At 40.4% G+C, this 258,642-nt stretch overlaps 22 protein-coding genes across 30 annotated transcripts; 11 read left to right on the top strand and 11 right to left on the bottom strand.

Moving 5' to 3' along the window:
• Nucleotides 1–13,820: 13,820 nt before the first annotated feature.
• Nucleotides 13,821–18,328, top strand: LOC135946068 (uncharacterized). The gene is made up of 5 exons (XM_065494109.1): nt 13,821–13,986; nt 14,715–14,807; nt 15,100–15,337; nt 15,840–16,195; nt 17,310–18,328. The coding sequence occupies exons 3-5, from the start codon at nt 15,184–15,186 to the stop codon at nt 17,853–17,855; spliced, it is 1,056 nt and encodes a 351-aa protein (XP_065350181.1). The 5' UTR covers nt 13,821–13,986; nt 14,715–14,807; nt 15,100–15,183; the 3' UTR covers nt 17,856–18,328.
• Nucleotides 18,329–19,016: 688 nt separating this feature from the next.
• On the bottom strand, nt 19,017–24,727 carry LOC135945406 (transient receptor potential channel pyrexia-like). Of its 2 annotated transcripts, XM_065493083.1 has the most exons (11): nt 24,476–24,727; nt 24,202–24,400; nt 23,692–23,783; nt 23,337–23,531; nt 23,110–23,294; nt 22,843–23,053; nt 22,086–22,367; nt 21,170–21,591; nt 20,785–21,112; nt 19,735–20,069; nt 19,017–19,526 (listed from the first exon to the last, which is right to left on the bottom strand). In XM_065493083.1, exons 1-11 carry the CDS (start codon nt 24,725–24,727, stop codon nt 19,097–19,099), a joined length of 2,931 nt encoding a protein of 976 aa, XP_065349155.1. In that variant the 3' UTR covers nt 19,017–19,096. The 2 variants fall into 2 exon arrangements, with proteins under 2 accessions (XP_065349155.1, XP_065349154.1); XM_065493082.1 differs by having other exon boundaries at nt 24,202–24,727.
• Nucleotides 24,728–24,744: 17 nt separating this feature from the next.
• On the bottom strand, nt 24,745–35,928 carry LOC135945407 (transient receptor potential channel pyrexia-like). The gene is made up of 11 exons (XM_065493084.1): nt 35,752–35,928; nt 35,485–35,683; nt 34,987–35,078; nt 33,969–34,160; nt 33,740–33,924; nt 33,473–33,683; nt 32,843–33,124; nt 31,839–32,260; nt 31,108–31,414; nt 25,823–26,157; nt 24,745–25,671 (listed from the first exon to the last, which is right to left on the bottom strand). Exons 1-11 carry the CDS (start codon nt 35,896–35,898, stop codon nt 25,242–25,244), a joined length of 2,802 nt encoding a protein of 933 aa, XP_065349156.1. The 5' UTR covers nt 35,899–35,928; the 3' UTR covers nt 24,745–25,241.
• A 92-nt stretch (nt 35,929–36,020) lies between these two features.
• Sep1 (Septin 1) lies at nt 36,021–39,325 on the bottom strand. Of its 2 annotated transcripts, none has more exons than XM_065493085.1 (9): nt 39,151–39,325; nt 38,908–39,013; nt 38,755–38,841; nt 38,445–38,703; nt 38,271–38,388; nt 38,124–38,210; nt 37,174–37,334; nt 37,023–37,115; nt 36,021–36,809 (listed from the first exon to the last, which is right to left on the bottom strand). In XM_065493085.1, the coding sequence occupies exons 1-9, from the start codon at nt 39,205–39,207 to the stop codon at nt 36,653–36,655; spliced, it is 1,125 nt and encodes a 374-aa protein (XP_065349157.1). In that variant the 5' UTR covers nt 39,208–39,325; the 3' UTR covers nt 36,021–36,652. The 2 variants fall into 2 exon arrangements, with proteins under 2 accessions (XP_065349157.1, XP_065349159.1); XM_065493087.1 differs by having other exon boundaries at nt 36,021–36,791; nt 39,151–39,324.
• A 369-nt stretch (nt 39,326–39,694) lies between these two features.
• On the top strand, nt 39,695–41,107 carry LOC135946530 (uncharacterized). Its single transcript, XM_065494782.1, has 6 exons — nt 39,695–39,906; nt 39,960–40,176; nt 40,231–40,398; nt 40,450–40,566; nt 40,613–40,754; nt 40,802–41,107. Exons 1-6 carry the CDS (start codon nt 39,794–39,796, stop codon nt 41,080–41,082), a joined length of 1,038 nt encoding a protein of 345 aa, XP_065350854.1. The 5' UTR covers nt 39,695–39,793; the 3' UTR covers nt 41,083–41,107.
• Nucleotides 41,090–43,856, bottom strand: Yod1 (Yod1 deubiquitinase). Of its 2 annotated transcripts, none has more exons than XM_065494784.1 (4): nt 43,586–43,856; nt 42,516–42,836; nt 42,149–42,456; nt 41,090–41,704 (listed from the first exon to the last, which is right to left on the bottom strand). In XM_065494784.1, the coding sequence occupies exons 1-4, from the start codon at nt 43,698–43,700 to the stop codon at nt 41,492–41,494; spliced, it is 957 nt and encodes a 318-aa protein (XP_065350856.1). In that variant the 5' UTR covers nt 43,701–43,856; the 3' UTR covers nt 41,090–41,491. The 2 variants fall into 2 exon arrangements, with proteins under 2 accessions (XP_065350856.1, XP_065350855.1); XM_065494783.1 differs by having other exon boundaries at nt 42,149–42,465; nt 43,586–43,855.
• A 736-nt stretch (nt 43,857–44,592) lies between these two features.
• On the bottom strand, nt 44,593–49,735 carry rt (Protein O-mannosyltransferase rt). 3 transcript variants are annotated; one of them, XM_065493196.1, is made up of 14 exons: nt 49,586–49,735; nt 49,187–49,313; nt 48,928–49,130; nt 48,753–48,877; nt 48,519–48,695; nt 48,293–48,467; nt 47,987–48,236; nt 47,762–47,923; nt 46,147–46,449; nt 45,939–46,092; nt 45,671–45,888; nt 45,494–45,620; nt 44,978–45,152; nt 44,593–44,921 (listed from the first exon to the last, which is right to left on the bottom strand). In XM_065493196.1, the coding sequence occupies exons 2-14, from the start codon at nt 49,280–49,282 to the stop codon at nt 44,711–44,713; spliced, it is 2,376 nt and encodes a 791-aa protein (XP_065349268.1). In that variant the 5' UTR covers nt 49,283–49,313; nt 49,586–49,735; the 3' UTR covers nt 44,593–44,710. The 3 variants fall into 3 exon arrangements, with proteins under 3 accessions (XP_065349268.1, XP_065349267.1, XP_065349269.1); XM_065493195.1 differs by lacking the exon at nt 49,586–49,735 and adding an exon at nt 49,386–49,502; XM_065493197.1 differs by lacking the exon at nt 49,586–49,735 and adding an exon at nt 49,438–49,457.
• A 302-nt stretch (nt 49,736–50,037) lies between these two features.
• Nucleotides 50,038–64,138, top strand: LOC135945476 (endoribonuclease Dicer-like). The gene is made up of 31 exons (XM_065493194.1): nt 50,038–50,198; nt 53,159–53,224; nt 53,281–53,319; nt 53,373–53,488; nt 53,537–53,714; nt 53,768–53,893; nt 53,958–54,136; nt 54,194–54,334; nt 54,385–54,500; nt 54,555–54,678; nt 54,953–55,151; nt 55,526–55,888; nt 55,944–56,053; nt 56,106–56,238; nt 56,804–57,028; nt 57,080–57,259; nt 57,319–57,541; nt 57,608–57,774; nt 58,511–58,689; nt 58,746–58,963; nt 59,442–59,554; nt 59,607–59,752; nt 59,807–60,026; nt 60,317–60,424; nt 60,478–60,645; nt 61,897–62,101; nt 62,160–62,303; nt 62,794–63,014; nt 63,074–63,245; nt 63,531–63,609; nt 63,665–64,138. Exons 2-31 carry the CDS (start codon nt 53,186–53,188, stop codon nt 63,840–63,842), a joined length of 4,809 nt encoding a protein of 1,602 aa, XP_065349266.1. The 5' UTR covers nt 50,038–50,198; nt 53,159–53,185; the 3' UTR covers nt 63,843–64,138.
• Nucleotides 64,139–64,662: 524 nt separating this feature from the next.
• LOC135945243 (uncharacterized) lies at nt 64,663–66,934 on the bottom strand. Its single transcript, XM_065492803.1, has 10 exons — nt 66,892–66,934; nt 66,566–66,615; nt 66,472–66,507; nt 66,294–66,417; nt 66,120–66,235; nt 66,001–66,063; nt 65,899–65,935; nt 65,198–65,271; nt 65,043–65,142; nt 64,663–64,981 (listed from the first exon to the last, which is right to left on the bottom strand). Exons 1-10 carry the CDS (start codon nt 66,932–66,934, stop codon nt 64,725–64,727), a joined length of 900 nt encoding a protein of 299 aa, XP_065348875.1. The 3' UTR covers nt 64,663–64,724.
• Nucleotides 66,935–70,435: 3,501 nt separating this feature from the next.
• LOC135945429 (aminopeptidase Ey-like) lies at nt 70,436–78,308 on the bottom strand. Its single transcript, XM_065493116.1, has 15 exons — nt 78,210–78,308; nt 75,084–75,660; nt 74,277–74,432; nt 73,563–73,862; nt 73,326–73,509; nt 73,114–73,270; nt 72,755–72,910; nt 72,312–72,445; nt 71,997–72,192; nt 71,610–71,946; nt 71,398–71,553; nt 71,176–71,343; nt 70,979–71,122; nt 70,846–70,927; nt 70,436–70,789 (listed from the first exon to the last, which is right to left on the bottom strand). Exons 2-15 carry the CDS (start codon nt 75,653–75,655, stop codon nt 70,625–70,627), a joined length of 2,907 nt encoding a protein of 968 aa, XP_065349188.1. The 5' UTR covers nt 75,656–75,660; nt 78,210–78,308; the 3' UTR covers nt 70,436–70,624.
• A 607-nt stretch (nt 78,309–78,915) lies between these two features.
• On the bottom strand, nt 78,916–87,292 carry LOC135945431 (aminopeptidase Ey-like). Its single transcript, XM_065493118.1, has 15 exons — nt 87,211–87,292; nt 84,799–85,339; nt 84,596–84,751; nt 84,241–84,540; nt 81,622–81,805; nt 81,408–81,564; nt 81,195–81,350; nt 80,970–81,100; nt 80,650–80,851; nt 80,266–80,602; nt 80,036–80,194; nt 79,814–79,981; nt 79,615–79,758; nt 79,480–79,561; nt 78,916–79,422 (listed from the first exon to the last, which is right to left on the bottom strand). The coding sequence occupies exons 2-15, from the start codon at nt 85,332–85,334 to the stop codon at nt 79,258–79,260; spliced, it is 2,877 nt and encodes a 958-aa protein (XP_065349190.1). The 5' UTR covers nt 85,335–85,339; nt 87,211–87,292; the 3' UTR covers nt 78,916–79,257.
• Nucleotides 87,293–87,875: 583 nt separating this feature from the next.
• Nucleotides 87,876–93,106, bottom strand: LOC135945430 (aminopeptidase Ey-like). Its single transcript, XM_065493117.1, has 15 exons — nt 92,970–93,106; nt 91,568–92,108; nt 91,359–91,514; nt 91,004–91,303; nt 90,432–90,615; nt 90,219–90,375; nt 90,003–90,158; nt 89,766–89,899; nt 89,446–89,647; nt 89,061–89,397; nt 88,849–89,004; nt 88,626–88,793; nt 88,423–88,566; nt 88,288–88,369; nt 87,876–88,228 (listed from the first exon to the last, which is right to left on the bottom strand). The coding sequence occupies exons 2-15, from the start codon at nt 92,101–92,103 to the stop codon at nt 88,064–88,066; spliced, it is 2,877 nt and encodes a 958-aa protein (XP_065349189.1). The 5' UTR covers nt 92,104–92,108; nt 92,970–93,106; the 3' UTR covers nt 87,876–88,063.
• A 1,516-nt stretch (nt 93,107–94,622) lies between these two features.
• Nucleotides 94,623–100,807, bottom strand: LOC135945432 (aminopeptidase Ey-like). The gene is made up of 15 exons (XM_065493120.1): nt 100,761–100,807; nt 98,354–98,894; nt 98,139–98,294; nt 97,784–98,083; nt 97,150–97,333; nt 96,925–97,081; nt 96,713–96,868; nt 96,489–96,619; nt 96,169–96,370; nt 95,776–96,112; nt 95,568–95,723; nt 95,345–95,512; nt 95,143–95,286; nt 95,010–95,091; nt 94,623–94,953 (listed from the first exon to the last, which is right to left on the bottom strand). The coding sequence occupies exons 2-15, from the start codon at nt 98,887–98,889 to the stop codon at nt 94,789–94,791; spliced, it is 2,874 nt and encodes a 957-aa protein (XP_065349192.1). The 5' UTR covers nt 98,890–98,894; nt 100,761–100,807; the 3' UTR covers nt 94,623–94,788.
• A 1,844-nt stretch (nt 100,808–102,651) lies between these two features.
• Nucleotides 102,652–108,409, top strand: LOC135947247 (aminopeptidase Ey-like). Its single transcript, XM_065495957.1, has 15 exons — nt 102,652–102,736; nt 103,971–104,511; nt 104,566–104,721; nt 104,778–105,077; nt 105,541–105,724; nt 105,779–105,935; nt 105,995–106,150; nt 106,242–106,375; nt 106,491–106,692; nt 106,740–107,076; nt 107,126–107,284; nt 107,333–107,500; nt 107,558–107,701; nt 107,753–107,834; nt 107,892–108,409. The coding sequence occupies exons 2-15, from the start codon at nt 103,976–103,978 to the stop codon at nt 108,054–108,056; spliced, it is 2,880 nt and encodes a 959-aa protein (XP_065352029.1). The 5' UTR covers nt 102,652–102,736; nt 103,971–103,975; the 3' UTR covers nt 108,057–108,409.
• A 492-nt stretch (nt 108,410–108,901) lies between these two features.
• Nucleotides 108,902–114,453, top strand: LOC135947249 (aminopeptidase Ey-like). The gene is made up of 15 exons (XM_065495958.1): nt 108,902–108,992; nt 110,135–110,675; nt 110,735–110,890; nt 110,946–111,245; nt 111,713–111,896; nt 111,951–112,107; nt 112,172–112,327; nt 112,423–112,556; nt 112,674–112,875; nt 112,927–113,263; nt 113,323–113,478; nt 113,534–113,701; nt 113,760–113,903; nt 113,955–114,036; nt 114,094–114,453. Exons 2-15 carry the CDS (start codon nt 110,140–110,142, stop codon nt 114,256–114,258), a joined length of 2,877 nt encoding a protein of 958 aa, XP_065352030.1. The 5' UTR covers nt 108,902–108,992; nt 110,135–110,139; the 3' UTR covers nt 114,259–114,453.
• A 613-nt stretch (nt 114,454–115,066) lies between these two features.
• On the top strand, nt 115,067–120,889 carry LOC135947250 (aminopeptidase Ey-like). The gene is made up of 15 exons (XM_065495959.1): nt 115,067–115,133; nt 116,056–116,596; nt 116,652–116,807; nt 116,863–117,162; nt 118,079–118,262; nt 118,320–118,476; nt 118,533–118,688; nt 118,782–118,912; nt 119,027–119,228; nt 119,285–119,621; nt 119,671–119,826; nt 119,882–120,049; nt 120,112–120,255; nt 120,309–120,390; nt 120,447–120,889. Exons 2-15 carry the CDS (start codon nt 116,061–116,063, stop codon nt 120,609–120,611), a joined length of 2,874 nt encoding a protein of 957 aa, XP_065352031.1. The 5' UTR covers nt 115,067–115,133; nt 116,056–116,060; the 3' UTR covers nt 120,612–120,889.
• A 4,815-nt stretch (nt 120,890–125,704) lies between these two features.
• LOC135947245 (aminopeptidase Ey-like) lies at nt 125,705–130,386 on the top strand. Its single transcript, XM_065495954.1, has 15 exons — nt 125,705–125,822; nt 126,033–126,564; nt 126,620–126,775; nt 126,833–127,132; nt 127,587–127,770; nt 127,826–127,982; nt 128,035–128,190; nt 128,284–128,414; nt 128,531–128,732; nt 128,789–129,125; nt 129,176–129,331; nt 129,387–129,554; nt 129,620–129,763; nt 129,817–129,898; nt 129,949–130,386. Exons 1-15 carry the CDS (start codon nt 125,720–125,722, stop codon nt 130,111–130,113), a joined length of 2,973 nt encoding a protein of 990 aa, XP_065352026.1. The 5' UTR covers nt 125,705–125,719; the 3' UTR covers nt 130,114–130,386.
• A 4,361-nt stretch (nt 130,387–134,747) lies between these two features.
• On the top strand, nt 134,748–139,577 carry LOC135947252 (aminopeptidase N-like). Its single transcript, XM_065495962.1, has 15 exons — nt 134,748–134,987; nt 135,199–135,730; nt 135,785–135,940; nt 135,996–136,295; nt 136,750–136,933; nt 136,991–137,147; nt 137,200–137,355; nt 137,450–137,580; nt 137,732–137,933; nt 137,985–138,321; nt 138,372–138,527; nt 138,583–138,750; nt 138,808–138,951; nt 139,005–139,086; nt 139,143–139,577. Exons 1-15 carry the CDS (start codon nt 134,885–134,887, stop codon nt 139,305–139,307), a joined length of 2,973 nt encoding a protein of 990 aa, XP_065352034.1. The 5' UTR covers nt 134,748–134,884; the 3' UTR covers nt 139,308–139,577.
• Nucleotides 139,578–141,444: 1,867 nt separating this feature from the next.
• Nucleotides 141,445–146,898, top strand: LOC135947246 (aminopeptidase Ey-like). 2 transcript variants are annotated; one of them, XM_065495956.1, is made up of 16 exons: nt 141,500–141,513; nt 141,772–141,836; nt 142,702–143,242; nt 143,290–143,445; nt 143,503–143,802; nt 144,126–144,309; nt 144,369–144,525; nt 144,582–144,737; nt 144,815–144,948; nt 145,055–145,256; nt 145,317–145,653; nt 145,701–145,856; nt 145,912–146,079; nt 146,141–146,284; nt 146,338–146,419; nt 146,476–146,898. In XM_065495956.1, the coding sequence occupies exons 3-16, from the start codon at nt 142,707–142,709 to the stop codon at nt 146,653–146,655; spliced, it is 2,892 nt and encodes a 963-aa protein (XP_065352028.1). In that variant the 5' UTR covers nt 141,500–141,513; nt 141,772–141,836; nt 142,702–142,706; the 3' UTR covers nt 146,656–146,898. The 2 variants fall into 2 exon arrangements, with proteins under 2 accessions (XP_065352027.1, XP_065352028.1); XM_065495955.1 differs by lacking the exon at nt 141,772–141,836 and having other exon boundaries at nt 141,445–141,513.
• A 748-nt stretch (nt 146,899–147,646) lies between these two features.
• Nucleotides 147,647–150,671, bottom strand: LOC135947251 (uncharacterized). The gene is made up of 3 exons (XM_065495960.1): nt 150,412–150,671; nt 149,761–150,090; nt 147,647–148,837 (listed from the first exon to the last, which is right to left on the bottom strand). Exons 1-3 carry the CDS (start codon nt 150,596–150,598, stop codon nt 147,720–147,722), a joined length of 1,635 nt encoding a protein of 544 aa, XP_065352032.1. The 5' UTR covers nt 150,599–150,671; the 3' UTR covers nt 147,647–147,719.
• Nucleotides 150,672–150,804: 133 nt separating this feature from the next.
• Upf1 (Upf1 RNA helicase) lies at nt 150,805–159,803 on the top strand. The gene is made up of 15 exons (XM_065495953.1): nt 150,805–151,155; nt 151,315–151,425; nt 151,489–151,811; nt 151,869–152,081; nt 152,140–152,312; nt 153,293–153,500; nt 153,558–153,717; nt 153,779–154,062; nt 154,380–154,852; nt 155,745–155,971; nt 156,085–156,318; nt 156,373–156,637; nt 157,256–157,432; nt 157,488–157,648; nt 158,819–159,803. The coding sequence occupies exons 1-15, from the start codon at nt 150,967–150,969 to the stop codon at nt 159,017–159,019; spliced, it is 3,399 nt and encodes a 1,132-aa protein (XP_065352025.1). The 5' UTR covers nt 150,805–150,966; the 3' UTR covers nt 159,020–159,803.
• Nucleotides 159,804–161,001: 1,198 nt separating this feature from the next.
• Nucleotides 161,002–207,267, top strand: LOC135946274 (protein unc-13 homolog A-like). 3 transcript variants are annotated; one of them, XM_065494424.1, is made up of 8 exons: nt 161,002–161,417; nt 194,882–194,911; nt 197,821–197,923; nt 199,392–199,509; nt 205,428–205,554; nt 206,141–206,217; nt 206,521–206,590; nt 206,652–207,267. In XM_065494424.1, exons 1-6 carry the CDS (start codon nt 161,396–161,398, stop codon nt 206,152–206,154), a joined length of 414 nt encoding a protein of 137 aa, XP_065350496.1. In that variant the 5' UTR covers nt 161,002–161,395; the 3' UTR covers nt 206,155–206,217; nt 206,521–206,590; nt 206,652–207,267. The 3 variants fall into 3 exon arrangements, with proteins under 3 accessions (XP_065350496.1, XP_065350498.1, XP_065350497.1); XM_065494426.1 differs by lacking the exons at nt 206,521–206,590; nt 206,652–207,267 and adding an exon at nt 206,271–206,444; XM_065494425.1 differs by lacking the exons at nt 206,521–206,590; nt 206,652–207,267 and adding an exon at nt 206,268–206,292.
• Nucleotides 207,268–258,642: the final 51,375 nt, after the last annotated feature.

Consider the following 258,642-nt stretch of genomic DNA (forward strand, 5'->3'; position numbering starts at 1 on the left):
TGAGTCACCCCTTCCTACTCCTCTGCCTGCCGCGTGTGAGTCATCACCACGTGGTTCACTTGCTCGTCTGATAAAATATAATCGGTGGACGCCAGGTAGAAGGTCTGGTACTAACACTTTTACTGCTTGATGACCCGACACCGTCAATTCAGGAGTTTTAGGGAGATTACAAAAGCCTGACAATTAAAACCATACTTGCTCCTGTCCGAAAGGGCAGATAAACATTTTTATTTTTTACCTTTTAAAATTGGGAAAAGGCTATACAAGAAAAAGAACATTGGCTCGACCCTTAGCCCCAGCGGGAAGAAAAAGGTCGGTGACAGGCACGGATAAAAAATCAGTACCGAATGCCTATTATTGTCCTTGAAAGTAGTAATTAGAAAGCATGATAAACCAGCCTTGGGAACGGATCCCATTGTCAGGTACCCTGAAAAAGGTCGGTCCCAAGTAAAATGCCAAACAAAGACCTGTCCGATAAGGGGTCGAGGTCAACTATCCGACAAACGGCCGATTTTTAATAAAAAATTAAACAATTTTTTTGCCAAATTTTGGCTTTTATAAAAAATTGGCCGAAATAAATTCGAAAAATGGTCCGATTTTGGAAAACCGCATTCCCCACCGAGAGGAATCGATTGGTGGGGAATATTTGGACTTTAAAAATGAATAACTCAGCTGCTATGTGTTGCACAGTAAAAAAAGTTTATTGGACTCGCTGTAAAATCCTACGTCTAATAGGCCCCTTTGTTTCCTCCGCCGACGACCCAAAATCTACACTATTTTTTAATTCACCTCTATGTGGTTGGATTCAGTTTTTGACTTTAAAATACGCCTCCCCGCGACTAAACGCTTCGATTTCTCGGGTTTTGCGTTGAAATTCGCAACCTTTACATGGAAAGATACGGGACGGGTTAGGTTAGGCCGGATTTTTAAAATTTTTGGCTCATAGGATAACTTGGTACCCGTCCCCTGCCCTGTAAAGGGCGTCCCGAAACTCATACAAAATTTTCAGCTTTTCCTTTTTTGTGTGTAGAGAAATATCTGTAAAATATTTTCAGTTCAAATCTCAAATTTAGGAAACTTAACGGACGAAAGAGCCGTTAGGTTTGGTGGAAAATATTGAAAATATATTAGGGCTACCAGTTTAGCTTTATAATTCAGCTGCTATGTTGACTATAGACCAAAAACATTTTCAAATTAATGTTTAATGAATATTTTCTTCTACCCAATATCCCGGAAAAGCCGATTCGATCTTAATACCAGTATAAAAAAATCAAAATCAACTTTAATTTTTCGACAAAAAACCAATTCACGGAAATAAAAATTCTATTAGCTTCGGAGACAGTTGTGCAGCGGGTGAGTGTTGCCTTCCTATTTTTATTATTGCCCGAGGCTCATTAACGATTTTGCCTGTGGCGCGCACGCTTTTTACATTTTCCCTGATCGCACTTTTTATCTGTTTACATTCTGCTAAGCGCTAATTGCCAGCCGGAAAGCGAAATAATGGACTCCGACTTTCGGTCCGTCCAAGGGGAAAATTAATTAGTGCAGATTAGATGACCGATAAAAAGTAAACAGAGCGTAATGGCTCGCACAATTGTTATACATATATTATTCTTGTGTGAAATTATTTGACATTTTGAACGACGTCACATGCCGCGCGGTCAAACCCCTAAAATAGACTTGCCGCATTTTAACAACAGTGCTGATATCCGAGAAAACTGGTCGAGTGACGTAAAATGTGGCTATTTTTAGAACGATTTATTCCTGTTTTGGATATTTTAAAGCTTATTATAATCACGCTATAATGAAACAGTGCTGCATACAGAACTAGATAAAAAATTATATACAAAAACAGCCATTCGTCGCAGTTTTTGTTTCTTTTTACATATTAAAAATTACAAATTGGAAGGTGAAACAACGACACTCTGTTAAGAACCCCCCGGGGAGTTTCCCAAAACTTGCAGTGCACTGGTTCTTTGCGGTTTTTACCAGTTTCGTGCGGTTTATTGCACTTAACTCAATTCAATTCGTTTTTACTTCTCCAAGTAAGTCAAAAAATATTTTACTAACACTTAAATATCACATTGGGAGATAAAATGCATTTGTATAGTGTTAGCGAACAACCCGCTGAATAAAATAGTATCAAAATTTACCTCTATTAATATAAAGAAATCTGTAGAGCAGTTTTTTAACATTGAAACTTAATGTTAAACGGTATCTGAAAATCTGGGGTTCACTGCGTTTAGTATTTTCAAATTGTTTTTCGTAAATAGTTATTACAATTTATTAAAAGGTAGAGTAGAAAAGGCACCATTCAATAGCCACAATTTTTTTTGCAAAAAACCGGGAGGTGGTTAAATAACCACACAAAACCGGATCTGCAAGAAAAACGAATTATTCTCAAGCGCAACCCTGCGAATGGTAGTAACCCCTGCGATTCGAGATTATAAAACATAAATCCTCTTTGGGTGCCTAAAATCTTTACATCTTTTCAATTGGTTTGTTTTTCTCTTTTGATCCCTGTCCGGGCGCGCACTGCACTGCGTCTCGTGTTGCCAAATAAATGACGCATGCAGGTAGCGAGTTGGCAGCTAGGCAGTCTATCCGCAGCTAAATTATTGTTAACTTCGGTGATCTAACGAGATCGTAACATACATTTATTTCACTGATATCACATACACAAAAGAAGTGAAAAAAGCACATGTACAAAGCGAGCATGTCGCTGAAACGTCGGCAAATCAAAAGATAGTCGCGCTGGACAGACAATTTTGTTGAAAGAATTTCGTCATGCGAAACCCTGAAGGCAGCCGCGTGTTCTGAGAAAAATTGTCAATTTTGCATTGAGGTATCTTGCGTCATATACATTTTTTTGGTCATCTTCTTTACGCTATTGAATTCTGTGCAGAAGGGAGAAAATTAAACGTGCCTCAAGAATTTCAAGTCATTTAACGACCTTTTGAAATATTTTAATCTTAAGAATTCCCACCGATTTAAACGGTGACAGAACCTTTGGGATGAAGGTGGAGATGCCAGGGAATGGTGCATTTGGTTGTTTGGGTAACTCCTGCAGCTTGTAAAACTGCTCTTTTATTCTTAAATCGGCCTTTTTCTAAAGAAAAAAAGTCTTACTGGACGCTATTATCGAGAGAGGGGACCCTTAAAGTTTCTACCACTTTTTAAACTGTGATAACAACCTGACTAGCTTGACTCAAGCATAAGTCTGCAAGTTCTATTTATTAAAAAAACGATATATTGCATTGATAACGTTTTAGTTGTACACGATTTGTGTTGATTGAATTGGCGCCAAACAAGTAACTAATTTTTCAAAAACAAAAATCTAAGTGTAGACACCCTTAAACTACTTTGGCTATCTAGGGAAAGTTAAAAAGAGTCTATAGCGGTGTATACGGTTTTTGAAAATCTGTGCATTAGAATCTGAGATTTTGGAGCACAACATTTCTTGAAACTCTGAAAAAGCAAACCAATTTTAGTAGTTTTTTATTTACAATAAAATTTAGAGCAAATTATTCTACAGATTTGACTCTTCCTACCTAATTGTGTGTGCTCTACAAGAGAAATGTGTATAAATTAAAAATTCCAATTCTTTCCTTTTCAGTCATAAAATGGTTTCCCTAATATAATGGACGCCGAATTTTACCGTTGCCTTCCAACCTTCCAGGGCTCCTTTGTAACACCTTTTGTAATCTTTCTGAATGCCGTATCGTCTCAACTGATCAAATATGGTGGATAGAAGCGTAATAAAGCACTCTTATTGGCCTAGCTCTTGTTAAACCCCTGTTCCAAGTTTCCCTGCTGCAATAAACGAATGGACGAATAATCCCGCGTGAAACTAACAATAAACACGGCTTATTATCTTTTCAAAGAAACCAAAGGCGCCATTTTCCTACGACACTGGCAGATTCTTTAATTTTTCGAATCGCTTACTGCCAATATAGTTTATAGTAGATTAATTCACATTTTTCTTTCTGGATGTATAGATGAAAACCTGTGCGCATCTAATTTTCTTTTTATTTGTATTTAAATTGGTCAAACAAAATTACTAAAAGTAGTTTAGTTGAAAATATTTCTATCAATTCGCTTAATTAATCAAAACATAAAATATTCATTTCTCGTTTAAATCGGGAAATACATAGTAAAAATTAAGTATCAATCGATTGTCCAACTAAGGTGCGCTGAGCTGAGGTAAAAATTCTGTGGATTTTCAGCATGGCAAAAATTGCCAACCAACCGATTTGTCTCGTCGAGAAGAATCTATTTTAATACAAAAAATCATCATGATTGATCAAAATTTGGAATTTTAATTCGATTTTTTCACAAAAGTTCACAAAGGCTCATGCAAAAAACCGCGGGTTAACCTTGTACGAAAATTTGGAGCTTCACCCAAAAAAGGCGCATTAATTTTTAACCAGTTATCATAACGATTTTCACAGCAATAAGTCTTAGAAAATGATATAGCGACACTGTCCTAAAGAGACACAATCAGCATTTGAAAAAAATGTTCTGTGATTTGTCGCTTGATTTCGATCCCTCTCGTCGGTGTGCGAATTTTGAGGGGAAATCCCCTTAATTGAGAAATAAATCGTGATCAGCAATTTCGGGAAATTTCCAATTTGCAAAGAGTAAAAACTATTTTTTACAATTTATCAGTGCAGATTTCGACTTGAAATTAATTCACCACTATATAAATAAAAGTTTCCTCTTATGCCTAACGAATATAGTTTAAAAATATCCGCCGTGTGCATATATAATGTGACGTCACAAAATTTTCAGTTTTAAACACACCACTAAAGAAAGTCTAACTTTTATTTTTAAGATAAGACCGCACATGTGTAGTCACGTGTAAGCGCGGACGAGAGGCGAAATGAAACAACAATTGCTATAATGTCATCATCATTGACCGTGGTGCTACATCGAGAAGGTTCCGTTCCTTCCTTGCCGGCGAACGAGCCTCCTGACGAAAGAAAGCACGTGATTTCGCAGCCGCTGCCTACTCTCTGCTTCAACTTTTGAAAACTGTGCAAAGCGCCAATTCCATATCTCGGTGTACCATGCAGGCCCTCGTCGCGCGCGGAGATAATCGAGACAAACAAATAATAATAAGTATGAGGCATCATGCTCGCGGCTCGCGGGTTATCGCTTCCTGTCATTAAAAATTATCAAACCTCCGTCTCGAGACTTTGTTTTCGCGAAAGCAGGTCACCCTCAAACTCGTGAACTCCAATATTATGCATATTTCAATGCTGGTCAGTTGTTATAGCAAACACGGTGTCAACACAAAAGATTCGATCACTTTCCCAAAATAGGATATATATGTAAGCGGAATAAGAATGGAAAACTAAGCTGCCTGTTTGAAATGAATTAATTTAATAACACTGAGAAAACATTCGATCCAAAATGCGGCACTTTATTCTATGGGACAGTCCCTATTATTTTTCTAGAATTTTAGCTGGGAAAATTTTCTCGGTTTAATTACAGCTCTCGATAGTTGCTGCAAATTTCTTCAAAGGAAACCAAGTCCTTCAACGGTCCCTTTCCGGTTTTTCACTCGGAAATGGAAATATTTTAACCGCGGAACAGGATTTTCAATATATACCAAAAGATTTTTCCGGGGTTTTCTTTATTTCTCAAATAATAATAACTATATTCCCCGCAGAAAAAGCTGGCTATAAATTTCAGAGTATATAATTTTATTTTTAATTTTCGAGAAATTCAACCAACCTTTTTGATTTTTTGGGTTTTTTTTGCACCTCCAAATCTCGGGTTCTAAGCATCAGAATCGCAAAAACTACCCACTGTTAGACTCGTCTAGACCGCCCCTAACCAGCTGAAGTATTTACAGGTGCTTACCCCCATCCCCTTTTAATTATATTGCAACAATTTTTGTATTAAAAATTTTATCGTGCTTCCTCTGATTAAAATTATTCCAAAATCTTTAAAAATTACGACCCCTTCCCTTCTTTCAAACTAAAACAGATAACTATTTTTAAATTAAATGAAAATTAGTACCAAATTCCAGGGCTATAAAATGATTATTTTTTGAGGGGGTTGATTAAGTATATGTATATCAACTTAGGGGTGGAGGGTACGCACCCCTAAACCCTTTAGCTGGTCAGAGGAGGTCGACGCGAGTCCAACAATGGGTGTTTTTTTGCAATTCTGATTGTTACAACCCGAGATTTGGAGTTGCAAAAATAACAAAATTTGAAGAAATCCTTTTTTTAATTTGCTATTTAATTTTTAATTTCTTTCAGATAGTGAAATATAGTATTTATTTATTAGCAAAACTAATTAATAATTTCTTACTAAAAATATTTCAATCCTTTGGCAAATATCCAGCTTTTTACTGATCTAATTTAAAAAAAATCGTGAGAAATCGAAAACAGTTAAAATAAAATACCCATCGATTTTCTGTACCTGTTTGGAAATTGCAATTTTTTGTCATGTTCTATATCAGTAACTGGATTTTTTGGTTTATCCTGATTTTAGATTTTTCCCAGCTTCAATGAATGAAATTTTGTAAATAACAGTATATGGTCACATGGTTATTTTGTTTCCTATTTTTCCTTTCAGTCGCTAAACCAGGGCTTATAATCTTATATAATATTTTTCAAAAATTCTATTAGCATCCACCTTTTAACTTTTCCTTCACTCCTGACAATAATACCTGTATCCTGGAAGCGCGCGCGATCTGTTTTTCTATAGGTTCTATTTTGGCGTTCACAAAAGGCATCAAAATGCCATAGCAAAAGCGAATTGTGACAAAGCAGGCTTTACAAAAGGCCTACTGCATCTTTATCAGACAGAGATTTTAGAAATTCGGCTGCAATTTGTATTTGTCAGTAGAAATAATGCACCCCCTCAGGGGACAACGGTCTGCTTTTTTTCTATATAAAATCCTACATAATATATGTAGAAATTTCCTGCTTTTAGGAGCTAAAATCCAACAGAACTGTGGCGGTGTACAGCAACTAATTAATCACGTGTTTTTAATCAAAGAAAAAAAACTTATGCCTCTCTGTATTAAACAATTGTAAAATCACGATGTATTTCGAAATTTAGGAGTTCGTATATACAAAGGTGAAGGTGAAATAAACATATTAGAAACATCGATTAAAATAAAATTCCTAGAACCTCATCACCGCCTTCCCAAAAAAATATGTTTTCCCACAAATTTTGACTCTTTGGGTTCCAGTTTAGGGGCGAACAGAGCCATCCTTTTCTTATTTTATTTTTTAAAAAATATAAAAGCACATTGTGTTCGAATTTTGTAACAGTGAGAAGAAAAATTAGTGAGAAATATATATCCTGTTTTAAAAAATATTAATGATAGGATTTTGCCCCGACTTGAGCAGCTATATAAATATTAGTTTAAACAGAGGAACGTTCCAATTGTCGGTTTTAACCTCTTGCGTGGCGAAAAAAGGATCACTTGTTAGAGGGTTTTGACATTTTGTTTCCCGTTCATCCCTTTGTTATGATATACCAAAGGGCAATAATTTTTCACTGACTTTTAGTGCTGAGAATTAATATAATATAAATATTATATGTTGTCCTCTTCAACTGCTGGATAAATGAATGTTTTGAAACAGTGGGGTGCTATTATTTCTGACGCTGGGCAGTAGGCCAATTTCTTGCTACCCCCGAGAGAGGGAGAGAATAAAGGAGCCCACGGCAAATCTCCACGTGTTTTTAAGACTCGCTCATCGCTCGCACAAACCAAAACAAGGTCGGTCTGAACATGCCCAGACTTGCGCTTCTCTGCTCCGCTCTCTCCCTCATCCTGCTCTCCCTATAAAATCGAGGCAAATAATATAAATCTCAAGTAACAGAACTTTTGCCGTCTATGGAAATTCTGCAAGTTGGTTGCGTCATGCTGAATTTCTTATTATTTACACTGGAAATTGGGCCTGAATATTAATAAATAATTAAAGCTGTTTGTTTTTTTTAGATTTGGTTTATTTAAAATTTGTTTATTGCTGTGATTTTTTAATTATAATTTTGAGAAAATAAAATCCCAGTCCGCGCCCTTCCCGGTCCTTGGACAGCGATAAAAAGTGCAAAATAAAATAATCATTTTGTTGCCTAATATTTAATCTAAGCCAAAATTAACCTATTTTTTAGAGAATTGGGTGCAGATATTAAAAAAATAATTTTAATTTCACTAATTTACCAAAAAAAATCGAATAAATATTAATTGTTTACCTTTATACGAATTCACTTTTAAGAGCTAGTCAAAATAAAATATGAAACGATTTTAAACTTCAACCAATCAACACTAAACTTGTTATCAGCAGAGATTCAAGGGCGTTTCCCTGTTTAGAGCAAAATCGCAAGTACTCAATGCATTGTCTAATTTATCACAACACTGATAACATTTGGCACAATATGAGATCATTGAATTTCAGCCAGGACAGCAGATGACATCATAATTAAATGGACTCTGATTTTAGGTTACTTTCTTCTATGGCGAATAAAATTAGAAAAATTAATATCGAGAATGTTTTTTGTGCAATTTGCTCATCACTTGATGCCCAGCATCTACTCGGACTGGCCCTCCAAAAGTGCAGCGATGAGCAAGAGATGAGGATAAAAAGAGGAGAACGAGCACGATAATATATATAGACCAAAAACGCCAAAAACTAATCGGCTGCAAACAATCAAGCCACTTTGAGCGAGCATTTTGAGTAAAAAAGCGTGACAACAATCAAGTACATATGAAGTAATAGACAGAAAATGTCTTTTTTGCCTTTTGTTCTTTTGTCCTTGTCGAGGGTTGACCTGTCAAGAGTTTTACCTGACTATATTGTTAGCAATAACATATTGTTAACCTCAGGTATGAAAAATGCAGAGGCACCTCTCTCGATGCGCCCCTTATTCAGCGGGGAGCTATACAGAGTTCTCAAACTCAATAGCCGTGCGCTGTTAATCCGCTCTCTCCTGCTTAATCCTTCTGGGAAGCCTATAGCAATGGATGTACAGTTCTCGATGAAAACCATCAATAATATATTATGGTCCAGGTATGCTCCGCTGATGGTCATCGAGAGTCAGTGATAAAAGATTCTGTGTAGAGAGCAATTTTTAGAGGAAACGTTATTCAACATTCAACTCTTGAATTTTGCACGCATTTTAGTGTACCGTACAATAAAAACAGGTACACAGTGTACCTGTTTATTGTTGCATAGTTTATAGATTAAAAAAGATGAATAATAAAGCAAAAGGAAAACAATTGAAAATCAATTAATTACGATGGTATATATCTTTCATCGAATTGCCACAAAAGTTACAAACAATAATTTACCGCTGAAACTCGTTTAGTTTTTCGAGAAATGACGTTATGACAATTGTTTTTCAATAATAAAAAAAATACAAGAAAAAACATACACACGATGATTTAAAATCGTATGTTTTTAAATCGACTACTTGTTGCTTGTGGGTATATTATTAATAATTCCTTGAAAGCAATTGTTATTGTATTTTAGTCAGTCAAATTGTTATTTTTAATTGCACCAAAAAGGCAGAGTTGAAATTAAAAATTGCCAAATTTCTCAAAAAATATCATTTGTTCGCTTGATTTCGATCCCCTTTTATCGAGATTTTTCCAACAGTGTGTGAATTTTGAGGAAAAATTCCCTAAAAAGTGAATTTTAACAGCGAGGAGCTTGATTAGCATGAAAAAACTTTATAAATTATCCAAGGTAAAAGCAGACAATTATTTTTGAAAATAGTCAGTGTGTCATCCTTGTTTTTAGTAAAAAGTAACAAAGTTTTTAATTTGTGTTTGTTAAGGCCATTTTCACTTTCAAATAATTTTATCAAGTTTAGGAATTTCATTATCTCACATTTATCTAGCTGTTTTTATTTTTTGATGAGTCATAAATATGCAGTTAACAGCTATGCACATTCCACCAAAATGTTTTCATTCAATTTTATTTAGTCCCTATATCCGGTGTAGTAAATAGTAAAACTGGAAAAAAATCTGCCTTTTCAACGCGATTTAAAAATGAGAATATCCAAACAATAAGATCGTCTCATTCTCTCAGTTTATCTAATTGTAAGGTCGCAGCGCTCTCGCGTTAGGGAAAGCTCCGTTTCAACTTGCGCGTGGAGCTACTGATACTGAGTGAGACAGGTCCCAACATGTTCAGACTTGTGCGAAAGATTCCCCTCTCCACTGGCGAGCTGCTTTGAATGAAGGAAGGAGCAAGCCGCGCGAGCAGGGAGCACAAGAGCGAGAAGCCACTACTGAAGCAAGGCTGATATTATAGCCGTTGCCGCCACTGTTCTTTTTCTTGCCAGCTGCGAGGGGCTTTAGGACTAGATGCGTTTCCCTTGAAACACAAAAGGCAAAAGGTGTGCGGGAAGAACCCTCAAGGACGAATTTTGTTAGGGTGGCATCAATTTAAAATTAAGTTCGGGAAATTTATTTTCTATTTAGGCTGGGTACTCGATGGCTTTTTGAGTAAAATCAAATTAAATAATAGGTATTATTAAAACAGATCAACAAACCAGTAGTATTGCTATTTGATTTTAATTTTTTTATCAATCCAATAAATTAATTTCCTCGCACACTCCGTGACAATTTTTTGCTCCTATCCTAATATGGTCTGAAAAAAACGCATTTCTAATTTTTAAGCAGAGTTTTTGGGTTAAACTACACCAAAATAATTCTAATAATAATTCGAAATAATCTAAGCCGTAATGCAATAATTCCATAATTTTTGGTTTCCCGTGTAAAAACAATAACCAAAAATATTCCTTACCAGAATAATATGTGATTATTTTTTTACATTACTTCTGCCATCGTCTTAAAATATAATTCGTACTGCAGAAAATGATATTTTTCTTATAGGAATTCCACAAAAAGGGCCGGCATTTGTTATTTTGAAGCCGATTATAGTTAAGTCGAACGTTGTAAGTCTTATGTGTAGGATCATCCCCTGATCGATCTCTCTAAACAAGTAAACAACCAATAATTTGAATTTGAATATCAAAGAAATGTGGGCAGAAAGCAATTTAATTTGTCATTTTAGGCTGACTTTAGCAAAGTCTAACGTAAAGTCTAACTTCAGCCACTCTGATCGAGCGGTCTCTCACAATCTCTCCCTATCCAGGTTCATATCGGTCCATGTGGACACAAAACTTCCCTGAGTTTATATTTGTTTACCTAGCGCATACATACTGCCACGTTGCCACTTTCATTGCAGTTTGTTTAGGTAGGTCTCAGCGTTCAACGTTGACACATAGTGTTAGAGGTCATGATCAAGGGCGTTGCTCGAATGAGCCCTTGCCGACTGTTGTAGCAGTTCAATATATTTATGGCTAACAAATTGTACAAAAATATAGGCAATAAAGTTTTTAACCATTGACCATGTTTTCTTGAACAATTTTCACTAGAAAATAAATTTGAACAGCAATTATTGCGTAGTCCGAGGCATTGAAAACGAATGCCTTCGGAAAGGTGCGAATCACACCAGAAGCTGATACCAATGTAGTTCAATTTAGGTTCACCAGGGGCCAGGGTTGAAAGGAGATTAGGGTTATAAACAGCTGTGTTCATGCCTGGTTCATGCTACAATAATAATAACATGGTTTTCGGCTTCGGAGTGAAAAATCGATTTGATATGATTTTTAAACCGATCAAAACTGCTTTTCAGCAAAAATAATAAAAATTATTCAACTATCCAACCTGCAAGAACGCTTGTTGGACATGCCTGAAGGTCAATTTACTCTACTAACGCGCAAGTACAATGTTGGACGGTTTGGGGGCTAGAAAGGGCAAATTTTGCTCAAAATCAAGGGGTGCGGGGCCCAATTTCTGGCCAAGAACTCGAGAAAGCTGGGAAAATTCATATTGTTTTGCTAAGTTTGGTGATTTCCTTTGATGCTTAATGAATTTCTAAATTATTTTAAATAAAAGCAGAACGTTTTTTGAATGCACCATCCCTGCACCCCCCGCGACTGTTAAAATAGGCTGAACCAAAAACAATATTATATCGTGAGGCCATTACACAGTCTCCGACAAGCAATTTTAATTCCAGATCGATCAATTTTTTATTTCATCTTCTGCGCTGCATTTTCAATCACTACGAACCTAATTCCAATTAAATATACCCTCTAATATAATTTTCCAGCCATAGAAGAGAGAAAATTGGAACAAATAATGCATTTGAGAAAGTCTTAGACCGAGCAAAACCAGAGGAAATCACGTCATTTTGATTATTTTATCATTTGTATGCCATACATAAATACGCACATACACACATTCCGATCACATTGTTTGATAATTTGAGGCGGCATGCAGAGGGTACACAAATGACCTCCAAGGGGTAGGCGGGAGAACGAGGAAAAGATGTGGTAAATATCAGAGCTGGGCGCCGCTTGTGCATGGGCCTATAGGGGTAGTTGGAGCCAGCCTAACTTGCATTTGCGTGCTGAGCTGCCCAGCTCGTTCGTACTGCTACATACTGCTGTTAGAGTGAACAAAGAGACACAGACCAGCGCGGCACGCGCTCCACAGTCCACTCACTCGTCTCTCAACTCTCGCAGCGAGCAGACGTGATTTCAAAAGCTCTCTTCGCTCCGACTTTAGAGCCGCTGTTTGATAGACTCGTTCTTTTCCGTAACTCTCCGTCCGATCCGCTTTTCTGCGCCCACGAAGACATCATGCCTTATTTTGCCGAAAACAACAACCCGAAGGTATTGTAATATGTACATTTTAAATAATTTTAAGTATAATAGAGATGCTTTGGTTCGGCATGCAGTTAATTAACACGTGGACGCGTGGGTATTTCATGTTTATTTCTATCTAGTTTTTTTAAATCTTCGTGAATTTACTCAAACCTTTTTTCAACCTTCTTATTGAGTTTATGGTTAGTGGAAAATCGAATTTTATGGCACAGGAGAGACCTGTCACCCTGTGAATATTCGATCATAAATCATAATCTGTGGCCCACGTGTTGGCTTTGCCCTTCACAAAGTCTAACAATAAGTACGGTTGATGCCCAGATGTGGCGACGTTTCTCTCGTTTTTAATCCCTAGAGGTAAATTTGTAAAAGTCGATAAATATAATTTTTTTAAGTGAGAATAATGATAATTTTTAGATGAAAATTATCGGTCATTTCGAGGGATGATTATATAATTTCACTGACTATCTAGTAATTAATACTCAAATTTTAATATAATTTCCGATCCGAATTTAATTTCTGATCAAAAGAACAATTTAGAATTTATCGAATTTATTGAACTTATAAACCAATAATTTTGAATCTCAGCCAGACAACCAATCTTTAACTATGTTATCACGTGCATAATATCTCAAAACTGCATTATCATCGTGTAACACACCCGGATTTTTTTATCACTGGCGAAAACCGGAATTCCCTTTCTTTATTTCTGCCAAGGTGCTCGCGTGAGTAATTGTTTTGATCTTCATGAGAATATTTTGCATGATTCCCTGAAATGCCGCGTCTGAATTCGATCGAAAAATTCCTCAGCACCCTTCAAGCCCAACGTGTTCCGAGGGGTGTCCGGGGCGGGCAGGTTAGGGGTGACGTGCCGCCGTGCACCCCTAGCAACACTTGACGAGGCTAGAGGGACCGAGTGACGTAATCCTGCTCTCATTGGTGGCTGATCACGTCATTTGTTGCTAGGGCGCAGGCGTCAAGAGATAAAGCGAAAAGGATGCGTCGGGCAAATGGCGCGGTATGACTTTGCTTTACAATTGTACACCAGCGCCATCTGCCCGGCGCATCCTCTCTCGAACGGTCACAGACAAGTGAAAGCCAGACGGTGAAAAGAATTTCCAGTCTTCACCTGCGTTAGCGAGTGTAAGGATCTATTCAGCTACGTTTCCGTGTGTCCGCGAGGCCCCGCCAGTGCTAAATCGCGCCCAGTTTGCTTTAAAACTGTCGTCGTCACTCACCGCAACCATTATCGACTCGCAGGAAAAGTCTTTCACTGCCAAGGTTCGTGTCTGTTCGATTTTGTTGATTGCTAGGGTGGCCCGCGTGTGCGATGTCAGCGAACGAGCTCACGTGCGATCGTGGGTGCCGTTAATCGCGTTGGCTGTCGCCACGCAGGGGTTGATTGACCCCGCCAAGGTCGAACACCCACCATCCACTTAATTTGCATTCCATCTGGCTGTTTCTGAATAATTCGTTTTCGATTTGTAATCTCGTTAACTGTGTGCACGAAAGAACCGTAATTATTGCATAATGAATTATATAATTACAAATTTAAGTCGTGATTTTGAGTTTTTTTTCTATTAGAGGAAATTTGAAAAGATTTTGATCAATTTCCTCAAGGTCAAAGTTAGAAAAGAGAAAAGGCGGGTTTGCGAATATCCTTTATTGCGCAATTTGCGTCAATTTCTGCTTAACCTCGATTCACCTGTTAGAAAGGGGAGGGGCGAGGGTCCCTGCTGCTTACCGGTTGAAAACTCGAATTTTCCACAGTTCTTATCAATTTGGTTTGTAAATTTGTAAGCACTCGCCCAGCTCTGTTCAAATATTTGAAATTTTTGTTTTCATGAATAAACAGACAGATTTATTGTTTTTTGTTTTTAAATAAAACCAAAGAAACAGAAAGCAAATGTTGGAACACAGCTGAGTGAGTCATGAATCTGGTGAGATATGTGACGTGTCTTTAATTTAGTACATTTGAGTGAATGGCGATCGGACCGTGTGTGTTTCAGGTTGGTTACAAGCCGAAAAACGGGAGCTCATTTGGCGCTCAAGCTCAGCTCTTGCCCATCACCCCAGCAGTTAACAAGCACGGCGTAAACCTTGTAGGTATATCTAGGAGAAGAGTGATCTCTCTTAGGCCGCCTTTTATGATCAGATATATCCTACTTGCGAGGGCCTGGCTGTTGAAATCGCACGGGAAAGCTAAAACATACGGGCAAAGGAGTAAATTTCAGCCTGTCCGTGCCAAGAGTCTAGAAAAGTTAGACTTTTCGACTCGGATGGGTTCTGATTTAATCTGAAATTATTTTTCTCTCTTTCTGTGTGATTGCAGTACTCCTTTAGTCTCAAGTCTGATTTAATTCTGGTTTTAACCCGCACGGCTGACTTTTGCAGGCCAGTGAAAGATGCCCAGTGCCTTCCCAGGACGTCCGAACGACTTTAGGAGAGCGCCCAATTTTTACGAACACAACCCCCTACATGGCCGTCATGCCGCAGCAGTCAGAGGTGCCGACCTACGGTCCCCACCACGGCTACGCCGCCCCCCAGGGGCAGGCCAGGGGCCTGCCAAGACTCAACGTGACTTTGCCCCCTCAGCAGGCTAACCGTGATGAACTCAACACCCCCGTAATTGGTAAGTGAAATCTAGTTTCTCATTGAAGGAAGTGAAGCTGTTCAGAAAATTTAAGAAAAATCCCAGGTAATTTGGACAAATGACGAATTTTTTAAAATTTCATGACCAGGGGAATTGAAATCAAGCGAGATGACCGAATAACACAACAATGTCCGCAAATCTCCACCTTAAATTGGTATTTCCCCTCAAATCACGTGATCTTGGGAGGGGATCTCCATTTTAATCGCTCCCGATACTCTTAAAAATCCGTAATTCTATCTCACGAGATGAGTTTGCAAAATATCGATAAAGATACAAAGGTAACTCCTCCCCCTCTTGTCTTGGAGGGGGAAGAGAAAAGTCTTACCCCTCGATTCTATTAAACAACTGCTTTTTCCTCAATCGCGCTCATTATTCTCGCAGCCTCTGTTGAGTCGACATCGCATCCTCCGTTGGTCAGCCTCTTCTAATTTTTCAAAAGGTGGACTTTTTTTCTAATGAGTTGGTATTTTTTGTGTTGCAGAAAGCGAAAACATTTTCAACCAAGAAGACATGGTGGCCACCCCTTTTGACGAATACAGCGCGGGCCTGTGCTTTAACACCTCAGAAGGCATCAACAGCCAGGATTTGATCGATAGTTTGAGCAGGTTTCAGCCTGTGTCTTTGCCACGTCAGGATCCGCTGTTGTCCTCTTCCGTGACCAGCAGCCAGAACTCGCAGCCGGACCAGATGTCCCTTAACCTTCGTCTGACAATCACTAACAACTCTCAGGTGGACACCACTACGCCGCTGGACTGCGTGCAGACTCCCGAAATTTTTGATTCGTTGGACAACAAGTCCATGGAGGGTTTCAATTTGTTGGACTACGTCATGGCTGATGTAAGTGTTGCCCTGCCATTTACATATTTTTCGAGGTTTTTGTGGTTGAAAATCAGGACAGGTACTTCTTTATGTCTTATTGAATCTGGACGATTATTAAGTCACCCACCGTTATATCAACGGGGCTCCTTCGCGTAATGTTAGAGGTGGTGGCCGATTCCAAATTTGTTGCCTGGTGCGGCTAAGAATTTTTTTAAACGGCGCACTTATCAAATTCTTAGACTTTTATACGCCTATCCACCTGATCCTAAATGAGCTGGCTAATTTAGACCTATAATATTAGTTTAATTATTCGCATACTTACGATTTATAATATTTATTATCTGGGCGTGAAGTTCTTGTAATTCGCAAATAAAGTTCGTCAGCCATTGGCGCGATACGTCAGTTGAATCTCAAGCCCCTCTCCTATAATTGGCAGAGTCGCCGTCTGGCGGCGCATCCGCAAAGACCGACTGTGCATAGCGCACAGCGTCGCTGCGGGCGAGGGACGAACCTCGTACACCAATGCAAGGTGCCGCTCAAAAATGGTGGATGCGATTGCGAGATAATGCCAAACATCGTGGCTTTTTTAATTTTTCGCTTTATCCTAAGTTAGTTCCTGTTAGTTTGTAAGCACAATGCCGCGGGTAAAAACCACGAAGCGCAGAATCCAAGTAAGACGTGAAGTGCACGATGCTCACGATAGTGGAGAGGTTAGTAAACGTTTTCAATTAATAGCAAGAATTCGGAATGGCTGGCTTCTCAGCACCGCCGGCCGAAGCTACGTTTGCGCACCGAGCGAATCGCGCCGGAATAATGCAATGTTGTGTAATAACTCGCAGAAACTGTTTTTTCTTCTTGTTCGGTACAAATCAATCACTTGTTGATTTTGAGCGTCTTTAGAGTCGCTGTTTGTTTGTTTTCAGTGCATAATAGAGCTCGGAGGGGTGGAATTCCGATTGATTTGAAACATATGTATGCTATTGCGTAATTGTGGTTAATTTTTCGGAAAATTCCGAAAATTCGGATAATTCTCATCTCTTAATTTAATCACGAAATGACGCATTATTTTTATCTCAAGGTCGTGCATTAACCATCTTGATTGATTATTTATTTTTTGGATTTTTTGTTTCAGGAGCCGGAACCGATGGAAGAAGACCCGCTGGCGGTGAGACTGCCGGATCCGAGAGTTGCTCGGCACGCGCAGTCCTTCCAAGCCCCCAAGCCGGAGCATCGTCCTTCCCCGCAAAGCTCTCCAGGGATGTTGGTGATAAACGCTCCCAGCCCGGATTCGACCTCTCCTGCCTCGGTGCAGTGTCTGGACAGCTCCCCCGGTTCCAACCTGAATGGCTCCTCCGATTACGGGTCCGACCTGAGCTACAAGCATTCCGGCAACCGTGGTCGTGCTCGAGCAGGTCCGAGCAAGAGGACCTTGATGGAGGACGAAGGCTCGTCCATTCCGTCCTCGGCCAACGAGCTCAAGGTGCTGGAGAACAGGAGTCGCAACAACGCTGCCTCTCGCAAGTCTAGGATGAACAAGCGGTCCAAGGACGACGAGAACGCTCATCTTCTCGCCCTGTTGGAGGCAAAGCACCGAGACCTGACGGCCAAAGCCACCAGCCTCGAGAACATTCGCAACGGACTGCGCGCGCGCGCCCTTGCTAAGTTTAAGGGAAAATGAAATGTAAAAAGCTAGGTGACAAATGGTATTTGCAACATACTCAAATGAAAAATCTTACTGTTCAATGATGGTAACATAAAAATGAAAGTCATAATGAAGCCGCCGTGCAAGCATTATGACAGGCCCGAGCATCAAAGAGCAATCATGCCTAACGAAAGGTGCCGTATCATTTAAATCTACAGAATGGTTATCGTGTAAGAGTTGTCGAGGCATGGTCTTTTCTTTATCTGTAACTTTGCCAATTTTGTGACGTCCTGTAACGGATCGCAGTTGTCTTGGTCGTTGGCATTGAGAAGGAGCCTTTTCTAAACCCTAGGTTTAATTATTTTGTAAAATTTTGGACTTGGAATATTGTGAACTTAATTTGTACCCAAAGTTGTCAGCCACGTTTGTGAAACTGGCTAAATTGTACCTTTGCAACTTAAAAAGAATTTGTATCAAATTTGTATTAATAAATTTGCCTTCAATTAAAACAGCCAATTTTTATTGCTCAAAAATACCATTTTCATTAAACTGATAAAAATTTTAAATATCTAAAAAATGAGAGGAAATAGCCATAATTCAAATTTTAAATTTCTGGCGAGTAATAATATTGTTTTTCCTATTATTTATTTATTATTGCTTGTTTATTCTCACCAAAAAATATGTGCATGCATGCTAAAAAACAATTTGTCTAAAACTGAAATAATTATTTGCATTGAAAGTAAAAAAATCAACCCGCAGGTTTATATTCATCAAGGGTTATAATTCTGGCCATAATTATTGCACCTCCCATTGCAACCGTCCAACAAACCAGGTAGAAAATTCAACTTGCTCACGTCGATTTTGTATAGGCTGGGTTGTAAACACAAAACAAAAAAGTCCTCTCAACCCCTCAGAGACCGATTATGTTGGAAAAATTATTTCTTTCCCAGAAAAGCAGTTTTAAAAATTGGCTCAAATTTGCGAGCAAAAACAATTGATAAGAATAAATAGTTCATTAATAAAGAAATTAAACTATTTCAAGCCCGAAAATTTCTGCGCAATCTTCCCAAAATAGTTTTTCAGTTGGAAAATTTTGGTAAAATAAAAAACTTCCTTAAATATTAAAGAGGCACATTATTTGATTCGAAATCCAAAAATGTTAATTGAAATTACGGAGGCATAGGAAAACCAGGAAAATGGTCATCTTACATCAAAATTTTATTTACTGCATTTAAAAATCCATTTATTACCATTTTTTTTATCCAATTTGCATGGATTCAATCCTCTTTCAAGCGTTGCAACACGCAATGGGCGCCTTGAACCTCGCAAACAACGTCTTCCAATTTCGAGGTGCGCTCATTTCCATTGACATTGAGGTGCTGGTTTAGCCTGCGAGACTCTTTGATCGACAGCGTTCTGCCTCTTGCTGACCAGGACAGAGGCTTGGAAGAGGACACTTGGATCATGTTCTTGACATCCTGCAGCTCCTCAAACAGTCTGAGCATCATGTCCTCCATCGCCGCTTGCTGCTGCACGCCGAAGAGGTCGGTTTGTGAGCCGCCTGGCCGACTGTCCAGCCACGAGTATCTGCTCGTCCTGTCCCCAGACATCATTTCCTCGTCCGTTTTTAATTGGGAAATCGCTCTCTGGCGCACAGCTAGCTCGACGCAAGCCTCAATCAGTCTTCGAGGAAGATTTTTTGGATATCTGGAAAATTTAACTATAATAAGTTTTTTCGAAACGTCTCATTCTATTTTTACTAGTTTAATTTTAAAACAGGCCAATATTTCTACAAACAGAAAATTCATGCACTTATCTACAGATTTTGAGTCAATTTAGACGGTTTGAGATCTCTTAATCAATTTTGTCCTTTGACCCATGACACCAAAAAACTATTCTCTTAATTATTTCAAACCTGGTCTTTCTATCTACGGCGCTGGGTTGGAGGGTGAGCTCAGTGACGACGCGTCTTCGCTGCGTCAAAAACGACATGATGCATTTGGGCAGGCCTTTTTTGAAAATCGAATGCGAAATGATCGTTTCCAGATGGTCGACGAATTGGGCCTGCTTCAAAAGCCGCCTGAAGTGGCCTTCCGCCTGCACTGCCTGGATGTCGCTGACGGCCAGACCGACCATCAGGTTCATCATGACAATTGTCGTCAGCAGGACGAATAGAAGAAAAATTATTCTTCCTGACAGATTTGGCGCGTGCTTCCTCCCATCAGTTGGTTCCTTTTCTTCAAACAATTCCTATGAAAACAATTTTTTATTTTAAGGATAAATTTTTAATTAATTCATAAATAGAAGGATCTAAACTAAACTAGGCTATTGAAAAAAGGTTAACCCTTAAATTTTAGGTCTAAATTCCAAAAAAGGGTCATTGTTTTCCATGGAATTTTAGAATAAGATAAATCGATAAATAAAAGGTGTCGAAAATTATCTACATTAAACGCCCAACAACTTCACCTCAATGAAAAACTTCCTGGGTCAAAGGCCAAGGTCACTAAAATTCGACCGAAGATTTCAATAAATTCCTGCATATCGAAGGAATAAAAAATTATGATTTTTAAAATGGCCAAAATGCGTCGTATTTAAGAAAAAATATTTTTAAAAAAATATGTAGCGTGTTTTTCGTATTTTTGAGTTATACGAATTTCAAAAATCGTTTTATTTTGCCCCAAAAATCTGGCTTTAATTGCAATTTTTACTAATGTCACGCATTTGTCGTTCAGATTTGGCAACTTCAAGTGATCCCTCTTGAAAAGTGTAATGAGTTTTTAAAGAGGAATCAACCAGGGGGTATTTCCTATAATTAATTACTAAATTTCGCTGAATTTGGCCGTCATTGGTGTCCTTTCCTACGTTTTCCACCCCCCAAAAATCAAATCTGAAGAGAATTTCACGTTAAAATTGCTTCCTCAAACTCGTGGAGACAAAAACCAAAACCGCCAGCCGAATAAATTACCTTGTACTCGAATTCTCCAGCCATCATGACGATCGTCTTGACGAAAGCTTTGGCAGGGTCGCTGAAAATCTCCTCGTCGTGAAACTGGACGTAGAAACTGAGCGTGAAGCCGATCACGATGAACACAAATGTCAGCATCACTTTCAGCACATTTCTCAGCACCGTGTAGAACATGAGAGCGTAGTTGCCCCACGTTGGAAATCGGCCGATCATCAGCAGAAGCTCCGTCCACGCGAGCAGCACGATAATTGATATCAACTGCACTTGGAAGTAGTCAGACACAGGTTTATCAATACAAGTATCAGGGTCACGATGAAGAACATACACCCTAAATGAGAGGCAAGGATATAAAATGTGTCTTTTTTAAATGAAATTAATCACTTACACAACTAAAGATGAAGTGCCCAAGAAGGCAAAATTCCAGGTTTCTATATCTTTTATGTAGAATATCGGCCTCAAAGTGAATTGTAAGACCACGTGGATCAACAACATGATGGAGGTTACGGCCAGAAAGTGTTTGGCCACATTACTCGTGTTTATTGAGACATCCGTTGCATTGGCCTCGTGCGACTCGCTTTCTGCAACTATGTATGCGCTGAGGGAAGCGACGAAACTCCCGTAAATGAAGAGCAGGAAAAAAAAGAAGATACGTAGCTTTTGCCACTTGAGCCAGAGAAACGTCTCCAGCAACGGATGTCGAAGCAGAACCGATTGTCCCGGCCCATTTGGTGAGGTAAATATCTCCCTCAATATCGACGTTTGCCTGTCGCAGCCACGTGGAGAAAGGATACTGAAGTCCAGATGAACCTGGAATGAATGGTTAAAAATGCATTAGCACCCTAATTATTTACCCTTAATTATGTTATAATAGGGTGGGGTACCTGTGGACCCCAAGGAATTTTGCGAAATATCTAAAAAAATCTTTTTATTTCAAGGTGAAATTCACTCCCTGAAATTTCCACCCCCTTTGCCACCACGACTTTAGTTGTTATACAAACATATGGTACAGTAAAGCAGCGGCCGAAAGTCAGGACCAAAAATGCTTTAAGGATTGAATTAGAGGGTTGTCAAGGGGCCATGATCAGAGTAAACAAAACCGAGGGGGATGATTTAAGGGGGTAAAAATTGAAATTTTAGGTCGATATTTACTCAAGACAATTATAAAATATTGTTTTTGTCTATTAAAAAGGGGGTTTGAAATTTCAAAAGGGATTTACGCCCCCATAAGCATCGAGAATCAATTATAAACAGTAAAAAACCACAGGCACCTAAGGAATTCATTTAGATTAAAATTGCTTTACTTTGAACGCCGTATCAAGGACGGAAATGCTGTTGGTTTCGACGCATCTGTCGAAAATCGAGGCGAGGAAGTGGTAGGGCCGCGCGACGTGCATGAAAACAGCGTCCAGCACAGAGGTGCCGCTGTGGGTCTGGACGCCGAGGTGGCCGCCTTTCTTCAGAAGCAGCTCCAAGCAGCCTCTGCTCCCGCTGAATGCCGCCTTGTGCAACGGGGTCAGGCCGACATGGTCGCTCTTGTTCACCAAATTCAGTCCCTCCGTGGTGTCGAGAATGTACTCAAGCACCTTTAAACAGAAAAAAACATTCTTAGAATTTGATTAAAGCAATTAATGTCCTACTTAAGCAGCCTGAAAACTTTAAAATTACAAAATTATCAAAAAAAAAAAAAAAACGCGAAGAAATCGGAAACTGATTTTTGTTTTGATTTTGCAAAGAAATTGTTTTGATATTTCGTTTTTCAGAGTACTTCGCGTTTTCAGTTATTTTTAAAATTTAGGGCTGAAGTAATTTATTTTCTAGAGATTAATATTGTGCTAAATTTGCCAAGATTTCAACTCTTCCGAGCCTTTGTCCTGCACTTTTCAGTAATTTTAGTAAAAATAGAAAGAACACCCGGGTTTCAGCATTTGTGCTAGTGCAGTGCGCGCCCTTCTCGGTCCGAGGACAGGGATAAAAAGAGCAAAAAAAACAAGGCTCTTAATCCCATAGTTATCCTTATTTTTTAGCATCCATAGACCAAATAATTTATTTTCATCTCACTTGTAAGGCTCCAGAATGTGCAGCCTCGTGCAGGGCAGTGGCTCCCGAGGCGCTGAGTTTTTCGACTACGGCGCCATGCTCCATGAGCAGGCGAGTGGCGCTCAGGGAACACCTTGCAGCAGCGTGGTGCAAGGCTGACGTGCCTGTGTACGGGTTCAGGATGTTCACGTCGGCGCCAGCAGCAACCAGCATTTTCACCACTTGCTCGTATCTGGTATTTAATTATTAATTTAAGTAATTTAATTAAAAAATTGCATTTAATCAAACTTGATGAGTCTCTCGGCGTCATCTGGAGTCACGCCAGCTCCAGCGAGCAGAAGAGGAGTGAGACCCTTTTGGTCTTTGGCGTCGACGAGGGCTCCTGCTTTAAGGAGGACCTCGACGCAGTCAGGACTGTTCGCTTTCACCGTCTGGTGCAGGCCTGTTCGTCCGAGACTCTCAGGAATGGGCAACTTTTTTAAAATGTAAGTACTATATTAATTTAAAAAACATACATGACTTCCAACTCCGATATTTGGTAACTTGAAAATCTCTTGAGATATGGTGGGTTTCTTCTGGAACAATAATTTCTTTTCGAAACCTAATCCATTATTACTGCCCATCTTCTTTTTCATTTCTACAACAGGACTGGCTTTCCGAGAAGACGAGGAGGATGGCGAAGGAGACCACATTTGAAAAGGCAGCAGAATCTACAAGGAAAAAAATTAATATTTTAATTGTAAATTAGTCATATAGTTTTAGAAGGTGCCTGAGACATTTTCAGGATTTGAAACAATTTCACTCTTTTTGCATATGTAAAATGACATTGGTAGAGGAATAAACGATTATTAATGATTACTAATTCTATACCTTTTGATTGACATCAGCTCCAGCAATGATGAGAGCCTTGATGCAACCAGGGTTACTCGCAGCAGTGCAGGCCAAATGAAATGATGATCTACCTGAATATTTAACACGGTATTTCAACTCAAAAATGGCTCTACAGTAGGCACTGATTTATGAAGTACAGATCTGAAAGGGTAACTTTTAATTTAAATTTATGAACTCAAAGTGTAAAAATTAAAATCCTGGGAAATGACTCGAGGTCAATCATCAAGATTACATCACAAGACGAATTGATCGTGGGAATATTTTAAAAAATTGTCAAATTTTTCGATTTCAAACTCTCTGGGCTGACTACCAGGTCATGTAGCTCCAATGATGTCATAAAAATGAATATATGTATATTTTAATATAAAATGATGCACAACCGATCGATTTATCCTTTTGAACGATATGCTTTCAGCCGAATTGAGCAGAACACGTATATATTTTAACCAATTTCGAAACATTTAAAAATCGATTAAAAATATTTCTCACCGACAACGTCCAATATCGTGACATTTGCCCCATTTGAAATCAGCGTTGGAACGAGATGTGGCTGGTCGTAAGCAGCCAAGTGCAGAAGCGTTACTCGCAACGATCCAAATGTTTCATTAATTTGATCTTTGTGCGTTGAAAGCTCTTTCTTGAGCCTCTCCAAATCCCCGGATTGCACAGCATCAAGCAAGGGCGCGGGCTGAAAGCAATGAAACGCAAAGCCAAGGAAATAAATTATAAAAGGAATTACAGGAATTGGAAATGTGAAATTTACCTTTTGATGTTGTTCATCTCTTTCCGGATCAACTAAATTAACAATCACGTTTGGATTTACAATCTCCGCGGTCAAATTGCCAAGCTCGATAATCGTTCCAACAGGTCGATTTTGAAAATCAGACCGGTCATTTTTCTTTCCACTCATTTTTCTGACTGTCGTCTTGATTTGAACTACATACAGACAGGAAACCTGCTTCCCGTCAGATAGACAAAAACCGCAGAGTTTGTCAAACGGCAAAGAGAAGCTCATTTAAACGCAACAAAATTTTTGGAGTACAAATTTTATTAACTATTGGCATCAGGACAGCTATTCTTGCTTACTTTAGGTGAAAGAATTTGTACAATGAGAGCAATAAGATAGGACTCAACTAATGATTTTACAAGCGAATACTATGGTGTGGGGAGTTTTAACTCTTAATAAATTGAAAGCAACAGTTAAAGCACAAAATAAAAAATAAAAAAGCGTTTCAAGGCAATAATTGATGTTTATACTCTTACACATATAAGTACTTTTTAAAAATAAATGAATGAATTTATTCCAAAACTAAAAGGCACGTTATCTTTTTGAGGTGTGTTTCAAACTGATGTAGAGAGCCGTTTGAGCTGAAAAGCACCTGTTGAGCTGAACACTGCAATAGGTGAAATGGGGCAAAGATTGAAATTGTTGTTTCGTAACGCTCTAGAGACTGAGATTGGCACTCAAATGCACTTGGTAGGACACATCCCAAAAGGAAATTAGTATTATTTAAACAATTTTGATGGATTCAATCCTCTTTCAAGCGCTGTAACACGCAATAGGCCCCTTGAACCTCGCAAACAACATCTTCCAAATTCGAGGTGCGCTCATTTCCATTGACATTGAGGTGCTGGTTTAGCCTGCGAGACTCTTTGATCGACAGCGTTCTGCCTCTTGCTGACCAGGACAGAGGCTTGGAAGAGGACACTTGGATCATGTTCTTGACATCCTGCAGCTCCTCAAACAGTCTGAGCATCATATCCTCGACCGCCGCTTGCTGCTGCACGCCGAAGAGGACGGTTTGAGATCCGCCAGACCGACTGTCCAGCCACGAGTATCTGCTTGTCCTGTCCCCAGGAATCATTTCCTCATCCGTTTTTAATTGGGAAATCGCTCTCTGGCGCACAGCTAGCTCGACGCAAGCCTCAATCAGTTTTGGAGGAAGATTTTTTGGATATCTGGAAAATTAAACTATAAAAGGTTTTTTCGAAACGACTTTTTCGATTTTTATTAGTTTATTTTTAAAAATGTTGCCAATATTTCTACTACTAGCAAAGCAAAATCATGCACTTATCTACAGATTTTGAGTCAATTCTCTTAATTTCAAACCTGGTCTTTCTTTCTACGGCGCTGGGTTGGAGGGTGAGCTCAGTGACGACGCGTCTTCGCTGCGTCAAAAACGACAGAATGCATTTGGGCAGGCCTTTTTTGAAAATTGGACGCGAAATGATCGTTTCCAGATGGTCGACGAATTGGGCCTGCTTCAAGAGCCGCCTGAAGTGGCCTTCCGCCTGCACTGCCTGGATGTCGCTGACGGCCAGACCGACCATCAGGTTCATCATGACAATTGTCGTCAGCAGGACGAATAGAAGAAAAATTATTCTCCCTGTCAGATTTGGCGCGTGCTTCCTTCCGCCAGTTAGCGTCTTTTCTTCAAACAAGTCCTTTTAAAACAAGTTTTATTATAGAAGGATTATTTTTAATTAACTCTTAAATTTTAGGTCAGAATTCCAAATATTGCCTTCTTTACAGTGGTTTATAAAGTTTGCCAATTTAAAAAAATATTTGATTTTTTGGTAATTATAAGAAGTCTAAAATGGTCTACATTAAACGCCTAACAACTTTGCCACGTTGACAAACTTCCTAAGTCAAAGGTCACCAAAATGCGACCTAAGATTTCATAAAAATTTCTGCATATCAAAAGGAACAAAAAAATTATTTTGAAGATTGCCAAAATGCGCCTCATTAATATAAAAATATTTTTTTTAAAGTGGCGTTTTTTCCGTATTTTTGAAAAATGCGAATTTTTTAAAAGTGTAGACTCACTTCATGAGCTACATTTTATGGTTCAATTTAAGCTCTTAGAGGCACCAGCCCCCCTTTTGCTCAGACCCCTGTTTGCGTGCATTCTCGGAACAGTGTAAGGGAAGGTTCATTTTAGTAGAGCAGTCAAATCATGCTCATGGCGTGTCGTCACTTTTGCCAGCCATACAACTTGCGAATTACTGAATCAGTCTTGTGATCCCTTACTCACGGAGCCGAGACAATTGAGTGGATACAAGGGCGATTGCAACCCAAGCCTATGGCCAAGTGGGAGACACGGCTAAAAATAGACCAGACAGAGGTGCATCGGTGCACGTGCAGTAGAGCACGGGCAACGGCCTCTCTCGACGCCAAAGCAACAGTAAGACAAGACGACGGGCGGCTCATTTCAAAGCTGATTCCCCATTAATCATGTCTGTCATCTCCCCGCTCCACAGAAGAAACACAGGGCCCTACAAAGAGTGAGGGTGTCGCAATGTCGCAATCATAGACGAAAACAAGCGGCAAATGGACCAAAAACGTCAGAACGCGCGGCGGTTATAGATTTATGGGGCGCCGAGACCAGACATGCACGCACACGGGCGGGACTTGGGTATAAAGAGGGGGGATCGCGGCGCCTCGGGACTCTTGTTCAACACCCGCTATACGAGGCAGCAGGTGGTTTTCTCTCCATCCCCCCGTGATTGTACATTGGCCGGAACATCATCCTGTCACCGCGAGAAACCGAACACCAGTCACCTTTGGCACTGAGCATCCCTCAGTGTTGCATTCCACCCCAATTTGCTGAACACTGGGACACACATGCAGCCCACTATCCTTTTTGTTCTCTCATAAGTTCACTTATACCTCGATTAGTTCCTCACATCAAGACATTCGCGTCACACTACCCACGCTTACCGCAAATCGTTTCCGTCCTAACAAAACAGGCGACAGGCCGATTCACGAACCTTAGATACTCATCGTTTTCTGAGTAATTAGTCGGTTTCCGTTGATTTCCGATAAGTTCTGTTTGATCCGAGAGTTAATATCACACTAGAACACATTAATACTCCAAAGTGCCTATTTCATATTTCAATTTTATATCAATTAATGTTTGCAACCTTTCCATAATTGTAATTTGTCTCGTTTTACATATTCTTAAAACATTGCTGTATCGCTTGAATAATTTGTGTGAAAAAAACCACTTTTCCAAACTTTAAAATTCGTTCGTTTCTGTCCCTATATGTCGCTATATCTCCTTTCTGCTCAACTGAAGAATTGAAAGAAATTGCTAAGTTTAACGTAAGTGTTTTCCCATTTAATGCGTGGAAAACTAGTTTTGAAGTCTCACAGAACTGCCAATTAACGTAAAAGTGCTCTCCCACTCAGGCGAGGAAAGTTAGCTGGCAAAGAGACTTATCAGAATCAGAAAGAAATATTACGTCTTGGTGCCGTAAAAATCGCGCATGTGTTCTTGGTGTACCCGTAAAAAGCGCGTATGTGTTTTTGGTGTACCCGTAAAAAGCGCGCATGTGTAAAGTTGCGCATCTGAAAAAGTGCGTAAGTAACAGTGGGTTACCAAACACATTTTTTTTTAAATTTTAAATTTTTGGCGCCTATTACATGCCCCATCCAAATATTATGCTCCTCTGACAGCAGGAACATCATCTAGTGACAACGCCAATAAGTAAGGATAGTAGCCGGCAGCCGCGTAAACATGCATACCTCTCATGCACCTCTCATAAGATTCATTTTGTTTATAATTTCGTTGGTAATGTGAATGAAGTATGTTAAAGGTATAATACATGAAAACTAGTAAAATAAAATGCAATACCAATACTTCTGTTAGAGCAGCTTGTAAGGATGATGAGAAACAAAGAAAGGAAAACTACTTCTTGCAGAATGCCCACATACACGCGCATGATGACAAAACTGAGATAGTTTTGCAACTCCAAATCTCGGGTTTTAACCATTAGAATTGAAAAAACTAACCACTGTTGGAATTTAGCGGTGGTTATTTTTTAATTCTGTTGGTTCGAACCTGAGATTTGGGGGTATAATCAATCCAAAAACTCAACGCGGATGTTCAAAGGTCACAATCTTGGGAATTATTTGAGCATACTTCAAAGCTTTTTGCTCAGGGGTGTACTATAACAAAAATTTAATAAACGTTTAACTCGTTTCAACATGGCTAACAGCTTTTATGTTTACCTCAAAGTGGTAGGTCAAAGATCAGGTCATAAAAATTAACTTTTGGATTTTAAACTCAAATTTGAAAATGAATATATTGAAATTTTTTATTTTTTTCATAGCCATTTTGTAGAGCACAAAAAATTAAGCTGCAAACGACAAAATTTGGAATGGCGTTTTTCCTCATTTTTTTAATAAAAAATGAAAATTTCGAAAAATCTTGTTTTCTGAGGTTGCTAAAAATCGATGATCGATGAAATCTCGACTTGCAATCATCCGATTTTGAAAAAAACCGAATACCGTTAGACTTGTTTTAACGTCCCCAAGTGCACTAAAGGGGTATAGTACCCACCAACCCCCAACCCCCTTTTAACCCCTTAATTACCTGAAATTTAGCATTATTCGTCCGTTTCAACACCTTAGCACGACGTTGACTTGTAATTGTCTTCTTCAAATCAATTTAGTTACTTAGTTCACTTCAATACGAGTCAAACGGTACTTAATTTTTGTAAATAGGACCACCTTTTTGTGTTTAGTTCGAGATTTGGTGCTCATCGAGCATTTTAATGCATCCGCGTCTTAATAAAAAACTTTGTGCCACCCAAATATCAGGTTGTAGTGGTCCTATTTTCAAAAATTAAGTATCGTTTGACTCGTATTGAAGTGAACTAAGTAACTAAATTGGTTTGAAGAAGACAATTACTCGTCAACGTTGTGCTAAGGTGTTGAAAAGGCCGAAAAAATGCTAAATTTCACGTTATTAAGGGGGTTAAATGGGGGTTGGGGGTTGGTAGGAATCATACCACTTTATTGCACTTAGGGATGTCAAGACGAGTCTAACGGTATGTGGTTTTTGAAATTCGGATGATTAGAAGTCGAGATTTGGTCGATCATCGTTTTTTACTAACCTCGAAAAACAAGTTTTTTCGAAGTTCTCATTTTTTAATAAAAAAAAATGATACAAAATGCCATTCTAAATTTTTACGTTTTTAACTTAAATTTTTGTGCTCTACAAAATGGATATGAAAAAAATTAAAAATGTCGACATATTCATTCTCAAATTTGAGTTCAGATTAAAAAATCTATTTTAATGACAACGACATTTGACCTAAAAAATGTCATGTTTTTTTGAAATGCAAAATCTCCGAAAACTAAAAATTAATCGCTCATGATTAAAGTACAAGCTAATGTTGGAAAGTATATAATTAGGCACTAGGTTTGAAGAAAAATCATGAAATTTCTTATTAAAACATGCAGGTCTCGGAAGAAAGCCTATTTGAAAAGTGGGAACTTGGGCTTTGCTTCGTGAATTTTTGATAAAAATTGTAAGCCACCATTTTTGCATCTAATAACAGCATTCAAATACAGCAACAGCTTCGATGTGCTCCATGCATTGTAGTGGGGAAACAGTTTTTTCTCTCTCCTGTAAAATTGAGATTTGGAGCTATGCGCAAATTTTACGGGTACACCAAGAATACATGCGCGCTTTTTACGGTTACACCAAGAACACGTGCGCGCTTTTTACGGGTACACCAAGAACACATGCGCGATTTTTACGCCACCAGGACGATTACAAAGAAATACGCTGAGAGAGTAGCGAGAGTTCATCTCTCCGCACCGAGAAAGGAAGAGAGAGCCGTGCCGTTTAGCACCCCCAGAGTCGTGCCCGCAAAGCTGACGCGGTGGGCGACCTATCTACCGCCGAACCGAGCCGGACTTCTTCACACACACGGTGAGTTGCTTTCTTCTCTCCCTTGTTCGCCAGTCCTTCCAGTAAACCCCGAACTCAACTCAAATTTGCTGTGTAATTTCTCCGCTCTCCAACACTTTGAGCAAGGCTACAAAAAGCGTGTTTTTAACCAAAAATTGACTTTAATTGCAATTTACACTACTTTCACACATTTTTCAGTCAGATTTGCCAACTTAAAAGTTTTGAAAATTAATGAGTTTTTAAAGGGAGTTGAAATAAACCACGCACGGGGGAAATTCTTAATTAATTATTAATTAGGCCGTCATTGATGTCGTTCCCATTGTGCGCTTCCCGCCCAAGTGAATTTCACGTTAAATTTGCTTCCTCCAAATCGTGGAGACAAGAATCAAAACAACCACCAACAGACGCACCTACTAGTCTAGATCAGCGGGGACCAGATTCGTGCGACGCGCAGATAAGGCGTCCGGTGGAGTATGGCGCGAAAAAAACGGTGACGTGAAAATACGCGAATAGAACCAAATTTTCGTCAATATTGTGACGTATAATTTGCATTACTTGTACTTATTGTGTCTTTTAAATCGTAAAAACAAACTCTTGACACTCGTACGGCAATCCAAAGAGATCTGCGCAGTAGGAACCAATTTATCGCACCTCTGGCCCCCGCTGGTCTAGACCCTGCCGAATAAATTACCTTGTACTCGAACTCTCCAGCCATCATGACGATCGTCTTGACGAAAGTTTTGGAAGGGTCGCTGAAAATATCCCCGTCGTGAAACTGGACGTAGAAACTGAACGTGAAGCCGATCACGATGAACACAAAAGTCAGCATCACTTTCAGCACATTTCTCAGCACCGTGTAGAACATGAGAGCGTAGTTGCCCCACGTTGGAAATCGGCCGATCATCAGTAGAAGCTCCGTCCACGCGAGCAGCACGATAATTGATATCAACTGCACTTGGAAATTTTCATATCCAAGATCATGAATATGAATATAAACCCTAAGAGATTAATTTAACAAGGTTGTAAAAAGTTTTATTCCATTTTAAAGACCGTCTTTGACGAAGTTTCTGAGCACACCAATCGATTCTTGAGGGTCGAATCAGGTAAAGTGGATATTTTTCCGAACAAAAAGTGCAACACAACTTGCAAACTTTTTTCCCGCCAAAACAATATGAATGCGAGAAGTGCGCATGCGTGAGAGCTGGTTTGAGCACTTGCAGAGAGACGAATGACTTCTTTGTCAGATCCAGTCTGCTTTGACGCATAAGCACATCTCGCATTCATATTATTTTGGCGGGGAAAAAGGTCGAACGTCGCGCTGGAAGTCTTGGAAGGAAAAAATATCTACTTCGAACCCTCAAGAAATCGATTAGTGTGCTCAAAAGCTTCGTCAAAGACAGTCTTTAAAAGATATTAACTTACACAACTAAAGATGAAGTGCCCAAGAAGGCAAAATTCCAGGTTTCTATATCTTTTAAGTAGAATATCGGCCTCAAAGAGATTTGTAAGACCACGTGAGTCAACAACATGATGGAGGTCACGGTCAGCGAATATTTGGCCACATTTCTGGTGTATAATGAGACATCCGTTGCATTGGCCTCGTGCGACTCGTTTTCGTCCACTACGAACACGCTGAGGGAAATGATGAAATTCCCGTAAATGAAGAGCAGGAAGAAAAAGAAGATGCGCAGCTTTTGCCATTTGAGCCAGAGAAACGTCTCCAGCAACGGATGTCGCAGCAGATCTGACTGTCCCGACCCCTTTGGTGAGTTAAAAATCTCCCTCAATATCGACGTTTGCCTGTCGCAGCCACGTGGAGCAATGACACTGAAGTCCAGATGAACCTGGAATGAATGGTTAAAAATGCATTAGCCCCCCAATTAATCACCATTAATTTGATTATAATAGTGTGGGGGTACCTGCGGACCCCAAGAGATTTATAACGAAAATTTGTGCAAAAATCTGAAAAATTGTAATGGATTTTTTTTACATAAGGGTGAAATTCACTCCTTGCATGCAATTTCCACCTCCTTTTGTCACCACTTTAGTTGTTTTGCACATGACATAATACAGTAAGATTTTATTTGAGAGTTAAGAGACGCTCTTTTCAGGGCGGGGTCCGCTCTACCAAACCCAATCCCTATCTTCCCGTGTAAAAAATCGGCAAAGTTGCGAATTTTGGCGCAAAACTCCAGCAATTGACGTGAAGGCGTATTTTCAAGTTAGGAACCGAATTTGGCCTGTAAATGAATTAAAAAATAACACCAAACACTTTAAAATAGCAGATATTGGGGGCGTCGGCGGCGGTGGAGGCGGGCAAAACACGTATTAGAGTTTTATGGCGAACTTGAACAATTTCGTTTTTTGCTGTACAGTTAAAAAACCACAGGTACCTAAGGGATTAATTTAGATTAAAATTGCTTTACTTTGAACGCTGTATCAAGGACGGAAATGCTGTTGGTTTCGACGCATCTGTCGAAAATCGAGGCGAGGAAGTGGTAGGGCCGCGCGACGTGCATGAAAACAGCGTCCAGCACAGAGGTGCCGCTGTGGGTCTGGACGCCGAGGTGGCCGCCTTTCTTCAGAAGCAGCTCCAAGCAGCCTCTGCTCCCGCTGAATGCCGCCTTGTGCAACGGGGTCAGGCCGACATGGTCGCTCTTGTTCACCAAATTCATTCCCGCCGTGGTGTCGAGAATGTATTCAAGCACCTTAAAACAGAAATAAAAAAACATTCTTAGAATTTAATTAAAGCACTTAATGATCTACTTAAGCAGCCTGAAAACTTTAAAATTACAAAATTATCAAAAGAACGCGAAGAAATCGGAAAATGATTTTTGTTTTGATTTTGCAAAGAAATTGTTTTGATATTTCGTTTTTAAGGTAATTCGCGTTTTTAAGTTTTTTTTTAAATTTAGGGCAGGAGGGAATAATTTATTTTCTAGAGATTAATATTGTGCCAAATTTGCCAAAATTTCAACCCTTCCAAACCTTTGTCCTGCACTTTTCAGTACTTTGTCAATGATTTTCCACATCACTAGAAAAAATTTTTAACTCACTTCTAAGGCTCCAGAATGTGCAGCCTCGTGCAGCGCAGTGGCTCCCGAGGCGCTGAGTTTTTCGACTACGGCGCCATGCTCCATGAGCAGGCGAGTGGCGCTCAGGGAACACCTTGCAGCAGCGTGGTGCAAGGCTGACGAGCCTGTGTACGTGTTCAGAATGTTCACGTCGGCGCCTGCAGCAACCAGCATTTTCACCACTTGCTCGTATCTGGTATTTAATTATTAATTTAAGTAATTTAATTAAAAAATTGCATTTAATCAAACTTGACGAGTCTCTCGGCGTCATCTGGAGAAACGCCTGCTCCAGCGAGCAGAAGAGGAGTGAGACCCTTTTGGTCTTTGGCGTCGACGAGGGCTCCTGCTTTAAGGAGGACCTCGACGCAGTCAGGACTGTTCGCTTTCACAGTCTGGTGCAGGCCTGTTCGTCCGAGACTCTCAGGAATGGGCAACTTATTTTAAATTGAAGTATTGCATCAAATTAAACAATACACACATGACTTCCAACTCCGGTGTTTGGTAACTTGGAAATCTCTTGAGATAGAGTCAGTTTCTTTTGGGAAAATTTCTTTTCTGAACCGAATCTATTATTGCTGCCCATCGTCTTTTTGATTTCTCCAATAGGACTGACTTTCCTTGGAGACGAGGTGGATGGCGAAGTAGACCACATTTGCAAAGGCAGCAGAATCTTTAAGAGGAAAATTAATTTTTAAAACACAATAAGTTTTTGAATTGACTGTTTTTAATTGTAAATTAATCAGTTTTAGAACGTGTCTGAGACAATTTCAGGACGTTTCTGTCCAAAAATATCAAGATAAATGTAATTTTTAAAGAAAAATCTACCAAATGTGAGAATTTAATAAAGTCCAAAAATATATTTGAAACAAAATTGACGCTATTTATGTTTTAATTAAAAAAACCAAAATGCGTTTTTATTTTTTTAGCATGGATATTTAACTTTTCGATGTTTAAAAATACTCAGGCTTTTTTAATTAATGCTGCTTGCATTATCACCAAATAACAACACGGGATTTTTTTTTACCACAATTCAAATACAACATCAGGATTTCCTTTGCTGGAAATTCAATCAAATCGAGGACATTTCTATCTGTTGTCAACAAGTCTAAATATCGCAACCAAACCCAATTTAATTTGGCAATGTTTTTTTCTAAAAAATCAAAAAATTACCGATTAACTGAAACCGTGAGAAATATTTATTAATTTTTGAGAATTTGAGGCAGAAATTGGCAATTTAAAAGAAAAGATCTACACAGTAGAGGAAATATTGGCCACTCCGACCACAAATTTCAGATTTTCCCAGAGTAAAAATGGGGGTTCATTTCTTGCTCAAGAAATTGTTAAAAATCGAGTGGTAATAAGCAAATGCAACCCTGTTCAAATTGCATGATTCTCAAACTCTCATTTGATAGTTCCGCAACGATCGGAAGCTCAGAAAGAAAGAAAAACAGTCGACATCGTCTTAATTTCAATATTAATGGTTAGTAATTTTATACCTTTTGATTGACATCAGCTCCAGCAATGATGAGAGCCTTGATGCAACCAGGGTCACTCGCAGCAGTGCAGGCCAAATGAAATGATGATCTACCTGAATATTTAACACGAAATTTCAACTGTCAAAAATGGCTCTAGGCACTGATTTACGAGATACATATCTGAAAGGGTAACTTTTAATAAGTAATAATAAAGTATAAAAATTAAAATCCTGGGAAATGACTCGAAATTTTCATCAAGATTACATAACAAGACGAATTGATCGTGGGAATATTTTAAAAAATACTCTAATTTTTCGATTTCAAACTCTCTGGGCTGACTACCAGGTCATGTAGCTCTAGTTATGTCATAAAAATGAATATAGGTATATTTTAATATAAAATTATGCACAACCGATCGATTTATCCTTTTGAACGATGCTTTCAGCCGAATTGAGCAGAACACGTATATATTTTAACCAATTTCGAAACATTTAAAAATCGATTTAAAATATTTCTCACCGACAACGTCCAATGTCGTGACATTTGCCCCATTTGAAATCAGCGTTGGAACGAGATGTGGCTGGTCGTAAGCAGCCAAGTGCAGAAGCGTTACTCGCAACGATCCAAATGTTTCATTAATTTGATCTTTGTGCAAGTCAAGCTCTTTCTTGAGCCTCTCCAAATCCCCGGATTGCACAGCATCGAGCAAGGGCGCGGGCTGAAAGCAATGAAACGCAAAGCCAAGGAAATAAATTATAAAAAGAATTTCAGAAATGTGAAATTTACCTTTTGATGTTGTTCATCTCTTTCTGGATCAACTAAATTAACAATTGCGTTTGGATTGATAATCTCCGTGGTCAAATGGCCTAGTTCGATAATCGTTCCAACAGGCCGAGTTCGAACATCAAAGCGGTCATATTTCTTTCGGCTCATCTTTCTGACTGTTGTGTCGATCCGAACAAAATACAGACAGGAAACCTGCTTCCATCAGATAGACAATCAAACCGCAGAGTTTGTCAAACGGCAAGGAGAAGTTCTTTTTAAACGCAACAATATTTGGAGTACAAAATTTATTATTTATTGGCATCAGGACAACTATTCTTGCTTACTTTAGGTGAAAGAATTTGTACAATGAGAGCAATAAGATAGGACTCAACTAATGATTTTACAAGCGAATGCTGGTGTGGGGAATTTTAACTCGTAATAAATTGAAAGCAACAGTTAAAGCACAAAATTAAAAATAAAAAAGCGTTTCAAAGGCAATAATTGATGTTTATCATATAATATAAAACTATATCAAGAATACTCTTATACACATAAGTACTTTTTAAAAATAAATGAATTTATTCCAAAACTAAAAGGCACGTTATCTTTTTGAGGTGTGTTTCAAACTTATGTAGAGAGCCGTTTGAGCTGAAAAGCACCTGTTGAGCTGAACACTGCAATAGGTGAAATGGGGCAAAGATTGAAATTGTTGTTTCGTAACGCTCTAGAGACTGAGATTGGCACTCAAATGCACTTGGTAGGACACATCCCAAAAGGAAATTAGTATTATTGCAATGATTAATCTCTCGAGATCTCAATAAGAGGAAATTCATTCAAACTCGAGACTATAGAAATGCGCGTCCTCTAGTTTTGCCGCTGGAGAAATGAGAAATGAGGAGCCTGCTTTCATAGGAGACTGAGTTCACTGATTCTGAGTTTGCTGCATCTGCGCCTGCATTTTGGCAAGCATTTCCTGCATGCGACGCAGCTCAGCTTCCTTCTCTAGCAGAATACGATCCTTTTCGTTTGAAGAAGCAGACGGCGCTGCACCACCCTCAACTCTGAAAAGACAATACAATCTATTCTTACCCTCACATGTGAGCCAGTATAAACCCCCAAAAAATCAATTCAATTGAAGTAACTGAGCATTTTGAACAGAGGTCTCAACTACGAGATTCGAGGCGGCGGCTGGCAATATTCACTCTCGGCTACCACGGCTTTTTAAATTTTTGACCCTTTTTCACCAGCAGCTGGCTGAGACCTCTAATTTTAAGAAAAATAATTTAACTAACGGTTTTTTGGGAGCTCCCTTGGCGAGTCTCTCAGATCTGTAGTTTTCATAGTGCACCTCCTGCGTCACTTCTTGCAGGTCCTGCATGTGCGTGCTGTGAAGCAAATCAGGCCGATTAATCGACGACGGCTTCATTAAATTAACGCGATTACATCAGCATGGTGCGTAGCTTGATGAAGTCACAGTGTTCTGGATTTTCCACTTCGATCACGCCCCAAGGATACTGTCGGCCTCGAACCTTCCGTCCCTTCACCTCCAGCAGGGTGTTGGCACCACACACTGCAAACGGCACAGCTTCTTTTAACTGACGAACCTGGAATATTTATTTTATGATAAAATTAAAAGATCTCTTTATCGAGGCAAGCATTTCTAGAGAATTGTCTGTGAATGGTGACCACTGGTAGAGTGGGAATTTTGGAATGGGAGCGTTGTTCTCTGGAAAATTTAAAAAGGAGAAGGAAAATCGTTTAACTTGCGTGTTTTTAATGAGGCATAATGGGAATTTTAAAATAAGGGCGTGGTTATCCGGAATTTAAAAATGAGGAGTGGCTCGACATGTCGGTAGGAAAGTCGGAAAAATTGATATTTATAAAAGAGAATTTACGAAACTTTAAAAATTGGGACATGGCTACCTAGTACAATTTAAATAAGGGGCGTTGGACGTGTGGCAGTGAGGAAAAATTGTTAAAATAAAAGCTTTAACTGATAATTAATTTTAAAATCGTGGCAGAGTTCCCTGGATATTAAAAAATAGGCGTGGCAAATGTAAAAAAGAACAGGAAAACCATACACTTTAAATTTAACATTTTGTTAATAAGATTTTCTGCTAAAATCCTGTATGAATTAAGAATTTCCTGATTTTCCAGAAAATAAATCAATTTTGAAAATACAGAAATTGTTGATTTGTGCTCACTTGACGGCTTAAATTAAAGTGTGACTACAGGGATAAATCCCCACAGTAGTTGCTTTAGCAGCAGTTATTTCTTTTTAAGTACTTGTTGGATACCACAAAAATTCACTAAAATTACCAAAAACTAAATCAAAGAATCCTTTGAGCTTCCTTGTCAGTGAGAATTGCCCAAGATATGAAAAAAATACTAACTTGTTCCTTGTAGTCATCATCCTCGTCACTGTCACAATCAGGCAGTGGATAAATTTTGATTCCATTGGCTTCGATTTCTTCCATGATCTGGAAAAAAGGCCAGAAATTGACTACACTGCACTAAAACTAAATAAATATATTTCCAACCTTTTTCTTCAGGCGCAGAACTTCTTTCTTGGTCAAACAGTCGGCTTTCGCGATCACAGGCACAATATTAACCTTGTTATGGAGCTGCTTCATGAACTCGATGTCAAGCGGCTTCAAGCTGCCAAGCAAAAGCAACAAAATAAGCATAACAAACAAATAATTTAAAAGGCAAACCTGTGTCCAAACGGCGAGATAAAGTAGAAGCAGCAATGGATTCTGTTGTCTACTATGTTTCGGCGGTTGAGCCCACTTTCGTCTCTCAAGTACCGCTCGAACTGATCATCAATGTACTGGATGATGGCCCTAAAGCTGTCGTGGTTATCAATCGCGTCGCCATATCCAGGAGTGTCAACAACAGTGAGGCGCAATTTGACGCCTCGCTCCTCAATTTCAACGGTCGAGGCATCCAATTTGACCGTCTGCTTGGCTTTTTCTACAATAAAATTACTAAAATATCGTGATTAAATATATTTTAATAAATTACCAACTGCATCTGGGATAACTCTCTCAGAATACAAATCAGTCAGGAACAAACTGTCGACCAAAGTTGATTTTCCCAAGCCAGATTCACCTGTACATTTAAGGAAAATTCAAAGTTTGAGCATTTTGAAACTTTACAAAGCAATCTTGTACGTACCTACAACCATGAGAGTGAACTCAAAACCTTTCTTAACCGACTTCCTATGAACCTGGTTCGGAAGGTTTGCGAAACCCACATAACCTGGCGTCTCCAAACTCGAAAACTGCAATGAATTACGTAAATACGTCATTCTTATTCTAAGATTTTGTCTCCTTTAATAAGAAAACAGAAAAAACAGGAATTTATTACGGTTAATATGATATTACACCAGTATTTCGAAAAAATTACAAAATAACTCACCGTTTTAACTGATTCGCTTGACATCTCTGATCTTCTCGTTTGGCAGCAGCCGAGCATGCAGCAAATACGTGGCTTCTCGCCGAAATACCTTTAAAATCGAGGATGCAAGCAAATTACTTAGACACCGGTGAGCAGCCAAACACAGATGTTTGTTATTGTTGAAACTGCCGGAAGTGCAACAACTTTGGAGACGGAGCTGATGCTACCTCCCCGTTCATTGGTCCAAATATGGGGTGCGGCATTCTTACAACCAATGAGAGCTGGTTTTTCTCTTCGAGCCGCTAAGTCTATTTTGGCGCGTTGAAGTGACAGATTTTCAAAACTTCTGAGATCGAATTTTGCATCACGCATAGGCATAGATTGAAAATTCGAACACTTCCCAACAACCATTTTATGAAAAATGGGAAAAATCATTGATGAGTTTATGTAATTGTTCTCAAAAGGAGATCATCAAATCATCGCCCCTCTCTGTTCCCTTTTAAATGCACAGGAAACGGCTTTAATTAATTTATAACGTTATGTCTGATTCCAATTATAGACCTAACATCGCTCTTGTAGCCATAGTTACAACAACAAATGACTGTCCTTTTAAAGCCCAGGGAAAACTCCGTTATTAATTAATTTGTTTTTCGGTCTTAAAAATATGGAGTTTCCCGCGGATAATGCGCTCAGCACAACGAGAGCCAAATTGGAGGACTCTCCAATTAAATCAATGAGTGAATATTACAACTCCATCTCGAGAGGAATTTTTCAGAAGTATGTACAAGAATTAATTTGAGCTATGAGATTTTTTAAAAAAATTTCTTTAGCTCTGCTCCTTTGCCCGCATGGGATCAAGTGCCCCGCTCATCAGCTCAAAATTTAATAGAATCTTTGATATCACGCGACCAGCAGAGAGCCAAGAACCAGGCTGAAGAGGAAGTTTATCAAAATAAAAAGATTACACTTGATAAACAGTGGGAAGAGATTAAAACTTTGGAGGAAACTCTGAAGAATGCCTTTTTCGAGACGGAGGAAAAAATCAATGTACACGTTTTTTTAAAAATAAAAATTTGAAAAATTAATCCGTAATTATTTCAGGAGCTCAAAAACTGTGGTACAGGGTCAGCAAGTGAGAAAAATGAAGATCTCATAAGAGAAACAGAGCAATTGGACTCGCAAGCCACTTTTTTCATCGAGGAAACGCAGAAAATCTATGAGGCGATTAATAACATGCAAGCCGATATCCTTGCTAACTCAACTTATGTGGTACCAAATCTTAATTGCCACGATTTTCTTAATAAATATCGATAAATACAGGAATTCGCTAAGAAAGTTGCTCACGAGCATCCAGGTTTGTACGACGACGGAGCAAAATCGGTATTGCAGCATTTCGAACGGCTTAAAAATGCGCACAAAGAAATTACCAAGAATCAAGTATGAATATTGTTTTAATGTAACATAATTAAAACTTTAACTACAGGAAAGTCTACTATTTAAAATGAAGCGACTGCGCAAAGATACCCTACAGTTGGCCTCTAAATCTCTAGCGGAATTAGACCAATTAGAGGCACAAATCCACGAACTAAATTCGCAACTCTCAGCTCATGAAGCGGAAAATGAAGGTTTAAATTTGATAGTAAAATATTTTAATTTAACCTGCTAATTTCAGGACAAGCCAAAATTGCGTTGGAGCAAAAAGAGTTGGAAAGAGCACTTACAGGCGAAGCAAAGCGAATGAGGGAATCACTCAAATGCATGTACGAACAAATGTGGAAAAGGTACAACGGAATTGCAAGCATGCCGCTGGCCAAAAAATGTCAAGAGCAAGCGGAGTACATCCAGTTAGCCATGACAGCCCTGGAAAATTTGATTCAACACCTCAAGGTAGCGGATCCTAAACCAAATGAGTCTGTCAACCCTGAGGCGTCAATTCGGAGTAAACGAAATTAAATATCGGTTTAATCATTAGCAACAATCTTTTCGTATTTTATTATTAAGCCCTGGAATTTGAACAAAACAAAAACTTAACAACTATCAGTTGGAGCCAAAATTAAAAAGAAATCCTTAGATTCAGTTTAAATAGAAATTAATACCGAGTGACTCGTCATAACACATGAAAAATTAACTGGGTTTCACACAAACAAAAAGGGAAAGAATAGAATCTCGATATCGCACGAATTTCAAATAACACCAAATTATTAATAAGTCAGTTTAGAACTGAAACGAGTTTTGTGATCACGAAAAATATCAAGTTTTGGTGATTAGTTTAAGATCACGGTCATTACAAAATCATGTGTGACAAAATATCAAGATGCAAAAGCTATTCACGTCAGTCAATGGAGAAGCTCACGAGTTGATGTTACACCTCGCCAAATCTCACATGGTCAGTCTCCTTGGCGTGCGCCCGGGCTGCAATTTCTCCTTTCAACAAAATTTGGCACTCCAAGCACTTCACAGTAAACTCGTGCACGTTTGTAAATTGTCGACTTGATTTGCTCTCTTGAGCCAATACACGGGCTTGATCCAGCACTTCTTCGTCAGTCGTGGGAAAGATCATCTTGATTGCACCACCCTGCAAAATCATTCAACCCTTAAATCAGATCAGCGATTAATAACTGTCGAATTTGACCGTTGTTTTGACATGTTTAAGTCTCAAATAGAGATCTTAAATAAAGATGAGCGTCCTCATCTGTTACCGATGAACGGATTGTTGTCTACTTGCAGCTAAAGAGTTTGTCTATCGATTAAATATCGAAGAAACACAATTAAAGTCTATTAAAATCGATTTAACTGCAAAATTCTTCGCTTGCTAGAAGGCTCAGAAAAAATCGCCTAAGCAACCGCTTTGATCTCTAATACCGATTTTCGGTACGACGAACCGAATTTTCCACCGGTGATTCTGATTTGTCCATCGGGAATCGATTCGGTAGCCCGTAAAAGATCCCCAAAATCACCATGACGCTTCTAGCAATGTTCAATTGCGTTTAAAATGCAATAAATAACAACAGCATCTTACATCATAAGGCTCCAAGTAAAGAGGATCGTAGTGAATGCCATCGTAAATGAGGAACGCTCTTGTGGCATACTTTTGATCTTCACCAAATCTGTTGACGATTCCATGAAGGGAATTGACGACTACGATTTCAAATCCATAGAAGCTGGAGAGGATGGAGACCTCGATCGCTCCGCCCCAGGCCTCTGGTTTCTGGATCCACGAGCAGTAGTCGCTGGCAGGCTTTTCCAAAAAGGCCTCGTTGTAAATCTCCGGGTCACTGCGAACTTTCTCGACAATGATTTGCCTCATAAATTGCGCCTTGTCAGGGTCTATTTCACCTAAATGATCAAATTGTAAATTCCCGTTTAATTTTTACTGATCTCAATACCATTTAGCACGTATCCAATGCTGGTAAACAAACAGGAGTTGTCAGAGGGCACTACCTTCCTCAGGAGGAAACCCCCTCCGTTCGCTTGAGCAGCACTGTAGGCAGAGATTATTTCCGACTGATCGATCGCTCGGACGGTCTGATCAATGGTCGCGGTGGACGCCGACTCATTTTTCGTATGGGTTGTTTCTTGGGTTTCTTGAGCCAAGATCACGTCGCCTGACTTAATTCCTGAATCGTGGAGGGACTTGGTTTTAACCTCCATTTCCAAAGCCTTTGGTGGAAAGCCGGAACACAACTTGAGGCGGGACTCAGGAATGCCTGAAAATTGGTGCATTACATATTATTACAAAACTATGTATATAAATATGTAGTCAGATATGTTTCAGGGGTTTACCTGACGAGAATACGATCAATATTATTGTTACCGATATGAACGGGCGCCCAAAAGGGAGAGCGAAGGGAGGAGCCTGAGATTATAAAACTACCCCGCACTACACTACCTGACTCTCCCTCCGACCGCAGACCGCGCTGGACGCTGGCTCTCGCTCTCTCCCCCTCGCTCAACCTTTGAGGCAGCCGCTCTGTAGAACTTACGTCAACAAAAAATAACCAAAGGTATGGACTTCAAAGATACAACCCTGCTTTACTTTAAGGACGCGCTGACTAAGCCGTCAGCCCCTCTAGTAGCTTGGCTAAAAGAATAGGCTCACGACTCGTAAGAAACTAACCGCTTACAATAGTTTGTTTATAACATTATTATCAATCAGCTCAAATATTATTTCAAGATTGTGTTATGAATTATGTATGAAGTAAAAACTGTTGGAGCTGATTCAACTGAAATAACTACATAAACCTAGTGATTTTGGGCGCATTTTGTTAGATATCCTAATCAAAAATTAGCATCTGTATGTAGATATGACAGAATTTTATACATACATAAATATTATGTAGATAAAAATGTACATATCTATGTAATATTATGATTTTGTTGCCAACAAAATTAGGTTTCCAGATCAGAATGAGATGTTTATGCATAGAATCTAGAGAATGCGTAATATTATTCATACCAGAGAATGACGAAACTTTTTGTGCAAGATCGCTAAGACTGCTGTTTGATGTCAAGTCTTTGATCACGCTGTGCTGGTTTCCTGCCTTAATTTTTAGAGTCAACGGGGCAGCCATCGCGCTCCAATAGAGTGTAACGTGTTTGAATTCCGAAAAATAACTACTTCTTCAATTTGATCGACAATGAGAAGTAAAGAGAGTTACGCGCTAGTTACGATGACTTGAATTTCAAATTTGTAAACAACTATCCTGCAGCCAGCATGCAATTCATCACAGACAGACACACCCATTTATTCATCAAGCGTGTGGCCGTGCTGGCCAATGAGATTTCGACCTGCCCTTCCCCTTTTCTCGTGGCGCGCTGGCCGCGCGGTTTAGAGCGCTTTTCACAACTATTGCAGTCTAAGCCGCAATAATTCTTAAATATCCGCTAAATTTACTAAAAATCCTAAAAGTGGTAAAAATCAAATCAACGAATTACGCGAATTACTCCAGGGGTACATGTTTGGCTTTATAATTCAGAGCAAATATGGAATACTGATCAAATTCGATTATTTTCGTGGGAACGTTTATTCCTCTCACCTATCTCGTTAAAGCTGTTGTTATATTTTTTACCTTTGTTTACCCGCAAAGCTAGACTGAATTAAAATTATATACTGTAAAAAAACTAAAACTGCTACTCGTGATTTGCCCAAAATACGTTTCTGTTGGAAAATGTAAAAAAAAATATTTTTTCCCAAAGCATGAAAATCGCATATTATTTGATTTGTCTCGCTGAGTAGATTCCAAAAATTCAAATATTATTAAAAGCTGGCAACTTTTTAAGATATTACCTAAACCTTTTGTAATTTAATAAAAATCAACAGGAATTATTTGTGTGAGCAGAATTGTTCCATTTCCACGATCTTCATGATTGGATGCAAAAATTCATACATTTACGATATTTACATAACCTCATTTACGGATAGGGTGAGGGTAGGAATAAAAAGACTTCAATGAATTGTAAATAAAATAAAAGCGACTTCTATATTTAATAAAATTCGGCACATAACCATATTTTATATAGCTGCAAATTATAAAAGAGAAATATAATTGTCATTTCTGAGATTACTGATCCCCAACCAAGTTCATAATAACATATCGACATCAAGGGCACTACGCTGCATGATAAAATCCCAAGAGTCTCTCCACCTCAAACTAAGAAGTTGCTGAACAGTAAAAGAACTGCAGCCGTACGAAAGAGGTGCAAATTGAACAAATACGTAGAGAATCATCAACAGCCAACTAGCAAACAGAATTTGAAGCGGCCAATAAATTAAGTTACTCCATCGGCAGGATCTGAAACAAAATTTATACAGAACTATGCTCCAGATATGGATCTGTGGGGGAGTTACCTTGCCACGGTCAAAGCATGCTCGGTAAACGCAGCCAGCAAGACGATTTTAAAAACCAAGGCTGGCAGGTAGTGATGAAGAAAGAGGGTTCTTTCCACACAAAAGTATGGAAGCATGTTGATTCCGTATCCAAATAGCGCTATTTCCAGCACAAGATCAAATCTAGCCCACTCGTCTAGAAAGAAAAATAAACAATTCAGTTATAGTTGATTTATAAAGGGCTGAGATCAATACCAATTTTAATTTTTAATTGAGATAAGCAGTGGAACAAATTGTGCAATAGTGAAATTTGAGATATCCTTTTTTTGTCAAAATTATCGATCATGGTCCCTCTTGTCGCGAATTACGAGGAAAATTCTCTAAATTGAGAAATCTCGCGGCTGAGGCCTCTAAAAATAAATCTTGATTTTACAAGGAGGCGGTTGATGCTCAACGCTTGATTAAAATACAAAATTTGCAGTCATTTCTCAAGAAAATTCCAACTCTTTCCCAATTGAAGGAATTTTTTATACTCACCAGCGCTGATATCATAAATTTTCCTTCTCATTCGGCACAAATACCAGACCAAAAGTACGCAGTAAGAAAAGATAGCAATCGTCCCCGAGTACCAAATGGCAACGTTTCCTATGAGGTGGACTTGCGCCTGAATTTGAATTGAATTTAGACAGGGAAAATATAGAGTTATTTGCCTACATTTGTTGTGGTGTTGACCCAGTAAGCAATACCTCTGCTCAGCAGCGGCCAATCCAGGGGCTGGCTGGAATACATGTGATCTTGCAGAGTGTCACTTGAAGAAAACAGCATTTTCATGTGCAGCTCGACGATTTTGTCCCAGAACGACAGTGTCGTCGGTCGAGTGGGTATCATTTCAGCATGAACCATATCTCGCTCTCTTTCTTTCTGATCGTCACCTGCACAGAAAGCATGAATAACTATGCCCTAATGTAGTAGATTTTATTACTCTTTGTGTATCGATGCTCCTCGACATTCCAAACTGTATCGTCTTGGATCACAACTCGGTCCGTGACAATTTCGTGCTGATTGAAGCCCCAATCAGGCAGCTGCTTCCCGCTGAACTTGAGCGCTTGTGAGGTATTGACGTGGACCAAACGAACCTATGCATCCCATCAGATTAAATACGGTCAAAATTTTATAAAATTCAAACTTACCATGCTCTCGATTGTGTGCCAGACATCGCCAACCTGATCTTTATTAATAATATCCACCCTCCACAAGTTCTGAGCAGGCATGGAAATGTTGTAATCAATGTAGCAGGACACCTCCTGATTTTGAGGAGATACTGGGGCCGCAACGTCATGGGAATTCAACGCTCGACTCGTCATTCCGTGCACCAGTTGAATGATATCTCCGTCTTTTATAGCGTCAATTGGCCGGCTGACAGCCAGGTCAGATCTGCTTGGTCTTTTCACAATCCACCAGTTGTTCACGTCCTTGAAACTGTAGCACGTGACCTGAAATTGGATTATATCGTGAGTAAAGAACGTGTTTGAGGGAAAATATCTCTGACTGAGAATTCCATGAAACAAAAATCAATCGATTTGTCTCATCAAGGGCAGTGTTTATACCAATTATTGGGGCATAAAATTCAAAACTGATAGTTGACTAAAAAAAATTGACTCGTGCGTGGTCTGTGAGGATATTATGTTAATATTTTTCCTGCGCGTTTTAAGTGCAAAGAAAGAGCTGATCGTTAAGACGCAATATTGCAAGGCGAGCGGATGCAAGGCGAAAAACACCCGGCGCCGTGGGATCAGCTGACTCAGCGTTGGAGTCAAGAGACAAAATAAAAAATGAGCAGTAAATAGCTGACTGAGAAGTATAACGTTTAAGGCTGTGAAAATAAGACGAGGTTTTTCGGGAAATATTCAACTATTTTTAGACTGTTATTCAGGGGTCCGAATTTCCCCAACTGGGTTTTTTCGGTTTTTCCCATGCAAAAAAAAGCTATTTTACCCAAGGCTCCGATATTTTCAGTACAAAAATTGAAAAAATAAGGAAAACCCCAAAAATGGTGATTTCTGGCTGATTTATGACGCAAAAAAATATTGCTGTATTTTTGCGCATTGCAAAATTGGCGAGCCCTGGGAAATGGGGGATGAGTTTCTAGGTTTCTTAGAAAAATGCAGTGACTTGCTAATCTGATAAACCTCTTAAAACCTAAATTACCCCCAATAACACCCAAGTGAGTTGTGCAAAATGTAAAAAATACGGTTTTTCTGATGCTCTTGCATAAACGATTTTTTAAATATCAAATTCTTAGCGAGCAGGGATGCTCAAAAAGCACGGAAATATAAAAAACTCCCTATTTAAATTAGACATTGTTGAGCAAAATTATAGAGTGGATCATTTATCCTTTACTGGGAGGGACTAAAGCCAAAATTTATTCCAATTAACCCCATAATCAACCCTTCAACCATTCAAACCAATATAAAAATTAAAAAATCAAATTCGCGAATATTTTTAAAAAAAATATTTAATTTTTTACAGTTCAAGTTAGGAAGGAGACAAAGAAAGCATAATATCATTTTTATTCTTTGCGTGAATTTCCTTAAAAATCAAATTTCTGGTCAAAATTTCTACTATCAAAGCAAAATCATGCACTTAACTTCTGATTTAAGTCAATTTAGATGGTTTTAGACGATTTGGTTTCGCTCATTGGCTCAGAAAAAATATTCGATTCTCAAAATCACAGCCATACACATAAATAATCCCGTTTGAGACAAAAAATATGCTCTTTAGTAAGAAAGAAACCCATTTCCAAACCTGTTGCTGATGGCTGGAACCTCTCTTGTCCGGATATCGAACTGGATAAACCGCCGCATGCGAGTGCATCCAGCATGTCCGTCCATGCGAGTGGCGCAGCGTGATTTGCGAGCCGTGGGCGATTTGCAGTGGCTGGCCTTTGGTGATTGACGCAAGACCTCCCTGTTAAATTAAAAAGAAAACACTTTAATAAACTCAACTCCCAGTGGTTTGCGTCTAATCTACCTCTAGACTTGCTTGGAATGCCGAAGTCATCACGCTGTCGTGAGGGCCGGCCTTGTTGAGGATCGAAAGGTGGACGTGGAACAGACTCAGGTAGAGCGCAACCGGAACAGCGAAAAGAACGACCGCTCTGACAAGGGCTTGGCTCACGAGCGACCAAATACTGAGATTCTTGTTGGCAACCAGACTCCACATGTCTCTCCACACGACATAGAATCCCAACAGCAACGAGCACAGTCCAACGAATTTAATACTATATTTTAAAATGATTTGAGTCTCGCTTAAATAAAATGGTTCATTCAAACATACCAGACAGCAGCAGTGAGGGAAAATAGGCCGACAATCAGCCAAGCGAACCAGGCGAACGTATAAGGAGATTCACGGCAGCGAATGAACTTTAGTAAACAGTAAAGTCCAAACACGCTGAACAGCAGCAGCATGGGCTCCATTAAAATGAACCTCGATTGGGTCAATAGCGCATTGTCTATAATTAAAATTATTAAGAGGAGTTTTATTTTAACTAAAATTAGAGTACCGAAAAGAATGAGGAATGCTGCTGTGGCTGCTGTGAGTTGCTTCAGTCCAAGCTGGAGGAGCAGGTAGTAGACGGACACTGGTAGCAAGGCGCCGCACAGTGCGGGAATGAACCTCACGGCAAAGAGAGGGAAGTTTTCTGGATAAGCAGCTCCGATGGCGACGAATTTGAAATCGCCTGAAAGAATAGATCTATAATTCATGTCTCACAGTAAAATGTAGAGTCTATGATTACCAGTGTATCCACCAATGTAAGCGGCCAGGGCAATCAGCTGTTTGCCGAGCGGCGGTTGCGAGTCAAAGAAAAACGTCCTTTTCATGTATAAACTGACATATTTCCCGTAGTGTAGCTCGTCAAACCTAGCAAATATGATAACAAAATTCTGCAAAGAGTAAAATTTACAGCTTACACAATACTGTGAGGCTGAGTGAGGTTGTAGAACCTTGTAGCAATTCCAACGACGAGGCAAATAAGAGATGCCAAATCGAATTGGAAGCTTATTTGGCACTGAAATTTAACAGGCTGAAGGTTTAATTCAGTCGGATTTTGAGTTGGGCGCTTGCTGTCAGTCTCCATTTCTCTCTTTTCAGTATCTGGTTCAGATTCAGTGATCTGTAAGGAACACATTTTGAGCGTATATATTTGAAATTTATAAGATTTAGACTTACCTTATTGCGTTTCAGCAAATCTTTATCAGTTTTCCCCTTTTTGGATGCTTTCCTGTTAATAAGTTCTGCATCTTGTGTTGGCTGCAGCACTCCCATGATTTTAAGAAGAGACTTTCATACTATTGATCTGAAAAATTGTATCTATGAAAAATCGCAAGCTTTTAATCTCAACATTAACGCAAGTAGCTTAGATGCTTACTGTAATAAATAATTTATAGAAATTAAAGATTAGGGTGTAGAAATTAAGTTACAAAGTCTCCAAAACTGGTTTCCCAGTAAGAATGTGTACGCGTTGCAAAAAGGTGGGAGTTGTCTTCTATAACGGGATCATGAACAACAACAAACATGAGGCTGTGAGATTGGTGGTCGTGATTATATCGATAATTATGAATAATATACCTTTATTCTGGCAAGTAATCTTGCTGATTAATTATTGTTGGTCGTCATGGTCATTAAACCTGAACTTCGTTTGCCTCTGAATCCTCCTTAATTTTCGGAAAACATAAACATCAAATTACAAACATCTGAGACTGCGCATCTTGGCTGGATACAGCCACACAGCTGCGCAAGGCGTGATTGGTCGGACAAACAGGTCCGTCATTGGATTGGCCAATAGAAACCAACCTTATCATTGCTGCTTATCAGAATGAGGAAAAGAGTCGAATAAAATACTTTTCAAGTTTTCAGTCGCTCGGTTTGCCACTTCCTGAAACATCTTAAAACATTATTTCTTTATAGAAAAGATCTACCTTGCCTCATAGGTGCTATCACAAGTCAGCTTTGCTAGAGTACTTTGTCAAAATTACAATTTACATCTACTCCCTAACATAATCCATTATCCATTCACGTTTCACGTGGATGCCGCACAAAGCCGCGGTAGCAGCGCAAGTGTCAGTCAAGACAAGTCGCTGCCTGTGGCTCGCCTCATCGCATGCTCTTCACTACCTGTGTGAATACTGAACAGTGTTCTGTGTGTGTATAGATGGTGGTTCCTGCCTTTGTGAATTAACAGGTATACACAATACGATTTTATAACGGATGTCATCACATTTAACCTGAGGAAATTCATGTCATAAATATACTGGGTGAGTGTGTACTTAGAGACACCGCGATAGTCTTGCGTCATGTTTAGAATAATGTGGTTTTTCCCCAACTATCAACAAGCCGCATTGATTCGCTCCTATACATAATAATGAAAGGAACAATCATTATTTATTAATTTCATCACTTTAAATTAGACCTTAAATATAATTTTAATTTTATGGTTTTTATTCATGTTCGTGCATAATTTAAATTTTGTATGATATGGATAGAATGCAGATAAAAATTTCTAGAATGGATATATATTATTATGATTATTATGTTGAATAGTATAAAACCTAAGCACTAAATTATCGTTCGTTTTTGTTTAAAAATATATATATATCTAGAAGAGCGGAAGTACTTAGTACATACATATTGGGTTTCTTCTGTTTTTATTGTGTAATTATTTAACTTAAAAAAAAACACCAAGCATTTTACATAAAAATTAACATCCATTTTTTGTTGTTACACACTCAGTAAATTATTTTACTATGAAATAGTTTAAATAATGTAAACACATTTCGTAAATTTCCTATTCTATTTATCTCGGGAACTGATAACTTTTGCGCCGCCCCGCGCGATAGGGGCCTAATTTTTCTAGCCAAACAAAGCCACGTTGTCTTCTGGCTTCGGCCGAAACGATGATGAAAATGACACAAAATTAATTAATTTCACAGTATAGCATCATTAAATTCATTAGAAAAGTTTGCTCCTCATCAATTAGAAATTTTATATCTACCAAATTGACCTCCTCAAACGCCATTTTTTAGAATTTGGATTTTTTAAAAAAAAAATTGAGCCCTTATTTATTGAGTCAAACGTCTTCCCATTTAAAATTTCGTGTTGGATATTTATATTTTCTATCAGAAGAAATGTTGATTAAAACACGACAAGCGAGGCGTAAGAATTAAAATTGTTCAGAAAGAATTTTGCTATCCTCAGAAATATCAGTCAGAGTTGCAAGTCAGTTCACAGCATACATTTTTGCTGTTATCAGCGATTCAAACTTAAATTATTATTGTTAGCACCTGATAACTAAGTGAAAAATAATGTCAATTCAGGGCACTGTCATTTTTATTTTTTAAACATTGCCTCGGAATTTTACGTCAAAACATGAGCCTACTGGCAAAGTCTCTTGCTTACTGCAGTTCTGCATCCTAAAATTTGTAAGGGAGTTAATCCATTTGCTCTCGCATGAATTTTTCGAGCGTTTATGCCCGAGCCGCACAGTTTCTTGAGTAATTCAAGATGCAAGGCGAGTGTAGGATGTGGTTAAGCAGAAAATTAATGTATCTTGAGCGTGGCAGGGCAAACAGACTCTGTCTTTGTCTCTTTTGCTGCAGATGTTTGAAACGCATGCAACTTGCTGTCGAAAAGAGAAATTTATTAACTAAAATCCTGCGGACAAAGGCAGAGTCAATAGGTTTGGGGGGTGTGAATGACGCTCAAGGACAGCCTGAGTGCACATGTGCCCGGCGACCTCTGGGTGGTATAATTCAATAACGAGAGGGACGAGGCTCAGGATTAGCCTAAAGTGCTCAAAATTGATCTCATAACACAATTTTAAAATTTTTTGTCTGGACCGTACAAGCAAATGGGAGATTTCCACTTCCATCTTGGGATTTTTTACTACTATAAAATATTTTTCATCATTAACCGGTTGAACTTGGAATATTAGCATTAAAATTAACCATTATTTGCGGAATCCCTTAGGGTTCGGATCCACGAACAGTTTACTTCTGATTTCAGTTGAACTTTCGTTGCGATTTGAGACTCAATCTAGCTGCTGTGCATTCAGCCGGCCTTACAGTGAATTTATATCAATCAAATAATTTGATTGGGACTTCCTAAATGATAATTTCGTTGTTGATATATATGGTCTTTGGATCCCTAAAATTTCTTTTGATGTGCTGGAAACCAAAATCGGTGCAGGCAATAGCTGTATTTTTTTTTAAAAAATTCAAAACCAAATCCCAGATGTTTCTTCAGCGATTTGCTAGACTGATTTTTGTCTCCCGACACCTCAGTATATAAATCATTTAATGAGGATTGATACTGCAAAATGTTGGAAAATGCTTTTCGCCAATGCATGATTTTGGATTCAGTTGAAGCCGAAATTGACCCAAGTAACACTGTAAATTTTAGGGAAGTGGCTTTTCAAATGGTGGGACCTGTCTCCTTACTTGAAATTCTATTTTGTTTCACGACAAAGAGTTTTCCTAAAAGGTTTCATCCGCTGTTGGACGAGACGAATTGAAATCTGCCAAGAAAATGTTGTCAAGAGCTGTAAATTTTGGAGAAAATTGGAAAAATTTGAGATTTTAACTATCCTAAGGTCATTTTTGATTATTGCAAATTGTAGAACAAATTTGTTTATCGATTCACTTTATATAACAAATTGCGCAGTCTCAGGATTGATTCTTAAATCACAGTATAGTAGGAGTGCCTTATTAAAATCTAAAGTAACCGCTTCATTGGCAGTTACTTCAATTGGCAGTTACAAACATTAAAAGGGCATAATGGGAATAAAGCAAACCAGGCTTCATCCTCGTTGCAAAAATCGTCGTTTTAATTTCTCGGCTAGCCTCAACTGCCTCATGAATAGGTGGGTGATATTTGTTAAGAATCGTATGGAATTTTTTATGTTGGATTTTTTTTGTAATTTAAGATGTGACATTGTATATTGTATTGATTTTAATTGTTTACTCATGATTAGGACGTACCAGATGACGTCGGAACTATAGTCGAGAAATTAAAACTACAATTTTTGCAACGAGGATGATTTATTCCCATTATGAACACAACCTTGAGTGGTCGCCTATTTCAAAAATTAAAAGGGCAATTAATTAGCAACTTAAGGAATTCAACGTATTTATTTATTTGTTTTAGTGCTGCTCTGCTTCTAACTGAATCACGATGGACCCACCAGACGAAGACCCGAGCGACAATGATCAGGCAGATATATATTTCCATTTTTCTCTTAAATTTTATTAACCGTTTGTGAATTACAGAGGCCGGCATTAGATGATTTGGTTCCTAGGAATTACCAAGTATATAATTATTTTTAAGTCCAATATTGGTAATAATTATTTTCCTAAATTAGCTTGAGATGCTTGAAGCGGTGCTCAGGGAGAATTCGATTGTTTACTTGCCAACTGGGGCAGGAAAAACATTCATCGCGTACCTGGCCATGAAGCACTTCTCGGATAAACTAGACATGTAAGACTGATTTCACACGTAAATAATAATTTTTAAATGTATGTGCAGGCCTATTTCTGCTGGTGGTAAGCGAATTTTCTTCGTTGCTTCAATGGTTGCTCTGGTAATTCAGCAGTACAACGTGATTCAACGACAGTCACCGTTCACCGTTGGCATGTTCAATGGCGCCATGAATGTGGACAGTTGGACAAAGGAGCATTGGCTCGAACAACTTGAATCAAACGAGGTAGAATTTAATTCAACCGAATGAAAATAAAGTTCATCTTATCGTTATTTCAGATTTTAGTGATGAGCACTCAAATCCTCTTGAATATTATGGACAAGGGCTACATGAAAATGAGTAACATTAGTCTCTTGGTCATCGATGAGTGCCACCATGCAACCAAAGGCCACCCAATGAGCCAGGTAATATCATTTATGGAAATTAATATGCATATATTTATGACCTCGCATTTTCTTATGTTTACAGCTCATGAAATACCACTACAACGAAAATGATGCAGATATGCCGCGAATAATGGGACTTACTGCCACTTTGACTAAAACTTGCGTGAGTGACGAGAGCGCTCTGAACATGCGCTTGCAAGAATTGGAATTAAATCTTCATTCGAAGATCGTGAAACACGACAACGATGATGACTTGAAAGGGTACGTTTGATTTGAACCAACTCTGAGAGGTGTCGTCAATTAAATTCGCTCTTGCAGCCTCTATGCAAACCCTGATATTCGTGTGTACCAATCTCCTGCCTCTGATGCGGCAGCTGAAGAAAGGGCTAAAAAGATAGAGAAGATCTTGACAAATGTGCCTTTCTTACTTCAGAACAAAGAAGGATTAGACTTGTTTAGGTATTTGCTATTTTTTGTCCAATAATTATTATTAATTAATAAGTCTTCAGCTTGGAAATTCAAAAAGAATACAAGGAACTGGGATATTTGCTCACAAAAAAAGGCGGTATCAACCATGACCTGCAACTAGTAATTTTGGACATTTTGCACCATTTGAATAATTTGGGTAGCTTTTTCTTTTATGAGTTATTGCATTTATTTTCTCACACTTTTGCTGCAGATGTTTTTCCAGCAAAGCTTGCACTGAAATACCACCTGGCCAGATTGAAAGTTTTGAGGAAGACAGTGGACGGTAAAAAATTCGAGTTATTGAACAAAATGCTGGAACATCTTGCACTTGTGCAGTAAGTACTTACATATTTTGGTCTCTCCTCGTATTAACAAAAATTTTCAGATTGATCAGATAATTTTTTCCACAATTTACACTATTTTGTAAATGATGCCCAAACAGCCAGCAATGTAAATTTTAACCTCAAAAAGATAAAATAACTTTTTCAAAGAGCTGAAAAATATTATAAACAGCAGTTTTTATCTGATAATTCAGATTTGGACATTTCAAGAAAAAATCACTGAATTAAACTTGTGTAAATAAAGAGACCTATTTAATTTGTTCCACAGGGAGGAAATGGAAGAGGCCATGTCACCATACAAGGATAACATGTTACAGATGTTCCATTACTCGTGTCCAAAAGTCCACTTCCTCTTTACTGTCTTGGCAGAGGAGACTTTCAAGTACAAAGAAGATGATTTCCGCCTGTGTGGTATTGTGTTCACGCAGAGGAGAGTGACAGCTATAATTCTCTATCATTTAATGAAGGTATGACATGATAAAATTGGCATTGGATTAACCAACGAAATTTTGTTGCACTAGAAATTCTGTTTAATTAAGCCCATATTCGAAAAGTTGTATTTTGATATGGAAATTCTCAAAACAATGAGGATCAAAATTAACTTGGGACATAAATTTTTTTTTTATTTTGACTGGGCTTGTGTTTTTGGTCAATTTCACCTCAACAGACAGTTGCTCGAAGAGGCGCACTTGTTGACCTTGTCCTGGAAAAAATAAATAATCTTAAGTCGAAAACCATTTATGACGCAATCTGCTAGTGAATAATGATTTTCTGGTGCAAATTTCGTTGAGTGCGTCCAATTTTGCTCTCAATTTTTAATGCTGAACGCCTTGCCTTTCAGATCGCAATGGAGCACGACCAGAGGTTCGCCCAAGTGAAACCAGACGTAATTCTCGGCTGCAACAAGAGCGTTTTTGGAACCATGGAGTACGCGTGGGACTCGTCAAAGTTGAGAAAGAGCGTTGCCAGATTCAACAAGGGCATCACCAACCTGTGCTTTGCAACCAACGTGCTGGAGGAGGGGATCGACATCCCTCGCTGCAATATTGTTGTCCGATTTGACAGGATCACGACAATGACTTCGTTCATCCAGTCCAAAGGTCGCGCCCGAGACCAGAAAGCCACTTTCATTGTGTTGGACGATAACTGTGAATTTGACCAAAAATTGCCCCACTACATGGAAATTGAGAAAGTACTGAAAACGGTTTGATATATAATTTCGTATTAAAATGCTTTTAATATACAGAATTTAACTCTAGATTCAAACAGAATCCGATGGAGCTGAATCTCTGGATTCAGAAAAACCTCTTTACAGGACAGTAAATGGCGCTATTGTTACCTTGCAAAATTCGACCCGATTGCTTTTAAGGTGTGAAAATGGATAAAGTTTTATTTTTATTAATTAATATTTTATTTACAAGGTACTGCGCCTCGTTGACCAGAAGGAGGCTTGCCGGTTGCGAACCGCACTGGTTTTTCAAATCCGGACCGGATAAAACTGTCCAGGTCTCTCTTGTTTTACCTGCAGGATCACCACACAGAAATCCTATCAAAGTAAGACATTTAAGTTTGCTGAAGGGTTGCTCCAGTATCAGGGTTGCAGAAAATGCAGTGCAGTGATAAAAACTTTTTTTTCAACTTCAACCAGTCAATGTTTGTACCTCAGTGTTAAATATTTTTTTAATTATTTGCTCGTGACTTAGGCTTGAAAAATTGTCAGAGATAAATTTTTGGAATAATTTGGGCAGCAAAAAATGGCAATTTTAAGGAAAAAACCCAGGGATGGAGTTTTTGAGTTAAATTAACTTTTGGTCAGAAATGAGCGTCTTGGAGTAACAGGTTTTTTCGAGAAACACAATTTTTTACCCGAATTCGTCGTATCTCTATGCCGTGGGTCGTAAATCAAATGGTAACGCTGTCTTCGTGCACCGGAGGATTAAGTTTATTGAAATCTCACCACTTCCCTAGATTATTATTGCAGTTTGTTACAATTTCGACTTTGAAATTGATAAATTTTTGGCAAATTGTCCTTTTTTACCAAACACTATCAAGTGGGAAGCGATAGCACTCTATTAAATATATTTAGAAAAGAATAATTAATTTTTTTGTCTTATTGCAGGGCGCCTGGCTTAAAACCCTGAAACAAGCCAAGTCTTCGTGCTGTGTGGAGGTCTTAAAGTTGCTTCACTCCAGTGACGAACTCGACGATTGGCTTTTGCCAAAACGAAGAACCATAGAGATTGCCGAGTTAAACAGCAAGGAGGTGTTCAAGCATTACAAAGGCAATGACGAAGGTGGTCAAGCGTCTGATGGAGCTGGAAACTTGCGCATCCACCCGATTCTGGTAGGACACTTGTAATTAAAATAGATATATGCTATCATGACGAAACATCAGTTTCCAGAAACGCTTCGAGACATCGCCCCAGTTGCCGGGAAAGAGGTGTATTTACATTTGCTCAACTTTGAGCCAGGCTTTGGCTGTCCAGTTAGCAACGAGCAAAGAGGCTATCTTTTCGATGTGACGAAAAGCAAGACGCATGGGCTGGCGTTTTTGACTTCAAAGCCTTGGCCACGGGTTAGGAAATTTTATTGAATTAAAAAATCCCTTATTATTAGTTTATCGCTCTTGTATAGTTGTGCAAATTTCCGGTCTACCCCAACTATGGAGAGATCACAGTGGAGGTCGTGACAAATGCGGACACCATCAAGCTGAGCCAAGAAGAGTTGGAGAAAGTACGACAGTTCAACCAGATGCTTTTTGAGCAAATCCTGGAGCTCAAGCACAACTTCCTGTATTTAAACTACGAAAGTGGCAATTGCAACATGCTTGTGGCGCCTACTCATCAGAAGGTTCAAGGTATTAGTTGATCAATAATATATTCTGTGTTACTCACCTTTTCAATTAAATTTGATTCTCTAACAGGGGGAATCGCGAAGACAGTGATCGACTGGTCAGTGTTGCGATCTGAAATAGGAGTTGACTTGAATTGCTTAGAAGTGTGTCGTAAAGACGGCAGCCAAAGTTTGCTGGGAAGAGTCATAGTGGCTACGCACAAAGAAGACAAAAAGGACAAGCCAGCAAACTCATGGGTAATTATATTAGCGTGGTGTTAAATAAATCCTTCCAGTTTCAACCCCGTTTTCAAGAATAAAAAAGGCTTTTTCAAAAAAATAATATTCTAATCTAAATCTTGCTAAGAGATGAGTTTTGACCAAATGACAACCCAAATTTCACCCCTAAAATCATCCCTCTTGGTTTTGTTTACTGTGATCGTGGCTTAAAATAGGGAATCGGTCGATCCATTCGTTCCTTCAACCCTTTTAACATTTTTTGTTTATTAGCACTAAATTAGAGCCCCTAAATAAATGTAAAAATTATCAATCAAACATAACTTAAATCCCTTCAAACCACCCCTATGACAGAATTTCTTGATTGTTTATGTACAAATTTTACCCGATAAATTGCAGTGAATGCTTCATAAACAGTCCTTAAGGTCAAAAAATGCATTGAGGTTGATTTAATGGGTAATTTTTGGGATTGAAGTACAAATTAGTCCAGACTTTCTCGATAAGATTTTGAAGAAAAGCGACAAAATCATGATTTAGTGTGGTGAAATAAGTTTGAGGCGAAGCGAAGGACCAAATTAATCAAAATTTTATTCAATTTTAATTCAATGAGAATCAGTTTTTATCGTCAGTTGGAGCAAAGGAGGTTATTTTCCCCTTTTAAATCCTAACACAAATTTACAGCAGAAAAACATGCCTACACCTCTCACTATTAAGAAGAAAATTTTATATTTTTATCTCATCTTGACTTATTTATTAGAAATACATTGTGACCAAAGTGAGGGATGACATGAGTCCTCTGTCAGCATTTGAGGACAATGGAGCATACAAAGACTATGCTCAATACTTCAAGGACAAGTATGAGAAAATAGTGACTGACAAGCAGCCTTTGTTGGCAGTTCGGCCCATTTCTTTGAAACTGAATATGCTGACGCAGGGGTAAGCGCGCTTTCACTTTTATCCCATCTAAATACATAGTTGCTTTGCTTTTCTAGGAGGGACAATGCTACGCCAAGAAAGTGCTCCCGCACGTTTTTGATCCCTGAGTTATGTTCAATTGTTGCCATCAACCAAATTTTCAGCTCCAAGTTGTGGCTGAAAGCATGCATGATGCCCGCAGTGATTAACAGGATTTGCTGGCTGCTCACAGCGGACGAGTTTCGCCGAACCATCAATAAAGAGACTAAGATCGGTGTTGAAGAACTGCCAGAAGGTGAACAAACATTTGCAAACAATTTTCTTCTACATTTTTAAACGGAATTTGGAGCGGGCGGCGGTGGCATTCCCATTTCACGTGAAAATTTATTGCGAGTCTATCCAACCCATAGCAGTAGATTTATTATTTTTAAACGTGATTATTAATAATGTGATTCTCGAGGCCCTATGGGCTGGACGGCGCCGATTCTAGCACCAATCGATGCTCCTTGGTGAGGTGCGTCTGCCCATGTGCAGTTTTCCAAAATCGTACTATTTTTCGAAAAATAACTTCTGAATTTTCGGAAAAGTCGAAATTTAAAAATAAAATCTCCGTAAAACGATTTTCCTCAGATATGCCGCCTAGCCATTTGAGCTACGCATTAGATTGAGCTAGTTTTGTGAAAGTTTTTATCAAAATCTTTGAATTAGTTGATTTTATACAGTCAAATTTTCGATTCTAACGACAATTTCCGGTTTACGGTAATAATTATTAGGAATGTCTTGGGAGCCTATGGATGTGAAAACATTTGATATCAAGTATGTCACACTTCCAAAAGCGAACAAGTTTCGAAAAAGCCAGTGGAAGCCCCACTTCAACAAGAACAAGGTATTTCATTTAATAATTCATTAGAGCGGGGTTTTTAATTTAAAATATTCAGATCAAAGAAGAGGATGGAAGCCATCTGATAGATTTTCATTACAACCTGCTCACAGTCACTGACAATCAAATCGAAGCTTACGCAGAGCTTGCAAGCAAAACTCTTGAAACATCGCTGGTCAATTCTCAGGGTGCTTTCATGGAAAGGTTTGTCCCAAAACATACAGCGACCAATGATTAGTTTTTATATTTTACTCTCAGGGACAACCAAATAGAAGTGAAGCCACTGAGTTTCCTTACGGTGAGAAGCGACATTGGGCCTCAGCTTCACTGCATCTACAAGGCATTAGCAACCACCTCTGCCAACGACGCCGTGGACATGGAAAGGTTGGAGATTCTTGGCGACTCCTATCTCAAATACGCAAGCGCTGTGTATTTGTATGAAACGCACGACAACTTCTCCGAGGGAGCCATGACCGAGGTAAGCTAATATTTAGGGCTGTGGAACTAAGACAGATTTTTTCGGAAATAGTCGACTATTAGACGGTTTTTGAGGCGTAATATTAGTTTTCCAGCTACAGTTTTGCATGTATCCGATGTTCTTGCCTAACTGTTATTAAAACTGGCGAAATTTTCTACTAGAGAAGCAATATTAAATGATTTGTGCTCTTTTGGATGATCCCGGACCAATTGGAAGCTCCGAAAAAAAATTGTCTCAATTTCACAGCCCTATACTAACGTTGAATGAAATTTCACCCTCAAACTTTGCAGATCAAATCGAAGATTGTTGGCAACAGGAATCTCTATTACTGTGCCTTGAAGAAAGACATCCAGCGATTTGTCCACACGCACAGATTCAGTCCGAGAACTGAATGGAAGGTGCTAAGTTTTCTTCCATCTATATAACTCTGAATTAAAATCGTTCATTTCAGCCGCCCAATTATGAAGTGTCCGCTCAAGTGAAAGAAGCGGCTAAAAAGCAGAATTTCAAGCAAAGTGCTTTGATGGAGCAACTAGGCGTTGAAATCCATGAACCGACGCATACCAAACACATGCGTAGTTATTATTTGTTTGTTGATATGCACGAGTGCTCTGACAAGGTATCATTTATATTTTTCCCTACAATTTTATCTAAAAATTTCGGCTCTTAAGTTTGCACCCTAATCAAGCCCCACGATTTTTCCTCAAAATTCGCCCAACATTGGAGAGAAAGCGACAAGATTAATTTAAAGCAAGCCAAAAAGCTTATTGAAACCGACCTTTTAAGATTAAAGTGGAATGATTGGGATTTTTTATTTAATCTCTAGAACTCCAGTTTTTGCACGGAAGTGTATCTTCAATTTTTTCTTCTATTGGAGAGGAACAAGACGGCGCGCTCAAAAAGCAGCGCTATTTAGTCACGTAGCAAACACAACTGTGCTGCGGAATCTGTCGGGGGTTTGTCTGCTGTTCACAAAAATGATATTACATGAACAGATAACCCTAACCGACCAATTCTTTTCATACTTGTGACCAAAAGCGCCTTAAAATCGTGTTCCGAATTTAACCATTTTCTTCCTTCTTTTAGCAGAGAAAATCATTTGAGCACTTCCGAGGTGAAAAAATCATTAAAATTTAATTGCGAGAAGAGAAAAAATAGTACTTTTGAGTTTTGAAACATATTTTGTATTTTTTCCAAAATTGCAGATTTTCGAAAGGGCCTCGTTCAAATTTGCCAGTTGATAGTAATGTCTAAACTTGCCTATATTCAGAAAGCTGATTAAATTTCCATTTCTACTGAGCAAATTTTTAATGTTTTAGCACAGAATTTGCCTGAATTTTCAACTGGCCTTTAGAGATCCTTGAATAATTTTTTGGGAAGATAAAAATACCCAAGATTCAGCTCAGAAAAAATTTTTTTTCATTTTAATAATTTATTTATGATTTTCAGAGGTAAATTCGGTTAACTCAGACCATTGTGGTTCTTAGAGTTCCCGCATAACACAAATAATTTTTTTACAAAAACAGATTTTTGCTCATCACGTGCGAAAATTTCAAAATTTTCTGTTAATGGAAACGTTATTAAAATGATAATTAAATGAAATTAACTAGCGTTGACCAATCAGGAATTTACAGCGCTAGACCTTGTTTTCTCACTTGATTTGGAATCCTCTGATCGAAATCTAACTGACAGTGTGAGTCTTTCTTTGGACAAATGCGGAAATTCAGCGAAAATTGCGATTGCACAATTCCTTTGAGCATTTCCATTTAAATTCTAAATTTAAAAAATGCTTTGAGGAAATTCACTATCATTCCTCTTTAATTTAATAATTTGCCACTGAAAATGTAATGAAATAAACCCAAATTCTCAGGCGTTGTCGGACACGGTTGAAGCCCTGATTGGCGCCTATGTGGAAAGCTGTGGCTATGTCGCCGCTGCTGATTTGTTGGCTTGGTTCGGCATTGTGCCCGCTTCTCTCAAGTCCTTGTTGACCAAGCCACCTGTGTTCACTTTTTATCAAGATTGCTTGGACCCTGGAGTGGAACTGTCATCAGAAATTAATCGTTTCGTACCAAGTAACAAGATGAGCAGAACGGTCTGAATGACTTTATTCAATAACCGTAATTTCCACAGATATGAAAAGGCTGGAAGAAGTGCTCGGATACAAATTCCAGAATGCAGGCTATTTGTTGGAAGCGCTCACCCACGCTTCTTGCATGTCTAATCAAATTACGGCCAGCAACGAACGGATGGAATTCCTCGGAGACGCAGTGCTTGGTAAGCGATAATCATGGTTTTGGTGGTGTTAAGATAATCTCTGATGAAATTGACACCATAACTCTAAGAGTAACCTAATAATTTTGACTATACGGGACATTTTTTGGGAAGTTTAGGTGAACGTTGAAGTCTTTTTCGAAAATTTCCAGCAGTGTTATGTGATTTTAAACATTTTAAAAATCCGAAACGCCCCTACAAAGTGGTATCAGGGCAAGTGTGAACTTTTGTGAAAAATATATAGTTATCAAATAATTTTTAAAACAGTACCACGGAGGTCTCAAAATTGTAAAATTTGTCCCCAAACCCTTTAAAATATGTATGTATTTTGTCTTTTTTCTGCTTGTAAAGCCTGTTTTTTGGTCCAAATTTCGATTATTTAGCTTAGCTTTATTTAATTTTTGTCATAGGATTAATAGAACCAGAGTTATAAATTTTTACTCGTCTAAAAGCCAAAATTTTGTCGTAATAATGAAATTTCCAACCTCGCCAGACTTCCTCACCACGTGCCACATTTACGAACATTGCGGCAACCTCTCTCCTGGGGTCGTGACTGACGTGCGCTCGTCCATCGTGAACAACAACGTGTTCGGCTCGTTCGTGGTGCGCTACGGACTGCACACCTTCCTCTTGCACAATTCGTCGCTTCTCTTTGGGTTCATTGACAACTTTGTCGAGCATCAGCAAATGAACAACCATGTCATTGATGACGAGGTAATTTTTTGCGCCCCATGATATTTATCACGGTGTTTGCTAAATTTCAAATTATGCAGTCCCTCTTTGCCATCTCCGAAGACAACCACGTGAAAGTGGCCAAATGCGTCGAGATTCCCAAGGTGCTCGGCGACTTGTGGGAAAGCGTGGCATGCGCGGTTTACTTGGACTCTGGAAAGGATTTGGTTACGACCTGGAATGTCTTCTATCCCCTGATGAAAAACGAAATTGGTAATAACATAAAGAACACCGTTAGTGTTCGAAGCCGCCGACAGTTGGCGCCATCGTATACTTTCGTTATAAATTTAATTTTAAGGCATTTCCGATGCGACTTCAGACTCAGTCCTGTAACTGTGTATTCTTCATTTTCTTTTGGTTTTCGGCACGTCAATAGAAAGTGTAGTGCCTTAACATTAAACTTATTACTAAAAAGTATACCGTGGCGCCATCTGTTAGCGACTTCAAACACTAACTGGTATATTTTATGTGTGATTTTACAAAATTACTTGATTCTAGATCGTTTTGTTGCCAAACCTCCCATTCAGCCTTTCCGCTTGCTTCTGGAAACTTACGGAAACAAGAATTGTACATTCGAGTGAGTTTCATTCATGAATCAATTGAAATTTTGATAACTACTCTTGTATTCTTAGGGTTGTTGATGCAACAGTAGAAAAGCACATGGTGCGCTTGACTGTGAAGTATGGCCCAAACATCTACACCTGTCACGGAATGGGTGGAAGCCTCAGATACGCCAGAAACGCCGCCTCTAAGTATATGCTGAAAATTATCGAGGCGGACACTTCAAATGAGACCAACCAGAAAGCATAAAATTTTGATTCAAGACTGGTTAAGCAACGAAATTGCAATAAGCATTCTCCTGCAGAAGCAGTATATTACCTGTTGAATGTTTTATATCTTTGCGACAGCAGTTATATTTTATGAACTCTGACCACAAATGATTTTATGCTTTAGCTGAATATTTTTAAAGGTTTCGACATTTTTCTGTGTTTATATTTTTGTAAGAGACTGAAACACTCAAATAATGATAACTGTCGCACATCTCATTACGTGCTATGAAATTTTAAACGAAAGACAATAAATAAGGGTGATAATTCAGAAGAAGTCTCAACGTTTTAGTTTTTTATATACAGTGTATATATTCCTATAGAAAAGGGTTCGAAATCGAAATTTCCTTCAATATATACTCCACTTGACAAGAAAAATCGATAATATGGGTAATTTTTTTCTGAAAACGTTCAATTTCTAGATGTCTACCAGGGAAATGGCCCATGACTCATTCTAATAATTTGATGAGTAATTTCTAAGCTGATTTTTGTCACTACGAAAATTATATTAAATCTTTTAATGATTTTGTTACATTTTCAATAATATTTTCGCAAGTAAAAAATATGATTCATGAATTTTTTTTTGTCAAAATATAAAAATGGGAAAAATCCATCAGCCATTAAAGACTTACAAAGCTTGTATTTAATCAAAAAGGGAAATTTCAAATTTTTCTGGAACGTCTAATATGACCCACTGACTTATTTGTCTCAGCGAAATTGAGCAGAAACTGCTTAAATCCAATGGCTCAAATTGGTGCTCTATCAATCGACAAATAATGCTGCATGGAATGAGAAACTTTTATTTTATCTGCAAAATTACATAAATAAACCTATATCAAAAATCATTATTTAAAAAACCACAAAATTAAATTGGTTTTTCGCATATGGCCGGATACGTATCAAAAGTAGCAACAGTCGCTATCCTGGCTGACGAACTCGAAGGGTCACTAAGTCGAACCGCAACCACCCTGTTTGCATTGCTGACAAGCTGCCCACCGAGATAGACGAACGAGTTGTCCAACGGCACCGCACTGGGACACCACGAAAAGAAATCTGAACTCTGAAAGTTGAACGCACTGACGAGGAGCGTTGCGTCTTGCTTAAAAGTTGAAATTATTTGGCCTGTTGGAAATAAAGAAAAGGGTTATATTCATTAATTCCTATTAATGAGGCCGGAGGATACCATTATTCGCGCTGTTAAAACACTGCAATTCTTCATTGGTTTCAAATTGGGCCAATCGCCATCCGTACTTGCAACAATTTTCGTGCGCTTGTTCGAAAGTCTAATTTGAAAAATAATAATTTATAATTGTTCCATCTATTGGAAGGTTTTCATACCATGAGAGTGGTTAAGACCAAGTAAAAGTTGCCGCAGGCGGAGACAAAATAATAGCCATTCGAGTTGGAGATGTCTTTTTACAGAAATAAATTATGTGAGGCATTTTTAAATGGTATTTTATGCTGCAATTGGAAAAATTGCCAAAAGAAATAGATCCCCGTTATTTATGGTTCGTTAGATATTTTAGAAGACGAAATTTTAAATCTATTTTCTACTCCGGATTAAAATATGACCAATAGAGGTGAGCACCCCGAAACACATTCAGCTCGCTAGGGGAAGTCAAGCCAGGTCAAACGGTGTGTAGTTTTTGCATTTCTAACATTTAGAACTCGAGATTTGGCGCTTACAAAATTTGTGTTTTTCGAAATTCAAAATTGAATTTCTCAAAAACAAAGCCGAGTACCACCTTGAAATGTTCCCAAATGTTGACACGTGCCTTGAGACCTATTTCGGAAGGGCGTTTCGGATTTTTCAAATCCAAAAAAAATAAAAACACCCAGAAATGAGCCTTGGTGACCTTACACCTTGACCGATGACCTAAAATTTGGTGTTCATTCGATCGGGATTGGCGAGAGGAGTTCGGCGCATACTTTAACCAACTCAAAATAACGTAAATTTTTCTTTTAACAAATTTTCATCTTAAAACTCCGTAGAAAAAAATTGGATTAATAGAGCAGGGCTCTCTCCTCAACTAACTTACCTGTCAAATAATTTGTCGCAACTCCAGACTCGACTAGCTAATTAAGAATCAAAAATAATTTTTTTGTTTATTCGGTTGTCGAATTTATACGAAATTGATTACCTGCGTGTTACAAGTGAGATTTTCCGGACACGCTGGCTGCATGCTGGGCCAGCCTCTTCCTTCCTGCACACGCAAAAATGAATATTCATTCTTATATATCAATCATTTTTCTGCCTTGCCATGTTCGTGTCCAAATCTGCGCTGCCAACAGCGATCATTTCCGCCACTGTGTCAGGCGCATTATCTGTGCCGCATTTAAAAAGCCTTGCTGCCGTTTCGCACGCGTCGTCGCTCACTGTCAGTTTTAATTAATTCTCAACAACTACTCTTCGATAATGAATGTTACAATTTACCAGGCTTTTTGTTGCACAAATCGTAAATGTGCAAGTCCTTTTGCAATGTTTCATCGTCGCCAACCTTCAACTGAGCTTCAACGAATTTGATTATTTGCCAGTCGACTGGAACCCCATTGACAATCTGTGAAACATAACGCTTTTTATTTGTTTTTTTTTTAAACACGCGGTTTGTTACCAGTCCTGCGTTTTCACCAATACACCGCAAAAAGCACTGAACGTTGAGAATTTAGAAATTAATCATGGTGAAATTAATTCTGATTTTAATATACCTTAAAATTGTGTGTGTATGATGGTGCTGTTAGCAAGGAGTCAATTTCAGCTGAAACCAAAAGTCATTTTAGACCAAATATTGAGACTTTGTTGGCTAGGCACCAAAACATAATATTAACGTGATTTATTAAATCAAGCAAGCGCTTAGCTCGGCTGCGAAAGCCGTTTCTTGCACATTAAATAGGCATTCTTGCACTTTTGCAAGGCGTTCTTGCACGTTAAATTGAACTTCTTGTGAAAGTCCACCAAATTACATCGACAACAAAGACCCGAGACCCTTGCCAAAACATAATCTGGATCCTCTCTGCGTCTTTTATAAATTTACCTTGGGAAATATTGAAAATATTCATGCATTCCTTTTCCAACATTTTTGTCGTATTTTTGCCTGCAGGTGACTATAAATGCGTATTGATGACAATAATTAGCAGTTTTAACGTCTAATGTAACACCAACTTCACAAAGGTGAGCAGCTGCATTCGAACATTCACGGCTTTCCAAAATTCCCTCTTTAAGATTGAGTGAAACGCACGTATCGCTTGAACTAGGTTGGTTGCGTCCCCACAGTTCGGAATTTTCGTCGAAAAATTGCTTCCGTCCACACCACGAAAATGTACCCGGCAATCTTCTGTCAGTTGCACTTGTCCAAAAACTCCCGTTGAAAAAAGGGTCAGCTTAAAAAATGAAAAATGTAAATTTGAATTGAAAATTAAAAAATGCTTACTGCCTGCCAAATCCTTCAAACATTCCATTTTCTTGACACTTTCAATGCTGACCGACCTCATACCGATTCGCTCGCAGAAGCACTTTGCTTCGAACCAGCTTGACTAAATTGTAAATTTGATTGTTTATTGTATTTTTTAAAATTAATAGCTTTACGTTTGTCGATGGTGCGCCAAACACGAACATGTTTCCACAGCTTTTATTCCAACGACCATATATCGATGCCCCTAAATTAAGAATAATTATTTATTTGGCTAAATAAATCAACTTGTTTGGGGAAGCACTAAAACTTGATTCGAGCAAAATAAATAAATTCAGCCCAAAGAGCACCACCCAAATAGGCAGGGGGTGAGTTCTATCCTCTCTAAAGTCTTAATAATTAATCATGATGACGTCAAGTCTGTTCGAAATCTGGGCAAAATTTGGCTAATTTCAAAATGCAAAAAAATAAAAAAGCATACGTTTTTTTAATTCACAAGTCAGAATATTTTGAAAGAGATAAAAATACTGCGTCGCCAGTCACCATGATACTCTCCATTAAATGGGGCACTTTTTAGCAATTTTTAAACTTGAAATTTTTTTTATTTCAATGATCCCAAAAAAATCTTGAGCATGTCATAAACTAAATTTTCCTTACCAGCCAAGTTATTGCCGTCAGAGGTGAAGAGAGATTCCTGTTTTGAGCGTATTGTTAATTTAATTAGGAGAACCTATAGTTTTATTTCAAATTACGTTTTTCTTGCAAGCGACTCCACATTCCGGGACTGTACGCTTTGGTTTGAGAGCTCCCTGCAAAATTATTTTAGTTTAAGAAGTGACTCATTTCAATTATTTCTGTTGAATAAAACCTTGCACGCTGGCATGTAGCGCCACGAGCAGTTTCTGTATGTCCAAGAAATGGCAGGAGCCTCGCTAGAAACGTTCCTCGCCACTTGCATCCGTAGACAGTCGAGCCCATTGGGTACACTTTTCACCCCGACACGCTTGTTACTTGGACACCAAACGCCCCGACTCGTTCCTCCGCTCCAATAGTTGTAATTCAAATTCCAGAATGCTAAATATGACATTTTTGGTTATTATTTGGTTCAAATAAATTATTAATTATTACACTTGGCAAAATTTTGCAGACAATTATGTTCGATTTCATCAGCGATGCTCAAAGGTTCCAGTCCTAAACTGCAGCAAAAATTGTAGTTCTCTTCCCAAGTTAACTAAATATGAAAATGGTTCAAATTTATGATTTGAATTAACATTTTTATTTACAGGCCGATTTCCAAATAAGAAATTCGTGTTACAAACAGATATGAATGATCCGTATTTTGTTAAATCTGTCAGGCAGGAGAAAAGTATTTTTATTTAAAGATTTAAGTAAATTTTTTGGCTGATTTTACCATCCTGATTTAAAAGTGAGTTCTGAAATTAAATAAAATGTATCAACAACTTCAGTTATTTAAACGGAATTACATTTCTAAAGCACTCTTTTTCACAATTTTCCTGTTAAAAATTATTTTAATAGTTCGTAAAATCAAGCAAAATCATTGAAATTTCTCATTACAGGTCTTTCAGTACTGGTCGTTTCTAATGCATTAGGTGTAACATCCGTCTCTGCTTTTCCGTCACACAAATTTCGATATGAATTAATGGTTAGCCTTAACAAAAAATAAAAATCAGACAAACCTGCCAACGTCCGGTCGTCATTAAATTTGGAGGTTGTGCCAGAAACCTCATTTTCAGCTGTCACTTATCAAAATTAATGCAATTTTCTGATTAACAAGAACATGGTTTAAATCTACCTTCTTGCTCAGTTGGTCTCAGAAGATCAGCGTCAACCTGCTGGACCTTCTTTTTTTTATTTAATTTTCTGTTCTGAGTAATTTATTTTACTGTGGACTCTGTTGTAATTTCTGTTGATATTGTTTTTTCTGGGGCTTCTGTCTCATTGCGTCTTTTCTTATTCGAGGAGCCGGAACATAAACTAGGTTTGGCGCCGCAGCATCGTATTATATACGCTCGTCTAGTGCTGGTTACTTTATTAGCTTTACTCAGCACGTGCGTCACTTTCCCTACAGGATACAGATTTATGTATGGACTACTTAATTTTTGAATTTTGTGTCATGGTCCTGCAACCTTGGCCGAGTTCTTTTGAGGTGTTTTAAATTGGCACACGTTTAACTATTTTTTTTTTAAAATACCTCTCTGGTCTATCACGGCTATCTTGATTACTTTTTGATTCTTTCCTCCTCGTTGAACCTTCCTCAGCGGGCTTGCACTCTGAAGAGTTTGTACAAAACTTTAAGAAATTTCTTGAAATTTGCCATTTTTAGGATTTTTCCAATATTTTCAAACAGAAAACCGCGTTGGAGAAATAATATTGAAAAATAAATAATATAAAATATTATTTTATTTTTACGGCTTGTCGTACATTTTGAAATTCTGTATTGTGGCTTTCTTAAAATCAAGCTTTATTTTTACTTTTTACGAATCAATTTTTAAAATGGCTTATTTTATATAATAAATTGAGAAGAATAAATTTTCATGTGCTCTTCCGTATTTTCCAAGATTGTTGCTGAATTATTAAGATTAAATCCGTAGTTCTATTTATAAATCTAACATTTTTAGAAATTAAAATAAATTGTCAATCTAGAATCTAGATGACAATTTCCGAGAGATTTCTATCTAATCTATTAGCTTTTATAGCCGTATGTAAAAATTATCAAAAATTCAATTTGAACTCGAAATCCGCGAGTAGAGCAAATATTTTCATATAAATTGTGTTGTTTAGGATAGAAGTGAGAAAAAGGCATTTTTTCTGATTAATAGATGCATTCCCCTTTTTAAATAATAAGTTAATAAGATATCATTTCCCCGCAATATACAGTACTTACAATGGCAAGTAGACAACCAAGAACGATGCAAATAACAAGGCTGTTGTAGGGAACGAATTTCATTGTTTTTTGAAATACGCTGTTACGTTGAATGTGAGTGTTGTTTCGTTCCTCTCGTGGATGGACTACTCGAATTAATTTGATCTATACCTGAGTAGCAAAATCAGGTGGAGTGGGAAATGCTGCGCAGTGCTCAATGCTCCGTTGAGAGCCTGAATTATGAATTTGTTAAGTTTCATTTCCAATTTAATAAAACACAATGAGTCTCAGTTCAACAATTAGTTACATATTCCGTTTTTATTTAATTTATGGTGTGACATTCGATGATAATTCTTTGTGTGCGAATGATCCGATTTGAAACAATTTTTATGCTTTTTGCTATACAGAACATCAATAACAAGAATACCCATTTTTACGATTTTCTGTTTGCTAAGCAACACATCTATATCTAAATTACGCGAAGTATTGTTCATTGGCGTGCGAGGAGAGCCACTCGGTGACAGTTTTGTGGTGCTGGGAATGCCACTGCACATTCAACTGGACATTTTCCAGCGCCTGCTTCACTTGCAATTTCGAGTCTTTGAGGTACTCGGCGTTCAAATCAATGAACGATTTAATCTGTCATCATACAGGGATTTAAATTAAAGAAAAATTTATTAATTATCAATAATTACCTGGTTCAGGTCGTATTCTGTGTTCATCGACTCGCAAATAGCTCCAACGAAGCGTCCAATGCGATTGAATTTTGGCTTAAAGCTGAAATTTGAGTTGATTTAGGTGCATTGAAGAGTATGTATCAGTACTTACAAGGCGTGAATATCCTTGATTCGAGTGAAAAGAAATTCTCTGGCCACGTAAAAGCCGCTCGAGCTGCGAGCCACGGAATAAAACACGCTAAGAGCATCTTGCTTGCGGATTCCTGTAGTTTCATTCAACGACATGTCCAAATATCTGCGATAAATTTTTGTTATGAAATTAAGTTTAACCTATTTCAATGCGTTTACCTGTGCAGCAGCCACATTTCCTTCGCACATCCTAAAGCAGAGAGCAGTTTGCCTTTTTCTGCGCCGACGTTCGAGCCCAAAAATCTTTTCCACACAAAGTCCCAGGTTGGCTGCCCTCCGGATTTCACAGCAGCGCAATAGACCACGCCTCTCAGGTCAACAGGAATGCTTCAGAAATTTAAAATAAATTAAAATTACGAGAAAAGCAATAATTCAGCCTACGGATTAACGACGTCAGGGTCCTCGCTTTGTTCCTGCCAGGTTTTGAAAAGGGCAGTGGCCCTGGCTTCGCAGTCAGACACTCCCATGGTGCATGACCAGCTTAGAACCTGAGAGCGGTGTTTGGTTTGCGGCAGAGTGTCATCAGCCTTTCTCGCCCTATTAATTATATAATCAATACTTGGATTTTTTAAAAATTTAAAATAAAATTTCACCTCAAGGGCTCGTCAAGTTCCTCGTAAATGGGTGTGAGGAGGGTTCTCATAAAGTTTCTGAAAGGTCCAAAGCCGGCGCCCCGTCTCGTCATCCTGGTGAAGTAGGCAAGGTTCGAGAAAGCGGCTCGCCAGGGCAAGTACTCTCGCTCTTGACGCAGGTAGCGGAGAAGGTTCAAGGCCGAGTTGTACTCGAGCAAGCCTGCCCTGGCCAGGTCAAGAGCGTCGTCGATCAATTGTGCTCTGTTCAAGCCAGGAATTCCTCCGTGGTTTTTCTCGGTCCTCAGCGCAGTCGAGAGCAATTCCCAATTTTTCAGGTCATAATTTATCCGGTACAAAGCTGGAAAATTATTGGTTCAATCTAAAAAATTTGAGGGATTATTAATTTACCAGTGGCATTGACGTTGAGCAGGAGCCATTGGTCCTCTTTAGGCAGATCAGTCAGAGTTGCGTTTGATGTGTTCATCCAGAAGCGAGGTTTGGTGCTGATGTCGAGAAGCGCATTCGACGGATCCGTGTAGCTGATGGGCACCCACCACAAGCTCTCGTCGCTCGACCGACCGAGCCAATCAGTCACAAAACGATTCTGGGGGAAGATATAGGCAACTGGTGAAGCAAAAGTGTGTTGCAAGTTGCTGTCTACGGCCAATGCAGGCGTTACAATTTACAATATTAGAAACCCTGGCTTTCGGTTATTGGTATTACCTGCGTAAGCTCAGCAGTTCCTGCCTCGTAATTGCGCATGACGTGAATGACAGGATATCCAGTTTGGAGGGTCCAGCTGTCCATGATTTCTTTTACTGTCGCTCTGCCCGGTGCAGCTGACTTATTCTCAGGATCTGTCAAACAGTTGAGGTTTATCAACAGCCAAATTTTACCCCTCTAAACAAATCATGGCTCGTGGCTTCTGAAAATCTCTACGGGTTCTTTCACCTGGGTGGCATCCGAATAATTCTGAAAAGCGTTGCTGGCGGTGCGGGTGCAAGTGCAGTGCGCGGTTCTTTTTTCTGCGGCGCAGCATTCTGCTACGATATCGCCAGCCACCTTTCCAGCATTATCAACCTCAGTTCAAAACCGTTCGACATTAAAATCCCCCCGCACCCCATTGCTGAAAGAAATATGCCAACGCACTCTTTTCTGCCTCTTACCTTTTGCGGAATCGAGTTGCGCTTGCTCCTCTAAACAAGCCCACAAAGCGTCTTGGGCCGCGTTGTTGAACTGGTGGGCCTTCAGGTATCTGTTCACGCCGCGTCTAAAAGTGCCCTCGCCCAAAAAGTGGTTCATCATCCTCAGAATAATGGCACCTGAGCAGAAATTAATTTATCTTTCAGTTTCTCTTGCGAACTCAGAGGCAAAATTCGTACAGTGAGAAGCAAAATGCAGCTTTTCAAATTGAGAACGCAATTTAGAGTCTCACCGTGAGATCTAAAAACATCCAGCCGTACTCACGGTGTGACACAAAGTTGCGTTCTTAATTTGAGTGCTACATTTTTCTCAGAATGCGTACCTTTGGAGTATGAGATCGCATCAAACAGTTGCCAGATTTCATTCGCATTCTTGATGTTATTCGAGACTGAATGCGAAGATTGCAAAGAGTCCACGGAGAAGACGGTAAGAAGAGACTCCGTCATTTGGTCTTCCAGCGAGTTCCATGTTGGCTGGGCCTAATACATTTAATTTATTTAAAAAATAATACTACTTAAAAATGAATCAATTTACATGAGAAGTTCCCAGCGCTGCGACGTAAGTAGCAAATCCTTCATTAAGCCAAATATCATCCCACCACTTCATGGTGACCAAATTTCCAAACCACTGGTGTGCTAATTCGTGAGCAACCACGCGCGTAACGGACTCTTTGGAGCTGGCGGGCGAAACTCCTTCCTCGTGCAGCATAGCCGTTTCTCTATGTACTTCAAATTAGGGTTTTTTCGTTAATGCTATCGTTTCTCGTTTTACCTGTAAGTGACCAATCCCCAGTTTTCCATTGCACCTGACGAGAAATCCGGCACAGCAATCATATCCATTTTAGGAAGGGGATACGGCACGTTGAAATAATCTTCAAAGAAATCAAGCACCTTCGGAGCGATATCGAGGGAATAGCTGGCCTGGGCGATAGCGTCAGGTCGGGCCCACACCCTGAAGGTGGTGTTGGCAGGGGTGGATTCCAAGTAAGCAAAGTCGGAAACGACAAACGCCACCAAGTACGTCGACATTCGCACACTCTCAACGTATTCGTCGCGGAACCAATCGTCCTCACTATTTGAAAATGGTTTAATTTTTTAATTACCGTCTTTGACGAAGTTTCTGATCACACCAATCGATTCTTGAGGGTCGAATTAAGTAAATTGAATATTTTTTCCGACCAAAAAGTGCAGTGCGACGTCGTGCGAACTTCTTTCCCGCCAAAAAATATTAATCTATATCTGAGATCTGCGCATGCTGCAGGATCTGACAAAGAAGTCATTTGTACAGGCGGTCTCTCTGCTCAAACCAGCTCTGACGCATGCGCACTTCTCGCATTCATACTGTTTTGGCGGGAAGAAAAAGTTCGCACGTCGCGCTGGACTATTAGGTTGGAAAAAATATCCACTTTACCTAATTTGACCCTCAAGAATCGATTGGTGTACTCAGAATTTTCGTCAAAGACGGTCTTTAAAATAAAAGTCATACAGTTGGACTGATTTGGCCAGCGGCATGTTGCTGATGGAGGTGAAACCCTTGCGGCGAATCATGTTCACTTGGAAAACAGCCTTCATAGCGGGCTCATCAAAACAAGGAAAGGCTCTGCGGGCGTCCACCGGCTCGAATTGTGTCACTCCCATCCATCTAAAAATTGCTATTATTATTTGAGAGTTTTACAACAACAAACTACTGTCTTCGTGTGCGTGCAACGTGATGAAGGCAGGCGCGCGCGTGTCAAAACCACAATAATTAGCATTCACGCGGGGCAACTGTGTCATTGCCGTTGACAGGTGCTGGGTGGATTATGTACATTTGATTCGATTATTATACACGTTAGTGCTTCTGCGGTTTCCATCTGGCCGGCCGCCAAGAAAACAAACCCATTTAGCGAATGTGAGTGAGAATGGAGCAAGTTTTCAGAGTCACTTTTACTCGCGCACCGTGGGTTATACCAGAGCTAGTTGTTTATTGAGAGAACGACTTCTCTGGGAAATTTCCACGATGAGGAAACTAATAAATATTCAAGATACTGCTTGAAAAAATTCATTTAAAGGTTCAAGATGCCAGCTTGATTCTAAATTGTTTTAATGTAATAAAAAAATTTCAAATTAAATTATTTTTTGCTTGATCCCCCCCTCTCTCTCTCTCTCTCTCTTCGCGATCTGTCCAATAATGTGCGAATTTAGAGGAAATTTCCCTAAATCATGATTTTACAATACAAACTTTATCAAAAATGAAATTTGTAGCTCCATATCCAATTTTCAGTTATTTTTGTAATTAAAAATTGTCGCTTACTTTGTGGTTCCAGTGGCTTTGTCTTTATAGCTGCTTCTGTAGTAGCCTGCCAAGTTAGTGGTGAGGGCTCCCGTGTACGGAATGTCAATGATGTATTTGTGCCCTGATTTCAGCTCTTCGTTCAGATGAATAATGTAAAAGCTGTTTTCAGCGTCAATCTCGTGTCCAGCGATTTGCAAATTGTGGCCAGTCGCGTTGTCGGTCACGTTGACGTCGTCAGTGGTCAAATTGAGTCCTCTCGAGTGCAGCACCACTTTGGACGTGTCCTCCGCGCAAATGACCCTGATCACCGTGCGTCCCTCGAATCTGAAGTTGTCTTCCTCGAGGAAGGTTTTTATTTCCAAAGTGTAATGTTCCGGGCGCAGGTTTTCGGGCAGCCGGTACGAAGTCGCATTCGAGGCGGCAGCGGGTGACGCGGTGGTCGAGGCCGCCAGCGAATTGGCCGTCGACAGGTCGCTCTCAACGCTGGCAGCGGTCGAGGTGGATAAATCTTCGCTCGCAGTAGAGATGCTCTCTTGTCCGCATGCGAAACTGGCCGTGAACAGCACTAGGACCAGCGCTATTGAACCCATCGCGCCTGCGAATCAACATTTTGAGAAATTCAAAAAGGGAACAAGCAGGGTTCAGCAATGTTGCAATGCGCAAAAATAAACCACTGGTTTTTAGTGATAAAAAACCATTAGTTTGGGGTTTTCCTCATTTTTTCGAATTCACGCCTGAAAATTTCACTTCAAAAATTTCAGAACTTTTGGAAAATTACGATGATAGTGTTTGAATTGTCGGTCTTTTAGTGAAACAAGAAACAAGTGGCTTTTATAGTGATTTTGTAAAAATCCCTATTTTTTGTCATTCATCATGAGGATTTTTTATCTTAAAATATTCCGGTGTTTCGGGAAAATGCGCGAAATTGCAGAAAAACAATTTTTTAGCAATGCAGTGTTTTCCGAGCTTGCCAATTTATTTCCGTAATTTAAATGCCTGGAATTGCTTGAAATTTGATTAGATTTACAATTTTTGGCACAGTCTAAGCTAGGAAAGGTCCACCTCCCACCTTTTGGCCAAAAATCAAATGCTTTGCTCAACTTTGCATACGCGTGGAAAAATATTTTAGGATGTTGATGATTATTTAAATTATATTTAAGATTAATGAGTGCGCAGAAATGATGATTATTATTAATACTGTGCTATTTTTCATATTTCCTTGTGTGCATTGTAGTGATGCATTCCACCTGCTCTATTTTGTAGTGACATGCCAAAAGTTAAATAAAAATTAATGAAGTTTTAGGTCATAATTCCAAAAATTGCCTAGTTTTCAGGGGGGCTCAAAGTTGGATAATTTAAAATAAAATATTTTCACGGACTTTTTGCTGCAGTGAGAGCAAAGATAAATTAATAAAGAAGTGACCAATACATTAAACGCCCAACAAAAAACTTCGTAGGTCAAAGGTCAAGGTCACTAAAATTCAACCTAAGATTTCAAGAAATCTTTGCATATCGAAGGGCACAAAAAATTTGAATTCTAAGATAGCCGAAATTCGCCTTTTTTTGCTCTTTTTATCCCTGTCCGAGGAGGACCGGGAAGGGCGCGCACTGCACTAGCACGAATGCTGAAACCCGGGTCCCAATAACACCGCGAACGGATAACATGGGCGCACCGGGCCGCACAGGGACCCAGCCCACTCAAGGGCCACTTGCCTCCGCACCGAGGACTGCATTGAAACGCTAGACATTCGTCCCGTGAAGCCAAATCACGCATGCTGGAAAGGTGCAAACCAGCAAGTAGCGAGTCGGCGCCGGTGCGCCTCCCAGCCCGTCGAGCAATTTGAGCAATTCGAGTTACTAAACTAACCACTCTTTGCCATCTCTGACATTAGGTAGCCAGTATTAGAACTCCGAATTGCTCAAATACCTCCCATTGCTTTGACACTCCTGAGAGTGCCTTAACAATGCGAGCCAACGGGCTGGTTAGATAAAACGGGCTTATTTGATAAAAAAAGCATATAAAAGTTTTGTGCATCGGGTGTTCCGCATTTTTGAGAAATTTGAATTTGAATTTTGAAAATCGTGTTTCTTGCCCCAAAATAATAATTCTAAATTCAATTTACGCTAGCTTCCCGATTTTTCAGCCAGATTTGGCAATTTAGGTGATCCTTTTTGAAAAGTTATTAGTTTCTATAAGGAGTGTAAATCATCCCTTATCCCCTGGAGGTGATTTATTTTGGTTAATTGTTCAATTTCGCCGATTTTGACCGTCCATGGTGTCGATCTATATGTTTTCCGCCCCCCAAAAATCAAATCTAATCAATTTCACTTGCATCCTTCTGCTCTACTTCGGTCTGTATTCGAGATGATTTTTTTTTAAATGCACACAGAGTGTGAAAATAACGTTCCTCTATATGATTAAATTGTACTATTCTCGCCATAAAAGAAGGAGAGCTTCGTTTACGATGCAAATTGCTCAAAGAGTTGATTACCTCAACTGAAATAGGTGCTATAAGGTCCTGATTGCCATGCTAATTCCTACACTTCCCTCATCTTATCGCGTTATGTACAAATTATACATGCAGCAAAGAAAATTACAAGTGTACGGTACGCTTGCCAGCCTGAAGCTCTATATTATTATTAGACAGAGAGAAAAAATATTCAAAGACAGGTGAAGTAAAAGTATTGAGAAAAACATCGTTTTGGTAGCCGCACCAAAAGACTATCACTAAAGAGGTCAATAACTCGGATCGGTTTCGCGTTCAAGATAATTTTCGGCCTTCAAAAACCTGTTTCTCGGTATCGTGTGACAGCAACTAGTTCATCCTTTACTCAGTATTCAATCAGAACCAGATGATGCTGCGCGTAAAAAGCGCGGAAATAAGGTCAGCTCGAGAATCGAGAAGTGAAACCGATTGAATAAATTTCAAGCGTAGCACCAGGAAATAAATAATTGTTTGTATGAAATTAAGTATCGATAACATTTTTCAAGTTAAAATAACTCTTATCAGAGAAATTATTAAAAAAAAATAAGCAAGGAGTTAACTACGATGTAATATTTTGCTAGTATTATATTTTCTTTTAATTTTTTTTTTTAATTTTGTGTATTGACATGCAAGAATAACCAAGAGTGAATAGTCTTACCGTGTGGCCGTCCGTCAGGAGAGCTGCTGGGTCAATGGCTGGGTCCGCGGTGGCGCGCGGTGCCTGTCTCGAACCTGCACCTCCCGCAGCGCAGCGCCGGTCCCCTCTTTTAGCACGGCTATGCGCGTGTGATGGAACCTTAACGTCCTTTCCAGCGCAATCGCTCTTTTCTTTGCAAACAAAAATCGATGCAAATACAAAGGGCGCCAGTTCTAATAATGCTAATGCTGCAGCTGTCCAGAAGTACGCGTATAATTTTAACGGCTAAAGTTTGTGGTTTGTGTTCCAGCAGACAAAGGGTCACGGGTTGAAAGACAAAATTTACACCAGAAATCAAACAAAACTCTCAATAATATAGAATTAAATATTTTTCATTATATCTAGGTTTTAAAATAAGAAAATAATATTTATAAATGAAACGAGAATTTATTTCTAGAATTATAATTGAAACTTAAAAGAAAATCAAGCGCTTTTTTGTTGACATTGGCAGCATACTTTCATTTTCTGTTGTGCAATTTCTGTGCTATAATAGGCATTCATTATTACACACGCGTCTCTTTTGTTCGACTTTACGAAACCGGTTAAATGCGTGCAAAAAGCGTGCAAATGACGCAACACTATTACAAAGTAAGTATAAGCCTCTGATCCTACGAAATTAATCACGTACTCTGCTGCTGACGAGATAGATTTGATGCTTGAGTGAAACTTGTTATTAAAGAGTGCAACAAAAGCGGGTTGCCCCATATTTGTTTTATTCGTATTTAACAGAATCCTTTTTAATGGTGGATAGTCAAATCAAATTCAATTTCACAGGTAAAAAATTATTAATTAACAAAGAAAGAAATACAAACACAGCCATTCAAATTTTCTTAAATTTATTTTGTTTCCAAATTAAACAAAATCGGGGTTTCCGTGTATAATCTGCAAAAGGAAACCAAAAATTTGGAATAAAAACATATGAATAAATTTTCTGCTTTCATTTTAAATGGGAAATAAATAAAAAAATTTAAATACATTTAGAATTGAGATAGATAGTGGTACTTTCGGATCACGCGGATAGTTCTTTATTAGCGAAAGAGGAGAACCACTCAATAACTGTTGAATAGTATCTCGAGTGCCACTGCACGTTCAACTCGACATTCTCCAGTGCCTGCTTCACTGCAAATTTCGCCCCTTTGAGATATTCGGAGTTCAGTTCCACAAATTGCTTGATCTGTAATTGTAATAGAGGAATAGAGCGATAGTAAATTTATTTTGAGTTTTATTTTACCTGCTCCAAATCATTTTTCGTGCTCATCAAACGAGAAACACCTTCAACGTATTTTCCAACTCGAGAGAATTCCGGACTAACACTAAAATTCAATTAATAAATATTTGAATCTAATTATTTCCATGAAAAACCTACTAAGAGTGAATATCTTTGATGCGGGAGAAAAGAAATTCTCTCGCAATGTAGAAGCCGCTCGAGCTAGTGGCCACCGAATTAAACACGCTGGTTACATCTTGCTTGCGAATGCCTGAAGTTTCGTTCATTGACATGTCCAAAAATCTGAAATTTCCCATGAACCTTTACAAACATTAAGTCTTTTATGCTTCGTGTTCACCTGTGCAAAAGCCACATTTCTCGTGCGCATCCTAAAGCAGACAAAAGTTTATTTTTTTCTGCGGCGACGTTCGAGCCCAAAAATCTCTTCCACACAAAGTCCCAGGCTGGTTCGCCTCCTGATTTTACAGCGTGGCAGTAGACCACGCCTCTCAGTTCAACAGGGATGCTTTAAAAAATATTAAATTAATTTTACGTGGGAACGCATTTGTTTCAATCGTACGGATTAACAACGTCTGGATCCTCGGCGGTTTGCTGCTGCCAGGTTTTGAAAAGAGCCACGGCTTGCTCCTCGCAGTCGGACACCCCCAAGGAGCATGACCAGCTTAGAACCTGAGCGCGGTGTTTCATCTGCGGGATAGTGTCTACGGCCACACTTGGCCTGAAAAAATGGATTATTTTTATTTTAAAAATAAATATTTATTTAAAAAAATAAATCATTAAATTGCTTACGTGAAAGGTTCGTCAAGTGCGTTGTAAACGGGAGTTAGAAGAGCGCGGACGAATTTTCTAAATGGACCATATCCTCCTCCTCGTTTTGTCATCCTGGACAAGTATTCCAGGTTCGAGAAGGCGGCGCGCCACGGAAAGTATTCTCTTTCATGGGGAAGATAGCGAAGAAGGTTCAGGGCCAAATTGTACTCGAGTAAACCAGCCTTGGCCAGACTGAACGCGTCGTCGATGATCTGCACTCTGTTCAAAGTGGGAATCCCTCCGTGGTTTTTCTCGGTTCTCAGCACAGTGGACAAAAGATCCCAATTTTCAGAATCATAATTTATCCGGTACAAAGCTGGAAAATTATAGGTTAAATTAAATATTTCATTGATAATGTATTACCAGTGGCATTAACGTTGAGCAGGAGCCATTGGTCCTTTTTGGGCAGATCTGTCAGAGTTGCATTAGACGTGTTCATCCAGAAGCGAGGCTTGGTGCTCATGTCAAGGAGCGCATTCGACGGGTCCGTGTAGCTGATGGGAACCCACCACAAGCTCTCGCGATCCTCACTCGAACGGCCAAGCGAATCAGTCACAAAACGATTCTGGGGGAAAAAATAGGCAACTGGTAAATGATAGAAGTGTTGCGAGTTGCTGTCTACGGCCAATGCAGGCGTTTCAATATAAAATAAACCTTGCAGCTTTCGGATAATGATATATTACCTGCCACAGTTCTGCGCTTCCTTTCTCGTAATTACGCTTGACGTGAATCACCGGATATCCAGTTTGAAGCGTCCAGCTGTCCATGATTTCTTTCACTGTCGCTTCTCTTGGCGCTTCTTTTCGACTAGAATCTGCTCAACACAATTTGAATTAAATTATATCGGTAAGAAATTTATTAATTCAGGTTCGTATTAATTAAGCTATTTAAATAATCTGAATAAATACCTCGAGCAGAGTCGTCTCGTGACTGTTCCTCAAAACTGGCCCACAAATCATTTTGGACCGCGTTGCTATACTGGTGAGTCTTTAAATATCTGCCGACGCCTCGCCTGAAGGTTTCCTCGCCCAAAACGTAGTTTAACATTCTCAAAACTAGATAGCCTGTAATAAAAAAAATCAGGTGGAATTTCACAATCAATAATAGAAACTCAAACAAACCTTTGGAGTATGATATGTCATCAAATAATTGCCAGATTTCACTGGGATGCTGAATATTATTTGAAACGGGATGTGACGATTTTAAAGAATCTTTAGAAAAGATTTTCTGGAGAGCTTTAACTGCCAAATAGTCAGGATAATTCCACGATGGTTGAACCTAACACCACATCGAATTATATAGTATAAATATAATCAAAATACCAGAAAACGTTACATGATTAGTTCCGAGCCCTTGAACGTAAGAAGCAAATCCTTCGTTGAGCCAAATGTCATCCCACCACTTCATGGTGACCAAATTTCCAAACCACTGGTGAGCTAATTCGTGGGCCACAACGCTTGTCACCCGTTCTTTAGCGTTCAGATCAGAAACACCTTCCTCATACAACATAGCCGTCTCTCTAAAAATTATATGTTTAACTTTAAAAATTAAATGAACTGATTTTTTGTAAATGACCTGAAGTCCAAATATAATCACTCTCCCTTCTACATATCCTTACGAATTTATTTTAAATAAGATCGATGACTCTAGGAGCAGTTATTTGCGAGATTGGAGGTCGATTGGACGCGATTTTTCAGCGTTGAAATTTTTAGGTGGCAGTCATATTTGCTTAAAGTACTTGTTAATAGATGGTGAAATTCCAAATTTGAAGCTCGGGAATGGGGGCGTTCCCTATTTTTTCGGTATCTCAAAAATACCCGAAAAACGAATTGTGTTAATGAATTGTAAACTGCAACTCTTGACTGCATTGAGGTATCACCTTGAAATTTTCACTGCCCAACCTAGTTTTTGATCCTGAACAACTTTTACATTTACAAAAAATTCGCAGGTCGAAGGTCAAGGTCACCTTTTGCGACCTTTTTTTGAAAATTCAAAATTAAGGGATGATAGCCCCCTACGATTTTTTTGGGGTTCAGGGCTGAAATGTAGCCCGTGAAATTCTGCAAAAGCACACCAAGTTTCATAGGTGCAATCGCGATACTTTTGCTGCAATTCGAATTTGAAGTTTGAAAACCTGCTCGAAGCCGCTTTACCGCGCATGCACTTTGAGCGGCGAGTTCGCCTCTCGTTTTTCAAGTTGATTTTTTTCGCATTTCACTTGCTTAGAAACACCAATGGGGCCTAGGGTAGACCAAGGAAGGTCAAAATCGACCTTCAGGGTCTGTCCCTGACGTGACCCTGAGATCCGAAATATCGAAAATTTCCAATTTCATCGAACTTGGTGTCCTTTAATAGGTTTTCACCACCGTAGAGCTCAAATATACAGCCAAAACTGCCGAATGACAATCCTGAAACCAGTTCTTGAAATATTTGTGGTATTTGCCATAATTCCATGTGTTAAAATTGTCAAATTTTGAAATCTAAAATTTATGAAAAGATTCTTCTGTTTTGTACTTACGAAATTTATATTGAGTTTTAAAAAAACCGATCGTTTTTTTTACAAAGTTAACAAATATATTTAGAGCAATAACAAATAAATTACACGTTTAAAATTTTTTCTTAAAAAAGTATGGAAATAAATTTTTTTTAGTTTTTTAAAGTAGATTAATTTTTGTTATTGCATTTAATAACATTTTTTATAGCATTAAGCATAAGATCCTTTATTATCAGCACATATTATACTTTATATGTGCAAATAAGAAGTATCTTTTCATAAATTAAAAATTTCAAAATTTTGACCATTTCACACATCACGTCTGGATGAATGGCTACCACAATTATTTCAAGAACCGGTTTCGGGATTGTCATTTGGTGGTTTTGGCTATATATTTGAGCTCTACGATGGTGAAAACCTATTAAAGGACACCAAGTTCGATGAAATTGGAAATTTTCGATATTTCGGATCTCAGGGTCACGTCAGGGACAGACCCTGAAGGTCGATTTTGACCTTCCTTGGTCTACCCTAGGCCCCATTGGTGTTTCTAAGCAAGTGAAATGCGAAAAAAATCAACTTGAAGAACGAGAGGTGAACTCGCTGCTCAAAGTCCACGCGCGGTAAAGCGGCCTCGAGCAGGTTTTCAAACTTCAAATTCAAATTGCAGCAAAAGTTTCGCGATTGCACCTATGAAACTTGGTGTGCTTTTGCAGAATTTCACGGGCTACATTTCAGCCCTGAATCCCAAAAAAATCGTAGGGGGCTATCATCCCTTAATTTTGAATTTTCAAAAAAAGGTCGCAAAAGGTGACCTTGACCTTCGACCTGCGAATTTTTTGTAAATGCAAAAGTTGTTCAGGATCAAAAACTAGGTTGGGCAGTGAAAATTTCAAGGTGATACCTCAATGCAGTCAAGAGTTGCAGTTTACAATTCATTAACACAATTCGTTTTTCGGGTATTTTTGAGATACCGAAAAAATAGGGAACGCCCCCATTCCCGGGCTTCAAATTTGGAATTTCACCATCTATTAACAAGTACTTTAAGCAAATATGACTGCCACCTAAAAATTTCAACGCTGAAAAATCGCGTCCAATCGACCTCCAATCTCGCAAATAACTGCTCCTATATAAAATTGCAATCAAATTTTAGTCTAATTTTGCATGAACTGAAAGAAATTGCAAGGATTTTGGACTACGTTATCAAGATGTTCCTTTCCTGGCTACAATATAATTTCCTCAAATGTGATCTGTCCTCATAGACGTTTTCATCTTGGCTTTTATTAAAAATTGTAAATCTATTAATTGCGATGGTATCATTTACTCTAGTGTATCAAAAAGCCTGTAACATTATCACAAAGCTGCCTGTTATAACACAAAAAGTTTAATTAAGTCGTACGCCGTCGGTGTCCAATAAATAATTATTAATTTAAAAAAATTGCTAGAATTTGAAGTTTATTTACCTGTAAGTAACCAATCCCCAATTTTCCATTGCACCCGCCGAGAAATCGGGCAGCGCGATCATATCCATTTTAGGAAGGGGATAAGGCACGTTGAAATACTCCTCGAAAAATTCCAGTACTTTTGGGCCGATTTCCAGCGAGTATCGGGCCTGTTCTATGGCATCATGTCGAGCCCACACCCTGAAGGTGGTGTTGTCAGGGCTGGATTGGAGGTGTGCAAAGTCGGAAACGACAAACGCCACCAAGTACGTCGACATTCGCACACTCTCAACGTATTCGTCGCGGAACCAATCATCCTCACTATATTGGCAAATGGATTAATTTTTTAAATAAATATTTTAATTAAAAATCGTACAGTTGGACTGATTTGGCCAGTGGCATGTTGCTTATGGAGGTGAAACCCTTGCGACGAATCATGTTCACTTGGAAAACAGCTTTCATCGCGGGCTCATCAAAACAAGGAAACGCTCTGCGGGCGTCAATTGCTTCGAATTGCGTTGTTGCAATCCACCTGTCAAGCATTTACTACATATTTAGCCAAAAATAAACAATATTTACTTTTTGTCTCCAGTCGCTTTATCTTGATAGCTGCTTCGATAGTAACCTTTCAAGTTGGTGGTCAAATATCCCTTAAAGGGAATTTCAATCAAATATTTGCTCCCTGATTTCAGCTCCTCTTTCAGGTTGATTATGTAGAATTCGTTTCGAGTGTCAAACTCGTGACCGATGATTTCTTTGTCTCCGACTCGCACTTGGTCAGTTTTTAAGATGAGGTCTGTAGAATGCAGCACCACTCGAGACGTGTCCTTCTCACATTTAACCCTAATCAGGACGCGTCCTTCGAATCGCGAATTTTCTTCGTCCAGGAAAGTTTTAAGTTCCAAAGTGTAATGTTCTGGACGCAGATCTCCCGGTAGGCGATATGAAGGTGTTGGAAGCGCGGTAGTCGAGGCCGATAAAGAATTAGCTGTTGTCAGTTCCGGCTCGGCGACGCTTGTTGTCGAGAACAACGGTGCTCTTGGAGACACGCTTTCAATCCCTATTGCTAAACTCGCCATCAAGAGCAGAACTATTTGAAAATTTGTTGGCTCCATGGTACCTGGAAATGGAGGAGTAAAAATTAAATAATGCGGTCATTCAATTAAGCTCATATTTTTCCAACATTTTCTAAAGCCAAAATTTTCTGGATTAGTCGCGTCAAGACGAGTCGAATGATACGTAATTTTTCATTTTTTTTATTTTTTTCTAGGCATGAGACTTTTAGGAAATCGCTTGCAGCACAATTTTAGCTTGAAGGAAAGTTTTGATTTGTTTAGGAGATATTACAACAAAGACTCAAGCTAAAATTTGGCTGTACTGATTTTTTTCCAAGCTCTAAATTTTGTTGGTAACTTTGTACAAGAATTTTCGGTCAGATTTGCAGCACAATTTTTTACTATCTGAAAAAGACAGGAAATTGCATCAGCTCTCACAATCAGCAGCAGAGGGATTCATTTTGATGATTTGTAACGATAAACATGGACCCCTTCCTAAATGGACAATTTTAGTCCAAAATACTTTAAAACTAAAATGTTTCCTGCTCAGCTAGTACACGTTTGTTTTTACTCGCATTCCAAATTTCACACTCTCCTGTTGGTATTTTCACTCTAACCCAACCACCACCTTCAGGATACTCAGTTTGTTTCAAATTTTCCATCCTGTACAAATAAACAGGTGTCAAAACATAAATTTAATTTCTGCTTTGATGAAAAGATTAAAATAAATAAATCGATTTTCTGACATCATTAAATAAAATATTTAAGTGAAAAGTGTGCTTGTCTGTATGATTGAAAGGTAAAAAATTCATACACGAGAGCTGTTTCTATGTGAAAATCAGATTATTTGGGGGTCGACAGAGGACAATGACTGTTTTCGTGTTTGCTCCGCTGGCCAAGCCAATTTTAGCAAGCGCAAAAACCGGTTTCTATTTTTTTGCTGTTGTTTCGATGTGGCGATTCAATGAAAAATCTGATTGGCACTTTTTCAACCGACGAGCAGGATTGTGACGAATGACAATGTTAATTTTAATTACCTAGAACCTAGAATTGCTTTCAATTTTTGAAAGCCTATATCATTCTAGTTTTCAATAAATCTGAATGCATGAATTTTGTGATCAGCTCGAGAAAGATAACTGATTGCTGGGGATACTATTAAATGCGGGTAATCCAGCCATAAGTTTAGAGCTTTTATTTTGAAGAACAACGAAATATTTTTAATTTTGCCTGTGCCTTTCAAGGAAAGCACTTTTTAATTTAAAAATGAATCTGTTTAAACATCTGAATTTAAGTGAGTTGATTATAAAGACAATGTTAAGAGAAAAAGTGACAAAAAGTTTACTTCGCGTACGCCCATCTTGTATACTCGATCATTATTTGGGACGGTTCACCATCTCTCAAAAATGTTTTTGTGGCGCAAAAAAGGGTTGTGAGAGCCATGGCCGGCGTGAGATACTCGCGGAATAACACCGCGCTGGACTCGTGCCGTCCACTTTTTACGGAATTTTTACCCTGTATTCTTCGTATATCCTGGAGTGCATGAAACATTTTTTGGTCAAATATATAGGAGTAAATTCCTCCTGATACGAGACCAACCTCTTGTTGGCTTATGCACCAGACGTACAGCTACAAATCTCTCCAAATAACCAGAGACTTTGTGTGTTCCTAAATATTTCGGCCCAGAGCCCATTAATAATTTACCGGTATAGAGATAAAATTGATTGAGGAAGACCAGATATTTCTAAAAGCTATAAAAAATATTGCATGGAAATCAGTTTTACGACATAATATCTGCATTTGTTGCCTGTGATTTTGTAATATAGATAATATTAGTATGTAAAAGAGGATAGGATAACACTTGACGTGTATTTAAAAAGGCGCCCGTGTAAATATTGACTGAATCAAAACAAAAGCTCTAAATGAAATCAAATCTTACCGTGTGACCGTCGAACGAGCCGGCAGGTCAATGGCAGGGTCCAGGGATGGGAGCGTCTTAAATCTACTTTCCCGTAATAGCGGCCCCCTCTTCATATCTCAACGAGTGAGAGACACGTGTGGGATGCGCGGCACAGGGTTAAATTTACGCAGAGACGCAAACTTGACGGGGATTTCATTTTACGATAGAATAAAATCTTGTATTCGCTTGTAAAGTTAATATTAATTTAACCAGATTAAAATTATGCTTCTGAAATATTATTGTTAACTTTGAGAATGACTATTCTAAAGCATAATATATATGCATGCTGGATCTACCCTGACGCCAGGGTTAGAAATTAAATCTGTTTAAATGTTCTTGTCTGACCTCAGGATTGCTCCTAGCAGGTTCCCGATCGCGCGAATTTTATTTTCTGGCTATTCGCACCGGAAACAGAAAATTCCGATTTTTCAAACTTTAAACCTTATTGTATCTGGAAATCTGGTGGCTTCTCCATCGTAAAGATTTCTAGGCATGCAAGAGACATTTGGGCAACATTTTCCCCTCTAACTATGGGGAGCCGAGCTCATCCTAATCCGTTTTCATGTTTGGTTGTTAGTGCATTTATTGATTCCATAGATTAATATTGTTAGGTGCTGCTTGTTAGAAATTAGAAATGTCATTAATAGATTTTCAATTCAATTTTTATTGTTTTTAAATTAAAACAAAATTTTGTATTTCCCCTATATTCTCTGCAAACTAACACCAAAATTTAAAAAAATGATTGAAAGTGCTGCTCTCTTTTTAAACAGGAAATAAAATAGATTAAATACGGATTTGAGACAAAAAGTGCTGCTTACGCACTTTTACCGGATCACGCGAATAATTCTTCATTTGCGTTAGAAGAGAGCCACTCAATAACAGTTGAATAGTATCTAGAGTGCCACTGGACGTTCGACTCGACATTCTCTAGAGCTTCTTTCACTGCATATTTCGCATCTTTCAGGTATTCGGAGTTTAGTTCCACAAATTGCTTGATCTGTAATTGTAATAGAGGAATAGAGAGAGAGGATAAATTTATTTTGAGTTTGGTTTTACTTGCTCCAAATCATTTTTCTTGCTCATCAAATGAGAAACACTGTCGACGTATTTTCCAACTCGAGAGAAATCTGGACTGACACTAAAGTTCAATTGATAAATATATGAATCTAAATATTTTCAAGAAAAACTTACTAAGAGTGAATATCTTTGATTCGTGAGAAAAGAAATTCTCTCGCAATGTAGAAGCCTTTCGAGCTTGTAGCCACCGAATTAAACACGTGGGTTACTTCGTGATTGCGAATGCCTGAAGTTTCGTTCAAGGACAAATCCAAAAATCTGAAAATTTCCAATTATTGCCTTTACCAACATATATTACACTCCGGCTATGTGTTCACCTGTGCAAAAGCCACATTTCTCGAGCGCATCCTAAGGCAGACAAAAGTTTACTCTTTTCTGCAGCGACGTTCGAGCCCAAAAATCTCTTCCACACAAAGTCCCAGGCCGGTTCGCCTCCTGATTCTACTGCGTTGCAATAGACCACACTTCTCAGTTCAACAGGAATGCTTCAAGAAAATTAAAAATCAGTAATAAGTAGACGAATTTTTGTTTCAATCGTACGGATTAACAATGTCTGGATCCTCGGTTTGTTTTTGCCACGTTTTGAAAAGAGCTGCGGTTTTCTCCTTGCAGTCGGATACCCCCAAGGAGCATGACCAGTCCAGCACCTGAGCGCGATGTTTCATCTGCGGGGGAGTGTTTCTGGCCAAAGTTGGCCTGAACTCATTATAAATTTCATTAGAGAAATAGGAAATAAAAATTTAATTGCCTACTTGAACGGCTCATCAAGTGCGTTGTAAACGGGAGTTAGAAGAGCGCGAATGAATTTTCTAAATGGACCGTATCCTCCTCCTCGTTTTGTCATCCTGGACAAGTATTCCAGGTTCGAGAAGGCGGCTTTCCACGGAAAGTATTCCGTTTCATGGCGAAGATAGCGAAGAAGGTTCAGAGCCAAGTTGTACTCGAGCAAACCAGCCCTGGCCAGGTTAAACGCGTCGTCGATGATCTGCACTCTGTTCAAAGTGGGAATTCCTCCGTGGTTTTTCTCGGTTCTCAGCGCAGTTGACAAAAGGTCCCAATTTTCAGAATCATAGTTTATCCGGTACAAAGCTGGAAAATTATGGGTTAAATTAAATATTTCATTCATGATTAATTTACCAGTGGCATTAACGTTGAGCAGGAGCCATTGGGCCTTTTTGGGCAATCCTTTGAGAGTTGCGTTTGACGTGTTCATCCAGAAGCGAGGTTTGGTGCTCATGTCGAGGAGCGCATTCGACGGGTCCGTGTAGCTGATGGGAACCCACCACAAGCTCTCGCGATCCTCACTCGAACGGCCGAGCCAATCAGTCACAAAACGATTCTGGGGAAAGATATAGGCAACTGGTAAAAGATAGAAGTGTTGCGGGTTGCTGTCTACGGCCGATGCAGGCATTACAATATAAAATACACCTTGCAGCTCTTGGTTAATGATATATTACCTGCCAAAGTTCAGCGCTTCCTTCCTCGTAATTTCGCATGACGTGAATCACCGGATATCCAGTTTGAAGTGTCCAGCTATCCATAATTTCTTTTACGGTTGCGTCTCTTGGCACTTCATCCGTTCTGCTAGAATCTAAACAATTTGTTTTAAATTGTAAATAATATCACTAAATGCAGGTTGGTATCAATTGAGTTATTTAAAATAATGACTATATATACAGTATATGTATGCATACCATTAGCAGAGTCATCCCGCAACTGTTCCTCAAAAGTGGCCCACAAATCATCTTGGACTGCGCTGCCATACTGGTGAGTCTTTAAATATCTGCTGACGCCTTGTCTGAAATTTTCCTCGCCCAAAATGTAGTTTAACATTCTCAAAACTAGATAGCCTGTAAAAAGAAATTCAGATGGAATTTCACATAATTAATAGTTAAAACGCATATAAAAACCTTTAGAGTATGATATGTCATCAAATAATTGCCGGATTTCACTTGGGTGTTGAATATCATTTGAAACCGGATGGGATGATTTTAAGGAATCTTTAGAAAATATGCCCAGGAGACATCTAACCGCCATATTGTCAAGATAATTCCACGATGGTTGAACCTTACACAGAATTGAAATATAGAAAAGAATATAAGAAAAATCCCTGACAACGTTACGTGATCAGTTCCGAGCCCTTCAAGGTAAGTAGCAAATCCTTCATTGAGCCAAAGATCATCCCACCACTTCATGGTGACCAAATTTCCAAACCACTGGTGTGATAATTCGTGGGCCACAACAACAGTCACCAATTCTTTAGATATTATTTCAGAATTACTTTCCTCGTACAACATACACGTCTCTCTAAAAATGAATTATTATTAATTAAACAAAACTATACTAACGTTTTTTTTTGTAAATGCTAGGTTCAAATTTACTCACTCTCCCTCCTAATACACTGCATATGACAATTTTTTAAATAAGATGAATATCATACGTAAAATGACGAGATTCATTTTTTTTTTTAATTTTAACTTGACTGAAACAAACTGTACAGATTACTATTTTAACAAGGATATTCCTTTCCAAATATCATTTCCTCGTCGGTGATCATTTACTGGACCCTATCAAAAAACATTTAACATTTTATCCCAAAATCCACCCGTATAATAAATAAATATTTGTAACTAATTCGTGCGCCATTATTGTCCCTCAAAGATATATGTCTAAACATATTAATAATATTACTTACTCGTAAGTAACCATTCCCCAGTTTTCCATTGAGTTCATCGTCAAATCGGGCAGCGCGATCATGTCCATTTTAGGAAGGGGATAGGGAACGTTGAAATACTCCTCAAAGAAATCTAGCATTTTTGGGCCAATTTCCAGCGAGTACCGGGCCTGTTCTATGGCATCTTGGCGAGCCCACACCCTGAAGGTGGTGTTGCCAGGGTTTGATTGGAGGTGAGCAAAGTCGGAAACGACAAACGCCACCAAGTACGTCGACATCCGCACACTCTCAACGTATTCGTCGCGGAACCAATCAGCCTCACTATATTAGCCAATGGATTAATTTCTTAAATAAATATTTTTATTAAAAATCATACAGTTGGACTGATTTGGCCAGCGGCATGTTGCTGATGGAGGTGAAACCCTTGCGGCGAATCATGTTCACTTGGAAAACAGCTTTCATCGCGGGCTCGTCAAAGCAAGGAAATGCTCTGCGGGCGTCAACTGATACGAATTGTGTTGTTGCAACCCACCTGTCGAACATTTATTAATCATTTACCAAGAAATAAAAATAAACAATATATACTTTTTGTCTCCAGTCGCTTTATCTTGATAGCTGGTTCGATAATATCCCGCTAAGCTGGTGGTCAAATTTCCCTTAAAGGGAATTTCAATCAAGTACTTGCTCCCTGATTTCAGCTCCTCTTTCAGTTTGATTATGTAGAATTCGTTTTGAGTGTCAAACTCGTGACCGACGATTTCTCTGTCTCCGACTCTCACTTGGTCGGTATTTAAGATGAGGTCTGTAGAATGCAGAACCACTCGAGACGTGTCCTTCTCACATTTAACCCTAATTAGGACGCGTCCCTCGAATCGCGAATTTTCTCCGTCAAGGAAAGTTTTAATTTCCAAAGTGTAATGTTCTGGACGCAGATCTCCCGGTAGGCGATATGAAGGTGTTGGAAGCGCGGTAGTAGAGGCCGATAAAGAATTAGCTGTTGTCAGTTCAGGCTCAGAGGCGCTTGTTGTCGTGAACGACGGCGATCTTGGAGACACGCTTTCAATCCCGAATGCAAAACTCGCCATCAAGAGCAGAACTATGAGCAAATTTGCTGACCCCATTGTGCCTGTAAATGGAAGAATAATAATTAAATTAGGCGGGCATTCAATAAAGATAATATTTTTTCCGAAATATTCGAAAACCAAATTTTACTAGAATTATGTTACAAAATTGGTCTAAAAATTAAACATGTAATTAATTTTTCTATTTTTTTTTATTTGCAAATTCGTGAAATGTCCCTATATAGAAGCTACACTCCAGCGAAAATAGAAGATTCACCTGTATTAATAAAAACAGGTGTAATTAAATCATCAATTATATTTTTGCTATGATAAAACGAGTAAAATAAATAATGCAATTTTCCGTCAGCATTAAACAAATTTTTCAGTTAAAAGTGTGCGTGTCTGTATGAATTAATTGTAAAATTATTAGTACACGAGCTCTGTTTCTAAGTGGAAATCAAATTATTCGGGGGTCAACAGAGGACAATGACTGTATTCGCGTATGCTCCATTGGCACACCCAATTTTAGGCACCTGCAAAAACCAGTTTCTTCTTAACGAGGCGAATAAATAAAAATATGATTGGCATTAAGATATTCCCTTCTTTTTCAACAGACAGGCAGCAGGATTGTTAAGGATGACTTAGCTAATTTCAATTGCCTAGAATTGCTATGAAAATCTATCAATATAGTTTTTAATTTATCTGAATGCATGAGTTTTGAGATTAGCTCAAGAAAGTTCATGAGCGCGTGCTGGGAACACAAATAAATGCGGCTACTCCAACCATACATTTTTATCTTTTATTTTGAAGAACAATTATTAAATTGTTTAATTTTGCCTGTGCTATGATAATCACGGCAATCGATATTTAATTTAAAAATAAATCTGTTAAAATATCTGAAGATGCGTGATTGATTAAGGTCTTACCGTGTGGCCGCCGAGCGAGCTGGAAGGTCAATGTCAGGGTCGAGGGAACGTGGTGTCTTACATCAACGTTCCCTGTAGCAGGGATCCCCACTTTTTATCTCAGAGAGTGAGAGACGCGCGTGTGAGAGGTGCGGGCTAAATTATCGCAGAGAAGCAGATTTATCGGGGTTCTCTATTCACGTCAGAAAAATCATGTATTCGCATTAATAATCAATACTAAGTTAAACTGATTAAACTTTAAAAAAGCCTTTTTAATTATTATTTTTATGCTTGAAATACCTGACGCCAGGGTTAGAATTTTAATCTGTTTTATAATGCTTTTGTTTACCTCAGGAATCACTCCTAGCGATTTCTAATTTCTCACAATTCACCAGACACAGAAAATGCTAATTTTTTAAATTTTGACCTTCTATAAATCTCGAAAACTATTGTTTTCCCCATCCTTAAAATTTATAAGCATGCAAAAATATTCTCTATACCTATAGACGCAAATTTCAGATGACAAATTCTTAATATTTTCAAAATATCAACATTTTAAAACAATTCAAATGTATACGTGAATGTAACAGTTGTTGGCCGTATCTTTTAAGGTTCTAGCTTCATTAGAAATCGAGATAATCATGATTTGTCAATTCTCACGGGCCCGTGTCTATAAACTTCAATCTAATATTTCGGGAAAGCTACATGGATTTTTCCCACATATCTTGGTATTATAATTACACCCTTAGATAACACACCAAAAATCAAATCTCTTGGAAACACCGATAGCACCGTTAGTTTTGCACCCACAATGAAAGAGCCGTTACTAACTGATTTTGCAAATCGAATACTTTTTAGATTTAACTAATGCCTACATGGTCCAATTAGGAATGACAGTGAAGGATAAGAGATGCCAATCTATCATTGAGAGAGAAATGGTTCATACGCGAAGGACCGCAGTAAAACAAACAAAGAATATCGTAAGATATATAATTTAAAATTTCCTTCAAAACTAAAAAGACAAAACAAAAACTATTAAAATTTGATTAATTTAACTGTGCTAACAATTATTGAGAAATATTACAATACGCGCACATCAATTTTCCTCGCTCCATGAATGACGATTATCGATGTGTAACCAAGCGTTAAAAATATTTTACAGCTTCACCAATTCATATATTGAAGGTTTTTACCGGTAATTTGGTTCTACTTTAAAACTTTTTGATTCAGATTTTAATCTTCTGAACGGATATTTCAATTAAATATATTATTTTCTTGAAAAGTGTTTGCACCAAGGCCCAAAAACTTATAAAGCATGAAGCGGAAAATTGATAAATGAAACTGTTTTTTTCTTTTTTAATGAATTGAATTCCATTTTAGTTGTATATTGTGTAAAATCATAACATCGCTTTTTCTAATAAAATCCAAAAGAAAGCATATGCTTAATTAATGTTAGAATAACCTGGTTAAAATATTGACGTTTAAGATATGTGAATTACTTTAAATATTTTCGCAGGCAGCAATAAATTTTTGCTGGATTTTCCCCTTAAGAAATAAAATCTTATTATTGAAGTGGAGCTCCTACTCCTTTTTCATTTTTGGTAATTAGAGTTTTTTATTTGATGAAATATTACTTTTAAGCGCTGTTTGTTAAGAATTCGAAATGCCATTCAGTTGTTCTTCAACTTGATTTTTTATTGTTTTAAACTATAACAAAATTTCGGTTTTTCCTTTAAGCTCTGCATTAGAAGAACAAAATACTATTATGAAATTTGCTGCTCCTATATTAAATAGCTGAAATATTAAATAAAAATTTTAGGTAGAAACTTTCGCATGCAGATCACGCGGATAATTCTTCATTTGCGTAAGAAGAGAACCACTCTATAACAGTTGGATAGTATCTGGAGTGCCACTGCACGTTCAACTCGACATTCTCTACTGCCTCCTTCACTGCATATTTCGAATCTTTGAGGTATTCCGAGTTCAGTTCCACAAATTGCTTGATCTGTAATTGCAAAACAGGAGAGTAGAGGGATATAAATAAATTGCATTTGATTTTACCTGTTCCAAATCATTTTTCGTGCTCATCAAATAAGAAACACCTTCGATGTAGTCTCCAACTTGAGAGAAATCTGGCCTGACACTAAAATTCAATTAATTAATATGAATCTAAATAATTTCACCAAAAACTTACAAAGAGTGAATATCTTTGATGCGTGAGAAAAGAAATTCTTTCGCAATGTAGAAGCCGCTCGAGCTAGTGGCCACCGAATTAAACACGTGGGTTACATCTTGCTTGCGAATGCCTGAAGTTTCGTTCAAGGACAAATCCAAAAATCTGAAAATTTCAAAATTAATGCCTTTACCAACACATTAACCTCTAACCAAGTGTTCACCTGTGTAAAAGCCACATTTCTCGCGCGCATCCTAAGGCAGACAAAAGTTTACTCTTTTCTGCGGCGACGTTCGAGCCCAAAAATCTCTTCCATACAAAGTCCCAGGCCGGTTCGCCTCCTGATTCTACAGCGCTGCAGTAGACCACGCTTCTAAGTTCAACAGGAATACTGCGAGAAAATTAAAAATCAGTAATAAGTAGACGAAATTTTGTTTCAATCGTACGGATTAACAACATCTGGATCCTCGGTTTGCTGCTGCCAGGTTTTGAAAAAAGCTACGGCTTTCTCCTCGCAGTCGGACACCCCATAGGAGCATGACCAATCCAGCACCTGAGCGCGGTGATTGATCTGCGGGAGATTGTCTCCGGCCACACTTGGTCTTAACACAAAGTTAATTTAATTGGAGAAATAAAAACCATTAAATTGCTAACTTAAAAGGATCATCAAGTGCGTTGTAAACGGGAGTTAGAAGAGCGTAGATGAATTTTCTAAACGGACTGAATCCTCCTCCTCGATTTGTCATCCTGTACAAGTATTCCAGGTTTGTGAAGGCGGCTTTCCATGGCAAGTACTCTCTTTCGTGGTGGAGATAGCGCAAAAGGTTCAGGGCCAAGCTGTAGTCAAGCAAGCCGGCCCTGGCAAGGTTAAACGCGTCATCAATGATCTGCACTCTGTTCAAAGTGGGGATTCCTCCGTGGTTTTTCTCGGTTCTCAGCGCAGTGGAGAGAAGCTCCCAATTTTCAGAATCATAGTTTATCCGGTACAAAGCTGGAAAATAAAAGGTTCAATTTTAACTTTTAATATGGAGATGATCTCGCTATTACCAGTGGCATTAACGTTGAGCAGGAGCCATTGGTCCTTTTTGGGCAGGCCAGTGAGAGTTGCGTTTGACGTGTTCATCCAGAAGCGAGGTTTGGTGCTCATGTCGAGGAGCGCATTCGACGGGTCCGTGTAGCTGATGGGCACCCACCACAAGCTCTCGCGATCGTCACTCGAACGGCCGAGCCAATCAGTCACAAAACGATTCTGGGGAAAGATATAGGCAACTGGTAAAAGATAGAAGTGATGCGAGTTGCTGGCAGTGGCCGATGCAGGCGTTTCAATATAAAATAAACCTTGCAGCTTTCGGATAATGATATATTACCTGCCACAGTTCAGCGCTTCCTTCCTCATAATTACGCTTGACGTGAATCACCGGGTATCCAGTTTGAAGCGTCCAGCTGTCCATGATTTCTTTTACTGTCGCTTCTCTTGGCGTTTCTGTTCGACTAGAATCTGCTCGACACAATTTGATTTAAATTTTAACAGTGACAATTTATTAAATCAGGTTTGAATTAATTAAGCTATTTAAATAATCTGAATAAATACCTCGAGCAGAGTCGTCTCGCGACTGTATCTCAAAACTGGCCCACAAATCGTCTTGAACCGCGTTGCCATACTGGTGTGTCTTTAAATATCTGCTGACTCCACGCCTGAAAGTTTCCTCGCCCAAAACATAGTTCAACATTCTCAAAACTAGATAGCCTGTAATAAAAAAATGGGGCTTAATACCACAATCATTAATAAAAACTCATTCAAACCTTTAGCGTATGATATGTCATCAAATAATTGCCGGATTTCACTTGGGTGCTGAATATTATTTGAAACTGGATGGGACGATTTTAAAGAATCTTTAGAAAAGATTTTCAAGAGAGACCTAACCGCCTGATTGTCAGGGTGATTCCAAGTTGGTTGAACCTAAATAACACAGAATTGAAATTGTAATGATGAGTGGTAAATAATAGAAAAGGAATTGAAAACGTTACGTGATCTGTTCCGAGCCCTTCAAAGTAAACAGCAAATCCTTCATTGAGCCAAAGATCATCCCACCACTTCATGGTGACCAGATTTCCAAACCACTGGTGAGCTAATTCGTGGGCCACGACGTTCGTTATGAAATCTTTAGCGTTCAAATCAGAAACACCTTTCTCATACAACAATGCCGTCTCTCTAAAAATGAAATATTTAACTTTAAAGATATTAAGTAAACCATTATTTTTAAATGATCTGAAGTCCAAATATATAATCACTTTCCCTTTTACAACTTCTTACGATTTTTTTAAATAAGATCTATAACTATATATAAAATGACAATCCATTTTTTTTTTTGAATGGACTGAAACAAACTGTAAGTATTGGACTATGTTAACAAGATATTCCTTTTCTGGCTAAATTATAATTTTTTCATAACTGATCTGCCCTTATAAATGTTTTCAACATAAAATTTACTAAACAATTGTAATGAGATGGATGTATCATTTACTCGACCGTATCATGAAACCTTTAACATCATCCCAAAAGCTGCTTGATATAATGTCCAAAAATTGTGATTAAATTGTACGCCGATGGTATCCAATATATAAATTCCTATAAACATATTAATAATTTGAAGTTATTTACTCGTAAGTAATTAATCCCCAGTTTTCCATTGCCACTGATGAGAAATCCGACACAGCAATCATGTCCATTTTAGGAAGGGGATAGGGCACGTTGAAATACTCCTCAAAGAAATCCAGCATCTTCGGGCCGATTTCCAGCGAGTATCGGGCCTGTTCAATGGCATCTTGTCGAGCCCACACCCTGAAGGTGGTGTTGCCAGGGTTGGATTGCAGGTGAGCAAAGTCGGAAACGACAAACGCCACCAAGTACGTCGACATTCGCACACTCTCAACGTATTCGTCGCGGAACCAATCGTCCTCACTATATTAGCAAATGGATTAATTTCTTAAATAAATGTTTTAATTGAAAGTAATACAGTTGGACTGATTTGGCCAGTGGCATGTTGCTGATGGAGGTGAAACCCTTGCGACGAATCATGTTCACTTGGAAAACAGATTTCATCGCGGGCTCATCAAAGCAAGGAAATGCTCTGCGGGCGTCAACTGATACGAATTGTGTTGTTGCAACCCACCTGTCGAACATTTATTAATTAAAAATTTAGCAAAGAATAAAAATAATCAATTAATTTACTTTTTGTCTCCAGTTGCTTTATCTTGATAGCTGGTTCGATAATATCCTACTATGCCCGTGGTCAAATTTCCCTCAAAGGGAATTTCAATCACGTATTTGCTTCCTGATTTCAGCTCCTCTTTCACTTTGATTATGTAGAATTCGTTTCGAGTGTCAAACTCGTGACCGATGATTTCTTTGTCTCCGACTCTCACTTGGTCGGTATTTAAGATGAGGTCTGTAGAATGCAGCACGACTCGAGACGTGTCCTTCTCACATTTAACCCTAATCAGGACGCGTCCTTCGAATCGCGAATTTTCTCCGTCCAGGAAAGTTTTAATTTCCAAAGTGTAATGTTCTGGACGCAGGTCTCCCGGTAGGCGATACGAAGGTGTTGGAAGCGCGGTAGTAGAGGCCGATAAAGAATTAGCTGTTGTCAGTTCAGGCTCGGCGACGCTTGTTGTCGTGAACGACGGTGCTCTTGGAGACACGCTTTCAATCCCGATTGCTAAACTCGCCATCAAGAGCAGAACTATGTGCAAATTTGTTGACCCCATTGTACCTGAAAATGGAGGAATAAAATAAATTAAATTATGGGGTCATTCAATAAAGTTAATCATTTGTAAATTTTCAGGAATAATCTCACCAAGTCGAGTTGTGATTTTCATATTTGGATTCTTTCCGAAACGTATATGCAAAGTCGTTAGTATGAAAATTCCTTAAAAACTTCACCATCGCGAGATTGACCACTCGGGAAAAAAATTTTGACTGAGTGTGCACACTCTCCTGTTAAAATTTCCACTCCAACCCAACCACTGCGCTTAAGGTGCTTATTTCATTTTAAATGTTCAATCCTGTATTAATAAGCAGGAAAACATCGTTTTAATTTTTGCTTTTATGACACAAGTGAACTAAATAAAGCAATTGTACGCCATCATTAAATGAATAATTTAGTCAAAAGTGTGCTTGTTTGTATGATTTAAATGTAAACAAGCGCTCGCTGCACCGCGCTTAGCGGTTCGTGCGCCGACAAGCTGCCGGATGTCGAAAAAATATTGAAAAACACCCTTAAAATTTTTGGTAATATCCATTATAATAGAACATTTATGGTACGATTGTATTAAAAATCCCTCAAAATGTTCCTAGCCGATATGGAGTGCCGCTAATAGCAATAATTAAACTCTGGCTCGATCTGGATCTTAGAAAAACATGATTTCGACTTTTGCGAAAATTCGGCACTTCGAAAAGGCGTCCCAATAGCGTTTTTTCAACTTAAAATATTCATAGCTTGACTCCTGTCGATCACACGATCGAAAAACAATGCTCGCCGGACTCGTGGTTAAGTTCTGCGTACGATAGGATCCCTCGTCACCCCCAAACCCCCAAAAATCGCTGCAAAAAGCGCAACAATCTGGCACTTCATTTGCGACTGACTGGGTTTGGCGCCGATCGATGCGGTTTTGGCGATTTTTTTTAACCAGAAGCATAGTGAAGCGATTTACTCGGCGGGAAGTATGAAGGTTAAGAATAAGAATAAATTAGCACTCGAGCTCTGCTGTTTCTACGTGGAAATCAAATTATTTGAAGGTCGACAGACTACAATTAATGTATTCGTGTTTGCTCCGCTGGCAAAGCCTTTTTTATCACCCGCAATATCCGGTTTCTATTTGACTTGGTGAATAATTGAAAAATATTATTTGATGATTTTACTAAACGCATATGCGTGCAACAAATTGAATAAATGACTGATATTAACAATAAAATATTCGCTTCGTTTGCACGTGATAAGCAGGATTGTGAACAGGGTTGCATATTTATATGCTTACCACTGGTTTTTAATGGTTTTTACCACTCAATTTATACCAATTTCTTGCGCATGAAATGCAATAAATTATTTTATTCCATTTTTGCCCTGTGAAAATCTAAAATTTGCGGGTTGGAGCTGTCAAAAAGATTTTTTTTTAAATTGCCTCAATTGCTCCAAAAATTTATCTCTAACAAATTTTCAAGGCGAGGTCGTGATCAAATTTAATTAGAAACTATTTAAAACTGACAATGAGGTGCAAATGTTGTCTGCAACAATCTGGTAAAAATTGAGAAAAAAACTGCTTTTTAACACTGCGCTATTTTTTTTAAATGCGGGCTTTTAGCAACCCTGATTGTGATGAATGACTATGCTGATTTTCATTTCCTAGCATTGCTTTCAGCTATTGAATGCTTCCATTAAATCCAACATTAATTAATAATTAATTTAAATACATGAATTTTGAGATCAGCTTTGACCGCATGCAGGTAGCACTAATGAACGGCTTATCCTTAAGAACAATGAAAATTGTATAATTTCACCCAAATAGGGTGTAAAAATATTTACGGCAGTCACAATTTAATTTAAAAATGAATATCTGAAGATGAGTGATTAAAGTCTTACCGTGTGGTTGGCGAGCTAGCTGGAAGGTCAATGGCAGGGTCGAGGGAGCGCGATGTCTTAAATATACGTTCCCCGTAGCAGGGATCCCCACTTTTTATCTTTGCGAGTGAGATGTGCGGTACAGGGCTAATTATCGTAGAGACGCAGACTTTTCGGGGCTTTCCATTTACGATAGAATAATATCCTGCCATCGCAATTAAAATTAATACTAATTAAACGGATTAAAATTATGCTGGAACTAACCTGCCACCGCAGGGTTAGAATTTAAATTTGATTTAATGGTCTTGTCTGACCTCAGGGTTGACTCCTCGCGATTTCTAATTTCTCACAATTCACCAGACACAGAAAATGCCAATTTTTCAATCTTTATCGCTCTGTATCTCAAATACTATTGGTTTCTCCATCCTAAAAATATGTAAGCATGTGACACGCACTCGGGGCAACATTGTTCCCTGTACCTAGACACAATTTTAACATGAAACATTTTGAATAAATTTCAATAATTCAAGTATTAGTGAACGTAACAGTTGTTGACCATATCTTTTAAGGTTCTAGCTTCATTAGATCTCGAGATAATCAAGGTTTTGTTTACTCCCACGGGCCCGTTTCTACAAATTTCACTCTGATTCTCCGGGAAAGCTCTTAGAATTTTTCCCGCAAATCTTGGCTATTATGACAACCATGTAAAACACAAAAAATTGCAAATTTGAACACCAATAAAACCGTTAGTTTTGCACCCACAATACTGAAAGAGCCGTTACGAACTGGTTTTGCAAATGGCAAATCTCTTACATCATGACTTTGCAGATTTAACTAATGCCAAAATGGTCCAATGAGCAATGACAGTGAAGGATCGACTATTATCGAGACAGAACAGATTGATACGAGGGACCAGCATTTTAATGCACAGAATAACGTTATATAATTTAAAATTACCTTTAAATCTAAAAAGACTACACACTAAAAAAATTGATTCTTACGATTCTTACAAAAACAAATATTACATTACGCTCACATCAATTTAGCTCGCTTCCATGAATGACGTTTATCGAGTGCAAGCGTAAGCGTTCAAAATATTTTATAGCCTCTCATCTTAACATATATAGAGATTTCTTCAGGTATTTTTTGCAAATTAAAAATATCAATTCAAATATCAATGTTATGAAACTGCAATTTCAAAAAACATTATTTGATTTTCATAAAAAGTTCCACCAATAAAATGTATCAAGAACTTAAAAAGATTGAAAGCAATAGACTTTTCTCTTCTGATGTGAAAAATTAATAAATAAAACTGTTTTTTCTTTTTATATGAATTATTGAACGCCATTTTGTTGTTGTTTATTTTGTGAAATCTTAACTTATTGTGCTCGGCTTTTTAAATAAAAGGAACAATTTTAGGTAGCAGTTTTATTTTCGCCCAATATTTATCATTAAAAAAATGAAGAAAAAGTGGTTTTTAATTTTTCAGTTTAGATGGAAAATAATATACTTGTCTTTCAAGTGTGTGAATTCGGTGGAAATACTTCATTAAGAAAATGAGTTACTTTAAAAAAAATTTTTTTCAGATGTTTTGATATTTTAATCGAAATTCGCTCAAATTGTCTGTAAAAATCATTAAATTTTGAATTATCTCTACCTGACGTTGACTGAATGATGGACCTTCAATCTCTCTTTTCGAGATAGTATTTTGGCCTAGTCCATCACTGTAATTGCTCATTGGTCCATTTCGGCATTAATAAATTTGCAATGTCGTGACAGAAGAGATTATTTGCGACTTGTAAAACCAGTTAGTAACGGCCTTTTCACTATGGGTGCAAAACTAACGGTGATATTGGTGTTTCCAGGAGGCATTTGATAATATATAATATCGTCTGCAATTTTTGGTGTGGGGATCCCTGCTACAGAGAACGAAGATTCAAGACACCGCGCTCCCTCGACCCTGCTATTGACCTTCCAGCTCGCTCGGTGGCCACACGGTAAGTCTTCAATCCACTCACTCATCACTCATCTTCAGATATTTTAACAGATAATAATTTTTAAATTAAATAGCGATTGCCAAAAATATTTTAACACACAATTGAGGCAAGTTTATAAAATTTTCATTTTGTTGTTATGGCTGGATTAGCCGTTCGTTGTTGGCTCAATGCGGTCATGATCAGTTATATTTCTAAGCTGTGATCTCAAAATTCATGTATATAAACTAATTAAAAATTAATGATGGATTTAATAGTTTGAAAGTTGAAAGCATATTCTAGGAAATTAAATTACGCACAGTCAGTCTTCACAAACAAGGTTGCAAAAAACCGCAATATTTAAAAAATAAATGGAGTGCAGGGGTAAAAAGCATTTTTTTTTCAATTTTCACCAGTTTCTTGCAGGCAATGTGTGCACCACAGTTTTCAATAATATTCTGATTATTAGCTCATGACCTCGACTTGAAAAATTGTGAGAGAGATATTTTTGGAGAATTTGAAAATGCAAAAATGGCAATATAAAAGAAAATATCGGCACTGTGGAGGAAATTTTTACCAATCCGTTAGCAAATTTTAGATTTTCACATGGAATAAGGGATAATTTCATTTCTTGAGCAAGAAATTGGTAAAAATTGAGTGGTAAGATCCATTGAAAACCAGTCGTTAAGAAACTGGTTTTAGCGGGTGCCTAAAATTGGCTTTGCCAGCGGAGCAAACACGAAAACAGTCATTGTCCTCAATCGACCCCCAAATAAAATGCTTTCCACATAGAAAAATCTATCGCGTACTCATTTATTTACATTTGAATTTTCATTTTAAATTCGAACTAAATTATTTGTTTAATGTGAACAGAAAATTGCTTTATTTCGTTTACACGATTTATCAGAGCGGATATTTAATTGATGATTTAACACCTGTTAATATTGGATTGCACATTTAAAACGAATTGTGCGCCCTGAAGGCGGTGGTTGGGTTAGAGTGGAAATTCTCACAAGAGGGTGTGCACAAACTGTCCATATTTTAGTCCCGAGTAGTTAATTTGCTATTCTCATTAGAGTAAAGTTTCTATATTGATTCTCATTTCAACAACTATGCTAATAATTTCGTATGAAATCCAAAAATGAAAAATTATATACCCGTCTTGATGCGAGTATGCTACCAATTTTTGAAATTTTCGGAAAAAATATAGGCTTAATTAAATGACCGCATAATTTAATTTGTATTCCTCCATTTTCAGGCACCATGGGGTCAACAAGTTTTCAAATAGTTCTGCTCTTGATGGCGAGTTTTGCAATCGGGATTGAAAGCGTGTCTCCAACAGCACCGTCGTTCACGACAACAAGCGCCTCTGAGCCTGAACTGACAACAGCTAATTCTTTATCGGCCTCTACTACCGCGCTTCCAACACCTTCATATCGCCTACCGGGAGATCTGCGTCCAGAACATTACACTTTGGAACTTAAAACTATCCTGGACGAAGAAAATTCACGATTCGAAGGACGCGTCCTGATTAGGGTTAAATGTGAGAAGGACACGTCTCGAGTGGTGCTGCATTCTACAGACCTCATCTTAAATACCGACCAAGTGCGAGTCGGAGACAAAGAAATCATCGGTCACGAGTTTGACACTCAAAACGAATTCTACATAATCAACCTGAAAGAGGAGCTGAAATCAGGGAGCAAGTATTTGATTGAAATTCCCTTCGAGGGAAATTTGACCACCAGCTTAGCGGGCTATTATCGAACCAGTTATAAAGATAAAGCGACTGGAGACACAAAGTAAATGATTGTTTATTTCTATTTTTAGATAAATGTATGATAAATGTTTGACAGGTGGGTTGCAATAACACAATTCGTATCAGTTGACGCCCGCAGAGCGTTTCCTTGCTTTGATGAGCCCGCGATGAAAGCTGTTTTCCAAGTGAACATGATTCGCCGCAAGGGTTTCACCTCCATGAGCAACATGCCGCTGGCCAAATCAGTCCAACTGTATGAATTTTAATTGAAATCTCTATTTAAAAATTAAATTATTCGCAAATGTGTAGTGACGATGATTGGTTCCGCGACGAATACGTTGAGAGTGTGCGAATGTCGACGTACTTGGTGGCGTTTGTCGTTTCCGACTTTGCTCACCTCCAATCCAACACTGGCAACACCACCTTCAGGGTTTGGGCTCGACAAGATACCATTGAACAGGCCCGGTACTCGCTGGAAATCGGCCCAAAGATTTTAGATTTCTATGAGGAATATTTCGACGTGCCCTATCCCCTTCCTAAAATGGACATGATTGCTGTGCAGGATTTCTCAACAGGTGGAATGGAAAACTGGGGATTGGTTACTTACGAGTAAATAACTTCCAATTATTTCTATGCTTATAGTTATTATCTATATATTGGACACCATCGGCATACGACTTAATCAAAATATTTTGTTCAATATTCTGTTCGCTTTTAAAAAGGGTTTCTGATACGGTCAAGTAAATGTTAGAATTGAATTGTATATATTTGAGTGTCAGCATGGTAATACATCAAGTGATGATCTTTTTACAAGCATTCCATCTAATTGCAAACGATAAACACAAAAATACAAAAGAAAACAACATAGAGGAGAGGAATATCTTGTTAACAGTCCACTCCATACAGTTTGTTTTAGTACATTCAAATTTAAAAAAAAAAAACGATTGTCATTATATATAGTCATCCAATTTTCTTACGTTCTAGAAGGGAGAGTGACTAAATTTGGACTTTGATCATTTAAAAAAAATCGGTTTGCATAAATTTTGTTTAAAATAAAATAATCTATTTTTAGAGAGACGTGTATGTTGTATGAGGAAAGTACTTCTGAAATAAATGATAAAGAAGAAGTGACGCACGTCGTGGCCCACGAATTAGCTCACCAGTGGTTTGGAAATTTGGTCACCATGAAGTGGTGGGATGACATTTGGCTCAATGAAGGATTTGCTGTTTACGTTCAAGGGCTCGGAACAGATCACGTAACGTTTTCAATTACTTTTCTATTATTTAAACCTATTTAAAATATTTGTAAGGTTCAACCAACGTGGAATCACCGTGACACTATGGCAGTTAGATCGCTCCTAAAAATCTTTTCCATAGATTCCTTAAAATCATCCCATCCAGTTTCAAATAACATTCAGCACCAAAGTGAAATCAGGCAATTATTTGATTACATATCGTACGTTAAAGGTATATTTGAGTTTTTATTGTTAATCATATGATATTCTATCTGATTTTTTTTATTACAGGCTATCTCGTTTTGAGAATGTTAAACTACGTTTTGGGCGAGGAAACTTTCAGGCAAGGCGTTAGCAGATATTTGAAGACTCACCAATACGGCAACGCGGTCCAAGATGATTTGTGGGCCAGTTTTGAGCAACAATTGCGGGATGACTCTGCTCGAGGTATATAGGCAGAACTATTTTAAAAACTTGATACCGACCTAAATATAATAAATTGTTACTGTCACAAATTAAATCAAATTTTGTCAAATAGATTCTAGTAGAACGGATGAAGTGCCAAGGGAAGCGACAGTGAAAGAAATCATGGACAGCTGGACGCTTCAAACTGGATACCCGGTGATTCACGTCAAGCGTAATTACGAGGAAGGAAGCGCTGAACTGTGGCAGGTAATACCATTAACCAAAAGCTGCAAGGTTTATTTTATATTGTAACGCCTGCATTGGCCGTAGACAGCAACTCGCATCACTTCTATCATTTACCAGTTGCCTATTTTTTCCCCAGAATCGTTTTGTGACTGATTGGCTCGGCCGGTCGAGTGACGATCGCGAGAGCTTGTGGTGGGTGCCCATCAGCTACACGGACCCGTCGAATGCACTGCTCGACATCAGCACCAAACCTCGCTTCTGGATGAACACGTCAAACGCAACTCTCACTGGCCTGCCCAAAAAGGACCAATGGCTGCTGCTCAACGTTAATGCCACTGGTAATACATTATCAATGAAATATTTAATTTAACCTATAATTTTCCAGCTTTGTACCGGATAAATTATGATTCTGAAAATTGGGATCTTTTGTCCATTGCGCTGAGAACCGAGAAAAACCACGGTGGAATCCCCACTTTGAACAGAGTGCAGATCATCGACGACGCGTTTAACCTGGCCAAGGCTGGTTTGCTTGAGTACAACTTGGCCCTGAACCTTCTTCGCTACCTCCGCCATGAAAGAGAGTACCTTCCTTGGAAAACCGCCTTCTCGAACCTGGAATACTTATCCAGAATGACAAAACGAGGAGGAGGATATGGTCCATTTAGGAAATCCGTCCGCGCTCTTCTAACTCCCGTTTACAACGCACTTGATGAACCTTTCAAGTAAGCAATTTATGGTTTATTTCTACAGTTAAATTAATTTTGAGTTAAGGCCAAGTGTTGCTGGAGAAACTATCCCGCAGATGAAACACCGCGGTCAGGTGCTGGACTGGTCATGCTCCTTTGGGGTGGTCGACTGTAAAGAAAAAGCCGTGGCTCTTTTCAAAAATTGGCAGCAGCAAACTGCCCAGGATCCAGACGTTGTTAATCCGTACGATTGATACAAAAATTCGTCAACATATTACTGATTTTTTCGCAGCATTCCTGTTGAACTGAGAAACGTGGTCTACTGCAACGCAGTAGAATCAGGAGGCGAACCGGCCTGGGACTTTGTGTGGAATAGATTTTTGGGCTCGAACGTCGCCGCAGAAAAAAGTAAACTCCTGTCTGCTTTAGGATGCGCGCGGGAAATGTGGCTGTTGCACAGGTAAAAGCATATTTAAACTAGAAGTTAAATCAATTTCGTAATGGAAATCCATCGCAGATTTTTGGACATGTCCTTGAACGAATCTTCAGGCATTCGCAAGCAAGATATAGCCATCGTGTTTAAATCGGTGGCCACTAGCTCGAGCGGCTTCTACATTGCGAAAGAATTTCTTTTCTCACGCATCAAAGATATTCACTCTTAGTAGGTTTTTCGTGAAAATGTTTATATATCTATTGAAAAATCGATTTTTAGTGTCAGTCCGGATTTCTCTCGAGTTGGCAACTTCGTCGAAGGTATTTCTCATTTGATGAGTACGAAAAATGATTTGGAGCAGGTAAAATCAAACTCAAAATAAATTTACTCTCTCTCTATTCCTCTATTACAATTACAGATCAAGCAATTTGTGGAACTGAACTCCGAATACCTCAAAGATGCGAAATATGCAGTGAAAGAAGCACTAGAGAATGTTGAGTTGAACGTGCAGTGGCACTCGAGATACTATTCAACTGTTATTGAGTGGTTCTCTGCTAACGAAAATGAAGAATTATTCGCGTGATCTGGTAAAAAGTGCGGCAGCGGCAATTTTTTCTCTCAAAATCTGTATTTAAATTAATTTAATTTCTGTTAAATAGAAGAGCAGCACATTTAATCAATATTTTTTTCAATTTTTGTTCCTGTGCAGAGCATATTCGGGAAAACCGAAATTTTGATTTAGTTCAATCACATAATTAATAAAATCTGAATGACATTACGTATTTCTATCGAACAGCGCGTAATATTTATAATATAACACTATCATCACCTGTATGTACTTCCTATGCTGAAGGTCAAATAAATTGAATTGAATAAACACTAAAAAACAAAAATAAATAAAGGAGTAGGAGCTCGGCTCACCACCCACTACAATAATCGGTTTTTATTTCCTTAGAGGTAAAATGAATAAAAAAATTTCTGCCTGCGAGAACACTTCAAGTAATTCACTCACCTGACACGTCTTTATTTCAACCAGAGACTATTCTCCAACATTTATAAAACTGATGCTCTTTCTTGGCCTGATATATAAAAAAGCCAGGCATGCATGTTTTGTACACCATATAGTTAAAACTATAATTGACGTTCAATTCATATACGATCGGATTATTGCGGCGCCATACATGAGGTCAAACAAGACCATTTAAACAGATTAAAATTCTAACCCAGTCGTCAGTTAGTTCCAGCATAAAAAATATTCATTAAAAAATATTTTTTTAATTAAGTTTAATCGGTTTATTTAAGTATTGTTTTAAATGTTATTGCGCTATTTTAAAGTATCGTACAAGGAATGCCCCGAAAAGTCTGCGTCTCTGCAATAATTTAGCCCGAACCTCTCACACGCGCGTCGCTCACTCTCTGAGATAAAAAGTGGGGATCCCTGCTACAGGGAAGGTAGATTTAAGACACCGCGCTCCCTCGACCCTGCCATTGACCTTCCAGCTCGCTCGGCGGCCACACGGTAAGACCTTAATCCACTCCGCAACTTCAGATATTTGAACATATTCATTTTTAAATTAAATATTGATTGCCGTGATTATCATAGCACAGGCAAAATTAAACAATTTAATTGTTCTTCAAAATAAAAGATAAAAATGTATGGTTGGAGTAGCCGCATTTATTTGTGTTCCCAGCACGCGCTCATGAACTTTCTTGAGCTAATCTCAAAACTCATGCATTCAGATAAATTAAAAACTATATTGATAGATTTTCATAGCAATTCTAGGCAATTGAAATTAGCTAAGTCATCCTTAACAATCCTGCTGCCTGTCTGTTGAAAAAGAAGGGAATATCTTAATGCCAATCATATTTTTATTTATTCGCCTCGTTAAGATGAAACTGGTTTTTGCGGGTGCCTAAAATTGGGTGTGCCAATGGAGCATACGCGAATACAGTCATTGTCCTCTGTTGACCCCCAAATAATTCGATTTCCACTTAGAAACAGAGCTCGTGTACTAATAATTTTACAATTAATTCATACAGACACGCACACTTTTAACTGAAAAATTTGTTTAATGCTGACGGAAAATTGCATTATTTATTTTACTCGTTTTATCATAGCAAAAATATAATTGATGATTTAACACCTTGTCGTACACTCTTTGGCCGACTACTGACCTTAGAGGTGTCAGGATCAGGAGACCGTATCAAGAACCATATTTACATTCTCTAATATCTTCTCGAGCACACAATCAATTCTCGTAATTCTTCGCAAAATTTCCGCATTAATTCGCGATCAATTATGTTTCCGTTTACATCAAACAGTCATCCTTCATTCCTTAACGCATAGTTCAGTGGACTACACACCTGTTTAGTAATAAAGGATTGAACATTTAAAACGAATTGAGCACCCTGGTTGGGATAGAGTGAAAATTACAACAGGTTGTGCACAAATAGTCAATATTTTTGTCCTGAGTGGTCACTCTGCAATCCTCGCGACATTGAAGTTGCATGGATTCACAGCAAATAAACTTCGGAAAAAAATCCAAAAATGAAAAACTACATAACATTAAACTCGACTTGAAGAGATATTTCCGGAAAAAATATAAATTGTTAACTTTATTGAATGACCACATTATTTAATTTTTATTCCTCCATTTTCAGGCACCATGGGGTCAACAAGTTTTCAAATAGTTCTGCTCTTGATGGCGAGTTTAGCATTCGGGATTGAAAGCGTGTCTCCAAGAGCACCGTCGTTCACGACAACAAGCGTCGCCGAGCCTGAACTGACAACAGCTAATTCTTTATCGGCCTCTACTACCGCGCTTCCAACACCTTCATATCGCCTACCGGAAGACCTGCATCCAGAACATTACACTTTGGAAATTAAAACTTTCCTGGACGGAGAAAATTCGCGATTCGAAGGACGCGTCCTGATTAGGGTTAAATGTGAGAAGGACACGTCTCGAGTGGTGCTGCATTCTACAGACCTCATCTTAAATACCGACCAAGTGAGAGTCGGAGACAAAGAAATCATCGGTCACGATTTTGACACTCAAAACGAATTCTACATAATCAAACTGAAAGAGGAGCTGAAATCAGGAAGCAAATACGTGATTGAAATTCCCTTCGAGGGAAATTTGACCACGAGCTTGAAAGGATATTATCGAACCAGCTATCAAGATAAAGCAACTGGAGACAAAAAGTAAATTAATTGATTATTTTTATTCTTTGCTAAATTTTTAATTAATAAATGTTCGACAGGTGGGTTGCAACAACACAATTCGTATCAGTTGACGCCCGCAGAGCATTTCCTTGCTTTGATGAGCCTGCGATGAAAGCTGTTTTCCAAGTGAACATGATTCGGCGCAAGGGTTTCACCTCCATCAGCAATATGCCACTGGCCAAATCAGTCCAACTGTATTACTTTCAATTAAAACATTTATTTAAGAAATTAATCCATTTGCTAATATAGTGAGGACGATTGGTTCCGCGACGAATACGTTGAGAGTGTGCGAATGTCGACGTACTTGGTGGCGTTTGTCGTTTCCGACTTTGCTCACCTGCAATCTAATCATGGCTACACCACCTTCAGGGTGTGGGCTCGCCAAGATGCCATTGAACAGGCCCGATACTCGCTGGAAATCGGCCCAAAGATTTTAGATTTCTATGAGGAGTATTTCGACGTTCCCTATCCCCTTCCTAAAATGGATATGATCGCACTGCCTGAGTTAACAGAGTACGCAATGGAAAACTGGGGAATGATTACCAACGAGTAAGTAACTTCCAATTATTAAAATGTTTATAGTTGTTTATTATTTATTGAACACCAATAGCGAACGAATTAATTACAATTTTTTGAACAGTACAACGGGCAGATTTTTGGATACTGTCGAAGTTTTATTTTGATACAGTCAAGTAAACAATATAATGATGTATCACAAAAAACAACATTCACTAAATTAAAATTTTTCTAGTAAGTTTCAAGAAGAGTACATTTATAAAAACAGATTACATGTGAGGAATTGATGTTAAGAAATGAATTGATTATCTTGTCAACATAGTCTAATCCTTACAGTTTGTTTTAGTCCATAAAAAAGATTTTCATTATATGTGGTCATCAAAATTAAAAACTTTTCGTATGCAGCAGTAGGAGGGAGAGTTTGTATATTTAAACTTAGGTCGATTATACAAAGTATAGTTAGTTGAAATTATGTTTTTAGTAAAATAATTCATTTTTAGAGAGTCGTGTATGTTGTATGAGGATAGTACTTCTGAAATATATGATAAAGAAGACGTGACGGTCACTGCGGCCCACGTATTGGCTCACCAGTGGTTTGGAAATTTGGTCACCATGAAGTGGTGGGATGATCTTTGGCTCAAAGAAGGATTTGCTACTTACGTTGAAGGGCTCGGAACAGATCACGTAACGTTTTTACAAATTTTTCTTTTATTATTCACTATTTCGATTCTGTGTTAGGTTCAACCCTCGTCGAATTACCTTGACAATATGGCGGCTATGTCTCTCCTAAGAATCTTTTTTAAAGATTCCTTAAAATCATCCCATTCAGTTTCAAAAGATATTCAGAACCCTAGTGAAATCCGGCAATTGTTTGATGACATATCGTACTATAAAGGTTTATATGCGTTATTATTATAATTATTAATTATATGAAATTTCTTCTAAATTTCTTTTTACAGGCTATCTAGTTTTGAGAATGTTAAACTACGTTTTGGGCGAGGAAACTTTCAGACGAGGCGTCAGCAAATATTTAAAGACCCACCAGTATGACAACGCGGTCGAAGATGATTTGTGGGCCAGTTTTGAGCAACAATTGCGGGATGATTCTGCTCGAAGTATATAATCAGAATTAATTTAAGAACTTAATTGATACCAACCTTAATTTAAGAAATTGTTACTGTCACAAATTAAATCAAATTTTGTCAAATAGATTCTAGTAGAACGGATGAAGTGCCAAGAGACGCGACCGTAAAAGAAATTATGGACAGCTGGACGCTTCAAACTGGATACCCGGTGATTCACGTCATGCGAAATTATGAGGAAGGAAGCGCTGAACTGTGGCAGGTAATATATCATGAACCGAAAGCTGCAAGGTTTTTCTTATATTAAACCCCTGCATCGGCCACTGCCAGCAACTCGCATCACTTCTATCTTTTACCAGTTGCCTATATCTTTCCCCAGAATCGTTTTGTGACTGATTGGCTCGGCCGTTCGAGTGACGATCGCGAGAGCTTGTGGTGGGTGCCTATCAGCTACACGGACCCGTCGAATGCGCTCCTCGACATGAGCACCAAACCTCGCTTCTGGATGAACACGTCAAACGCAACTCTCACTGGCCTGCCCAAAAAGGACCAATGGCTCCTGCTCAACGTTAATGCCACTGGTAAATTAATCATCCCCAAAACTTTTAAAATTAATGAACATATTTTTCCAGCTTTGTACCGGATAAACTATGATTCTGAAAATTGGAATCTTTTGTCCACTGCGCTGAGAACCGAGAAAAACCACGGAGGAATCCCCACTTTGAACAGAGTGCAGATCATCGACGACGCGTTTAACCTGGCCAAGGCTGGTTTGCTCGAGTACAACTTGGCCCTGAACATTCTTCGCTACCTCCGCCATGAAAGAGTGTACCTGCCTTGGCGCGCCGCTTTCTTGAACCTCGAATATTTTTCTAGGATGACAAAACGTGGAGGAGGATACGGTCCGTTTAGAAAATTCGTCCGCGCTCTTTTAACTCCCGTTTACAATGCACTTGATGAACCATTCAAGTACGAAATTAAAATATTAGTTTTCGAATTTAATTAATTAAGTTAAATTTGATATTAAGGCCAAGTGTTGCTGCAGACACTCTCCCGCAAATCAAATACCGCTTTCATGTGCATGACTGGTCATGCTCCTATGGGGTTTCCGATTGCGAGGAGAAAGCCGTGGCTCTTTTCAAAACCTGGCAGCAGCAAACCGAGGATCAAGACGTTGTTAATCCGTACGATTGAAGTTAAAAAGTTTAAAAATAATTTTTTTTATTAATTTTCTCGCAGCATTCCTGTTGAACTGAGAAGCGTTGTCTACTGCAAAGCAGTAGAATCTGGAGGCGAACCGGCCTGGGACTTTGTGTGGAAGAGATTTTTGAGCTCGAACGTCGCTGCAGAAAAGAGTAAACTTTTGTCTGCCTTAGGATGCGCACGAGAAATGTGGCTTTTGCACAGGTGAACACTTGGTTAGAGGTTAATATGTTGGTAAAGGCATTAATTTTGAAATTTTCAGATTTTTGGACATGTCCTTGAACGAAACTTCAGGCATTCACAAGCAAGATATAGCCAGCGTGTTTAATTCGGTGGCCACTAGCTCGAGCGGCTTCTACATTGCGAAAGAATTTCTTTTCTCACGCATCAAAGATATTCACTCTTAGTAAGTTTTTGGTAAAAATGTTTATATTCCTATTAATTAATCGAATTTTAGTGTCGGTCCGGATTTCTCTCGAGTTGGAAAATATGTGGAAAGCGTTTCTCATTTGATGAGTAAGAAAAATGATTTGGAGCAGGTAAAATAAAACTCAAAATAAATTTACTATCGCTCTATTCCTCTATTACAATTACAGATCAAGCAATTTGTGGAACTGAACTCTGAATACCTGAAAGATGCGAAATATACAGTGAAGGAAGCAGTAGAGAATGTCGAGTTGAACGTGCAGTGGCACTCTAAATACTACCCAACTGTTATTGAGTGGTTCTCTGCTCACGAAAATGAAGAATTATTCGCGTGATCCGGTGAAAAGTGCGAAGCAGAAATTTTTCCTCAAATCTGCATTTAACTTATTTTTATTTCCTATATAATAGGAGAGCAACACATTTCATCATAGAATTTTTAAATGTTTTTATCTTGTGCAGAGCATAAAGGGGAAAACTGTATTTTGGTTATAATTTTATAACAATAAAATTTAAATTGAATAAAATCTGAATGACAATGCGAATTTCTAACAAACAGTGCCTAATGGTAATAATTTTTCCATAAACACTAAAAAAAAAAAAATGAAAAAGGAGTAAGATCTCGGCTCCCTCCTAGTACAATAATCAGTTTTTATTTTTTAGGGTACAAATCCAGCAGAAAAATGTTACTGCCTCCGAGAACATTTCAAGTAATTGACTATCGTCTGATGCGTCTTTATTTCAACAAGATTATTGCAACATTAATAAAATTGATGCCATATTTTGGCCTGATATTTATAAAAGGCAAGCATTCATGTTATGACTTTTTTATGATACACAACTAAAAATGGCGTTCAGTTCGTGTAAAACAAAGAAAACCACGTTATTAATAATTCTCTTCAGAATGGAAAAGGCTATTTCAATCTTTTTAAGGTCTTGCATTTCGGTAGAACAACTATACAAGATACAAGATATGTATATTCAATATAAATACAATACATGATTTTATTCTATCGTACAAGGAAAGCCCAGAATGGTCTGCGTCTCTGCGATAATTTGGCCCTATGCTACACATCTCACGCGCGCGTCTCTCTCTCTCTCTCTCGCTGAGATAAAAAGTGGGGATCCCTCTGCTATACAGGGAAGGTAGATTTAAGACACCGCGCTCCCTCGACCCTGCCATTGACCTTCCAGCTCGCTCGGCGGCCACACGGTAAGACCTTAATCCATCACGCATCTTCAGATATTTAAACAGATTCATTTTTAAATTAAATATTGATTGCCGTAAATATTTAAGCGGAGGCAAAATTAAAAAAATCATTGTTCTTAAAAAAGCTCTAAATTTATGGTTGGAGTAGCCGCATTTATTAGTGTTCCAAGCATCAGGCTGAACTTAAAATTCATGCATCCAGATTAATTGAAAACTATATTGATAGATTTTCAAAGATTGAAAGCAATTCTAGGAAATTAATATTAGCAAAGTCATCCTTCACTATCCTGCTGCTTGTCTGTTGAAAAAGAAGAAAATGTCTTAATGCCAATAATAATTTTCATTTATTCGCCTCGTCAAGAAGAAACTGGTTTTTGCAAGTACCTAAAATTGGGCGTGCCAATGGAGCATACGCGAATTCAGTCATTGTCCTCTGTTGACCCCCGAATAATTTGATTTTCACTTAGAAACAGAGCTCGTGTACTCATATTTTTACAATAATTTCATACAGTCAAGCACACTATTAACTAAATTATTAGTCTAATGCTGACGGAAAAATTGCTTTATTTATTTTACTCGTTTTATCAAAGCAGAAATAAAATTGATGCTTTAATTACATTGTTTATTCAAACAGGATATCACATTTAAAACGAATTGAGCACCCTGGTTGGGTAAGAGTGATAATTCCAACAAGAGAGTGTGCACAAGCAGTCCATGTTTTTGCCCTCTGCAATTCTTGCGAGAGTGAGGTTGGATTCTCATTTTCAACACCTTGCAAAAAAATTCAGAAAAAATAAGAAATGAAAAAAATTACATATCATTAGACTCGACTTGATGAAATTAATCCTGAAAATATAGAAATTATTAAATTACTGAATAACCGCATAACCGCATAGGTTAATTTATTTTATTCAACCATTTTCAGGTACCATGGGGTCATCAAATTTGCTCATAGTTCTGCTCTTGATGACGAGTTTTGCATTCGGGATTGAAAGCGTGTCTCCAACAGCACCGTCGTTCACGACAACAAGCGCCTCTGAGCCTGAACTGACAACAGCTAATTCTCTATCGGCCTCTACTACCGCGCTTCCAACACCTTCATATCGCCTACCGGAAGATCTGCGTCCAGAACATTACACTTTGGAAATTAAAACTTTCCTTGACGGAGAAAATTCGCGATTCGAGGGACGCGTCCTGATTAGAGTTAAATGTGAGGAGGACACGTCTCGAGTGGTGCTGCATTCTACAGACCTCATCTTAAAAACTGACCAAGTGCGAGTCGGAGACAAAGAAATCGTCGGTCACGAGTTTGACACTCAAAACGAATTCTACATAATCAAACTGAAAGAGGAGCTGAAATCAGGAAGCAAATACGTGATTGAAATTCCCTTCGAGGGAAATTTGACCACCAGCTTGAAAGGATATTATCGTAGCAGCTATAAAGATAAAGCGACTGGAGGCAAAAAGTAAATATTTATTTATTTATTTATTTTGGCTAAATGTGTAGTAAATGCTTGACAGGTGGATTGCAACAACGCAATTCGAAGCAATTGACGCCCGCAGAGCGTTTCCTTGCTTTGATGAGCCCGCGATGAAAGCTGTTTTCCAAGTGAACATGATTCGTCGCAAGGGTTTCACCTCCATCAGCAACATGCCACTGGCAAAAACAGTCGAACTGTATGATTTTTAATTCAAATACTTATTTAGGAAATTAATCCATTGGCTAATATAGTGAGGCTGATTGGTTCCGCGACGAATACGTTGAGAGTGTGCGAATGTCGACGTACTTGGTGGCGTTTGTCGTTTCCGACTTTGCTCACCTCCAATCCAACCCTGGCAACACCACCTTCAGGGTGTGGGCTCGACAAGATGCCATAGAACAGGCCCGATACTCGCTGGAAATCGGCCCAAAAGTACTGGAATTTTTCGAGGAGTATTTCAACGTGCCTTATCCCCTTCCTAAAATGGATATGATCGCGCTGCCCGATTTCTCAGCTGGCGCGATGGAAAACTGGGGATTGGTAACTTACAGGTAAATAAACTTCAAATTTTATTTATTTGTTTCATTACTATTTAAATATTGGACACCATCGACGTAGGACTTAATTGCAATTTTGTTTCTTAGAATAGACAGCTTTTGTTTTCATGTTACAGGCATTTTGATACAGTTGAGCAAGTTATGCATCCATTACAAATAGATACATTTTTTTTAGTAAATTTCAAGATGAAAACGTCTATGAAAGATCACAGATGAGGAAATAATTATGCATAGCCAGAAAAGGAATATCTTGTTAATATCGGTTCATATAGTCCAATCCTTACAACTTGTTTTAGTCCATTCAAATTTTTTTTGCTCTTTTTATCCCTGTCCGAGGACCGGAGGACAGGGAAGGGCGCGCACTGTACTAGCACGAAATACTGAAACCCGGGTCCCAATAACACCGCGAACGGATAACATGGGCGCACCAGGCCGCACAGGGACCCAGCCCACTCAAGGGCCACTTGCCTCCGCACCGAGGACTGCATTGAAACGCTAGACATTCGTCCCGTGAAGCCAAATCACGAATGCTGGAAAGGTGCAAACCAGCAAGTAGCGAGTCGGCGCCGCAGGTGCGCCTGACAGCCCGTTGAGCAATTTGAGCAATTCGAGTCACTAAACTAACCACTTTTTGCCATCTCTGACATTGGGTAGCCAGTATTAGATCTCCCAACTGCTCAAATACCTCACATTGCTTTGATACTCCTGAGAGTGTCTTAACAATGCGAGAGAACGGGCTGGTTAAATCAAATTTATGGAATGTCGTTTTATAAAGTCATATCTAAGTCATATATATAAAAAAAATCATAAGAAGTTGTGGACGGGAGAACTGGGTATTATCGTACTTCTTGTCATTTACAAAAAATCGGTTTGTTTAAATTTTGTTTAGAGTAAAATAATTCATTTTTAGAGAGACGGCTATGTTGTATGAGGAAGGTGTTTCTGACACAAATGCTAAAGAATGGGTGACGTCCGTTGTGGCCCACGAATTAGCCCACCAGTGGTTTGGAAATTTGGTCACCATGAAGTGGTGGGATGACATTTGGCTCAACGAAGGATTTGCTTCTTACGTTCAAGGGCTCGGAACTAATCATGTAACGTTTTCTGGTATTTTGATTATATTTATTCTTTATATTTCGATTCTGTGTTAGGTTCAACCATCGATAAATTACCCTGACTCTATGGCGGTTAGATCTCTCCTGGACATCTTTTCTAAAGATTCTTTAAAATCGTCCCATCCAGTTTCAAATAATATTCAGCATCCCAGTGAAATCTGGCAATTATTTGATGACATATCATACTCCAAAGGTTTGTTTGAGTTTCTATTATTGATTGTGAAATTCCACCTGATTTTTTTATTACAGGCTATCTAGTTTTGAGAATGTTAAACTACGTTTTGGGCGAGGAAACTTTCAGGCGAGGCGTCGGCAGATATTTAAAGACTCACCAGTATAGCAACGCGGTCCAAAATGATTTGTGGGCCAGTTTTGAAGAACAGTCACGAGACGACTCTGCTCGAGGTATTTATTCAGATTATTTAAATGGATTAATTAATACGAACCTGAATTAATAAATTGTCACTGTTGAAATTTAAATCAAATTGTGTCGAGCAGATTCTAGTCGAACAGAAACGCCAAGAGAAGCGACAGTAAAAGAAATTATGGACAGCTGGACGCTTCAAACTGGATACCCGGTGATTCACGTCAAGCGCAATTATGGGGAAGGAAGCGCTGAACTGTGTCAGGTAATACCATTAACTAAAGGCTGCAGTGTTACATATATTTTAACGCCTGCATCGGCCACTGCCAGCAACTCGCATCACTTCTATCTTTTACCAGTTGCCTATATCTTTCCCCAGAATCGTTTTGTGACTGATTCGCTTGGCCGTTCGAGTGAGGATCGCGAGAGCTTGTGGTGGGTTCCCATCAGCTACACGGACCCTTCGAATGCACTGCTCGACATGAGCACCAAACCTCGCTTCTGGATGAACACGTCAAACGCAACTCTCAAAGGATTGCCCAAAAAGGACCAATGGCTCCTGCTCAACGTTAATGCCACTGGTAATAGCGAGATCATCTCCATATTAAAAGTTAAAATTGAACCTTTTATTTTCCAGCTTTGTACCGGATAAACTATGATTCTGAAAATTGGGAGCTTCTCTCCACTGCGCTGAGAACCGAGAAAAACCACGGAGGAATCCCCACTTTGAACAGAGTGCAGATCATCGACGACGCGTTTAACCTGGCCAAGGCTGGTTTGCTTGAGTACAACTTGGCCCTGAACCTTCTTCGTTACCTCCGCCACGAAAGAGAGTACCTTCCTTGGAAAACCTCCTTCTCGAACCTGGAATATTTTTCTAGGATGACAAAACGAGGAGGAGGATACGGTCCATTTAGAAAATTCGTCCGCGCTCTTATAACTCCCGTTTACAATGCACTTGATGAACCATTCAAGTACGAAATTAAAATATTAGTTTTCGAATTTAATTAATTTTGTGTTCAGGCTAAGTGTGGCCGGAGAAACTATCCCGCAGATCAAACATCGCGCTCAGGTTGTGAGCTGGTCATGCTCCTTGGGGGTGTCCGACTGCGAGGGGAAAGCCGTGGCTCTTTTCAAAACCTGGCAGCAGCAAACCGAGGATCCAGACGTTGTTAATCCGTACGATTGAATCAAATCTGCGTCTATGTAAATTTAATTATTTATTTTCTTGCAGTATTCCTGTTGAACTGAGAAGCGTGGTCTACTGCAAAGCAGTAGAATCTGGAGGCGAACCGGCCTGGGACTTTGTGTGGAAGAGATTTTTGGGCTCGAACGTTGCCGCAGAAAGAAGTAAACTTCGGTCTGCCTTAGGATGCGCGCGAGAAATGTGGCTGTTGCACAGGTGAACACATAGCTGGAGGTTAATATATATGTTGTTAAAGGCAATAATTGGAAATATTCCAGATATTTGGACATGTCCTTAAATGAAACTTCAGGCATTCGCAAGCAAGATGCATCCAGCGTGTTTAATTCGGTGGCCACTAGCTCGAGCGGCTTCTACATTGCGAGAGAATTTCTTTTCTCCCGCATCAAAGATATTCACTCTTAGTGAGTTTTGCGTGAGAATAATTAGATTCATATATTAATTAATTGAATTTTAGTGTTAGTCCGGATTTCTCTCAAATTGGATACTTCGTCGAAGGTGTTTCTTATTTGATGAGCACGAAAAATGATTTGGAACAGGTAAAATCAATTGCAATTTATTTATATCCCTCTACTCTCCTGTTTTGCAATTACAGATCAAGCAATTTGTGGAACTGAACTCGGAATACCTCAAAGATTCGAAATATGCAGTGAAGGAGGCAGTAGAGAATGTCGAGTTGAACGTGCAGTGGCACTCGAGATACTATTCAACTGTAGTCGAGTGGCTCTCTTCTCACGCAAATAAAGAATTTTCAGCGTGATCTGGTGCGAAAGCAACACTTTTTGTCTTAAATATGCATTTAACTTATTTTATTTTCCTATTAAATAGTAGAGAAACACATTTAATCATATATTTTTTCGATTTTTTAAATTTCTGTTGTTCTTCTGTGGAGCATAAAGGAGAAAACCGAAATTTTGATTTAGTTTTGTTTTTGTATTTTTTTCTTTGGGACATTGTTTGTAATCGGATAGGGTGGATTGTGGGGAGATCATATGTACTAATATGCTAAATGACAAATAAATTGAAATTGAAACATTATACACATAAAATTTAACTAAAAACTGAATGGCATTTCGAATTTATTTCAAACAGTGCCTAATAATAATAATAATAATTGATCAATCAACACTAAAAACCAATAATAAAAAAAGAAGGAGCTTGGCTTCTAATCCGATACAATAATCAGTTTTTATTTTCTGAGGTAAAAACCCAGCAAAAAATGTTGCTGCCTGCGAGAACATTTTAAGTAATTCTCACTCATATGACACGATTTTTGTCAACCAGGTTATTCGAATATTAGTAATACTGATGCCTTGATTTAGCCTGAAATTTAAAAAAGCCAAGCATGCATGTTAAGATTTTTACACAATTCAACTTTAATTTTAATTCGTTTAAATAGAAAAGAACAGTGATAATAATTTTTTTCCACTTTAAAAGAGAAAATTTGAGCTTTCAATCATTTTAAGGTTTTTCTATTTCGATGGAACAACTTTATTCGAAAATAAAATTTATTTCGAAATTTCAGTATCTTAAAATTGATTTGAATCGATAAAATTATAAGGTTGCCAAAATTAAATGCAAAATGCACCCTATGCATGCTTGGGTGAAGCTGTTTAATATTTTGAACGCTTGCTTGCACTCGATTAACGTGTCATGCATGGAAGCGAGGAAAATTGAAGTTTGCGTAACGAAATAATTTTTCTCACTATTAGCACACTTAAGAGAACCAAAATATGTATCGCTTAATTTTGTCTTTTTAGATTTAAAATAAATTATAAATTATTTTATCTTACGTTATTCTGTGTATTAAAATTCTGGTCCCTCGTATCAATCTGTTTTCTGTCCCGATAATTGTTTGGTTAAGTCCTTCACTGTCATTACTCAATGGACCATTTAGATTTAGTCATTAGTTAAATCTGCAAAGTCATATGAGATAAGAGAATCGCTATTAGCAAAACCAGTTAGTAACTGCTCTGTCAGTATTGTGGGTGCAAAACTAACGGTGTTATCGTTGTTTCCAGGGTTGTTGTTTTGGTGTCGCTTACAATTTTTTATTTTATTAGGATGTCACAATAACCTTGAATTGCGGGAAAAATTCAAGTAGCTTTCACGGATAATCAGAGCGAAATTTGTAAAAATGGAATTGACAAAAATGTGATTATTTCGAGTTCTGATGAAGCTAGAGCTTTATGATTGGTGTCAAAAGTTACCTAATTGCATGGTTGACAACGTTCATTTTTTAATAAAATATATATTTTGATATATTTTTACTCTTTATATCCCTGTCCGAGGACCCGGGAAGGGCGCGCACTGCACTAGCACGATTGCTGAAATCCGGCTCCCAATAACACCGCGAACGGATAATATGGACGCACCAGGCCGCTCAGGGACCCAGCCCTGCACTGAAGGGCCACTTGCCTCCGCACCGAGGACTGCATTGAAACGCTAGACATTCGTCCCGTGAAGCCAAATCACGAATGCTGGAAAGGTGCAAACCAGCAAGTAGCGAGTCAGCCTAGAGTTATGCAGCGGTGGTTTTCCAGACGGTCACACATCCAACTACTGGTTGCAACGAATGCTACTGCTTAACTTCGGAGATCTATCAAGAACCGGTGTGCCAGCAGTAAATTTGAAAATTTGTAATGTTTAATATACACGAAAGACCAGGGACGTGCATGGGCATAGAACGCGCCGCGCGCCTGAATTGAATATTGCGCCTCAGAAATTGATGATTTCGCAGCAAAATCCATTTTCTAGTGCTGCAATTTTGTACAATGCATTGCCAGTTTCGCTATGGCTTGAGCCGCGATACGATAAGTTTGTCGTTGCTGTGAATGAATTTCTTCACTTAAAGAAATTTTACGATTCTGATGAATTCTTAAATTTGCATATGTAACAAACCTTTGATTTTTATTTGTATTATTGTGTGTGCATTGCAATTGGGGGGCATATTATTAGAATGTAACATATCTGATGTATATGACCTCGCCAAAAGTCAATAAAGATTATTATTATTATTATAACTGTAATATTGTGCCTATAAGTGTAGGGGAAAATGTTGTCCCAATAAGTGTGTTTCATAATTATTATTATTATTCATTTTATTGGACACCATCGGTGTACAATTAACAGTCAATTACAAATTTATTTATTATAACGGAATGCTTGAGATAAAGTTAAAGGTTTTTTGACACAGTCTAGTAAATGGTACATACTAGAAAGCAAAGAATCACAATAAATACATTTACAATTAGCGGTGACATCGAGATGAAAACATTTATGTGAACAGACGAGGAAATGATAGCCATGAAAAGAATATCTAGTTAACATAGCCCTGTCTTTAAAATTTGTATTAGTCCGATCCAAATTACACATAGCAGGGGTTTTAAAAAATTTTGGGTCAATGGATTGTCGTTTAACATTCATATTATTCAAAAACTTCTCATAGGCAGTTGTAGAGGAAGAGAGTATTTGGATTTAAGCTAATTAACAAAATATTCAGTCTGAACCAATTCATTTACAAATCTGGATTTCATTCTCTTGTCTACGCTAAGGGCTTTTTTAAAGAATCTAGATTTAGCACATTCCAACTTGTTAAGATCATTCAGAGATAAATGAGACCAAATTGCTTCTATACCATACGAAGCTACAGGAGAAATTGCCAAGTTAAATAGCTTTTTTGAAGTGAAAATAGACGATTTTGAAAGGTTTTTTATTTTAGATGTTGCAAAAATTGAAGCTTTAGCTCTCTTATCAAGATGATTTGAAAAGTATGTTTCATAAACCTAAAAATTTTCAGGATGGAAAAACCATCAGCTTTTCTGTGTCGGGTGCAGTAGCATTATGCAGAAATATAAATCGCATGATCGGATCGTTCCGGCACAGGAAGCCGGCTGGGAGCCCTCCCTGAGGTCAAACAAGACCATTAAAACAGATTAAAATTCAAACCCTGGCGTCAGGTAGTTCCAGCATAAAAATATTCATTAAAAAAGTATTTTTAAAAGTTTAATCGGTTTAAATTATGTATATTGATTATAAATACGATACATGATTTTATTCTATCGTACAAGAAAAGCCCAGAATGGTCTGCATCTCTGCGATAATTTGGCCCTATGCTACACATCTCACGCGCGCGTCTCTCTCTCTCTCTCTCTCTCTCTCTCTCTCTCTCTCTCTCTCTCTCTCTCTCTCTCTCTCTCTCTCTCTCTCTCTCTCTCTCTCTCTCTCTCTCTCTCTCTCTCTCTCGCTGAGATAAAAAGTGGGGATCCCTCTGCTATATAGGGAAGGTAGATTTAAGACACCGCGCCACCTCGACCCTGCCATTGACTTTCCAGCTCGCTCGGTAAGACCTTAATCCATCACGCATCTTCAGATATTTAAACAGATTCATTATTATTACTCTTGTTTATTCTTGCTATTGTCAATACATAAAATTCAAAGGATTAAATAGAAAATGTAGCAAGAAAGGTCATAGTACTAGCAAACATATTGCAAAAACTATGAATTAAAATGTAATCTCTCGCCACACTGAGCCGTAAATGACACATGCAAATTCACTGAACACTATAAATTTGTTACAGATGTCTTTTACACAGGGGGTAAACTCGGCCGCCGTGCAATTCTTGAGTTCAGATGGAAAGTCGTTCCACGGTTTCACCAACCTGAAGGAAAAAGCTCGTTGGCCGAACACGCTTCGCACAGACGGTGGCTGCAGCCGTGGGTGCTGGCTCTTGGCATTTTTAAATTAAATATTGATTGTCGTCAATATGTAAGCGCAGGCCAAATTAAAAAAATCATTGTTCTTAAAAAAAGCTCTAAATTTATGGTTGGAGTAGCCGCATTTATTAGTGTTCCAAGCATCAGGCTGATCTAAAAATTCATGCATCCAGATTAATTGAAAACTATATTGATAGATTTTCAAAGATTGAAAGCAATTCTAGGAAATAAAAAAAAGTCATCCTTCACTATCCTGCTGCTCGTCTGTTGAAAAAGAAGCGAATATCTTAATGCCAATAATAATTTTCATTTATTCGCCTCGTCAAGAAGAAACTGGCTTTTGCGGGTACCTAAAATTGGGCGTGCCAATGGAGCATACGCGAATTCAGTCATTGTCCTCTGTTGACCCCCAACTAATTTGATTTTCACTTAGAAACAGAGCTCGTGTACTCATATTTTTACAATAATTTCATACAGACACGCACACTTTTAACTGAAAAATTTGTTTAATGCTGACGGAAAATTGCATTATTTATTTTACTCGTTTTATCAAAGCAGAAATCAAATTGATGCTTTAATTACATCTGTTTATTAATACAGGATATACCATTTATAACGAATTGAGCGCCCTGGTTGGGTAAGAGTGATACTTCCAACAAGAGGGTGTGCGCAAGCAGTCCATATTTTTGCCCTCTGCAATCCTTGCGAGAATGTAGTTGAATTCTCATTTTCCCCAACCTCCGAAAAATTTTAAGAAAAAAATGAGAAATAAAAAAATTACATATCATTAGACTCAACTTGATGAGATTAATCCTGAAAATATAGAAATTATTAAATTACTGACTAACCGCATAGTTTAATTTATTTTATTGCTCCATTTCCAGGTACCATGGGGGCAACAAAATTTCAAATAGTTCTGCTTATGGGGACTGCCTGTCGGCGCACGCAACCTGTACGACAGGTCACTTTTGCTCCCCACTCGCCGCTGCAGCGGCTATCGTATTCACAAGCCCTGCTGCAGCAGCCGATGCGACATGAGTGTTTAGGCTAGATAGCAAAGCGATATCACGCCTGAGGTATTTTATTTCAATAGTGAAGTGAATTTAACTATGTGCTAAAAAATTAGTTTTATCCTGAATTCTTATAAGTCATATGCCCCTTTCCAGCTCTTGCACCAATCGTGTTTGTAAAGCTGTTGGCCGAGGGCACGTCAAGCGTGTGCTGATATGGAAATTACGATTTGAACCCGCATGGGGTAAGCTGAATAATTTGTTCTTAATTTGTTCTTGTTATTTTAATATGATTATTTTATGATACTTTATTCTTAACGTCTGCCTCATTGCATTTTAGTATGTTTCAATTATTATAAAATTACTTTGCTGGAAAATGTGGAATTCAAAAGATTTATTGTATGCATGTTATTTTCGGAATTCTAAAGGTTTATTGTATGCATGTTATTTTCCAGTTCAATCTCCACTTCGTTACTACTTGGCCAAGATGGCGAGTTTTGCAATCGGGATTGAAAGCGTGTCTCCAACAGCACCGTCGTTCACGACAACAAGCGCCTCTGAGCCTGAACTGACAACAGCTAATTCTTTATCGGCCTCGACTACCGCGCTTCCAACACCTTCGTATCGCCTACCGGGAGACCTGCATCCAGAACATTACACTTTGGAAATTAAAACTTTCCTGGACGGGGAAAATTCACGATTCGAGGGACGCGTCCTGATTAGGGTTAAATGTGAGAAGGACACGTCTCGAGTGGTGCTGCATTCTACAGACCTCATCTTAAATACCGACCAAGTGAGAGTCGGAGACCAAGAAATCACTGATCACGAGTTTGACACTAAAAACGAATTCTACATAATCAAACTGAAAGAGGCGCTGAAATCAGGGAGCAAGTACTTGATTGAAATTCCCTTTGAGGGAAATTTGACCACCAGCTTGAAAGGATATTATCGAACCAGCTATGAAGATAAAGCAACTGGAGGCAAAAAGTAAATCAATTGATTATTTTTATTTTTTTGTAAATGTTTAATAAATTTTCGAAAGATGGGTTGCAATTACGCAATTTGAAGCAATTCACGCCCGCAGAGCGTTTCCTTGCTTTGATGAGCCAGCGATGAAAGCTGTTTTCCAAGTAAACATGATTCGGCGCAAGGGTTTCACCTCCATCAGCAACATGCCACTGGCCAAATCAGTCCAACTGTATGATTTTTAATTAAAATATTTATTTAAGAATTTAATCCACTCGCAAATATATAGTGAGGATGATTGGTTCCGCGATGAATACGTTGAGAGTGTGCGGATGTCGACGTACTTGGTGGCGTTTGTCGTTTCCGACTTTGCTCACCTCCAATCCAGCCCTGACAACACCACCTTCAGGGTTTGGGCTCGACAAGATGCCATTGAACAGGCCCGGTACTCGCTGGAAATCGGCCCAAAAGTACTGGATTTTTTCGAGGAGTATTTCAACGTTCCCTATCCCCTTCCTAAAATGGATATGATTGCTGTGCCGGATTTCTCGTCAGGTGCAATGGAAAACTGGGGATTGGTTACTTGCAGGTAAATAAACTACAAATTTTGTTTATTTGTTTCATTATTATTTAAATATTGGACACCATCGACGTAGGACTTAATTGCAATTTTGTTTCTTAGAATAGGTAGGTTTTGTTATAATGTTACAGGCATTTTGATACAGTTGAGTAAGTTACAAATAGAAACATTTATTTTTTTTAGTAAATTTCAAGATGAAAACGTCTATGAAAGATCACAGATGAGGAAATAATTATGCATAGCCAGAAAAGGAATATCTTGTTAATATCGGTTAATATAGTCCAATCCTTACAATTTGTTTTAGTCCATTCAAATTTATGGAATGTCGTTTTATAAAGTCATATCTAATATAAAAAAATCATAAGAAGTTGTAGAAGGAAGAGTGGGTATTATCGTACTTCTTGTCATTTACAACAAATCGGTTTGTTTAAATTTTGTTTAGAGTAAAATAATTCATTTTTAGAGAGACGGCTATGTTGAATGAGGAAGGTGTTTCTGACACAAATGCTAAAGAATGGGTGACGTCCGTTGTGGCCCACGAATTAGCTCACCAGTGGTTTGGAAATTTGGTCACCATGAAGTGGTGGGATGATCTTTGGCTCAATGAAGGATTTGCTACTTATGTTGAAGGGCTTGGAACTGATCACGTAATGCTTTTAATTATTTTTTTTTTGATAACTATATAATTCGATTCTGTGTTAGGTTCAACCATCGATAGATTATCCTGACTCTAAGGCGGTTAGATCTCTCCTGAACATCTTTTCTAAAGATTCTTTAAAATCGTCCCATCCAGTTTCAAACAATATTCAGCATCCCAGTGAAATCTTGCAATTATTTGATGACATATCATACTCTAAAGGTTTGAATAAGTTTTTAATCATAATTTTGAAATTACAGCTCTTTTATTACAGGCTATCTAGTTTTGAGAATGTTAAACTACGTTTTGGGTGAGGAAACTTTCAGGCAAGGCGTTAGCAGATATTTGAAGACTCACCAATACGGCAATGCGGTCGAAAATGATTTGTGGGCCAGTTTTGAGGAACAGTCGCGAGACGACTCTGCTCGAGGTATTTATTCAGATTATTTAAATAGATTCATTAATGCAAACCTGAATTAATAAATTGTCACTGTTGAAATTTAAATCAAATTGTGTCGAGCAGATTCTAGTCGAACAGAAACGCCAAGAGAAGCGACAGTAAAAGAAATCATGGACAGCTGGACGCTTCAAACTGGATACCCGGTGATTCACGTCAAGCGCAATTATGGGGAAGGAAGCGCTGAACTGTGTCAGGTAATACCATTAACTAAAGGCTGCAGTGTTACATATATTTTAACGCCTACATCGGCAACTGCCAGCAATGCGCATCACATATATATGTTTAGCCAGTTGCCTATATCTTCCCCCAGAATCGTTTTGTGACTGATTCGCTTGGCCGTTCGAGTGAGGATCGCGAGAGCTTGTGGTGGGTGCCCATCAGCTACACGGACCCGTCGAATGCGCTCCTCGACATGAGCACCAAACCTCGCTTCTGGATGAACACGTCAACCGCAACTCTCACTGGCCTGCCCAAAAAGGACCAATGGCTCCTGCTCAACGTCAATGCCACTGGTAATAGCGAGATCATCTCCATATTAAAAGTTAAAATTGAACCTTTAATGTTCCAGCTTTGTACCGGATAAATTATGATTCTGAAAATTGGGATCTTTTGTCCACTGCGCTGAGAACCGAGAAAAACCACGGAGGAATTCCCACTTTGAACAGAGTGCAGATCATCGACGACGCGTTTAACCTGGCCAAGGCTGGTTTGCTCGAGTACAACTTGGCCCTGAACCTTCTTCGCTACCTCCGCCACGAAAGAGAGTACCTTCCTTGGCAAACCGCCTTCTCGAACCTGGTTTTCTTTTCAAGGATGACAAATCGAGGAGGAGGATACGGTCAGTTTAGAAAATTCGTCCGCGCTCTTCTAACTCCCGTTTACAATGCACTTGATGAACCATTCAAGTACGAAATTAAAATATTTATTTTTCGATTTTAATTAATTTTGAGTTAAGGCTAAGTGTGGCCGGAGAAACTATCCCGCAGATCAAACATCGCGCTCAGGTGCTGGACTGGTCATGCTCCATGGGGGTGTCCGACTGCGAGGAAAAGGCCGTAGCTCTTTTCAAAACCTGGCAGCAGCAAACCGAGGATCCAGACGTTGTTAATCCGTACGATTGAATCAAATATGCGTCTATGTAAATTTAATTATTTATTTTCTTGCAGTATTCCTGTTGAACTGAGAAGCGTGGTCTACTGCAAAGCAGTAGAATCTGGAGGCGAACCGGCTTGGGACTTTTTGTGGAAGAGATTTTTGGGCTCGAACGTCGCCGCGGAAAAAAGTAAACTTCTGTCTGCCTTAGGATGCGCGCGAGAAATGTGGCTGTTGCACAGGTGAACACATAGCCGGAGTGTATGTAATATATATGTTGGTAAAGGCAATAATTGGAAATTTTCAGATATTTGGACATGTCCTTAAATGAAACTTCAGGCATTCGCAAGCAAGATATAGCCATCGTGTTTAATTCGGTGGTCTCTAGCTCGAGCGGCTTCTACATTGCCAGAGAATTTCTTTTCTCCCGCATCAAAGATATTCACTCTTAGTAAGTTTTGCGTGAGAATAATTAGATTCATATATTAATTGATTTAATTTTAGTGTTAGTCCGGATTTCTTTAAAATTGGATTCTTCGTCAAAGGTGTTTCTCATTTGATGAGTACGAAAAATGATTTTGAGCAGGTAAAATCAAACTAAATGAATATCCCTCTATTCCTGTATTGCAATTTCAGATCAAGCAATTTGTGGAACTGAATTCGGAATACCTCAAAGATGCGAAATATGCAGTGAAAGAAGCACTAGAGACTGTCGAGTTGAACGTGCAGTGGCACTCAAGATACTATTCAACTGTTGTCGAGTGGCTCTCTTCTCACGCAAATGAGGAATTTTCAGCGTGATCCGGCGGTGCGAAAGCAACACTTTTTGTCTTAAATATGTATTTAATCCTATTTCATTTCCTATTAAATAGTAGAGAAACACATTTCATCATAGATTTTTTAAATTTAGTTGCTCTTGTGTGGAGCATAAAAGGAGAAAACCGAAATTTTGATTTAGTTTTGTTTTTGTATTTTTTTTCTTTGGGACATTGTTTGTAATCGGATAGGGTGGATTGTGTAGAGATCATGTGTACTAATATGCTGAATGACAAATAAATTGAAATTGAAACATTATACACATAAAATTTAATTAAAAACTGAATGGCTTTTTGAATTTATTTCAAACAGTGCCTAATAATAATAATTTATAGGAAATAATTACGATGCGCAGTATTTTCCTATATTATGAATTTTATTAAAGTTGATGTAGTTGGCTGCATGTGTGGACTGTGACTTGTGGTTGATGGGACGACATCCGACATCGGAAATGAGTAGACTGGGCTGCGTGGCTGAATATATGTGGTGTGGTGAGGCTCGGAGAATGAGACGGAACAAAGACTCGGGACGTGTCCGAGTGGGTATGTCAGGGACTTCGGTGAAGCGTGGCGCTGCATCCGAAGTGTGGTACCGCTTAAGCCCAGGCGTGCGATCGACAACATCGGGGACGGAAGCTACATCGTCTCGCTGCGATGGCGATCTTACGTCTTACAGGGTCCTCGTCCGGATTGTCCTCAGGGTTGGTCCGGTCGTCTAGGCTGCTGCAGGAATTCTCTTTCTTGAATTGCGTCGCGTCGGTTTATATATGCTCGTCAAACAATGTGATTTGTCTGTTGTGTGAATTGTGTGTTGAAATTGACATTGTTTGACGGAATGTAGGTATCCCTACAAATTTATCAAAAAACACTAAAACCCAATACATAATAAAAAGGAATACATAGGAGCTCGGCTCCCCATTTGCTACAATAATCGATTTTTATTTCCTGAGGTAAAAACCCAGCAAAAAATGTTGCTGCCTGCGAGAACATTTTAAGTAATTCACTCATATGACACGATTTTTTTCAACCAGGTTATTCGAATATTAGTAATACTGATGCCTTGATTGTAGCCTGAAATTTAAAAAAGCCAAGCATGCATGTTTAGATTTTTACACAATTCAACTTTAATTTTAATTCGTTTAAATAGAAAAGAACAGTGATATTAATTTTTTCCACTTCAGAATAGAAAATTTGAGCTTTCAATCATTTTAAGGTTTTTCTATTTCGATGGAACAACTTTATTCGAAAATAAAATTTACATCGAAATTTCAGTATCTTAAAATTGATATTGAATCGATAAAATTATAAGAGATTCGCTATTTGCAAAACCAGTTAGTAACGGCTCTTTCAGTATTGTGGGTGCAAAACTAACGGTGTTTCCTGGAGAGATTTGATGTCGTCTGAAATTTTTTGGTTTGTTTTATAAGGGTGTCAGTGCAGAGGCGAAAATAACTTATTCCCCCGACTTCAATTTATTTAGTCTCCACCTCCTTGCGCCCTTTTGCGAAGAGGTTGATCATTCTGTAGAGAGCCGCAGTGACGGCGAGACGTGATTTTCCCCAAAATAAATTAAGAGTGCAATAAATTGAATTGTGTAATTAATGTCGAGATTATCCCGCGTAAGTTCAACTTATCATTAATTTATTAACGTAATCCTCCTTGGCACTAGCCCTTCTGGCAGTGGCGGAGACTCAAGGGCATTACTACCCTGACAGCCTATCTGGCGATAAGGGTAGTTAAGCCAGTGCCCGGCTTCTGGGCGACGCTTGGCGGTCAGTGGAAACTTGAGTAGCAAATAGCGGAGCTCCCATCCGGAGCAACCGCGGGCTTGAACAGGCCTAACTCTAGACTAAGGCGCCCATCCTGTGCCCAAAGCCGTTGTAACACGGTTAATTTCATTAACTCAGTTTAATTCATAATCAAACCCTATATACACCCGTGTAATAATAACCCAGATTTGTGGGAAAAATCCCGGAAAATCAATGTTGAAATGTTAAAAATTGTGAATATTTAGAGTTCTAATGAAGCTAGACCTAATTGTATGGCCAACAACGTTCATCTTCACTCAAATTTATTTTGGACTTTCTAAATTTGATGAGATCTCTATGAAACACCAAAAGTGTACAACAGACAAAGACAATATATTATTTAAGTAAGGAATTAAATCACAGTTCAGTGCTCATTTTCGCTTTGGCGGCTTGACAAAGTGTCAAAGTGTTCTTATCACATTCAACAAAATGGTCGAAATTGATTGATTTATCACAGAATTTGCACACACACAGTCCTCACTCACGCAGGAGTGATGGGCCATTTTTTACAAATCAAATAGTGAAACCCGTGACAGTAAGCGTGTCTCGTGAATATGTGCTGTCTGTCCACAAAAAAAGGCTCCTTTCCAGTTTTGGTTGACCATAGCAGAGGGGTGTCAAAAATCTCTGGGTCGACCTCAGAAGCCTTAAAAACCTGGTTAGCCATGAATTTTTATTAATGAATCAGTCTCTTGAAGTGAATATCTTGTTAGCAATTCTGTTATAAAAAATTCAGTGTCTGCTTATTTATATGTCAGCCTCGACTTCATTAATTTCGACACGGAAAGAGCTCGTTTTAGGAAACTTGATTTGTAGGATTCTAATTTATTTAAGGTACTGAGATTAAAAATGGCCAAATCGACTCTATATTCCGTAGCCTCCCCCTCTTCCCTTTTGTTACTATACTTGAGTATTCTGCATTTTGAAAAATTTAATTTTTAAATTTTTAATATTTTAAATACCCAAAATATATCACCTTAAATTTGTGCCTGTAGGTTTTGGGGAAAATGTTGCACGAAGTGTCTGTTGCACATGCCGAGAAATTATTAAGACGGAGAAAACAAAAGCTTTTGAGATACAAAGGGTCAAAGTTTGAAAAATCGGCAATTTTTGTATCAGGTGAAGAGGCAGCAAAATAGGAATCGGACGATCGGATGGTTTCGACGCAGCAGTCATCCCTAACGTTAGACAAGAGTATTAAAACAGATTTAAATTCTAACCCTGGTGGCAGGTTGTTCCAGTGTAATTTTAATCAGTTTAATTAGTATTAATTTTAATTTCGAAAACAAGATTTTATTCTATCGTAAAAGGAAATCCCCGGCAAGTTTGCGTCTCTGCGTGAATTTAGCCCTGTGCCGGCGCACAAACCACACGTGTCTCTCACTCGCAAAGATAAAAGGTGGGGATCCCTTCTGCTAGGGGGGACGTATATTTAAGTCAGTAACCGCGCTTCCTCGACCCTGTCATTGACCTACCAGCTCGCTCGACGGACACACGGTAAGTCTTCAATCCACTCACTCAACTTCAAATATATAAACAGAAAAATTTCAAATTTAAAAGTGGTTTAGTGACTCGATATGCTCAAATAGCTGACCGGGCTGGGAGGCGCAACGGCGCCGATTCGCCACTTGCTGGTTTGCGCCAATTTCCAGCGCCTTTGTGGACAAATGCCTGGCGTTTCAATTAAAGACCTCGGTGCGGGGAGACGAAAAGATGGCGACTTTGGGCCCAAAGTTCCGTTGCGGCCACTCGGGCCACTCAGGCACCATGTTATCCGCTCGGCGGTGTTATCGGGACCCGGTGAGCTCATAGCCCACGGAAAATGCTGTGCAGAGGTTCTGAAGAAAATTAAATTAAATTAAAAGTGCTTTCCATAAATATTTTAACACACTATTCAGGCGAAAATAATAAAATTTTCATTGTTCTTAAAAATAAACCAATGGCTGGATTAGTCGATTATTAAAGTGCTTACCAGAATGCGGTCATGATCATAGTTATCTTTCTCAAGCTGATATCAAAATTCATGTATTTAAATTAATTTAAAACTAATGATGGATTTAATGGGTAGCGTTCAAAAGTTGAAAGCGATTGTAGGTTATTAAAATTAGCAAAGTCATCCTTCACAATCGTGCTCGTCTGTTGAAAACGAAGCGAAAATCATATTTTTCATTTATATTCAGTGTTTTTTTTTTTTCAAACGAATTGAGCACCCTGGTTGGGTAAGAGTGATAATTCCAACAAGAGAGTGTGCACAAGCAGTCCATGTTGTTGCCCTCTGCAATTCTTGCGAGTGTGAGGTTATATTCTCATTTTCACCACCTTGCAAAAAAAATTCAGAAAAAAAAGAAATGAAAAAATTACATATCATTAGACTCAACTTGATAAGATTAATCCTGAAAATATAGATTTTATTAAATTACTGACTAACCGCATAACCGCATAGGTTAATTTATTTTATTGCTCCATTTCCAGGTACCATGGGGGCAACAAAATTTCAAATAGTTCTGCTTATGGGGACTGCCTGTCAGCGCACGCAACCCGTACGACAGGTCACTTTTGCTCCCCACTCGCCGCTGCAGCGGCTATCGTATTCACTAAGGAGAGTGAAGGTACTTTTCTCTCCTTAGTATTAAGGAGAGTAAAGGTAGGAGATGCGAATAAACAGACAGAGTCACCAAAAGAGGGGAAGGGGTGGGGGGCGAACAACCAGCGAACAAGCGAAGTTCACCCCCACCCCTTCCCCTCTTTTGGTAACTCTGGCTGTTTATTCGCATCTCCTACCTTTACTCTCCTTACTTAGTATTCACAAGCCCTGCAGCAGCCGATGCGACATGAGTGTTTAGGCTAGATACCAAAGCGATATCACGCCTGAGGTATTTTATTTCATTAGTGAAGTGAATTTAACTATGTGCTAAAAAATTAGATTTATCGTGAATTCTTATAAGTCATATGCCCCTTTCCAGCTCTTGCACCAATCGTGTTTGTAAAGCTGTTGGCCGAGGGCACGTCAAGCGTGTGTTGATATGGAAATTACGATTTGAACCCGCATGGGGTAAGCTGAATAATTTGTTCTTAATTTGTTCTTGTTGTTTTAATATGATTATTTTATGATACTTTATTCTTAACGTGTGCCTTATTGCATTTTAATATGTTTCAATTATTATAAAATTACTCTGCCGGAAAAATGCGGAATTCTAAAGATTTATTGTATGCATGTTATTTTCGGAATTCTAAAGGTTTATTGTATGCATGTTATTTTCCAGTTCGACCTCCACTTCGTTACTACTTGGCCAAGATGGCGAGTTTTGCAATCGGGATTGAAAGCGTGTCTCCAACAGCACCGTCGTTCACGACAACAAGCGCCTCTGAGCCTGAACTGACAACAGCTAATTCTTTATCGGCCTCTACTACCGCGCTTCCAACACCTTCATATCGCCTACCGGGAGACCTGCGTCCAGAACATTACACTTTGGAAATTAAAACTTTCCTGGACGGAGAAAATTCGCGATTCGAGGGGCGCGTCCTGATTAGGGTTAAATGTGAGAAGGACACGTCTCGAGTGGTGGTGCATTCTACAGACCTCATCTTAAATACCGACCAAGTGAGAGTCGGAGACAAAGAAATCATCGGTCACGAGTTTGACACTCGAAACGAATTCTACATAATCAAACTGAAAGAGGAGCTGAAATCAGGAAGCAAATACGTTATTGAAATTCCCTTTGAGGGAAATTTGACCACCAGCTTGAAAGGATATTATCGAAGCAGCTATAAAGATAAAGCGACTGGAGACATAAAGTAAATAATTGTTTATTTTTATTTTTTGGTAAATGTTTAATAAATTTTCGACAGGTGGGTTGCAACAACGCAATTTGAAGCAATTGACGCCCGCAGAGCGTTTCCTTGCTTTGATGAGCCCGCGATGAAAGCTGTTTTCCAAGTGAACATGATTCGTCGCAAGGGTTTCACCTCCATCAGCAACATGACACTGGCAAAAACAGTCGAACTGTATGATTTTTAATTCAAATGTTTATTTAAGAAATTAATCCATTGGCTAATATAGTAAGGACGATTGGTTCCGCGACGAATACGTTGAGAGTGTGCGGATGTCGACGTACTTGTTGGCGTTTGTCGTTTCCGACTTTGCTCACCTCCAATCCAACCCTGGCAACACCACCTTCAGGGTTTGGGCTCGACAAGATGCCATTGAACAGGCCCGGTACTCGCTGGAAATCGGCCCAAAAGTACTGGATTTTTTCGAGGAGTATTTCAACGTTCCCTATCCCCTTCCTAAAATGGATATGATTGCTGTGCCGGATTTCTCGTCAGGTGCAATGGAAAACTGGGGATTGGTAACTTACAGGTAAATAAACTTCAAATTTTATTTATTTGTTTCATTATTATTTAAATATTGGACACCATTGGCGTAGGACTTAATTGCAATTTTGTTTCTTAGAATAGGTAGCTTTTGTTTTAATGTTACAGGCATTTTGATACAGTTGAGCAAGTTATGCATCCATTACAAATAGATACATTTTTTTAGTAAATTTCAAGATGAAAACGTCTATGAAAGATCACAGATGAGGAAATAATTATGCATAGCCAGAAAAGGAATATCTTGTTAATATAGTCCAATCCTTACAATTTGTTTTAGTCCATTCAAATTTATGGAATGTCGTTTTATAAAATCATATCTAATATAAGAAAAATCGTAAGAAGTTGTGAAAGGGAGAACTGGGTATTATCGTACTTCTTGTCATTTACAAAAAAAATCGGTTTGTTTAAATTTTGTTTAAAGTAAAATAATTCATTTTTAGTGAGAAGGCTATGTTGTATGAGGAAGGCGTTTCTGAAATAAATGATAAAGAAGAAGTGACGCGCGTCGTGGCCCACGAATTAGCACACCAGTGGTTTGGAAATTTGGTCACCATGAAGTGGTGGGATGATCTTTGGCTCAATGAAGGATTTGCTGTTTACGTTCAAGTGCTCGGAACTGATCACGTAATGCTATTAAAAAAATTCTTTTATTGATAACTATATAATTCGATTCTGTGTTAGGTTCAACCATCGATAAATTACCCTGACTCTAAGGCGGTTAGTTCTCTCCTGGACATCTTTTCTAAAGATTCCTTAAAATCGTCCCATCCAGTTTCAAATAATATTCAGCATCCCAGTGAAATCTGGCAATTATTTGATGACATAACATTCGCTAAAGGTTTCTATAAGTGTTTATTATTAATTTTGAAATTACAGCTTTTTTATTACAGGCTATCTAGTTTTGAGAATGTTAAACTACGTTTTGGGCGAGGAAACTTTCAGGCAAGGCGTTAGCAGATATTTGAAGACTCACCAATACGGCAATGCGGTCCAAAATGATTTGTGGGCCAGTTTTGAGGAACAGTCACGAGACGACTCTGCTCGAGGTATTTATTCAGATTATTTAAATAGCTTAAATTAATACAAACCTGAATTAATAAATTGTCACTGTTGAAATTTAAATCAAATTGTGTCGAGCAGATTCTAGTCGAACAGAAACGCCAAGAGAAGCGACAGTAAAAGAAATCATGGACAGCTGGACGCTTCAAACTGGATATCCGGTGATTCACGTAACGCGGAATTACGAGGCAGGCACCGCGGAGCTTACGCAGGTAATACCATTGTAGTGCCTGCCAATAGGTGGAACTCTCCTCCTCCTTTTCCAAAAGCTGCAGGGTTTCTTTTACTGTACCGCCTGCATCGGCCACTGCCAGCAACTCGCATCACTTCTTTGTTTTACCAGTTGCCTATATCTTCCCCCAGAATCGTTTTGTGACTGATTGGCTCGGCCGTTCGAGTGAGGATCGCGAGAGCTTGTGGTGGGTTCCCATCAGCTACACGGACCCGTCGAATGCAATCCTCGATATGAGCACCAAGCCTCGCTTCTGGATGAACACGTCAAACGCAACTCTCAAAGGATTGCCCAAAAAGGACCAATGGCTCCTGCTCAACGTCAATGCCACTGGTAAATTAATCATCCCCAAAACTTTTAAAATTAATGAACATAATTTTCCAGCTTTGTACCGGATAAACTATGATACTGAAAATTGGAATCTTTTGTCCACTGCGCTGAGAACCGAGAAAAACCACGGAGGAATTCCCACTTTGAACAGAGTGCAGATCATCGACGACGCGTTTAACCTGGCTAGGGCCGGTTTGCTCAATTACAATTTTACCCTGAACCTTCTTCGCTACCTCCGCCATGAAAGAGAGTACCTTCCTTGGCAAACCGCCTTCTCGAACCTGGAATATATTTCTGATATGACAAATCGAGGAGGAGGATACGGTCAGTTTAGAAAATTCGTCCGCGCTCTTCTAACTCCCGTTTACAATGCACTTGATGAACCATTCAAGTACGAAATTAAAATATTTATTTTCCGAATTTAATTAATTTTGTGTTCAGGATAAGTGTGGCCGGAGAAACTATCCCGCAGATGAAACACCGCGCTCAGGTTGTAAGCTGGTCATACTCCATGGGGGTTTCCGACTGCGAGGAAAAAGTCGTGGCTCTTTTCAAAACCTGGCAGCAACAAACCGAGGATCCAGACGTTGTTAATCCGTACTATTAAAACAAATGCATTCCCACATAAAATTAATTTTTTATTTTCTTGCAGTATTCCTGTTGAACTGAGAAGCGTGGTCTACTGCAACGCTGTAGCATCAGGAGGCGAACCGGCCTGGGACTTTTTGTGGAAGAGATTTTTGGGCTCGAACGTCGCCGCGGAAAAAAGTAAACTTCTGTCTGCCTTAGGATGCGCGCGAGAAATGTGGCTGTTGCACAGGTGAACACATAGCCGGAGTGTAATATGTTGGTAAACGCAATAATTGGAACTTTTCAGATATTTGTACATGTCCTTAAATGAAACTTCAGGCATTCGCAAGCAAGATATAGCTACCGTGTTTTATTCGGTGGCCACTAGCTCGAGCTTCTTCTACATTGCGAGAGAATTTCTTTTCTCCCGCATTAAAGATATTCACTCTTAGTGAGTTTTGCATGAGAATAATTAGATTCATATATTAATTGATTGAATTTTAGTGTTAGTCCGGATTTCTCTCAAATTGGATTACTTGTCAAACATGTTTCTCATTTAATGAGTACGAAAAATGATTTTGAGCAGGTAAAATCAAACTAAATTAATGAATTCTCCCTCTATTCATCTAATTACAATTACAGATCAAGCAGTTTGTGGAACTGAATTCGGAATACCTAAAAGATGTGAAATATGCAGTGAAAGAAGCACTAGAGAATGTTGAGTTGAACGTGCAGTGGCACTCCAGATACTATCCAACTGTAGTCGAGTGGCTCTCTTCCCACGAAAATGAGGAATTTTCAACGTGATCCGGTGCGAAAGCAACACTTTTTGTCTTAAATATGCATTTAACTAATTTTATTTCCTATTAAATAGTAGAGAGACACATTTAATCATAGATTTTTTTGATTTTTTAAATTTTCTTTTGTGGAGCATAAAGGAGAAAACCGAAATTTTGATTTAGTTTTGTTTTTGTATTTTTTTCTTTGGGACATTGTTTGTAATCGGATAGGGTGCATTGTGGGGACATCATATGTACTAATATGCTAAATGACAAATAAATTGAAATTGAAACATTATACACATAAAATTTAACTAAAAACTGAATGTCATTTCGAATTTCTTACAAACCAGCGCCTAATAAAAATAATTTATCAATAAACACTGAAAACCAATAATAAAAAAGAATCAGGAGCTTGGCTTCTCATCCGATACAATAATCAGTTTTTATTTTCTGAGGGTAGAAACCTAGCAAAATATGTTGCTGCCTGCGAGAACATTTTAAGTAATTTACTCATATCATCATTTCTTTATTAAACACTATCATGTGTACAACGAAGTAAATATTACAATTTGCATTTTATTTAGCTGGGCACTTTCCAGCTTGTGTCAGGCTCATCTTATTTTTATCACTCATTTTATTTAATTCACTCATATGACACGATTTTTGTCAACCATGTTATTCGAATATTAGTAATACCGATGCCTTGATTTAGCCTGAAATTTAAAAGAACGAAGCATGCATGTTTAGATTTTCACACGATACTACTAAAAATGTCGTTTTATTTGTTTAAATAGAAAAGAACAATTGATATTAATTTTTTCACTTCAGAAGAGATGAAATGTCTAGCTTTAAATCATTTTAAGTTTATTTTTCATTTCGGTGGAACAATTTTATAAGAAAATCAAATTTTTATTGGAATTCCAGTATCTGAAAATTGATATCTGAATCGAGAAAATTATTAGGTTACCAAAATCGCATGAAAAATCTCCCCTATAAATGCTTAGATGAAGCTGTAAAATATTTTGAACGCTTGCTTGCACTCGATTAACGTGTCATGCTGCGTTGAAGCGAGGAAAATTATTTGTGCGTAACGAAATATTTTTCTCACTATTGCTAGCACACTTAAAAGTGTATCGTTTTTATTTTGTCATTTTATATATAAAATATATATTTTAAATTATCTTGCGTTATTCTGTGTGTTAAAATGCTGGTCCCTCGTAGCAATCTGTTGTGTGTCGTCTCGATAATAGTTTGGCATAGTCGATCCTTCACTGTCATTGCTCAATGGACCATTTAGTCATTAGTTAAATCTGCATAGTCGTGGCAGAAGAGATTCGTGATTTGCAAAACCAGTTCGTAACTGCTCTTTTATTGTGGGTGAAAAACTATGGGGGGTGATGGGATTTTCCAGGAGGCATTTGATATCGTCTGCAATTTTTTGGTGTCTCATAAATATGAGGGTGTCCATGTTCCGCTAGAAAAATTCAAGTAGCTTTCCCGGAAAATCAGTGTGGAATTTTGAAAAAACGGAATTGACTAAATCGTGAATATCTCGAGTTCTAATGAAGCTAGACAGAACCTTAAATTTTGTGTAAAAAGATACTTATTTGTATGGCCAACAACGTCCGTTTTCACTACAATTCATATCTAATTTTCCAAATTTGAAAATTTATTCAATTTAGAAACGTTCAAAAAAGGTCACCTTAAATTTGTGCCTGTAGGTAATGGGAAAAATGTTGCACGAAGTATGTTTTGCACATGCCGAAAAATTATTAGGATGGAGAATCCAACTGCTTTTGAGATACAAATGGTCAAAGTTAAAAAAATCGGAATTTTTTGTATTAGGTGAAGAGGAAGAAAATGAAAACCCACTATCGGATGGTTTCGACTCAGGAGTCATGCCTAAGGTCAGACAAGAACATTAAAACACATTAAAATTCTTACCCTGGCCTCAGGTAGTTCCAGCATTAAAAAATTCATTAAAAAAGTAATTTATTAAAGTTTAGTCGGTTTAAATAAAGATTTTAAATTCGATTACGTATTATTATATCGTGAATTGAAAGCTCCGAAAAGTCTGCGTCACTGCGATAATTTAGCCCTGTGCCGCACATACCCAACGTCTCTCTCGCAAGGATAAAAAGTGGGGATCCCTGCTACTGGGAACGTAGATTTTAGACACCGCGCCACCTCGACCCTGCCATTGACCTTCCAGCTCGCTCGACGGCCTCACGGTAAGTCTTCAATCCACTCACTCATGTTCAGATACTTCAACAGATTCATTTTTAAATTTAAAAGTGCTTTCCGTTAATATTTTGACTAGATATGAAAAATTATAATAATTTGTATTGTTCTTAAAAAACAAAAATTATGGCTGGCTTTTAGCAGTTTATTATTATGCCCAGTATGCGGTCTTGATTATCTAGAAATTCATGCATTCTCAAATTCGTAAAATTCATTAAAATAAATAATTGCTTCAAAATCTATTCTAGGTTTAAAATTTGGGCAGCCGTGTATCCTTCACAAAACTACTCGTCTACTGATACGAAAAGAATATGTAAATGCTAACCATATTTTTAATTTATACGCCTCCTTATAGAGAAACTGGTTTTTGCGGGTGCCTAAAATTGGCTTCACCAGCGGAGCAAACACGAAAATAGTCATTGTCCTTGGTTGACCCCCAAATAATTTGATTTCCACATAGAAACATCTCTTGAATATTAATATTTTTACATTTAAATCATACAGCCAAGCACACTTAGAACATTTATTAATTTACCGGTAGAAATAAAATTGATTAAGAAGACCAAATATTTATAAAAGCTTATAAAAACATTGTATGGAAATACCAATTTTATGGTATGTGTGAATTTTTTGCCTGTGATTTTGTAATATAGGTAATATTAGTATGTAAACTAGGTTAGGATAGCGTTTATAGCACTTGCCGTATTTTAATAAGTCACCCAAAAAATATTGACTTAAATAGAATAAAAGATCTAAATTAAAAACTAAACTAAATTATTTGTTTAATGCTGACAGAACATTGCTATTATATTTTTACTTGTTTTATCAAAGCAGAAATTTCATCGATAATTCAATTACGCCGATTATTAAAACAGGATTGAACATTTAAAACGAAAATTGAGCATTCTGAAGGCGGTGGTTGGATTAGTGTGAAAAATCCAACTTTCATTATATTTTTTTCCCCGAATGGTATAACTATGCAATCCTTGCGATTGTAATTTTTTAAGGGATACTCATATCAACGACTTTGTAAAAAATTTCGGGGGGGAAAACAAAAATGAGAAATTACAAATAATTACATCATTCGTCTCGACTTAAAAAGATTATTCCTCAATATTTAAAAATTATGAACTTTATTGAATGACCGTATAGTTTAATTTTTGTTCCTCCATTTTCAGGCACCATGGGGTCGAAAAATTTGCAAATAGTTCTGCTCTTGATGGCGAGTTTGGCAATCGGGATTGAAAGCGCGTCTCCAAGCGCGCCGTCGTTCACCACATTAAGCGTCGCCGCGCCTGAACTGACAACAGCTAATTATTTATCGGCCTCTACTACCGCGCTTCCAACACCTTCATATCGCCTACCGGAAGACCTGCGTCCAGAACATTACACTTTGGAAATTAAAACTTTCCTTGACGGAGAAAATTCGCGATTCGAAGGACGCGTCCTGATTAGGGTTAAATGTGAGAAGGACACGTCTAGAGTGGTGCTGCATTCCACAGACCTCATCTTAAAAACTGACCAAGTGCGAGTCGGAGACAAAGAAATCATCGGTCACGAGTTTGACACTAAAAACGAATTCTACATAATCAACCTGAAAGAGGAGCTGAAATCAGGTAGCAAGTACTTGATTGAAATTCCCTTCGCGGGAAATTTGACCACCAACTTGAAAGGTTACTATCGAAGCAGCTATAAAGATAAAGCGACTGGAGACAAAAAGTATATATTGTTTATTTTTGTTTAAATGTATAATAAATCATTGACAGGTGGATTGCAACAACGCAATTCCAAGCAATTGACGCCCGCAGAGCGTTTCCTTGTTTTGATGAGCCCGCGATGAAAGCTGTTTTCCAAGTGAACATGATTCGGCGCAAGGGTTTCACCTCCATCAGCAACATGCCACTGGCCAAATCAGTCCAACTGTACGATTTTTAATTAAAATATTTATTTAAGAAATTAATCCACTCGCAAATATATAGTGAGGATGATTGGTTCCGCGATGAATACGTTGAGAGTGTGCGAATGTCGACGTACTTGGTGGCGTTTGTCGTTTCCGACTTTGCTCACCTCCAATCAAACCTTGGCAACACCACCTTCAGGGTGTGGGCTCGCCAAGATGCCATTGAACAGGCCCGATACTCGCTGGAAATCGGCCCAAAGGTTTTAGGTTTCCTTGAAGAGTATTTCAACATACGCTATCCACTTCCTAAAATGGATATGATCGCACTGCCAGATTTCGCGGGGGAAGGAATGGAAAACTGGGGATTGGTTACTTACAGGTAAATAACTTCTATTAATTTTTTTGTTCATTTTTCATTTATTAATTGTACACCATCAACGTGTGTGTACGACTTATTTACAAATTTTGTTTGCTACAACAGGCAGCCTTTGGGAATATCTTGTTAACATATATATAGTCCAATCAATACTATTTGTTTTAGCTCATTCAATTTAGAAAGATGGATGGTCATTTTATGTAACCATCTTATTTAAAAAAATTTCGTAAGGTATAGTAAGAGGCCAAGTGAGTATTAGGACTTCAAGTCATTTACAAAAATCGGTTTGTTTAAATTTTGTTTAAAGTAAAATAATTCATTTTTAGAGAGTCGGCTGTGTTGTATGAGGAAAGTACTTCTGATATAAATGCTAAAGAATGGGTGACGGTTGTTATCGCCCACGAATTAGCTCACCAGTGGTTTGGAAATTTGGTCACCATGAAGTGGTGGGATGACATTTGGCTCAACGAAGGATTTGCTTCTTACGTTCAAGGGCTCGGAACTAATCATGTAACGTTTTCTGGTATTTTGATTATATATTTATTCTTTATATTTCGATATGGTGTTAGGTTCAACCATCGTGGAATTATCCTGATTATATGGCGGTTAATGCTCTCCAGAAAATCTTTTCTAAAGATTCTTTAAAATCGTCACATCCCGTTTCAAATAATATTCAGCATCCCAGTGAAATCTGGCAATTATTTGATGACATATCATACTCTAAAGGTGTGTATGAGTTTTTAATAATAATGGTGAAATTCTATTTGATTTTATTATTATAGGTTATCTAGTTTCGCGAATGTTGAACTACGTTTTGGGTGAGGCAACTTTCAGGCGAGGCGTCAGCAAATATTTAGAAACTCACCAGTATGGCAATGCGGTCCAAGATGCTTTGTGGGCCACTTTTGAGGAACAGATGCGGGATGACTCTGCTAATGGTAGTCATTATTTTAAATAACTCAATTGATTCCAAAATGCATTTCTTGATTGTTACAATTTAAATCAAATTGTGTAGATTCTAGCAGTACGGATGAAGCGCCAAGAGAAGCGACAGTGAAAGAAATTATGGACAGCTGGACGCTTCAAACTGGATACCCGGTGATTTACGTCAAGCGCAATTACGAGGAAGGAACCGCTGAACTGTGGCAGGTAATATCATTAACCAAAAGCTGCTTATATTGTAACGCCTGCATCGGCCACTGCCAGCAACTCGCATCACTTCTATATTTTACCAGTTGCCTATATCTTTCCCCAGAATCGTTTTGTGACTGATTGGCTCGGCCGTTCGAGTGAGGATCGCGAGAGCTTGTGGTGGGTTCCCATCAGCTACACGGACCCTTCGAATGCACTGCTCGACATGAGCACCAAACCTCGCTTCTGGATGAACACGTCAAACGCAACTCTCAAAGGATTGCCCAAAAAGGACCAATGGCTGCTGCTCAACGTTAATGTCACTGGTAATATATAGCGAGATCATCTCCCTATTAAAAGTTGAAATTGAACCTTTTATTTTCCAGCTTTGTACCGGATAAACTATGATTCTGAAAATTGGGATCTTTTGTCCACTGCGCTGAGAACCGAGAAAAACCACGGAGGAATCCCCACTTTGAACAGAGTGCAGATCATCGATGACGCGTTTAACCTGGCTAGGGCCGGTTTGCTCAAGTACAATTTTGCCCTGAACCTCCTTCGCTACCTCCGCCACGAAAGAGAATACTTGCCATGGAAAGCCGTCTTCACAAACCTGGAATACTTGTACAGGACAACAAAACGAGGAGGAGGATACGGTCCATTTAGAAAATTCGTCCGCGCTCTTTTAACTCCCGTTTACAACGCACTTGATGAACCCTTCAAGTATGTAATGTTTTTTTTTTCTTCAATTAAAATAATTTTATGTTCAGGCCAACTGTTGCTGGAGACTCTCTCCCGCAGATCAAACATCGCGCTCAGGTGCTGGACTGGTCATGCTCCATGGGGGTGTCCGACTGCGAGGAAAAAGCCGTAGCTCTTTTCAAAACCTGGCAGCAGCAAACCGAGGATCAAGACGTTGTTAATCCGTACGATTGAATCAAATATGCGTCTATGTAAATTTAATTTTTTATTTTCTTTCAGTATTCCTGTTGAACTGAGAAGCGTAGTCTACTGCAAAGCAGTAGAATCTGGAGGCGAACCGGCCTGGGACTTTGTGTGGAAGAGATTTTTGAGCTCGAACGTCGCTGCAGAAAAAAGTAAACTTCTGTCTTCCTTAGGATGCGCTCGAGAAATGTGGCTGTTGCACAGGTGAACACATAGCCGGAGTGTAATATGTATGTTGGTAAAGGCAATAATTGGAAATTTTCAGATATTTGGACATGTCCTTGAACGAAACTTCAGGCATTCGCAAGCAAGATGCATCCATCGTGTTTAATTCGGTGGCCACTAGCGCGAGCGGCTTCTACATTGCGAGAGAATTTCTTTTCTCCCGCATCAAAGATATTCACTCGTAGTAAGTTTTGCGTGAGAATAATTAGATTCATATATTAATTGATTGAATTTTAGTGTTAGTCCGGATTTCTCTCAAATTGGATTCTTTGTCGAAGGTGTTTCTCATTTGATGAGTACGAAAAATGATTTTGAGCAGGTAAAATCAAACTAAATTAATTAATTCTCCCTCTATTCATCTAATTACAATTACAGATCAAACAGTTTGTGGAACTGAACTCTGAATACCTCAAAGGGGCGAAATTTGCAGTGAAGCAGGCACTGGAGAATGTCGAGTTGAACGTGCTGTGGTATTCGAGATACTACCCAACTCTTCTTTCTCTGCTCACGCTCTCTGCTCACGCAAGTGAAGAATTACCCCTTCCGCGTGCGTGATACGCGTGCGAAAGCAGTTCAATCTTTTTAACTTATTTTTTTGTATCCTTTTAAATAGGAGAGCAGCAAATTTAACCACTCATGGTTTATTTTTCTAACATTTATGTCTTCTTGTGCAGAGCAAAAAGGGGATATTTTAATTAATGTTTTAGGTTTCTTATATACTGTATAACGAAATAAAAACCGATCAGATGCATCTAAAAATTAAAAACGAAATGGAATATATTATAATATGACTTGACAGCCCAAATGTTTTATTTATTTAAAAAATTACAACGCGCTAAGACCATTTTCTTGCACTTTTAATCAATTAAGTCAGGAGACTGATTTCTCCTTTTAATAATAAGTCCGGGTCTGAGAGTATGCATATTCCATTCAGAACTTCTACCGATCTCATAAGTTTTCGGCTTCCAAAAGGTTTTGCTCAAAACGGGCTGGGTGGCGCACTCTGTTGCCGACTCGCCACTTGCTGGTTTTCGCACTTTTCCAGCGGCTTTAGGGACTAATGTCTGGATGAGTTTAAATTAAAGACCTTGGTTCGTGGAGGTGAAAAGATGGCCACTTTGGGCCCAAGCTTTTAAAATGTTATCTGCTCGGCGGTGATATTGGCCCACGGGATGTGCTGAGTAGCTAGACGTTGAGAAAATAACTTGTTTGGAAAATAGAAGTTAAAATACTTAAATTGTTCTAGCGGGTAGCATGATTTTTTTGCCCCTAACGAAAAATACTGATTTAAAACTTATAGAAATAACAATGAAAATGAAAAAATTTTATATTGAAGACAGCAATCATTTTTATTTACTTAAATAAAGTATTTAGTGATGCTTTTGATTCGTGCTCATTTAACCATTATATTTTACGATTAGAGGCTCAGAAAAAATTAGTCCAGCATGCAATCAAATTAAAATCGGTAAAATCCTGTCCTGGATCAAAATTATCTATTATTTTCAACAAGTGGAAATGAAGGATGTCTTTGTATTTAAAATGCAGGTTTCTTGAATAGTACTATTTAATAACAAAATTTAGAATAAGTTAACATTTGGCATTATTTGTGTGCTGACAAATCACATTACTTTTTGAGCAAGTTTTGAGTTCAAAAGGGCTTCAGGCAAGAACTCTTGGTGCAGTACGATTGCAGCCCGCTTTGAGAGGGCTTCTAGAGACGAGCGGTATTGCAGCCGGTAGCAGTGACTAGTCCAGTCTTCATCTTCAGGACTGTACTTGTTGACCAGCTCCTTTCCGATCAGGAATTTGCCCAGCAGCCTCCACAGCAGAACGTTGAACCGTTTCTCACTGAAAGCTTCGCCAATGACGAAGCAAATGTCCAGGACGAACGTCCTCGGAAATAGAGACACAGGGGAAAAAGTGCTGTTCGAACGTTTTGAGAAGAGCAAATCGCGAAAATTCTCAGCTTGAAAGTAAATCATAGCCAGCAAGTCCAGTTCGATGATGACAGCATTTTTTTGGCATTTGTAGGCGAGATCCTGCCCTGAAAACTGCACTGTCCACTGGTCGTCGTCCATTTCCACCTCGAGCCTCGTTTCGCCGATCAAGGACGAAAGCCAAAGCGTAATCAGTCCGGTCAATCTCTCGATGTCGGTGTGTTTCACCAAAATTTGATAAGGCGCTGGCGACTCATTGAAGGACAACTCATCAAGGGGCTTGAAAATCGGGCCGTAGGTGATGAAATTTTCCTTCTTGCAAAACTCCATCACGTCCGCGAGGCTTCTCCTCATGAACTTTGCAGTGTTCCCCACCGAACACGGCACTCTTTTCAAATTCAGGTCGCAGTTGAAGGGTAGGTAATTGGTGTGCACCACCATCAGGTTTTCCCCAAGGCGAGCAGAGTTCTTCACGAGGTCCACTAACTTGTTGTACAAATCCACTTGCGGAGAAATCTTTAAATTGGAGCTGAGAAAGTATTTTGTCTCCATTTCGGTGAAGGCAGAGCACAAATCCAAGTGCGTTCGGTCGCACACGATGTCCCCGTAACGCGTGGACAGCTGCACGCTAGTTTCTTTCTCGTTGATTCGAGAGACAAGAAGAATCGGCGCAGCAGGTTCAAACACGTGGACGATCGCTTCGGTCGTGTGGAACCACTGCTCCCGGCTTCGAAAGCCAACAGACTCGTAGCCATTGCAGAGTTTGTGGTTGAAAGGAAGCACTTGACTTAGAATAAAACCTGTAAAAAGGAGATTAATTTTTTTATAATCGTAAGAAGGGCTGGGAGATTTAGACGGTCGTCTTTTTTTCTGAGACTCTAGCTTTTAGTAAAGCACGAATCATGCGATTTTAAGCTATGAAAATTGTCTTAAAAACTGCTAAATCCATCTTAAAATGTTTATGAGACGTCTAAAATTAGTCTAAAGTCATCTTAATTTGTTAAAAATCAAATTAATAAGTATGAATTATATTTTGCTCTTGGATTTGTTCCAATTAGCGGAATTTTTTATCCAATAAATTTATTTTATTTTTTCAGAATAAATTAACGGTTTTATAGCTTCCGAAAATAGATTAGACAAGTTAACATAACAGTCAGACTAAAATTTTTAGAAAGTTTTCGTTAATTCCATTTTCCAGCTTGTTCATGACTCATAACATTTCGTACAATTAAAGCAATAATTAAATTACGTATGAACAAAGGCAAAAAATGACAAGCAGGATCTGCATAAACGCGCGAAACAAAAAATTGATTCGACGTTGTCACGTGCCGTGATTTGGTCAAATCTAAAATTTCTGGTCCTTGATTATAGAGATTAATTGTTACTAAATTTCACACAAAAATAATTACTAATGCTATAGTAAAAAAGGTAAATATTCTTAATTGTTATTAGTGTGTTACAGCATTTAATTAAATTTGCTGGAATTTTACCCCAATTGAAATGAATTGAACCAAAACAAGGACAGATCTCACTGGTTCTTCAACAGGTATAAAAATCGCAAATGAACCGCCTACTTGTTTATGCAAAACAATTAAGGTTTTGGCAAGAATCAGACGTTTTTAAAAGTTAATTTTAAGGTCAAATGGCTTGATTAGCATGATTCATGCTCATTATTAGTTTATAAAACGATTGGAAGCTCAGAAGTAAATAAATCTCTCATTACCAGAGATCGCAGCCATTTCGTTAATTTGCCAGGAATTTCCCCAGTCCCTCTGATTGTCTCCGTCAGCTGGAGTTCCTCCCTGGCCTTTGCACAAATTGACGATTATCTTTGGTCTTGAGGTCTGCGGCAGTCTTGCACAGGCCCCAGCAAGGAACTTTCTGGCGCTGGAGAAGAAGTCTTGGAGAAGTTCGCGGTTGCGGTTGATTTTCATTTTGCCCCCAATGTGGGGAAAGTTGAAAATGATGCAGTTTGGCGTTAAGTCATCTTCAGCGACGAGCTGGTTGTAAGACGTCAACTGTCTGGCATCGATTCCATAGAGAACACTCACTCCTGTAGCATTTAGTAATTATCAGGGCTGTGAAATTTAATTTGACGATCAACTATTTTTCAGATTAGACAGAAAAATAAAAAACCTAACTCCATTTTTTTATTACATTAAAAATGTATTCTTTTTTTAAATTATTCTCCTATGACATTTGGACAAAAACCTAAGATTTAACGCAGTGAAAATGAAAAATCTTGACTGTAAACACTAATCTCGAAAACCTTTTTAAAAATCGACTATACGTCGAAACAAACCCGTCCAAAATTCACATTCACAGGTATAAACTAATAACAAGTATGTTATTTCAAGAATGTAAAAAATTTTACCCGATTCCTTGAGCAATTGGACATTTTCTTTGGCACCCTCTAAAATTTTGTCCTCATCCTCGAAACAGGTTGCAATCACGCAGCGAAGTTTATCGGCATGTTGTTGCTTAAATTTGAGAGAAAAAGAGAAGTTTCCTTCGCCCAAAAACAAAATTCCGTCGTCGCGGCTAAAGAGGCTGGGATCCATGGTGCCAAAATGCAGCCTATCTATATTCTGTTGCGATTTCAAGTGTTAAGTGTTAAGGTGTGTAACCAAGGCCATCGCCATGCAGGAGTATGTATACAAATTTTCAAATTTCCCGCGTGAACACTTGTTATGATTTCGTCGCTCTCGTTGGGCGACGTTGTCACTTGTCTCTCATTCGCTGCAACGTTGCCTATGACGTCACTTTTCACTAAAAGTAAGGGAACAACACACGACGTGATAACATGGTGTGAACTTTGGCCAGTTATTTTTGTAAATAGATCGATCAGGGACGATTAATAGACACTCCAGAAGTTGCGGCACGGTAGATCAATTGTTGTTCGTCTGTTGGAAGCGGAATCGGCTTCGAAATGAGTGTGGACACGTACGGGCCGAGCTCGCAAACGCTCACCTTCTTGGATACCGACGAAGGCGCCGATCTGTTGGGGGCAGACACGCAGGGTTCAGAGTTTGATTTTAAGGACTTCACGATGCCCTCGCAGAGTCAGACTCAGGCGTCCCAACTCGACCTGGGACACCACCCGATATTGCCTGGACAGGTCAGTGCTCGCTCCACGAATTCCTAAATTGTAGTGGTTTTATCTAATTGCGCAACGGCTGCACTACGATAGTGAATTTAAAAAAAATTGCTGATGATAACAGGCCACGATGGCTGACGAATTGCGCGGGTATTATTTATAATTTTACTTCAATTTCAGGTCAATGGGTTAATTTTGGAGAATGGCTCGGATCGGGATATTGTTGCGGTCACTAACGCGGTGGGTGAACTCCAATTCGAAGAAGAGGATGAGGAAGCGTACTACAACAGGGTGAGAATCTTATCACCTGTATTAATTTGAAGAAAATGTTTTGCCAAACCCACTTTTTTCTAGGACCTTCCTGAATTTGCCTGCCGTTACTGCTGCATTCACGACCCAGGGTGCGTGGTGATGTGCAACATTTGCAAAAAGTGGTTCTGCAATGGCCGTGGTAACACTTCCGGCTCGCACATCGTAAACCACTTGGTCAGGGCCAAACACAAAGAGGTGACCCTGCACAAGGACGGGCCCCTCGGAGAGACCGTGCTCGAGTGCTACTCGTGCGGCGTGCGAAATGTTTTCGTTCTTGGGTTCATTCCAGCCAAAGCTGATTCGGTTGTGGTTCTGCTCTGTCGCCAGCCGTGTGCTGCCCAGAACTCACTCAAGGACATGAACTGGTTCGTATCAATCTAAATTGTAACCATCAGTGTCTCAAGACTTGTTTTAATCAACAGGGACCAGGAGCAGTGGAAGCCATTGATTGCGGACAGGTGCTTTTTATCTTGGCTGGTCAAGAATCCAAGCGAACGAGACCAGACGAGGGCTAGGCAAATCACTGCCCAGCAGATAAACAAACTCGAGGAGTTGTGGAAGGAAAACAGCGAAGCCACTTACCAGGACTTGGAAAAGCCTGGAGTGGACGAGGATCCTCAGCAAGTGTTGTTGAGGTGCGTCCCACTCATACAAAATAATATACAATTATATATATTTATTGAATTCCATCAGGTATGAGGACGGATACCAGTACCAAAACATCTTCGGACCGTTGGTGAAGCTCGAGGCGGACTATGATAAACGGCTCAAGGAGTCGCAAACACAGGACAACATCGAGGTCCGCTGGGATGTCGGTCTCAACAAGAAAACCATAGCGTATTTTACCCTCGCAAAGACTGATGGCGGTAAGTTCTTTAATTTTTTAAAAAGCCCTTGATATGCGGATTCACTAACAGATAGCGCCACCGATTTTTTTTCTGATAAAAAGGCTAATTCCTGCTGTTGTGCGTTCTGAATTTTGGTGATATTAACATACAATTTTTCTATTTCGCATAGCTTTGAGCTACAACCTCGAAAACGACTTAAAAACTAATTAAAGATCAATATTTTGTTCAATTAAGATGATTTTTGGTATTGCTTGGGTTTTTCGACTGTTGGTTCCTTTTTTATTTTCTGAAAAAAAAACACCTAATTTTTCCATAGAGGTCACTTTTGGGTCAGTAAAACGTTTTAAATTTAAAAAAAAATATTGAAGCTGATTAAATAATACTGTGTTTGACACATAAACCTGTTGTATTTAGCAAATATTTTTACTCGGCAAATATTTAAAAAATAAATAATTAAATTCTCAAGTATTTTTTTTTTAATTTCGATCAGATAGTATAATATTTTCTATCTATCTCTTGACTTTTTTCATAATTATTTCAATCCATTTGTAATGATGCATAGAAAATATCGCATTTAAAAAAACGAGAAATTGTCAAAATTATTAAAATCAAACATTGATCAATTCAAATTTAATGAAATTTTAATGATTTGCTCGGGACTTCCTATGATAAGGTTTTATCAAAGAGGAGTGGGGACATTGAGTCGTCTCTCTGCGAACGTTTTGGTTCGGTGCGTCTCTTGGAGAGGTAGCAACAATTCAAAGCTTATTGAATTGTGTCGCGTTTGTGTATATATTTGCTGAACAAACAATGTGACGTGTCTGTTGAGTGACTGGTTATTGTTTGATGGAATGGAGGTATCCCTTCGGGCAATAATGCACAACAGCAGTATTGAACCTGAAAAAACTGTAGAAGTTTATTAAAATAGAAAAACCGCTGGCACCATCTTTAAACACCAAGAAACTTTCGCAATTACCATATTTTTACTGACATTTCAGACATGAAGTTGATGCACGGAGATGAGCTGCGCCTCCGGTATTTGGGAGAGCTCCACAAGCCTTGGTCAGGGGTTGGACACGTGATTAAAATTCCCGACAACTTTGGAGAGGAGGTTGGTATTGAGCTGAAGAGCAGCAGCGGTGCTCCTACTGACTGCGTGTCAAACTTTGTCGTCGATTTCATCTGGAAGTCCACTTCCTTTGACAGGTTTGCTTTAACAAAAAGATGATGAAGCAGTTTTAGATTTATACTGATCAAATTTAGAATGCAACAAGCTCTGCGGAAATTCGCTGTCGATGAACACTCGGTTTCCAGCTACATTTACCGTCGCCTCTTAGGCCACGAGGTTGAGGAGATATTGTTCCGCTGCAACCTACCCAAGCATTTCTCGGCCCCAAACCTGCCAGATCTCAACAGGTCTCAGGCGAGTTATCGATTAAAAAACCTCTTCTTTCAAGTGCTAACTTTAAATTATTGTCGATCAGGTGTACGCAGTAAAGCAAGCACTGCAGCGTCCCTTGTCTCTGATTCAGGGTCCTCCTGGAACAGGAAAGACCGTCACCTCTGCGTCCATAGTTTATCACCTGGTCAAGCAGAGCGGAGGCTCTGTTCTCGTCTGTGCTCCGTCGAACACTGCTGTTGACCAGCTGACGGAAAAAATCCATCTCACGGGACTTAAAGTCGTCCGTCTCTGCGCCAAGTCGAGGGAAGCGATTGACTCGCCGGTTTCTTTCCTCGCTCTACACAATCAAATCCGAAACATGGACAGGTAAAAATTTGCTGTTTTGATTTTTTCTATTGTTAAAGTAACAGTATTGTTATTGAAAAAATGGAAATGTTTATTTTGGGGCGGAAAACATGACTCCAAAGGTGGTCAAATTCAGTTAAATTCAAAAATTAATCAAAACTCACGGGCGAGGAAATGATTTCAATCCCCCTCTAGGGATTCTTGACAACAACATAAGCAATGCTAGATTGAACGTTTCGGGCTCGTCCATGTTAATATCACAAAAGTAAAGAAGCCATGACTTGCTTATTAACCATGAATTTCTAATGCAAATTCAATAATAAAATCTGCATTTTCAGTAACACCGAGTTGCAGAAATTGCAGCAGTTAAAGGACGAGACAGGAGAACTCTCATCAGTGGACGAAAAACGCTACCGTATGCTGAAAAAGAGCGCCGAGCGAGAGCTGCTGGAGGCGGCCGACGTGATTTGCTGCACGTGCGTGGGTGCTGGTGACCCCCGACTGCTGCGCCAGAAATTCCAATCAATCCTGATCGACGAGAGCATGCAGGCGACTGAGCCTGAGTGCATGGTGCCTGTCGTGCTGGGAGCCAAACAGCTGATCCTGGTCGGCGATCACTGCCAGTTGGGGCCGGTGGTCATGTGCAAGAAGGCCGCCAGGGCCGGTCTCTCCCAGTCGCTCTTTGAACGACTCGTTGTGCTGGGAATCAAACCGTTCCGACTTGAGGTGCAGTACCGCATGCACCCTGAGCTATCCAAATTCCCGTCAAACTTTTTCTACGAGGGCTCTCTGCAAAATGGAGTGAGCGATGGTAAGTTTAACTGACAATTCTTAAAAGTCCTGCTCTTTTTGGTGTCAAAATGACCAAGCTTCCAGAAATCAGAGTGCAATCAAGTTCTGATGAATCTAGAACATTAAATTTTGTGCTTAATGATACCTTTTTAAACAGTCAACAACTTTCTAACTTCAGCCTAATTTTTTTGGAATTATTTTAATTTATTTTTCATTTCTGAATTTCTCAAAAACATATTTTTTTGGTACGGAACAATATGTTGCTCTGAGGGTGTGCATCATGCGTAGAAATTTTCAGGGTGGGGAAAATTCAAGTTTTTGAGATATATGGAAGGTCAAAGGTTGAATAAAGTGGTTGGGAGAAAATTGAAAAAATCAAAATGGGTCGATTTTGACGTGCGGAACATGTTGGAGGTCAAGATGAGATTGGGTAATAAATGGAACCCTGGCGTCAGGGTAGCCCTCTAGCGATCGTTAGCACCTTTAACGATGATCTGTATCGATTCGATTTCCAAGATATGCGCCCCGTTGGTATGGCCAAGTCAAGAGCTTTCAGAATATGTTCAACTCGACCCCTTTTGAAAGTCACCAGGGTGCTCTGAAAACGCCCTCGTTCATGAGTGCCATGATGGCTTCTAAAAGGGGTCAAGTTGCTTAATATATGTTCTTAAAGCTCTCGACCATTCCAGCAGTGCTCAAATTTTGCAAATCAAACCAATACAGAGCCCTTCGTGTGACGTTCAAGTGGCCATCAATTGCTCGTTAGCTTACATGACGCCAGGGTTCGATTTTTTTACCTGTTCTGATGGTCTTGTGTCACCTCAGGGGCGGCCTCAAGTAATTTTCATCATTAATTTTCATTTTTTTTTCTTAAAAAAGAAACATTATTTTAATGAAATTGTAATTTTTAGATGACAGAAGGCTGAAAGGCATCGATTTTCCTTGGCCGCAACCAGACAAGCCAATGTTCTTCTACGTAACTCAGGGCCAGGAGGAAATCGCTGGATCCGGAACGTCGTATCTGAACAGGACTGAAGCATCAAACGTTGAAAAAATCACCACACGATTCCTGAAAGCTGGTATGAAGCCAGAGCAAATCGGAATCATCACTCCCTACGAAGGCCAACGTGCTTACCTGGTTTGTCCAGCTCTCTCTCTCTCTCTCTCTCTCTCTCTCTCTCTCTCTCTCTCTCTCTCTCTCTCTCTCTCTCCCTTTACCAACCTTATTTTAAATTTTAATTAAAAACACAGGTTCAGTACATGCAGTATCAAGGCTCTCTCCATGCCAAGTTATACCAAGAAATAGAAGTGGCCAGCGTGGACGCCTTCCAGGGCCGAGAAAAAGATTTGATCATAATGTCATGCGTCCGCTCCAACGAGCACCAGGGTATCGGATTCCTTAACGACCCACGCCGACTGAACGTCGCTCTCACTCGCTCTAAATACGGCAACATCATCGTGGGCAATCCCAAAATTCTCTCTAAGGTGAGTGAATTGGACCATTTTAGGGCCCGTCTCTAATAACAATCCCTTTTGCAGCAACCGTTGTGGAATAACCTCCTCAACTTCTACAAAGAAAACAAGGTGCTGGTCGAAGGGCCACTCAACAACCTGAAAGAATCGCTGATCCAGTTCGCCAAACCAAAGAAGCTGGTCAACTCTGCCAATCCTGGCACACATTTCATGCTGACCACCATGTACGACGCGCGGGAGGCTATGGTTGCCGGCAGTATTTACGACAGAAGCGGTGGTGGACACATGAACGGAATGGCTGGACCCTCGACTTACTACAGACCTAATCACTGTAAGTATTACCGTCTAAGCAGACGGAAAATTTTAATGAATAATTGGTGCTCAATAGACTTATTTTTTTGGCACAATTTTTGGCATTTAAATGGGATACTTCTGAAAAAATTTAAGTGTTTATCAAAATCACAATAAAAATTGCCCATTGGCTCGCATTGTTAAGGCACTCTCAGGAGTGTCAAAGTAATGGGAGGTATTTGAGCAGTTCGGAGTTCTAATACTGGCTACCTAATGTCAGAGATGGCAAAAAGTGGTTAGTTTAGTGGCTCGAAATGCTCAAATTGCTCAACGGGCTGGGAGGCGCACCGGCGCCGACTCGCAACTTGCTGGTTTGCACCTTTCCAGCAGCATGCGTGATTTGGCTTCACGGGACGAATGTCTAGCGTTTCAATGCAGTCCTCGGTGCGGAGGCAAGTGGCCCTTGAGTGGGCTGGGTCCCTGTGCGGCCTGGTGCGCCCATGTTATCCGTTCGCGGTGTTATTGGGACCCGGGTTGCAGCATTCGTGCTAGTGCAGTGCGCGCCCTTCCCGGTCCGAAAGGACAGGGATAAAAAAGAACAAAAAAAGCAAAAAAAAAAATGTAAATTTCTTCTTTATCGCCAACATTTTCGTTACAGGTTTGTGGCCTGGTGCTCAAATGGACCCGTATAACCGAACCCACGATTCCATCAGTTACATTTCTCCGGAGAGGGCGCAGGCTGCGATGAACAACATGCCAGTGCCAGTCGGCATGTTTATGAACATGAATCACGTCCCTCCAAGATTCTACAATCAACACCAACAGTCCATGCAGAGTGAGTTTTCACGCCAAATGTTTTTATCGCTTTGTCTAACCTTCTGGTATTCCAGACATGCGCGGACGAGGCGCGGGCCGTGGCGGAAACTCCAGAGGTGCCAGAGGAGGAAAACCCGGCCGTGGAATCCTCCGCACCGGCGGCCAGAGCTTTAACAGCCAGGATGCGTCCCAACCGTACAGCCAAAACGTGCCACTCACACAAGGAATGTCACAGGTACGAGAAATCTCATTTTTTTTAAATGCCCCTTGACCAAATCAGTATAAAATCTGTAAATTTGCGAATTCCAAAGCAAATCCAAAGCAATCTACGCGTTTTTACGCGGGAAGGCGTATTTTCAATTCAGAAACGGAATCTGACCAATAGGTGAATTAAAAAAACACCTTAAATTAGCGCAGATTTTGGGGACGTTGGCGACGGTGGGGTGGCAGAGGGGCCTAAAACACACAGAATTTCACGGCGTTTACTGTACGGCCCAGAGGAGCCGAGTTAATATTTTTTTAATTTGGAAAAAACGTGAATTTTTGACACAAACTTTCAGTTTTGGGGCCCGGGCGAGGCCCTATGGGCTGGACGGCGCTGATTGATGCCCCCTGGTGGGGCATGTCCATCCGTGATCGAGTTTCCAAATTTTGACCATTTTTCGAATTATTTACTAATTTTTTTCCGCCGAATTTCCGACAATTTTTCCATGATTCTGCCGGTCATATCTTTGGTCCGGGGAAAAATTTCGATAAAATGGCTTTCAATCGACGCGAAATTTATCTGGGATCACTTTAATATCAAATACGAGCCGATCTGATCAAAATCCTAATTTTTTATTTTCAAAAACGTGAATTTTGCACTTTCTCTGTAAGGATGATACCACGGGAAATGGAATTTTTTCCAAACGGAGTAAACTTAAAAGAGTTCAACTGACTCCATCGCACCGAAAAGACCGCCGCCGGTTTTTCAGAATTTTGGTGCCCATAGAAAAATAAAATTGATTTTTTTCGGTTTTTTCGGCTTCACGACGCGAAAATGGTTTTATTTTTCTTAAAATTCGGTCGCTAGTCGGATCGTCAACCACGACCCCTCATCAGACAGGTTTTTGATTTGACTTGTACTTGGGATACCTAAATAACCTTTTTCAGGGTACCCTGACCTGAGATCCGCTCCCAGGCCAGTTTTTAACGCCTTTTCACTAATTTTGAGTATATTTGCGATACTCACCCTTGCCTGTCATCGACCTTCCTCAGGTCACATGACCTCAGGTCACATGACCTGAGGACTTTTATTATATTTTAGTCTTTTGGTCGATCTGGCCGCCTCGGCAGACAGTTGCCCAAAGGGCTGGCGCGAAGCTACTCTTCTGGTATCTAACAATGGACAATTGACGTTTTACAGGGAATGTCGCAGCCAGGTTTCAGTCTGTCTCAGGCTGGACTGTCGCAGCCGGAATTCTCTCAGGACAGCAGCTACATGATGGGAGGTGACTACCACTCGCAGGTCGACGGACTGCTGTCCCAGGACTCGACGTACCAGGGCGACCGGTCGGCCTTCTACTCTGGCGCATCTCAGGGCGGCCACTTCTCACAGCCGTACTGAACGCAAACGGAGGATCACACACCTAAATTCGCAAATCCCAGGCTCGCGTCGCGACTGAGCAAGGTTGAGTTACGAGAAATGAGCTGCTGCACAGAAACACACACACAAAGTTGTGAAGTTGAAGGAGGAGAAAAGGCCCTAGAAGTGGATTTACAGATTGACTCGTGGACTCTCGTCCCTGCCGAGGAGTCGATTATTCCAGTCACATGGTGCCGCTGAGATTGCGACCAGACTGGGATGGGGGATTTTAGACGGAGGCAGCGGACAGAGCATCCTGGATCTGAGGCAGCGATCGTTCAGTACCAACCGCTTTGGTCTTGAATCAAAATATCACATGGAGTAATGAAAGCACCGCAACAAATGGAGAAGAAGACGACAACTAACATAATTAACCATCACCACCACCACCACTACCGCCGCAACCACCAGCAACATAGTAATCAACAATGCAACAGAGTTAACTCAAAGCAATCAATAATATTTTCAGTTTAGACGTAGAGTTTGCTAATCAATCCACTGAGAAGCGTTTATGTCTTTTATTGTTAGTCGGGGTCACATTTTTTTAAGTCTCTCATCTTAGGAAGATCAATTTGTGTTGAGGGGCATATCAAGTATTCGGTCCATTTGGCACAGATTATGTGGGCGATCATTTGACTTTCGGTTTTTGAAGCACCGCTCTGTAATAACTTTTTATGCTCCTCAAACTGGCAAAAATGTACTTTTTTTCTGTACTCCTTTTTTCAGTTTCAGTAGGGAAAAATAAAATTATTTTTGCGATTGGGTATCAACTGCTGTTTTAATAACTTGCTCCTTGAACCATTATTTCTACAGAATTTTAGTTTTGGCTGCAACTCATTCATGAGAAGGGACGTGAAAATAAAAAAGTAGGGTTTTCAGCATTCTGATACAATTTCATAATTGATTATTTGTTGTAAAGTAATAATGTTATGATGAGTTGGTTCAAAACTGATTAATCGTTAGATTCACCTCAAAATTTGGAAAGATGAAATATTTTTGTGCATCCCGCCCGCGAGTCTTAGCGCCTACTTTTTTTAATTTTATGGAGATATACACTCCCTGGATTTCCAAATTTGTGGTTTGAACACGCACTAACGCCTTTACGTTGTAACAGTTAAATCACGTTTAATTCATCCTTGAGAAAAACATGCATTTTTATGCAAAACTTTTAAAATTTTCTAAATATGGGAACTTTATAAAAAATTAATTACGGTTTCACCAAATGTCAATATCAAAGAAAAATTTTGATTTTTGACTAGATCATTCACGCGCGCCTTTCAAAATTCCCTCAAGGCACAACCCCCCTCCCCCCAAAGAGCGATGGACGAGAAAATTTTGAAACTTTTCCATTTTTTATTTTTTTTTCAAATTTCGCGAGGAAGCAAAAAATCCATGAAATTATGAAAACCTCGTGTGATTTTTCTTTCATTGGCATCCATCAACGATTTAATTTCAAAATGAGTCCGATTGGAATGAGCTGCGAGTACATTTCTCATGACCAGCATTCAAGCAAATTGAATTAGTCTCAACAAGTATCAGATTTCATGATCGGCGGTCGGCGTTGGCGGGCTGGCAATTGTTTTGCGGGCGCGAAAAGATGTCTCCACATTAGAATCGCGTGATTCCTGGGCGGGCTGCCCAATTATTGATCCTGGCACGCGGCAGAAACGTCGTTGGCTGACTTTGCCGCCGCAGTTGCAGCCGAAGGGAGCCGTCAGCAGACTGAAGAGGAAGCAGGACGAAAAACATAAACAAAGAGGCCCGGGGAGGGCCCGAAAGGCGGTGCGGGACCAGCGACGGGGTTTCCCCGCGGGCACGCGAATTCTCAGAAGGTGCGGCGAGCGAGGCGAGCGTACGCGAACGCGAAAAGTGAGGCAGCGGGTCGCTTTTGCGCATTGGCGGCCCGCGGTGGCAGGGGCGGGGGTGCGGGGGCACAAACATCAGCAGTACAGGGGCGGAAAAGTGGAAGTTATAGATAGCAGCAGGCAAAACGGGCAGGCAGGCTAGTACACCGCCAGCCAGCCAGCTCTCTCTGAAAGTTGCCATGGCAATGACGTCAGAGTAAAAGTAGTTTTTCCACCCGTCGTCTTTTTCAAGATGGCCGCGTACGTGTGTGTGGTGCTCGAGCGGTGCTGCGAGTAGTATTTGCCCACCGGATGGACCCTGGTAGGTGCAGCCGCGGTGCCAGCCTCGCCTAGTGCGGCCAGTTGGCTCGACCCAGGTGCCGTGTGCCAGTGCGGTTCGCTGATGTCGCGCTAACCCTTCCGCCGCGGCTGCAGCAGCAGTCGGATTCTGCTCTGCTCTGCTCGTCTCACTGCACATCTGTCCGGCCCTTTTGGTCCCGAGAGCCGCTGCATCATGTCCCTTCTCAGCGTCACAGGTGAGTGCCCGTCCGCAACCCTGGCCGCCCGGGCCTACCCTGAACCAATTCTCCGGCTTTAATTTTATTTATTTTATACAATTAATTTGTGTTGGTGCTCAAATAATATGGAGAACGGCGGAGACAAGTCGTGGTTTGGGAACACACGCTGATCGGATTTTGTGCATGTTGATTTTATTGCTCTGCTTTGACAACACTTTTAAGTCATCCCCAATAGCGCCGTGTTATTGAATTCCAATATGATTCTATGGAATTTTTGTTTATTTACATTAATAACAGATTTGCAAATTGAAAAAAAAATTAGAACTTTGATAAATTTACAGGAAAATTGTGAAAACTTATTTTTTAACTTTAGAAAAAAGCTTAATAATTGTTATTTTGAGTGAATCAGATTACTAGTTGTTCCTTATGGAAAATTACGATTTACTTCACAATTTGGGGAATTATTCCTTAAAATTCGCACAGCGAGAGGGATCGAAATCATTTACAAGAACCGTTAAATTTATTAAAATTAAATTTTTATAACCAAATTTTATAAATATGTAAAATAAATTTTATTGTTGGCCTATAAAGCTCTACTTTAATTTTTAAATGCGTCAAAAAAATTGTTTAATTCATTCTATAAATATTCCTCTTTAATTTCAAACCTTCTAAGTGCACGGAGAAGAAAGGGAAATGTACGGCACTAATTTGGTGCGGCACTAATCGATTGGCCAGTGATTTAATTGGCTCATGCACCGGCTGGAAGCAGCCACTTGAATTTCAAGCAGCTCCACGATCTAGCTATTTTCGACTGCAATTTTTCAACCACAGCAGCAGCTTTGTATTTGAGTTTGCAGGCCGATGGCAAGTAGTCACGTTATTAATTCTGCAATGGACGAGCAGAAAGTATTTCTTCAAAGTTTGCCACGGCGAGCAGGAGAACGAGATAAGACCGCACGAGTTGGATAAATAGCAATTTGAATGACAGTCATTTCTCACTCACGAAGAACTGACCCTTTCAAGTCGGAATTTGGCGTGTTCAGTACAATTTGGCCGAAGCGTGTCTTTCGCTAATTAAACGTTTATAATTCCGGCACTCGCTGCCTCAAATTTAGTATTCAACACTCACCGCTTTTGCACATCTGCTAATTTACGGAGCCGAAAAATATTCCGCGTGCTTAATGAGTTAAATTTCAGACATTGCCAAATTTATCGATTTTTTTCGCTCGATTTCGATAAAATAGAGGGTGAATTTTGAGGAAAAATTCTCTAAATTGCGAAATAAATCGTGATTTTACAGTAGAGAGACAGTGCTTGAAAAAATAGCATGCAAAATTTTCAACTTTTTAGCCCAAATTTTTTAAACAAAAATGATTATTCGTGATTTTACAGTACAGGCCCACTTTTTTCGCTTGGATTTTCACGTGGCATTCGTAACAGAATCAACATATGGCAGGAATTGAAAGAGGAATAAATAGAATGCGCGATCATCCGTCTGCGTCTGGTTGCAATAATATACGTATATATTTTTGCCCGGCCCTAAAAGGGCAAAAGTTGTGTCTGTCTGGCTGTGGCTGCGCGTTGAATGCATTAAATGAAATGGGGCTTGTGCTATATCCAATCAGTGACATTAAATTTGTCTGCGATGCAACGTGAACGGTGAGCTACTGCGATTCGAACGAACGTGCCGTAAATAATTTTTATCGTCCAGCGTAAATTTATTCCACGGTGGTGATTTATTGTTCGCGCGAGCGAACAATAAATTTGCGACGCAGGTATGTGCGCAATAAAGAAGCTGGCCGGACAGCAATTTCGCCAGCCGGAATTTGCTTGCTGGGCATCTGCGGAATTTTGTCTCGGCCTCTGGCCCTTTGATTTCTCTCTGCAGCCATCAGCGAATATTTTGCTGACGAGATTGCTATTTCAAAAATGCCATTCTAATTATTTCGGCGGGCTTTTTTTAATGGGACTACGTAATGAGTACGAGTTTGGCTTCATAATTCGGCGGCGAGAGTGAGAGGGAAAATTCGGAAAGCGGATGAAATTTAAAATTTTTATATTGCAGAAATTTTTTTTCCTTTTCCCGATTTCCCGAAAAATCTGAATTAAAAACTGACTTACCAAGGAAGAATATTTTTAAAGAGCTTTGCTCGATGAAAACTTTCTTAGAAAAAATTGAAACTCTACAGAACATGATTTTCCAGCAACAGAAAAGTTGGAAAATTCCGGAGGAAAAATCGCGAACTATACTGAGCATATTCATAGAATAGAAATCCTTAAAATTTGATATCTTTACATTTTGTTGTGAAAATGCTAGCTCTTGGTGGAAAAAGCTGTGGAGCACGCATTTGCATATCAAACTGGCGCCGCTGAGAAACAAACCGCACGCCTAATGAAGTGGCTAACCTTTGACCCTTACCAAGTAATTGATGTACATTTTCCGACCAGCCGCCGACGCTGCCCATCCACCAGCGCGTGGTATTAATTTTAATATCATATATGTAGAGCAACAGTCGGCGCGGTGGTAATATTTCGAGTGGCTCGTCATTCTCCTCTGCGTGCCTCTGACAGTCGCCTGCGAGATTTTAAACCATGCAACCCGCCCGACAGACGAGACCGCCGCGTTGCCTGCTTACATTACACCTGCGTGAGTCCGCATTGATATGGACCAAACTGGTCGAATATTGTCGCTGTCTCGATCTTAGAGGCCTATCAGAGAATCGCTCCCTTCTCCGGCATTTTCAAACCAGAAACCGTCAAAATAACGGCTTTTACGTTATTACCGATTTTTGGCTCCTCGTGTTGAGTTGTCGACTGATTTTAATTAGAAAAAAAATCGGCCTGTAGGGAACTACCTCCGAAAATGCACTCTATTTTCCCTTTTTTGTGGGTGTAGCGGTGGTCAACTTTTTGCAGAATCCTCTCCTTTTACACTCTCCACCCACAGCCAGCAGCCCAGAAGCTTCCTGCTTTGAAAAAGTGCGACATCAGCGTCCAAGAATAGTCTCCTCGAAAGCCGCCACGGGAAATGGTGAAGCCGAGAGCACGACACAATCGCGAACCCGGCTGACATTTTCTTCCCACGCTTCGAAGCTGCAGGGGGTTGCGGGGGCCGTGCCTTTACATAAACAGGCCTCCATCCGTTTGTAATGATTTCCATCGTCTCTACGTCTCACCTCTAATAAAGCGAAACGAGTGGGAAGAAATCATCAGTTAGGTAAAGTGCTCGTTTCAATAGAATCTATTTTCTGAATTTCCCATTCATGCGTGGAAGCGGCCTGGTGGGCGGTTACTTAATCAGATTTGTCTCCCAGGCACTGCAGATTTCTAGAAAGTGTTTTATTTTGAGACAAACTCGCTCTCTCTCTCTCTCTCTCTCTCTCTCTCTCTCTCTCTCTCTCTCTCTCTCTCTCTCTCTCTCTCTCTCTCTCTCTCTCTCTCTCTCTCTCTCTCTCTCTCTCTCTCTCTCTCTCTCTCTCTCTCTCTCTCTCTCTCATGACGTGATGCGGCTCAGAATTTTTGCCGCTCGGAAAACACAAGCCAAATCTGGTGCAAAAACGAGTTTTCCAGTTGTCAGAACGGGATTTGGGGAGTGGAGATAATCAAGCTGCGGGCGCAAGACAACACTAACATTATTCGGAACTGGCGTTTGGCTGGATATTTGCCGGCAAACACCATCAACCGGTCAAAAGTGTTGTTGCCAACAATGGCTTGGGGAAATTTCTCGGAATGACCTTTAAACCGTGTTTGGAATTCGGAGTAGAGTTTACACTACTTGCAGAAGGTTGGCTGACTTTAAGTTACAAAAAATTTTAAATGTTGAAAGTGGATTTGTACTGCAAATTTCTGGAAATAAATTTTACCTTTTCCTTACAGAGAATTCACATACTGAAAAATCCTGGAAAATCCTTGTTGCCTGCATGAACTCATCCCTTAGGATTTAGTTGAATACTAAAATTGACAGTACATTTTTGAGAAAAGTGGCTGCAAAGTTAGCTTGCTTTTCAAATGATGAGTGTATATGTTCTTCAAATCTGATTTTATTTCACAACAAAGAGTTTCCCTAAAAGGTTTCATTATGCTGTTGGACAGATCTCGACGAGAGGAATCGAAATCTGCCAAGAAAATGTGGTCAAGCGCTGGAATATTTTGGAGAAAATCGGAAATATTTGAATTTTTGCTTGTTAAATTGTACAGCAAATTGCTTATTGCATCTAACAATTCAAATAATTTTCGTTTGTCGCCCTGTATCGACCCACTGTAAATACTCACTGAAAATTTGGAAAAACTGGAAATTTCTGAAACATTTTGGTGATCTTCAATTGTCTCCTTATGACGATTTATTTTACAATTTTGTGAATTTTTACTCATTTTTGGACAGATCGCGATCATAGGAATCGAAATCAAGGGAGAATAAAATTTATTTTTCAAGAAATTCGGCAAAATCTGAAATTTAACTGTTCCTCAGCCCTCATTCAATTATTCCCAATAAACCATGTTGTTTGGCCTTCTTAAAGGATTTAAAATGCCCCAAAAAAGCACAAACACGGGTGGCACTCAACATTCCTTTTATTTGTCATCTGCGGAGAGTGTTCTGTTTGTTCAATTCATATAAAAATGCTCATAACGCGTCGTCTGCTCATACTCTTTTTATTGGCCGTAACTCGAGCCACGCGGCGGTGTATTCACGTCCATTTTGCGCATCCAATCTGGGTTTATTAGGTGCATCGCATCCATCCATCTGCGCTGCGGCGGCGGCGGGTGTAAGGAAATTTCAGTGCCGGTAATGGAGTGGATGGGTGCAAGTAATGACTGCTGTAATTGTGTCGAGTCTTAAAATAGCATGTGCGCTATTTTGCAGGACGTTGCTCTAGCCGCGCGCCACAATTGACTAATCTTGACCCAGTGCCTTGGGGGCTGCTCTTCTCCTGCCCCGTGCCTCCCTCCCTCCCTCTGTTCCGCTCAGCTCTTATCTCCATGCAACATTGCAAAAACAAACTCTGCTGCCAGCCATTATTTCCGGTTGCACCAAGTTTCGCAATTAAAAGAACAAAGATGCACTCCTGTGCAAAAAGAAGAAGGCAGGCAGGAAAAATTCATTTGGATAATCGTGCGCTGCTGGAAAGTTGGTTCGATCCGCCCGATGCAGCACAACAAGCGCCGCTGGGGGCGCCAAATTAAATCCAAATGCTGCGCAAAAGTTTCGGCAATACACGTACGCTGCCGGCTGCTTGCAGAAATTAAATCCTTTCTCTCGGCGAGGCGTACCTTCTTGAAAAGGTATAAAAGCCGGGAATCTTTTGCGTTTCGTGGGCGTAAGAAGCTTTTCTGCCGATGCCGCTCGCGGGGAGAGAGAGAAAGAGGCCAGTCAAACTTCAATTTGCCCCAATAAGCCCCGGCGTGCATGTGCTGCTTCTGAAATGGGGTTAAAATATCGTCCGTGGCGGGCTTTTCACTTTATTGCACATATATGGAGATTTTATGCGATCAACTTAAGTGTCGGTTGGGCTCGGTGCATTTCATAACGCCGCGCGAGTGAGAAAATTATTAACATAAGTGAAGCCGCTCGATTTATTATGCAGCACTTACGACTGTAAACAGTCGCAGTTTTAATCGCAGCCGCAAAGCTATAAAGATTACGACCCTTGTAAAAAATAATCAGCGCGGAATTAGTATTATTTACTTGTAAAGCTGTTGAGAGGTTTATTCTTGTCATTTAACCCTCCACCGCGAAAATAGAATAAATTATAGGACTGAATTTTAGACGGTTGGCTATTTTTCTGAGCTTCTCATCGTCATGGGATGGTCAAATAAATACAAATCATCCAACTAGAAGCCATATAATCCTCACATAGAACCATTTAACACTGCTAAAATATTAAAAATAGTTGAAAATCAGTTTAAAACTAAGAGTTAATTTTGTTTCACGTAAAGAAATACGATTTTAGCCCGTAATTATTTGTAATCGGGTTTCCAGTCAACTGTTGACATATTTTATAACTCTTTTTAGTCGCAAACCAGCAAAGAAATAACTCTCGGAATTAAAAAGAATATCACAAATATTTCAAGTTAATGAAACTTCCAAATTAGAGTTAAAAATATTTAATGATTAAAATAATTATATGGTTCAAAAAAGAAAACCACTTTTTTAATTTAGCAAATAGAAAGAAAATAAATAAATAATCGCATTTAGTGCAAAACTCTCTAAGAATATAAAATTCTTGATTGAATTCTCCACGTGACCGTTTTTTTAAATAATACCATTATAAATAAAAAAACGTGGATTTTGCACAAAAACGTTTTTTATAGCAATAGAAAAAATTAATTCACAGCCCTTGCAATAAATCTCAGCAGGATTGGAGCATGACTGTCATTTTTTTCTGCTTACACATTGAAACTCTTTGGAAAAGACGCAATCATCGACATCGACGGGCCGTCACATCAAGTTAGAGAAACACAAAGCAGGAATTAATCGTGGCGTAGCTTTTTGATCTGTCTCGTCCGCCATTCTTCACTGACGAGACGCGCTGAGGGATTCTCGTGCAAATATCAGCCGAAATTGGACTTGATCGGCGTTGAATGGTGTAAGGCGTTCTCCGAATTCAGGCCACTCGCTCGCGCGCGCTCTCTCTCTCTCTCTCTCTCTCTCTCTCTCTCTCTCTCTCTCTCTCTCCAAGTGTATTTGACAGACAATCGTATTATGGATGGGGCCCGCGCTGGAAATTACTGACGGATGATAATGACGCCGCACTCTCTATTTTTATCCATCGCCGGACGACAAAGAGGCGTTAGCCGACCGCAAAACTACTTTTGCCGAAATCTCTGCCCGCGCACACATAAAAAAGATCAGCGGCGCGCGTGTCATTAAAACGGTAGCCCGGCGTTTCGCGCTCGGCGCTAAATGGACACTCGTCTGTGGGTGAAAGGGTGCAAAAGTGGATGCGGCGCCGAGCTCTTTTCACCCCTGAGAGCTGTTGATGGCGGCGGCCACTTCTATCTAAAATCTGGCTGAATCTATATTTCGGTAATGAGAGGCACGCTAAGCTTTGAAACTTTTCCTCAGCAACACGTCCAATCCGATCCGTGAAAATTTACCCAATTTTTGTTGTAAAATTTGCTTCTCTTGGGAGGAATTTTGAACAAATTATTCTCACCCTGAGAATAGAGCCTTGTTATTTTTTTCTAAAATCACTGACAAACTATCGAAAAGTGTAGGTCAAAAACTCGGAAGCGGTGAAATCTTTCCAAATTTAGCACAATATTAATTTCTAAAAATTAAAATTACTCCTTGTGGCCTAAAAAAATTAATTAGCTGTTTTAATTGTTCAAGTATTAAAAAAGCTCTGAAAACCAGGGTTCGCAATGTAAAATTTGCAATGTGCAAAAACAGACCACTGGTTTTTGTTCTAAAAACAGCTGGAAAAAACCACCAGTTTTAGGGGTTTCCGCATGATTCCGAATTAAAACCCACAAAGGTCACATTTGGCGTCGAAAAAGGAAAACATTTTGGAAAATTATGATTTGTGTTAGAATTTTCTGTTTTCTAGTGAAACCAGTGGCATTTTTGCTGATTTTTAATTGGTCGTCCTTCAAGAGAATTTTTAATTTCAATAAAAACGCACGTGTTTCGGAAAAAATGCGCAAAATGCAGTGGGATTTTCCTGGAAATGCAGGTTTTTGCGAGATCGTCCGAGATTTCATTGTGCTGTGCAACGACAAGGTAAAACCCACAAAACAATCGGTATACAACGCGTTCTTGGAAAAGTGTCAAAGCGAAGATAAAAGCTTTTAGGCGGAAGTTTAGATTCAAATTTTGGTTTATTACGGATCAGCAGGGCAACTGTGCCCCATACATCCACATCCAGAACTTAACAAAAATATAACAAAGCATTTTTTTGTATTTGATAACAGAGGGAATAGTAAAATCAGTCTATCATATCAGTATTTGGCAAGAAATGTTTGGCTCAGTTTTTGTTTGAATGCACTTGAGTTCCCATTCATACACAGATTCGGCGACAGGTTGTTCCACAGGCGATAACAAATGACTTGGAAGCACTGCTCAGGCACTGTTACACTGACAAAGGGGGCCCGAAGTCGCATTCGATGCGCCCGTGACCTACCCAAAAAATCGACATCATGCATTGTTGTTACAAGATTGCGCAAATATTGAGGACTATTATTATACAAAATTTTGTGAGTCTGGACTAGAATATGCAGTTTACGTCTATCAGTGACATTTAATATTTGGCATTTTTTGTACAACGGGGAAAGTCGCTGACCACGTTTCACTCCGAAAATATACCTTATGAGATGATTTTGCAATACTTGCAGCCTATTGATCTGCGCCGCGCTCAAGTTACAAAACACAACATCAGAGTAGTCGAAATGGGGTAGTATCAACGCTTTTACTAGTTTAATTCTGATTTTTTCTGGAGTCACATTCCTAAACTTCTCTAAAGTTTTTAACGTGCCAAAGACTTTTTGAAAAATTCGCGAGACTTGCCCTTCCCATGACAGGTATCGGTCGAACACAATGCCTAAGTTTTTGACTCGGTCGCTGAAATCAAACTCGACGTAATCTACATCCACCTCGTCACGATACGGCAATTCCGTTTCCATTATGCGCACATTACTCAAGTTCTTTAAGTCGAGCCTGGAGTGAACTCGCTCGGACCCGACCAGCAGAACTTGCGTTTTCCGCGGATTCAGCTTAAGCCCGTGTCGCTCAGGAAGTTTACTCGCACCACTCACAATTACGACGGTAATAAAATATCGGCGGATAATAAATCGGCAGCCGGTGAGTAATGCGAGCACACGACATTTGCCGCTCGAACAAATAAACCGGTGACAAACAGCTTTTGCAATAAAGCCCTGGCGGCGGCAGCAGTGCAGCAACAAGGCCAGCGTGAATTGACTGACTTAGATCGAGGGGTTATTTAAAAAAAAAAGAAGTGACGCAATCAATCCAATGAAATAGAGGCACGCCCGTCAGGTATCTCTCCGTTTAATAGGTGCGCGCAGCCCTACTTTTACAATTTTCCTTTGGCTTTTCCGTCGCGAATGTGAAAATAGAACTAACAAAACGGTTGAAAAGCTTGAAGTTGACCTGGTAAAATCTTGCCCTTGGGATTGTTCCAAAGCCGATCCTGTTGGTTGAATTTAATTTTTCTTTGTGCCTGATTTGCAAATATCTCTGCTCCCAATGGCGAGCAGCGATAAATTCCTGCATGTGTGCTTGTACTCTCGGCATAAATAAAAGTGGGTCGTGTGTTATTAGCGCTGGGGAGGCACCATCTGCGCCGTGATACCAGCAGCGCAAATTGCAAAATGCAGATCAACCAGTCGTTGTCGAAGGCGACTGATATGTGCAAACTTGCTCGTCGCACTCTACGGTCACCTGCTCAATAAAACCGCGCGAGTTGGCGAATAAGCTCAGACTGAAACGAGACAAGCCATCTTTTTATTACAACCGCCGAGCTGGAAATTTCCCAGAACCGTTTTCCGTGCACACAAGGCTAATTCTAGATTAACAGGTCTATTAGGGTCATTGTGTACTCAACCGTTGAATAACATTTGTGGTCAGCCTCTGTATTTTTGCTTAAGTCAGTTGATAAAATGTCGTGGCTATAGAGATGTAGCAAAATGTAGACTAAAATTAAAGTTTTACTGTTGGAATTTGAAATAAAACTACAAACAATGGCTGTCAAAAGAAAATAAAGACACAAATTTTAATTTTTAAGTGCAGTAATTTTTATTAAATGTAAATTTACATTTCATTGATACGAATTCAATTCAATTCACTTTATTTGACTTTCAGCATACCATTTTAATGTCAGGCTGCCGTTTAAATTTTTTAAATAGCCTGCAAATCTACCACGCTAATCAGTTGTCTCCCTATTGTAAAAATATCATTTATTCCGCTATTATAGAAATTCAGCTTTTAATTCTCACATCATTGGTCAGATCGAGACGAGAGGAATCGAATTTAAGCGAAAAATTATACATTTTTTCCGCGAAATCGGCAAAATCTGAGATTTAAAGAGGATTGATACTGCAAAATCTTGGAAAATTCTTGCGAACGCATGAACTCATTCCTTCAGTTGAAGCAAAATTGACTGTAAAAAGTGGCTGGAAATGGTGAGGACTGGCTCCTTACTAGAAATCCTATTTTATTTCACAAAAAAAGTTTTCCTAAAAGATTTCATGCGCTGTTGGACAGATCTCGATGAGAGGAATCGAAATCTGCCAAGAAAATGTGGTCAAGCGCTGGTAATTTTGGAGAAATTTTGAAAATTTTAACTTTTCACTGTAGCAAGGCTCTTTTTTAATTATGCAAATTGTAGAAGAAATTGTTTATCTACATCCAACAAATAATTCTAATAATTTTCAATTGCCGCCCTGAACTTTAACCTTTATTTGGTGTAGATTTTCTAATGAAATGCATAAATCAACAGTTCAAATGAATGTCAGTCGTAACAAATAAAAATTCTATCTTGGCTGCTAGCACTTTGCACCTTGAAAATATTTGACCGCTTACCTAAGACAAGGAACGACAGGCTGTTTATCGAGCTTGTTGTTTATCGTTGGTTAGAGGAGAACACCTCAGCCGTACACACATTTCGCAAGCCCGGTGGTAAATGTCCGTCTCGGTTAACCGCGCTAGAGCCGCAGCCAAAGCCGGAGGGGGCTGCAAAATTGGTTTATAAGAGGCTGAAAAATCAATAAACGCGACGTAAAATAAAGTATACACACTCACGCGGCCAGTCGACGCACAAATTATTACACTGACCTTCATTTGGAGCCGCCGGCCGGGGTGGGCGGCAGGCAGCAGTTGGCCTCTTTTTGTTCAATTTTTTACCCTCGACGGCTTTTACATGGCTGAGTGGGCATAATGTATGAAACGCTCGGTGCGCGTGTGTCGCTCTTTTTCATCAACATCTGGATTTACGGCGCCCGAAAGTTGCTCTCGCGGCGCCAATGTGACCGATCGCTTGCTTCTTTTTCATTATAGTCAATGCGAGATTTCGCTGCTAATTTAATGAGCGTAGCCATTAGTCCAAATTAATGCTTTATTAGCTGTCGGTCAGTTAACACGATGGCGCGGCTGCCGGCACGAGCAGCCCGCCGCGCGCGCGTTTTGTTTGCAACCCCGTTGGCTTTTTATGTTTGGTAACACCACCAGCGACCCAATTAATTTTGCACTTTCCGGCGGTTGCTGTGGTTTTGTTTCGTCCAGTATTACTCGAAAACTGCTATCGGCGCTTGAAAGGCAACACAGCTTGGATGTTTCAAGTACAAAAATCAATTTCTGGCACGGTGAATATGCCGCGGGTAGTGTTTACGTATTCATTGCTTTTCTCTTTGGCATGCAAACTGACTAAAAAAAATTAAGAAACAGATATTTACCACATAAAATGTATCCAATAGAACCATTTTATCAGCATTTTTAAAAATTATTAATTCAGAGACCTTAAACAGAGATAATCGCACTCAGAAAAGTCTCTAAACGCATTTTCCCTCCAAAAAGAACCTTCTTCTTGCAGCCAAAGAGTTGGTTTATTGATTTATAATTGTAGAAACACATTGAAAGTTGATTTAACTGCGAGTGAAAACACTAAAATTGGAGACAGAATCAAAAGCTCTGCATTCGCGTGATTCACGACACAATTGAGTCAATTAGCGTCGAGGATTTGGTGTTTTCACTCGCAGTTAAATCAACTTTTAATGTGTTTCTGCAATTATAAATCAATAAACCTTTAATGCGTTTCGACAGATCAACTCCATAGCTGAAAGTAGAGACCAAACATTCGGTTGCACGCGCACCAGACGCAGAAAAATGCGTTTGGCCACTTTTCTGAGAGCGCCTATCTGTGTTTAATAAAATTTCCCATTCTAAAATAAATCCAACAACATTTCAAGCTTCACATCGCATGTATTGAGCTGTTTTGCCAAAAACACAGACGCGTCGTGCGGTCGACTGACGCAAACAGCCGCACAACAAATCTATCTTTCTTATTTCACTTTTGCTCGTGCAGAAATTTCGCATGCAAGCGTGAAATAGCACTGTTGGTGCTACGTGATTTATTGTGCTGGGCAGAGGAAATGATCTTTCAATGATTCGACGGAGCACATATACACGAAGCGGAGCAGAAACCACATCTCTGGCTGCTGCACGTGTATATTTTAAATTACGGGCTACGCCGGTGGAGAAGAAAGCTGCGGCACACGCACTCTATATGTGTATACAAAGGCCCAAAAAGAGCATCTCCCCGACGGCAGCTTTCGTCTGACACTGGTGCCTCGTAAATACTTGATATGGGAGGAGTCCCGCCCATCAACCACCCACCCGCCGATTACGCGTTTGCCTGCGTGCCTGCCTGCTACCCCCGCACTTTGATTGCAAAAATCCACAAGCAAATTGCAAATCGATACCGCATCGAGTGTTTTTGTGTCACACACACAAACACACACTCGAAGCAATCGGCCTGCTCGATATGGAAACAAACACTCCTTTGACCCTAATTTTCTCCTCTGATATAATTCCGCCAAGTGGGAAATTTATTTCACAACACACATTCCGTGTGCAGTATAGGGAGAAGCTGTTTGTATCCCAGATTAAATGAGATATTATTCACACCGTTCTAATGAGGCATGCCGCACTCCATTTACACACTTTCGGTTCTCGTTTGCATAAATTAGACCGCTCTTCGCGACGAGTAAATTCGCAAAAATAAATATACGAACATGCGCTCCTCGCCCTGGGTTCTTGTTCTTGCAAATTGTGAATGTGCGCATTCATGAATATTCGCTCTTCATTTCACACCCTGCGAGAGGGATTTCTGTAAAGTTATTCAATGTTTTCATTCACAGGAACCGCGTGAAATTTGAAAGAGTACGCCGCCATTAGTTTAGTCTCAAGTTAGAGTTCATTTAGCCAGGGCATTTCGATTCCTGAGAGTTGAAAACAGTGCTGAAAATCTGCAGAAATGTCAAAACCGATATTTCAGCGGTTTTTTGGTTTGAACGTATGTAGCCAGAAGAAGCGGATCTCTGATTGGCTAGCTTAAGATCGAGATGACAGCGCCACTGCGACAGCAATTCAAGTGACAAGTCTAGCTGCCTTTTTGCTTGCATCTCGATTTTAAGCCAAGCCAATTAATCGGAGAACGCTCTCTTCTATGATTATAGTCTCCGGCATTCTTGTGGTATTTTTGCTTGACTCAGACAAAAACCTCCATAAAGTAATGGATTTAATGTTTCGGCACGTTGAGTCGAATTGTCGACTGTGTGATTATGCCTGACCTGATTCGACCCTCAGGAATCGATCTGGTAAAATACAGAACTTCATTTCAGACGCAGTAATCCCATAATTTGTCTCGTCTGCTCTGTTTTTATGCTCTCTCTGATTGCCCCAATTGTAAATTCGAGAGAACAAAGTCACAAAAGCCGAGTAAATTTCATTCCCGCCGGCCTTAATAAACGGGTTGCGAAAGCAAAATTCGCATAGGCGTTGCGACTAATTTGCTCCGCGTCCTCGTTGTGGATACACACGAGGAACTCTTTTGGCAGCTATTCCAGGAGCCTGTTTGTCGAGTCTTTTGTGCGCGTCTCCCCCGCAAACACGCGCAGACAGAGCCAAAAGTGCTGGAGGAGTCAAACAGCGCGCGCGTGTTTTTGTTGCTCGTCGGACACTTGAAGTTGTAACTCATTAAGCAGGCAGCTAGCGAAGACGCAAGCCGCCAAAGAGCCAACCAACCGCTTGCTAATTCAATTACGGCTCCAAAACAACATAATTCCGCGCAGCCGACGCCAGAATAATGGTGTCGGGCGCGAATTTCGCCCAGACGCATTAATTTGCATGCCGCGTTGAGCAGGCAAGGTGGCTCGTAAGCACTTTTCGTGGTTTCCTGTGACGAGGCATTTCAAATATTAGATATTTGTTTTCCTCGTGTGCGTCATGTATGCACACATCTCTGACCTTTTAGCTGACGCATCGAAAATGAATACAAAGCATAGCAGATAAAAATCCAACAGAGTGAAATTTACGTTTTATGCCCCGGGAAATGTGCGTAACTCTTGGAAATTGCAATTTTCGTGACAAGTGCGGAGGAGAAGGTGTCGAGAGGTTAAGTGGGCTGACCTTATCCGGCGGGCAGCGCAGCGACATAAATGCGGAAATGATCGATATTTTGTTCGGGAGAACCTCATCCATTGTATTCAACGCAGCATCAGAGCTCAAGGGCAGTAACAATCTCGTGAAACTGCGGGGGGCGCACTCCTCGTCCGACCTTTGTGCCCCCGCGCGCACATCATAATTGCCAGCCGCTCTCTCATTCAATGTCCACGCACGCACGCCGACTGCAAAGGTGTTCGGTACCCTTTTCGGCATATATAGTGACATGCTCGATTTAATGATTGCACGACCCGGATTACAAAGCGCCAGTTTGGATGGTTAAACGGTTATTATTGCAGGGCAATTAACCCGAAAACCGATCGACCGCTCTGCATGGGACTGTGCCGCCCAGCTTGACTTATGTATTGTTATTGTTGGTTCATCGATCGGATTGGGGATTTGAGCTGCGACGATAGTGCTTTTTCCCAGTCTCCAAATCCAAGTGGCTTGCTAGTTTTCATTCAGATCGGTCTTTTCATTTTCAGCTCCATTGAAAGCGTTTTTCGGACACAATGACTGTTGACCTTTCTGTTTTTTGTATCTACATAATACCAAATAAACTGCTTGCCATCCTTAATTATTATTTACGGTCTACCCTTCCTCAATTTAGTGATACCAAACGAAATAATTTATCTAGAATATTATGTTAATGTACATATATAAAACTTCATTTGTGCTTGTGAATTTTGAACGAGGCAGCAAATTTGGACGTTTCCTCCCGTGTTGGCTAGCTGAAATTGATGTTGATGCCAAATAATTCGATTTACAACTTTGTCAAATGAGAGCGGATGTGACTTCCCGTCTGGGCACACACGAGATCGATATTTTGGCTAAACTGCACTAGCGCTGCCGTAATCTCGAGAGGGTCGTCTCTTAAAAGCGAGCGAGGCAGACGGCGCGCAAAAAAGTGCCGCAGCAAAAAATATTGAATTATCAATTAGAGGTCGAAACCAAAGCTGCAGCTGCAAAACAATTAAAGCGAGTCTATTTTTATGCTGGCTGGTATTTTAAAACTTGGCAAAAACGGAGGGTGCGAGGGAGCAAAATGCTCGATAAGGAATCAATAGATTGGCAAGATGCCCGCCTCTGGCATGGGAAAATCTTTTGTGTGCTCCGGCGGCACGGCAACTCTTGAGAGATGCTGCTGCTCCTCGGTCCCGGCCTGCCTGCTTCTCGCGCCTGCTAATGTATTAAATCTGTTCTCGTGATGCGACTTCGCACACCGAGCGAAAAAAAGGTGCAAAATCGAGCAGCAAATTCTTCGCCCGCCCGAACAAGAGTAGCCACCTCTTTTTCGTAATGCATATTTGATGGCCAAACGTGAGCTTGATCGAAATTTACGAGCAGAAAAGATCTGCTGAGCTCTAAAGAAGGTAAATATTTTGTTGTACACACAGCAAATGTTTTTCTGTGTCATTCCACGCACTTGTTTGCGGACGCGTGTTTTCATTACATCGCTTTGTTTTATTTAAGCCGTTAACTGTGTTGTTCTCAACCGTTTGTTCCACGAGCCAGAGTGTTTCTGCTTTTCACCTTGTCGACCTCGTTGCAGACGTTTTTGCGGCGAGTTGATAATTAAAAGGTCTGGCAAAATTGACACAGGGCGTCCGTTGTGCATCAATTATTCAACATATAAACTCTCTCGGACGTACTGTTCGAATTCTGGAAAATAAATGCGATTTTTTGGTAGTGCCAATCGATTCAGAGGGGGTAATTTGGTTAGGCGGGCGAAGACTTGCCAAAAAGAGGCGGAAATGATAAATTGGCCAGATTGAAACAGTAGCGCCACAGCGGCAGCTAACACGTCGATGTAAAAGTTGAAATTCCAGGGCTACTTCAAGCAAATTTTATTTTATAAAAGAGTAGAAATATTTCTGTCTATCATTATCGCTGGAAATGGAAGATTTTTTGCTGCCGCTGCGAGTGATTTATGTATTTGTGTCAAGAACACTCTCCACAGTGAGCAACCGGCTTGCGAGATCGGCATCATCATCAATTTAATTGGCTTGCTCCGATGCATAAATTGTAGAAGTCAGTTATAGCGTTCTCAGAGCGGAATTCCATTAAAACTTCATTAGACAGCTCACGTGTGGCTCGCTTCACCGCGACAGGTACGAATAGGAAAATTTCCTTCCAGATATCGCGTTCCAGTATGCAATTTTTCAGGGTAATTGAAATCAATGAGTTGTCAGCCCCAGTTATATAGCTCGTCACCAAATGAACTGTTCTCTCGCGTTGCGTCACCAAACGGCTGGACTGATTGAGAGTGTTTGTTCTGATAAGTGAATATTGGCCGCGTGCGTCGAACACAATCAGCCGAAATGCCATCTGCCCAGATATTTGGATTTATTATTTTACTGTGGCTCTCAGGGGTGCGAGGAAAAGGTCAAACAAACAAATGATTTTACTGTCGATAGCTTCCAGGCGGACCGTGCTCACGAATGCATGTGCGCCGCCCGCGCTCACTCATTCTCTGAACATATATATATATTCAAAAAGCTGCTGAGCGTGGAAGGTAGCCACTTTCGTTCTCTTTTCACTAGTGTACACAAAGCAAATCGATAATTGAGCGCTGATAGCGGTAAAAATAAAGCGTAATGCTGACTCGTGTGTTTTTCCGTCCAAGGCAAGTCTGGTATTTTCTCTACTTCACGACGGCAACAAGTTTCAAGGCGTTTTTACGTAAATTGAATTCTCAGATTTTCACTTTGCATGACAGAATAGAATTAGCTGTAGTGTCCCTTAGTGTTCAAAGTAGCCAATAGATGGCACCACCAGTTACTTGCGATTTTGAAGCACTATTCTGCTGGGATTTCTTTTGATTTGTTAAAAAAATCAGTCCGTAGAAACGTGAGCAAACCTTTTTAGATTTCTACGGCGATTGGATGAACTGATTGTTTGTTTCCGCACATTTAAAATCCTCAATCGCAGAATAATTGTCTAAAAATCGTGAATATAAGTTGAATATAAAGTATTGATTTCCTTTGCCTTTGCGCACTTGGCTCGGTAAATTTGTATCGCATTAAAACTGCAACGTAGCAAATGCGAAGAAAGAAATGAACGTAGTTGCAGTCTTGTTAGAGTCGCAGTTGGAGACAACTTTGCCAACAACTTGCTGGTCTAATCATTGCGCAGCTTTAGATGTACGCCAGCCCACGCCGGATTTATAGCACACATACCCACAGGAGCGAGGCCATAAATGCTGAGGTGGAAGCGTTTGCTGCGCCCGTGTGTCTTTGACGAGGTGGAAATGCGCGCGTTATAAGAAAAGTTGGCGCTCTAAATTAGCAGGGCACGCCTTAAGGAAGAAGAAACCATGCGTATCTTTTTATTCGACGCGGACTTTGTTTATCCGCATCTACAGTAATGAAGACGTTGCACACCGGCATTATCTTTTAATATGACGTTGTGAAACGACGTGCGTTGCTATCGACCGCAAGCACAGCTTCCGTTTAATGCAGTCAACCAGATTATTAGCTCTGCAAGAGATCAGTGCTGCAGTAACTTGCATTCTCGTTTACTAATTAGAATTGAGAAGATATAGAATGGCATAAAATTCAATAACTACCTTTATCTTGTTACAACAAAAATAGTTTGGCTGATCCTCAAGAGAGATGCTCCTTCTCGCTGCACAAAGTGGATGATGGGCACTACGAGGCATATGGAAACTCTCAAACTGCTAATTTGGACTGAGAAATTTAAGCAAACGACCGCCGATAAAGACATTTTTTTCCTACGAACAGAAGCTCGCGTATTTTTCGTTTCTGGGACGCACACTCGTCGTAAAAGGCAACGGGCCGTTGTGCTCTCTTCGGGTGAGACAGCCCACCCCCCACCCCCTCTCGCTCTCCTGCTGTGAAATATTTTCCATTGTCATGGTTGGAGGCAGAACCATCTCATTTGCGAAGGCCAGAATCAACAAATGAGTCTTTTCACTTTTCCTCGAATGTGTCTCTCCTTGGCACGATCAATATTTTTCTTTCTTTCTTTCTCCCTGCGTGTGAGTGCGGACGTATCTTGAGATCTTGTAACTCTTTTGTACAATCAGTCTGTATGCAAAAAGCTAAAAGTCTTGTCTTAATTGCACGAACGAAAGATTCGTACGGTACGGTCTCACCATTAAAAACTTATTTTCATGCCTCGTGACAAATAAATCGTAAATCTGCAGGATCAATTCTACATTTTTCATGAGTAACTCATGAAAGCTTGCTTGATCTTCAGGAAAAAGAATTTTGAAGATAAGCGGAAAGACCTTAATCATTTAAGAGGTTTGGGACGGCTCAGACATTTAAGCAAATAATGTGTTTAGCAGGCGAGCAAATTCAGGGGCCGACGTTGCTTGGAGACGGATTACGCCCTCTAATGATGAGGGTGCTGCTAATGCCAAATCCTCCGGCCTTCTTTTCCTTTCCCTACGTGTTAGCCAGATAGAAAGAAAAGCTCTGTGCGGTGTTGGTTTCCTGGTCTGCGTTTCACTCCTGGTGAGCGCGAGGCGCGTTTCATCGATCATGCAGAACGTTATACATGGCACGAAAGTGTCACACGCCTTGTTTGGAGTTGGAGGGACGGATATGGAAGGAGCACCAAATCATAATGCAAATTCGACGTGCACCGCCTGCGCATATATGTGATTATTTTGCTGGGTTTGTGTGAAAATGTTTTACACGCCATCATTCATTGCGTTGGAATGACCTACTTATGCTTTTTTCTTTCAAGAAGCACTACAAGAATAAAAGAACGAGCAGAATTTTCCTTCTCGAAATGCAGCGAGGCATAATTCTTGCAACATGTGCAGATAAGTGGACTGACGTTTAATATAAAAAGTCTCGTTGCTTCCCCGATATTGTCACCCCGAAGATTAAAACTCGTCGCGCTCGATTCGTTATTTGGCAAGAGCCCGACACACTGTACTGTGCGCCCGAGTCATTAAAAACAAGTGTCTCTTTCCATTGAGCCTGTGTAAAAATTGCGCAAAACACTGTACATTAGAGTTGTTGAGCAGAAGTCACGCTCTCTCAATTAGGAGAATTCTCTTTATGGTGTAGAGCTCGTGTCGCTCTTCGCTCCTAGGGCAGCTCACGCTCATTTCCCTCTTCCCTCAGTGCTGATGTTTTTTTTTCATTTTTCTGCTGGAAGTGAAAGAGAACAGTGTCCCCAAAATAAGCTATCCTATTTTATTAATCCCAGGGATCCAAATTTTAATATTATGAAACCTCTGCGGCCGCTATATCGTAAAAATGTAAACATGTCTAAATTAGCATACGATAAATACGCGCAGGCTGAGTGTAATGGCAGACTTGAAGCGCATCCAGTGTAACAACACTAATTCCTGTTCCGAAAATCCCTGATTTAACCAGGCAGAGTGCCGCTCCCCAGGGGGTTCTCATGCGTAAGCGATTTGCCATCAGCAAACCAGCCGTATGCGACCCTATCACGGTTTCGCTTGCTTTGCGTAAAATTAATGAAACAACAGTAAATCGGATCTCTGTCTCTGCTCCCCTTCTTCATCATACGACTGCCTGCTGTTATTTTATGCCGCACTTTTATCGCCTCTTGCACTTTCAATTTGGTGTTTTTATTTGTTGCTCCGCTCTCTGGCACACTTTGCGCGCGGGAGCAACTCTTGAGCGGATTTCGCCAAGTACCCTTTTTGTGCTGACTTAATTTTGCGGCGGGAAATAAATTTTATTGCCACTCGCAACATAAATATGTCAAGGCGATTGCAATATGGCGCAAATACGAGATAACAGTTAATATTATTTGCGCCAGCTTTTTACTATTCTCGGCGAGCACCAGCCATTCATCCAGCTGGCCAGGGCCAACTGAGATAGAGACACTCTCTCTTTGTTTCGTCCCCTTAAGTGGGTCTGTGCGCGTGTCGTTGAATTTGATAATATGGCAATCGAGGGGCGGGGGCCACTTCATAAATTTTAAACACGTCCTGCAATAAAAACTTGTTACTGCTGAAGCTCGAATTATAAGTTGCGCGGCCGATTCACTCAGTTGATTATTCAAAATTCGGTGTAAACGTAAAAAACCGTTACTTTAGCAGATTTTGGTCTTGGTCTTTACTTATAAAGTGCCACAAGGACGCCGGAAACTAATCAGAGAAGGGACCAGTTCTCTCTTTTTGGCCAAATCGAGACAGCAGCGCCACGGCGAGAGCCAGCGAAAGCAAAAAGACAGGCGATACGTCGATTTTATTTTCTTCTGGCGTTTCCAGGCTCAAGTTAGCTATGGAAATCCATTTTTTAGTTTCAATCGATTCCTGAGGGTCGGATAAGCCCAATCACTCGGTTTATAATTCGACACGAAGTACAAAAAATCAGCAGAAACGTAAAAACCGTTATATCGGCGGTTTTTGGTTAGAAGAAGAACGCCGGCGACCAATTAGAGAAGATAGCGGTTCTCTATGATTGGACGTATAGATCGAAACGGCAGCACCACCAGTTACTAGACTTGTCACTTCTCTCGGCTGTCGTTGTGGCGCTGCTGTCTCGATCTAGCCAATAAGAGAGGACCGCTCCCTTCTCTGATTGGTTCTTGTTCAAACAAAAAACCGCCAAAATACCGGTTTGTACGTTTCCTTCGGCTGCCTAACTCAATCGGGCCCTCAGCAATCGATTGGCACTGTCCAAAATGAAATTCCTCTACTTTTTTGTAAGCCCAAGTTCAACATTCCTTTTCACAGTTCTCTTGCTCTTTTACCCTACCCTCTCTGAATGCGAGTACAAAGTGAACAACTAGGATCACCGACTTGGAAAGACCCCAGGAGTCGGATTCCTCTTGAAGCGTGTCTGATCGCACTTGAGAAGTGTCCAAAGTCATCCTTTCCGCCAACAAAAGATTCTTCTTCGTCTTTCCGTGTTGCGGCTGCTGCTGGAATATTTCCAAGAGGTGTGCAAGTCGCGACCGTTTTATTTACCAGTTGCATGTGCCGCGCCGCTTTTGTTCAAGCGTAATGCACTCGCGCCGCAAGTTGCAGCGAAGTTTCACTCGGCGAATTCAATTAAATGCGGCAGAGGCGGCGGGTGGAGACGTTGTTTCTTGAATTGGGAGCAAACAAATGCGGCGCTAACTCGCAGTGCACTTTTGCTTGCAGTCGGCGAATAATAAAGCCGGCATGTATTGTGCTGTGCACGGGGTTGGAAACTTTGTGAAAGAGCACTTGAGCAGGATAAAAAAAAAACAAAGCACAGCGGCTTTTTGTTGGCTAACACTCGCTTATTGAAAAATGCATGCCTTATCTTTGTGGCTAAACAGACGGCACCTGGCGAATTTAAGAAAAGGCTTTTATCGACTCGGCTGGGAAATAAATATGTACTAGTACTTTCTCCCCCGTCTGCACACGCGACTGTACTTATTACGAAATAATTTAAATGCGTCACGGGGCGAAACGCATAATATGTACTGTGAAGCATGCAACGTTGCCGCCAGATTCCGATCGAGCGTTTGTCCACGTATCACGCAGGGAATCGGCCCGCCGACCTAAATATGCGCTGCTATATGGAAATACAAATGTTTACATAAATCAATGTGCTAATGGGAATCGCAGTACTCCATTAATATTTGAGCATTGATTTACGTCACGAAGTGGTCGCTAGAAAGTTTAAAATTTTACTACCGCCGAATATCAGCACAAGCAATAAAAAACTTAAGTGATTTTATTACGAACGGTCGCATGGTAAAAATACATTTCCAGCAATCCTCCAACCTGCACTCTGAGCGACGGGAGACGGAAACTAATCCCATATAAAGTAGAGTTTCCTTCGAAATGGACTTGGCTGCAGATTTATCTCGACTGCCACAAAATCGGGCTAAATGAAATGCCGTCGCGCGCGCAGTGTATTATTTCGTCCTGACGCAGAGAGAGTGCAGGAGCTCCCGTCTCCCGTCCAAGCAGCGGAGAGTTATTGGGTGACTGGGTCACACAGATGAAAATGCATTAAATCGATCAGGACTGGCTGGCTGGCTGGCTGCTTTGCATTCCGACTCTCTGCAGGACGAACGTTTGCAGCTCCTCCGCTCGAACCTCCAACGCTATGTACTAGAGGCGTCGTCAACCGCCGGCTGCACTCGTACAAATGAATAAAGTACATGGCCAGCGCACACAAAACGTTATTTTCCGGCCAGCTGGGTTTCCCCGAGTGCAAGTGGTGCTCACACATGCGCTTAATTAGCGGACGGAATGCTAATTAGACTCGTTAATCACTAACAAATTAGTCATCCGGCCGGTGTTTCGCTCCGGTTGGATTGGCAAACGCATACATATTTGCCCATTGGTCGATCGATCAGCCGCGCTGTGGCCTTTTTGAACAGCAATTAACGCTATATACACGGGGATTAGTAATCAAATTGCCAAAAACAATTTATCCGCTCGGGAATATATTGCCCGGCAGCAGTTTAAACTTTATGAAAACGTGCGCTGACGATTTTTTTGTTGGCTGCCAGCAGGGAAAATTCAATTTCGCTGAATGCATGCTCGGCAGGCGTGTGGCGGCGGTATACGACGGTGGAGATGTACGAGAGCTATACAAATTTTTCCGTGCTCTATGATACAGGCAGACGTGCGAGAATGTAAATTGTCGGAAAGAAATGTGCGTGTAGTTTGCCTCCGAAGACTTCGGAGGCGAGTTATTGCTGTCCTCCTGTGCGCGCGTTCGGCGCATTTGACGCAGGGCCAAAACTTTCTTATTTATTTCGCTATGTGTGCGAGACAATATAGTACTCTTGCCAGCAAACTTTCCTTATAGACTTGTCTAATTTTGACTGGAAAGAGGGATGGAACGAGCAGTTGATTTGAGAAATTATTATTTCACGTGGAGTATTTTTAATGATTTTTAGATAAATTCCTGTGCAGTAGAGAAAGAATGTTTAGTGAAAATAGTAGCTCCGATCGTCTCATTGTAAATTTAAGCAGGATTGATGCTGCAAAATCCTGGAAAATTCTTGTTGCCAATGCATGCACTCATCCCTTTGGATTCAATTGAAGCCAAAATTGGTTGTAAAAAGTTTTGAGAAAAGTGGCTGCAAAGTTAGAATGCTTTCCAAATGGCGAGGACTTTCTCCTTTCTTGAAATCCTATTTTATTTCACACCAAAGAGTTTCCTTAAAAGGATTCACACGCTGTTGGACAGATTTCGACGAGAGAAATCGAAATCTGCCAAGAAAATGTGGTCAAGTGCTGGGAATTTTAGAGAAAATTTATAAAAATTAAGAATTTTTACTGTAGCAAGATCCTTCTTTGTAGAACAAATTTTGTATCAATAAATATAATTCAATTGTCGCCCTGTATAAATCCACTTAAAACCGTCGTAAGATGATTTAAACAACCCCTTACTGACGTAGAAATGCAACAGCATTGTCGAGAGAATTCATTTCGAAGAGCTACTGCGCCAATCCACGTGGGTGACCTCTTGCTCAAGTGCAAAAGCAATTTCCAGGTAATCCTTTTCCAGGCTGGCACGTCAGAGAAATGTTCGATACAGCGACACATTCAAATAACCAGCTACTGCATAATTTTTGCAATCGACTGAGAAATTTGCTCTCATTCACTCAATCGATCCGCAGTGAGGCTCAATTAGAGTGTAAAAAGTTGAGCTCAATGAAGCGCAAAAAGAAAAAAAGTCTAGTTTTTTTTTTTTATTAAAATGCAGTGCGCACTAAGAAGCATGGGAAATTCTGCGCTCGTCGCCAAAGGAATTAAATTTGCTGCTCGCCCGCTCTCTCACTCGCTCGCTTTTTCTGCAGGCGTGATGCTGTTATGACATTGCGAGTGTCATTATGTACTTTAATAATAATAAACACCAACAGCCGAGTTGCGAAATTGAACTGGCTTGCAGCGGAACACAGTGGTGCAGAATAATAATAAGCTGCTGGCAGCTCGAGCTGCCGCTATCTGCTCTTGATCATTTCCGTGCACCAGCGGAGAGCAGAGAGGGTCTATCCTTCAGCGCTGTTCGCAGCTTTTCTCAGACAAATCTAGACTCATGCGCCATACGGGCAGTGAAGTGATTTGGAAAGCGTTTTCCCTACTTGAAAAAATCAAATTATGGCCGAAAATTGATTTTTGTTTGAATCGCTGCTTTTGCACAATGTAAATGGTATTCTCTTGTAAATTTGAATTTCTTCTTTCACATCAGTCAGTTAGAATCACTCACAATCAGTCGACAATTCGATACAACGTGCTGTAAATTGGCGGATTTTGGTCTGAACCTACCAATCAGAGAAGGGAGCGGTTCTCTGATTGGCTAACGCTGGTATGAAATCGAGACATTAGCGCCACAGCGACAGCCAGCGAAAGCAACCAGAAGCCTGATTCGGTTTGGCGCTGCTGTCTCGATCTCGTCAATCAGAGAGATCCGATCCCTTTTTTGATTGGTTGCTGGCGTTCTCCAAAAACCGCCAAAATAGCGGTTTTTACGTTTTCACTGATCGTGTTGGATTGTCGACCAAGTAATTCTGGTTTCTATCCTGTTTATGTCAAAAAAGAAATTCCAGTGCTACTTTAAATACATATATTATTTATGGAGGTAAAAAATAAATATCCCATCAAACCTCCCCAACGATCGTGAATAATGTTCGTGACTCTGTTTTTTCTTTATTGTTCTTGTACGGAGAAACTTTCTAGTTTAGTTGAGCTATGAAATCTGTTTGTTGATATCTTTCCGTCGTTCAAAAAGCACTTAAAAAAACAGAGCGTATAATATATAGATCTCTACTCCGAGGAAAAAAATGGCATTGCTCGGACGACGGAAGAGAGTTAAATGTATCGATGGTTCTCCTTCTTAGAGCGCCAGCCCCAGTTCTGCGAGTCGGGGAGCTGGCGAGAGAGATTTGTCTGTCAAAGAATGATGCCGCCGGAATGTGGTCAATTACTAGCGGCAGTGTTTTGCCTGGGTCGCTACAATATATTTTTTCGGCGGCGGGCGGCGCCTCGCGTCTTTGCTCCGGAGCCGCCGAGCTAGCGGGCGGCCAGCGCCAGGCAAAAGGAGAAATCCAATTGCTGGCTGGCACCAGCAAGTGGGGTGCGTCATAAAGCACGCCGACGACGACTTTAATGAAAATAACCACAATGGCACTGAAAGTTGCTCGCACTCCTCACTTTTTCGTACATCATTTTTTGCACTTTTCCTCCTCGTGCCAGCTCTTAAAAGTATTTATAAAAGCCTTTCGCCCGCCGCTTACTGCTTAACGCACGCGCTCGCTCAGGTTTGCCTGGCAAAGGGCGAAATGAGAAATTTAATCGTGTAGAGCAGGAGATGAAATGTGTGGGAACTTCAAAGGTGCGGCTACAAATCTTCCGAGAAAACTAAATTAGAAACACATGAAACCCAGTTAATGAATACGATTCCAGGAAACACTACTTGACGCTCCCTTTCATACTCTTTCTACATCCACAAGAAAAAAAATATATATTTGCTGCGCACTTTCAGTAATACCTACTGTGCTGAGAATGTTCCACCCAACAGTTTTGTTCCAAAAACCGTAAAATAGACTTGCGTGACTCGGACCGAAAGTATTACACGGCGATAAAGATCTCAATCTGTAAATGCCCGACAAACACACAAAAATCTGAATGTTTGCGAACGCACGTGAATTTTATGCCTCATCAAACACCAATCACATTGAAAGCTGGGATTCCTCGCTATGCAGTGGGTGATAAATGCGCGGCTGACGCAGACTGGATTGCGCAACGGCAGTGGGGAAAAACGACAAACTGGAATTACTGTTTATGCCGAAGTGTCGGCCGGTCGAAATAGGTCACAGCTGATGAGCTGGGCAAAAGTTTGCTCGCTCCGGCAGAGAAGAGAGTTCGCTAAACAGAACAGTGTCATATAAAGCACTTTTAACAAGCTGTAAATTTTATATTACATACAGGAGTGAAAGTTGGTTGGCTGGTTGCACCCTGGGCTCTCGCTCTTGATCCTCGCTCGCGCTGCCTGCACGAGTCGTGTTTATTTTAGCGCAGATACATTTACAGTGTGCACGGAGCGCGCGCGAGCGAGCTCAAGAGCGTTTTCTGAAGACCGGCTAGCTAGTTCATCCGTGGCGGCAACTTTTGTAAAATTATTCCGGCCTGCACGGCAGCGAACGAAAAGTAGAAAGTGCTCAAGCAAGCTGTTTGCAGATGGGAGATGGATGAATTCATTCTCTCTATCCTGTTGCGAAATAAAGTCAGCAAACTTCCAACACGTGTCGATCAATATTTAAATTATTTATGGCACGTTTCACAAGCGCGGCTTTGCCATAAACAGTGATTGTTTGAACAGATTGTCGCGGCTCCGTGTTGATGGCTTAACCAAGCAAAGAATGTGACACTTTCATTAACTGCGGAATTGTTTTTCGACTGGTACTGCAAGCTAAAAAGACATTATTTGCTTTTTAATCTCTTTTTGGGGATTTTATTTATGTTTTTCACAAGAATTTACTTCTCTCGATATATTTTCGCGCGTTCTGACTCGCAAAAAATATAACATAATACAACCACCGGCCAATCAGAACGTCAGCAGTCCTCCGCTGTGTGAAAAAAGTCGCATCACTGATTCTTGCTCGTCTTAATTGTGTCTGTTTTAATCAAAATCAATAAAACACAACATGTAATTAAGGCTACAGCTTATGCCATGTCTTGCTGTGTGCTTGATGTACATTCTGCCAATCCGTGAAGTGGATTAGGCGACAACAGGCAGGCCGGCCGTAAAATTCAATGTCTAAATTATAAAATACGGAGCGTGCGACACACTTCTTAGGAGAGCTATCGCCACTCTAGGCACGATGCCAGACAAAGAATTGCCGTTTTATAAAGAAAGGACAAACTGCTGGCCCCGCAGCTCGCTGGAGTCGCCCGACAGACACAAACAATTCAACAACTCGTCCCGTTTTAACAACTTTCGCCAGCGGAAATTGCATTGTAAACCAATGTTTCCCAGACGTATTTCAATTCCACACAACTTTACACGTGCTGGCCGAGAGAGAAAAATGAGCAACACGGATTGAAGCTGCTTTTCAGGCTCGACGCAAATCAATTCGTCGGCACTCCTATTTACCTTCCAACTTACTTCTCAGAAGGGTGAACGAGGTCTGTGCCGTTTTGTGCCGCGATTCGCCGTCTTTTTATTCAACGCTGACATGGCAGTGTGTATTCGAGAGCAGCATTCCGCCGTTTGACAGGCCCTAGGGGTGGTTTATTTGGTGCCAGTCTCCTTAAAAGCGGCTGTCGCGGCCTGAATAATAATTTATTTATTCACACCGCGCCTCCTCCCGTCCAATTGGCACTGCCGCGTCGCGCAATTAGGCTGCCGCCGTCGTCGAATTCATGGAGGAAAAAACGCAATTTACTATTTTTATCTCGGCGCCGGCGTGTGCCAATCATATTGCCACTAATAAGGCGTCGCACTCACCTGTTGCCCTCGATATATAATATAAAGCGGAAAAAGCGCGCGTCGCGCAGGCGGGCAGAGGGCGGACGGGACGCAGCCCGGCCAGCCAGCCCGCCAGCCAGCCTCCCCTTGTCATCACGCGTCTCTGATCAGACGCCTTGAACGCCCGTCTCGCTTATTTCCACGCCGCCGGACCCACAATCAATTTGCGACGAGCTGACTTGAAGTGCAAATCGAGTGGAACTACACCAAACACGCAGCAGAACGCCCACACGCTGATGAATCGACGCGTAATTGCGGTCGGCACCGTCCGCCCTCCCTTAGTTTGTTGACGAGCATGTCGGTGCCGGCACAACTGCGGCCCCTGCCTTTTTTGCCAGCTTGACGTGCGTCACTGCGAGCGAGTTTAAGCACCGACCGGCGCTTGACTCTGTTACGTTAAGATTGGCTGCAAGTAAACCCTCAAACTTCTTCTGGTAATGGGGCAAGAAGAGCGTCCATCCCTGCAGCTAACCGCTAAATCCTCACTTCGCCTACATCACAATCTCGAAAGGGAGACAAAGAGTGTGGCCTGTGCAGGGTCGGGATTTTCAGTATAATGTATTGTTCTTATTTTGGTGAAAGCCGAGTCTATTCAAGCTGATGATGATAAGATCGTGTAAAAAAAGGGTTAAGAGATCTATATAGAGCCCTGCTATTTTTTTATATATAGGCAGTTTATTTGTTGTAAATGACTGTGGTGTATACTTAAGTATATGGCACTTGAACTTCATATTTGATAGCGACAGTCAGTAATCGGTTTGTGTTAGGCAGAATCTCTCAAGTGGAATTCGACATGACGTGCCGAAAATAGGCAGAAAAGTAAAAAAAAGTTTCTAGGGCGGTTTTTGGTCTGAACATAACTACAAGAGTACAAGAACGTCGGCGACCAATCAGAGAAGGGAGCAGTTCTCTATGATTGGCCACATTGAGACAGCAGCGCCACAGTGACAGCCAGTCTAGATTCTGGCTGACCTGCCTTGTCTCTGTGACTCTGCTGACTCGATCTGGCAAATCAGAGAGAACCACTCGCTTCTCTGATTGGTTGCCAGCGATTTTGTTCAAACGGATAACCACCAAAATAACGGTTTTGACGTTTCCGCTGATTTTTGGCACGTTGAATCGAATTAAAAAGCGATTGATTAGGCTTTCCAAACTATTTAGACCCTCAGAAATCGATTTACACTCTAAAAAATGGAATTCCAGAGCTAATTTAAGCCTAGAAACGTCAGAAAAATAAAATCGACACATCCCGTCTTCTTGCTTCCGTCGACTGTCGCTGTGGCGCTGCTGTCTCGATTCGGCCAATAAGAGAGAACTGCTCCCTTCTCTGATTGCTGGTTGCCGGCGTTCTTGTGGCACTTTTTGTTAGGTACAGACCAAGACCAAAATCCGGGATTTACGTTTCCACCGATTTTCGAGTCAACTGAGTGATTTGGCCGCATAATTTTTAATTCGACCCTCAGCAATCGATTGACACTGAAAAAAATTAAATTCCGATGTTTCTTTAAGTTTGTACTGCAGGTTCGTGTTTAAAATTCGACGGTTGCCTAAAAAAACATCGCAATTTATGGGGTGGCCTAGCTCAATTCATCCCTCAGGAATCGATTGAAATTTACAGAAAACAATTTCTTTAAATTAAAAACCATTGGAGAACTCTTTTAAATATACTAAATAGTTTATTCACCTGGTTAAAGTGGGACAAAATCAAAGGAAGGAAGGAAAATGGATGACCCAAAAACGTCAACATGCAACGCATTACAAAAGGCAACTCAACAAATGAGGTAGTTCACAAAACGCACGATGAAGAAACTGTGACACTTGCGACAAAAGCTCCCCTATCCTGAATGGGTAGCAAATTGCCACTTTTAGCAGCGATTCCCTCCGACGCAGAGGGCAAATGATATGCACAGCTGCCGGGCAACGCATGCACACAATGCAAAGCAGTGCGTGCTGCAGTCACGTTGCAGCAGCAGCAAGAGAGCAACACGCTGCAAATTGGCTGACGCCTTTATATTTCATAATGTAATCGCGCACACTGCGTAAGGGCGCGCAGGGGTGGCTGACTGGCGGAGAGCAGAGAACGCCATGCCAAAGCAACACGAAAGAATTTGTGCAGCCTCTTGAGCTAGATTTATTGCACGCGGCGAATGTGGAGCTCGCTGCGGATCCCCCGCAGGAATTAAAGCGAGTGTAAACACCGGATAATGACAGCATTTTTCAGCAGGCAAAGAATTTAATCTATGCCTGCGCCTGCTTTAGCGCAGAGCGGCGCTGCGCACAAAATTTGCAAGTGGAAAATGATGTCTCCTCCGGAAAAGTTGCTTCTGCGCTTGACTGCGTGCGTGCGTGTGTGTGTGTGTCTCTTCGCGGCGGCTAAAGTTAATTTTGGCCGAGGAGAAGATTGCGGACCTTTCAGCAGGTACAAGAGAGATTAGCCCTCGCACACAATTTCGTATTCGAAGCGACCGCAAAGTCGGCCGACTTATTCTGCTCGAGCGCGGCGGAAAAGGCATTTAAGGCCCGCCGGCATCAAATATTTACAAACACACCGGCTGAATGAAAATTTGCAAGAGTGCGCGCGCCAACCCCTCGACGCTGGAGCTGCTGACGTCACTTTGCGGCGGCGATATTATCATATAAGTACGTGCATTAGGTGTTGATGAAACAGACTCAATCTGCGCCAGCATCTTTTCTTCTCCTGCATATATTTCTCTCTCTCTCTCTCTCACTGCTGAGCCAGTGTCGAAGTCGACGAAGCGGTCCCAGCAGTCCAAAATTACAGTCGCGCGAGCTCGAATCCCGCCCCCGTTCCCTCAGGGCGACGCGTTGCCTTTTGTTTTTGCCGGCCTCGCAGATTTGCATCTCATTTGCATTCTGAACCAGGAATGTTTTGCCAAACGGAATGTGCCACAAGCTCGGCTTGTTATTTATTTTGGCATTTTGTTTGCGAAATGTGACGCGACTAAATAAAAAAGAGCAACACAGCTTTGATGAGGTCTCTGCGGGATTTTTTTGTCGCCCGTCGTGAAATCATGAAAATCGCACCTGCATGCAAAAATAATCGCGTGTGTGTATTTTAAGGAGAATAAGTTTAGTTATTTGGCTATTTAATTTTAATTTGCCAATTGCATTCAGTGAAATATCCGCGTGTTTCTGTTTCTTATTTTTAAAATAAGATAAAAAACGATTCTCACGAGTTAACCGTTGGAAAAATACTGAACAATTTTGAAAATTTTGCAATTTTCACGCATCGAAAATCGCGTTTACCATATCCTCTGCGAAAAGCGAAAGAGAGCGTAATTTTGAAATGGAGTCGTGGTTAATTAGATAAGGAAGACAAGACACTTGTCGCAAAGCGCGGGAAAATCGTAAAATTTGACATTTTAACTGAGAATTTGCGGGAATTTTGAAATGGGACCACAGTTCCCTGGAACATTTTAAGAATAAAGAAGTGGCATGCGTCACAAAGTGCAGGAAAATCGTAAAGTCTAACGTTTTGACTGAAAACTCGTGGGAATTTTGAAATGGGGCCGTGGTTCCCCGGAAAACTAAAAAATAATCCTTGCTCATGTTGCGAAGGGCGGGAAAATCGTAAAAATGTTACATATTTACTGTGAGAATTCGCGGAATACTAAAAATGGGGCGTGGTTCCTGGAAAAATTGAAGAATGAAGGCGTGGCATGAGTCATGTAGCGCGGGAAAATCGTAAAAAATCCCGTGGGAATTTTGAAATGGGGGCGTGGTTGCCACGGCTCCCCGGAAAATTACCCAAATTACCATTGTACATGTTATGAAAAGCGCGGGAAAATCGAAAAATTCACATGTAAGGGAGAATTCTCGGGAATTCTGAAACAAGGGCGTGGTTCCCTGGAAAAATGAAGAATAAAGGCGTGGTATGCGTCATGAAGCGCGGGAAATTTTAAAATTTGACATTTTAAACGGTTTACTGGTTCAGCAGAAATAATTGAAATTAATTAACTTTCAAAATGCGTGAAAACTCACGATTGAGAGACAGAAAAAAACATCAATTTTCCGTTTTCCGTATCCACCTGATTTAGTCTAACTTGGTGTTAAAATATCGACCACTTCGATTAGGCATGCAAAATTAGCAAAGGTGCTGGCGTTGCGAAGGAAAAAACGCCGGTGACATTTGCATTTGCACACACTCACACGGACAGCAAATCTCGCTGCGGGGGTGTGTCAAGCGGCTATAAATTGCACCACCCTTGGGCCATAATCAGGTCATAGAGACATCAATTTCACACCCCCATTGAGCACGGACTGAATGACACATGACTGCTGTTCGTTTATTTTAGCCTCTCTCTGCGCTCTCTGCTGCAAATCACTCTGGGACAGAAAACTGTTTCACTGCTTTTTCATGTACTTTCAACCCTCCCACGCGCCGGAATATCGACTCCACCCTCCTATTCATCATTAAACACCTCTCGTCGGATTTTGAAAATAAAAAGAGCGCTCTTTGTGGAGCTTTTATTTTGCCAGAGGTGGAATTGAAATTCGATTGCGTTTCACGGCTTTGATCGGATTTGCCATTCGGCGAACGCGTTTCGCGTCTCTCATGCAACAATTGGCCGCGCACAGCCGTGATTTCATTATAATCGCCGAGCGCGTGTGTGTTCGCAAATAGTCCATTTGCGGTCAGCATATTAATTCAGTCTTGTTTTTCACGGCGCAAACTTTTCACAATTTTGCTGCTGGCAATCAACGAAATTCGCAGTCGTTGGAACCAACTGTTACTGCCACTGGCAGACGGTTTGGCGGCGCTGCATATCATTAAAGTCGCGCACTGGAGGATGCGAACGCCATAAAATTTTACTCAGCCAGTCAGCCATTGCATTTGAAGCGATAAATTTCACTTTCGCGCCAACGTTTTCAACGCGCGCGCCGCCGACGTTAAAGGGGCTGCGATAGCTCTTTGTGAAATTGACTTCCCAGCCGGCCGTTTTAATACAATTACCTGGAGCTGCGGAAATCCAGTTTAGAATTTTCGCATATATAGTCGCTACATGATTCACAGAGGCTTACTTTGTCGGATGAATAATGTGTCCGATACTTACTCGGATGAAAAGAGTGGCTTTTGCTTCGCTATCTCGATGATAAATTACGCGTTTTGACGTTTGGGAATAAAAAGTTGTGCCTGTGCCTGTAGATGAGATAAAATGTGTAATTACGTAAATCCGTCTTTGATTTTGTCATTGATGCCTTCAAGCGATTATAAATGGATTTTATCGCTTCAAAAATAGTCCATTAATCGGTGTCTAGCACGAAATAATCTGTTTACTAATCGATCTTGGGGAGTGATCAGTGAAATAGTCGCTTGTATCTCTTCCATTTGAAACGATAAAAATAGCCGATTTCCTCTCGCGTTGACTGTTTGAAAAATGACTGAATTGTGCAATTTTGATATCAGAAAACACATTTTTACCGTGAGCAACGACCACTGGAAGAGGGCGTAGCTCGCGGGAATTTTGAAATGGGGGCGTGGAGATCAGGTAATTAAAAAATAAGGTGTGGCACTTTGTGCAGAGCGCGGGAAAATAGAAAAATTTGATTATTTTACCGAGAATCCGCAGAATTTTATACGGGGGTGTGGTTTTGCGTTAGTTAAAAAGAGGGCGTGGCACTTGGTGCAATTGCGGGAAAATCGTTACGTTTACGACATTTTTACTGACACTTTCAAGTTAAACCCTGCTTAAAATATCGATTAAATGGTTTACCAGAAATAATTTAAAATAATTGATTTTTCAAATTGCTTTGAAACCCTTTTTTGCCCTTTTGATGGTCATAGAAAAATAATCCCAAAATTCCCTTCTAACCAAAAACCATGAATTTCTATTTGTCTAACTCGAGTTCTTTTCTGTGTGTTTCAGTCAAGAAAGCAAGATATGTCGGAGTTCAAGGTAAGAAAGAGTATAAATGCCGATTTATTATTCCAGCGTTTATGCATTCGCCGCGCCGTGTCTCCGCGGTGAATATTTGATAAGACTGTCAGCTAGCTTTTCATAGAGGTGCGTGATGCGGTTTGATTGTGTGGCGCCCGCCGAACACGTTTCGATTCACCAAACGAGAGCTCTGGCTTTGCCGGAAAACAAACCCAGTTCGACTGCCGCCGAGCTTGTGCGTGCCACACAAGAATTTAACCCCCAAAGCCATGGATTAGCGCTTGTAAAGCAAAACCTCTCGCGTCTGCCGCCTTTCAAAGGAAAATCCGCCAAAGCCAGTTGTGAGTGTGTCCGTGCGGCCAGCCACTAATGAAAATGTTGAGACTTGTTTCACGGCTTAAAACATAAAATACTTAATATTTTATTTGGCTTACGCTTCTTGCGGGTCCTTCAATGCTTCAGACGGGCGCCTCGCGCCTGCCGTTTGGGCAACTGTCAGTTGAGACGGTGAAATTTGTTACAAGACTAAAAAATAAGTGTTGGCGCCGGCAAAACCGCAAAAAACAGTCCTCAGGTCGCGCAGCCCGCAACCTGAGGAAGGTCAATGATAGGCAAGAATGAAAAATCGCCGCCGAGTATCGCCAAATGTGCTCGTAATTACAGAAAAGCGTTAAAAACCGGCCTGGAAGCGTATCTCAGGTCGGGGTACCCTCTGAAAAAGGTCGTTTTAGACTCTATTTAGTCCTTGGATTTTGATCAGGTCGGCTCGTAATTAGTCTCAAATTGTTCCCAGATAAGTTTAACGTTGGTTAACTGTTGCGGGTTTGTCGAATTTTTTTATAAAATCGCGAGATATGGCGACCGGAAACCAGAAAAAAGAAATTTGTGACTTTTTCGAAAATTAAACCGACAAAAAATTATATATATAAAAAAAAGATTTCTTTTTTAAAATTAATTATCGTTTTATTAATTTAATATTTACATAAATTTCACCCAGATCCCATTTAATGCAATACTTTTTTTTCATAAAATTCCGAAAGTCGAAAATCTTAGCCACAATGATTCTCAAAATGTAGCTCTGCTGAAAATTTCAAAATGACGCCAGATTCGGGTTCTGTTGTAATTTTTCCCCAGAAAACATGCTAGAATGACGGAAAAACTCGACTTTGGGCCGCGGAATTGACCAAAAGACGCAGTTCTCACCTTTTTTTATTTATAGCTTACAATTGACCGGGCACAGACAAAGTTCACGCTCCCGTTGGGATTTTTCGGATCAGTCCCCTAACTACTATTGAGTCTACATTTAACTATTCATTTTGTCTTTTTTATACTATTTTATCGAAATAATTACTGGGAGAGATTTTCATGTGCGTATATTAGGCATGTCGTCATTAAAGGCAATGTCCTCTTCCTCTTCTACTTTGAAAACTCGATTCAATTTCGTCTACTCTAAAACCTGACACTTTTCGGAACTGCAGTGCGGCTCGGCTTCTCACCAGAATTCGTAAAAGCTTTGCGCCCTCCCTCGCTTCCTGTTCCGCCTGACCCTTATTTCAGCCGCTCGGGGCTGAGGAGAGCTAGCTATAGGCGCAAGGCAAAACCGCACACAGACAAAGAACGGTCGACAACGGCACACACGTGGGTGGAAAAACATTTCGCAAACCTTGGCCTCCGTAAGAGGGTGTGAAGCACTCTGACGCGCAGAGACAAAAATAAGTGCAAAGATTTATGACCCTTGAAAAATTTTGCGACTCGTTTTCCTGTGTTAGTAGCCGATTCATTTATCCCCGCGAGAGAAAAGGAGACCGAGACTGACGTGAATGGTGTGCAACCGCATACAATCGTGCAGTTTTTCTTGCATGCGCTCACGTCCTCAGTGCTGCTCGTGCCACTTGCTAGAAATATCAACTCGAACTCACTGCCCCAATCACTTCTGTTTGTATTCAGTATATTATACTTGTTGAGAAATATCGAAGAATTGCGTTGCGTTTTTTTTTAAAATATGTGTATTGAATTTAGGATGTGCATAATTTTTCTGTGAACGCTCTGATTTGGGCCATCAAAATAGCACACATTTTGTGCATTTTAAAAATCAATTTATTGATTTTTTTCTGCATAATGATCAGGATTTTATTATACAATCTCGCTGTACGAATTTTCCACACTGTATTAATCGAATAATCCGGGAAACCATGCCCCCATTTCAAAATACCCGCGATTTATCAGTAAAAACGTTGAATTTCAGGGTTTCCTGAGCTTTGAGACATGTGCTATGCCTCCTTTTAAATATTTTGCAGGGAACATATGCCCCACCCACTTAAAAATTCCTATCGAATTTCTATCGATTAAATTCCATTATTTCCCGTAAAAAGGGATCACTGATGAAACATTTGGCAAAATAATTCAACATTTCAAACCCGTTTAAAATAATTTTTGTTGCAAGACTACGATATTTTTCTATCAAAAGTCGATTAGAAAAAATTCCATTTCTTGCGTTGCAGAATATTTTTGATTTGTTTTCAAGAGAAAACGGGGGCTAGAGATTATTTGCGATTACTTGTAACTCGAGCACAATCCATCAGCTTCAGAGAAAGCAAAGCTTCGGGTCTAAAGGGGCTGAAAACCAACAAAACGCGAGTAAGTAGCTTCACTTTTGACTGCACGAAAGCTCATTAAAGGCACAGACAAACCTCATTAAACCTGGCGCGGCGAACAAATCCAGGACCAGTGGCGGCGTTGAATTACCGACGGATTAAACACGCGGACGGTGGCGGCAGCGGCGAATAATTTGATATCAAACCGCACTCCCCAAAGCACGTGTAGCGATTAACGAAAGCGCAGCAGCCGTACACAAACAAACAAATAAGGCCGACCGACGACCGACCGACCGACTGGATAATGAGCCTCTTTTACGACTTTTGTTTCAGCTGCACAATTCAACTCGTACTGCACGCTCAAGCTCCAGAATGTGAAATCCACGACTGTAACTGTGAAAGGTGCCAACCCTTGTTGGGAGCAGGATTTCCTCTTGTGAGTACTTTATGTATACGGCCGCCGCTGCGCCTGCCTGCCTGCATGCATTTTTTCTCTCACTTCTCTCTTTGTCTGCTGTGTAAGCTGCTATAGCAAATTTCGACTTTTTGTTCCCTGCAAACGGGTTTATCTTTCGCGCGCCATTGTAAAAGTTTCCACCGTGCATGAACATGCATCCTCCGGACATGCACTAAAAAGCATGAATATTGTCACGAGTCGCAAGACAAGCATGAGCTCCAGTTCTTATAAATGAAAATAATATTTCATTAATTGTTTCGAGAAATCCCAGTTTAAAACGGGAATAACACGATATTTTTAATTTTTCACGTCCAAATCTCGATTTCTAACCATCGGAATTGCAAAATCTGAATACCGTTAGGCTCATCTCAACCTCCCCTGACTAGCTGAATGGAAAAAGGGGTGCTAATCCCTCCCTCCACCCCCAAATTTTCAACCCACTGGAAGAGTAAAAACTAATTTTTATTTTCATTTAAATTAAATTTATAGTCTTAATTTTTGAAATTAAGTATAACGGAGTGTAAAAATGGTATTTTGTAATTAAAAGTATTTTTAAGCCCTTAAAGTAGTAATACAATTATTTCCTAGCTGAGGGGTTGGAAGGGATGGTGGTAAAAGTAATCCCTCTGACCCTTCAGCTGGGTAGGGGAGGTTGAAACAAGTCGAATGGTGTGGAGTTTTTGCAATTTTGATGGTTATTTGTAGCAGCAAAAAACAAAAAAAATGTAAAAAGCAGGGCTTTTTTAGGTTTAAAGTGGAATTTACTGACAGCAAAATAAAAAACCAAATCTGAAACTTTCACACAAGTTCACACATTTCATGGCACATTTTGAAAATTTCAAAATCCTATTCTATTTCAAAAATATCAATTCGATACCAAAATTAACAGTGACCTTTTCCTAGAACGTCAATTTGGTTTTTAGTTCAAATAGGCTCGGTAATTTTCATCGAGTTTGCTTTACCTCCTGCAAATTTTATCTTGTGACCCGTGAAATTTTGCATTCATTTTGAATTGGTTGAAATGATTAAAAGGTGCATGTGTGTAAGATGCAGTTTTGCTTTGAGCCAGGCACGAGATGCATCAAGTAAAAAATGTAAATACGCTCATTCAAATTTATTCATCGCCGGTTCAATTAATCTTCTCTGTCTGCGCGCTGCATTGAAATAAATAAAAACTTTGGAGCGGCAGCAGAATTCAAATTGCAATTTCGGACAAAAAGCCAAATAAAGAGTTGAATTAATTTGCATGCAAAATAAAATGAAATGAATAACAACGTCACAGTCTGGTGAATGTTTAAATATTAACGCGGCAGGAAAACAAGGATGATTAAGTATAATGTGTTGGGAGTATGCTTGGCTGCTTTTCGGGCGTGTAAATGTGTAGTGCATCGTCCATATAGTGCGACACGCGCCCTTAAATCTTAATTACGCGCTGTTGCTGTTGCAGCGAGACCAACGATGTAAACACGGGTCTGCTAATTGAAGTGTGGAGCAAAGGAATGATCTGGGACCGGGCCCTCGGCTACAACTACATCCCACTCACTGAAGTCCAGTATTCCAACGAGGTGAGTAGTCTTGAGCACAACTTTTGTCCCGCGAGACTGTCAACTTGAGAGCGCGCGTGGTTCATGATTTGGGTACGGGGCTTGCTAAACATAAGAGAGACTCTAAAAGATGCAACATGCTCAGCCCGTTTCCAAAATTCAGTTTGTTTTGCTTAACTAATGAAGTAAAATTTATTAAAGCAGAGATGGTTCCGTAATTTACTCAAAATTTTGATAAAAACGGGTATAATGGTTAGTTGTTGGATTTCTAGTAACTTTAAAAATTTTAATCTACTCAACGATGCCAATAAAAATTGTGCCATTTTAATACTTTTGCCAAAATTTTGTCATTTAATTTTCTAAAAGAATATTTTAGGAAAACTGCTTGCAGAAATGTAATGGCTTGCAGTAGAGTTTTAATTTTTTCTAAGATAGCTTTTCGTAAAATCAAGCCATTAATTTTTTGCTGGTACAAACGAGTCCCAGCTGCCCCAAATTTATTTTTACATCCTTCTCAGATTAAGTAAGCAATGAAAATGTACCAAGCACTCATCTTCAGTCTAAAATATTGATCCGAATATTATTTCCATTCAAGAGCTGATTGTTAAGCCAAAGAATTATTATTGTTTGTAAAATATCACACAAAATAATCTCACGCTTCGCCTTACAGCGAGGAAAATAACAATTTGTCTCGTAAATACAGCGAGACCCGCGGTCGTAAAAGATGATTAAAAAACTACGTATATAAAAGATACAAAAGTCGTAAATCCAGAGCTCGATTTGCACAGTCCAGTTCAGAGTGGCGCTGGGTCGACATTGCGTGTCACTTGAGGTCGAGCGCAGCCATTCAATGCCTATTAATTTCAAATGAAAACCTCTGTCTGGACGAAATAACACCCACACGTCAAGTACGGGGACAAAGGCAGGAATAAATCGGTCTCGGTGTCGAATAAGAAATTCCCTTTCAGTGCCGACTCTCGCGGGCATAAATTAAAGAAAGCCTCGCTCGCATGACTCTACGGTTTTCGGTAGTTGATGAATGCGCACTCGTTTACTAGACGTCCGCACGCACCTTTTTGTGGCATTTGAGATTACTCGCTACCATTAGCATTTTCGACGACTGCTCTGAATTCCTGATTACGTAAAATCGAAAGTATGTATGTTTATAACTCTCTACTGCTCTCCGGCGTATAACAGAAGTTACAAAGAATTTGCATGAAGAAGTTGGTTTGTTTTACACGCTCTTTACATTATGTATTAAAGAAGTTTTTATTGAAATATGAATATAAATTACTGACAAGTTTGTGCAGCAGTGTGGAAAAGGCTGAAGGAACGAAGAAATAAATTTAAAGGAAAACTGGCAAATATTTTCGCTGAGTGAGTTAATGATATTTCTCTAGTTAAATGGTTGATCAGGCTAGAAATTAAACCTTAAGTAAGGAATTTAATGCAATTTCGTCAAGGTCGTGGTTCTGGTGACGCTATGAGGAATCGGCGACGTAATTTTCTTTGTCCCTTTGTAACCAGGCAACGCTAGTACCGATATGTTATTTCATAACCAACATTAGGAGCGTATAATTTTGTTCCAATTTTGTCCATGGCATTGTCAAAGCTGAAAAATCATTCATCTTCACGTCAAAGGAACTCTGAACTCCGTATATCATTGTGGGAAAAGTATGCTTGCAATCCACCGAGCAATATATTTGACTCTCTTTGTATTTGGGAGGGTTGTGAAAGCTTTCCGACTAGCCACTTGCTGGTTTAAATCTTTCCAGAAAGCGTAAATTAATTCCCCGGGACAAATATGTCTAGAGTTTCAATAAAAGGGCAGGAACACGAGCTGGTCCTTTTCTGGACTGGGCTTCCTCTAATCAGGGGTCACCAATCCAAACCGATCGAAAAGGAGACTTCAATTATTACCAATGCGAATTTCAAGGGCACCAGTTGCAGTCGATAACAACGAATTGAAGTCTATCTAAAGAGCCAAGCACACATCGATTAGCCTATTTGAAGAGGTATATCGGTGGCGCACTCGCTGGTTTTGTTGAATTTGTATGTGCACGCGCGCACACACCGGCGCACACACCACTCGTTTGCCTCCGGTGAGCCAGGCGATGTGTTTACGGCCAAGTTGAGTGCTCTCCAAAACAGCCCCTGTGGATTTCAGTGGGCAGAAAAAAACCCGGGCAGGGACTTTTCGCAAACAGACGACCGTTGGCCAACACTGCCAGCAGAGCCTTTCCTCAATTTATGCTTATTTGGCCGTGAGTTGACTTTGCGCATAAGTCAAGCGGCTCGAGTGCCGCAGCTTGAGAGGATTCGAAAGAAGTTGCGCTCAGCCGAAATTTATTTCCACGCCGCAACTGGCCATGTCCGTGCTACTTTTTAACAAAGAGGATTACTTTCAGAGGACGGAAAAATCGTCCTCGACGCGAGCAACACGTTGAATATCATCGTCATCACACAGGCGACGAACGGCGGCTATTAATTTTCGGCGGAAACGTAAAAAACCGTTACTTTTGCGGTTTTTGGTCTGGATGTACCTAGATAAAGGTACCCCAAGAATGCCGGGGACCAATCAGAGAAGGAAGCAGTTAAAATCGAGACAGCAGCGCCATAGCGACAGCCAGTGGAAGCAAATCAAGTCAAGTTGCTGGCTGACTCCCTTGTGGCGCTGCTATCTCGAACTTGCCAATCAGAGAGGTACTTTCCCTTCTCTGCGATTGGTTGCCTGCGTTCTAATTTAGACCAAAAATCGCCGAAGTGACGGTTTTTTACGTATTCACCTATTTTTGGCACGTTGTTTCAAGTTTATGACCGAGTTATTCAGTCGCTCAACCAAAATCAACCCTCAAGAATCGATTTACACTGTCAAAAATAAAAATACAGTCCGAGCAACACGTTATTATATTTATTTATGAATTTGTTACCGAAGCAGTGCACGCTCTTCATCTCGGATTAATCACTATTTCATACGGTACGAGCGACAATAAACTGCGCATTTCCTGCATCCTGAAAACAAACAAGCGTATTTATTTATGAACATTCGCCGCACACGCGGGAGTGTAATACACGAGTGAGCGATTTTAAAATTCAGTAACAACAGCAGCTGAACCTATGAATCATTCGGAAATATGACATTTCACAGTCGGAACATGTGTGCAATGCCCTGCTGATGCTTGTCGTAATGCACGGTGCGCGAGAGCCATGATAAACGACACTAGTTAGAGCTGCGAACATTAATGTGTTTTATTTGTTGGTAATGCGCACGGAACGGGCAAAGGATTTGTTTCACACCTGAATGGTGCCTAGAATTATGATTCACGGTTTCTCGCTAGATAATTAAAATAACACGTTGTTGCTCGAGTATTGTGGCCTAAAATATGCAATTAAAATGTACAACACACTTAACTGTAATAAGAATCTAGTCATGTTTCGCATGCCGGCCGGCCGACCACCGTGTATAATCCAACGCTGCATTATACCGCGGATCGCATGCACGCCGCGTGTAAACGCTAAATAAAGAATATTAAAAATGAACTGCGTCACAAAGTCGACTGGCAAACGAGCAGGGTTATCAACCTGTTATTTTCCTAAAGCGTGTGGTGTCATTTTCATTGCAAAACTAACCCTGTCGTCGGCGTTTGAATGAGGGGGCCGGTTTGTTCGCATCCTGAATATTCATCACGTTCAGCGAATTTTTTGCCCAGCAACTTCAGACAGTTCGTGTGTTTTGTGCCGCCGCCGCCGCACACAAAGCATTTGCATTTTATCTGCTCTCGCTTGTTTGAATATTTTAAGCCCTTATTGACTCTCGCACACACCTGAGAAAATTGATGTGTGCCAAACGAGAGGTGTAAATGGCGACACGTGTTTTTTTAGAGAAGCATTTTTGACAGCGCCATCGATTCCTGAGGGTTGAAACACTCGGTCGACAATACAATGACGTGCCGAAAATTGGCGGAAACGTAAAAAAAACTTAGGCAGTTTTTGGTCTAAAACTAGCCACAAGAAAGCTGGCGCCCGATTTAATAATTCTAATTGGACGTAAGATCGCTTGACTTGGTTCCACTGGTTGTCTCTGTGGCGCTGCTGTCTCGATCTTTCGTCCAATTAGAGTACCGACCGATCCCTTCTTTGATTGGTCGCCAGCTTTCTTGTGGCTAGTTTTATACAAAAAACCGCTTAAATAACGGTTTTTACGTCACCACCGATTTTCTGCAAATCGTTTTGAATTTTTGACCGAGTGACTCTACCCCCTAACCTTATTCAACCCTCAGGAATCGATCGACAGTGCCAAAAATGAAATTCCAGAGCTAGCATGGCTCGTGATTGAGTGCAGGCTTCGTTGCTTCCGCTGCACAATCGTCGGCCTCTTTGCCAAATGCCTAATTTCGTGGAAGTCGCATATCTGTGACGAATATTTTATGCTAATGGCCCGAGCCTTTGACAACATAGAATGAGCAGCTGGAATAATCTGCGATAGACGGTGTAAAAGCGGCGGGCGGCTGCTGCTCTTGGCTCGTCGGATGGCTCTGGAATGTACAATACACGGCGCACAGATACATCCCATTCCATGTGGTGTACGTGCAGCGATATAGCCCTTGTGAAGGCCATTATGCAGCGCAGGAGCAGGCAGCCGAATCCCCGTCGCGCGCCAGATAAGGGAGGGGGATGCCCGCACGTCTGTTGGAAAATTGATTTTGAATAAAAATGCACTCACCTGTCTTAGCGGTGACAGAGTATTCTACGATTCGTTAATGAACTCTTGACCATAAATCCGAGGAAAGAAGCTTCTGTCTGACACAGAAAACCTTTTTAGCGACATTTATCTTTGTGGGCCAGATAAGTTATGGGTGGAACGCGAAATATCGGTTAAAGGCCGAATTTATGGCTATGTATCGATTGACATTTTTGGCCACGGCAGCCGCTGGGATAGGCCAATTTTGACTGATTGCGACTATACATGGAAATAATCAAAAGGTCATTACCATAACTACCTAATGAGAGATATATTCTTGTTCTAGCTCGTAAAAAAGCTCTGATATTGTACATAGTTAATTTGATAAATTTATGGCTGGCTTAAAGAGCCTTATATCAAAATCAATAATAATCAGATCATCTTCTGCTTTTTTTGGTTCACCAAAAATCGAGGCCGCGAGGACCGCAATATATAAATAGAAAAAAGTTTTGGCTGCAAACCAGCGCCTTTTCGTCCGGCCATTCCAGACTGATGTATTGCGGAGCCAACTTTTCTAGCCCAACAAAAAGGCAAGGAGAGCATTGAGCTGCGATTTTATTTGGTGTGAAATCAAACTGGACTCGTGGGTGTCGTCGGCGAGAATTTGCCAGTCCCCGGATTTATATATAATGTGGGGTGTTGTCCTTTTCCCGGCCACAACACGGTGTGTGCGTGAGTGCCGGTTATTATTGTGCTCGTTTTTTACACTCTGCTTGGTGAAAGGCCAATAACTCCGACATGCAATCGCCGGGCACAAGCTGCCTGTTTCGGAAAACTTTTAATTTTATTATCAGCGAAATAGGGCCATTGCCCGGGAATCAAATCGGCTCTTCATTTTGTCAGAAGCTCTATATTATTAGCGGAGACTTTTATGTGAAAATAAGAGCTGCTTCTAAAAATTGCGTTGTTCACAGGGAGAAATGTAAATATTTTGCTAGGCAGATTTTTAATTAATTTACCAAATAACAAAAAAGCTTGTTTGGTTGAATTTTTTCTCGCAGTGGAAGTTTCCAATAATATTACCACCATAAAGAGCAATTTTCTGTCTTCGGTAGTTTTTAATAGCAATTTTGTAGAATTAAATTCCCTCTTTGATGAGCGTTTCTTAATATTTTTGCCAGGTCTAGTTTTAAATTGCAAAGGTCTCTTATTTACTGCTGTGTGTTTTGCTAATGAATCATCTTTCTGGCAACTCTAGGAGGGCTCCTGTCAACAATGGCTTGCACTTGAGGCTGAGTTGGTGATGAGAGATGGCGAGGTTGTTGGCACCAAAAATCCCACCGGCCACTCGCTGCTGGTCGACTGTCGCTTTGAGCTTCCATTTGGTGAGTCTGCATTTCATTCAAAAAAACTTGTACTTCCGCAAACTCAAAAATACTGAAACTTGTACCTATGACAATAATTACTTTCGTGTTATAATTATGACGATCAAAACGCTCCCTCACCCATTTCCATAAACTTTCTTCGCATGCTCAAGTTTCGACAAAAAGCTGCTAACGCCTAAGATTTTCTTCGATATTTTTAATTTCCATTTTCGCTTAATTACTAAAAGAAAGTAAAATATGAATAATTTCTGCGTTATACACTATTTATTATGCTTGCAAAATTTTATAGACGCACGTGTTTTCTATGCATGCTGTAAAAGAAATGCAATTTTGAAGTTGTGCTTGACGAAAACGAAACTGCTTGTACATACCGCGCAGAAAGAATTTGTTGCAGCGCAACCGTTATCTTGTTCTCTTTATTTTCTGTTCATCGTGGGGAATATTGTGTGCAGCCGATTTCGCAAATTTAAATTAATACATTTCTCTCTTGTCTCTCATTTTACACGCATCTTTTGTCACGGAGCCGTTTTTGAATGAACTCAAACGACTTTTTGATTCATTTCTCTGATTGTATTGTTCCTAACAGTTTCTGAAGATTGAATCACACTGATCCAAAAACGCCACTCTTCTAATTTCACCAACACGTACTTTGCCTCCTCTCTGGTAATTTGGATTTTTCGTCTACTACTCTTTTTATCTCTGATTCTCTCCAGCAGTTGAATAGCATTTTTAATAAACTACTGTATGTATGTATCTATTTTAAACGACGTAGACGTAGCGATCGCAGTTTCTAATAACTCTTTTTAGATTCGTGTTGTATAATTGAAATTAAGTAGAAATAATTATGCACACGCACTAAATTCTAGGCTTTATATTAGTACGGCACGTAGCTCTCTAGACGTTATTAATAATATCTAATAACCATTATTTTACTCTGCGAACTTTTAATTTCCATATACCAACAAGGACTGATGGTTCAATAGCTTTTATGGATATGCATGAAATGGCTGCAAACTATAATTTTTGATCGAGAAAGGTACCTTTCTGCATTTGGCTAGCACAGTTTTTCATTCTTATTTGAATTTTATGCTTTCCAGCGATTTGTTTTCTGCTGCGACGAGTTTTTCATTGAGCGATTGGTGCGCTTCGATAAATTGGAGGTTAATTTTCTCTAGTTTCTGACCGGGGGCAGCGACTTACAAATTGAATTTCTTTCGCCCTGCCGATTTCATCTCTCATAATAACCTTCTTTTGCTCCTCTTTCGCCCGCTCCTCGGCCGCGGCGTTACGGCATTCGCTCCTAATTACCCATAATTACGACTTACCTGTTCTTACAATGTGGCCCAACTTTGGTAATTGCCCCTCCCACATGCAAACCACCACCACTCTACCACCTTCTTGTATTCATTAGTGTCCCCATAGAAACTTGGAAAGTCTGTGTGTATGATCATGAAATTTCTTAAGTGCTTCTGCCGAGAATTTCATCAGTATCATCACATCACTTTGCGAATCTCTCAAGGTGATTAGCCAAAACGAGCCTCTCTGAAATTCTGGACTTAATGACGTGCGAAACGTAATGTGAAACTGATTGGAAAACTAGTTTCTCTCTCTCTCTCTGCCGGCAGGGGATGCGTTGATTTTCTTTTTTCCAGGCTTATTAGCACTGGAATTCAATTTCTTTAGTGTCAATCGATTCCTGATGGTCGAATTAAATTGGATTTGGTTTTCAAATCGACACGACACGGGCCACAAATCATAGCGGAAACGTATTAAGCGTTATTTTGGTGGCTTTTTTTATTTAACCTACCACAGAAAGGAGCAGTTCTCACTGATTGGACGTAGATCGAGACAGCAGCGCCACTCAATTCCGCTGGCTGTTGCTGTGGCGCTGGTGTCTCGATCTGGCCAATCAGAGAACCACTCCTTTCTCTGATTAGTTCTTGCTAATTTAAAGCGCCAAACCAATCGGTTTTTACATTTCCGCCGTCCGGCACACGTATTATTAAGCTGTTCAACCTAATTTAACCCTCAGGAATCGATTGACACTCTCCAACTTCTCAAAAGATCCCTCCAACTTCATCCCGTCCCCTCGAAACAGTAGATTGTGTGCGCTAAGTCTCTTTCATTCCTCATTTGGCATTGTGTGTGCAAAAATCATGAGTATTGTGTTGGCATTACCACATAACGCAGGCCCTTCAAGTAAAGTACCTTCTGCATCACCCCGGCGTGCGTCTTCCGCGATGGGCTCCTCGAGGCACCACTCTTCACGCCACCACCCAAGACGCACGCTTTCCGACGAAGGCGAAGACTTCGGCTACAATGACGCGCCTTACTACTCATTCCGTCCCCGCGCCCGCAGGCGACTTCTACCCCGCCTCAACCCCCGCAACATGAGGTCAGGTAGGCTGGCAAAGTCATCTGAACTCTCACGTCCCTTTGTGTCCCTCCCCTGCTGCGACGTTCCCCCCTCTCATAATCACTTCACGTTGTCATTCTTGGGAGTTTCCGAGTCGTCCCTGACTGGAGATCACACGCCCCGCCCCCTCCCCCCACCTGCCAAGGTCATTGTCCCCTTTCACGCTACATGCAGGTGCTCGCTGTGTCGTATGAATTGAGGTTTCATGCAACCGATTTTTATTTCATATTTGGTGGAATGCACAATCGTGAAGATGAAGAAGCACTCTTTTTATTTCCCTTTCTGTGTCCGCCTCCCGGTTTGCGTTGGGGGTGTTTGCAGCCATTTTGTGACTCGATCAGGGTAGTAAGCTTTTCCTTTCACTCTCGAAAGCACGTTCAAATTGAACCTTAAAGCCTATCGGCAAACTAAATTTCACTCTCCGCGCGCGCGGCCGAGCAGTCGCGCGCGTTTTATGTCCTCTCGCTGTTTTACGAGCTCGGAGAGCCACGAAATATAGCGTTTAGTCAGTCGGGCAGCTCAACTCAAGTGCCCGCACAAAGTTGGAAATAATTTGGCAAATGGAATTACTTTGAAGTGCGTGACCGCGCCGAGTTATTTTCACTATCGTCGTGCGGCGCGCGACGCTTTTTGTTCCGTTGAAATTCTGCTGGAAAAAGAGCAACTGTGTGCGAGAGGGCGAGTGCTTGTGTGTGTAAATAAAGTGTTGTCAATGTCTCTCTATGTCTGCCGCCTTTTTTCTGTTCCGCGCGCAACTTTGTGCACAGCGCGCGTTATTTTCTCTCTTTCTGTGTGCTCTCCCGCTCCCCTGCTTGTCATTCTCGCCGAGGTTGTTTTCCCATTCTATCAACACTGGCTCCGAGCACACACACACACGCACCAAACGAACACATACAATTATTTCTCCTCATTTCCAAGTGATTGTTTCGTGTTATGCGAATGCTGGACTTTTTCACTGCTGATGTGTTAGCCAGTTTGACTCTTTTACTGTTGTACTCGGTATTGTATAGTCGAAACCGACGCTCCCCTCGCTTTCACCTGGAATGCCTCGGCGTTAATTAATAATGAGCGAAGAGGCGTCTGGCAAGATTTACAAGTTGCTGACTTCGGTGGCGAGATAAAAGGGCAATTAATTAGAACCTACTTTTTATTAACTCGGTGGCGGAGAGGGCGTTGCAAAAGTTGTCCCTAGTTTGCGCTCACATCGCGTCGCAAAAGCCGAGCCGAAATCCCTGGTGTGGTGTAGTATAAAATAAGAACTTTCCCATCAATGTAACATGACCCAGTTGTTCTCTCTTTACTTGTGTGCCATGTGTCCCATAAAAGCTCCGGCCTCGTGATGTATGGTGAAAGATGAGATTTCCACTCAAGGGGACGCAATATCTGACACAATTGGATTATTTTCCCATAATTTTGTTCACCTAACGCCTGGCACCCCTTTTTCCTGATATTGGGACGCGCGCTGCAAAAATGATTAATTTCCGGCCTGGCGAACTAATTGCTTTACTCACGAGTCCGGAGGTTGCCGTCGTTCGATTAGCGCTGCAAACGGAGCGTTTCAAAGACCTGCGTGGGCCAGTTTTTCCTCGTTGGAGCTTGATTTTACAAATTCCTTTTTTGTTCTTTCAAAAACTGGGAACTACAGCTCAAAACTTTTGTACCGCGTTCTGCCTCGAGCCCTGCTTTCATCTTTCTAAATTCCTCGCCGTGGAAATGCCATCTTTCTCTTTGCCGACATTCGCAGTTCGGTGCGTCAAGTCAGTTGCAGGCACTTCACGATTCCAACTCGGCCCGGAGCAATATTATTAGCCGTAAAAAATCGATGAAGTCTTGAGTATCAGTATGCAATCAGTGCGCGATAAGGTGGCGGCGCGGGAACAGCCTGCCGACGAAACTCGCTTTCATACATAAAAAGTAGTAATAAAGGACGGCTGGCGCACTCTCGGCCCATTTTTACCCCGAACCCAATTGTGACGGCAGCGCCGCGAGGACAAAACCGACTCTTATGCCTAGGCCGCTTTAATCCATTCATTTTTGCATGTCGCGTATCTGCGAATAAAATCGCACTATGTAATGGCCGTACTCGCATCACGCGCCCGCCAAGGGGGTGATGCTCTTTGTCCGAAAAAAATTGTCCGAAATGGTGATCTGGAATTTGGAAAATGTCCGAATGACTGAAATTTATTTCCTCTAATCAGAAAAAATATGTTTTTTTTAATTAAAATTTGAAGTAGCCAATTCAAGTGTCAATAAGTTCGACTTGAGTCCGAATCAGGTGGAGCTGGTTGCTTTTCTGCTTTCTTTTCTACTTCTTAAGGCTGATCACAGAGAGCTTCTCTCGAAAGTTTAAAAGAATTCTTGACGTTCGTTCGAGAAAGCCTTAATTTTATTTATGATTTTTCATTTATCAAGTTTCTTCGTTGATCGCACGAAGGACAGGTTCTGAAATAAATTATCCTTTTACCATTATTGAATTAAAGCTCTTCAGACATAGTGCACAAGTCTAGAGCGTCCACCTGGCCGGGAAATTCGGAGTTTCCCGAAAAAATTGAGAAAATCTTTCCTGGAACCGGAGCCGAACCTGGGAAATTATTTTCGGGAAAAGGTAAACTCTGGCCAAAAAATAATCCCGATGGAAACTCTTGCACAACTCAATTAATTAATTCAAATTTTCGGACAGTTTCCTTTACTTAGAAAATTAATTTTCGGACAATTTCGGACCCATTTCGAACAGATTCTTTTCGGGTAAGTACTTGCTCCCCCCACGGAGCGACCCTTTTATCAAGCAGGCAGACGGGGCTTGCTGGTCCTTTCCCGCCCAGGAGATTAGCAGACGGCTGGCAGTGTATTTCCGGCTGCTGGACTTTTTGGTCGTGCTGAGCCACGCACGCACGCCTGACAAAAAGCAGCCAGCGAATGCCGCTCGGCACTGTCCTCAGTGCGTCGCGTGCTAATTGAATTAGAAGCTAATTAATATTAGTCAAATGTCCGCGAATCGATCTGTCGTGTGACCCAGTTGCCGCGCGTCTCTGTACAAGGATTTTGGAGAGAATAAAACCAACTTCTTTTATTATGAGCCGGAAAAAGTTAGGAGTCCACCGAAACGAGCTAAATCGATTTCTCTCACTCCGGCGCCTGCTGGAAAACATGCTCCCATTTACACACGCGCGTCTTTTTTCTCCACAAAATAAACGCTACTCAAGACAATTTTCACCGCTGTTACGTTTCAAACGGACTGCCACGAGCGCTTACAATTAATTGCTACACGCGTTTTTCCTCCCGTTCCGTGTTAAAGCGTACGTTATTTCCAGTTCGCCCGACTGCTTCTTTAAAACGCGAGACCCACAACAAGACTTAATTTACAAGTTGTGCATGCAGACGCTAATGTTCTTGCGGTCTGGCCGCCGCTGCTCGTTCCTCCGCCGTCCCTCGTGTGTGTTTCTCATCCACGCTGGATTATTATCAACTGCGCTGTTTGCTTATTCGCCCCTGTGGACACGATCCTCTTAACGCGGGCATAATTGTAATTTGCCACGGAACACAAAACGAAGGAAGGAAGCAAGAGTTCTCGCCTTTCCGTCAAATAATATAGCGTGGTATTTTCAGGTTTTTAATAGATTATTTTGATAGAGTGGTAATCGCGAATGATTAGTTTAAAAATTTTAACTGAGCAGTAGTTTGCATGCGTCACGTATCACGTAGTCAGTCTTCTTGAGTGAGAAAGGCGCATTATGTGAGCTAATAAGAAGCTGTACTTGTACTTGCACATAAGTGTCGTGCCGCTTTTGCTTCTTTTGCGTTCCCCCGTCTTTTGTCCAACCCTGCGTGTGTATAATTGAGCTAGCGCCATGTTATTGAGCCGTAGTCAGATTATTAACAGCGGAGCTTACGGCAGAAATGTAGGTATGCAACCGGTTGGTCATACACGTAAGCCGGTTGCATAACCTCTAACGCGTTTAGTGCTCAGCAAGCCGCGAAAATTGTCGTGAGCATCTCGGATGGCAATTATTATTATTTACTATCGATTTCAATTTTAGCAAGTCTGCTCCGTTTTTTGGAATTGACGCTGTTTTGATTTTGGTTAATCGTTTCCTGGCTTTATGATCGTCTAGATCCGGAGAACACAGAGGCTGCGGATCTGCAACGCAAACTTGAGATGCTCAATAACGTTATGGACCAGGAAGCAAGAGCTGAACAAGCTCGAAGGCAAATGCAGTACTACGGGCACTGTGAGTGATCCCCTCATCTCGTGTGTGCCATTTTTATTAATTTTGGACCTGATACAAGCACATGGAATCCTGTTTTCTTCAAACAAGCACTGGAATTCCATTTCCGATTCCTGGGGGTCGAATTGAGTCAAAAAATTATGTGCAAAAATCGGTTGAAACGTTAAAACCGTTATATTGGACTGAGAACGGTGGCAACCAATCAGAGAAGGGAGTGGTTCTCTTACAATCTAAAATAAGATCGAGACAGCAGCGCCACAGCGACAGCCAGCGGAAGCAGCTCACATTGCAGCCTACGAAGTGAGGGAAACTCCTCCTGTTTCCTTATATGAAGAGTGTGGAAAGAGGGTGTAACCGTGTCTGACACGCCTCCTACGAGTGTTTTCAGTACTAAGCTTGCTCACGGCTGCTCCATTGGAGTGAGCAGGGGTTTGTTGCTTGCGCTGGCTTGTCACTACGTCGAAGAGCCAAGCAGAGAACCACTCCCTTCTTATCATACCCTCAAGAACGTTAACGACCAATCAGAAAGAAGGGAGAGGTTCGTTGATTGGACGTAGCATTCGCCTAAGATCGAGACAGCAGCGCCACAGCTAGAATTTTCGTTTGACTCGCTTCCGCTGGCTGTCGCTGTGGCGCTGGCAAATCAGAGAGTTCCACTCCCGTTATTGTTCAAATAAAAAACCACCAAAATAACGGTCATGTCGTTTCCACCGATTTTGGACCGAATTAATTGGCTGTTTAACCCAAATAAATCGTCAGGAATCAATCAGCACTATTTTAATTTCTTTTCATATTAATTTTGCATGCACTGTGCACGTGTTTTCTTTTTCTTTCCTTCCTTCCGTGGCCGTGGTGTGTGACTAACAGTGGGGGTGGCTGACTGCGAAACAGCCGGCTACTCGGAGGACAGCGACTACACGAGTGACCTGAACTACCCCGTGGGCCAGCACCCCAACTCGTCAGCCTCGCAGTTCCGTTCGGCGGCGCACCAAATGCACACGCCCCAACGCTCCCTCGAGACCAGCAGGGAGAACTCGTACGAGCGGGACGACGCGCCGGGACATCAGCACGGCAGGGCCGCCAACTCGACGGCGCACGAAAACTTCCCTGGCGAGTCGGCCGACCCACTTTACTACAACAGCCGACCCAGGGGCTACAAGGAATACAGGTGAGAATTATTTTTTTGATGTCACTCGCATTGCAGTAAATTTGCAATTTGAAAATGGGTCAAAAAGCAGATTTGCCTGGACTGTCATACCATAACTATTAGAAAAGTTCCATTCGGCAACTTGTTGGCTTTGGTTGTGGTTAATTGCCTCTTTATCTCGCTTGAAAACTCTGCACCTTTTTGGAATCCGTTAATTTCTCACGTGAAATGCGTTGTTTCTGGACATTTATAAAGTATTCGTCGAGGCAAATAGCGCAATGAACGCCAGCTTATTGCCCAAACATCGTTTAGCTGGAAGAACTTACTGTTGGACGGCCTAGAGTAGTGAGTGGTCCCCCGAGCTTTTGCTGTAAAATTATTACCAGCGTCCTATTCTGGACATTGCGACGCTGCCCCTGTAAAGTAGACCTTTTCCTAAATTGGTCCTATAGATGTGCAGAATTGTAAGAAAGCTTTCACCCCTCAAAATTATGCTAAAAAAGCTAGTCGCTCACCCTTGGAGTTTTTCTTTGCGACCGCGTCGAGTTTCCAAGTCGATTCTGCACACAGATTGGCAGAGTTTGATGCAAAAAGTCCCCAAAGAGTTTTTCGATTAGCGATCGCGGTGGATGAAAGCAAAAAATGAGCGATTTGCCGCTGCAAAAAAGAGCGATCGCGGGTTGTAACTAGTTGTGTCGGTTACAGGCGGCCTAAAGATCACGGGTGGGACTCGGAGGATAGGTAAGGAAGCCTGCTCCAGCTGATAAGCATCTTTAATTAAACCATCCCGCAAAAACCAACACCCCCGCCCCCTGAAACCGCTGCTTTCTAGACTGCACGACGACTTTTCCCTCTTTTACTTTTTGTGTTGCCCGACTTCCCGGACGAAAGAACCGCGGATTTAAATTAAAAACACGACACTCTCTGGTTGCTGATATCGGAACACGCATGTGTGTGGAATACAAAATTAAGGTCACCGCAACAAACTCGCTCGCTTCTCTTTCGCTGTAATTGGCCCAAGTGCAAAAAGCTTTGAAATTTTGTTCCTAATTTAATTTCGCCTGCTGCTTTTGGTCGTTTTCGGCATGGGTATTGATCCTCAAATCGTATTGCAGCACCGATGCCTGGTACTACGGAGGGAATTATCAGTACACGAATCAGTTGGAAGATCCAAGAAGTGGCGTCTTCTCAGACGGCGGCAGCAGTTATTATTCATGTAACAGCAAAAGAACAGCCAAAGGTACGTTTACTTTAAACCCTCCTGTCTCTTATCTTCTCAAGTACAAATAAAATTGAAATTTTGTCTTCAATAACAAAATTAATACTAAAAAAAAAATTTAAATTTAAAATACCTAAAATAGAATTGGGAAGTGCTAAAATTTCCTAGGTTGCCGTTCAAATTTCTGAGAAAATCAGCATTAATTGTCTCCTTAAAAATCACGATTTATTTCAATTAAGTGAGCTTTTCCTCAAAATTCGCACACCGTTGGATATATTGCGACAAGGGGGATCGAAATCCAGTAAATAAAAATTGAAACCCCGTTTGATGTAACAAGATATTCGGTATATTATGAAGCTTTACTTGATTGTACTAATTTGATTATTGCTCACTGTAGATAAAATTACTGAAACTAGCAATTCGATTATCTGCCAACAAATCAAATTAAATTCAATCGGGATGGATGACAAATGAAAATTCGACAGAAAAAAATAAATTTCTCGTTCTGTTTTGGAGGCAAAATTACTGCTATCTGGTATTTAATTCCACCTCTCAAATTTCTGAGTAAAAACATTGTGTTAATTTATTAAAGACCGTTTTTGACGAAGTTTCTGAGCACACCAATCGATTCTTGGGGGTCGAATTAGGTAAAGTGGATATTTCTTCCGACCAAAAAGTCCAGCTCGACGTGCGAACTTTTTTCCCCGCCAAAACAATATGAAATTATATGCGAGAACTGCGCATGCGTTAGAGCAGGTTTGTGCAGAGAGGCCGCCTGTGCGAATGACTTCTTTGTCACATCCAGCCAGCTCTGACGCATGCGCACTTCTCGCATGTAGGTTCATATTGTTTTGGCGGGAAAAAAGTTATATTTGTGTTACGCACGTCGCGCTCGACTCAGAAACTTCGCCAAAGACGATCTTTAATTTACACTTCTTCAACAAAAATGGTGAACAATCGCTTACGTTCGGCAGGAACAAGTGGGCAGAGAAGACCGAGCCTTGAACGCCAGACCACCTTGTACGACGACCAGTATTACGCTGGCGACACTCCCTACGAGGGTGCAGACACGTCAGGGGGTGCGACCGACACGTACAGGGACAACAGGTACTTTTACAGTGATCCCTATCATGATCCCGTTCAACAGCAGTACAGTAGCAGACCTTCGTCCAGGTACAGTACTCTCCTAAATACGAGATGAAATGCTTTTTGTGGAACGCGTGTGGGAATGGAAAATTAAAAAAACTTAATAACTAAACCGTTTCAATCCAACCTAAACTTTGGGAGCTTAAAAATTGAATATATACATGGTTTACCTTATTTCTTCACCCACCACAAAAAGAATGCAACCCCTCTATCTCCCTCTCTCTCTTGGATGAGCCGTCTGTGGATCTTCTGTCCGTGAACAGGTAGTCTATTGAATGTGGGCATGCATCTTTTCTCTCCCTCTTTCCCGTCTCTCTCAACGCCACGACCAGGTTAAGTTGCGATTGTATAAACACTTGGCGAGTAAGTCGTTCTATCACATTGAGCACAAAAGACCGCTGCAGGACACGCATATAGTTCAAACAAAACATCTAGGCAAGTTCTCTCTAGTCTCTCTTACTCTCTTTCTGCAAGCACACTTACATATCCGTCCAACTTGGTCCTCTATTTTTTGTCTCATGCGCCATTGGAGGCATTTTTTGCTGTTTCATTTCCCAGACGCAGACACCATTATTTTCTCTTGTTCCGATTTTGCCTTACAACGCCGTTTGACTCCATAAAAGAAAAAAATCGACTGATTGATGCGATGTGGCGCAGTAATGAAATTTGTTGCAATACCGCAGCTTCTGCTTCTTTACACACATTTGTAAAAAAGACAGGAACTCTCAGAAAAGACACACCATCTTGCTCGCCGTCAAGTGAATAGCGACCATGCTTTCAATGTGCTTTTGTGCATTACCCCCGCAAGTTCTGTTGTAACAATATTACGTGTTCACAACACCATGCATACCCTCTCTTCACATAAATGTACTTCTCCAAGTGCAGCGGCAATTATTATGGCACGCCCGAGCTTTAAATAATGATGTTTATTTAGACTCATTTTAAAAATAAATATTTTCCATCAATTACGCACAAAAATGATATTTTAGACGGTAAAAAGCATTTTTTTAAATGAATTGGAAATAAATTATTTACTGAAAAAATTCCTAAAATTTGAAAAATCATCCGATTTCAAGAAACCAAAATTGGCAGGGCAGAACTCATTAAGGGGCATCGAATGAACAGCCCCGCCCAGACCTTCATTTCCGAAATGTCCAAAATCGCGTTTTCTCATCTTTAGAATTTTATAACTCTGCTCCTATCGGTCCTACACAGCACTCAAATTGGAAATTCAACGTTGAATAGATTAGCTTGCCGCCCCCTGTTGCTGCCTCCAGGGCGCGAAAACCTAAATATATTAATTTGAATTGGCTTATGTGTCCGAATCGGCTCTATCCTGTTGGAGACGCCTAATTTTCATCGATTTCCGGGAGTACCACCTAGGTACTGGAATTTTCCATAAAAATTTCACGTAAAGATAGAGAAATTTATGGTTCAAAGCCTCAGACCCGCACCCACACCTTAAACTTGTGGATAAATCTTTAAGATTTTATTTTCCTATTATAAAAAACACCTTAAAAATCCTCTCGGGACAAAATTTGAATTCATACATCATTTTATAAAATATTACAAAATTCTTCATATTTTTAAAGGCGTGAAATTGCTCCAATTGTCTGTCCCCTTGTTTTCCGGCCTCAAACGCTCCAATTTTGAGACTTTTATCGACACCGTGCAGAAATCTATAATCCGATTTCTTCCTCTTGAATGGAAATTATCTGCGAGCCGATGAATTTTTATTTTCCAATCGATTTGGTACGCTGCTCGTGCACAGGGCGCGCAACTTTGATTAATCTGTAGTAGTATTTGGAGCGTGCATGCACTCGAAAGTTTGTTAAGCCCGATCGCGGGGTGTAGGATGGGTCATTCATATCTGCGGCTTGTGTCAGTCAGGTAGGCAGCCCCAGTGCAGATTACTAGGCCAGTACACTGCTGGTGTAACATAGGGCGCATGTGCTCTACGGGCGTGTTGGCCGCCGCTTCAGCCGCTTGCCATTGATATCTCGCCGGCTGCTCTACCGCAGTGGCCCGATACCGAGTCAACAGGCGCGTTTTCAGAGGGCAGCAGCGACAAAGCAAAGAAAGCACCCTCCGTCCGTGCTGCTGCTGCTGCTGCACACTCGCACACAGAACAAATTGATATATATTTATATTGCAAATTGCTTCCGTCCAAGAATAATCGCGTATGCTCCAGCCACTTTCCCGGCAAATCGATCTCTCCTTCTCACAAAGAGGCTGTTTCTCAATTTTCCCGTCAACTCTTCGGTTAGTTTTCATGTAAATTTTTGCCTTTGGATCATAACTTATATCTAGACAAATTTTTAAACTAATTTGAACACAGAACCGTTTATAGTGGCTTTTTTAATAATGCGCAACAAATAGTTCCATTTTTTTTTCAATATTGTCAGCACCAAATCTCGGGTTCTAACTGTCAGAATTGCAAAATCTGCACACCGTTCGACTCGTCTCAACTTACCTTAGATAGCCAAAGGGATTTGAGGGTGATCAACCATCATCCCCCTTCACCCCATGCATTATAGTAACGAAAAATCCCTTTCAGGGAAAGTTTTATTCATTGATCACAATACCTATTAAATTAATTAAATTCTACCCCAAACTACCATCTTTTACTCTTTATAGAGGGTGGAAAGATAAAATATAAAAATATGAACTGCAGAATAAAAAATGTCTTTGCATTTTTACTTCTCAATTTTAAATATGGAGGTAGAAAAAAACCAAATTTTCGCTGTTTGGTGATCACCCGCAACCCAAAACCCATCTGCTATCCAGGGGAAGTCGAGACGAGTCGAACAGTCTGCAGAGTTTGCTATTCTGACTGCTAGAACCCGAGATTTGGCGATTACAATATTGGCAAAAAATGAAAGCAATAAAAATCGTTGGTTCAATATTAACACAAACCCCTTCGAATAATTTTTTTTTAAATGCAAATGATCACTACTTTGACTTAACAATTCTATACTTCTGTACACGCGCAGACCCTAAAAATCGCGTGGGAAATATTCTTTGCAGCCCAACTTTATACCCTTGTGCTACAAAAGATTTTGTATTCAACAGAATTTATGGCTCTGTCGCTTTTCTTGCTCTGCCGAGTTTGTCCTATAAAAAAACAGTTACACTGCTGCAATTATCCAAAATTTGCGGGCCATTAACTCAAGAAGAAATAAGAGTCTCATTCGCAGAGCTGAAATGCCATTATTGTTTTTGTGCATCTCGCGACGACTAATCACGCTTCACTTTTTGCTGTCTGCCTGGCGTATACATTTGTGTAGTTGATGTTGGTATAGAGAGTACTTAGTATGCGCACATGGTGTTGTAATCTTAATTGTTAAATACAATATACATAATATCATTTCTGACCCTAGAGCTAAACTAGGCTTTTTCTACCATTCGGTCGTATGTAATGTCTCCAGGGCTTATTCTTACTCAAGACGTCACAGCCCAGATTATTACGGGCAGACGGCGGTCAACAATCATGCTGAATATTCCTTATACAGGCATCACAATGAGGACTTCAGGTATTTGAATGGAAAAGTCCCCACTTGATCTGGTCTATTTTTATATGCGCAGTAGTAGTAAATGCCAGAATTAGTTTTTTTTAGACTTTAAATTTGTTAAATAACATTTTTCACTGTCATTATTTTTTGTATTTTAAATGAAGAAACTCATACGTATTTTCCTTTCCGCAGGTACGACGAGCAGGGCCAGTGGGACACGAGCGGCTACTACGACGAAAGTGGCAGGGACCATTATGAAAACACAGTGAACAGTTCAAAACATTCCGTCGGCACAGGCCGCTTAGTGGACAACTCTTCTTCTTACGCGCAGTACGATGGTGGCGGGGGTTACAATGCCGGTGAAGTGAACAGTGGCGGCGAGTACAATTACAGCACCGACGAGCAATACAACACGCCGAGAGCACCTTCGCGGCGCGCCCGCAGAACTAACAGTAGACAAAGTTCGATAGACCATGGTGACGGTGATATTATCTCGAGCACAGACCATCAGCCGCCGCAGCCGCAGCAGCAGCAGCAGCAGCAGCAACAGCCCACCCCGAAGCGGACGCTGCCGCACCCGGGTGGAGTGCCTTATTCCAGACAGCAGCCCGCCCCGCCTGCTGCGTCTCTCCCCAAAGCCCCCGTTCCACAGCAGCAACAGCCAAAGCAGCAACCGGCGGCTCAAATCGTCGCCCAGCCGCCGCCGCCGCCAGAGCAACAACCGCAAGCGCAGCAGTTTTATTATGAAAACGAGTACGATGACGGCGGCTATTACGACCAGGAACAGACCATGCTCAATGATCAAAACTACGACCAATACAACCAACAGCCGCAGCAGCCGCAACCGGAACTTGAGCAAAGCACCCAGTACGACCAGCAGCACCAACAGTTTGACCAAGAGCAGCAGCCGCCGCAGCAGCAGCAGCAGCAGCAGCAGCAGCAGCAGTACAACCAGTATGACCAAAGCTACGAGCAGTACGATCAGCAACAATACTACCAAGGACAATACGGAGAGCAAGAGCAATACGGCTACGGCCAGTACGACCCGAGCACCGGCGAGTACTATAGCCAGTATAACGAGGACTACAACTACGCCTACGAGAGCATGGACACCATGACTCCACCCACACAGGAGTCCTCGTTGAACCAGCAATACAACCAAATGAGCACCTCGACGACGGCTCGCACGACGACGACCACTACGTCGACCTCGTCTTTCTCGATCAACACGGCGAACGCCGCCAACACGGCGCTGTCGACGCTCGGCAACATCACCAGTTTGGGCAGCAAGTTCCTCAGCAGCGTCAACAAACCCAGCGCCCCCGCCGTGTCGACGTCCGCGTCCACCTCGACCATAACCAGTTCCTTCTTCAGTAGCAAGCCTGCCGCTCCGGTCGTCACGACGACGAGCTCGCTGGGCACGGTGACGTCCGCCAAACCGACCTACACCACCCCCAGCAACAACATTTTCACTAATAGTATGAAATTCGGCACCGCCACCACCGCCAGCACGCCGTCCGTGAGCGTCAAGCCGCCGGAGCTGTCGTACAAGCTGGACGATCCCTTGTTCGACGACGATCCGTTCAAGGACGATCCTCTATTCAAGGACGAACCCTTGTTCAAGAACAGCAATTTGTTCAAAGACGATTCTCTGTTCGAGAACGATCCGATGTTCAGAGACGACGACGAGCCAATGAGCACCGAGTATCCGTTGAAGGACACTCAAGGTCAGACTGGCAACGATGAAGATTATTTTTACGATACCAGCGAGTACGTGTACGATGACAGTTATTACGGCCGGTATGATGAAAACGAGACCTACATGGACGAGTCCAACTACGGCGAAAACAAGGACTTGCTCACTTCTGGCGCCTACCAGTACGGAAACGACTCGGAAAATGACTTTCGGGCCGACTCTTTTGACACGGCCGTCTCGTCGTTTAGCGCCAAGCCGACCACCGCCCCAGCAACCACGACGACCAACACGACGACGACCACCACCAGCAAGGCGCTGCCGACGTCGATTCCCAAGCCGTCGCTTCCCAACCTCGGCGCCTCGCTTAAAAGCGCGGCGCCCATGTTCGGCAAGTTCACGTCGGCCATGTCGTCGCTGGGGGCGGCCGTCAGCTCTGTCATTCCGCAAAACATTCAGCCTCCGGGGGTGGTAATCAACCCTGCGCAAAACACGACCGTCACCAGGACGCAGAGGGCCAGTCTGAGGACGCAGGAGTCGATGGACAGTATGCACATGCTCGACGAGCCTGGCAGAGATGATCTGACTGTGGGACCAACCCTCAAGAGGGAGCCATCTATTTTGAAGCGGGAGCCTTCCATTGACAGGTACAGCGAGCACGGAGACTTGATGAGAGAATCATCTTTAGACAGGTAAATTTTCTTGTTCCTTTTGAATCAAATTAAATGCTTAACCTATTTGGAAAAAGTAAATTTTTCTATTTAATATAAATCAAATGCTTACAATATACTCAATTTTCTTTTAAAAAAATCACCCTTAATTTTACTCGTTAATATCAATGGAAAAACTGCACGATAAAAATTATTTCCGTGTTTAAAATCAATTTATAAAAAATTTACAATTATGAAGCTGGAAAGGCAAAGATTTTTGCAATAAAATATACGTAACTAAAAAAACGACTTTGAAGAATAAAGTAAGAAAAATACATAAAATATATTTTTGTGTACATATGAATTTGGAAAAGCAAAAATCTTCGCGGTAGAATTTGTAATAACATTAATTTACATGGAAAAATGTCTTGTACGCTGCCTAAGAAGGCACAACCCACTAAAATCTAATTTTTGTGCAGATATGACCGTGACTCGCTGGGCCGGGATCACTCTTTGGACCGGTACGACGACAAACTGATGCGTGAGTCCTCGCTGGAGCGGCAAGACTCGTTGCTCGATCCTTACGACACGGAGAGACAAGACTCATTCGAACGGTACGACTCGGACGGCCTGGAAAACTCGCTGGACAAGTACGAGCCGAACCAGATGCGTGGCTCCCTGGACAGGTACGACGCAGAGACCCTGCGGAGGGAGCAGTCCATGTACGAGACGGACGACCTGATGATGGACGAGCCGCACGACAACAGCCTTATCGAGCCGTACCAGCCTGCCCAGACGCCGGTCATGTCGTCGCCCGAAAAGCCGCACTTGGTCAAGGACCAAAACAAGTTGGACACCAACGACATGGGCATGGACGACGAGCGCGTCCTCAAAAACGAAAAGGCCAAGAGCGTGTCCTTCGAGGAGGAGGAAAAGCCGCAGCCCGAGCGGAAAAAGATGAATGCACGCGAGAGATGGCACTGGGCCTACAACAGGATCATCATGCAGCTCAATGTGAGTACCATTTTTAAATTGTCTCTTTTGTCAGGGGTGGAGAGTCATATTTATAAATTCGGAACAGATATTATGTATTTTAATTACAGATCGAAGTAGGCAAATAGGGGGGGGGTGATTTACCGTGGGTATTACAGCCAAAAAAGAAAATCGTATGAAAAAAATATTCCAAAAGAACGCTAATTTCTGCCAAAAATTAATTCATAAATTCAGGCACATGCAGGGTCGTAAAAAACCCGCATTTAAAAAAATAAATAAAGTGCAACGCAGAGGCAGAAACCGTTATTTTATTTAAACCAGTTAATGCATGCAATTGTTGTACTTATTCGGTTTTCAATAATTTTTTGTAATTATTAATTTGCACATTACAATTACAACTTTGTAATCGTAACCCTGGCTTCAGGAGGCATGGGTGGGTGTCAGACCCCGACTGTGACCGCTAAAATTTGAAATTAATTATTTTCAATCGAATTTAAGGTAAATCCACACAAAATCTGCATAATGCTCAATTTAAAAATCTCGATTTCAGGGTGCCAAAAATACGTATTTTTAACTTTGACTTTGATTTTCTCTCAAAATTAAGGAATAGGAGTGTTACCATTTTTTTATATGTCGCCACATTTTGGCTATTTTGGATTTACGAAATTTTGTGGAGTAAGGTTTGTCGGACATTTATGAAAAATTTGACTTGACTTTAGTGACCTACGAAATTGGTCACCAAGGTCAACTTATTTGGCGTCAAATTTAGTACATTTTTGACGTCTATTTATTTTAATTACCTCAATCCAGGCAAAATTTGATATTTTTTAATAATAAAAATCTTAGAGCCTCTGTAAAATATTCAATTTTTGGAATTTTGACCAGTATTTAAGGGTGTACAAAGAACTACTACGGCAACCCTTCCACCAAACAGGTTGTCGACAATGTTTATTTCAAACCAAAATGAAATGAAAAATATATAATCCTTTTCTGTGCGTGTCCAAATTGAGATTTTTTGTTTCATATATCTTCAGTGTTCTTATTTCCATAGGATTAATCTAGGAGCAAATAAGATAAGTTGATTAATGCTTTAATTGCATTGAAATTATCTCGTCGTAACAGGAGGCGTCATCGCGCCCATTTGTAACGTTCAAGTGCACGCGTGCACGTCTCTTTTAGCTTTAAGCCGACTTAATTGTGCCGCTGCCAGTGGCACAGTAGCCCGTGAAGCGCGTCTCATTGTCTCGCGCGCATTCAAAGAAACCGAGGCTTGAGCAGTGCTGGGTGTGAATTAGCCTTAATTAATCATGTTTGCGACGTGAAAAGATTATTCACGCAGCGCACAAGTCAGCCGAGCCTTATTAAATCTTGGCGTTCAGTCTAGAGAGAGAGAAAGAGAGAGATATTGAATTGTCTTCGTCTCTGTGAGCTTTCCACGCTGCATTATTGCTCTTTAAAATAGAGGCCAGGTTACTGACACTTGCGTTTTTTTAAATCATACCATCATAGGATCTCATTTCGTAAATTTTCAATAAAATCTTGTTAAACCTTGATTAAAAACCGTTGTTTGAAACCGTTTAAATTGGCTGGAAAATCCGTTTAAGAGGACGAAATAACATATTTTGGTGGAATTTCCCATTTTCCAGCAGCCTAAAAATATATTGTATTACACCATATTTTTTAAAATGTAAAGTTTTGAAAAATAAATAAATTTTACTGTTCTTTGCAGAACTTTAAGGAAGAAAATGTAAAAAACGCAGTACTTTTTGTTAAGCAGAAATAATTTCTTAAATTGAAAACAAATATATGGTTTTAAAAATCGTAACAGTTTTGAGATATTGGACTTGTTATTCTGAAGAAAGGTTTATTTTGACTTTTATCAGAACAAAATTTAAATTTCAATCTGCCTTGATCGGCAACTAAGTCAAAAAGTCAATTTTCGAGCACTCATCCAACTAACATATTTTAAATACATAAACGCGGCAACCCTCAAAGAAGGGGGCACCTGTCATAAAATCACGGAACTTAAACAACATCACAATCTCTAGCAGCCGATTGATATATTCAATATATCAACAACTCAAAAATGGTTTCACAAAATCACTCGCTTTTCTAAATTTATACTCCCTGTGCGCTTCCAGCGTTACATTTCTCAGTCTTTTCCTATTTTCTTCCCCAACTATAATACCCTCCCTTAATAAGTTTCCCTCAGCAAACCCACGACGACGACCCTAGTTTAAACAAGGAAGAAGATTGTGAACTAATTATATGAAAGGAAATATGAAATAATATTATGAAAAATTTTATTTTAATTAAAATGAGATTAAAATCAAATTAAAAAATATCTTGCCTTCTCCTTCACTGCAAATTAGGGCACAGACAAAAAAAAATGTTAAAAATCGTTTTAACTAGTAATAAAGAGGACTTAATACAAAACAGTCTAAAACAGACTATTTTGCTCTTGAGAACAGTTTAAAAAAGTCTACTGAAATTTCCCAGGTTAAATTTGTAAGAAAATCTGCTCGAAAGTTTGCTAATCAAGCAATGTCTCCCTTCTGTAAATTTACGATTTATTTCACAATTTAGGGAATTTTCGCACACCATTGGATAGGTCGCGACGAGAGGGTCGTTGTTCAAGCAAAAAATCATTTAATTTTTCGTGATATTTAGCAAAATCTGAAATTTAACTGTTAACTTGGTCCTGATTTAAGTATTGGACATTAGAGATAAAAAAAACTGTTGCTAAATTTCACAAATAAAAAACTTGCTAGTCAACAACGCTATATATTCTTATTTTTGATATGTAAAGTTCTTCTTTTAATTATACGGGAGAGCTGTGTATTACTTTCTGGCAAATTTTCTTCTTTTACCAAACACAAAAATTCTTGGAATGAAACGTCATTTTAAAAAATCGCATCAATTATTTCGATCTCTCCCGTCGCAATCTGTCCAATGGTGTGTGAATTTTAGGGAAAAATTAAATAAATTGTAAAATAAATCGTGATTTTACAGTAGGGAGACAATGCTTGATTAGCATTCAAACTTAGTAAAAGCCAATATTTTTCGAATAAATGATGATCAAGATAAAAAAGGAAGGTAATGCAAGATTAAATTATTTAATAAATATTTTAAAATAAAGAATAATGTAGAAAACCACATGCTGGTCAATTGAATCGATTTGAAAGGCTGATTAATTACGCCTGTGATAGACGATTGACGCGCCCATGATATGATTTTGCGTATGAGGAAAACGGCAGTGGGTCGATTGGATTACTTTTTTAGAAGCGTCGAGAAATCACCTGCCACGATAAATCAAGCGCTGGTGATTGTGGGTGCAGTTCGGGTCGCCCTTACAGAGTTAACGGCGCCGTGAGTGCGCGCGCGAGGCCTTGCCCAGGTGCGGCAAGGCCGCTCAAGGCTATGCGGGTCTCGTCTTCGCGTCGCGCAACAGTCATTAGCCTCACTTTTACTCGCTGCCTGCACTGACACAAAGTTTCATTCCACAACGCCTACTCACACGCGACGCGAAACACTCTCGACGAGGAAATTGCGGCGAATCTAAAATTGACGTCTTTTCACGCGGCTAATTGACCTGTGCGGTGTGCGCCCTCGGCGCGGTTGCATTTCAGGGATGAGCTTTTTCAATTATTGCTTCTCTCGCCGGGGGAAACTAGCGCTCGTTTTTTTAATGGAAAACGAGATAAAAATGAGAAAAATGCTATTTTAATGAGGCAGCATCACGCGGCTGCCTCTCTCGGCGCACGTTGAATTGTTTAATGATGCATTAGAATAATTAACCTACTTTTCGAAACGTGACACAAGTAGCGCGCTTTTTCACAGCCCCGCACCAGCACACCATAATAATGTTTCTGATGTTCCGACGATTGCCACACGGTTATGCTAATTGCGAATCAATTTGGTTTTATGCTTTGACGCAAATGCAAACAGGCTGTGTTTGCATTTTATTTGCAAGCAGCCATCCGGAAAGCTTTAATTTATAATTTATTGTAATTATTAATATTTAAAACATTTTTCTGGCCCAAAGTGATCTCAATAATTTAAATTCTGTGGTTTTTCAAGTGGAATGACACACAAAATGATTTGTCTTGTCAATAGGAATTTCAATGTAAAAAATTAATCGTAACTGTACAAAAAGTTTTTTTAGGAATTTTCTAGTCCGTATACAATACATAAGAAGTACACATGATTGACGCAAAAATATTATTTAAGGGGTTGAAGGAACATCAAGGTTGCAAAAAAATCTGATTATTTTTTTAATAAATGAGGTGCAGTGGTAATTTTTTTTACCAATTTGCTCCTCAGTTTTTAATAAATTTCTATTATTTGCTCACGACTTTGACTTAAAAAATGGCCAGAGATAAATTTTCGGAGAAATTGATGCAGCAAATGGCAACTTAAAAGAAAATAATCTGAAAAGTAGAGGAAATATTGACAACTCCGACCGCAAACTTTAAATTTTCACCTGGAACAAATGGAAAAATTTTTACCGTTGTCATGAAGATTCATAAAAAATGTTTTTTCGAATCATAATTTTCACAAGCTCGGAAATGAAACTGGATCTCTTATCTCTTGACGCGCATGCAAAAGTCTCAAGGGCAAGAAGGCGAGCTGGGATCAATCGATTCGGCTTGCCGAAACCATTACGAGCCAAAAGAATCCATTTTGGCGGCCATTCCTCTTGATAAAACCAGCCAGGCACCGCACGCACAATACCCCCGGCCGGGGCGGTTATGCAAGGCTCCGTCCGCAACTCCGCACCCCGCGCTGCCTGCCTCCAAATCGCAAATAGGATCAAAGCAGATGAACGGCCGACGCGCGCTCAAATAAAGCAGCTCGGCAGCCAAGCGTGTGCTCTACAGGCCACTGATTTTATTTGCCGTGCCGCTGGAGCAAAATGAGAGGCGCACTTTGCCTCGGCCACCACCCCCGCCGCCGACCCCCGCGGACCCCTAATGGAAGACGCGTGTTGCGCCCCGCTGGCCCCGCCAGGACGGCCGTACGTTTGTGTTGTGTCACTCGCTCGCCCGCGCCGCGCGCCGCAGCATCAGGTGGTTGGCTGCTCTCGCCGTCGCCACCCCCGCAAACCGCGCACTTCACGCGTTTTGCAACGACACTTCGAGCCGCCAAAAGGGGTAATATTCGACACTTTGATTTTACTTTTAACAACGACAGGGAATAATTGATTTATTTGGAAGAATTCTGTCACACCCCTTTTGAAACTTTGGCTTTTCCTGGTATTGAGTGATATATTTTTGTTTGTTTATATATTTTATTTTATATTTTTTAACGCTTTCAGATGCGAGTCCTTATTTTAAGAGTATATATTTTTTAAACGTTAAAACCTAATTTTATTGCTTCTTTAATTTTATAGTTTCCACAACAATTTTGATTTATATAATATTAAAAAAAAATATCTCATGATATCGACTGTTTTAACAGCTTTTAAAAACTAGTAAGTCAGTATTTTAATAAGGATTTTAGATGAGAATATAAAAGCAAAAACGTTACATTTTTCAATTCCCCGCGTTCTCCGACACGTGTCACGCCTTTTTTCTAGTTTTCGGGAACTACACCCTCTTTAAAAATTCCCGCTAGTTCTTAGTTAAAACCTCTGGTGGACGTGCTTTCCGATATTAAAATTTTCAATTTAAAAAAAATTATTTTCCAAGGGGTTTACTTGTATATTAAATCGTTTATTTTTTTTGGTTTTAAGTAGAAAAGAAACAAGTGGGTGTGTGACTGATGGATCTTTGGAAAAATAAATAAAATTCTGAACTTCTAAAACCTGATTTTTATCCTCAAAATCGATTATTAAGCACATCCATAAAAATTAGACACAATATGATGTACTGTATTTAAAAATACAAAAACTCAATAATTCAACTTGATGATGTATACAATTCAGTTCAAAACCGTTTAATGTAGAGCTTCCCTCTTGTTGTGACCTTTTCCGTGTGTGAATTTTGTAGGAAAATAAATCGTTATTTTACAGTAAGGTGACAATCCTTGATTAGCATGCAAAAAAATAATTCTTAAATTTTTCCTCATTTTTAGATCGAATTATATAGTTAAAAATTAAAAGGATTTGTTCACAAATTTTCTGCATAGCTTAACTTTGAATCACTGGCATTTACATCATCATCATCCAGTTGAAATTGACAATTTGCCTCTACCAAGAAATGCATAATTAGGTGATTTATTGTCGAGATTGGTTGCAGAGCCCTTGTAAAGCGGCACTAATGAGCAAACCCAGAGAACAATCGTGCTAAAAGCCGTATATACGCATTGCTTCGCCTGACAGAGAGCCAATCACGAAAGTGTGGGCGAGCGCAAAAGGCGAACGAACAATCGTCACCGCAGAAGATTGCACAATAACCTTGCATGTGCGTACACCATGCGGGCCGGGTGGGGATCGCGGCTCGTCGCCGGTGCCGCCGCCGCAATCGGCCGGCGCCGTCAGTGAAGAGCCGTGCGTCTAGCGTCCCGGACACCATGTCCAGCACAGACTTCCGTTCGTACGAGGAGCGAATGTGCACGCAGTTCGCCTTGTTGTACCCGCTGCGTGCGGGCCTGTTCGGCGTCAAGTCGGGCTCGTCGACGTCGCTGCCGGCGCCCAACAAACTCGAGCCGCGGCCGGTGGCGATGCGCGAGCGGGCCCACCAACTGTGCCGCCGCCGCGGCTCCAGCATGTCCGAGCTGGACAAGGTGCAGATCCAGCAGCTGGAACGCGGCCGGCTGGACGAGGAGGGCGAGGACGCCGCCGACGACGACGACCTCCTGCTGCTCGAGCCGCCCTCCGTGTCGACCACCGTCCAGCAGCAGCGGACGTCCGGCTACGACACGGCACCGCACAGTCCGGCGCTGCACCGACGCGCCTTCCTCGATAGCGCCGATAACGTGCGCGGAAGTATTGGCGACTTGATGAACTTGAAGCAGTACGGCAGTGTGTGGAGTGTCCGCAGTGCCACCGAAAGCATCGCGCACGCCGTCCCGCTGGCCACCGTCACGCCGAGGAGGATGGCCGAACCGACGTCCGACGAGCCGCCGCGGTACCAGCCCGACGCCGCCAAGGCCGCCGCACCTGTCGCGCCCAAAAAGCCGGTGCCGCTGCCGCGCTCGGTGTCGCCCGCGCCGCCCGAGATGCTCCAGATCGCCAGGACGTCCAAGATGATGACCACGGTGCAGCGCACCGAACGCCTCTCCAGGCTCATCAGGGACACCAACAGCGACAGTGTCAAACGAAAAACTGTGAGTACGAGCAGCGCGGCGGAAATTATGTTTTGCGGTTTAAGCAGACAAAAAAAGAGAGAAATCTGGAAATAGAAATAATACCGTTTGAAGTTGAAGTGAGGAAAAATGACTGCTATGTACAACAATCAATCAGTCCAGGAAAATTATGATTTAATTAAACACGAAAATCTACAACACACGTAAATTTTGGGCTGTTTCTTAAGACGGTCCAATGAACAAAAATTTAGTATTTTTACGTCTTACATTTAAAAATATGAACAAGGAAATCGTAGAAAGATTTTCATTCAATTTTGAGAATGATTCTAGCCCTTTTTTCTTACCTTAACCTTAATTTGGCTCTTTCAAATGATTTTAAACTGTTAAAATTCATTTTTAGCTGGAAAATGGCAATGAAAACTGATCAATAATTTTAGAACCAAAACGAGGAGAGTTCTGACTGTTTTTTAACGGGTCTAACCTAATTGTGCACGTGAGAAACCGTTTAGACTGAAAGATTAAAATAAATTTATTGGACTAATCAATTCTGCTAAAATAAACCATTAGAAAAATTTCCAAACGTGAATTATTTGGTTTCTAGCCAACTAATACGGTATCAAGAATCGTTTTAATCGCTTAAAATTATTTGATAGTCGCGTAAAAATTAGAAGCTCAGAAAAAATTGTAGATCTCATCTAAAATTAATAGCCCATAAGACATTAAATAAAAAATAAAAATAAAAAGGTGATCTCACAATTTCATATTTCCGGCTTTTGATAGTATCATGTAATGGAAAAGTACACAGTTGGTACAAAAACAGCCATTCGTCACAGTTGTTTGTTTTTATAAATTAAAAAGTGGCGTGTTGTGTGAATGTCTGTTTGTGAAAAAGTTGTGGTCAACCATAAGAGTGGTGAAAAAAACACAGCATCTATTTATCTATTTGGCACAATTTAAAAAGCTGCTTCTTATGTATTTTTACATAATTTTCTTTGCTATTTGGTTCGAAAGAAAGAATGATTCTTTCAAATTACCTTTGAATAGATTTAAAAATCAGATGAAACTCGTAATTTAAAATTCAAAACGAAATTTTTTCGTTATTTGCGATTTCTGAGTCATGCATATTCAGATCTGGAATTTAGAAGTCTTTCTGCAGCTGTTAAATATTGAAATTTTTTATCTAGATCAATTTATTTTTTAAATCCAGAAAGCTGATGAAATATTGATTTTTTGTATATTATGCTGAATAAATATTTTCTTGTTCCTAATGTCCCGGAAATTACGCTTAAAATTTAATTCAAACTCATCAGGATGTTATGCAGCCCGCAAAAAAATTAAAAAGGCAATAAAATTTTATAAATCGTAAAAATATTAAATTGCAAGGAAAATATCGAAAGTATTTTTGCGGTTTTGTTATGAAAGAATCTAAATTATCAACTTCTCTTAAAGGATATCCTTTGTTATGACCTGAAGAAGCGAAGCGTTTCCTTCAAAAAGTTTTTGCCCGCTCTGAAGGTCATGAATATCAGATTTTGAAATATCAACATTATTATGCACTTGTGTCCCACTAACAGTGACTGTGACCCACTTTGCATTGCCAGTACTGGCGAACGTGAATTCTTGATAAACTGACTGACTGTCGGGTGCACGCAGCGATACAATATTGTCATTTAATTGCGTCACGTCCTTGTTTGATAGGCCCATTCGCTCGCCGCCTTGGCTTTATCAAGTTCAGCAGGAAACTAGCCCTATAGCAAGTGGCTGCGCAATTAGCCCGTCTGAAATTTAATCAAGGCCCGATATATCGGCTAATTTAGCAGTAGCAGTGGCTTTTAGCAAATTGAAAATTCGCAATCCCGACGGGGCCGTGAACGTTCAAATAAATCGAAGACATTGAGGCGTCCCATGCGTTTTTCTTTTCAGAGCAAACAATACGCTAAGCTGGGACATAACTCTCCGCTTTGTTGACCTGATTCTCGGATACAATCTCCACGGTAAAAGTGTATGCCGTTGTGCCGAAACCAGGAAAGTCACTCAAGCCTCGCGTCTGTGTTGTGTGTTTTCTCTCTCTCTCTCTCTCTCTCTCTCTCTCTCTCTCTCTCTCTCTCTCTCTCTCTCTCTCTCTCTCTCTCTCTCTCTTATTTGGTGCCGCCGCCGAGATTAAAGCTCGTTGCAGAGTAGAAAAATATAAATCGTTTGATATTAGCCGCGGCACTCAGAGTTGAGAGGATGCATTATATGCGCTCATAGTATAAATTATGCAGCGCGCGGCAGGCAGACTTAAACTGTTGTTTGTTCCCGAGTTGAGCTGACAGTCTGTCACTGCAACGTGAAAAATAGCTCGGATTTTCCCAAATGGGGATTTTCTGCTTTGAATGCAGTGTTTTTTCATCAATTTATTCTCTACAGCCAGCATTGCAATAAAAGAAAATTCACCCGCATGCCAATAATCTAGAGAAATAAATTTAGATTTAAAATGGGACATGGCATTGATTTGTTTTTTACTCCAGAAAAAAAGAAATGGAAGTAAATTTCTTGAAAACCTAGATATAAATTTTATTTTGAACTCTGTAAGATGGTAATAAGGAAAAAATAAGTGGTTGCGTCCCTTAGACACATCGGGCCTCCAATCAGCGCCCAGCAAATCCGGAAAAAAATTAGTTCGGAGCTGGACCTGAGAAAGGTTGGTGAAAGTCAAGGGTGAAAATCGTCACCGAATATCGCCAAATGTGCTCGAAATTACTGAAAAAGTATTGAAAACCGGCTGGGGAGTGGATCTCAGGTTTCGGGGTACCCTGAAAAAGGTCGTTAGGGTACCGCAGGTCAAAGCCGCGTGATCGTAGTTGACAATCGGACGAGCGGCCAAATTTTAACAAAAATAAAACCATTTCTGCATGAAAAATGGGACTCTTTCGTCTATATATTCCGGAAAAGTAATAATAATTGCCATAATTTCTTGTAAATCTAGATAGTAATTTTATTTTTAACTCTGTATGTTAGTAATCAGATTTTTTTATTATTAATAGGTTTGTCCTCCTTGTTAGTTAGAACAATTTTGCCAGGAATTCCATCTTTGTATCACTTCCCTGCGAACAATCAAACACTGTCATTGCTTCTGGAAGCAGATTCACTCACGAACCATCATGCCGTGCAGCTGTATTCGTTGGGCCGCGCTCTAATCTGCATGCTAAAGTACAAAGGCGATAATGGGGCGCTCGATCACATTAATCACAACTGCACGGCGGGCATATTGGCCGGGCCTTGAGTGCTCTCCAGCGTTAAATATTTCAGCGAATTCGCACGCGGATCTTCTGCCGAGGCTCATTTGTATTCCAGCCTGGTGCAGCAAGTGGAACAATTTTCCCTCGGCGTGTCTATTTTTCCCCGAAATAAATTAAGCGCGCCGCCGGAGCGTTTGCAAGGGGACCGAGAGGAAAGTAAAACAATAAGGAAAAAATTAAACTGCGCGCGACCCCATTCAAGGCCCGGCGTCACGAGCGATAAAAGCTTCAATGCCCAATTCGCTTGCTTTTTGCCCTTTATTGCGCGGCGCTCGAAATGAAGGGGAACGAATTAAAATTCTGCCCTTGTCACATCTTGGACCTCGAGACCCTGATGAAATTAAAGAGAGCATTTCCTCGGCTCTCACGATTCATTTCCGCCCAGTCTCAAACTGACACTAACCTGATTCGCCGTAAATATACATTTGCATGCGCTGCTCACACCCCTTTTTGCTGAACCACTGTCACTGCGATAACGATTTAAAATGATTGAATGGTTTCCAGCTTCTCTTTCTTTCACTTTTCTTTTTCCCATTAATGCCTTCCGCCGCGAGAGGCGAGCACTCGGAAAGAAAAGGCCAATCAATCACTTCACGCGTATACACACGAACGGATAATTTGGACTGGAAGTAAGCATTGTCATCAATCTTGCAACCATATCTCGAGAAGTGAAGCTCACGGCATGCACTCGTTTTTTGTGCGTGCTGCTCAATTGTGTTAAATTATTACAAAGTAGCAAAATGAGTGACGAGATAACTTGTGCAAATGAACTTTGTAAGTGTCTGTCACGAGATGTCAATCATTCATTTCCATGCAAAATACATCCAGCCAATTTTACGAGAGCAGGAAAGCCAGCCAGATTGCGATAACGTTACTTTTTAAGTGGTTATTTGAGGACCATCCAGACTCTACCAAAGAAGTAACGAACGTTCAGCAGATATTGGATATTTGAATCGTCTGTGCAAATGGTCCAATTCATTTTATTTTCACGCGGGTCGATGAGCGGATGTGCTCACCTCTGACTCGTTTAAATGCGAAAGAGCTTTCAGAATATGTGCACTATGACCTTTGCAAGTCATCAGGAAGCTCGATCGAGAAATTGGTAAAAATGGAGTGGTAAAAAACCGGGTGTTAAGCAAATGCAACCCTGAGAGCCCGTCAAGCATCGTTAAAGTAGCTTGAAGACAACCCTGACGCCAGGGTTTGGTTTCTTACTGTCTTTTCTGAGCTCAGGGGTGACCCCCAGCATTTGGAGGCTGAAAATCAATTTCGAATAATAAGAGGAAATTTCGTAGGAATGTTTTAGGGCGACATTTCATCCCATAGCCATAATTGATGAAAATATAAATTTAATTTTTCTGTTGTAAGAAAATTACTGAAATTTTGAATTCAAAAGTTTTAGTCTGTCTAAATGGGTATTTTTTGGCACAAGGTTCAATATTCTTATTTTTGTGAACGCCTAGAAACCCGTTTCACCAGATTTCCCCCCCCCCCCCCCGATTTTTCGGAAATAAACTGCATTCAATTTTTTCCAGCAAACTGGGTTAGTTCGACACCCCAACAAACCAAAATATCAGGATGGTGCTCGAACAATCTAAATTTAAAATTAATTCTCTCGTTGGAAACACCTGATTATATTTCCCTCTTTCGTGAAATTTCAAAAAATTAATTAATTTATCAATTTCCCGTACTGCTTGTAGATGTAAGAAAAAATAATATTTTATCCGCGAAGTGGCGAAAATTCTCTCTAAAAATTCTGAGAACATCCGGTAGATGGCTAGAGCGGTAGGTTTGCAAGTCGTGCGGGTTGCCTTTAGTTGCGATGGTGGCTGCTGTGCTCGCTGGGTCTGCTGTTGACGCCGAGTCGTATCTCGTATCAGTAGTGGAGCTAAAGACGCAGCAGCAAAATAGCTTTTCCACTCGAACGAACGCTGCCTGAAATCCAAACTGATCCGAACAGCGCAGATACCAACAAATCGAATTCTCGAATCCCTCCAGGAACACGCTCATTCGCATTCGGATGCATTTTTTGCCGTTATACCAAAATGCGGCGCAGATGTTGCCGGAAAATTCATTATTATTCCCGGCAGGCGGTGCGATTTTGCACATCATTTTTGCTTAACCCGGCCGCGGCAGAGTGAAATATGGCTGCAACGTCGAAGGAAGTATTCATGGCATGGAAAATTGGAATCGCTGGAGCGGCGCGTCATCTGGATCTGGCTGTATGACTCCGCGTCCAATCAATCTCGCGAGACAAACACTCGATAAGAAACGATACACTCGACTTTTTGCCCGGTCTCTCGCGTTTGCCATATATTTAATTCAGCACTCGGGGGCGCCGACTAAATTGATTTCTGTGCTGCCGCGGCCGCAAATCGACAGCCGCCATAGCTGTAAAAGGGGCACTACGCCAATACTCGTCGGTTTTTCTGGCCGCTTGCGTTTTTTTTATTCGCCGGTGCACAAAAGGAAGCGATCCATCTTCATCAGGCGGCCAACAAGTAGATTTGGGTGTCTGCTTTCGCTTTCGCGACCTCTTATTCACGCGCACGCCCTACAAATTGCGACGGGCCCACGTGAAAATGATTGAGCTCTTTTTGTTTGCGTTATCGACCTGGCGAGAGGCAAATAAAAAAATACGCGGCTCGGCCAGTGGCTATTCTTCGCCACAAGTGCCGCTCACGCTAAACAACAATAGCAGGCAGCCGAGGACGGCAGCTCCATAAACTTCTCGTGGAAAGGGATTATAAATCGAACACCCTTAGCAGGGAGGGAGGGAATCACGAAAGTTAGTGCTACTTTGAAATTAACGTCTTGACGAGATTAAGACTCGCCGCATCCATGTCACGCGGCGGAGGCGGCGCCGCCGCTCGTTATGAAAAGGACGAAGCAATGTCATTCGCCCCGTGAAGATATCGAGTATTCTTTCCAATATCCCGGCGTCAATCGAATTTTTCCACGTCCGCTTTCAAGTGCAAAAATAATATGGTGTCTCTGGCGAAGAGGTGCTGTCTGATGCAAAAGTACAAATCGAGTTTGCTCCAGTAATTTCGCAGATCAAATCTGTGTCACGTCGCGCTTTAACTTTTCCTCTGAGATGAGAAATATTGCCTCCGACACCGGCAAGGCTTTAACATATATTACTCGCTTTTATATTATACGATTCGTCCGAGATTGGAGGTGTTCGTCGCTGGCACAGTAATTGTCCTCGATTCATCTCACGATGTAGCACATCTGCTCTCTCACCTTTGCTCGCTCGCGTTCTCTCTTGCGATGCGAACATAGGTATATAAACGTGTCCTTTGGAAAAGTAGCTCTGGAATTGCATTTTTGACAGTGCCAATTGATTCCAGAGGGTCGAATTAGGTGATACAGCCAAATCATTTGGTCAAAAATTCGACACAATCGGTGGAAACGTTAAAACTGTTGCTTTGTCGGTTTTTTTTAACTAAGACACAAGAACGCTTGCGACCAATCAGGGAAGGGAGTGGTTCTCTCTGATTTGCCAGATCGAGACAGCAGCGCCTCAATGACAGCCAGCGGAAGCGAGTCAAGCTGCTGGCTGACCTGCCTTGTCTCTGTGGCGCTGCTGTCTCGATTTTAGACCAGCACTACGTCCTATCCCTTCTCTCTGATTGGTCGATATTGTTCTTGTGGCTATGTTGAAACCAAAAACCGCCAAAATAACGGTTTTTACGTTTCCACTGAATTGTTGACCGCAAGGGATTCGGCTGACTAACCAAATTCGACCCTCAGGAGTCGATTGGCACTGTCAATAATGAAATTCCAGAGCTATTCATGTACAGCGCAAACACGCTGTCAGCTTTGAAGCTTACAAATTGGAGCAGTTTCCGAAGACACGAACTCTACATTTTTCTTTTCAGTTGTCACGTGAGCTGTGCTGCATCCGTTGAACCGTTTTAATCCTGCGGGAGACCAAGCTAATAAAGTTTGTCCGGAACTCTGCGACGTCTCACGACAGGCCAAAATGGCGGATTATTTGTGCACGATGCAGATTGCGCGCAAGAAACAAAGAAGCGTCTTGCCTCGAGTTGCCTAATCCCCCCGCCGCGCTTCTAATAATCTTCTCAGCTGCTGCGATCTGAGATTTCGTTTCCCGTGGAGAGCAATTTCTCAGCGCCTCAAAGAGTGCACTTTTGCAGCCAGATTGAAAAGCGCGGTCGGGCCGCGAGCGATGCAATTGCAGCTGCCTGCAATCCGCGCCTCAATGATTACATCGTAAACCTACTTTCCAGCAGCTTTTACCTCGAGGCTATCCATTTATTTTTCCTATGGGTGTAAACACATTATTTTACCGAGCCAGGTGTAAACGAATTGAGCATATTAACATTAGTTTGTTTGCACAACAAGCAACGACTGTTTCATTGGCATTTGCACAGTTAATTATCTGCCCTTGATTGGAGCAAGTGGGATTCCAATTCAAATAATACCACAAAGGTTTCAGTGGTGGCAGGTTTGGGTATAATAGGGCGGCAGATAATGATTTGGTTTCGAGTGCGGCTTGAAGCGTGCAATTGACGCATGGTAGCTACCACTGATTGAACACATATTTGTTCAAATCATGAATGGTCAGCACTCGAGATTCACGTACCAATTATTTACGATCGCGTGTTTGCTCGGCTGCTAGATGAATTAATCCCAGACGTGTTTACTGATGTCGTTATTATTATTATTTATATGATGTGTTCTTGCCAACTAACCGATATGAAAGCGCGCCTGACACCACATTTATTAGCTTGTGTCTGCTCCAATCATGGCGCAGTGCTTTATTAAATTACGTTTTATGAAGAGACTCGCGCGTTTTCCCCGTAAAAGGTAAAATCCAATCCCATTATCCGCCGCGGACTACAACAGCCCCTTTCAGCGATGCATGCAACCGGTTTCGCAGGCATGTCCGACAGGAAGCCTAAGTGAGCACTGCAAACGGGGAGAAAAGATCTCATTTTCTTTTATTGCCCGCGCGTTAACGAGAGATAGCGAATTTCTCGGGAGATGCTATCTCTTCGACTTTGGCCAAATGTCACCGACGGCTGCTGGGCCAGCATCGCGCGCTGGAGTTGAGATCGATGGGACCCAACCCCCTCCGCGCAGCCAACAAGGACCTCTAATTAAAACTCGGTGATGTAATATATTCGGCGTGCCTTAAAACTGGGATGCGTGAGGCGAAAAAAATTATACAAACACGCTGGGGTGTTTCGCGCTCACCCGTTGAGCCGCTGAGGAAAAGAAAGTTTTTTTCGTCAGCTCGAGCCCTCTTTTAACCAGGCCCATGGCTAATTTCGCGGAACGTGCGTGCAAGGAGCGGAGCAGCTTTCGCCCCAGCTTAATATTTCCCACAAAGCTTTTCTCAACTCATTTTCGCGCGTTCACTTAAAGTTCAGAAATTCAAATTTGCGGTTTATGACCGAAGCTAAAATGTCACAAAATTCCGTACGTTTTCGCGTGTAATTAAAACCGATATTCAATTTCGAGCTCTCATAAATCACTTTTTCACTCAGGTTAAAATGATGCATTAGCCGCTCACTCGAAATGAATGAATGCATCGGTCGCCATTAATTTTACTTTTATTTTTCATGTTGCCGCCCCCGCCCCTTTTCGAGAGGGTGTTCGCTCGGGCAATTCATTACAGCTCGTGTCCTCCGAGGCCGAAAATTAATGATACCACCGGCATGCGCTAAAGAAAATCGCGAAAATGAAAAAATATTCGTGTCCCGTTAGAACGAACGTTCACAGTTTGTGCTTTTGCAACGGCCTCTGCGCCTTTTCAAATTCAAAACACTAGTAAAAATCGCAGCGTACGCACGCAGCCGTTCTAATTTGTCGGGCGCCGAGAATAAAGTACCTGGGTGACACGTACACGGCGCCGTGACTGACAAAGGGCGGCGGGAAAAATGTTTGAATCGATTTCTTTCTCCGGGAGCGTGATGTGCGTCCGCACCCCTCTCCCTCTGCCCATGCCATTTTGAGTTAGTGCTGCGCTGCACGTGTTGCATAAAAGTAATCTGGACTTGGATCGTCCAACAGTTTGTTGCAAACGATTGTTTTGACTGGCGGACCGAGTCCCGTATCGCATGTTGTTGATCAGATACCGTGCCCGCAAAAGGGACAACAAAGGCCGCCCGCCCGCTTGCGAAGCGTGTGCTCTGCGCTCGGGTGGAATTTCAAAAGTCGCTCTGAAAACTGGTGGGCTTTCGTAATTTATTGTGGACTATAAGCAGCACAATATTATTTATTGCTGGTAATTAATCTGGCGCTTTTGTGCAAAAGTAGGCCATAAATTTTGCTCACGGTTATTGAAGCTCTTATCGTGGTTGGACGTTGCGCGTCTCTCTGTTAGCTAAATTAGTTTGTCAGTCGAGATTTATTTATTATTTAAAAAGTTTGCATTTTTCTTAATCGCCAAAATCCCCGCTGTTTCAAAACTGTCCTTTCTAAGCCAGGCAACAATTAAAATTAATTTGATATTTTTGCTCTAATTATTTCAGAATTTGACGAAATTCCCGCAAAATTCAACGGTTAGTCCATATTTTTTCGCTCGTGCAAATCTTTATTTTACAGTGAGGGAGACATTACTTGCCGCTTGATTAGCTAGCTAAATTTTCAGTCGCTCAAACTGAAACGACAATTTAGCCTTTTCCAATTTTCCGAGGGTGTTTTGCATTTCCCATCAGGAACCTGAATTCCTGGAAAACGTCTACATTGAGGAATTGCATCAATCGATTTTCCTGCCACTCCCACGTAGGATTGCTGCACAAAAGAGAGGTGCACTCAAAGTGAAAAACGGTGTTATCTCGATGGTCAGGCGTGATTTTTCCAGCTCGGGTCAGTAGCGAGCTGATATACACCGTGTTATTAGTCACGTTCAACCTACTGCCACGAGTGAGAGAAAAACGCTTTACCGCTCCAGCTTGTTTTCATCACACAGCGCGAATAAGCTGCAACCTTATAAAAATAAAAATATATAGTTCTGTAGCCATGCAAGCTAGAATAGAGATACTTTATAAAAATGAGAACAATCATGAAAGAGAATATTGCTGGGATGTTCAATAGTAATACTCGATTTTTTAGTCGAAATAATAAAAAGACGGCGTGGTACGTGCAGAAAAGCGTGGATGACCTTTATTTCAGAGTTTTCAGATAAAATCTGGTTAATTTCTCGATTTGCTATATAATCGAAAATAATTGATTTTCAAAATACGCTAAAATGCTTAAAAAGTCTTGTTTTTTTGCTCATTGAAGGCAAAATACCGATAATACGGCTCTAAAAACCTCTATTAATTCATTCGGGAATAATAATTAAAACTTTATATTCTTGACAGATGCATTAAAGGGGGCTTTAATGTTTCCAGTTGAATTTAAAGCAACTAAACTAATGAGGACCACACTGCACAAATTTTCGGTTTACTTCTTTTGGCTGCTGGTGGAATTACAACTGTCAAAGTTAGTTCATAATTTCCAAGCAGTATTTTTGTGTCAAAATGCATTGAATTGCAAATATCTCATTTTACATTGCAGACGTCAAAGCAGTCCTTGTGAAATCAATGACTGCATTACCTTGATAATTTAAGCTGAGAACGTTTTTAAATTTTAAAATTATGTGCTAGAAAAATGAGGAAAAATGACTTGTCTTGGTGCAACAGGAATTTTAAATTAGAATACATGGAAATATGGAATATAGAAATAAAACTTTCTCTACGCTTCATATAAACACATTTTTTATTTCATAAGCTAAAAATAAAAATCAAGTAAGCAATTCTTCGTTCTTCTATAGTAAATGTTTATAGCATACCTCGTTAATTTCGAAACCAGGTCTCGGTGACATTGTATGCAAACTTTTCCAATTAGGAATGTACTACCGATTGCATGAAAAAGTTGTGCAGCAGCGCTGGAGTGATGGACGCGGATTTCATTAAAAGTGGCAGCGAGCGCATGCTAGTACATTTTTTTGCCATGACACTTTAATTCCGCCGGCGGCAGCTGATGCAAAAATAGCTGCCGGCAACATATGTTTGCGTGGGGCAAACATATTTACACGCAGGGCCGGTCTACTTTTACTAGAATGCACGTGTTGCCCGCGCGGAAAGAGGCGCGGTATCAATTCGGATAACGCTCGTGCGGACAGCCTACTTTTCACGGAGTTAAGCGTGCACCATCTTCTTTGTGCGCGATATCAAATCAAATTACTTTCGCTCCAGATGATAGGAAAAAGGTAGCGCAGATTCGATATAGAAGAGCGTTCCATTCTGTGGAAATTCCTATTCTATAGCTTGGTGGCTCTTGTAGAGGAAGCCAACCGTGGACCTGCTGGGTCTCGTTTTCACCAAATACGCTGCGTAAAGAGAGGGGGATGGCTTTCAAAAGAATTTGGAAAATAAAATATGGTGCCACTTCCAAATAGTCAGATGTGACACACTCCCCTAAAGTCTATAAATCCTGCAAATCCTGGTATTATGCCTCAAACGTTAAAATTATTGGAGGTAAAAGTTAAATAATTCACAAGCGTGAAGGTGTTGCCTTTGTGGACTAAGGCTTAGATCAGAATTCCGAAAATTGCCTAATTTACAGGGGCTCAAAGTTGGTCAATTTTTAAAAGTTGATTTTTTTCAGGGGAATTTTTAGATTAAAGACGTCAGGTAGAAAGATAAGGTGCCTGAAACTTCCTAGGTCAAAGGCCGAGGCGAAAATTCACCTAAGATTTCAAGAAATTCCTGAATATCGAAGATTTTTAATTTTTAAGATAGCCAAAATGCTAACAAAAAACAAATAAAAAAGTAGTGGCACAGTTCATCCGTATTTTTGATAAATTCGAATTTTAATTTTAAAAAATTAGAATTTCAATTTACACGCTTCTCTCGGTCAGATATATGATAACTTTAGTAATACCTTTTGAATAATTATGAATTTTTAAAGGGGGTTAAAGTCATCCCTCACTTCTAGGGGTGATTTTTATTTAATTATTAAATTTCGCTGGATTTAACCTTCATGGGTGCCGTTCCCTACGTTTTCCGCCCCCAGAAAATCAAACCTTACGTCATTTTCACGTTTAACTTGATTCCTTCAGCTCTACATGACCTATATTTGAAGCTGTTGGATTTTCGTCTCCACGAGTTGGCTTCAACTTAATCTACTGTGGGAAGGATTCAAATTCAATTAAGGCACATATTATATGATATATCATATTTGCAGCTCCCGCATCGGCTATATTTAACACCCGCCAGATAATTAATATCTTCCATTTCGATGCATTTGCGTGGGTGCCACTTGTCCGCAGCGATTCCAATTAAAGCAGTGTCCAGCAGACTACAAAGTGCGGCCGAGCGGATGCAATAATCTCGGAAAAGACGCGTAGGCAACGTCCTAACGAACTCGCCACCCACCCACACAACAGCAATCAACCCGTATGTAGGTATGAAACACGGACATGCCACGCGCGCGGTGTAAATGTCAGCCGCGGCGGACGGGTTGATAAAATGGAAAACTCGAACAAAGGTTCGCCGAAAGGAGAGTGGTCTGCCACTTTTTTGGTTGGCCCAGGGCCAGCGTTTGTTGCCTCACCTTTGGCATTTGCCTTGCCGTTTCTGCACAACTTTGCCGAGAACATAATGAATCTGTCGTGCGTTGTGCTCGGGTACAACCTCTTGAGAAATTCAATTACACCGAAAGTTCTGCAAACAAACAGAAAAAATGTAATTATGTGCCACTTGTTGGCCAAACTAATGGCTGTTGGATTTCAATTGATGTTCTAACAAAGTTTAAGCGCCTTTGAATTTTTTAGGGGTAAAAAACTGTTTAATTTTACGTTTAAATTTTTATTTATTTTTTCAAGTGCCTTGAGTGAAATGGTTTCGTGTTTCTTTTACACTTTGAACGATAAATAATCAATTTCCATGAGCTACCGTTGGAATAATTTTTAAAAATTTTGCATTTTTTGATATCGATAAACACGTTTACCGCATTTTCTGTGAGCAGTGACCCTGGAAGAGAGCGTAAAAATAGCGGGAATTTTTAAATAGGGGCTTGGTTTCCCGGAAAATATAAAAATGAAGGCGTGGCAGGTGTCACACACAAAAATTTTTTAGGTAAAATTCTGATTAAATTATCGATTTACTGTTTTTGCAGAAAAAACTAAAATTAAACCCATTTTAAAAATGCGTCCAAATGCTCATGATGGCCACAGAAAAAAAATGAAAAGTTTTTATATTTAACTTGAGTACACAAAGCGGTTTGTGTCCTAAAACAGCTCGACGGCTCTTTAACGGCCTTTAGAGCTTTTTGAAAAGCGGAAATGTTTGCGTGCCAATTTTTTATAATTTGCGCTTCACCTTTTTTGCCAAAATTACACCGTGCGTTGCGACTGGTTTAAAAACGGAATATACCATTTTCACTAACGAATCGCAAAAAGCGCTCTCGCAATCGAGCTTCCAGTAGATCAAAGGGAAAAATGTAGAGCTGATTGGAAATTCAATAGTTCAATTTTTAATGCCCCTTGAATCATTGATATGCACCCAATCGAGTTTTTACGACAGCAGGAAATATTCGAGGTATAATCCATTTTACGAGCATTTTGTGCCAAGCAGACCGAGAGCCACAATTGGGACCTGTTGTTCCAGCCGAGTTTGCAAAAAGTGCAGAGACCGCACAAAGGCGGCGGGCGGGTTAGCGACGAGACACACTCGTTCTGCTTTTTCAACCTCGTCGGCCAAATGGAATGAACGATGATGGTCCGCGCAAGGAAAATAGCAGAAAGAGTACATAGACGTTGGCCGCTTGCCTGACTACGTGCCAAAAATTGCTACACAGACTCGTAAGTGGAGCAAAATGCGATCAAAATGACACATTCAACTTGCGAACTGACGTCAATGAGTTTTTTCGGCCCATCAACAATCACACACGCGCGAATTTGAAATTCAAATTCAGCGGCAACAAAGCAATACATGCGAACGCGCAGATAATCCGCCCGTTTGCATTATTGCGGGGCATTCATCTTGAAGATGTAAACGTACGTGTGTGTGTTTACACAGGACTGGATATGCAAATGGCAAATTTGCTCGACGTGCTACTGACTACTGACTGTGCGAATTTCTGATATGTGGCCGTGGCTGGTGACGCACGAGAACCGAATTAATTTATTTATTAGCTCTCTGGCCCTCCTGAGCAGAATACGCAACAAACAAGTTTTCGGGTGAAAAATTAAAAATAAAAAAAACGATGAGAAGCAATTTCAGAAACGTCGCCGCAACCGTTGCTAATTTGCATGTTTAATTATTCACGCGCTCCCTTGGAGCAGGCAGCAATAAAAATAAAGGGAAACTTTATGAATGCATAATGCGCGCGAGATTGTGCAAGAGATAATTCACGCGACTTTTTGCACCGAGTGTTTCGAGTGACGCAGATAATTCAGCAGCCGGAGGAGAGCTCCTTACTCTGAACAGCCGCTTTGTTTTCGCGAAATGAAGCTTCATTGTGTGTTGGTTTTCTTTTCTCACCCTCTCGTGAATTGATATTACCTACCACTGAAACTCCTCCAAATCCGTTTTTATCTATGCAAATTTGATGAGCATCTGCTGGCTTATTATTATTTCCGGAAGTTTTCCAATTCCCTGTTGCGAGAAATGGCTCACCCTCGGGAATCTTGGATATTAAGTAAATTTTACAGCCGAATAAAATCTCTAGCGAGTGAAAGAAAAACCTGCAGTGTATGCGCAAAGCCTTCTCTCCCTGCCTCTCGAGTTGAGTTTAACTTTCACATTTGGCCAAGGAAAATGAATAGAGCGCACAGGATGCCGAGTTTGACATGGCTGCTGGGCGGTGTGATCAAATCTAGGCCACTCATTAATGCTAGACTGAATAAGCGAAGCCATGCAGGCTACGGTTGCTGCAGCAGCCAACTTTTTATTTAATTCATCTGCTCAGGCGGTGGCGTGTGCATATAGAGTAGCGATGATGAGCACCCGCCGTGTTTAACTTTCGCTCTCCGCCCGCCTGCCCGCCTGCCTGCCTGCCGCAGCCGCCGTTCACTCGGGCATTTATGTATTTTCCCAACACCTGCACTCGTAATTTTTCATTTGCTCATCACATCACATCACACGCCGTATACTGCCCGTTTGCTGCTTTGTTTTTACGCCCGTTTTGTGCGTTGTCTGCGCACCCATTCGCTCGGATATTAAAATGAATTTGTGTTCGAGCACGCAACAAATGTAGCTGTTATTGCGGCTGCGAAGTTTTCATAAGCTATTAAAAAAAACTCAAAACAATGTTAATTAGATAATTTCCAGAAACATTGCAGCGTCAAAAATGAATCTTTTCCGTGGCACGTGCAGAGAAAAAATTGATGTTTTTCGCGCGGTTTGCCTCTTTTGAGATTATACCGAACAACTCGCGAGAACATCTAATTGGCTCATTATGCATGGGAAGCGTCCATCAGGGAAATGTTTGGGTACCCAGGAATACCCGGATAGCGGTTTTTTGAGAAACTAGCTGGGATTGGATATTTTTTCAGGTCAGAATTTGGTACCAGGGAAGGGACCCAAGAGCAAAAAGTTCATTTTTATTTAAAATTAAAGTTTAACACTTTTTACTCCAAAATAATTTTTTTTTAGACTTTTACATCAAACGTCAAGCGAGCTGTGATTTTCCGGAAAGTTATTTTTACGTTTTGGGTTTTCCCGAAAAAATTAGTAAATTTTCTCGGTGCCGGGCTGAACCCAGGAAATCATTTTGGGGAAAGGTAAACTCAGGACAAAAATCCCGATGGGCGCTCGTTTCCAGAAAAGAAGCAGCTCGTGTTCCTGCTTCCGAACGGGTTTTTATTTATTTATTTAAACGCTAGACATTCGTCCTGGAAAATTAATTCACGCGTGCTGTAAAGGAATAAAGCTGAAAGTAGTGAGTCGGAAAGTTTTCTCTATATCCTCCCAAATCTGAATGGAATGTATTCGTGCAAATCAGTCCGCATATGACCCCAAACACTCACATTGCAACGTGCACGCAAAACGTCTAGGTTGTTAACACTTTGAATGCGTTTGGCCGAGCACTTCAACGCTTACTGCAACTTGGACGGAATTTAATGGCAGCTTCTCTCTCATTGTCAGTGCGACCTGCTTTTTAACTTGAGCAAACTGCTGCACTCGCTGCAAAAACTCTTCCAACCCACGAGGGAGTAAATGCGTATTCAGCTCCCCTAATTGTCGGCTTTCACCTGCAGCGCAAATGAGCAGGTCTAAAAAGCACCACTCTCGAAAGCAGCAGCAGCAGAAGCGTGCAATAAAATTATTTGCAGTCTTATTACAACGTACGCCAGCCCGGGGGAGAGTGTGCGGCGACCCTTTTGTGCTAAAGTAAGGATAAAACGAGCCCGGCTTGCTGACAGCCCTCACGTTGGCTTCTAAACTATATTAGTGCACACCGGACGATTTCCGCCTGGGGCTGTTTTGCTTTCGTTATCGCCGTAATCACCTCCAGCTTGCTCGCCAAAATTTGCATCCGAAGGAGCGTGTTTTCGCATCTTTCAACGCTCCAAATTTCATCACGTGCAAAGGAGCGCGTGCTATGTATGTACGCAACGCTCTCTGCAGAGGCCAAAGCCTCTCGGCTTCATTTGCAAGTTGGCAAAATCTTCTTGTTTAAGGCAAATGAGAAAGTTTTGAATGAAACGTTCTGTGGAATATTTCAATTTGTGGAATTATTTTTTTGACATTGCCAATCGATCTCTGAGGGTCGAATAATTCAAAATGAACGGTGTGTAGTCTAAAACTAGCCACAAGAGCGCTGGCGACCAATCAGAGAAGGAAGCAGTTTCTCTGATTGGTCAAAGAGCGAGACAGCAGCGCCACAGTGACAGTCAGCGGAAGCAACAAAAGGCAGCAATAGACTTTTCGCATGACTTGCTCGCTACCTCTGGCTGTCGCTGTGGCGCTGCTGGCTCGATTTTAGACCAGCTCCACAAGCTAATCAGAGAAGCCAATCCTTTATCTGTTTGGTTGGTGACCCAAAACCGCCAAATTAACGGTTTTAGACGAAGTAAATCTAATATTTAACCCTCAAGGAATCACTTGGCATTGTTGAAAAAATGCAGTGCTTCTTTTAGCCTTTTTTTACTACACCCAACCTCAAGCAATGGAAAAACTTTGCGTAAAGAATTATTAAAAATGGGTTTGGGCTAATATCCTGTGCTAAAAACTTAATGAACAAAAAAGTGGAGCAGGTGGGATGAGCTGAGCCGAGGCTGCAGCCGGAGCGGAAACAAATCGGCCAGCTGCTGCTGGAATTAATTATCAGGAAACACCCACTGCGTGAATTTCACCTCGGAGGGCAAAGCTGCTCTGCTGATAATGTTAATGGGCGTGTCATTAGGAGGCACCAAATCAGGGAGAGGCGTTGTGTGTATTTTGCGCTGCCCGAGCATTAGTCGCCTGGCAAAATACCTTAGGGAAATTTCGTGGTTCACTGTTCAATTCACAGTCGAGCGCCGGGACAGACCGCAAAACACAATTCCTCGCCTGCATAATTTGGCGTCATCATTTCGCATCCTTTGCATTTGCACCTGATCCTGTTTTTGCGCCGTTTATTCAGCGGATGCGGTCCGTCGCTGCAATTTCCATGGAAATTCAGATGTTTCTACTTCGCAGGGAGGAATAATGTTTGTTTATTTGGAAACGGTTGCGTGCTAGAAAGTGGAGGCTAGAATCTGAGAACAAAAACAAGATCAAGTTGCCATCTTATGCATTGAGAAGCCGACAGCTGCTCTCGACTGCTTTTGCTGCAAAAAAATAGGTAAATCACTTGAAAAGATTCATCTATAGGACGCTCAATCTCTAGTACTAATCGTGTAATTTGATAGAAAAGAGATTCACAAAAGTGCAAACGCATTAACAAAGTTTTTTTTATTCCCCATCAAGAAGCTCCATAGCGATCGCACACCCGTTCAACTTTGATATTAGGCCAACTGGGTCGGGAAAGTAATCTTTGTTTCTCGAGTCTCATTAAAAACGCAGTATTTGCAGCCGCAGACGGGCCATGAAAGTAGCATTAGGCCCTTGGAACAAGTTTATCCAAGTCGAGCAGGGAAAACGAAATTAGCGAGGGAAGTGTCCTGGGGGGTTCTCGCCCAAATAAACAGAGAAGGGAGGGTCTCTAATTGGGCTCGCAACACCACCGTTCCTCCGATTCGAAAAAGAAAAGAAGAGGGACGAGAGTGCAAGGTCATTTTCAGATCCATTAGTAATGGATTAGGTTTCCCTCCACGAGTGCGGATCGGTTTATACCTGAGAAGGCCGAAAAATCTTTTATTTCTAGCATAACCTCTCAAATTGATCTCAAAAGGATTGATTTTCCATCTCATTGTGAAATAGGAGAAGAAAACAATAAATAGAAATAAGCATACGTTAACGTCATGAAAATGTAATTATTTTTTGATTAATTAATTAATTAACTGAATTGCCAATGGGACAAACGACATTTATTTATTACCATCAATGTGAGCAACTACAAATTATTATTTTTTAATTTTACAATCGAATCAATGCATGTTCGAAGAAAGCAGAACAGTTTTCAAGCACCTTCAGGCGGCTCAACCACAGCGTCCGTCGTTGCTAGCGTGTTGCTTGTGACGTCAATATATTATAAATTAATGCTGGTGCTGTGTGCACGCTACTAGGCCGACGGCAGCAGCAGCAGCAGAGTTGCAGAAGAGCGAATCAATTTCGCGTTTGCTAAATAAATAGCAGTCGTTGCGGACGAGAATTAATCCCGTGTTATGCGCGCGGCTGCTGCACAAAAGCACAGCGCGGCCGGGGCAAAAATGGGCCAGCAGCGGAGGCTGCCGTGCGCAGATAACGAGCGAAAAAGGAGCATGTATCACAACGCGCGCGCGGGTCACGAATTTCTCCGACGGCTGTAAATAAGTTGTTAGCAACCGACGAGAGCGAGAATGGGGAGATTTCGGGCGAGGGGTGGTGGGGCGAGGGGCTGCTCGTCGGGCCGGGTCAGATGGCGCAAACAAAATCGAGTGGGAAAGGCCTGCAATTTCCTGTTTAGCATTTGGCACACATTCGTATCCGGGGCCAGGTGGCGCGCGAAAGTGGAGCGGTATACACGGTGCTTTACAACTGCCGCTGATTTATTCATGGAAAAGGCGAGTCATGAACTTTTCCTCCAGCCAAATAAATTCTTGCCGAGAAACGTTCTCCTTAAAGCTGCCCATATTGGAACCAGCCGTCAGTTTTACGGGTTTTACGAGGAACGCAGAAGAAATTCACTCTTGGGTGTAAATATTTGGCCTAATTCTATTACGACATTAGGAAGATAATAAAACTTTTCTGGAACTCTGAACAAATTAGCTTTATATGATGTTGGGATTTAGTTGGATAACACTGCGAATTTAAACTTAAAGAGGGTCGAATTAGGTTAGGGAAGCCGAATCACTCATTGTCAGTAGAAAATTCGACAAGACGTGTGGTAATGTAAAAAAACGTTCCTTTTTAGCGGTTTTTGGTGTGAACCTAGCACAAGAACCAATCAGATAATGGAGCGGTTCGCTCTGATTGGTCTCAGATCGAGACATCAGCGCCACAGCGACAGCGAGCAGAAGTGATTCAAGCGCCAAGACAAGTAATAACTGTGTTTGCTGCCGCTGTGGCGCTGTTGACTCGATCTGGCCAAACAGAGAGAACCGCTCCCTTCCCTGATTGGTCGCCGGAATTCATGCGGAATTTTTGTCAGACCTAATATCGATAGAAACTGATGAATTTTATATGATTCCATCGATTAACCTTGTCCTCTTCTTCTTAAAACGATTCCCCCTCTCTCTTTGAGGTATTTCAAAAGAGCAAAATTCATCTGCCAGAAAACTTCTATTATTATTAAATCTTTTCATCCAATATCTTTTGAAAAAAATCATGCAATTGAAGTACCATGCACTGCATTAGCACAAATAGTCATATTCCATCACCGTGCTTGGCTACAATCACGCGAATCGAACCGCACCACAATTTAATCAAGCGCAAATTAACCGCCAGTAGTTCTCGGCCAAAATCCCGGAGCCGCCGGAGCAGCGAGCATGCAGGGCGCTAATTCAACCATAATGGATTTTAAATGCGCTGCCCATTAAGCGGCGAACGTAATATTGCAACAACTGCTTGGGGCCGCGGCGTGTGTGATTAAATAATTTTATATTCGGAAGCTGCTCAGCGAGGGCACGTGCCAAGTGCGCCGTGTGTTAATTGAGCAATTCCACTTTGATGACTTGGTTTCAGCAACTGTCCGTGCATACAAATTGAGTTGCATGCGCGATCTCGCCTTTTGATGTGCAGATTGAAGCAGATGCTCGATCAATCTGGTCGCCTGCACCTCCGTTTTATTTGCACAGTGTGGTTGTTACCGCCTGCATGAGGACATATTCGCCTCCTCCGGTGTTTTATGCCGCCTCGTTTAAATGCTGAATAAAATACAGAATGATCCACGTGTAGTGAGAAAATCGTATGTATAAAAAGTTATTTATTTCAAATTTAGCCGATTTCGATCCCTCTCGTCACGATCTCTTCAATGGTGTGCGAATGTTGAAGAAATACATATTACTTAAATTCTGAAATATAGGCAAACCTTTGAGCCGAATTTCCATGAAATTTAAACAGTTGTTTTAGCTCCTTCCCAATTTTCAGATAATAAACAAGGATTGTTTAGAATTTTCTGAGAATTTTGGCTTTTAAAGGAGGAGCGTTGTTAACGAGTTTTTATATTTAGCAAAAATAAATAACGCTTTGATTTCACTTTTGAGCAAAAACAAACAAGTCGAGTTGCCTGCTTCCACATTCCGTGCAACAAGAGAAGTGACTGCTCATTTCGCGAACAGGGAAATGAGCCCGAAGAGTAATTTCATGCACGTCAAACTTCCAAACACAAACATGAAGAACAAACTTGGCATTCTTTGCCGCAGAAACCCCCCGGCCGGCACTTTTGCATCTTAAGCAGCACGTTTCCCGCGGAAGAAATACGACTCCCGAAAGGTTTTTAATCTCAAAGGCAGCCACTGCGCTCGCGAAAAATGTAATCAGAGTAAAAAGTTCCTAAATCATAAACAGGATGGCGGAAAAGCCACAAGCTTGATCGTGAAGAATGGCGCCTGATCGCACGGCGCATGAAAAGTCTGCTCTTTGCGTGCAGGTGATAATTATTAAAGTCTCTGCTCTGCGGTTTCCACCCTCACACGTTCGCTGCAGCCTTTTAATGAATTAACAAACTTTCGCAAAGACTCGGAACCCCCTGCGTCGGTCTTTGATGTCACGAGTACCGTGCTAATGGAAATTTTGAGTGCATGCACGCCAGATGAAATCTCAAGCGATGTTAGTTTTGAGGCTATTGCCAAGGATCGCTGACCATTAAAGCAAGTGCGTGCGTGTAGACCTCCGGCGAAATGTGCGCTTTGCGTGGGCTGCATATCGAGGGAACAATAGAAACGATGGATTCATCACAGCTTGAAAACTTATTGTAGTTTATTTCCACAACAAACACATTATTCTCTTTCCTGGACCGAAATTTTCGACCTTTTTGCAAGAAGAAGGAGATAATTATTCAAACAGTTCTTGAAAATATTCCATCAAATAATTTGGTCAATAGTTGTGGTGAGCGCTGCGTGCAATCAAAGCACTTTATTTCCATTGCCAATGTTAATTAACTTTCACACAAATATTAATCAATTTCCAGCAAGTTGGATCAATCATCAATCTCTATGTCGAATCCAAATTAAGGAGAATAAATCTAGAAGAGGCGGAGCAGCGACCAGAGTCACTAAAAGAGGGGGCCACGTACTGATGGCCTAATGGTCCGCGAACTGCTTCGAGAGGCGCAGTAACAGTCGTAACTCTGATCCCGTCCACGGTGTCGTGGTCTTGAGTCCTTCTGGGGGCGACTGTAGCTGCTTTTGAATTTGTTTTACATCCTGCCGTACTCGTATGCCTGCTTTCGTTTGGCACTCTTTCGCTTCGAAAGTTCGTAAGTTTCTTTTCCTTCTTATATATGTATATTCTTCAATCTTGGCCCTTGGCCTCCTAAGGATGGAGGACCGTGGTTTACCAGAGTTAAGCTCACTAAATCCTAGGTTACAATGAATTCTACTTAATATCTAAATTTCCCGGGACTAGGCTATTTAACAAGGTTGAAATCGCGTCTCATATGACTCGAGTAATTTAATCGTGCTTAGTTTGGTAATTGAATGATTGACCTGAAATAAAGTTTAGACCATCCGATTAAGTTAATTTAACATTATGAAATGTGAAAAATTGGTTACTTTTTATGAGAGTTAATTAATATTGGCAATTAGAGTGCGTTTTTTGTGTGTAAGGTGCAGCGCCATCTGCACGCGTACTCACCACAATATTAAACTATTCAATAGACTGTCTTACATAATGGACAATATGTTTTTATCGCTTTTTTAGCAGAAATTTTTTTGCCTCTGTATTAAAGAGGATTGAAACGGCAAAATCCTGTAAAATCCTTGTTACTAATCCATGAACTCATCCCTGAAGATTAAGTTGGAGCCAAAATTGTTGAGAAAAGTGGCTCTAAAAATAGCAAATGGTCAAACTTTCTCGTTACTAGAAATCCTATTTTATTTCACAACAAAGAGTGTCCCTAAAAGATTTCAGACGCTGTTGGACAGATCTCGACGAGAGGAATCGAATTCTGCCAAGAAAATGTGATCAAGCGCTGGAAATTTTGAGAAAATTTGAATTTTTACTGTTTAAAGGTCCTGTTTTGATTATTGCAAACTGTGGAACAAATTGTTTATTGCATCGAATAATTCAAATAATTTCAACTGTCGCTCTTTGTCGATTCACTTTGAGCGTTTTTATTTTGCAACATTGTCGTTAAAACCCTCCTTCAGACCACAGACTACCACGCAGCTATCTTTTTTGCTCGGCCGCAGGTGCTTTGAATTCATTCTAAATAAGTTCCAATTTTTCCCTACCAAGAATCCGGTGCCCAGAGAACGCTCCGAGTGCGTTTTCATTATAAAGAGGTATCTTTATTTAGCTCACAAAGGAACGACTCTGCTCGCGTCGAAAATACGGAAAATACCGGCAAGCCCTGCGAGGCAAAACTTCGTTGTGTAACTAAGTTATTTGGGTGGCTGCCTCTCTTACGAGCAAAAATCGCAGTCCGGCGAAGGTAAAAGAAGTATTTGTGTACACAGCACGCTCTTCCAATATTATGTACTCTGGTTGAAATAAAATAACGAAAATAACGCTGCGATAGAGCGAATTGAAAAGCAGCAGACATAGTGCGAAAGATAGCTTGCGTGCACATCTCTGCAGCCTCACTCCATTTACACTTTTAAGAGATTTCCCAAGCGACTCCACACGGCTAGAGGTGACAACGTAGGAGCAGGAGCAGAGAAGTGCTTTTCACTAAAAACCAGTCCGTCTTTCGCAAGCAAAAATTGCGACTTGGAGATGAATGGCGCCACTCATTCCTGCAAATAGTTGCGCGGGCCGGCAATGTGTCGCAAGCGCCTCGCAAAGTCGTTGAATATGTTATGTCTTGAGTCTCTCCGTGCATGTATACAGCCTTGCAAAATTCATTATTGCGTTCCCTGTTTCGTACAAACAAAAAACAGTGCGCATTTTTTATTTAAAGTAGCACTCTAATTTAATTTTTGACAGTGGTAATCGACTTTTTAAGGGTTAAATCGACTTTGCGAGAAAAAGAATCGGTATAAACGTAGTAACCGTTACTTTGGCGGTTTTTTTGTTTGAACCTAGACACAAAAGCGCCGAACACCAATCAGAGTAAGTACTTCTGATTGGACGTAGAACGTAGATCGAGACAGCAGCGCCACAGGGAGAGCCAGTGGAAGCAAATCAAGCGACAAGTCTAGCTGCGGCTCACCCATACCTTTTGTTGCTTCTGCTGGCTGTCGCTGTGGCGCTGCTGTCTCGATCTTTCATTAGACCAGAGTGTCCAATCGGAGTAAGGAGTGGCCGCCTGCTTTCTCTTTTCCAGGTTCAGACCAAAATTCGCCAAACTAACGTTTTTAACGTTTCCTCCGACTTTCCTAATGAATGAAATTCCAATGCTGCTTAAACTTAAGAAATTTATTCTATTATACGCGCGTGAAACCTTTTGGCAAATTAGATTAGTGTCTTGTTTTGATGCTGACTAATGCGTCCCAATTAACGCTCAACATGCTAATGGCGGGAGCCCGAAATTTAATTACTGGCGCCATTTCGGTGGGAAAAGTTTCCTTGTTTGATGACAGACGCTGGGCGGAAAACTCGAAAGAAGAGCAAATTAAACTGCCAACGGAGGAATCGTAAATCTCGACTACAAATATTTCGGGGCCTCTCGAGGGAGAGCAAGAGGACTGCGAAAAACGGCCTTTTTCTTTCTTTGCCGACGCTGGTCTTTTGTCTCGGTGTCCTGTGTGATCTATTTACCTAAAAGAGTAAGAAGATCAGCCAAAGGCAAGAGGCCCGAGGATCAAAATAGACCGCCGTGTGGCATTGCGACTCCTTTGAGAATTCGATAAGCGTCTTCGTTCTAATGGCATTAATAAAAGCTCGTGGTTTGCCACGCTGCCGTTTGGGGTTGCAAAGTGGATTGTTCTCTCTACTCGTAAACTCCTCGTCCTCCTCGGTGACCTACCTTTATTTACCTTTGATGCGACCTCGATCAGATCAAAGAAAAACGGCAATAAGGCAGCACTATTCACGTTCGTTCATGTCGAAAATAACTCACCATAGTTTACAGATTTTTATTGAACCCAAATGAGCGGCTGCATCACGCCATTTATCAAATTCAGCGTCAGATAATCCAACCAGCCTGGGGTGCATGTTGTGGAATGGGACGTGACACCAATTGCGGGAATATCATTTTATTTCTATTGAATATCGGTAATCCATAATTAATAATAGACTCTGAAATAACTTTGAAATGTTCAGAATTTCCATATCTACTTCGTGCGGTGGCAGTTAAATCCTATTTGATGGCTTTGTTGATGTAGCAGTTCAATTTTAGGCTAACTGCTTAGATTAGAATGCTAGATTTAACACACAAACAAAGTTTCTCCGTCCTCTGTTAAAGCCTAATGAACACTGCAAATAAATCAAACGCTGACAACTGTTAATTAATTATTAGACAGCTTTAATTTGCTGTGATGAGAGTCTCTAGGGAAATAAAACAAGGGATGCCAGCGGGTCACAGTAATAATTAATTATGTCGTTTTATCAAACATGAAAATAAAAATAATTAATTGCGATGCAGCCGGCCTTGCAAAAACAAAATCTTGCTGATTTTCAGCTTTTGGCACCTGCACGTGGCCGGCACGAGCTTAATGAAAACACATGATAAATCAAACAGGCGGGCGCAAAATGAGTCGCAATTAAATGCGAACGTGGGGGAAAAATGCTGGCGGGGGTGGCGGACTGGAGGAGGGAGGAAAGAAGCGAATGCGGTGGCGACGAGGGCAAAAGTTGAGAAATGTTGTTCATTATCTCGCAGCTTAATGAATTGAATTTGGAGCCGAGTCGCAGTGACAATGTGGGTTAGCATAACAGCACCTCGGAGGAAGAGACAGCGGCGCCCACCGGTCGATACAGACTCCGCCCCAAGCAGCCCTCCACTGCCGCCGCCGCCGCCGACGCCGTGGGGATGATGATGCTTTTCGCAACTGCTGTGCTCGCCCAATATTTATTTTCAAACAGCCCGTCGGCTGTAATGTGAGGATTAATGTCCGCTCTTCCTGCACTTACAAAGGCGCTTTTTGAGCATTGCCCGCACGGGTGTCTTGAATTGGCCAAATTCGAGCAGCGCGGCAAGTGAATTAAAATAAATTTTAGACCCTCCACACTCCACGCGAAAGTGGGCTTTGGTGCAAAGTGCTGCTTGCTTTATTGTTTGCACAGAGCCAGCACCTGTGCGCCGTGCTGCCGATATTATTCAGCTCGCTTAACATACAATAAAGTTTAGTGTGCCTAAAAAAATATTGCACACCACTGTTAGCTTTTATTAAAATCAGTTCAACTTTGATATTGTTTTTCACTGCTTTTTGATTCAACAAACAGGTCAACTCACAATCAGAACCAAAAGTTGCTTGCAAGATTTCCCATTTTCGAATTGATTTGGAGCAACACGGTTTGAAATTATTTGGATTGTTGTCTTCAGCAAGTGAATTTTTTTAACAATTAATGATTGAATGTGGCAAAATCCTCGTTTTTCTGAGCGTTAAATTTTCACGAGGTTTTCAAAAAGTTACCATGCAATTTTAAGGCACCAGAAATCGTCTAAAAATGTACCTAAACTGTCTAAAAGCGATTTAAGTAACTAAAGCCCGTCTAATTTGTACAGTTTGTATTAAAACTTGTCTTCAAGCATGATTTTCTCTTCAAAAATTAAACTATAAGCCTCGCGAGTGAGAAATTTGCCTTTTCGCAGTGACAGCGATGAATCCCAAGCAGTTTTTTACAGTTCAGTAACAAAAATAATAGCTCTACTCCTCGTTAAAAATAATAAAAAGGGTTATTTTCACAAATAAGGAGTCAGTGCTCATTTGAATAAGACACAAACGTTGCAACTATTATTTTAAATTTTGCTCCCATTTCAAGATAAATGTACGCACTTGGCAACAAGGATTGCTTTGGTTTTTTTGTGGTACCATTCCAGTTGAATGATAAAAGTGTCTGATTTTTAAAATAATTTCTACAGAAAAGAAACAAAATCTAATTTTTTTTTTGCAAGAAATCTCCGTTAGGAGTCAGCAGCATATGTGCTTTCCGATTTGATCTGCATATTGCACTAGAAAGAATGCCGAAGCGCGCGCTGTATCAAAATTTGAACAATGCCAAACTCGGCGCGTCGATAAACAACGACAGCAACGTCGAAGCACAGAGCAGCTTTTGTGTAGCAGCCCAAGGCGTATCGAATTTTTCATTTGATTTGACGGCGGTCGGCTCTACTCTCTGCTATACGTGAATTTCGATTTTGATATTCAAATTAAGGCACATTCTGCTGCTGACGTATTTCGTGCCATTGTCAAAGGCGGTCCTTTGATAGCGAAATCAAGACATGGCCACCAGGCCAATCAGCGGGCGGAATCTGTGATTGGAATTTCTTCTTTGTCTCGCCGGGGTGAAATATTTTTTATCACATAACTCGTCTCCTCCACTGAAAATGGAGTGCAGACTTGGAGAGCAGGAAAACGGGCAAGATTTGCGCTTTTGAAAGCTTTTAGCTTGCAGCAAGATTATATCTTTTCAAATTTCCTCAGCTTTCACAACTCAATGAGCACGAGCAAAGAGCGGCGGAGGTCTTGTTTCAAATTCCCTCAGGCAGAGTAATTATATTTCACAAGCCCAGACGTAATTTGACCTACTTATTTTTCGCAAATCGGGAGAGTACGTCGTATACACGATTATGTGTGACGGGTGGCAGATTATTTTAAATTAAAACTTCTGCTGACACCAGCCAGTGAAACAGGTTGCAAATTTAGTGGAAATTGATGGTCGCGATGGAGAAAACAGGCGAGCTGGAATCGAGGCCGGCGCCCAAGAGTTTGTCACACCGCACCACTCTGCCGTTTGCCTGCGAATTACTCGATTAAATGGCACAAGAGACCGACGCCCTCATTCCGCTGACAATGCGGCCGAAACTTGGTTTCAAGTGTTGCATTTAGCCGTCATTAAAATCTGTTGCTCCCCTCACGCTCGAGGCCGAAGGCGCAAAAAGGCACTTATTTTTCGAGTTAATGCAAATTTTACTTATGTACTTAGCCTCAACTACGAAGTTTCATTCGCACTGCGACGTTCCATTATAATAGACTCTCACTCGTTCGAGCAGAAACTTTTTTCTACTTTATAATGTAGTTTATGAGAAGATGAATGGATTAGAAAAGATTATAACTTTTTGCTTGAGATTACAAAGTAGATGTTTTGAACAAAACTGTACCAAACCGGAAGGGTTTTCATAGAAATCTCGATGCATTTTGCTAAAATTTTAGAATGACCTGAAGATCTGTGTCGTTTCCTAATATTTTTACTCGACAGAAGACCGATTCTGAGACAGGCCAGGCAGCAGTTGTTGGACTTGTCGCTTTATTTGCTTCCGCTGGTTGTCGCTTTGGTGCTGCTGTCTCGATTTAGGTCAGCGCTACGTCCAAATCAGAGAGTTGCTCACTTTTCTGATTGTTCACCAGTGTTCTTGTTAGGTTTTAATAAAAAATATCCACCAAAGTAACGGTTTGTAATGTTTCCACTTAGTCCAGTTGTATAAGCCCTTAGTGTTCGAAGCCTCCAACAGATGGCGCCACCTTATAATTTAGTAAAAAATTAAATTTTGTGACACTTCCGCTGCGATTTCAGACGCAATCCTGCCACGGTGCGTTTTTGAATTAATATGCTTTCTTTTGACGTGCTGAAAACCAAAATCGGTTTAGCCAATCGCCGAGGAATCGTGAAAACCACAATTTTTTAAATAACAAATATTTTCCGACGTTTCTACGGCGAATGGCTGGACTGATATTGGTTTTCAGCACGTCAAAAGAAATAA

The sequence above is a fragment of the Cloeon dipterum genome, chromosome X (genome assembly GCF_949628265.1).
Source record: "Cloeon dipterum chromosome X, ieCloDipt1.1, whole genome shotgun sequence".
NCBI lineage: Eukaryota > Metazoa > Arthropoda > Insecta > Ephemeroptera > Baetidae > Cloeon > Cloeon dipterum.

Coding starts and splice junctions, on each gene's coding strand:
- LOC135946068 (XM_065494109.1), top strand. CDS start 15,184: ATGGCCGTCATGCCGCAGCAGTCAGAGGTGCCGACCTACGGTCCCCAC. Junction 15,338..15,839: donor ACTCAACACCCCCGTAATTG/GTAAGTGAAATC, acceptor TTTGTGTTGCAG/AAAGCGAAAACATTTTCAAC. Junction 16,196..17,309: donor TGGACTACGTCATGGCTGAT/GTAAGTGTTGCC, acceptor TTTTTGTTTCAG/GAGCCGGAACCGATGGAAGA.
- LOC135945406 (XM_065493082.1), bottom strand. CDS start 24,727: ATGAGCTTCTCTTTGCCGTTTGACAAACTCTGCGGTTTTTGTCTATCT. Junction 23,054..23,109: donor GACGCCGAGAGACTCATCAA/GTTTGATTAAAT, acceptor ATTAAATACCAG/ATACGAGCAAGTGGTGAAAA. Junction 19,527..19,734: donor GCCGTAGATAGAAAGACCAG/GTTTGAAATAAT, acceptor TAAATTTTCCAG/ATATCCAAAAAATCTTCCTC.
- LOC135945407 (XM_065493084.1), bottom strand. CDS start 35,898: ATGAGCCGAAAGAAATATGACCGCTTTGATGTTCGAACTCGGCCTGTT. Junction 35,684..35,751: donor GAGATGAACAACATCAAAAG/GTAAATTTCACA, acceptor CATTGCTTTCAG/CCCGCGCCCTTGCTCGATGC. Junction 31,415..31,838: donor GGCACTTCATCTTTAGTTGT/GTAAGTTAATAT, acceptor TTAATCTCTTAG/GGTTTATATTCATATTCATG.
- Sep1 (XM_065493085.1), bottom strand. CDS start 39,207: ATGCTCGGCTGCTGCCAAACGAGAAGATCAGAGATGTCAAGCGAATCA. Junction 39,014..39,150: donor CAAGCGAATCAGTTAAAACG/GTGAGTTATTTT, acceptor AATTCATTGCAG/TTTTCGAGTTTGGAGACGCC. Junction 38,842..38,907: donor GTTCACTCTCATGGTTGTAG/GTACGTACAAGA, acceptor TTAAATGTACAG/GTGAATCTGGCTTGGGAAAA.
- LOC135946530 (XM_065494782.1), top strand. CDS start 39,794: ATGGAGTTTCCCGCGGATAATGCGCTCAGCACAACGAGAGCCAAATTG. Junction 39,907..39,959: donor TCGAGAGGAATTTTTCAGAA/GTATGTACAAGA, acceptor AAATTTCTTTAG/CTCTGCTCCTTTGCCCGCAT. Junction 40,177..40,230: donor AGACGGAGGAAAAAATCAAT/GTACACGTTTTT, acceptor TAATTATTTCAG/GAGCTCAAAAACTGTGGTAC.
- Yod1 (XM_065494783.1), bottom strand. CDS start 43,700: ATGGCTGCCCCGTTGACTCTAAAAATTAAGGCAGGAAACCAGCACAGC. Junction 42,837..43,585: donor AAAAGTTTCGTCATTCTCTG/GTATGAATAATA, acceptor ACCAATTTTCAG/GCATTCCTGAGTCCCGCCTC. Junction 42,466..42,515: donor CATTGGATACGTGCTAAATG/GTATTGAGATCA, acceptor TTGATCATTTAG/GTGAAATAGACCCTGACAAG.
- rt (XM_065493196.1), bottom strand. CDS start 49,282: ATGGGAGTGCTGCAGCCAACACAAGATGCAGAACTTATTAACAGGAAA. Junction 48,878..48,927: donor ACTCAGCCTCACAGTATTGT/GTAAGCTGTAAA, acceptor CATATTTGCTAG/GTTTGACGAGCTACACTACG. Junction 46,450..47,761: donor GTTCCAGCCATCAGCAACAG/GTTTGGAAATGG, acceptor ATCCAATTTCAG/GTCACGTGCTACAGTTTCAA.
- LOC135945476 (XM_065493194.1), top strand. CDS start 53,186: ATGGACCCACCAGACGAAGACCCGAGCGACAATGATCAG. Junction 57,029..57,079: donor TGCGCATCCACCCGATTCTG/GTAGGACACTTG, acceptor ACGAAACATCAG/TTTCCAGAAACGCTTCGAGA. Junction 59,555..59,606: donor CCCACTTCAACAAGAACAAG/GTATTTCATTTA, acceptor TAAAATATTCAG/ATCAAAGAAGAGGATGGAAG.
- LOC135945243 (XM_065492803.1), bottom strand. CDS start 66,934: ATGTTGGAAAAGGAATGCATGAATATTTTCAATATTTCCCAAG. Junction 65,272..65,898: donor TGCGACAAATTATTTGACAG/GTAAGTTAGTTG, acceptor TTCTGTAAAAAG/ACATCTCCAACTCGAATGGC. Junction 65,143..65,197: donor TGGTCTTAACCACTCTCATG/GTATGAAAACCT, acceptor TTTTCAAATTAG/ACTTTCGAACAAGCGCACGA.
- LOC135945429 (XM_065493116.1), bottom strand. CDS start 75,655: ATGGGTTCAATAGCGCTGGTCCTAGTGCTGTTCACGGCCAGTTTCGCA. Junction 74,433..75,083: donor AAAGCCACTGGAACCACAAA/GTAAGCGACAAT, acceptor AGCAATTTTTAG/ATGGATGGGAGTGACACAAT. Junction 71,344..71,397: donor GACCCTGACGTCGTTAATCC/GTAGGCTGAATT, acceptor AAATTTCTGAAG/CATTCCTGTTGACCTGAGAG.
- LOC135945431 (XM_065493118.1), bottom strand. CDS start 85,334: ATGGAGCCAACAAATTTTCAAATAGTTCTGCTCTTGATGGCGAGTTTA. Junction 81,806..84,240: donor TGGGGATTGGTTACTTACAG/GTAAATAAACTT, acceptor TATAATTTTTAG/AGAGACGGCTATGTTGTATG. Junction 79,562..79,614: donor ATCAAAGATATTCACTCTTA/GTAGGTTTTTCA, acceptor ATTGAATTTTAG/TGTTAGTCCGGAATTCTCTC.
- LOC135945430 (XM_065493117.1), bottom strand. CDS start 92,103: ATGGGGTCAGCAAATTTGCTCATAGTTCTGCTCTTGATGGCGAGTTTT. Junction 89,648..89,765: donor GAAGCGCTGAACTTTGGCAG/GTAATATATCAT, acceptor ATCTTTCCCCAG/AATCGTTTTGTGACTGATTG. Junction 89,005..89,060: donor GCACTTGATGAGCCGTTCAA/GTAGGCAATTAA, acceptor TAATGAGTTCAG/GCCAACTTTGGCCAGAAACA.
- LOC135945432 (XM_065493120.1), bottom strand. CDS start 98,889: ATGGGGTCAACAAATTTGCACATAGTTCTGCTCTTGATGGCGAGTTTA. Junction 97,334..97,783: donor TGGGGATTAATTACTTACGA/GTAAATAACTTC, acceptor TTTCATTTTTAG/AGAGACGGCATTGTTGTATG. Junction 95,724..95,775: donor GCACTTGATGATCCTTTTAA/GTTAGCAATTTA, acceptor CTTTGTGTTAAG/ACCAAGTGTGGCCGGAGACA.
- LOC135947247 (XM_065495957.1), top strand. CDS start 103,976: ATGGGGTCAACAAGTTTTCAAATAGTTCTGCTCTTGATGGCGAGTTTT. Junction 107,501..107,557: donor GAAATGTGGCTGTTGCACAG/GTAAAAGCATAT, acceptor AATCCATCGCAG/ATTTTTGGACATGTCCTTGA. Junction 107,702..107,752: donor ATCAAAGATATTCACTCTTA/GTAGGTTTTTCG, acceptor ATCGATTTTTAG/TGTCAGTCCGGATTTCTCTC.
- LOC135947249 (XM_065495958.1), top strand. CDS start 110,140: ATGGGGTCAACAAGTTTTCAAATAGTTCTGCTCTTGATGGCGAGTTTA. Junction 110,891..110,945: donor CTGGCCAAATCAGTCCAACT/GTATTACTTTCA, acceptor TTGCTAATATAG/TGAGGACGATTGGTTCCGCG. Junction 111,897..111,950: donor AAGGGCTCGGAACAGATCAC/GTAACGTTTTTA, acceptor ATTCTGTGTTAG/GTTCAACCCTCGTCGAATTA.
- LOC135947250 (XM_065495959.1), top strand. CDS start 116,061: ATGGGGTCATCAAATTTGCTCATAGTTCTGCTCTTGATGACGAGTTTT. Junction 117,163..118,078: donor TGGGGATTGGTAACTTACAG/GTAAATAAACTT, acceptor ATTCATTTTTAG/AGAGACGGCTATGTTGTATG. Junction 119,229..119,284: donor GCTCAACGTTAATGCCACTG/GTAATAGCGAGA, acceptor TTTATTTTCCAG/CTTTGTACCGGATAAACTAT.
- LOC135947245 (XM_065495954.1), top strand. CDS start 125,720: ATGCCCCTTTCCAGCTCTTGCACCAATCGTGTTTGTAAAGCTGTTGGC. Junction 127,771..127,825: donor AAGGGCTTGGAACTGATCAC/GTAATGCTTTTA, acceptor ATTCTGTGTTAG/GTTCAACCATCGATAGATTA. Junction 129,764..129,816: donor ATCAAAGATATTCACTCTTA/GTAAGTTTTGCG, acceptor ATTTAATTTTAG/TGTTAGTCCGGATTTCTTTA.
- LOC135947252 (XM_065495962.1), top strand. CDS start 134,885: ATGCCCCTTTCCAGCTCTTGCACCAATCGTGTTTGTAAAGCTGTTGGC. Junction 135,731..135,784: donor AAAGCGACTGGAGACATAAA/GTAAATAATTGT, acceptor AATTTTCGACAG/GTGGGTTGCAACAACGCAAT. Junction 138,952..139,004: donor ATTAAAGATATTCACTCTTA/GTGAGTTTTGCA, acceptor ATTGAATTTTAG/TGTTAGTCCGGATTTCTCTC.
- LOC135947246 (XM_065495955.1), top strand. CDS start 142,707: ATGGGGTCGAAAAATTTGCAAATAGTTCTGCTCTTGATGGCGAGTTTG. Junction 145,654..145,700: donor GCACTTGATGAACCCTTCAA/GTATGTAATGTT, acceptor TTTTATGTTCAG/GCCAACTGTTGCTGGAGACT. Junction 146,080..146,140: donor GAAATGTGGCTGTTGCACAG/GTGAACACATAG, acceptor GGAAATTTTCAG/ATATTTGGACATGTCCTTGA.
- LOC135947251 (XM_065495960.1), bottom strand. CDS start 150,598: ATGGATCCCAGCCTCTTTAGCCGCGACGACGGAATTTTGTTTTTGGGC. Junction 150,091..150,411: donor CCAATTGCTCAAGGAATCGG/GTAAAATTTTTT, acceptor TAAATGCTACAG/GAGTGAGTGTTCTCTATGGA. Junction 148,838..149,760: donor CGAAATGGCTGCGATCTCTG/GTAATGAGAGAT, acceptor TCCTTTTTACAG/GTTTTATTCTAAGTCAAGTG.
- Upf1 (XM_065495953.1), top strand. CDS start 150,967: ATGAGTGTGGACACGTACGGGCCGAGCTCGCAAACGCTCACCTTCTTG. Junction 152,082..152,139: donor CCTCAGCAAGTGTTGTTGAG/GTGCGTCCCACT, acceptor GAATTCCATCAG/GTATGAGGACGGATACCAGT. Junction 153,501..153,557: donor AAGTCCACTTCCTTTGACAG/GTTTGCTTTAAC, acceptor GATCAAATTTAG/AATGCAACAAGCTCTGCGGA.
- LOC135946274 (XM_065494424.1), top strand. CDS start 161,396: ATGTCCCTTCTCAGCGTCACAG. Junction 194,912..197,820: donor AAGATATGTCGGAGTTCAAG/GTAAGAAAGAGT, acceptor CTTTTGTTTCAG/CTGCACAATTCAACTCGTAC. Junction 197,924..199,391: donor TGGGAGCAGGATTTCCTCTT/GTGAGTACTTTA, acceptor TTGCTGTTGCAG/CGAGACCAACGATGTAAACA.